The 242,236-nt window shown below is 41.5% G+C and overlaps 9 protein-coding genes, 3 non-coding genes and 2 pseudogenes across 12 annotated transcripts; 10 read left to right on the top strand and 4 right to left on the bottom strand.

The window, feature by feature from the left end:
- The first annotated feature begins 27,557 nt into the window (after window positions 1–27,557).
- On the top strand, window positions 27,558–34,314 carry LOC147336724 (focadhesin-like). Its single transcript, XM_086285617.1, has 4 exons — window positions 27,558–27,600; window positions 33,212–33,313; window positions 33,410–33,537; window positions 34,248–34,314. Exons 2-4 carry the CDS (start codon window positions 33,245–33,247, stop codon window positions 34,312–34,314), a joined length of 264 nt encoding a protein of 87 aa, XP_086141743.1. The 5' UTR covers window positions 27,558–27,600; window positions 33,212–33,244.
- Window positions 34,315–35,542: 1,228 nt separating this feature from the next.
- On the top strand, window positions 35,543–237,748 carry LOC147336711 (NACHT, LRR and PYD domains-containing protein 12-like). The gene is made up of 10 exons (XM_086285557.1): window positions 35,543–35,550; window positions 35,665–35,799; window positions 222,588–222,664; window positions 222,781–224,584; window positions 226,095–226,271; window positions 228,001–228,177; window positions 230,330–230,506; window positions 233,023–233,199; window positions 234,643–234,816; window positions 235,492–237,748. Exons 4-10 carry the CDS (start codon window positions 222,981–222,983, stop codon window positions 235,499–235,501), a joined length of 2,496 nt encoding a protein of 831 aa, XP_086141683.1. The 5' UTR covers window positions 35,543–35,550; window positions 35,665–35,799; window positions 222,588–222,664; window positions 222,781–222,980; the 3' UTR covers window positions 235,502–237,748.
- Window positions 42,460–44,664, top strand: LOC147336723 (protein AF-9-like). Its single transcript, XM_086285622.1, has 5 exons — window positions 42,460–42,582; window positions 43,373–43,469; window positions 43,574–43,636; window positions 43,779–43,850; window positions 44,219–44,664. Exons 1-5 carry the CDS (start codon window positions 42,479–42,481, stop codon window positions 44,339–44,341), a joined length of 459 nt encoding a protein of 152 aa, XP_086141748.1. The 5' UTR covers window positions 42,460–42,478; the 3' UTR covers window positions 44,342–44,664.
- On the bottom strand, window positions 72,738–72,811 carry trnai-aau (transfer RNA isoleucine (anticodon AAU)). The gene has a single exon. It is a non-coding gene; the product is annotated as a tRNA-Ile (tRNA).
- Window positions 73,306–73,379, bottom strand: trnai-aau (transfer RNA isoleucine (anticodon AAU)). Its single transcript has one exon. It is a non-coding gene; the product is annotated as a tRNA-Ile (tRNA).
- trnar-ucg (transfer RNA arginine (anticodon UCG)) lies at window positions 73,847–73,919 on the bottom strand. The gene has a single exon. It is a non-coding gene; the product is annotated as a tRNA-Arg (tRNA).
- On the top strand, window positions 85,790–89,335 carry LOC147336719 (uncharacterized). The gene is made up of 6 exons (XM_086285588.1): window positions 85,790–86,334; window positions 87,217–87,350; window positions 87,640–87,787; window positions 87,903–88,151; window positions 88,251–88,521; window positions 88,873–89,335. The coding sequence occupies exons 1-6, from the start codon at window positions 85,940–85,942 to the stop codon at window positions 89,071–89,073; spliced, it is 1,398 nt and encodes a 465-aa protein (XP_086141714.1). The 5' UTR covers window positions 85,790–85,939; the 3' UTR covers window positions 89,074–89,335.
- Window positions 88,927–95,464, bottom strand: LOC147336718 (uncharacterized). The gene is made up of 12 exons (XM_086285574.1): window positions 95,332–95,464; window positions 94,790–94,996; window positions 94,298–94,536; window positions 94,109–94,209; window positions 93,832–94,016; window positions 93,148–93,342; window positions 92,566–92,652; window positions 91,635–91,888; window positions 91,431–91,556; window positions 90,390–90,530; window positions 89,825–89,936; window positions 88,927–89,649 (listed from the first exon to the last, which is right to left on the bottom strand). The coding sequence occupies exons 1-12, from the start codon at window positions 95,462–95,464 to the stop codon at window positions 89,432–89,434; spliced, it is 1,998 nt and encodes a 665-aa protein (XP_086141700.1). The 3' UTR covers window positions 88,927–89,431.
- LOC147336717 (uncharacterized) lies at window positions 120,171–121,344 on the top strand (annotated as a pseudogene).
- Window positions 122,572–124,404, top strand: LOC147336716 (uncharacterized; annotated as a pseudogene).
- LOC147336715 (protein NLRC3-like) lies at window positions 126,012–128,172 on the top strand. Its single transcript, XM_086285563.1, has 2 exons — window positions 126,012–126,235; window positions 126,377–128,172. The coding sequence occupies exons 1-2, from the start codon at window positions 126,028–126,030 to the stop codon at window positions 128,170–128,172; spliced, it is 2,004 nt and encodes a 667-aa protein (XP_086141689.1). The 5' UTR covers window positions 126,012–126,027.
- Window positions 130,931–138,296, top strand: LOC147336714 (NACHT, LRR and PYD domains-containing protein 1b allele 2-like). Its single transcript, XM_086285591.1, has 10 exons — window positions 130,931–131,167; window positions 131,358–131,398; window positions 131,577–131,645; window positions 131,750–131,829; window positions 132,575–132,630; window positions 132,763–132,977; window positions 136,327–136,580; window positions 137,018–137,137; window positions 137,235–137,376; window positions 137,520–138,296. Coding segments are annotated over exons 2-10 (1,257 nt in total). The 5' UTR covers window positions 130,931–131,167; window positions 131,358–131,397; the 3' UTR covers window positions 137,840–138,296.
- Window positions 162,286–172,080, top strand: LOC147336713 (focadhesin-like). Its single transcript, XM_086285620.1, has 4 exons — window positions 162,286–162,328; window positions 170,217–170,318; window positions 170,415–170,542; window positions 171,650–172,080. Exons 2-4 carry the CDS (start codon window positions 170,250–170,252, stop codon window positions 171,690–171,692), a joined length of 240 nt encoding a protein of 79 aa, XP_086141746.1. The 5' UTR covers window positions 162,286–162,328; window positions 170,217–170,249; the 3' UTR covers window positions 171,693–172,080.
- On the top strand, window positions 174,253–196,462 carry LOC147336712 (protein NLRC3-like). The gene is made up of 9 exons (XM_086285624.1): window positions 174,253–174,696; window positions 174,809–174,958; window positions 175,071–175,184; window positions 177,678–177,754; window positions 177,871–179,698; window positions 189,213–189,386; window positions 191,133–191,309; window positions 194,116–194,289; window positions 194,965–196,462. Exons 1-9 carry the CDS (start codon window positions 174,545–174,547, stop codon window positions 194,972–194,974), a joined length of 2,856 nt encoding a protein of 951 aa, XP_086141750.1. The 5' UTR covers window positions 174,253–174,544; the 3' UTR covers window positions 194,975–196,462.
- Window positions 237,749–242,236: the final 4,488 nt, after the last annotated feature.

Genomic DNA, 242,236 nt, shown 5'->3' with positions numbered 1-242,236 from the left:
TCATATGTGCGCATGCGCACACGTGCTTGTTTGTGTAATATTGTTCACACTAAACTTGACCCTAATCAATTTAATATCAGTCAATCAAAGAAAATGTTACTTTTGGAAAATTTTAAAATGACATAACTGACAGTTAAAACATTTTTTGTTCATGTATTTGTATTTGTATTGTCTTCGGGGGGTTTTTGCATACCATGTCAAGCTTTTCTGTATATAGTCATGTCGTAGATTTCGGAGCAAACAAGAAATTGAATTGGATTTTAATATTGCAGTGCTTGGATTTCGGATTTGGTGCTTAAAACTTCTTGAAACTGTAACCGTATTTCATTCACCACAAATAACTATCTGATTGAATAGTTTTCTTATCAGATAGAGAAATAAAACGAGTCGCAAAGTCTAAAAGCAACATTTCTCTGCCTGGGCTGTACCTCTGCACGTTAGTCTGTTTCAATGTGTGACCCCCCACCCCCTCCCTGATCAGTCGGGGGTGAGTGCGCTAATGTGCCTGGAGGCCGTTTTAATGAGTGTTTGCTGGAAAACGAAAAATACAAGAAGGATTTGTACGTTTTCACAACGGGGGAGTTTGCGTAAGTACTAGTAAATAATTTTCTCGAGTGTGTACGTTACACATGTTATTTGTTTAAAATTGGTATTATTATTTTGCTAGCTAGCAAACTCGCGGGATAAAGGATTGAAGTGCACTCAGTGCGATACAATACGGTGGCGCTATTCTAACAGTTAGTTATTGCAGTGTAACTTGTAGAATATGCTGTGAATTGAACCAAGATTACACAGCAGTAGCAGTAATACGAGTTACTTCCCTCAAGTGAAGAGAAGGGTCTGGCTGCAGCCACTGTGGAGCTCCACAGTGGCTGCAGCCAGGTGCTCTTGCAAGTGAAAGCGTTAAACGTTAGCCCGATGCTTAACTAGCCAACGTCAGGCTTTCTGATTGAAGGCTAAAAGCGACGTTGTCACCAAGTAAACAGAATATTGATGATATTTTTGTGTATCGCTGCAGCCTTTTCAAGTATTAACCTGGTGTCTTTGGGAACAGCTTAGGGGGAAATGACGGTAATATGACTGAACCATATGGGAACAAAGAATAGGCACTTTTTTGTGCTACCGAAGTTTCCTCGCTTTCATTCAAAATCTGTTTCTCATTAAACAATTGAAACATAATGGCTTCAAGCTGACATTGAGGCCTGTGGGGCACTATCAGCCACTGAGACAGTAGACAAGTGACTATTTCACACTTTAAGGCTGCCTGTTTATTTAAGGGAGATGAACAGTACATTATAACTGTACATAATAATATCAATGATGATAGATTAAATAAATGGGTTTTTGAAAGACGCTTGTGCATTTTTAAAGTCTAAAGTGTTGAATTGATCTGAGTATGTCATCTGTTCAAAGCCTCTCCCAGTCAGTGCTGTTCTCTATGCCTGTCTTACTCTACATGATGTTATTAGCACAAACACTTTAAAGGTGATAATTAGGTCTACAACAATAACACAGACTGCAATGTAGTTAAGCGTCTTACAGTTAGTTTTGAATGAATGAACTTAAAAAACAACACAAGCAAAGATCTGTCTCCTCCTGTTTTTTGTGTCACATAAGAAAGAAGCATCAATATCTGATGAGAAGACTTATTAATTTGGCCTTTCACGTGGTCTTACTCAGGTGATGCGAAGTGAAATATGCATCCTTTTTATGGTAATATGCTGGAAAATGTTGAAAATGGACATTAAACGTGCTCACAAAGTGCTTGAATTTGACCCTGAAAGGTGTATGAACCCAGAAAAAGTCACACTTGGAGTAAAAACCTCTCATAGCAAGTTAATCATATTCAATTGATTTGATGCTTTCAGCACAAAATTTAGCCACACAGTCAGGACAGCGTCTGATTTACCTTCATCGGTAAACGTGTTTATGCAGTACATAGTAACAGTGTGGCTGAGTCCTCTGGTTCAAATCAGTTCCAGTACATTTGGAGATGTAAGTCTTAACCTTTCACATGCATCGGGAAGGAAAAAACATTTAATCTGCACAGTACTGCCGAAGTGCAGCGATACATTGTGAAGTGCACATTTCCATTTCTCATACAGTACCGAGCAAAAGTCTTGAACCACCCCCTTATTTTTTCGTGTTTTGCCAGGTCAGTCTGTGTTAACGGTGTTATTAACTGCATTCTTCAACTAAAGAAGTGAGAACAAATGATGTGGGCTTTTGTTTTTTTGCAATAGGCTGCAAGTAAATGTGTACAGATACAATTTAAAATTGGTTCTTTGTTAAGTTTTCTGGTCCTTTCCGTGACTTAGGTGTCTGTTTATGTTTGAATGTTTCAGAGATTAGTGTGAAGGGTCTTAACAGACAAAAGGTGGTCAAATACAAGCCCTGGATTAAAAATCAGAAACACTTTAAAAAGCCTGGAGAGCTATTCCTTAATACCACTTTAAAGATTACAGGGAAGTCCGGATCCCTGGAAGCAAATGAGGGATGGCTCAAGACTTTTGCACAGTGCTGTACATGTCATGTTCCCTGTTTTATAGCTCAGCTCAAACTGACACGTTCTCACTAACTGCTTCTCATTTTCTCCACAGTAAACTTTGACCACTTCCAGATACTGCGGGCCATCGGGAAAGGAAGCTTTGGAAAGGTAATGCAGCCTCCATTTTTCACGCCACTTGTATATCGTTTGCCCTTAATTACCCACCACGGTCGTCATCTCTAAAGAATCAGTGCAAGCGAAGCGAAATGTGCTGGGATTACACTTTAGTTCTCGTGTGCTGCTGTTATTTAATAACAGTTATAAATGCAGCTTATGTAATTATTTCTATAAAGTCAGTTAGAGGAGAGCCGATTTCTATTTCATCTCACTCAATCTAGGTGGGAATTTTGACCCCACGTCTCAATTTAATTACAGAGCACATTGAACGTCTGGATGAGACTTCAGTAATGAATTCAGGACTGTGTGTGTGTGTGTGAGATACACAATTGGGGCTGCAGAGACTGGAATAGTTTACCTTCATTTTAAATATCACTGCCCTGTGCACATTGTCGGCTTTAAAATTCAAACTTAAAGAGTTTGTAAGTAAACTGGCTGAGATGAGACAGACGATGCACCGGGTCCTCGTCTGAGTGCTGGCTTTCAGTTGTGCTGTCTCTCTTGCCCAGCCATGCACACACAGACACTGTGCTACACTTACACAGTGAGACAGATGCTCACAGAGACGTCCAGATACATTTTGTCCTCGCTGGAGGTCATCTTGTGTTTTTTGGCCCACTGTGGCCTCACACCGAGCTCCTGCTGTTTTTTGAACACTTTAACAGCACCAGTCTTTAGCTTCCTGTTGAACACACTTAAGTGGTCACTCACTTCCTGAGCCCTGGGCAATAAGAGACGTTTTGTGTTTTATAATTTATTGATATGTTTGATCCTTTCTGACCTGCGTTAATGAAGCAGTCATTAGAGCACCATGTCCGCTAGAATAGTTCTGTAGTTTGATGCTTGAGTCGTTGCAGACTTGTTGAAACTCCCTCACCCGTCAAAGCAGCGTCTTTGTTATTCGCGTCCAGCAGATGGCAGTGTTTCACTGTCTGACGGCTGTCTGAAGCTTCAGCTGGATTATCCGTTTAAATGAGATCGTTTTATAAAACTTACAACAACAGGCCTGAACCTGCTCAGCTCCAAAGAGCTGGCTAAACGATGGGGCATGTTCAGAATCTTCCTGAAGTTTAACAATTTCCCAAAAAGCTCCACAAAGTGAATTTTCATATAAGACAAGAAGGAAAGAACAGGGTGTGACGTGGAAGGGGCACTCTGGCAAACAAATTACTGCTTTTATTAAGTTACAAAACTCGCAGTCCTGTTCACGAGTGATCAGAGAAGGGAACAGGAGATGGACAGATGGATCGGTGCTGCGGCTGCAGACTCTTCACCAGTCCCTCTTTACCAGTCGATTTACGTCCTTACCCTCTGTCACAACGGGACTGAACGGACTCACGCGTAGGCTCTGATTAGGGAACAATAAAGGTTTTTTATTTACAGAAGCACCAGGTGATCTATTTACACAGTGGGGAAAAGACGGGTTCCGGGAATCCACACACGAACAGGAGGGGGGAAAGACACTTGCAGTCCACACACGCTCCAAAGTCCTCACTCCATCCACGCTCCACGCTCCTCTTCACACTCCACAAGAAACACAAAAGCTCGCTCCAATCCTCACACACTTGATCGCTCAGGTAACACAGGGGCAGGTCCAGGCAAATCTATTCACAGAGATGCAAAAGGTTACTGTAAGAAGATCGCTAGGGAAACACGAGAATGAACTGAGCTGGGGTTAACACTGACGAGAGTCGGCAACGGTCCAGCGACGAGAAATACAGGGCTGCCATCTTATAAGGGGACTGGAACACTGTTGGGTGATGAGCCACAGGTGTCACCAGGTGCGTGGGCCAAGGGCAGGAGCCCACAGATGAGCTCCGCCCAGGCAGTGAGAGAAGGAGGGAGGGAGAGAGCGGGGACAAAATCAAAACAAAAAAACACATGTAGCCACACTGAGGCGAGCGGGTAGACACAGGGACCCTGACACCCTCGCCTTTTTCACAAATGTCATGTATGAAAATCTATAATAACTCCAGTTATACGGATATCAATATCCTCATAAGTGAGGATATTGATAAAACTGATTTGAACTTTTACTGATTTCTGTTTAGATATAAATTGATTCAAAGTGGTCAGATATGCAGATCCTGACCTTTCCTCTGGCAAATATATAAACTCACTGAAAACAGTTTGACTTTTCAGAGAGTTTCCTATCTATCTGTATTTTTACTTTAATAGTTAAGCACGATTAACATTTAGGAAAATGGAAAAATAAACAAGTTAATAAATGAAATGAAATAATACTGATTTATATATTCACTCTGTTTACTTTTTCGATATAGAAATACAATGAAGACTTCCATTTTCCTGCTGGTGGCGCTCTCTGGCACTGTGCTCTGCATGACTAACGGACGTGTTCAGAAATTCGAAAACCAGCATATCATCAACATGATCCCACAAGGGGGATGTGATGATCTGATAGCAAACAGAGATAATAATGGTAACTGTAAGTGCAAGAATACCTTTATCATTGGTGACTTTAATCAAGTTAGAACAATTTGTGATCCAAGCAATTGTATCAATGCAAATAGAAATCTTTATAAAAGCCCCACAGACATGCACATTCTGTATTGTAAACTGCTGGGACAAACAACGATACCCATTGTACATCCAGATACAGATGAAAAGGCGTATTGTAATTGCATGTGATAAAATCAATACTTTCCTTCAGCCTGTGCACTTTGAATGTTGCTCTTGAGTTGAGAGATGCTGTGAGCTTGCTGCCATCTTTAAACATCACTTCATGATGCTGGTTTAGATGCTTTATAAGACTTTGTTACGTTTCTTAAACAGTGATGAAAATAATAAAGAGGAAATATGAGAGAAGTGATTTTCAGTGAATGTTGAAAAAAATCCCACAACAACAAAAACGATGGCAACATTGCTACACTTTGCTTTCTTAGCTTGCATATTGTACATTTTCACAGTTGTTTCTGATTGGCTCCATCTTCTCTCGTTGTCACAGCTGTTGCTCAACTTTCAGCACTCATTCAATTAAAAAAACAACAAACAAAAGAACCAAGCTGCTGCTGGTAAGGTTGGCATTCTTGCAAGACTCAGTAACACAAAACAAATAAAAAAATGCACATCCCATGTTTATCCCATGTTATTCCAGGCTGTGTTTATGCATTTATGCTTATTTGTTTATAAAATATTATAAGCTGGTCTGAGGTCATTTGTTACTAAAGAAAAACAAACAAACACTGTGTCATTATTTAATCCACTAAAACTAAGACACAATGCAGAAGCAGTGTGTGAAAACTAAGTGCACCTTCACTGGTGTAGCATCTGCCTTAGAAACAATGAAGTCAAATGAAACTGTTGAATCATCTCTATGTGCTAAAGGCTCATTTTAATGCAGCATTAATCACGTTGCTTTAACAGTGCTGCATTTTAATAATGTTTATCACGTTCTTTGTAGATTTTAATTATCACCATCGTCGCTGTGATAACATGTCTGGTTGGAGCAGGCGGCACTCAGGGATCATGTTGTGTGGAAGAAGAGTCATGTGATATTTTTTTTAAAGATTTTTTCTATGAGTGCACAGAGTGTGAAACAGAAAGATAGGATCGACAGAGAAAGCTGATCATGTCTGTTGTGACACCTGCAATCTCTGACTAGAGTTTTAGGTTCTGTCAGGCAGCTAACACAAAGAAAGCCTGGCTTCATTGTACAAATACAACTTACATATACAACACATGACATATTACACAGAGTCATTATTTATTCAACAAAAACTAAGCCAGATGTAGTTTTTGGATTTTATTTCAAAATGTTCTTATTCTGATTGTTTACTTAATATATTTAGACACATTTGGTTTATTTCTATAAAAATGATATTTTACACAAAACTTCAAACAGCTGCCTGCAAACATGGCTCTTTATTGTAAAGCCAGGTATGAACAACAACCTGCAGCTGCATGCTGTTGTGCTCATTGGTGTCACATTAGGTTCTGAACCACAAACAGAGAAGTTTCTTAGAACTGCTGGGCTAGTGATGTAGGTGTTGATGCAAATGATGGCTTAGGGTGGTGCTACGACAGTGTATAAAAACTGAAGCTCCCAGAGCCAAGTGTTATTTGTTCTTCCGTAACTGAGGTGAACTATAACCTGCTCAGGTAGAATTTAATAACAGCGTGTCTGAACTGCTCGTCTCCAGGCTTCACGTCTCATTCTGTAAGAACTTGTTGTTTGTTTATTAACTTTTTATAAACAACAGACTTTTGTATACTTCCAGGAAAGAGGGAGAACTTACTCTTCTGCCACACTCACGTTCATCTTTATCTGTCATCAGTTCAGATAAAAGCATCACTGATTATTCTGAACACTGTTTTAAAGCTTCTGCGTCACTCTGATTTCTTCTTAAAGTTGGCAGACAGGATTGTGAAGAAGGACATAGTGGATCCCCCCTTTTAATGAGCATATTATCTGTGAACGCTGAATACAAACAACCTAAATGCTCATTAAAGAAGCAGGTTGGCTCATAAAGTGCTCTGTACTTATTTTATGCAAGTGCTGTTTCTGGAAACAACCACCATCTGTAATCAACACAGGACTTATTGAACTGTCAGCTGTGCAGACAACATGGCACATTTTGGGAACACCTATAGTTGATGTCTTAATTATGAAAATAGCTACTATGTAGTTGATGCTTCCTGTTCTGCCAGAGCAGGTGCAGCCTTTGTGGAAGTGGGTTCCACTGGACCAGCGTCTGTGAACGATCCATTGTGGGTGATTTTTTTTTTGACCTTACATCTGTGTGTAAGGACCAACCACAACCATCTAAAATCTTTGCATGTTATTTTATCTTCTGTGTAAGAAGTACACAGCATACCCTGATGATCAGCTTCAAGGGTTCTCAGTGTAGGATGCATACAGTATGTCATGCTGAAATATAGAGCACTTACAATAGAACCCACTAGAAACCAATTATTTTAGCCTGGTTCCTTAAATCTATGGCATTTTTCCCATGCTGACTGACATGCTGCTCAGTGTCTTTTGCTGTCTGTCATGATCCTGGGCCATGTTGGCCCAGCATTCTTAGTTTTCGTATGTTTTGTGTGTTGTTCTTTATTTATGCCATGGTTTCTGTTAAGATGTTCCTTATTTGATTACCTCCTGTGTGCCCCTCTGTTTATCTGTGAGCCCTCGTTTCCCCTCTTTGTGTTTTATTCCATGTTTTCCCAGCCCGTTATGTCCATGCTCTCCCCGTGCTGTCTCTCCTCCTCTCTGAACCTCCGTGTACTTCCTGTTTTACTTTGACAGTCTCCCGTCAGTGTTGCGTTCACTCCTGCCGTGTCTTGTTATGATTATCAGTGTCACCTGTGTTCCCCGTGTGCTCCCACTTCCCTCGTTAACCCTCTGTGTATTTATGTCTGCGTCTCCCTCAGTTCTGTGTCGCGTTCTCCCTCATTCATGGCCGTGTGTTTCTCTGTGTATTACGTTATAGTTTCCTCGTTTAGGTTGTATGGTTTCTCTCTCCAGCAATAAAGCTGTGTTTTGAGTTCATTCCTGCCTCCGTGAGCTTGCGTTTGGGTCCTCATCCTGCCTGCACACAGCCGCAACCATGACAGTCTGCTTTTAAATCAGATGTCACTCTGAACATAAACACAAGCCACAGCAGCCCAGCTGTCTTAGCTGAGTACAAGGATACATTTACTCTCTTTGTGTAAAATATTGTGATGATTTTACATTATATTAGGCAGGCAGCTGCCCAAATTAAACCGTGACTATCAGCAGTTTGGTTATTTTGAACGCCTCGGCTGGAAAAAATCCAAAATGGTTTGTAAGGTTGGCCACAGCTTTGTATGTAAAGGGGAGTTAGAAGATTGCTTCATATTTTAAGATTGATTAAGATTAATTAATATTTTTAATTGTTTTATTTTACATCTCACCTTTTACACTGCATTGAGTTGCTGCCATGTGATTGGCTGAGTGTACATCGTTCTTTGTTTCAAAATGGACTTAATGCTTGGTTGAACAGTTGTGATGTTTATCTCCTTTAGATTTATTTTTTATTTTCATGATGAAAAATGGTTTGTTGGTTCATACCTATGAAGTTAGTGTTTCTGAAAAGCCTAAAAAGATGAATTGTTACCATAGTAAACTTCAAAGCAGACTTTATTATATGATATAGTTATAAAATTGGATAAAAACTGACTTCAGCATAATATAAAATAATGTGTTGTCACTATGTATGCATTGGTCAACTTTCAGATCTATAAAGTTCAGCTCCCCCAGCTGTGTCTCCCTTCTGTGGCCCATTCCCTCATTGCTACCCTGTGTATTTAAGCCCTGTGTTTTCCCATGCTTGGTGTCGCGTCGTACCCTCAGACCCTGCCTGTGTGTTCCTGCTTGGTTTCATGGTTTGGTTTCTGTTTTTGTTTCATGCCAGCAATAAAAGCTGTGGTTTTAGTTACATTTCGTCTCAGAGTCCTGCATTTGGATCCACATTTCCACCTGCCCGCACTCAGAGCCCTGACATCAGCATAATATAAAATAATGTGTTTTCCCGATACCTGAGTTTTAGCACTATGTATGCATTGGTCAACTTTCAGATCTATGAAGTTCAGCTCAGTTATCTATGTTTTCATTTTTATTTTCCATTTGCATTTAGATGCACGGCCGATTCTCTGATGTGTGATCTGTTTCTACCTGTGCTGATGCTAGCAGGACTAAAGCTGATCAAGCAGCAGTAAATATGTGAAGCAAGGCTGAAGGATACACTCATAAAATGAACAGAATCATAAGAATATAACAGCACGAGCACTGCAAATGCAACTAAAACATGTTGACATCAAATGGTATGTTATTTGAAATCTATATGAAATAATGACACATCTATGTTTTCCTTTTTTTTTTTTTTTGTATTTATTTAGTTTTTCCACAGTTGTGTAAATCAGTCTGTCTGTGGACTGGTACAGCCGAAAAGCCGACGCAGCCAGTTCCTCTTCTTCTTGGGTTTTTTGTCTGCCACAGTCTTAGCTTCAGTTTCGAGTTCAGCTGGATTGGTAGTTATCGTTTTCTCTCTGTCTTCTGTTTGTTGTAGAGAGTCATGCAGAGACATCTCAGTTGATGTCAGGGAGTCTTCTTCTTCTTCCTTGTCCTGTTCTTTGGTGTCTTTTTCCACCAGAAGCTCAGATTTTCCATTTGCTGTGTTGGAATTTTGTTCATTTTGCTCCTGTGTGATTTTAATGTAGGACGCTTTGACTTCTTTCAACTCTTGATAAAGAGTCTCTACTTTCATGTCATGAAGCTCCTTGTTGGAGCAGAGCTGGGATTTAAGCTCACTGATTTCCATGTTCAGTGTCTCCTGGTCCTGCCTATGTTTGTCTTCCTGTTCCTTGAGTTGGTGTTGAGCTTCTAGGAGCTGTTGTTGGAGTGTTCCTATTTGCTCTTGTTGAGTCTTGTATTGGAATTCAAATTGAGCCTCCTTCAGACCTACACAGTCCGTGTGCGAAGCCTCTGTGGACACGACTTAAATACACAGAGAAACACAGGGGAATTACACACAGGTGGTGGACACAGCTGGGAATAATCACCAAGACGAGACAGAGGTAAAACTGAACACACTCACATGAGACGCAGACCTTCACAATAAAACAGGAACAAGAAACCATCACACTAAGACGCAGACTCGACATAGAGAGAGAGACAGAAAATGACACATGGAACTAAACTAAACCTGCAAAAACATGACAACTCAAAATACTGGGTCAAACTGACCCAGAACCGTGACAGACTTTCTATAATGTTTTGCTTGAGCATGTCCTGCTTTTCTGTAATGTTATTTCTACAGTTTTAGCAGTTCTTCTCGAGGGAAAGAGAAAGATGTAAAAATCTTATACGTTATATATGTTAAATAACATGTGTAGTGCTCACATGTAATGCAGATGTTAGCTTTGATCTAACCAATGAATCCTGATTGGATGTTGTTAGCGTTAGCACTTGTGTTTGCTTCCCTGCTGTACAACAGCATTACCAAAATACAACTGAAGAAACAAACTCAGTTATGAAAAGTTTGTGTTCAGTTTGCAGTCGCTGAAAATAATTACACCTTTGGGAATGACATGGAAATGCTCCCACACTAAAGATTGGGTTTTGTTTTGGGGATTTTCCATCTTAATTTATCTGTCTTATTTGGCTACATCTACGACACTGCTATGCTCTCTCTTGCCTATGTTTTCGTGGCTGCTGCTATCTGTATTTTAATATATATATATATATATGCAATGAAAATTCCCGTCTCGCCCCTCCCGGCAGTCTGTATACTTTAAGCTCGGGTAGTTTTTACACAGGATATGGGAGGATTACTGAGAAGAACCTAAGCAAACACGTGACAAGTTTTCAACAGGAATGAATGACAGTAAAAATGTTACCTCACAGATCGTTTTCATGCCATCAGTAATGAGCTGGTTTCAGCTGGACTGGACACACTCAAATGGCAAAGAAGGTTGTGTAGCCTTTGCAGAGAAGATGAAATGCATTCATGTAAATCAAAATGCATCTTTTAATTGAGGTAGAGGTTTGTCAGAGATATTATTCTCATAATGTACCTTTGTCCCAGCTGATTACCTTCATTAAACAGCAGGTTGCAAAAACCTCTTGTGTACCTCTTTTCAACCACTGGGAGGCGCTACAGCTTCATTCCTGTCACACTAAGGCAGCGGTAGGGAACTCCAGGCCTCGAGGGCCGGTGTCCCTGCAGGTTTTAGACGTTCCCTACCCCTGCACTAAGGCCTTTGAAATCTTCATTAACACTGAGTTTGAAATTTCTATCAGTCGAATGCAAAGGAGTCCTGTGGTTGTAGGACAGAGGTAGGGAACGTTAATCTGCCATCATTTAGATTATATGACAACAACCTTCAAATCTGAAGTCTCAGAAATCTGCTTCATGTACAAGTTCCTCCAATAATCAGGGCTAATATCACCAAATTGTACATAAACAGACTTTTACATGTTAAATATTTCTCAAATATGGGGAAAAAAACAATATAAAATACTATATTATTAACAAAATATCTTAAGATACAGCTACAAATTGCTTGAAAGATTTGCAATGAAATATATAAAACAGCTTTATTGTCAGTGAGGACAAAGTTATAGTGATGCTGTGCTGGAGTGTTCAAAAGAAGACAGAGACATGAAGTATAAATATTGTATAATATTAAATATAAGAAAGAACAAAGTTATAAAAACATTAATAATTGAAATCTGCAACAATATTCACATAAAGTGTAAAATACAGAGTTAACTGTTTAATAGGTAAAGTTTAGGTCTTGCAGTCGAACAATGATCCCAAACACAGCAGCAAATCTACAGCAGAATAGCTGAAAAGCAAAGTCCAGACCTCAACCTGGGACATTCAGAGAGCTGTGCTTAAATAAATGCCCACAAACCTCAAAGAACTGAAGCAACGTTGTAATGAAGAGTGGGCCAACATTCCTCCACAACAATATGAGAGACTGATAAAGTCAAGCAGAAAACAATTACCTCACATTTGTGCTGCTAGAAGTGTTTCTAGTTATTCACAGGACTGTAGTTTGAATTTAAAGAAATGTGAAAGTGCACTGAAATTAACATAAAGTTATTGCAATTTTTAAAAAAATCAAGAAATCTAAGAGGAAGAAACAATGTAAACCACACAATTTTTTTCCTTATATTCTCCACACGGCAATGCACATAACAGACATAAAATATTTGCATTTATCAATAGAAAATATACAATTTTTCCATAGTCATAGCCAGGCCCGATTACTGCCAAACCTGTGCTGAATCAATCACTTAAACAGGACCTGTCTGACAAAGTAGAGTAGACCAAAAGATCCTCAAAAACTACACATCATGGCGCAATCCAAGGAAATTCAGAAGCAAATAAGAAACAAAGTAATTGAGATCTCTCAGTCTGGAGATGCAACGTCAAGATGAACAGAATCCAGTTTCTGGGATCCTGAAGGAGAATGTCTGGCCATCTGTTCACGACCACAAGCTGAAGTGCACTTGATCCAAAGCACACCAACAAGTCCACCTATTGATCAAAGAGAAAATGCATACTACCACAATGCATTGTTATTGCATCTCAGTTTCTCACCATCACTGATAATCTGACGTCTGCTGGACCTCAGGAATCGTCTCCATCACCTCTCTGTGAGGAGCAGAGAGCACTCGTGCTGCACATCCCACCTGTGTGCTGTGTTTACGTGAACCTGAGAGCACAGCTGTAGTGGTGACAGTGACTGTAGCGTTGGTGTTGGACACATTGACAGTGTTGTACTGTGAGACACTGAGTGTTACAGTGGGAGCAGGTCGACCAGTGGCTGAACAGGAAACAACCCACTCTTCAGCAGAGTTTGACTCTCTGACATCAACAACAGGTTCATGCAGCTCTGTGAAGGATCAGGAGATATAAAATAAGGAGTATATTGTTAAAGATACATTGACTTCTAACACATGTAACGCATTAAGGTAAAATTTCTTACCATAAGGATGTGTTACACGATTTATAAACTCCAGTTTGTTAATTATTTGTTCATTATTCATAACTATATACTTAATTTTTTAAAAATTAAGTGCTTTTGGTCAAATGGAATTTCTTTTTGGGTAATTTTAGCCCCTTTTAGCCCTCTGCCAAAATGTTTTAACCTTTCTGTCTCTAACAGTAAAACATCGTTCCTTTATCTTCTGTGTCTGGTGTGTTGGTCAGGATTAGCTAGCTTGGCAAAAAGTTCACATTAAACAGTTAAAGTGTGTTACTGTGAGGTGTGTGTTCGTACTATGAGTCACAGCTGGAGTTTTCTTGCGGGTGAAGGTTTTTCACCTCGCTGTCATTCTTGCATAAAAGTGTTTGACCCCTTCAGAAAAAAAAAACGAAATTTGGGATTATTTTTTGTTTTGTTCATTGTGTGTATTTGTTTCTACTTTTTACTTTTTCTTTTACTGTGTACAGCACTTTGGTCAACCTGTGTTGTTTTTAGACATGGTTATTGATTAATTGATTGATATGTCTTTGATTAAAATACAGCCTACTCCACATCCTCCAAGTTACAGAGAAGAGGAACCATCTGGGGTGAACTTGTGCACTTGGTATTGGCTGTCATGGTCCCTGTGCCTCTCCGGCTCGCTCATGTTGGCCACAGGTTTGTTTTGTTTTCTCTCCTGCTTCCCTGGGTGGAGCTCATTGTGGGCTCTCACCCTTGGCCCACGTATCTGCGGTGATTTCTACACCTGTTGCTGATCAGGCGGCGTCCCCCTTGCCTATTTAACGCTGCGGCACGGAGTATTCGGCACTGGAATGTTGAACCTCCCATGTTCGTGCTCTCAGCTCTCCTAAGACAAACTCTCTCAGTGTTGTGTGGCGTATTGATCTAATTGGACTCTTTGTGTTTAGATCTCCCCGGAACTGGTGGCGGACCCTGACCTGTGATCCCTGTGTGTGTCAACATAAGTGGAAATTGGAGCGAGAGTGGCTGTGGAGAAGCGAGTGTGCGTAAGAAGAGGAGTGGCGGAGTTTGGGCCGAGTGGAGAGCGAGTGTGGATTCCTTCCCCTGGAGCCCTGAAGCCCTGCCCCATGCACTGTATATACACATCACTGTGGTTTCCCTTCTGTGTTAATAAATTGTCAACCCTTTGCTTGCCAGAACGCTGCCTGCGTCTGAATCCATCTGTTAGCCCTGACATTGGATACCTGGAAATCAGTGAAGGGACCATTAATGCTTCAACTTGTACACAGGTTTGAGAGCAACCACCCAAAAGCTTCTGCTAATAAACACTAGTCTGTGTTTGTGATGCAAATGTTTCTGGCTGTGTTCACAAACATTTAGTAAGGTGAGTGAGGAATATTAATACTTATTATTAGATCATTAGCAGACTGTAGAACTTGACTGCACGCCAAGGTGGCAGTTCAGCCATTTGATTCATGTTGCAGCAGCTCATGAGTGAATGAACATCGTGCAATAAAAGTACTTCTAGAAGTACATTTTTGCAAAAACGGACATTGTGGAGGAATGTAGGGAAGACACGAGGGAGCCCAATATTTTACTCAAACGTTAATCGCTGCATCACACAACTGAACATTCAAAGCGCCAAAACCTAACCCTCTCACTTCCCGTTACACTGGGTACGAGTGGAGCTACCTGGTGGTATGTACTTACATTTATTTAAATTTACTTGAGTAGGGTAGAGTCATGCTAATGACCTAATAATTTTATTCAGGTGTGTTGCAGCAGAGATACATTTAAAAGCTTCAGGACGCTGGCTCTCAAGGCCTGGAGTTTGACACCCCTGCTTTACACAAAGATGGGTTAAATCACAGTGCAAAGAATGAATGAATAAATGAAATATAAAAAATAAATAATTATTAAATAGTCTTACACATCAATGTCATTGGTTGACTTTTGAAGTATTTGAATCCTTATTGGGTTCCCTGAGTGACAGAAGGATTAAAACACTTTAAAATCAGTACTGAAAATATGTGCAGACATTACTAGATAGATTTAGGGTTAGAATCAATAAATCACTATCATGTTAAACACTCTTAGAGTTCAAACCTTCGTAGAAACATAAGTCCAGTATCATGGAATGAAACCTAAAGGTGCATTTGAGGGTGCAAAACGTTTCGTCGGCATTGTTGTGTTTGTTTGGGAGAAAACTTACAAACATACAGTGCAGCACTTCAGAGTTACACTGCTAGCGATTGAAGATTTATGTAAATTCGACAAGCTAAACGCATTCTGTACTGTACAGCAGGAGTCCCCAACCTTTTTGCGCCACAGACCACTTTAATGTCAGACAATATTTTCAGGGAACGACCTTTAAGGTGTCGCGGATAAATACAACAAAAGAATAAAAAAAGAAACTGTGGTATTTTGTAAATATAATAATAAACGTGACTTGAGCTGTGCGCCAACAACAATGACAGTGACATCCTCCTCTCTGCTTTTTAATGCTCTCTGGTCGCTATGGTAACGCGTAAATAGTTCTTTCAAAATAAGACACACAACTACAACCATACATTTCACACCGGAGGATCAACTCTCGCAGAACGGTACCAAAAGACTCACGGACCGGTCCCGGTCCGTGGGCCTATTAGGGACCGCTCCTGTACAGGAGACACTGGATTAGATTGATTGACAATGGTCTACACTCAGAACGCACAACACGATGTACTGTAAAAAAAATAAAAAAATCAGCGAAACAGCAAGTGTCACTTTTGGCCACGAACAATTTAGGGCATGGTGAATTTTTTTGAACAAACCCAGAGTGTTAAAAAAAAATTAAAACCATTTTTATTTATCAGCAGCATCAATAGTAACAAAAACGCAATTTAGTTTTCGCTGTCAGAGTTGATTTAACTGAAGTTACGTGTTTCCGGTTACTGTGGAGCTCCACAGCAGCTGCAGCCAGAAGCTGTTTCTACAGGATCCTGATGGACACTCAAAGCTTTTATAAAATGTTCTCATTAGTTGTTTGCAGCAGAATATCAACCAATGTGAACCAAAACAAAAAAAGTGCTCTGCACATGTGTGTGAGACTACAGATTCTAGAATCAGAACTGCTGATTTCATTACTCTGAACTTTTAAAGGCGGGTTTGTATCTGAGAGCAGGGACACTTGCTGTGTTCAGTGTGACTTGTCTCTGCAGAAGGTCAGGGCTCTGATAGTTGCAGTTAGCGGGTGACTTACTGGGCAGGTGGATCCTGAGTGTCTGTGGGAGTCAGGGTTCATTATGGTCCTGGTTGCTACTGGAAATAAAGAAACAAAAGGAGGGTGTGTTGTTCAGGAAGTACAGACTGTAGCTCAGCAGGTAGAATTACTAACTGGAAGGTTGGAGGTTTGATCCCTGGCTGCTCCAGTCTGCACGCCACGGTATCCTTGGGCAAGATGTGGAACCCCGACTTCCTCTCCGATGCATCCATCATAGTGTCATTGTTAGAAAAAGAAGTGCTTGTGTGAATGAAGCACGCTGTATAAAATGCTTTGACTGCTCATACAGAAAAGCAGCTCATAAGAACCCAGAGGGGAATGGAGACTTGCAAGAGTTGTAGAGACTGTCAGTGGAAAAGATGGACTTGTGCGAAGGGTAAAGATCTCACTTGGAGAAAAGAGACTCAATAATAAAGGTCAACGCTCTACTAAACTATCAGTTGTTGAGCGTCCAGTACAAAAACTTGTATTGTTGTTAGAAAGTTCCTAAGGTAACTCCTACATGGGTTATTTTGTTTTCGGAAAATTATTCATTTTGGTTCTTATGTAAACCAATTATTCGTAATTTTGGTGGGAGTGTAAATAACCCTGAATGCCTTTCCTTGCACCTTATTTTGGCACTCATTCCTGTTTTCTACTACCAACTTCCTGTTCGTGTGTAGAAGCTTTTATTTTGATGGGACGATTTCCTGTAAAAACTGTTTTTGGCGTAGTTTTCAGCAGCAGTCCCGGGAGTTTTGAAATGTGATGGCTTAACGGAGCCTATGGAGATTTCTTTTGTCATTAGCAGCCCCCTTGATAGAGGCACAAGGTATGGTTATGATATAAATGAGGACACGTTTAGATGTTTCTGTGACAGTTGCTACATTTGTTAAATGTTACGTTGATACGAACTTCATGTTATAAGGTTTACGATTGTAAGAGTGTGGATTATTTTTGCTTACACGCTGTTTCTATGTATACATCCCCAGCTCTTACGGTGAGATTGATGGTTTACTGCCATTAAACCTTCAAAACGTCATCAGTAAAGTGTCATCCTTCATTCGGGGGGGTTCACTACAAATTGTATAACCATCCATCCATCCATCCATCTTCATCCGCTTTATCCGAGGCCGGGTCGTGGGGGCAGCAGCCTAAGCAAAGAGGCCCAGACCTCCCTCTCCCCAGCCACCTCCTCCAGCTTATCCGGGGAATGCCAAGGCGTTCCCAGGCCAGCCGAGAGATATAATCTCTCCAGCGTGTCCTGAGTCTGCCCCGGGGTCTCCTCCCGGTGGGACATGCCTGGAACACCTCACCCAGGAGGCGCCCAGGGGGCATCCTTGTCAGATGCCCGAACCACCTCAGCTGGCTCCTTTCGATGTGGAGCAGCAGCGGCTCTACTCTGAGCCCCTCCCGGATGGCCGAACTTCTCACCCTTCTCACCCTAAGGGAGAGGCCAGCCACCCTTCGGAGTGTTGTATTGCTTATAATGTTTGCACTCCGTGCTTACTGTCCCTTGTGGTCCACCGTAGTGGCAAGGGGGAGTGTTTGTTGTCACGAAAGTGGGTGTGTTTTATGTTGAACTGGACGAGCGGCAATAAAGATAATGGTGGCTCACGAAGCAGATTATGAACACGTTATTCATAAGTTTGAGACAGAACATTACACGGAGGAAGCTCATTTCTGCCGCTTGTATCCGCGATCTCGTTCTTTTGGTCACTACCCACAGCTCGTGGCCATAGGTGAGGGTAGGGACGTAGATCGACCGGTAAATTGAGAGCTTCGCTTTTACACTCAGCTCCCTCTTCACCACGACGGACCGGTGCAGCGTCCGCATTACTGCAGCTGCAGCCCCAATCCGTCTGTCGGATAACTATAACTATAGATTCCTTTTTGTGTCTCCTGAAGCTGCCCTTGCATTTGACAAGTCTTGCTTGTACTGAAGCTCTAGTTTAGTTGAATTGCATGTTTTCACTGTGCAGTATTAGTAAGGAATGTAGGAGTGCCTTCACTGGAGTCTCTGTTCTCTTACTGCGTGTCTGTGGTTCCCAGCACTGATACTGGATTGAGATTTACAGTCTATAAAGTCTTTAAAGGACTTCAGCGGCAAAGAGAATATTTTCACACACTTACTGGATGTTAAGTCTGTTTGCCATGACTTTAAACCAATTTGTTAAGAAAGTAAAATATCGTCTAGCTATTGTGATATTAATCAGAATCAGAATACTTTATTGATCCCGAGGGGAAATCATTTAATATTAATAATTAATCATTATATTAATACTCAATATTAATAGTAATTATTAATTAATAATATTTAATATTAATTATCACTACAGTGTCATTATTTATCTTTAAATTCATTTTAATGACTGCTAACTACGGTGCACTTTATCCAAAAATTATCCAGTATTTTATTTTGAGCATGAAATGCGGTCATTTCCGTTACGGTCTTTGTTACGTTCAACAAACCGGATCGCTTTAAGAGGCACAGCGCACGCGCGGCTTGGTTCACCCGCTTGAGGCCTCAGAAAGAGCACGAGATGCAAAGAACCAATAAGAGAACAACAGATCCACAGATCTCCAATCAACTATCGGCAACCTCCCGTAAGAACGCTACGTTCAGGTCCCAAAGGAAACCTGATGTTTCTGCCTTAAAACAATTAAATGTAACGTTCAAAGTCGCTCGAACTGGAGTTTACGTTTAAAATGATAATCTGATTGTTCCAGGCTAACGAAAAGAAGTAATTCAGTGAAAGTCCAGTTTCCCCTTTTCTGTGCATATATGTTACTAAAAAGGTTTTTTACTATACTGCATAATAACTCCCAAATTTGGACAAAATAATAAGAAAGTCTATGAAAAATCCTCTTATACAAACTAGCCTTCAGTGTACTCCAGAGAATTAGCTTAAAGTGTCATATAATAACAACAATAAATAGCCATCATTATTGTATAGCACTATTTAAAACAAACCTCTAAAACTCTTAACACATCACAGAGAGGTCTACATATCGCATCACACAGTATAGAAATATGTATATTCAACCATAAACTGTTACAGATCCTTCTTGCAAACATATTAACATTAAAGCAGTGGTGTGAATCATAGTCAATAGGAAATGGATAAATGGATGGAGATAGAAGGAAATGAAATTACATCTAATTATTACTGGTACATGGTACAGTATAGGACTGCTGCATATTCTTCCCACTGAATGTGTCCAGTTACCCTTAATTAACATACAATGAAAGCTGAGTTAGTCTGAGGATTGACCCTTGTGGGATCCCATAGGAGTGGAGTAAGCTGTTAAGTCTAATTGTTGAATGTTGCCATTGTGTTTCTTAAATTTGTACAGTCTTAGTTTAAGCAGTAGGATCAAAGCCATCCCTTTGATCCTGACCACCTCTCCAGCCACTCTGTGCTGGGGGAGGTTTTATTGTAGATACATCCTATCTGAAAGATCTGTTTCTTTTGATGTAAACTTCCTGGGTTTACGACCCTTTGGTCAGCAGGAGGTCTGACACACACACACACACACACACACACACACACACACACACTCTTACAGAAGTTCACACATATACATTTACATACAGTGGCTTGTCTTTGTAACCAAAGGGGGTTGCAAGGGGAGGTGTTTTGTAAACTATTGTTTGAAGTTTGTCAATAAAAGGCAGCGAGAGGAGGCCATCATTGGGGTTCTTTGTCGTGCTGGACACAGACGAGGCCTCCCTTGTGCAAGTAATGGATCGATCGACTGTCTTGTTTTCTTCATGATGAATAAGTCTCTAGAATTAGCGGGGTTTGTGGAAACACAGACCCAACATAAGCCCTGTAGTTATTTATATGAATTTTGAAGTGTTTGTGAGATAAGAATGATGAAAACTATGTGAGAGCATCGCTATAACTATAATCTCAGTTCACTATTCTGTTTGAATGGCATTAATCACCTTACCATTACTCAAGAATATTATTTTGGAGTTTCAGTAGGCACAGTGATTTACACACTGGTGCCTTCCTGCAAAAACCTGTTCCTGGTATTAACGCCTGTCAGCGGGGGGGGGGCTGTATTCCTGTTTTCTCCTACAATCCAAGGGCCCTAAATTTAATTGACCATAGTGTGAATATGAGTGTGTGGTTCTGTCTCTCAGTGATGGACTAGTGGCAGGTCAAGAGGTACCCATGACAGGTGGGATGGGTTCGTGACACCACAGGTTCCTAAGTTGGAGGAGAGGTTAAGAGGATGGATGGATGGATGGTGTTTTAGTGCTGTGACTCTGAGAGAAACTAGATTAGAACTGATGCAAGGTGCAGGGTTCCTTAACCAGTTGAAGAAGCAGGTTTTTGGAAAACTTCAGTAACGACTTGTATTTTAGAAATGTGGCTGTAATTATATAACAGTGGAAGACACAGGCTGCCTTCAAGTGTTCAGGTATCCAAAGCAAAAGCTGATAACATGAAGGAAAGGGGAGATGACCAGAAAGGTATCTTTGAGAGATTTACCAGGAATAATATCAGCAGAAGGCTATGCATATGAAAATTGGTATTCACGAAATCGAAACTGTACATTCAGGCAACAGTTATTAATTTAAATTAATGTTCAAAAATATTTAAAATGAAAGATTTTACTACTTTGTGAAAAGTATTAGTTGATCTTGAATTTAAGGGCATCGACTCATCTTTATAAAGGTGGGACGGGGACCAGAAAAACCCAGAGAAGTAAGTGTTGGAGGGACAGGAATATTTTGCAACTAATTCGCTTATCTGGCCATAGGGAAGTCATTTAATTGGGTATAAAAGGAGCATACTGGAAGAACAGGGCTCTCATTGGTTTACCCATCTACAAACTGTGGCACAATATCAGAATAATGTTCTGCAGTGTAAAATCTTTACTGGGTAAATCTAGTAAAGATCTGAAAACCAACATGATCTTCTGTTACTCAGGTGGCGCGCTGTCATGGAAATCATTGCATGGGTTTAGGAACACCTGCACGTTCTGCCTGTGAACATTGACATATCCAAATGGTCTGAGCTGAAGTTTGTTATCAGTGTTTAAAAAGGCTGCATCTCTGATGGTTGGCATTAGATCAGTGCCTATGGAATTGGCACCTTGCACATTTGGAAAGGAACCAAGACTGAATTATATACACAGGTTTTAGAGCAACATGCTCCCATGGAGATGATGTCTTTTACATGTTTATGGAGGATGTTGCTAAGCTGCACACTACAGCAGGGCTTTGTAGTGGAAGACCGCAAGTTCTGCACCAGATATTTGATGATATTTGTGACATCACGAGAGGAAAAGCCGCAGGACTGTTGAGCAGCTCTGTCCCTTATATCAGACAGAAATGGGACAACGATGCTCTCCGAAAAGTCCAGCACCTGGTCTCCTCAGTTCCCAGGTGTTTATGGATGGTTGTTGAAAGTAGAGGTGATGTTGGAAACATGGCCATGCTGCAAGCTTTTTGGGATGTTGCTGCCACCAAATTCACAATGAGCTCATTTGTTTTCTATGTTGCGTTATGAGTAAAGTATGGGTTCATGAGATTTGGAGGAGGTAAAGTTTTTTGAACAGCATGTATAACTTTAACTGAGCTTCCTTAGTCTTTCTTAGCCTGCTGCAGTTACAGTTACAGCCGCGTATCTGTTACAGTGAACCTGCCGTCAGCTGTATAACGTTAGCATTAGCTTGTGTTGATGCTAAGCTGCTATTAGCAGGTCCTGTTCAGCGCTAAGTTGTGTCCGGACGACTTTACAGTTTAGTTTTCTCCGATCACCAGATAACTGTGGATGGCCTCGTGTGTACGGAAGCTTCGTGGTGAAGCGCTTTGGCCTGTGGGAAATGTAGGAAACACCAGGACGAGCTGCGCACCGCAGTAAACAAACATGCTGCTCTGTCTTGGGTGGTTGGCTTTGCCATTTCCAGATTGAGCGTTGTTATATATCTGGGGGATTACTCCTGATTAATTATTTGAGCTGTCACGTACTATGTGGCTGTATCAGTGTGAGTGCAGCTCATCATGGTGTGTCGCACTAATTTAATAACAGTAGATGTTAGCCTGATGTCCTCTTAGAGACCAACAGAGCAACGCTGCTGATTTTATTTTTGTATTTTATAGTTTGAAAGTGACACTTGGGACACAATGAGTGTGCGTCCCAATGTATTGTGCTCCTTCAGACACAGATCCACACAGCATGTGTATATAAACCATGGAAGAAGCAGAGCTTTCATAGTGACACACTGCTCAGCTTCACAGTGTGTGTGACACAGGTGGGTCACTTGGATGGGCAGAGGTGAGGCCTGGTAAAAAGCTACAGCTGTAAACTGTGACAGTGCTCATATAGGGGGCTGTTGGGGTTGTCTCACTTTTGGATGCAGGCTCCAGGGGCCGTTAGGGGAATTGCAGTTTTTGGCACTTCTGCACAGGTTTCAGTTTTCAGCCCTGGAGGTGCCGCCTGATATGAGGTGACACTTTTGTCTTTGTCCTCTCACCGTCTGTGAGAGGTGGGTATCCACCATGTGAGTCCCTCCCTCTCCACCAGTCGGTCAGACGTCTGCCCGTCCTCCAGTCTGTTTCGGCTAAAAGGGAGATTTTCCTTCCTGCTGTGGCCGAGGGCTTGCTCATTGGGGTAGAGCGGTTAGTGGGATTTTCTCTGTACTTCGTGGTCTGTGCCTTCACGTGACTGTTGTTGTGATTTGTTGATCACAGAGACCTAAAAGACCTGGTGACCTCTAATTTCCTGCTTCTAAATCCAGACAGAGGCTGTTGTGCTCGGCCCTAAAACTCTTAGAAACAGCATCATCGTGGCCTCCAGTGAAGCTGTGAGGAGCCATCTTTGAGCAGAATATATCATTCAGTGTGCACAAACAACCACGTAGGTCTGTGAACTAAGCTGAGAGTGATTCTAGCTGCACGATTGTGAGTCAGTGTTATCAGACAGGTGCCATGAAAAGCCTCAAAGCCTCCAGTTAACCTGAAACGCTGCAGCACGAGTACCAACAGGAAGTAGAAAGAGAGCATATCTGTCACATATTAGCTCCTCTTCACTGACTCCCTGTTAAATCCAAGATTTAAAGTCCTCCTTCTGACAGACGAGGCCTCGAATAATCAGCCTCTGTCGTCTCTTAAAAAGCTTGTAGTACAAAGTTATACTGATAGAGCACTCCCTCCTCAGACTGCAGCCTTATTTGTTGTTGCTAGGTAGAATAGGAGGCAGTGCCTTCAGCTGTCTCTCAGTGGCCCATCTCCTGTGGACCAGCTCCCAGCTTGGATTCACGAGACTCCCCATTTAGTTTTCGTGTTTTTTCTCTAAAGCTTATTGTTAGAACTGGATCAGGTGTCTCTGAGCCGTATCCCAGTAACACTGCAGTAGGAGGGCTGCTGGGAGACTTCATCATCTATCACCATGAGTTCTCTTTGAAAGCTACATATTTCTTATATAAGATAACGTAATCAGGCACTGTTAGCATCTCTGTTTGAACACTTATTAATAGATATACACGACAACACACTGCCACAGTACTAAAATAGTTTAGCAAAGTGCATTTGGAAACAACAATGTACACGTCATGTAAGTTCATATAAAGTTTCATCCAGACTGATCACATGTCTCTGAGGTGAGGAGGAGCAACATCACCTCATTACATCATTTTATTCCCTGTTCACAACCACAGTTTAAATCATGATTCAAGTACAGATTTGAAGCTTTAACAAAAGTATTGCTTTCATTTCTCATAAATATTTTAATGCTCTCACCACATTTATTGGACACATTCATTTTAAATATAAAGATTGTTTTTAATACCTTGATGAAAATCCTTTGCAGATGATGCCTCAGGTCTAAAACTGTATTCCCAGTATTCCCAGTGTGCCTCCTTAGTGTCATGGTAACACGTTGGCTCAGGAAGTGACAAAGCCACTTTTTAAAGGCAAATAAGAAGCTTTAAAAATAAAAGCTGCCATATGAAACAAATGGAGCTTCCTGCTGTGGTGACCCCAGAGTGACTAAAGCATTTCTATAAACTAACACAAGAATAAACGAGAACATATCAAAATGAAAAGTAACTGCCATAAATCTCATGTACTTACACAGAAAAGTCAAAGCTCTGCCCATCAAAGCCCCGACTGTGATGACCTCAGGGCTCCACCACAGCAATCACAGGCTGCCACTGTGCCGCTGAGTGCTCTCCCAAAAAGCCGCGGCCCGTCGGGCTCGTGCAGTCTGAGTGTTGCACAGCAAAGCCTCCGTGGTGTCATTTCTAAAGCATCGTGCTCATGCATTGTTCTGGCTTGTATTGCTAGTGCAGACCTAGCATTACAGCACAGCCTGTATTGTTTGCTGTATAGGCAACATCCTGTAGAAACCGCTGGCACTGTTTGGTTTCAGACTTTCAAACCATTCACAGCCATGAAACAGGACTGAGCTTATTTTCAGCATCACCTCAAATATAATGAAGGCTTTCTTTATGCTGTTGGAACGTCTTCTTTATGTTGGTGACACGTTTGAAAGTGTTCAGATTTAAAGTGCAGTGATGTGTGTGTGTGTGTGTGTGTGTGTGTGTGTGTGTGTGTGTGTGTGTGGTGTGTGTGTGTGTGGTGTGTGTGTGTGTGTGCACTGTCACGCTGCTCTGACTGGTCAGTGACTCTGTTCTACATATTGTAGTAAATAAGCTGTTGATAAGATGAACAGGTGCTGACTTACCTGTTCCTGTTTTTGGGAGCCAGTAAACAGGCTGCTGGTAGCAGGTGGACAGTACAGCCTGGCTTATCGTTATGGTAACAGCAGGTGGGTGGGACTGGGTGTGTTTGGGGAGGGGCTTGGGTTACTGTGTTAGTATATTAATAGTATTCAAAAACAATATGTGTTTACTGATGCTGCTCATCCCCTCATTGTTTAGTATATGTAATAAATAATTGTTATTATTATCAATATTATTATCAGGTTAAGTGAAATTCATTCAGTCCAACTCAAAGAGAATTTCTATTTGTGCAAAATATTCCGTTTGCATAACATCAAGAAGCATAAATTCTTATTAAAATATATAAGAAAACCAAAGTGTTGTTTAGTTCGTGGGTGGATGGCTGAAGGGTAATCTTGGTTTCCTTTGTTTGGGACAAACATTTGGGAATATTTGTTTGAGAGGAAGAACTTTACATTATATATATTATATATTATATATATTATAACACACGATAACTTTAAATGAATGTCGTGTTTTTAATTCCGCTCCGGACTCGTGAATCTCAACCCAGCAGCAGCGGTAACGTTTGCACGTCCTCTCCCGTTAATGCGGCAGGTAAATAATCAACTAACAGTGCACATTATGTTAGCGCGATCTGCCTTATTACAAACCTGCCATCACTGTGCATTTAGTGACCATGATGAGACAGACAGAGTCTGGCTCAGATGCTGGCAGTTCTCGCTGCAGTCTGCCGGTAGCGTCTCCTTTCAGGCCAGGATAGACGAACGTCACCGAGCAGTGACTCAGTTTGTGGTCAAAGGTTTGCACCGATTTTCGGTAAGTGAATGTGTTTAATTGTAGGGACATTACTGGATATTCTTGTGTAATTGCTACAGAATAATTTATGTTACACTTTGTTATTGCTACAGGAGAATATTTATTTTATTATTTTACATTTACATATTTCTTTCCTGGGGACCCTGTGACACCCATTGAAGAGCCGTAGGCTGGATCTCTTAAGATCTCACTGTTGGGTTTGTAAGGCCATGTTACTCCTAAATTTCTACCTTGTTCAAAGAGAAGATATAAAACAAAGTTCTGAGCTAATCGACCTTAGTGTTCTCCTTTTTTAAACAGAATCGATAAAGAATCGAAAATGGAACCGGAATCGTGAAAATCTTATCAATACCCATCCCTATTTGTCGGTACTGCGCAAAGTGGCCAACAATCCAGCAGCAGCGACCGATTGGCTGTTGGCGGTCAGCTCCGCCCTGTCGTCCAGCCAGCGCCTGTCCTCCTCTCTTGTCCTGATTGTGACTTATCTCATCATCATGGGTCAGGAAAACATCTGCCAGCTGGCTTTGAAAGCAAGCCAGGCTGTCGCTGCTGCCGACCCCTGCCAGGTAGATAACCCACACAACTGTTCTCTTAAATCTGTGGACTGAATATAAAGTAATGCATGTTGTTCCCTCTGACATGCAGATATGTTGTATGTAAGGGAGCTAGCTTGTGTTTGTCTTTTTAAGAGCAGGAAACACATGTTGATAACCTGGTGTTTTGGCACCAACACATGACTTTGAAATGGTTCAGATCAGCAGGAAGATAAAAGCTGTCACTGCTGTGTGATTGCTGCTGATCTGCTGCCGTATAAAGGGAGAGGTTAGGGAGTGCTCTAAGGGGACAGACCTCCCTCTGGACTTGTGTTGGAGTCACTAGCTGCAGATGAAGTGTGAAGTTTACCCCTCATTACTCAAGCGTGCACCGGGCCCCAGAGGATTCACCTTCTGCTCTAATTGCTCCCAGAGTGCTGCACACACTGGTGTTTGGATGCACTGGTTGAAGGTTGTTGGCATATTTGAGTCCTCTGGAGATCTCTGCTCGCTCGTACTTGTCATGTTAAACGTGCAGCAGCAGGTCTTTGTTACAGGAAAAGCCAGAAGCTAACCACTATGAAACCTAAATGATGATTTACTGCAGTGATTTTGATTCAAAGTGATGTTTTTGGCTCGACAGCATTAAACGTGTCATCGCTCAGCTTTATTTTCTTTGCCCCTCCCTCTCGCTCTCGGGCCGTGCAGGTGAAGCGGTCGCTCTGCAACAGTTAAGGCTCGGAGTGCCATTAGGTGTGTGGTGGTAATTAAGCTGTGACACTGCACAGCAGCGTGGTGTGTCTAAGGACCGTGATGCTGTCTCACTGTTTCCTTATTTGTAACCTGTCTCATACTAAAGTGTCAGGACTTCATGTGTGATCTTTGAAGCTTTAACTGACTGCAGAGTACAAGATGGGCACCACACATTTAGTATCACAAGGGCAGACTCAATCCTGCTCTATCTGTTTATGCTGAACATCCTGTGAAGCTGTCAGTTTGTGTGCACGTACAGGTCAGTGATGCAGCCTCTGTACGGTCTGACAAAGTGCATTTAATGTTTGGTTGGTGTGTTTGCTGATGTGAGTGTTTCCCTCTGCAGGTCCCGCCCCTCGTGCTGCTTCTTTTGTTCAAACTGACCAAAGAAAAGAATCCTGGCTCACGCTGTTCTCACAAGCCTGCCAAACCTCGGCACTCATAAGGTATGACTAAGAAGAACCTGTACTGACTGTGAGCGTCTGGAGACGGGGCTGGAACATCAGCAGCACCTTTCTACTTCATCTGAGCGCTCACAGTGTGTTTTAGTCCATCATACACACATGTGAGCTTTTATCTGTGGGGTCATCCAGGTCATGTAGTCTGAGGAGCTTTTCTTCATCCAGGAGGATGTCTGTACTTTTGCACAAGGTGAAGTGTTTGCTATGTGCCAGGGAGCTGGGATATAACAACAACACCTCATCCATGCTTAGGCACTACAGAGCTTTGCATGAGAATAAGGGGAACACCGATTGTGGAGCAAGACCAGGTGAGCCATCAAATGTCATGATAATATAGCATGCAGTAATGTTACTAAATGATATAACAATATTATACAGCTGTAATAAGTTACGTGTGTGATATTTATATTTGTGCTTTGTCTTTATTGTCTTTCCTCAGGAGAACAATCTCAAATAGATGAAGACCAGGGGCCCGTTCTTCGTACCTCGCTAAGTAAGTTAGCTGGATTTGATTGTTGACGATTTCGCGTGATCTTGGATCGTTCGGTTCCCCGAAGCTCATCCGGGACTTGCTGTCATAGCAACAGAGCCGTAAGCGTAAACCTGCTCGGGAGCAGGTTTACTTTATGTAAACAGGATTAGATCGCGGCCACGCAGGTATGTCCGCTTCATTTATACGAAAGCAACAGCGATATTCCACCACTGTTTCACCATAAATAAATAACATCAATGTAACTAAAGATAATGCAGCACTTGATCCTTTTATTGATCTCACACAGATACATACAGGTCATTTCCTAAAAAAAGGGAAATGTACTATTAACATTCTATTACATGTATGTGATTATTACAGATGTAATTCATATTTCAGAGTAGTAATTGTAAATTACTTCGTGTAATCAAGATGAGAGACCACGGCTATAAAAGCGAAGGTGGATTTGGGAAGTCTGTCGCAGCCATGTCCTGTCCGTTTACGCGAGCCACCCATTGTGGAAGGTGCAAGATTGATAAGGAGAGTCCTCAGAATCCAGCGCATATTGCGGGACAGACAGGATCCTTTAGCTCAGCGCGACAGTGTGCTCATTGAGAGATATCGATATTCCCGTGAGGGTATTATTCACTTAACCAACTTGTTGACGAGGGGGTGCAGGACCACCACCTGTCTTTTTTGTGCTCTGCCCTTTTCTTGGTTGCTGTTATGAACAAACAAACAGATTATTTCAGGGTCTCTTTTCAAGAGACTAAAAGCAATATAAGTGATAAATATTACCATTCTGTAGAATATTCTTATATTTCACTTTTACTTGTGCCCATGTTCTAGTGGGTCCTGTTGTGGCTCTAATGTGAAAGGGGATATAATGTAACATAATATAATATAATGCCATATAATATTGGATAATATAGTGTAATATAATACATCTACCCTACTGCCTACTGGTGTTGGCCAGAGGGGCCGATGGCGCGATATGGCAGCCTGGCTTCTGTAAGTCTGCCCCAGGGCAGCTGTGGCTACAACTGTAGCTCGCCTCCACCAGTGTGTGAATGTGAGAGTGAATGAATAGTGGCATTGTAAAGCGCTTTGGGTGCCTTGAAAAGCGCTATATCAATCCACTCCATTATTATTGTTATTATTAAATTACTTACGAGTTTAATTTGTCAGCAACTTTCTGCCAGCCCTCTCTCCTTGCTTTTGCAGCCTTTGCAGTGTTCCCTTGCGTTCTGATTAAACTCTGAAACTCCTGAAATCCCTCACTCAAGAGTTCTTGCTCTGCTGCCAAAAAATACCGAGCGCGCTCCTTCGACATTTTCGCCGACCAATCAGAGGGTTGCCGATCAATGTTTCTACTATCGATGCGTAGCCCCTTTTACGACACCCAGTGATCTCACATTACTTCATCCAGCTGTACTAATCGTCAACAGCAGGTGTGTTCGGAGAACCGGATTAGCGAGCTCACGGTTAGCGCGATGATTTGGTCTTAGATATGTCATTTGATCTTGGATGTAGTAAGCGACGTACGAAGAACGGGCCCCTGGTTAGCATGGTGATTGAGGACTCCCAGCCATTTAGCATTGTGGAGGACAAAGGATTCAAAAGATTTGTTAAATCATTAAATCCTAGCTATGTTCTCCCCACTAAAAAGGCCATAAAAGCAGTGAAAATTTAGTTTTTACAGAATAAAATGTGGGCAGGACTGACGCCTCAGTGTGTAGCTGTCCATACCTCAACGTTACAAAAGCACAACTACTGTCCACACCCCAACCACACCTCACCTCACAGTAAATGATCATTTCCATTTTAAACATTTCCAAATTATCATTTTCCATACTGCCAGTATAAATATACAAAGTATACTGCCATCACTACAATATAGATGTTTTACACACTCCTTTTGTTGTTGACATTTACAGGCTGTGTGCAAAAGGCCACACTCTTCAAATTCATGCCAACTAATATTTTTACGTCCAGTAGATGTCCTACTAGAGCAAATGAAGCTTTAAGAAGCTTTGCGCTGGGATGAACCAATTGGATGAAAAGCTTCAGTGCTTCATGAAGCTTCATCTGCCCATCACTAGGTTTTATTGACCCAAAAATTGTCAATATTACAGTTCTGATCATTTAACAGTATATATCCATAATTTCGTATCTATTAAAAGAAAGCTGACACATGTGAGACTTAATTAGAGATGTAAACAGAGAGTTATGAAACCTGCAGCTGCAGAAGCCAGCGAAAAAAAAAGAGGCAAACACAGCGCGGACCCGACGACACACCAAAATCTGATTCTGACGCGTCGGGTCCGCGCTCTGCGTTTACGTTTGTATGCAGAATCCGTAAACCTGCTCCCAGTTACTGTTTTAGCTGTTTGGTGTTTGACGACATGTTGTGAGGTTTAACCTGAGATGCTGGCGTTTCAGGCATAATAACGTTAATTTACAAATCGACACGGGATTTTAATGAATCAATATCACTTTATTCAATTTAGTATGGATTGTAATCAGAAAAGCGATAATCAAAACCCACCCCTAATCAAGAACTTGCAAAGTAAAAACATGATCAATGTAAGGTAGCCCTTTTGTTATTTACATTTAAAAAGAGGATTAGTGTTACTGTGTGCTGGCTGAGTCGGTTTCTTTTCTTAGAAATAGTTTCTCCTGCCCTGGAGAAAATCCACTTGCATGGAATAGAAGAGGCTGTGGAGTGCAGGAACCACACTGCAAGCTGGTAGATATGCAGGTATTCCTGGGTCCTGCAGACTATCACCCAAAAACAATAAACAAAATTATTTTCTAAACTGTAGCAATGTAATGTACGTATAGTGTCAAATACATTTTTGTAGTCTTCATTAGCTTTAATTCACATGGAAGTGTTCCTAAAGTCATATGCTGTAATGATATTTACATTATGAAAACATGATTTTGGACATTTCAGGTTTTTCACTTCGGCAGATAAAATGAATTGAGCAAAATCAACTCAAAATATTCCCACACGCCATAACGTCCTCTCTTCCTCGCTGGCTCCATATCTGTCAGTGGAATGATCACCTCTTCGCTATCTGTCACCATCAACACACTCCACGAATCCAGTGGATGATTCACTTCCTTATATCCGTTTGAATCAGGTACCGAAGCAGTTACGTGCGTAATGAAGCTTCGGACGTCACTGGTCACGTGACTTTTGCCAAACGAAGCAAGCCTCGACACAGTGCTTCTGAACCAGTGTGTTGTTTTTTTCAACACACGCTCCGGAGCGTCAGCTTCAAGCGGGCCATCACTAGTGCACGCCATATAAACATTGGAAGGTGTGATGGAAAAATAAATACATTTAATAAAGAAACAATATTGAACAATAAGTAGAATATTTTAAAGTAGTGACTGTAAATTAAACTAAAGTGAATCAACGGGTGGTGAGGTGTGGAGCTTACCATGTGTGGCATGCCATCACAACTGCACAAAGTTGGCCTTTATGGAAGAGTGGCAAGAAGAAAGCCATTGTTAACAGAAAACCATAAGAAGTCCCGTTTGCAGTTTGCCACAAGCCATGTGGGGGACACAGCAAACATGTGGAAGAAGGTGCTCTGGTCAGATGAGACCAAAATGCAAAATGCTCTGTGTGGAAAACTAACACTGCACATGACTCTGAACACACCATCCCCACTGTCAGATATGGTGGTGGCAGCATCATGCTCTGGGGGTGCTTCTCTTCAGCAGGGACAGGGAAGCTGGTCAGAGTTGATGGGAAGATGGATGGAGCCAAATACAGGGCAATCTTGGAAGAAAACCTCTTGGAGTCTGCAAAAGACTTGAGACTGGGGCGGAGGTTCACCTTCCAGCATGACAACAACCCTGAACATAAAGCCAGGGCAACAATGGAGTGGTTTAAAACAAAACATATCCATGTGTTAGAATGGCCCAGTCAAAGTCCAGATCTAAATCCAATCGAGAATCTGTGGCAAGATCTGAAAACTGCTGTTCACAAATGCTGTCCATCTAATCTGACTGAGCTGCAGCTGTTTCAAAGAAGAATGGGCAAAGATTTCAGTCTGTAGATGTGCAAAGCTGGTAGAGACAGACCCTAAAAGACTGGCAGCTGGAACTGCAGCAAAAGGTGGTTCTACAAAGTATTGACTCAGGGGGGTGAATAATTACGCACACCCCACTTTGCAGTTATTGATTTGCAAAAAATGTTTGGAATCATGTATGATTTTCGTTCCACTTCTCACGTGTGCACCACTTTGTGTTGGTCTTTCACCTGGAATTCCAATGAAACTGATTCATGTTTGTGGCTGTAATGTGACAAAATGTGGGAAAGTTCAAGGGGGCCGAATACTTTTGCAACCCACTGTATTTTACCTACACATACATTCTTGTATTTAGACAACACCTGAGGGATAAAACAAACTGTAAATGTCTCCAGCTGGTGTTAACAGCACCACTAACACATCTGTGCTGATGGGGTGTGTGTATCTGTGATCTACAGCTCATGTCTGTCACATCAAATGCAGCTGAGTTTATGTAGATCCATAAAGCACAGCTGATCGTCCTGCGCTGTCTGTGGTCCTGAAATGAACCTAATAAACAAAGATGTGTTTTTGAGGTTTATCAGTGTAAAAGCAGAGATCAGACTGATGTCCATCAAATCTCTGTGATGCCATCTCTGTGCACAAATGAATGGCACAATATCAAGAGCAACAAATCAAACACTGCATTAAACAAACTGTGCTAAATATTAGCACCATTAGCAGGGCACTGTGTGTGGCAAATGTTGGTAAATCAGTTTGTGCACATAACTGAAATGTTCCCCTCTCGATGTTTAGCACTTTGACAAAGGAACAAAGAGAAATTCCCACGTCTTCCACACAGTTTTCTCTGTGTGAACACAGACAGTGTTTCTTGTACCCAGTTTGTAGGAGCTGGGATTGGACTCCACCACAGCAGCCTCTGTGTGGGATAGATGCAGTGCTCTGTAGTATAAAGCACTCTGTCAGTGAGCTGGACTCTCCAAACCAGCAGTCATCGTCTAACATCTGCCTTCTTCAGCTGTAACCGTGTGTTTCTCTTGTAAACTTGGCTCTGATCGTATGTGCTGTAATATTCCAGCTTTGCTTCCCGATCGTGCTGCACAGTCTGCACATGCTGGCCGGCTCCCCCAAGCTGAGAGCAGTGGGACTGCGCCTCATGACCGCTCTGTGGAAAAAACAGGTTTGCAATAATAACGCATTACTATAAATGTCATATTCATGTGTTCAAAGCTTCTGTTTGTCTTTGATTGTGTGCTGCTTTGGTCATGTCTGTAAGGACCGGGTCTACCCAGAGCTGCAGCGTCTAATGAGCCACCAGGACAGCAGGGTGGTGCTGGGGAGGGACGCCCAGTGGGAGCAGATCCTGGCCAGGGCCGCCTGTGTCAGGGACATCTGCAGAGAGAGGTGGGTCCTCCCATACTTACAGAAACAGTGGGCACTTCCTACATTCACTGGTTCATTCATTCAGTGGACTTTGCATGCACAGTGCAGACAGTGTGAGCTTCCAACACCAGGATTCTTCATCTTCCCTTCTAATGAGTAATAATCACTGACTGGACTCTTCATAGATGTTTCTGCTCAGCAAGCTGATGAAAGTTCAGAAACATAGAAATATTTGTTTTTTCAGTCACATCACATCAACTTTGCTTGTTAAGATAAATGAATGCACTTTGTAGCTTTGCAGTGAATGAAGCCTCAGCTCAACGCTCCACTGAGTCCCTGTTTCTCCAAAAATCAGCAGGAGTCCAGTTTTAAATATTTCCGTACAAATGTCCAGAGCAGCTACACGTGCCTGAATCCAGAAGGATCAAAGTCTTACAAAGTTCAGTTCAAACAGAGAGACTGAGAGGCAGCTAACTTCCTGTCTCTGCCAGACTATCAAAATAAAAGCATACATTTGAAGCAAAAGAAATCCAACTATGTCAGTCTGTAAGCACTGCTTCCCATATAATACAACTCTAAGCAAGTGAGCCATAACTTTATAGTTTTAACTTTAATCCAAACTATATTCATCATATAAACTCCACAAACTGCATCCAGGCCTTTATGGCCTTTATGTGTGTTGATGAAATAAAACGATGATTTTATTTGATTATTTCCTTTGTTCTAACCAGCTGGTGCACACTGTTCATCCTCCCGGGGCCTGTTACGCCTGCTAACATGTACATGCAGCTTTTTTAGCAGCATTAGTGAAAACCTGGGAAACCCTCTGGATATATGCTACAGTACAAATTTAGCAAATCATTGAGCTGTTTCGTTGTTTTCACAAATGCTTACGTTTTTCTTCCCCTGCCAGTGGCGGACTCCCTCAGGTATCGGTGCGTTGGTGGTTCTTTGTGTCTGGGGGTGGGCGTCCAGGTACACACTGGCTCACTCCTTGGCGGCCGCTTATCGGGGCCTGGAACCTGGGGCTCGCTCGGGCCACTTCGGAGGTGGGGTGCCCCCGGCCTCTCGGCCTGGGGCTCGGTCACTCAGGCACAGCTGGCTGCCGGCGGAGCTCACGGGCGCGTCACTGCAACTCCCCCTGGCTTCTGTGGCGCGGCTGCCCCTCTGTTGGTCTTCCATGGTCTCTTGTGTTCTGGGGGCCTCTGGATGTCTGGAGTTTTGATCTCCTCCATACCTGCTTCATACCCTGGAGGACGGGGCTGTGGCCCCCCCACACTCCCTAGCAGATCGTTACATGGAGAAACCTTTGGAATACAAGCACGCTGATCCACACAGGTATGCACACAGGTGTTCACTGCTCGTGGACTTAAATTACACCTTTCTTGGCTGCTACTTCGAAGCACATCTGTCCTGCGTGCTGCACAACAACATTGAATATTTAGTATTTACTGCTGTTTACACTAAGCTAGATTAATGCGATGGTGTTGTGTTTAGTATGTTGCTTTGTTTTTTTTGTTTTTTTTTGCTTGTTTTCTATTCTTCTCTCAACAGGTGATCCAGGAGATTTTTATTTTTTTTGTTTTGTATTGTTTAACATTGTAACATGTAACATTGTTTTTCCTTTCCTTCCTCTTTCTTTCTCCCTTTCCTATCCCTCACTCATGTCTGTCAAAAAAAAAAAAAAAACAACAACAAAAACAACAACAACAACAAATGCTTACGTTTGCTTTTATTGTAAAACATTTGCAGCCATAAGAGTTTGCAATGATAAGAAGCTGTGTTTGGCATTTACTTACTTACACGTGTCCTGGCACTTTTAATGCTTTTTTCTTAAATAAAAATTGTAACAAAATTAGAAGAAACACATTTCCCACTTTGTTCACGCTGATGTGTGTGTTAACCAGGCCTTACCAGCATGCAGGGGACATGGTGGCTGCCATTTCACTCACTTTAAAACAGTGCAACAGACCAGACCTGGCAACCCCGGCTGCTCTCGTCCTGCAGGGACTACAGGAGCTGTGTCGAGCAGAGGTACCTCGCCTGTCTCCATTTGTCTCTTTAAATTCAGGAATCATCATTTTTCTGGATCATAACTTTTGAATCTTTTCCAAAGTTCTGGTCTTAAAACAAATCTTTCTTTCTCAGGTGGTGGATATTATCTCAGCATGGAGAACTGTTTGGCCTGAGCTCAGCTGTCACTCACAGCCAGAGGTGGTTCAAGCCATCGCTGAGCTTTTGGCTCTGGTGCCTCAGCTCACAGTTAAATCAGAGCAGTACGAGGTGCGTCGTAACGTTCATGTTGCTCTGTGTTGAGGAGCTAACAGAGCGACACAGGAACTCCACCAGGTTATGTTTTTCTCTGTGGTTCTGTCTGTAAACAGGACTCTCACCAGCTGTTTGTATATTCTAACCTCACTGTAGAGTCACATCTCTACATCACTGTGTTTGGTAGCTAAAGTTAGCACATCAATGTAAAGCTGGGTAGAAGCACAAAGTACAGACGTGTGAGGGTCCAGTCCTCAGAGTCCTGCTCTGGTCGGACTTCACAGTAACTAATAAATGGATCAGCGAGTGTGAGCATCTTTTTAAAAACAGAAGTTTTGCTAATTTGTTGCTCTGGAGGATTCAACACAGTGCAGCAGTGGCCGTCCCAGCAGATGAATCCTAGACCATGCAGTGCTGCTTGTTGGAAAGCTCTCCTCCTCTCTAACAATGATATGGCAGTACAGCTTAGGTTTGCAAAGTTGCATCTAAACAAACACAAGACCAAAGGCCAAAACCAAACATGGCGTATTAGCACAGGACATCTGATAGACTCCCCCCCATCATCCTGACTGACACCCCCATCACCTCTGTGGACTCATTCCGATTCCTGGGTACCACCATCACCCAGGACCTGAAGTGGGAGCCCACCATCACCTCCGTCATTATGAAAGCCCAGCAGAGGATGTACTTCCTGAGGCAGCTGAAGAAATTCAACCTGCCAACACGGACGATGATGCAGTTCTACACTGCAATCATCGAGTCCATCCTCACCTCCTCCATCACCGTGTGGTACGCTGGAGCCACTATCAGGGACAAACAGAGACTGCAGCGTGTTGTGCGCTCTGCTGAGAAGGTGATTGGCTGCAGACTCCCATCTCTGCAGGACCTGTACACCTCCAGGACACTGGGGCGTGCAGCTCGGATCTCAGCTGACCCTTCTCACCCTGGACACAGTCTGTTTGACCTGCTCCCCTCAGGCAGGAGGCTCCGGTCCATTCGCACCAGAACCTCTCGCCATAAGAACAGTTTCTTCCCCTCTGCTGTCGGACACATGAACAATAACCGTATGACTGTTCCCACCACTAACACATGACCCTACGCTGTGTCACTGCATCATTCCATGTTTGCACTGATCACCACCTGCACTCATGTATATATCATGTATATATCTATCTACTTAGCACTTTTAATTCTTATTCTTATTTTTATTTTTATATCTATTTAAGCATTTATGACAGTATGATTGCACTAAGCACCGCAGCAATTTCCTAATGTTGTAAACCTGCTCAACATTTGGCAATAAAACCCTTTCTGATTCTGATTCTGATAGGGATGCTTTTGGGTTGCAGCCACAGGACCTGCGCAGCACCTTGCAGTCACTGAGTCAGACACAAATTTCTCTGCTGTGTGAACTTAAGCTTAGAGAAAATCGGTGAATGTGAAATAAAACCAACGGCTAAACCTCCTTAGGAAACTCAACTCCTTTGGAGTCAGCACACCCATCATGATGACTTTTTACTACGCCTTCCTGGAAAGCATCATGACCTTCTCCATCAGCTGCTGGTCCCACTCCCTCAGCCTTCATACAGGAACAGACTGCAGCATCAGTGTGCTCTAAAATCATTGGCCTGCCTGTCAGAACTCTGGCAGGTTTTCATCAACAGGCCCTTAGACACGCTGCCAAAATCATCAACGACCCCTCTCACATTCTTCACCCTGCATTTCAATGGCTCCCCTCTGGGCGACGCCTCCGCTGCATTTCCTGCAGGACTGAGAGGAGGAGGAGTGCCACCTTTGTCCCCAAAGCAGCTCTGCTTTTTAACTCCAGCTGATAAGAACATTTCCCACACCAGAAACATAAACTACACTCTTATACTACCAACACTTTACTCACTTTTAGTCACTTACAGTTATTTATTCACCTTCAGTCACTTTAATTTTAAAACTGTGTAATTTTAAAACTGTATATTCTGTGTATTTATTATCTCACTTTTATTGTGCTTATCTTCAACGTCATGCTGCTCTGTTGTATGTTAATTGGCCCTTGGGGATAAATAAAGTCTCTCTGATTCTGGTCTTGTTTTTTTATATACTGGTAGTTTGATAGGTTTCGTATTTGTTTTCTTTTACATCATATTAAAATGTATAAATATATAGATTTAAATATATTTGTGTATTCATGTCTGGATTGTGTTTGGTTTTCTTTTATTTATTTCTGCTGTGGTTGTTGTGTATTACTATTTAAATTGTCTTTTTTCCATTATTGTAATTGTGTCTAAAGTTTGATTTGAATGAAAGTTACACTCAAATGCTTTCAGTGTTGCTGTGTTGAGTGTTTGCATGTTTAATGTTTGTATGGAAGACACAGAAAGACATTCGGCTAAAGAAATCTGTGCTAGAGGGACTTTAAAAAAATAAATAAACAGAATGTAAATAATGATGTTTAGTGTTTGAGATGGAAGCTGTTTCTACAGGATCCTGATGGACACTCAAAGGTTTATAAAATGTTCTCATTATTTGTTTGCAGCAGAATATCAACCGATGTGAACCAAAACAACAAAAGTGTACAAGTGTGTGAGACTACAAATTCTAGAATCAGAACTGCTGATTTCATTACTCTGAACTTTTAAAGGCAGGTTTTGTATCTGAGAGCAGGGACACTTGCTGTGTTCAGTGTGACTCGTCTCTGCAGAAGGTCAGGGCTCTGATAGTTGCAGTTAGCGGGTGACTTACTGGGCAGGTGGATCCTGAGTGTCTGTGGGAGTCAGGGTTCATTATGGTCCTGGTTGATTTAAACTGTACAGGCACATGTGTTCAGTGCCATTCAGCAAACCAGCAAACAGCCGCCTCGCACACATGCGTGTGCTCAGCAGCACCGTAGAAGAATTTAATTCACTTGTTAATGACTTTTCTTTTCAACAAATCAACAACAGCACAGGACAAAGGGGGGTGGGTGGTGGGGTGTTGAGATGTAATCAGATAAATCTGGAATATTAACTGTGATAACAACAATTATCCTAATAGATCTTCAGCTGCTTGTTGGGAGAATCTGGGAGAGGAAAACTAACGTGAGCACAAAGTGTCTGAATGTTTTCCCATCGTCACTTTCCACGATGCACAGAGGACAGGGCTGGGGTGATGTCAGGATGTGACGAGACTATAGTGAGTCCAACTGTTGTGTTACACAGGTGGAAGTATTCAGTCTGGCAGTGTGAAGCTTAAACAGTGTTTTTAACATCACTTTAGGTCCAGCTGACATAAACTTATCACACTCACTGGTAGAAATCAAAGAAAGCAAAATGATGCGTCCAACAGTCTGTTGTCATGCAAGCGTAACACCAAGTACACAGTGGTAGCCTAACACTTATTGTGTGCCCTGTAGAGACTGTGGTATGGTTGTCATAAGGTTGCTACACTGTTTGGATTAAACGCTCCTTAGCAGCAGGATCGATATTGAACAGTGTTGTTTCACCGCCTCCAGCTGACACGCAGCACCCCTGCACACAGGCAGACACACAACCTCTTTCCTCACTACGACACATGTAGCTGACATTCACAACAATGCACAGCACTCAGCAAAACTCCAATGTAAAGAAAACTGAAGTGTTACACAGTTACCATAATCGTTAACCTGCTTGGTGGGAATTTAACATGCTCACGATTTGAGATAATTAGCTGTTATCATTAAAGTGGACATGAAACGCTACATGTATGAAGGCTAATTTACACCACTGAGCCCTGCTCTCAAAGGTAACGCTGTCTGTGCAGCTCGATTTAAGAAGTAAGTGCTTAAAGTTTAAGTTTATATAACACGTTTACCGACATCAGCATGTGATGTCACTGGGTTGGTTAGTTTATGTTAGCTTACTAGTAACAGTAACACTTTAAAATAGTCGGTGCTAGTGCCTATGGCTGATTACAAAACAGTAACAATACTGTGGCTCTATGTTAATTACACATGGAGGCGTTTGCCTGAAAAATGTTATGCTCATGTTAACCTCCTAGGACCGGGCGTCCACATATGTGGACATCACATTTTGGGTTATTTAGACCAAAATACTAAATTTTGCTCTACAAGGGCCTGATATCCACTTACGAGGACATTATACTGCTGCTGTTCTATAAAATTTTATCAGATGTGGCTGATATTTTTCTTAAAAACAAAAATAAGGTAAAAAACCAAATCTGGTAATTCTTTGTTTTTACATTCATCGGGCCCCAATGTGACCAAATATCAAAGAGAAAGTCTGGAACTGAAGTTAAGAAGTACCCACTGAAGGAAGGATGAATGGCTGGATCATGAAAACCTGACATATCTCTGCATGTTGTGTTTTTCCTCTCGGCTGTAAAAAGGCTGATTGTCATCACCCCGCTGGTCGGATGGTTGGGGTGGAGAGCCAGGTTTGTGCATGCAGTACCTCAAGAACGAGGCTACGTAGGATTTAAGCTAACGACGTCGACGAGTTTGAATCTCGGTGACCTCGACCTCGAGGTCTCTGGCAGTGGACCCGGTCATGTGAGAAATGTTGTGCCTGGCTCTTCCACTTTAGGGATTACAGCTCCTAACGCGTTCATTCCCACTGGGACCACTTCGTTCTTGACCTTCTACGTTGGCTCCAGTTTTCCTCCAGTTTTTCTCATGCTCCCCTTCCTGACATGCTCTCTGCTGGGACTGCCACATCTATCACAACTGCAGCCTTCTGCTCCTTGTCCAGCACCACTGTGTGTGGTTGATTAGCCAGCAGCTGCTGCCAGGTGTTCTTGGAGGGCTGTTTGCCTCTTTAGCCAGTAGGTGTCCAGTACTATCCAGCTCTTCATTGTGGAGTCATTGTTGGATGTCTGTGTTTGTTATGTTGGCTTTTTCTGGGAGGTTCTTTGGTCTGCTGTTGGGTCCTCCAGCCACCTGATGTTGGTGTTGTGTGATGCTACTTTCTCACAGTACTGCTCAGTCTCAGGACCTGGTCATGGCGCCATCTCTGTCTTCCCTGGCTAACAGTAGTCTTGCATTCTTCCAGCCTGTGCGCCATCGCCCCACATAACCTGCACTGTGGCTCCTCCGTCATTGACTTGTAGACTAAGCGGAGCAATATTAAGATGTGGAAAGGCTCCAAAGTTAAAGCCAATTAATCGTCTGCTTTGACAGGTCCCACTATGTCCAGATTCCTTGTAAACCCAGTTCCGTGCTTTCCTCCTCTAGCTGCCGGACCTCGGCTCGGACCATGCCTCTCCTCAGCCAGGGCTCAGCTATTGCCCATTGTTGGAAGTGGGTGGACCCGAGTCCCTAACGCCCCATGCAGGACTTGCCAATGAGTCTTGGTACTATACCATGCTGGTATAGCCAGACCTTGAATTCGCCTGTTATGCCTGAACCTGCATCTTATGTAGCCACTCTACATCGTGCTCCTGCAGTGGACGAACTCTCATTTCCAGCCCGCTGGCACAGACTTTCCCGGGAAGGCTGAGGAGAGTGATCCCTCCTACATATTCTAATATGAACCATAAGCTTTATTATTGTAAAGTGGAAGCATTAACTAGCTGTGTATATCATATTGTCTGCAATCATACACAAATTCTTACGTGATACAAAACTGTCGTACTGAGATATCATTGCTATAGCAACACCAGGTGGTTATGATCCCTAGTGCATACAATTAAGAGACAAGCCTGGGCATGTCTGGGAGTGAGAGCCACATGTGTCAGTCTGCAGTGGAGCAACTTCAGGAACCTCCAACAATCACAGTGCTCTGCAACATATGCAAGAACCTGTTTCAGCCCTTCAGGTGAAAAAACTGTGCGCTACAGTCAGGCTGTGTGTGGGGAGATATTAGCTGCTGGTGTCATGTGACCCAAATGTAAACAAATGACTCCACCAAGTGTGGCTGAAGGACGTCATGTGACAGGAAGAGCAAACAGTGGATGAAAGTTACTGATACAGTACATGGTGCAAGACCAAAGCAGCAGGTTAAAAAGCTCAACTCATGACCCAACATCCCAGGTAGAAGAGAGTCTTCAGTTTTATTGTGAAAATATTGTGCAGGTTCCTAAAAAGTCACAAGGTTAAGTTACTTTAGTTACTGTTTAACAAAAGTTTCCAGGCCAAACTACGACTAACACCAACCCTGTTTCTGTACTACATTTGACTTATTCTGTGTTGCAGTGCCGTGCCACTTTCACGCTGCTGCAAACGGCGCTGTGTCATCAGTGACAGTAGCTCATTGGAAGCAATCATGGGATGCCCTTCATTTAATCAAACTTAGAAATGCTGCAGAAAATATCTTTTTGTGTAAATGATCAGAAACATTATTACCACAAATCTTCTTAAAGTATCACTTTGAGCCTGTAAACAAACGGGCACAGCCCTGGTTTATAAACTTTTACTTTGAGTCGGTTCAGAAAGTTGAAGACGTCGTAAGAGAGGCTGCTAAATCATTTTGAGATTGAAGAACATGAAAGAATCGTGTTGTTTTCCTGAGCAATGAGAACAATTGAAAACCAGAGCTGTAAGTCAGCTATGTAGAGTTCGAGATGTGTGCATGTTCCCTTTGAAAGTCAGATCACCAGTCCACATTTGCTGAGCTTTACAGTACCAACGTCACAATCTGCAGCTTTCTGCTTGTATTCCTGAGGTTTAAACTGCAATGACTGAGGCTTTATTGAACTGTTCCACTCAGTGCTTGGCCCGCTGCAGTCAGTGATGCAGGATCTGCACTCGGACGACGACGACGATTCAGAGGACGACAACGACGACGTGGATTCAGACAGGGATCGAGCAGCACACCTCACACACCACCAGCACAGGTTAGTAACCCGAGGGCAGCTTTTCGAATGGCTGAACCGCACACTAGTTTAGTTTCATAGAGCTGTGTGCAGACATTGGTAATGAATTCCTTCTAACCAGGATATTGCTATTATGAGGGCTACTTTGTATCTCACATGTTTGTGCAGTAGAGCCAGCCTTTAACAACAAACCTGTAAAATGATGAAGAGCCGCTATTTAAATCTTGGTTAAAATTGCTTGTGACAGTTTCTAAAGGTTCTTTCAACGTGCCTTTTACTAACTTTTCAAGTATTTCATGTAAGCTCTTTCCAACTCTCTCCACCATCCTGTTGGTGGAGGCGTGCCGTCAACTTTGGCCAAAAAGCATAACTTAACCAGATCGTCTCCAACAGTTGACCAGTTTTCTATCATCTATGCCAGGGGTGGGCAATTCCAGGCCTCGATGGCCGGTGTCCTGCAGGTTTTAGATGTGTCCTTGATCCAACACAGCTGATTCAAATGGATAAATGACCTCCTCATGATGTCCTGAAGTTCTCCAGAGGCTGGTAATGAACTAATCATGTGATTCAGGTGTGTTGACCCAGGGTGAGATCTAAAACCTGCAGGACACCGGCCCTCGAGGCCTGGAGTTGGACACCCCTGATCTAGCAGGCCCCTCCCTGACACTGATTCTGCGAGAGTCATCTTCATGTTAAAGACCGTCCTTCGTCCCCACTCTCTCAGATGGGGGATTTTTCATTGTTAGCGGTTTTTAGCTAACAGCTGAGACAACAGTTTTAATGTCATTATTCTTTGTGACTTCACACTTAGGATTAGTTTAAGTGATGGCAGCAGAAGTGACAGCTCCTCCCATTCCCCGCTGTCGTGCAGTGAGGCCCCGCCCTTATTAAAGTCTACTAATAACCAGGTAATCATATCAGTGATATACTGGCTTAGATCAGCATGATTGAAAGCCACAGTATCCAGGTGTGTGCGTGACCCTGGGTGACTCTTTGCTCTTCTGTCTGTCAGATAGTGGAAGTAAAAAGTCCCACCAAGCAGAGCAAGCAAGACAAAAGCATGGAGTGTGATAAGGTGAGAACGAGTGTCTTTGGTTTTTAGATGTGGAGTAGACTAGTAAATATTCTGAAATATGGAAAGTGTTTTTATGTCTTGGGGTTTGTTACCATCAGCCACTGCTACATCATGACAGCCGTGTTTGCTGTGTGCTTTTCAGGTTTACCTGGATGAGCTGGTGGAGCTGCATAAAAGACTAATGACACTAAGAGAAGGTCACATACTGCAACAGGTGAGCTGATGTCAGCAGTGTCCGATACGTCCATCAGACGCAAACCCACTTCTACAAAGTTTGGGATCCGTGTCAGATGTAAAAACTGAATTCAGTGATTTTCAGATCTCAGATTTTATTCACACGATTTAAATCGACCAGTTGAGGAAACACGTTAGCGCAGGTCGAAGCTCTCTTCTGATTGGCCAGCTGAGAGCGTGCTGTGCCTGCAGCAGATGACTGCATAAAGAAATCTGCTTGTTTAAAATAAATATTAGACCTTAGACGAAATAATAATGATGAAGTAGTAATGTAGAACTGTTAGTTAATAGTCTCAGACTTTACTTTGACCCAGCCTGTGCCCACCACTCTCACTTTCTGTCTTGCAGATTGTAAACCTGATTGAAGAGACCGGACACTTCCACATTACAAACACTACGTTTGACTTTGACCTTTGCTCTTTGGACAGAAGTACAGTAAGGAAGCTGCAGAGCTATCTCGGGACGTCCTGAGGCACACAGCAGTTGGGTGCTGGATCCGAGCCTCTGACTCGTCCTGTATCAGTTCCAGCTGTAGTTGGCGTGTCTAAACCTCACAGTGGGTCCAGCCTGCTGCTTCGACCCCCCCGAACAAAGAGTTCACCCTGCTGCAGAAATCGGGGGTAGATGTACGAGATCAGGATGTCAGCAGGCAACAATCTGAAAGCTTGATATGAAGGGTTGGTGGGTGGGAGTGATTCTGCTGCCATGTATGTTGTTGTTTATCGTGACAAGTGCATGATCAACTTTGCCTTACAACATTGTACGTCTTATTTATTAAATTTAATTTGCAGGTGTGTGTGCGTGTGTGTTGGGTGGAAAAAAGTGAAACAGGACTTTGAAGAGCTCTATAAGGCACAAGTCTGACCAGTAACACTACTCTGCTTCGGTCTCCGATCAGATATCCGAGTCATTCATTTCCCTGGGATCAAACAGCGTCCGCACAGATGCATCTCTGTTGTTCTGTTTTGTTGTGTGCGACCTCACAGTTTGCAAAGACGTGTGAAATATGAAGAAGAATCCAGCAGGAGGTCTGGATACAAAGTGACACATCGTGGCGAGCGTGCTGAGTTGAGAGCGCCGTCGTCTGAAAACTAAAAGTTGAGAAGTTTCTCCAGTTTGTTCTGGAGTTAAAGCTTTAAAAAAACTTTATTTGTAAGTGTGTCTTTATTAAAGCCACCTTTATGCAAACTCTGAACTTTGAATCCACTGGAGCTTTACAAAAATCTTTGGCCTTGTCTCCTGCTGAAAGTGTCCTTCCTACATAGGAGTGTAGGGAGCACATTAACATAAAGGTCCTTCTGAGAATAAAGTGGAAATGTGCAGATTAGTTATTGCAACTAAACCTGATCCTGAAGCATTTCACCAGCTCACAGTGCAGCTGTGGCACTTAAAACGACTGTAATCGTCACATTTCAGTGTTTTTCTCTAAATAGATTTTTGACTTTATTCTCAAAATGATCGACATTGTTTTTTAATCTTACTGTGGTCCTGTTACTCGGCTCTACAAAGTGAACTCATTTTACCAGCTTTAAATACCAGATGAACTCATGTCGGCTGCTTTAAAAACCTGTTTAATGTTGTTTAAATAGCAGGGCATGAATGGCTGCTCGCCTGTGCTGAGCACTCATCTTTGGTACAGGAGAGCTGCCTCTCAGGAGGTCCTGCCCACTAAGCTTTTGCTTCTGATCGCCTGCCTAAGCACAGATCATGGGTTCAGTTGGTTCAGGATGTTTGTAGACAAAGATCCACTAACACGTGGAGTCATACAACCGACCCAAAACCTGCAGGAGGAACCGTTAACAGGTACTCTGAGGTGTGGATGTGTTTCACCTGTTAAATCAAAGCTCAGCGTGAGACGAGGCCTTTCTTGGAGTCGCCACAGGGACACGTGACAGTCTGATGAGGATGATTTCGTATTTTGAGGATTGAATGAACTATAAATGTTCTGTATGATGTGCAGATCGCACACATGTGGATGAGCTGGTTTTTGTATGTGCGTCTGAAGTAGCTGTGTACACTGTGCACAAATTGTGGTGTCAGGCCCAAAATGTTTGCTGTGTGCATCTTACAGCAGCCTCTGATCATTAGTTCAAAATATCAGCTTTTAGCTCCACCTAGTGGTAGCATGTTAAAACTGCTGCACAGCTCCCTGAAGTGGGAAATCCACAGTTAAATGATTCATCTCATCTTTATTCACTGCTTATATTAAGTTAATGTGAATGATGCATACAAAGCCCTGCCTTTGGTTCAAGCAGACTTACTCCACGATTCTGTGACCATCGTTACCCCCAAAGTCGATGTCTTTGCCTAAAAATATGTAAAATGTTGTTTCCTGGTTAAAGCAGTCACAGGACAGCCCTCCGTACAGGAAGCTAAAATAGACTGATTGCCCCCTATTGGCTGTTAGTACAGGCCGACAGCTTCACCCTTCTGTACTACACCTTAAAATAATATAAACTCATTAATAGCACTAATAAAAATGTGATTATCTGACCGGTTTTTGATGTGATGCTTTAAAAGCAGTGCGTTTCGTTATGGCTGACAGCTGCAGAGGCCCCTGTTTAGATTACAGTAGCTGTTCTGCATCCTTAAAACTAACCTGCCTGTTCCAACAACAAACTTAAGTAGTGCAGCTGCTAAACTGTAGTGATGTACTCAGAGCCTGGAGACCCAGGCTGGTAAAATCAGTTCCCTCGTTTCCTACAAGCTAAACAAGCAAAAGTAGTTTTGGGTTTTTTGGACTGCCTTCATGTTCCTGCAGCTGGAGGATTGGTACCTTCTGTATTTACTTCCATAACTGAATCTGAGGCCATGGTCCTCAGCAGGAAAAGGGTGGAGTGCCCACCCACAGTGGGCTGATCTCTTAGATGGACATTAACACCCCCCACCCCTCGTCAGGTTTTCCAACTGCTTTGTGGATAAGACGTCTTGGACGATCATCTTGGGTGTTGCAGGAAACAGCGGGATGTTTCATCCCGGGGATGGAGGTGCCATGTTTCTGCTGATGTTCTAAATGAGCTCATCTGCACAGCATAGTGGAAGCATGTGCTAGGATCATTGTAGTCTCCCCTTCATGCTACCATTGCTACTGCTATTGTAATCATTTATTTAAACAGCATTATCTCTGGTGGACACGATAAAGGCTTCATTACGAGCCACGAGGGTTTTGTGTTGCTTTTTTAAACTAAAAGGGAAAGTCCCCACTGAGACTCCTTTAAGCCATTCTCGCTTGAGAAAATGTAGCTGAGGGAGAGGAGCTGGGTACAAAGGAAGAATGGAACCGAGGGGTGGGAGAACGCTTCAGCGGTCCGGCAAACACTTCCTCCAATAAAACTGGGAGACCTTCAAAATAACCTCCCGCAGAAGAGACACAGAGACATCGACTGTCACACTGGCATAAGGCCAAGGAAGTGAAAAGCTGCCCACCCACCAAACCCCACCCTCACCTCCACACAAACCTCTGCACATGATGACACATCTGCCCTTCCTCACTCGTATCACTGCCTGCAGCTGTGAAGGCAGGCTTCTTGGGGAAAACACACTTCCTTCACTTCTACACATAAGCAAGTGCAACTGACTGATTTCATCGTAAATTGTAAACAAAATAAATATTAATTCATTTAAAAAAGTGTTCTTTGAGTTTCCTTGGCATATTGTTTACAAACAAGCATGTTAGCACAGCGGATTTATCACTGAACACAGTAGCAGCTCGATCTGCATGTTTACAAACCCTTTGTAAGTAACCAAGTTCAAGCAGCCACATACAGACTCATCAGACTTTGGCTCAGTGACGTGAATCCGTTGAGATGAAGCCTTGCAGATAAAGAAGATATCCGACATCAATAACACAGTTCCTTGAGGACTGCAGTGCTAATAGGACCGATGCAATGAATGCTACTATCATCAATTTGGTTAAATGGTTAATTACTCTAAGCTGGATAACTAAGCTAATAAAATATTAACCGATGCATCTCAAAGTTGGGACAGGGCCATCTCTACTGCTGACCATGAAACAGAGCTTTTGACCCACTGTTAGTTTAGTTTTCAAATCAAATCAAATCACTTTTATTGTCACATCACATGTGCAGGCACACTGGTACAGCACATGCGAGTGAAATTCTTGTGTGCGAGCCCCACAAGCAACAGAGATGTGCAAAACACAACAACACAAACGAGCAAAATACAAGAATGGCTAACCTGAAACTAATAAATATATGTACAATATATAATAGTGTATGCATTTCTGGATGTGTATACTAAATGTTTTTCTACGTGTGTGTGTGTGTGTGTGTGTGTGTGTGTGTGTGTGTGTGTATACACATTTTTACAAATTAAATAGTAAAAAAAATAATAAAATAAAATATATAAAAATATACAGAGTTGAATATGTGCAAAACAGTGGCATTACTGTACAGTGTGTAGTGCATAATGTTGAAGTTCCAGTAGTGAAGCTGAGGTGTCTATGAAGTGTTCAGCAGTCTGATGGCCTGGTGGAAGAAGCTGTCTCTCAGTCTGCTGGTACGGGACCAGATGCTGCAGAACCTCCTTCCTGATGGAAGCAGTCTGAACAGTTTATGGCTGGGGTGACTGGAGTCCTTGATGATCCTCCCCGCTTTCCTCAGGCAGCGCTTCCTGTAGATGTCTTGGAGGGAGGGAAGCTCACCTCCAATTATCCGTTCAGAGCACCGCACTACTCGCTGGAGAGCTTTGCAGTTGTAGGCGGTGCTGTTGCCATACCAGGTGGTGATGCATCCAGTGAGGATGCTCTCAATGGCACAGTGATAGAAGGTCCTGAGGATGCGGGGGCTCATGCCGAATCTTTTCAGTCTCCTGAGAAAGAAGAGGCGCTGCTGCGCCTTCTTCACTGTTTTGTTTGTGTGTACTGACCACGTAAGATCCTCAGCCAGATGTACACCAAGGAACCGGAAGCTGCTCACTCTCTCCACAGCAGCGCCGTTGATGGTGATGGGGGTGTGTACTTCTCTGCACCTCCGGAAGTCCACTATCAACTCCTTTGTCTTTGCGACGTTGAGGGTGAGATGGTTGTCTTGACACCAGTGGGTCAGGGCGCTGACCTCCTCCCTGTAAGCCGTCTCATCACCGTTGGTGATAAGACCCACCACTGTAGTGTCGTCCGCAAACTTCACAATGATGTTGGAGCTGTTAGTGGCTGTGCAGTCGTAGGTGTAGAGTGAGTACAGGAGAGGGCTCAGTACACACCCCTGTGGAGCACCAGTGTTCAGTGTGATGGGGGATGAGGTGATGCTGCCCAGTCTGACCACCTGGCGTCTGTCAGACAGGAAGCTAAGGATCCAGCTGCAGAGGGAGCTGCTCAGTCCTAGATCCTGCAGTTTCCTGTCCAGCTTCAAGGGAACGATGGTATTGAATGCTGAGCTGTAATCTACAAACAGCATTCTCACATACGTGTCTCTCTTCTCCAGATGACATGAAGACCACGTTTTGGTCATCATGTGACCTGCAGTCAGCTGAGGCTGAAGCAGTGATGTGGTCACTCAGTGAAAATGCAACATCCAGATGAACAGAATACACATGCAGGGATCTCAGCTGAAACGTTTGTTCTACTGTCCATAAAATATGGAAATATGAAGTTTTACATTTTAGAGCGTTCCAGCTTTTCTTGGAATTGAGATCGTGTCACGTTATGGCATTTATTCACCTCAAACATACAATATGCACATTGACCCACACAGAAATAACTGCAAAGTGAAGATAATCAAAATTAATGAAATCACAAAAAAAAATCAGGTTCCAGCTCACGAATAGTTTTTCCTCCTCAACTCATTCCCGTTTCTCCCAGCGGGGAAGCTGACAACAAAGTGAAGACCACCAGAGTGTACGTGGCCTCTGTTTGCAGAGGGATCCTCGACCTCCCAGCCATTGTCATCAAATTTGCAAAGAGCTGCCATAATTCAAACACGTGCATGGATGCTATGCTTTTGGCTCGCTCGTGTCCGTCATTTCCCCTGTGGCCAATCATGTTGGCCATCCTGTTGCTTTGGAATTCTGGGTGGGGGGCATTTCTGTCTTCCTCCCTCCCCCACCCTTTTGCTCACAAAATCCATAAGAATTAGCTGTTCAAAAAATTCAATCAAGTTATGTAAAGGACAAAAGCAAGCAGACTTCAAAGGGGCGGGATGAGGAGACATGCTGCATACAAAGGCTCCAGACACTTCTTTCAGCACTCAGACCCCCTGCACCAGCAAAACGGACCCAGCCTCTTGGAACAAAGCCCAGTCCTGAACCTGGTCTTTGATTTCAGCGGTCTTGGCACTGCTCCTTCTTTGCTTTGTTCGTCTTGATGGAGCTACGCTGTGTAGCAAACCGTGACCCCTGCAGCCCACCCTGTTTGCATGAGGCAGCACACACAGTCATACATGCAGACAAAGCCAAACTGCCATAAAACAGGAAATAAGAAGAAAGCTGATAAGGGAAAAAAACCAGTGTGCTGACAATACAGTCTCATCTCTCACAGATTACAGGCACCGTGAGTGTTGCTGCTGCCTGTTCTGATAAATTAGTCATGTGTGATGGTGCGTCTGAACAAGGAAGCGGGAAGGGAAAGAAAAACCAAACTTAGAGTCCCCGCTCTCCTGGAAACCGCCTCATTGTCTGTGTTGTCCAACGCCGCATTTGTTTTTTAGCGTGCCAGTTTCTACTCCATTCTCAAGCTTTTATAAAAATCTAACATCGGATATGTTTATTTAATTTACTGGGGTTGTATTTGAAGAATTACTTGCAGTAAGTAACTGTGCACTTCTGGAAACGAGAGGCAAAAGACACAAGCAGTCAGCTGATCCAAAAACAGCTACAGTAAGTACAGCAGGTCAAAGGTAACGCAGGCTCTGCTTTGTTTTAGCTACTTTTACAGTTCAGCAAACTCAGACTAAACCAGGTAAATCTCAAACTGACTGTTTTATTAAGGTAGAAGTCCACAAGATGTGAAAAACAGCACAGTTTTTACAACACAGCTACCACCATGCTAATGTCTGCAGCCTGTTAGCAGCCCAAATGAAGCAGCAGCATTACTTAACAATACTGTGGTAATGAGCATCGACTATAAAGTTTGGGCTGACCTGACTGCGTTTGTGTGTTTGTAGGGACAGAGATGAACAGGGAGACAGAATCAGATGAATTTTTCTGAGTGCATCCTCCACAGAGCATACACAAGATGAAAACCATAATCATTTGTCCTCACTGTAAACAGAAGCTAAACTAAAACCACTGCAAAAGAAAACATCACAGTGAAACAGTCCAAGGACTGCCCACGGGGGATCTTATCACAGCCACAGAACACAGCTTTAAATTGTGTAATTTAAGTGATCTCGATAGCTCTGTTTTGGAAGTTCAGTTAACGCTAGAAATGTGTTTTGGACTTTGTACATGCTCTTTGGAGTTTGTACGTAACCACTTTTTTTACATTAGAAATTCCTTTTGTGCATGATTTTAATAATAAATTAATTAAAGCAACAAAACAACCTGAAGAGCCAGTTGGGAGCCGAAAGAGCCGGCTCTTTTTAGTGAGCCGAGCAGAAAGAGCCGGTTCTCTAAAGAAGAGGAGAGTCCTGGCCCCTAGCCCTGCCAGTGTTGCAGAAATGATGAGGATGATGATGCAGCAGCAGGTGTTCTTCTCTGCATGAGTAGCTTAATGTTGTTCGTGTGTAATGTACGTTGAGTAGGCTAACCACGTTATTACATTAATGCACATAAGGTGAACTAGCAAACACCATTGTACCATGCGGCTGTCTTCTTGTTTGATGGCAGATACTCCCTTCACCCTGGCCAAAAAGGCTAAAATGACCAAAGAAAAAGTGGAAAACAGCTAAACATGAGAGGTTTTTGGACCAATTTTGTGTTCTCCATTCTTTAAGCACCAGTTTGAGCACCGTTTAAGCACCGGCACCGTTTCAAAAGTACTGGTTTGGTACTGGTATTGGATAAAACCTAAACGATACCCATCCCTACATGCTACCAATCCCAAAGTGGCAAAAAGAAAGGGAGAAAACAGGAGCTTTCTGAACAGGTGGGAGAATATGATGAAAAAAATTAATTTAATTAAATTTAAAATTTAATTCAGAATGCTGCAAATGCAATTTTTATTTAAGAAATGACTTCAACTGATCTGTTATTTAATTGGAAATTTGATTTTGCATGTGTGCAATATTAAGTTTATATTAGTTTTATATATTGTTTAGTATTAAGCTTTGCTTGTTCCATATTTCGTTTTTCAGCAAAACTTGTTTGAGTCCATAAGAAAAGATTCCTTGTTATATTTGGAGGAAGATTTTTTTTCAATGATTATTTGATCCAGTTATGAACTGGTGCAGAACTGAAGAAGCTTCTCGGATGAGAGGTGAAACGTCTTCAAGTAACTTAAAGAAGTCCAGACGCTTTTCTTTGCAAGCTCCTTTGATCCAGTTATGAACTTTGGCCCACTGTGTATTTGAGTTTGACACCCCTGCTTTAACGCGTAAAATGAAGTGGCAAACCGTCCTGGCTTTATAATTATGATCTGTCTTTCAACAAATATTTAATTTATTACTTAGTCTCGCTGATACTCGTGTAATTTTAGGAGGCGATTTTAATTGTGTACTTGATAAACTCTTGGTTAGATCCACTCAAACCTCCCAGTTGTTTAACGCTTCGACTGTTCTGAATAATAATATGTTGAGTTACTAACCTGTTGATGTTTGGAGACTGTGTAACCCCACTGGTAGAGATTACTCTTGTTTTTCACAAGTGCACAAATCGTACTCCAGAATAGATTATTTTTTTGCTTGATTCTAAATTGATGTCTAAAGTTGTATGCTCAACTTATAATATCTTGATCTTGGATCTTTAGTCCTGGACTTCTGTGGTACGAAACAACTGGCGTTTTCACCCGTCACTCCTGTCTGAGACATCCTTTTGCCGATTTATGACAACTAAAATATCAGAATTCTTGGAAACTAATGATAAACAAGACGTTTCTGATTCGATTCTATGCGAAACATGCGAGGAGAAATTATTTCTTTTGAATCCTCGTTAAAAAAAGGACGCCAGAAACGCCTGTTCGAAATAGAAGCTGAATTAACACAGAACAGGACCACAAGGCCTCCTCTTGTCCCTCTTTGTTTCAAGACATCATTAAAAGGAAGTTTGAGTAAACCACAATTTTATCTTGTCAAGTAACAGATCAGCTATTTAGGATCAGACAGAAGCATTTTGTGTTTGGAGATAAGCCCCATAAGCTTCTTTCTCGGCAGCTGAGAGGCCTACAGGCTAGTAGGGCTATACACAAAATAAAATCAAGATCAGGCGAAATTTTAATTAGCCCTAAAGCTATTAATGAGCGATTTAGAGAATATTATGAAGAGCTCTATATGTCGAAATCTTGGGGCAATATTTCTCATTGGTTTGGGAAGCAGGATCTCCCGACAATGAATGACGCTGCAGGAGAGGCTTTAAACTCAGATATTACTGTTGAAGAAGTTTCGAAAGCTATTAAGTCATTCCCCAGTGGAAAGTCCCCAGGCCCAGATGGGTTTGGCATTGAATTGTATAAAAAATACTCTGAAAAGGTGGCCCTGCTTTTATTGAGAATGTTTAAGCATTCTTTCCATACTCAAGCATTCCGCCGTGCGCAAATATTTCTTTGTTATTGAAAGAAGGAAAGGATGAAACAGAATGTTCCTCTTATCGACATATTGCTTTGTTGAATTTGGATATGAAAATTTCCACTAAAATTTTGGCAAACAGATTAAATAGACATGTTGGATCAATTATCCATCCGGATCAAACTGGGTTTGTCCCCCAGAGGTTTTCCTTCTTTAATGTTTGAAGATTGATGAATGTTATGTACAGTGTTGGGTAAGTTACTTTAAATTAGTAACTTAGTTACATTACTAGTTACTTATATCAAAAGTAACTCAGTTACTTCAAGTTACTCATTACTTTCAGAGTAACTAGTTACTAGGGAAAGTAACTTTGGTTTTACTCAGACTTCTCTTGTTAATGTGTTGCTTCTGTAACTGGATACCCAGCATTGCCAGTCTTCTAGCTTGCTTACTTGCCACACGTGCACTGTGCCAACTACCAATAGAAAGGAAAAGATAATGTGCACATTTCCAGGAGAGAAATCCCACGCTTGGACCGTTGTTGGCTGCTGCATGATTCATGATTCTCACTCGCTTTTGCAACTTTGTACTTTTGTGTTACTCGCAGCAACAACTCCACCTCATTGTTAGTCCATTTAAAAAAACTCTGCGCTTTTCAATGAGACGTTTCTAAGAGCCGGGAAGTAAATAAGCGGCAGACAGAAATGAGGCAGGTCGAATCGTCTTGCGTTTCACGCATGCGCAGTACTGGGACGTAAGAGTTTCAACCCTTTCAATGTGGATGCACAACTCTGTGAAAACAGCTGAAAACACTAGTGTGGACGCGGAGTGTTTTCAGACAAAGACGCCGTTTTCAAATCTATCCGGGCTGGTGTGGACGTGGCCTCAGTCTGGAAAAGACGTGTTTCTCAATCCCACAAGCACCACTGTGAGCCTGTCTGCTGCCAGCTGCCGACTGGGGGACTTGTGTCTGTCAGACGCGACACAAAGTGTGATTTTAGCAAAGATTATTTAGTTTTGCAACATAAGAGAAAGAGGAATTTGGTGACCTTGGTCCATGAGAAGTCCATAACAAATAAGTTGGATATGGATGACTCTGTAAGAGTGTTTTTGGAAAGGTAAACAGGAGACTGTTGTTGTAGAGTGGACCGAGGAGAAAGGAGAGTGGAGCTGTTTAGTTGCAAACAGACTTCAGTCCCTTGCGAAACAAATAAGTTTAAAGCATGACAAAATCTGTTTTGTTCAAGAGCTGGTGATTTTTTTTTTCATTACTATGCCAACCCGTTTTAGTTTTGTAAATATTGGCTATATTGAGAAGTCTTATTTTAATCTTACTTTATTTTACAAATTTATTTGAGAATTAGGCCATTCAATAAAGATGGATTTGATGTTGTTGGTTGTAAAGATCTGGATGGATAGTTTAATTTATTCTTTATTTTCTTTTTTAATTCTATTTTTGAGTTTTATTTTTTAAGACTTGGTGAACTGTATTTTTTAAATAACATCGCCTACCCTTTTTAGTTTTGTTAATATTAGCAATAGTAAGATGTATTATTGCTGGGCTTGGATATATTTAATATAAGGCATCTAATTAGTGCTTTTAGTTGTTAGTTGTTGTTTAGTTGTTGTTAGAATCTGATGATGTCATGGTCCTGGGTCGGTGACCCAGCGCTTTAAGTTTATTATTATCATTTTCCAGTTTATTATCATGATGATTATTGTTGTTTGAGTTCTACGTGTTATATTCGGTCTGCATCTGTATCTCTGTCTGTCTATGGTGTCACCCCGTCTGTGTGTGAATCTGTCTGTTTAGTTCAACGTCTTGTCTCCCTGTGTCTGAGTTTCCTGTTTTATTGTGAAGGTCTGTGTCATATGTCAAAGTGTTCAGTTTTACCTTTCTCCTGTCTCGTTAGCCTAGTTCCTCCCAGCTGTGTTCCCCACCTGTGTGTAATCTCCCTGTGTTCTCTGAGTGTATTTAAGTTGTGTCTTCTGTCATGGTAGTTGCTGGTTCGTCTGCGTCATTTCCCTTACGCCATTCTGTGTTTATGCCTCCGGCTTCCTGGTCATTCTCCCTGCAAGGTACCCTCGCTCGTGTTCTGGTTTTGTGTTTAGTTTTCCCAGTTTAGAGTTTTTACCGTTCTGGGGCCCGTTCTTCGTACCTCGCTAAGTAAGTTAGCTGGATTAGATTGTTGACGATTTCGCGTGATCTTGGATCGTTCGGTTCCCCGAAGCTCATCCGGGACTTGCTGCCATAGCAACAGAGCCGTAAGCGTAAACCTGCTCGGGAGCAGGTTTACTTTATGTAAACAGGATTAGATCGCGGCCACGCAGGTATGTCCGCTTCATTTATACGAAAGCAACAGCGATATTCCACCACTGTTTCACCATAAATAAATATTATCAATGTAACTAAAGATAATGCAGCACTTGATCCTTTTATTGATTTCACACAGATACATACAGGTCATTTCCTAAAAAAGGGAAATGTACTATTAACATTCTATTACATGTATGTGATTATTACAGATGTAATTCATATTTCACAGTAGTAATTGCAAATTACTTTGTGTAATCAAGATGAGAGACCACGGCTATAAAAGTGAAGGTGGATTTGGGAAGCCTGTCGCAGCCATGTCCTGTCCGTATACGCGAGCAGCCCATTGCGGAAGGTGCAAGATTGATAAGGAGAGTTTTCAGAATTCAGCGTATATTGCGGGATAGACAGGATCCTTTAGCTCAGTGCGGCAGTGTGCTCATTGAGAGATATCGATATTCCCGTGAGGGTATTATTTACTTAACTAACTTGTTGACGAGGGGGTGCAGGACCACCACCTGTCTTTTTTTTGCTCGGCCCTTTTCTTGGTTGCTGTTATGAACAAACAAACAGATTATTTCAGGGTCTCTTTCCTAGAGACGAAAAGCAATATAAGTGATAAATATTACCATTCTGTAGAATATTCTTATATTTCACTTTTACTTGTTCCCATGTTCTAGTGGGTCCTGTTGTGGCTCTAATGTGTAAGGGGATATAATATAACATAATATAATATAATATTGGATAATATAGTGTAATACAATAAATTTACCCTACCGCCTACTGGTGTTGGCCAGAGGGGCCGATGGCGCGATATGGCAGCCTGGCTTCTGTCAGTCTGCCCCAGGGCAGCTGTGGCTACAACTGTAGCTGCCTCCACCAGTGTGTGAATGTGAGAGTGATTGAATAGTGGCATTGTAAAGCGCTTTGGGTGCCTTGAAAAGCGCTGTATAAATCCACTCCATTATTATTGTTATTATTAAATTACTTACGAGTTTAATTTGTCAGCAACTTTCTGCCAGCCCTCTCTCCTTGCTTTTGCAGCCTTTGCAGTGTTCCCTTGCGTTCTGATTAAACTCTGAAACTCCTGAAATCCCTCAATCAAGAGTTCTTGCTCTGCTGCCGAAAAATACCGAGCGCGCTCCTTCGACATTTTCGCCGACCAATCAGAGGGTTGCCGATCAATGTTTCTACTATCGATGCGTAGCCCCTTTTACGACACCCAGTGATCTCACATTACTTCATCCAGCTGTACTAATCGTCAACAGCAGGTGTGTTCGGAGAACCGGATTAGCGAGCTCACGGTTAGCGCGATGATTTGGTCTTGGATGTGTCATTTGATCTTGGATGTAGTAAGCGAGGTACGAAGAACGGGCCCCTGTTTCTCGCCACCCCTTTTTGTTGTACTTCTCCGGTTGTAAATAAAGCTCACCCTCCACTTAAGCAGTCTGCATCTTGGGTCCGTTATTTATCCACACGGCCTGCCCCGGCAAACCGTGACAGATGAGGAATATTTTGGTTGTTTTGTTTTTCTGTTTTCCCCCTGACGGATTACCACCTTAATGTGGTCAGGGGGTTTGCGTGCCTCGGTGACCCTAAGAGTAAGACCAGCCTTCAGGTGGGACACCCAAGTTGGTCTAGTCTTAGGGTAGAGGCCTGACAAAGTGCAATTCAGTTACATGACAAAAACAGTTATTAAGAACACCCCACCCAACCCCACCCCTTTCCTGCCTCCACTGCCACCATTTGCCCCCTTTCGGTCTGCCCCCTTATATATGCTTGTCTAGAACCGGCCCAGGTCGACTATGACAAGTTGCTCCGTTTGGTTTCACTTTTTTCATAACTCCTCCTATGAGGTGTTCAAGCGCCCCCAAATTTAATCAGAGCACCTCTAAAAATACTACTACTACTATATTAATACTAGTAATAATACCACATGTTAGTATTATTTTCTGGAATTATCATTAAACATTATATTTTCTTAACTTGCCTAATGACGACATACAGGACAGATGAGAACAAGTTTCATATGCAGTGTTTATGATGTCATGATGTTACAGTGCGCTCACACAGAGGCTGGTTTGTCATTAATCGCCTAATTAAGACTTTCTTTGCTGTGGCAGAAAGACGATGAAGAGATCATGTCATGGCACAAATCAGTGATGCAGATTTAAAACACACTTTAACTGAAATACAGCAAAAGTTCAAACTGTCCTGATAATACGGGGACGTTGCTGTGACAAAAAGTTTTTATCTGTTCTCTAAATAGCATCAAAAACATTAGAGATTATTAGCTAACTCTAACCTTCTGATCCACTAGTCTGCTTGTATTCAGGGGCTGAGAAGCTGATGAAATTTATTATTTTAGTTCGTTAAAGATTTCTGTTCCTGCTCTGATGGAATTGGGCTTCAGTGTTTGTTTACAGTGCAGCTCCACATCCAGGCAACAGCAGGTGAAAATGATGTTACCTGTCAGTGTCCAGCTGCAGCCTGTGTTCAATATTGTTATAAACTGATGTGGATCAGTTCGTGTCTTTTTTTGTTTTTGTCTTTGTAAATTCTGTTTCACTGCAACATTGAACAAAGCCTGAGAGAGCAGGATGAAGACAGCCTTCAAGCATCAAACTTTAAGCGTGAGGACATTTCAAATGCAACGTTTCTATCAGCTCAACAAACATCAACAAACACACAAACTCTTCATGTGCAGTTTGTGTCACAGTGAGTTGTAGCTAAAGGTCCAGCTGCTGTATTTCACAGGGAGGGGGTAAAGCTCACATGTAACATTTAAAGCTCAGTTTTTAAATCAAATATTGGGTCTGTACATGTGACATTATGTTTTTTCATATTCTGAAACGTGCTGCTAAACAAACTGATGAAGACTAACTGTGTTATTTAAAGGTTGCATGCTACTGCAGGATAAACAGGTTAGTTTGCTGCACTGTGATGGATTTAAAGTACAGAACAGTGTGTGACTGTGGCGCTTAGATTCACTGAATTCCACCTTCAGAGCAGCTGAATAGTGTCTAATCTAAAGACAGCATAAACAATTTACTGTCAGTGTAGAGAATGGAAATCAGCCTGTTCAACTCATAAAATCATCAGCTGACATCTGGTTGAATTCACTTGTGTAAATCCACAAAGAGCAGCAGGTCAGCTGATCACAGCCTGTACATTCAGAAAATCCACTGGAGCTCTGAATAGAAATGATTGTGATTTGTGATCTTTTCCAGGCACTGAGCCATTACAGCTGATTTTAGGGTTCCTCCACCTGCTGAATCCACTTTAACTCCTGACTCCTCATTTTCCTGTTTAGGGACAAAGTCGCCCTCTACAACGTAGGCAACAGAAAATAGAGCCATGTTTTATTTTCCTTCTTTTTCTCTGCTCACGAGGCAGAACTCAGCTACTTTTTACTGTCTTACACTGAGTACATTTCAGAGCCTGTACTTTTTCACTTTTACTTAAGTAAATACATTGAATCAGTTTTACTGGAGCATTTTTAACACAGGTTTCTGTACTTCTACTTAAGTACAACGTGTGTGTACTTTTGCCACATTAAAGTCTCCCTCTTCTGTGGTGCCGCCTTAAGTCTTCTTTATCATGATCTTTTTCACCTCTGAGGGGAAATTTTGATGCTCGTCCTCTTTGTCAGAAAGATGCAGTCCTCAGCTGACTGAATAAGCTCACTAGAGCTTTCAGCAGCTAGCAGTGGAGCTAAAGCCTGAACAGGTAATAGAGCTAGAAACTGACCTATGGTATGGGTAGGTGCAAGGTGCAGAGCGGAGCTCAGTAACAGTCACTGGGTAAACTAGGTTAATGGTGCCAAACACAGTTTCAGGAGACAGACGTATGGCAGGCTGGTTTTAGCAACTCTGCTGTTCTTAAGCTGTCCATGTTCGAAATAGCGAATCTTTGAAACAGTCTTTGTATACACAGATTCAGGCTTAGCAAACTCAGTAACTCTCAGCTCAGAAGGAGGTTACAGAAGCAGGTGTATTTTCACAGGCCATCACAGAATAAACTGCACAGTCCAAGGGTGTAACAATACCACAACAGTGTTAACAGTGACTGACACAAAAGCATGGTGAGCTGGTTTACATATAAATGGCTGTGAAACACAAAATCCAACCTAATTCATTATTTCTGAGGCACTAATTCCAGCATTTCAGCCAGTTTAACTATGGCAGGTGGCACTCTGCTACCATTTACGTTTACCAGCTGAGGCGCAGAAAAGATCACAAACTGGGAAACTGGCGGATCAACAGCAGGATTACTGATGTCCAGGCTCCTCAGCACGCACTCTTTTATTCACAACTGTTGATGGTGTGGCTGGGCTCAGGCTGGGAAACCTCAGAATCAGCAGGCTGAGGAGGAAAACAGTCCAGTGGGGATACAATGCCAGTGATAGTGTGGAGGTGAGTCTGGGGTGGAGTAACAGTCCTTTGTTCAGCAAACTCAACAGCTGGAAAATCCATATTGGCTAACTCAGAGAAAACACTGCGAGCATTAGCAGAGTCTGACGGCTCAGGAACACAAAGATCACGAGCGAGGACAACCGGTGAATAACGTGACACCGAGGAGTCCCTCTGAACAATGTCTGTAGAGTTCAAACACACAGTCATCTGATGTAGCAGATACAGAGTCCACGGAAGACGAAGCAGTGTTACTCACAGTGGCAGATCTGTCATGAAGTCCAGGATCAGAATGCTGAGCGTGCGAAACACAGTCACTCTCTCCCACGGCTGCAGTCTGCTCAGCTGTACTGGAGCGACGGCGGTGTGAACGCCAATCTGACAGCGGCGTGACGTTTTGACAAACATCGGTTCAGGAAGCGCTCCTCTCCTGTTCAGGTGGAGTCATTTAGCGGGTTTGTAGAAACTGCAGTTTGCGGTTCTTTGAATTGAAGTTGGTGTTCTGCTAAATGCAGTTTGTCACTCTGAAGATATTGTAGCTGCTGTTTTGTTCTCAGTTTGCTTTCCTGTTTGTGCTGCTCGTTTGTTCTCGGTTGTGTTGCTGTAGTTCTTTTTGCTGCTGTGTGCATTGACTTGGATCATCCATCAGTAAAAATCGAACTCAAATGCAATACAACAAATTCATCATTCATATAAAAAAATCCACATGGACACAGACTTTCTAATCGGACATCACAAAGTTATTCTGAAGCTGTAAATCTGTAAAATTAAAAACTCCCCAAAACTACTATGAGAAAACCCTGAAAAGGTTCAATGATAGAAGAAAAATGCTTTACATATAAAAACCAACAGAGGTTCCTAATAAATAGACTAATAAACAGAGAATAGCTGAACAGTTTCTGTGACACAGACCTAAAAATGCATAAATGCTCCATGATTTTCGTTTCTATCCATCATCTTGAACACTGGCTATAAATGTGTTCACGTCATTATTGTGTGATTTGGTTTCTTCACGTGTCTCCTTCAGTGCAAATAAAGGATTGTTAGAGTGTGTGCTGTGTGTTTTTCTGAAGCATGACAATCCTTTCCAACAAGTATTTCCAGCTGTTTGTCTCCCCTCTGCACTTTAATCTTTCTTCTTGTCATGTCTGTGTTTGTCCACCAGATGTCTCCCTCAGCTCATTTACTCCAAATCAGAAGCATCAGCTTTGTGGAGCGTGGAGATGCTCTGCCTGCCAGACACAGCTTAGGGCAAAGAAACATGTCTCTCCTCCACATCTGTCATCTGAAAAATGACATTAAATGTCATCACTCTAGATACAATAAGAACAATTAAAAAAAACTCAAAGATTCAATCTTTTGTTACATTTTAAAAGTTCAAACCTTTAAAGACATTAAGTTTAAGATCATATATGATCAAGAAAATCATGCTTTTGTTCATTCCGAGTATGTATTCTGTTGTGATTTTGCCATTTGTTAGGTTTCTGTTCTTTGCCTGCCTGCTCCCACTTCTCTGTGTTCCCTCTGTCTGTCCATGGTGTTATTGTGTCTGCTCATGAGTCTGCCTGTCAAGTTCAGTGTCCTGTCTGGTTCTCTGTGTCTGTTAGTTTCCTGTTTAATTCTGAAAGTTCATGTCTCATGTCAGTGTGTTCAGTTTTACCTCTCCCCTGTCTCGTTAGCCTAATTGTGAGTGTCTGGTTTAAGTTTTGTTCTTTAGTTTTCCATGTTTAGGTTGTTTACTCCCCGCTCTGCTCTTCCTGTTTTTGTCACCTTATCACCGCTGTAAATAAACACTCACTCGCACCCCAGCCAGTGCCTGCATTTTGGATCCTTTTCTCAATACACCACACGACTGCCCCCAGCCGTGACAAATCTTCACATTTCAGAAACTGGAACCAGCTTTAAATGTGATTAAAATAATGACAAAACAATCAATTCTCTGGTCATTGACTAACTGATGAATAACTGCATTTGACAACCCGCTACAGCAACAACCAGGGGCGGAGCGTGGGGGTGGCTTACTGGGCTTAAGCCCGGGTTGTTTTGTCAGAAGCCCGGGGTCTTTTGGAGTGTAATTTTTTTCATAGTTAGATGCCTGGCTGACAACTGTATAAAACAAAAAGTACACACAATATTCGAAGCACATAGTGCACACCGTGGGAATTTACGACTGTGCATGAATCCCCCCTCATATTGGTATGATCCGAGCTCAGGCACTAAGCGACTGAGCGAGGGGGCTGCTGCTGCCTGTGTGCACTGTTGGAGAAACGGAGCCAGCCATACTAAGGAGAGCTTAAGTTTGACCAGGTACCAAAGAAAATCATTCGTACTGTACAAATAATGTAAATATGACGATGCATCACGAAAGATTGATATCAAACTGATCACTTGACCAATATTACGTTACTTGCTCTTCGGGTGAATCAACAAATGGCGAAATGAAAAGCCGAACAAATGCTATTTTTTTAGAGAGTCTTAGCTTACGTGTGTTTATTTCATATTTTCAGTTCTTACCCTCCCCGACTAAATCGGTTTCAGTTATGCACTGAAATATAAGAATGGACATTAGAGGCTTCTTTCAAAGAAAAAACTCAGGTAAATGTTATTTTATATATTATGCTTTGTATGTTGTTCAGTATATTTCTATGCAAAACAAGAGGGATTTCAGTACACAGCAGGATATTCACATTTGTAACCAGATATTTACATACACTTTAGGGAGAAAACATAAAACATTTTTACTGTACAACATCAATTTAGAGTAAACTTTTCTTTTAGATAAATATTGAAATATCTTTTGAATTAGTTAAATGTCAGAATAAAGAGAGACAGAGCTGTATTTTTTTATCACTTTCATCAAATTTAGGAGTACATGTACACTAAGTTTATTGTTAACTAATAAGAAACTCCAGACGATTCCATTCTGAGCTGAAGAAGCTTCTGATAGGTTAGTAGAGTCCATGTGAGTAAATTTTCTGTGACATGGGAAAATCAAAAGATGTCAACCAAAACACCAGGAAAAGAACTGTGGAGCTCCATAAGTGTGGCTCAGTTTGAATACAATTTGGTGCCATTTGCAATTAAGAAATACAGATAGTTTCTCTCTTTACTCTTAAAGTTAACAAATATGTTTTTTAGATTTATCAGTCTAAAAAATAAACATTTAGTCTGATTTGATGTTACAATTAAAAAAGTGTTTGTGTTTTGATCTGAAGAGTACATAAATATGTGGTTTCAACTGTATATTTGATGATTGTCAGCACAAAGAGAGAGAGAGGAACAGAGAGGGAGAGAGAGGAGAATGAGGACAGAACAGAGGTGGAACAAGAGCAGGTGAGACACACATGTTAGTCAAATGGTTGTTTACCAAAAGTATCACCGTCCTCATGTATCTCGTACCTAGTGTTTCTTTTTAGGTTTGTTATTTTTCAAATTCTATATTTATTAAGTTCTGCAGGCTTGTTTGCACAACAAGGCTAAATAATTATATAAACTTTTCTCAATCTAAATATTGTACTTTGGTAGAATTAAACAATAAATGTATTGCAGGTCTATGATGATTTTTAGTGCTACTATCATCTAGTTCTGATTCTGGTTCTGTCTTGGTTAAGTCCTCAGTAGTCCTGATTTTGAACTGTTGTAGTCCTGTTTTAATTCCGGATCAGTTCTGGGTCTGGTTGAATTGGGGTTTAGTCCTCATGTCTTGATACAGCCCCGACTTTGTTCTGCCTTGCTGCCTAATTAAAAAACTAGTTTAAGGTGTCCTGCACATGTGATATATATTTTTCCCTATATGAAGTCATTCTTTTTTGAACAAAACTCAAAACAGAGCCAATTAATCTTTCAGTAATTTCTACCCCCCCCCCCCCCCCCAAAAAAAAAAAAAAATAAAATCCCACATGCATACTACCCTTTTGGGCTAAGCCCCGGGTGTTTCAAATGTCTGGCTCCGCCTCTGGCAACAACAGAATAAAAGCACTAACCAGACCGATGAAAGGTTTCAAACATACTGAATATGAGGAGTAGTATAATTTAAACTCAAGTGACTCAAGCAGCTTCAAGCCTCAAGGTGCTTCAAGCAGCTTTAAACCTCCGGCAGATCTCACCCTGCAGCAGTTCTCAGCTGCTAGCAGCACTCTGCTTCAAACAGTCACCTGCAACTTCCAGTAGCCGTCAAATAACAGCAGGTCTCAGCTTCAAGCCTCCAGCAAACATCCAGCAGCACTTAGCAACGCATGCCTGCTCCTCAAGAACTCACAACCAACCACGAGGGGACTCGAATCTGCAATGTTCTGATCCGAAGTCAGACGCCTTGTTCGTTAGGCCACGTGGTCTGGCAGAAGCTCCTACTTTTCACGAACGTTCGTTGGAGTCTGCTTGAGCCAACTGCTGGTGTTGGGTTGGTCACGTGGCTGGTGGATATTGCTTGATTGTTGCTTGAAATAATTGATTGTTGCTTGAAATAAGTGCATGCCACAGCATTTCTCCCATGTATCACGCTCTTAAAAACGTAGTCCTACCTGCCACATGCACAGTGGATCCACCCACTAAGCCAGAGTATCAACTGCCAATGGACGTCATGAAGCTTACGTGGCCCGATCTGTCACCTGGAAGTTGGCAGAAGTTTTTTTCTTGGATCCCACCAAACAAAACCACAGTCTACCATGAGACAGCACCTTCCATACTGGAATGGCCAGTACGGGGATTGAACCCATGACTTTGGCGTTATTAGCACCACGCTCTGACCAGCTGAGCTAACCGGCCCACAACTTGTGCCTAAACCGACCCCTTTTTTTGTCTAATATACCAAAAAAGAGGGTGGAAGAACTGTTAAGAACACAAGAGAAATGTGTGTTTACAAGAAATTACTTCAACATAGTGGGAAAAAAAACTCTTCTGTTGACTTACAAAAAATGCTTTAAGAAGAAATTTGCCACAAAACAATACATGGTGTGCGTCTTCTACTGTTAGGGTCGATAGGTGATGTTATGGTTCAAAAATATTGGGGATGGAGACAAGAGAAAAACCACAATAACAACACTGGTCCGGTCGGGTTGAGTCAAACGATGATTTTAATGATCACACACGTGGGAGATGGAAACTGCAGACAGCATCAGATCTCAAAATGGTGGAGCATTGCTCAAACTTTTATAGCCTCTGGTGTCTCCACCTTATCATAAAAGCCTAAACATTCACATCCTTTCTCTCACACGGCGCCTAAGCTACGACCTTGGCTCCCTGTTTATCTGCTCCTGCTGAGATAGGGCAGAAAACTCCAGTATGTTCTGTTCTCTTCTAATCAGACAAATAAGGCAATGACTTTCTGCAAACAGTATTTCTTATAACTCAGCAGTATAATGCATCATAAAACAATATCATTCATTCACAATAAATCAGCAGTCTACTTTAATGCAAATCAGTTTAACTAATGCAATAGTTGTCGGCTTCTTCTAATTCAGGAGAATAATGCAAAGTAAAACTACATAATAATTCACAATCTTTAATTAGGGGTCTAACATGGCATAAAATAATATTATAATCTAACAATTCCCCCTGATGAGGTCATTATTCTAATGACCTCACCAACACCCTTCAATTCAGTGTGGCCGGGTTCATCTCTTCTCACTCCTGAGGTTCTTTGTCCCCCTGATGGGCGAACCATATGTGGGATGACCTCTATGTTTGCGCAGTTCAGATGCAAGAAAAACTATTATTCCAACAATAGCGGGTACAGATGACACTCCCCAGGTCTCCCACAGCTTTTAGCCTTTATTTTATTGCTGCAGCTACCAGTGTCGTCCAGTTGGGTGATCCTCTGCTCTTCATTCTTCAACCTTAGGGGTTAGACAACCCTTCAGTCGTGGCACAGATCAGGGGATTATTCTGCCCCGATTTCAAACAACGATCTGTGTATCCTCCAGAAAAAAGAACAGGAAGGTGTCCCCTTTTTTTTTTTTTCACTGACAAAAACATGTTGGATTGACTTGATTCAATAGTGGACACTGGTTACACACAAATGTTTTGCTTTGGCAGAAACTTAAACAACTGAGTCAAATCAACACAACCTTTTCATATTCTCTCCGAACTAAAACTCACACCATTCACTCATCATTTTCACTCTGTACCACTGCTCCTTATCAGGCTGTGTGAAGCACAGTACACAATTCAGTGGAGGCCTTAAGCCATAAACAGACATCACGCACAGACATTGTTTTCACACCAAACTACTTTAAACCTTGTCCCCTAAATCTACACAGATGCCCTCTGTGTGGCATGAAATGCATTTAACCAATAAACAATCAATGAGTTCTTATTGTTGTAACCGACTCCATATTTGGATGTTTGTGTGCAGCATTTGTTAGTAAAGCATTCTTCATTGCATCAGCGTGTGTGTGTATCACTCTTTATTGCACAAGCTTGTAAATGTGTGTGTGTGGATCACTTCTCAGTGAATTGAATCAGCATTTCGATTTTTTTTTTTTGCACGTGTGTGTGTCATTTCTCACTCAATCAACGAGTGCATATGTTCATATGTGTGTTTCTCTTCATTCTGAGTCAGTGCATGTAGATGTGTGTGTTTGTGTGGGTGTTTGTGTTCATCACTTTCCTGTTCTGGTGTTCTGGGTAAACCAAGGCCTGAAGCATGCCCTGGGGTCCTGCCCTCCTCCTTAACTTGACCCTTTTGCTTCTGTAGCTCCTTCAGGGTTTTGATACACAGCTCAATCGTCTGGATGTCAGTGTCAAGCTCCAGTCTACGCTGCTGCTCCAGCTCTTCCTCTGTTTCTCCCAGCCAAGTCAAGATTTTGTTCAGGTCAAAGTTCAGCTGCTGTCACTGCTGCTCGTTCTGCTTTATTCTCATCTCCTTGCTGAGGTCCTGAGCCTGATTTCAAGTCGTGTGTCTGGGACTCCAAGTCTGATGGGTTCGATAATCAGCCAGCTCCTCCTGAGCCATGGTCAGTTTCTGCTCTGATGCCTTGAGCTCTTACTGAGGGGCAGAAACCTCACAATCTTTTCCGTCCACTTCAGATTGAAGTCCATCGATGTTTTCCTTGCTTTGCTCCACGGCCTTTTGCGGCTCTGCTGTTCGGCTCTTCTCAGAGGTCAGCTCCTGGCCGAGCCCCGACACCTGTGCCTTCAGCTTATTTTCTCCTGGTGTTTTGTCCATTCTGAGGTGCCTCCTGACCTCAGTTACTCCTCCTGTCTCTGGCACGCCCTTTTTGCTGCCCGATGATCATTGTTGGTCCGTCACTGTCCTGCACAGTTTTAATGCAGAGTGGTTAAGGTCAGCATTGTTTTGCTCGGCCTCACTTTTCATCTGGGCTTAATGGACGTCTCGTCACAGCTCTGTCAGCTGAAGCTGTCTTTTTCCATATGGCAAGAGTGTGAAGAGTGTGTGAGAGGGGTGTGTCCGATCAGGCACAATGCTGGTGGCTTTGCGAGTGCCTCGTTTTCCAAATCCAGATGTTTATTTGTCACGTACACAGCAACAGAGAGAACAGTCTGTTGCTGGGATGGCTGAGGTCCTTCACGATCTTCCTGGCCTTGGTCCAGCACCGCCTGCTGTAGATTGAGTGCAGGTCAGGGTGCTCGGAGCGGATGGTGCGCTCAGCTGATTGCACAACCCTCTGTAGAGCTTGTCTGTCCGGCATGGTGCTGTTCCCGAACCAGACAGTGATATAGCTGCTCAGGATGCTCTCAATAATTCCTTTATATAAGGTGGTCAGAATCGGTGGTGGGAGCCGGGCCTTTCTCAGTCTTCTCAGAAAGAAGAGACGCTGACGGAAATCTCCCCGTGTAGTGAAACGGGCCTTGGATTTAACTCTCTCCGTCTCTGCTGCATGAGATCGTTTTCTTGCAGCCCTGTTGACATTTTCAGGTTGTTGTTGTGGGTCCAGCTGCTGTAGCATTTGGTCAGGGTCACATCAAAGATGGTAAAGGAGAGAGCAACGATGGTAGAGGGGAGAGCAGGAGTCCAGGGTCAGCCTCGGCTTTTCTGGGTGACAAAGCAGCCTGTAATCAAGCATAAAGAGAAAAAACAAAACAAAAACAAAACAAAAACAGATGAACAGGAAAATGATGTTATTTTGGCTGCGTTATTCAGAGAGGGGAGAAACAACGGGACCAGGCCCTGTGTCAGCCTTCTCTCCCCCTTTTTTTGTTTTTTCTCTCCATCTAATCCACTCATGACCTGCCAAGCTGACAGGACAACACAGGTACATGTTAAAATTCTTAAGATCATGTTTAAAAGCACAAAAATTGGAATTTTCTTTCATTTAGTAATCACTTGTATTAATCAATCAGCAGAAAACATGTCACAATTTGACTTTTATTAACCAGTAAATTTGTCGTGTCTTTTTTTTCTTTTTTGAAGTTAAGTTGTTGTCCTGCAACCCAGAGAGTTTATTTGTTAGTAGTGGATAAACTTTATTATTTAACGGCGGGTATATGTTAAGTTTCACTGCTTTAAACTTGCTGGAAAATCTTCACGTGTTCATGGGTGTAAGCTGTTTCTTCATTGCGTGTATGTGCGTTTGTAGATGGGCTAATTTAACGTTTTTTCTTAAACGAGGCATTTCTCTGCTTGTGTGTGTTTTTGTTTCACCTTTTGTTGTGATGCTCCGGACGCCTTCCCAACCTCCACAAGTCTGTTGGCCCCAATTTTATGTGTTAAAACTTCTCTTAATTTCTCCTTTAAAGCTTCTCATAATTTGTCCTTTAACTCTCTGCTAGCTGCTGTCTTTTCCACAGCTGCTGATTCTTGCTGAGTTTGGTTTCCATTACTATAATTTTGCTTTGGCCGCTGTGCTTGTGGGGGCAGTTGGTCCAGGCCCGTAGCCACCTGTATCAACACACTGAGAGATTTATTTAATATCATTTTCATCACTGTTAAATAGATCAGCAGGCAAGACGCCCACCTTTGCACTGCAGACTACATGCCAGTCTCCCAACACACTCCTCTCTGAGTTTCAGTTTTAAAACCCAACATCATTCACACCCTAGTCATTCAAAACCTTATTTGTAATATTATAATCAGCAAAATCAGAGTTTTAATTACAGGCATGTATCATTGTTTGCAACTCATAATTATAAAGCTCAAAAACACGCTAAACAGCAACAAAAGTCCTCTGTGCGCGTCACAGCTCATTTGCATGTTCACACACAATCTAAAAATAGCTCGCAGCGCTGCAGCTGCGCCTCACCCACAGTCTCACACAAAGCTCAGACAAAACTCTTTTATTTTATATTACAAAGACGTCTTATATTTACAATCACTGCAAGGCCAGACAGATTCAGCACCTAACAAATTTCGACAAATTTAACCATAACGGGTCCAACCGAAGAAAGGTAACTTTTTTGTAATCAATCAAACAGTATCTGTTACTTCTGGAACAGTTTCTGACCTAATTTCTAAAGAGCACCTAACTCAATTTAACTTTGTCCAAAAAAACACATAACACCGTTTCTGACGGTGAAGTGGTGAAACCACTTAGTTGTTCTGGAGTGCCCCAGGCTCCACAGTGACCAACTGACTATCCCTCAAAGAGGACGGGCATTGAGCGTCCCCAACCCCGGCAAGCGTTACCTCTGAGCAATGCGCTTCTTAGCGGTCCAACCGCCGTTCTATAATAATTTATAACAATTTGAAACAACAGCCAACGCCCTAAAACAAGAGTCTGACTAAGGCAAGTGCAACCTAGAGGTCAATGGAGCCTACCCTCACTTATAATCACACAGGTCCACACTTATAACCAATTTGGACTTTAACCAACAAAATGACCAATTCCCTACCAAACTACTTGAGCCTTTATCTCAATGCCTTGGGACTCTAACCCAGCATTTCTTTCATTTCCTTGGGACTCTAACCCAACATTTCATACTTTTTCAACTTCATTAAAGACTCTTAGCCGACTTTAACTGCATAACACACGCGGATCCTCATCACAATCAAAACAGACCCTCTACCATAGCTGGACTGGCCATCGGGCATACCGGCATTTGCCCGGTGGGCCGCTGGCGATTTTTTGTTTTTATGGGCTGACGGGTTTTTTTTAATTTTTTTTTAGGAAGGGTATATATAATGAAAGGTGTTGGATTGGCCAATTGGTCATGATCGACTCTGGGCTGGACCAATTACAGCCGAGGAGGCCGGATGCACCCTCCCCCTTGTTTAGCAATCACGTGATTTTCGCGCATTGCATGCCGGGAACTCGTGGCAAAACAATCCAAGTACCGCATCAAATGCAAGCATTTGCAGGACCGCAAAACGTTCATTCTCCGGTTCCAATACTTTCTTGCTTTTTCTTTGCTGCACAAAAAAGGAATGTACAAAACAAAAGGAGAACAATGCCGGTCCGTACAAAGACAGACTCGACGAAAAGACAAAGAAAAGATACGAGGAAAAAATCAAAGGAGTGAAAGGGTCAGACCCTTACGAGCACACAGAGTGGAAAAAAGACGTTAGCATGCTGCCCAACTTTCACCGCGCTCAGATTTATAATTATACGGTTCTTGGAGTGAGTGCATACACTCATGAAGTTTAGTAACTTCAGGTCACTGCAACAAGCCCAGGAACAGTTTACCGACGGATGGGTGCAGGACCTTGAAATGCACCGTGTAGAACGAAAGACCATCGTACGAACAAAGGTAAGTTTACCAGTCTCACAAATCGTCGTCATAAATACACACTTGTTAACCGTTTATTAATATAACCGTTTATTAATATAACCTTTGAGCTCAACGGTAATTAATTAGTAGTGGAAATAATTTCTGGTAGCATTACAGAAATGTAGCAGTGACAATAATATTGTATGCTGTAATCGCACTGGACAATTAGTGATACAAAACAACTGTTTTACCCTGTGAATAAAAGTATGTGTTTTTGTCAATGTACCATGGTAGTAACAGAAGCGAAACGCAATATTGTGTCAGGACAATTCACTATTTATGCACAATAAACAAAGGAGCATAGCGCGACAATTTCTGTTCACCGCCAGACTTGCTTGTAACCTATATCACTAATTATGTTAAGAAAAATGACGCATTAACTACTACAAAACTCTGACCTTTGCGGGAATGCTTGGAGCAGACTAACATGTGAGCTGGAGTGTTCTGAGACGTTATATTTGGTATATCCAGACCATCCATCGGCTCTTACTTCGGAAACATGGCTTAAAAGTTTCTCTTCGACGTAATCCGATAAAAAAAAAAAACGATCTCTTTACCCTTCGGCTGTCATGCGACCGGCTATTGCAGTTAATAATACAACAGCTTCTTGCCATTTTTTGGGTTTCTTTTTATCGCTGTGTAACTGAGTTCAATTGAAAGCCTGCGTGCGCTAGTACCTCTTGCCACAAGTTCCCAGAATCCTTTGCGGTTTTACCCCTGAATGACGTCACATTTTCAATCTTTATCCTGGTGGGCCGGTCTCTAGTCAAAATGCCCGGGCCGATTTTTTGTCCCAGTCCAGCCTTGCCCTCTACCAGTAATTTCAGTGAGTAGACTTTAATTTAGTCATATCCAATTTGGCACACTTTGGAAATAATTCAACAGGTAGTGCCTTACCTTTAGATAAGCCGGCTTATGCCCACTCACGTCAGACCACTGGCTCGTGCCTGTCCGTTCAACAACCTCAGACCATCCAAACCTTTAAATTCCACCCCAATACCACAGGACGAGCCCCCAAAATGTTATGGTTCAAAAATATTGGGGATGGAGACAAGAGAAAAACCACAATAACAACACTGGTTCGGTCGGGTTGAGTCAAACGATGATTTTAATGATCACACACGTGGGAGATGGAAACTGTATGCAGACAGCATCAGATCTCAAAATGGTGGAGCATTGCTCAAACTTTTATAGCCTCTGGTGTCTCCACCTTATCATAAAAGCCTAAACATTCACATGCTTTCTCTCACACAGTGCCTAAGCTACGACCTTGGCTCCCTGTTTATCTACTCCTGCTGAGATGGGGCAGAAAACTCCAGTATGTTCTGTTCTCTTCTAATCAGACAAATAAGGCAATGACTTTCTGCAAACAGTATTTCTTATAACTCAGCAGTATAATGCATCATAAAACAATATCATTCATTCACAATAAATCAGCAGTCTACTTAAATGCAAATCAGTTTAACTAATGCAATAGTTGTCGGCTTCTTCTAATTCAGGAGAATAATGCAAAGTAAAACTACATAATAATTCACAATCTTTAATTAGGGGTCTAACATGGCATAAAATAATATTATAATCTAACAGTGAGGATATAAAGCAGCAGTTTTTGATGCAGTATGCTGTGTCAGACTTTGGAAATGAGTGATTTATCCAGAAAGTAGCTGGAAAAGTGATTTGGAGATTGTAGCTAAGCATGTAATGTATTCATTAGCGTGTCATGTGTCAGTGAATTTTGTGGTTTGCTGTCATTTGTAGTTGCGTACATCACTCACCTGGAAGTTGGCAGAGGTTTTTTCTTGGATCCCACCAAATAAAATCCACAATCTATCACCAGACAGCACCTTAGATGGCTGCTGGAATGGCCAGTATGGGGATTGAACCCATGACCTTGGCGTTATTAGCACCACGCTCTGACCAGCTGAGCTAACCGGCCCACAACTTGTGCCTAAACCGACCCCTTTTTTTTTGTCTAATATACCAAAAAAGAGGGTGGAAGAACTGTTAAGAACACAAGAGAAATGTGTGTTTACAAGAAATTACTTCAACATAGTGGGAAAAAAACCTCTTCTGTTGACTTACAAAAAATGCTTTAAGAAGAAATTTGCCACAAAACAATACATGGTGTGCGTCTTCTACTGTTAGGGTCGATAGGTGAGGATATAAAGCAGCAGTTTTTGATGCAGTATGCTGTGTCAGACTTTGGAAATGAGTGATTTATCCAGAAAGTAGCTGGAAAAGTGATTTGGAGATTGTAGCTAAGCATGTAATGTATTCATTAGCGTGTCATGTGTCAGTGAATTTTGTGGTTTGCTGTCATTTGTAGTTGCGTACATCACTCACCTGGAAGTTGGCAGAGGTTTTTTCTTGGATCCCACCAAATAAAATCCACAATCTATCACCAGACAGCACCTTAGATGGCTGCTGGAATGGCCAGTATGGGGATTGAACCCATGACCTTGGCGTTATTAGCACCACGCTCTGACCAGCTGAGCTAACCGGCCTACAACTTGTGTGCAAACTGATCCTTTTGTTGACTAATATACCAAAAAAGACGGTGGAAGAACTGTTAAGAACACAAGAGAAATGTGTGTTTACAAGAAATTACTTCAAGCTGTACCAATGAAAGCCAACTCTTGGAAGCTCCTACTGATCAGAAGCCACCTATGCAGGTGGAGTTCCACCAACAGCCTGCTTCCAAGTCGTGATTTTTTCACCCGTGTCGCTTGAGGTCATGGCATGTTATTGACTTTCTATGGTTGCTTCTAAGCCAAGACTACTGGAGCCTGGCACTGATAAGGCCAAGTTCATGGCTTCAGTCCCCAACCTGGCCATTCGAGCCTCGTTTGAGAACTCGTAGAGTCTCTGTTGAAGGACATGAAGTTGACAACAGCATAGCAATTTTGGATGACATAAAGGAGCTGAGGTTGGCATGCTGCGAACGCATGCCTGCTCCTCAAGGACTCACAACCAACCACGAAGGGACTCGAACCCTCAATCTTCTGATCCGAAGTCAGACGCCTTGTCCGTTAGGCCACGTGGTCTGGCAGAAGATCCCACTTTTCACGAACGTTCGTTGGAGTCTGCTTGAGCCAACTGCTGGTGTTGGCTTGGTCACGTGGCTGGTGGATATTGCTTGATTGTTGCTTGAAATAATTGATTGTTGCTTGAAATAAGTGCATGCCACAGAATTTCTCCCATGTATCACGCTCTTAAAAACGTAGTCCTACCTGCCACATGCACAGTGGATCCACCCACTAAGCCAGAGTATCAACTGCCAATGGACGTCATAAAGCTTACGTGGCCCGATCTGTCACCTGGAAGTTGGCAGAAGTTTTTTTCTTGGATCCCACCAAACAAAACCACAGTCTACCATGAGACAGCACCTTCCATACTGGAACGGCCAGTATGGGGATTGAACCCATGACTTTGGCGTTATTAGCACCACGCTCTGACCAGCTGAGCTAACCGACACCTTTTTTTTGTCTAATATACCAAAAAAGAGGGTGGAAGAACTGTTAAGAACACAAGAGAAATGTGTGTTTACAAGAAATTACTTCAACATAGTGGGAAAAAAACCTCTTCTGTTGACTTACAAAAAATGCTTTAAGAAGAAATTTGCCACAAAATAGGTGTTCCTGTGTTCCAAGTGCTTCAGTAATGTGTGCAGCACTGTGGCGATCGCATCCTCGGTTGACCGGTTCTCCCTGTATGCAAACTGGTGCGATTCCAGGGATGGTGGAAAAGCAGCTCTGAAGTGTTTAATGACCAGTCTCTCCAGGCATTTGGCGGGAATGGGGGTGAGTGCCACAGGTCTGAAATCGTTCAGACATGTGACATTTGACTGTTTTGGGATGGGAACGATGGTTGCTGCTTTGAAACAGGATGGTACCAGTGAACAGGACAACGAGGTGTTATATATAGAGGTGAAGACGTCCGCCAGGTCCGCAGCACAGTCTTTTAGCACCCGGCCCAGCACTCCATCCGGCCCGGCCGCCTTCCTGGTGTTAATGCTCCGGAACACACGCCTCAGCTCATGAGTGCTCAGGACCGGAGCAGGGTCGGTTGAGGGGAGAGGGGACAGGACAGGGTCGGGAGGGAGATAGAATGGACGGCACTTTAACACCAACAGTTCTCCCTGTCAAAACGGGCATAAAAGAGATTTAGATCCTCAGCCAGAGTAGAACTGTCGGCTGAGGGTGATGGTGTTCTTCTTTTGTAGTCCGTGATAGCCCTGATGCCCTCCCAGACCTGCCTTGGGTTTGTGTTGTTCTCAAACCTGGCCTCGATACGCCTCCTGTGCTGCTGCTTGGCAGTCTTGATGCCTCTTCTCAGGTTGGCCCTGGCAGCACTATATGCCTCCTGGTCCCCGGATTTGAAAGCGTTGTTCCTTGTTCGAATAAGTTGTTGAACTCCGTGTGTCATCCAGGGTGGATTATTAGGGAACACACGGAATCGTTTCCAAGTTGTTACATTGTCCACACAGAAACAGATGTAGTCCAAGACAGTGGAGGTGTAACTGTCCAATGCAACACGATTGTCAGTGTCCTGCACCTTGAATACATCCCAGTCTGTGCAGTGGAAACAGTCCTGAAGCATCGGAATAGCGTCCTGCGGCCATGTTCTCACGGTTTTGGTTGTAATCCCAGTGCTCTTGATCTTTTGTGTGTATATTGGGTGTAGCAGAAGGGAGAGATGGTCTGACAGACCCAGGTGGGGATAAGCCTGGGCTCTGTACGCATTCGCCATGTTGGTGTACACCTGGTCCAACGTTCTATCTCCTCTGGTAGCACACTTCACATTACGGTGGAAATTGTGAAGTACAGATTTCAGGTCCGCGTGGTTAAAATCCCCAGCCGCAATAAAGACACTGTCCGGGTGTGCTACCAGGCTGTTATTGATGCTGCTGCTCAATTGTGCTAACGCTAGCTTAGCATTAGCATCTGGTGGAATGTAAACAGCGCAGATGTAAACGGCAGAAAATTCCCGAGGGAGATAGAATGGACGGCACTTTAACACCAACAGTTCTACCTCTGTACTGCACAGTTTTTCCGTTACCGTGACGTTCGTGCACCAAAGGTTGTTAATATAGATGCACAGCCCCCCGCCAGTCTTCTTACCCGAGTCCGCAGACCTGTCGGCTCGATAGGCGGTGCGGCCTGCTAGATCGATAGCCGCATCGGGAATGGCGCTGTCCAGCCAGGTTTCAGTGAAAATCATGCACGAACAGTTATTAAAAGTCAGTCGAGTGGCGATCTGCAGTCGTATTTCATCCAGTTTGTAACGGATTGAACAGGCGTTGGAGAGGAATATGATCGGGAGTGGTGGTTTAAACGGACTAGTCTTTAGCCGTGCCCACAGGCCTCCCCGCTTGCCTCTCTTCTGCCTCCGCTCGCAACGTCTCCTCCTGCGGCTTGCTGTTGCGGGTAGCCCCGGGGGTTGCTTAACGATCTCCGGGGGGATGAGATACTCGGATGTTAGTTGAAGAGCTCCACGGCTTAGTTGTAGTAGATCATCTCTGTTGTATTGAAGTAACCCCAGACTGTGTGAAATAATACACAGTACCACCAAAAGTGCAAAAGTGTAGGAGCTCCGGGCCGCTGCGTCTGTGCGCGCCGCCATCTTGGTTAACTTCAAAGCTAGTGGGAGGAATATTTACTTATATTCTCAAAAGTTAAGCATGACAGGCTTCTGTTTAAGAAAGAGACCTGTTTTACTGTGTTAATGGTGTCATTTTGAGCTAAAAATAAATGGCTAAATGATCATTTGTTTCCCATATGGTCATATCACACACACAAAAAAGAGCTACCACACTGGGAAGGGTGAAGACAACTGGGTTGCCCGGCCCTGGCCACGAGGTGTCCCTTATTTATTTCTCAGGGAGTTGGCAACCCTATGTCTTCATGATCGAAATAACAAACAAACAAAGAGGAAGACCGAACCGGAAGGAAAAAACTACAAGTCCCAGCATCCGCTGTGTTTAGGGAGGAGTAGTGAAAGTGAAAGTATTGAGCCTCCGTTGAGGAGGAAGGTGGAGCTGAGGCAGGTGAGCAAAGGCGTAGATTTTGCATGGACGGGAGGGACGTGTCCCCACCAATAATTTGATCTCTTCGAGAAAAGAAAAACAAACCCAATAGAAAGAAAGAAAAAAAACAATCTGTCAACGTCTCATTCACCCAGCGGTGCAGAAAGAGTTAAATTACGTTCTCTACTGGAGTTCTACGTCATGTGACAAATATGGCCAATGTGATTGGCTGTGCCTTTCAGGGAGCTCTGTTTAGTAGTGATGTGCGATACCACTGATTTCCTTTCCGATCCGATACCAAGTAATCTCGAGTAATCGGTGATACTGATCCAATACGGATACTCTGTACAAAAACGTAATGTTTCATTGCATTACATAATACAATATATAATTGTATTGTGTAATTGTAATAATAACATAACCATATTGCTTCATAATGATTAGAGGACATCAGACAACTTGTTTTTATTGCTTAATAATGCAGAATAATCATATAGAAATAAAAAAAAACTGACGTTGTGCTATTTGAGCATGTTGCCTGCCTGCAGCACTAAAGGACTCTGCGAGAGACGTCTGTCTCGCTCTAGCAGCACCTGTCCCTGTCCTCCTCTTCAGTTCACCTCAACATAAGCTCATCATATTCTGTGATGTGATTTACTCCGAGGTGTTTGACGACGTCAGTGCTGTTGCCACAACACCTCACTGTTTTGCCACATATATCACAAACCGCGCCTGGGCTGTTTGTGGAGGTAAAACGCGTCCACACAGGACTCTGTTTGCGCTCAGCCATTGTTGTGAGTGTGCACGCCATGGGCTGCGACACATTTATACAGCCGTATTTCGCATATGACTATGAAAGGCGTAAGAGGAAGTAGTTCCTTCCAAATTAGACGATCCGAATGATATAGTTTCTTTCCACTGCGTTCATTTTAATGGAAAAACTACAAATTTACCCCAGAGTACTAAAATATCGATATTATAATATGAGAATCGATTCTAGAACATAAATTGCTGGTATCGGAAGAATCGATATTTCAGTATCGATCCGCACACCACTACTGTTTAGTTTTAGCAGCGACAAGCCTGCGCTGCTAGGGCCTGCAAGGAGCAGAGGTGGGTGGCAGCAAAAAGGAAGAACCTGGATATAAGAAAGTGTTTTTCAAAGAAACCTGTAAGTTACTTAAAGTCAAGCTCACTCATAAAATGTGTCCGTCACAATAACATTACAGGCTAGGCTTTGGCCCACATCAGTCTAAAATTGTATGTAACCATGAATAACGTGTTTTGGAAACTAACTGCACAACAGGCAGCACTATTAGTTCTCTCAGTCTCTGAGCAGCATTTCTAATTTTGATTGAAACTGTCAGAGAAAACGGCAGCGTCGAGCAAGCCAGGATATTAGTTTACAGAGGCTGTTAAAATTATATGTCTAATGTTAAAATGTTGGTGACACAATAATTTCATCCTAATGGCACTGACATATTCATAGGGTTCATTTTTGAGACAAAATATAACGAGGTAGTCATGATTTTGCAAATAAATAAAAATAAAACCTTGTAGTGCAGTTTGCACAAATTGTTTTAAAAATGCACTCAGCCTACAAACATTACTGACGAGTCAAGATCTGCACAAAGTGACAGAAACACCGAAGCAGCTCCACATTTTATTCTTATTGTCACGTATGTTCTATTTGTCAGGTGACAGAAGAACCAACACAAAGCTCAGAGAGTAATGGTGACACAAGATCACAGGTGAAAATAAAAAACTTAAAATAACCCGGTTGCACAAATATGCACACCCTTAAACTAATACTTTGTTGCAGCACCTTTGCCTTTTATCACTCTAATCAGTCTTTTTGGGTAGGAACCTATTAGCATGGCACATCTTGATGTGGAAATATTTGCTCACTCTTTTTTGCAAAATTCACATATAAAACTATGAATTGTAATTTTAAATGGTTTAAAAGCAGGTAGAATAGCATATGTACACAGCAAATCCAGCATGTCCAAATTAACACTGTCGGATTTGATTTCAACACTATTAAAGTGTCTATATGGATCCACACCAGAGAGTGTTAATTTAACTCTTTTTGGAGAGTTGGTACGTTAACTCTGATTTAGTGTTAAACACCAAATCTGTCTGGAGTTGATAATTTAACACTTGGTGTTAAGAGTTTATATATTAACTCTCAAAGAGTATTTTAGTTTAACTACGTAAGAGTTATCTTCTACAAGTCATGCATCAACAAGAAAATAAGCTACTTGACTATGAAGGAAGATCCCGACGAAAAAATTTAAGGATCTATAATGTCCCGGAAGGAGCCGAGGGCTCGTCTATGGTGGACTTTGTGGAAAAACTACTGCGGGACACTCTGAAGATAAACCCTAACGAGGAGTTTGGCATCGAGAGAGCACATCGGGCGCTGGCATTAAGACCCGCCGGAGACAGGCAAGATAAAACGCGATCAATAATAGTCAAATTTCTCCGCTATAGGGTTAAAGAAGAGATCCTACGTAGAGCTTGGGAAAAGAAGAAAGTTTTTCTGAATGGGAAATTAATATTCTTTGACCATGATTACCCTCCAGTAGTACTGCAGAAGAGAAAGGAGTACGTAGAGGCGAAGCGGGTGTTAAAGCAGAAAAATATCCGCTTCCATACTCCGTTCCCGGCAAAACTACGAGTGTTTTATGAGGATGGAATAGTTCTGTATCAGACGGCGGAGGAGGCGACTACAGACATGAAGGACAGAGGACTTAATGTGACTACATCGAAGGAGAGTCTGGTCGAGCAGCTGTCCCGTACCGCCTGGGAAACCACGAGAGGATCAACTCAGCGAGGGACAGACGACGAACGAGAGAAAGATATCAGGGCGAGACTGCGAACCTTCAGAAGACAGATCATGCCCTTGTCAGAGGAGCTATAAGTACTGTTGGACGTTAAAATGAGGTAAAAATACGCGGTGTTAAATATATTTCAAGATGCTTGTGTGTATATCTTTACCCCAATTGGATGAGATTATACAGATATAAGCGAGAGACGCATAAGGACACACTTTTTGTGTAATGAACAACGACTTTGTTTTCTTCCGCCTCAAGTGCCATGATGGGGGCCCTCAGCCCATATATGGGAGAGGCTTTCCCTCACAGCTAGACGTTTTCTCTAGCTCAGGGTCATTTATCAGAGACCCCAGCCTTGGAATCACAGTTTTTTGTTTGTTTTTTTCTCTGTATTGGATGTTTATGTTTGATATTTTTGTTTGTTTAGGGAGTAGATCTGATAAGTTTAATTTTACTTGTTTTATGGACATACGCTGATTACATATGACTAGTGATAAAGTAAAATTTCTATCTTTCAATGTTAATGGGCTGTTAAATCCAATTAAACGTACTAAAATCCTAACTAAAGTGAAAGCAGAACAAGCCCATATAGTCTACTTACAGGAGACCCAATGACAGATAAGGAGCACGTAAAATTAAAGAGAATGGGTTTTACTAATCTGTTTTTTTCTTCATACAAATCAGGACATAGGAGAGGAGTTGCAATCCTTATTTCAAGCAAATTAAACTTTGAAAAAGTATCTGAAATGGGTGATAAAGAGGGCAGATTTATTCTAGTAAAAGGAAAAATAGATGGGAATTTGATCACCCTCTTAAATGTTTATGCCCCGCCAGAGAGTGATATTAGCTTCTTCCAAAGGAGGATCTGTGGAGGGGATTTAAATATACACCTGCAGCCAAAATTAGACTCGTCTAGCAAGAAAACATACGATATGAAATCCCCATATATCAAAGTGAATGCACTTTTTGAGGAGGTAGGATTAATTGACATATGGCGAGACCTTTTTCCTAATAGAAGGGACTATACTTACTACTCTGCCCCACACTGTCTTTATACAAGGCTAGATTATTTTATAACATTTGGTAAAGATAAGGATAAAATATATACTTGTGGAATTGGAACGATAGATATAAGTGACCATGCACCAATATATTTATCCATTGATTTTAACTGACGGTTAAAAAATAATACATGGAAATTGAACTCAAGTCTATTGAATGATTCACCTTTCAAGGCACAAATTAAATCAGAAATTAGTCTCTTTTTAGAGTTCAATGATACCGGAGAAGTACCACCTCCCATACTATGGGATACTCTGAAGGCGGTACTAAGAGGGAAAATTATAGCAATAGCTTCATTTAGGAAAAAAGATAAGAATAGAAAATTAGAAGAGTTGAGTAAGAAACTAAAGGAATTAGAAAGAAGACATAAAAGGGACTCAACACAGGATATATTAAGGGATATCAAAAACATTAGGAACGAAATTAACAATCTAGCCACACAAGAAATCAAGAAAGATTTAATGTTCTTGAAACAGAGACAATATGAAAGTGGCATTAAATCTACCAAAATATTGGCGTGGAAATTGAAAAAAAAGATAGCGGAAAATACAATTTATAAAATTAGGGACCCAAGTACAAAAGTGATAAAAAATAAATTAAATGAAATACAGGAAGCCTTTGAAAGATTTTATAAAACCCTATACTCTGAAGCCCCGGGCGGGACTGAAGCTCAGATGGATAGCTTTCTGAACTCTCTAGACCAGGGGTGGGCAATCTCAGTCCACGAGGGCCGGTGTCCCTGCAGGTTTTAGATCTCACCTTGGGTCAACACACCTGAATCACATGATTAGTTCGTTACCAGGCCTCTGGAGAACTTCAGGACATGTTGAGGAACTAATTTAGCCATTTAAATCAGCTGTGTTGGTTCGAGGAGACATCTAAAACCTGCAGGGACACCGGCCCTTGTGGACTGAGATTGCCCACCCCTGCTCTAGACTTACCCACTCTAGATGAAGAACAAAATCAAGCAATGACAATGAATATAACTGAAGAAGAATTAAAAGCTGCAATTAATAGGCTTAAATTAAGTAAATCACCAGGACCAGATGGTTACACGGCAGAGTGGTATAAAGAATTTAAAAAGGAACTGATACCTGTTTTACTGCCTACATTGAATTGGGTTTTGAAAAAGGCACAAATGCCCCCCAGTTGGAAGGAGGCAATTATTTCAGTTATACCAAAAGAAGGCAAAGATAAAATGGAATGTGGATCTTTCAGGCCAATCTCTGTCCTTAACGTGGACTATAAACTTTTCACATCTATCATGGCCAAACGGCTAGAAGAGTTCCTACCAATACTGATATGTAACAATCAAACAGGTTTCATACATCAACGCCAAACACAGGACAATATACGAAATACACTACACATTATGGACCATATACAAAAACACAAAATCAAAGCAATTGTGATGAGTGTAGACGCTGAAAAAGCCTTTGACTCTGTCAACTGGAAGTTCCTTTATAGGGTATTATATAAATTTGGCTTTCATGATATGATTATTAAAACTATACAAGCACTATATGATAATCCTACAGCCAGCATCAAAATTAATGGATGCCTATCCAACAGTTTTACCCTAAAAAGGGGCACTAGACAGGGCTGTGCATGGTCACCTTTACTTTTTGCACTATACTTGGAACCACTAGCTCAATCCATCAGGCAAAACAAGGACATTAAGGGAATTTTTATCAAAGGGACACAATATAAACTGGCTTGCTACGCGGATGACATTTTGATCTACCTTGGACACCCAACATATTCTTTACCCAAGCTGATGCAGTCATTTGAACAATACGGCCAATTATCAGGCTATAAAATTAATATAGGTAAAACCCAGCTACTCTCATATAACTACAGCCCACCAGAAGAAATAAAATGTAGTTACCCTCTGGTATGGCAAACGGAGTTTTTTAAATATTTAGGCATAAATTTACCGAAAGATCTTACAAAACTATTTGAACAGAATTACCTACCCTTATACAAAAAAATAAAGGAAGATATAGTAAGATGGAATTTAATTCCTTTCTTTAGCTTTAGTTCAAGAATTGATTATATTAAAATGAATATATTGCCAAGATTTTTGTATCTATTTCAAACCCTACCAATAGAGATTAACCAAAGTCAATTTAATGAGTGGGATAAAATGTTATCTAGATATATGGCAAGGTAAAAGACCAAGGGTTCGCCTTAAAACACTACAGCTGGCTAAGCAAAAGGGAGGATGGGGCCTCCCTGACCTCAGATATTATTACTTTGCAGCGCAGATGAGAGCAATAATATGCTATCTTGAGGGATTATTGGAGAGAAATACATAATGCCTTACAGGATATCTTTAAACGCGAAATACCCCTCGAGAGTAAGACTATGTTCTTTGGATATATACCTCAGGAATGGCCTAAATATGATAAACATTTAATAAATATTTTACTGGTGGCCTGTAAAAAGAATATCACCAGAAAATGGTTATCCCCAGAGAGCCCAAACATAAGTACATGGATGGAAATCACAATGGAAATTTATAACATGGAAAAGATAACATCTTCTGTTAACCACAAGCTGGAGAAATTTACATCATACTGGGAAAACTGGGTCAAATATATCACGCCTCATAAGTCAGATTTTATTATTACAAACCAATAATTATGATGTATGTATATATATTTATAGGATCACCCCCTACCAACACATCCGTGTTTTTGTTTTTTTTGTTTTGTTTTTTTTAGGTTTGTTAGTTTTGTTTTTTGTTTTTTTTGATTTTCGGATTATGTGATGGTTTCAATTACTTCTATAGCTGTAAGTATTCTTCCCTTATGACTTGGATGTAAATTAAAATACTATTTCAGTATCTAAGGCAGATAACCTAAGTATGAAGAATGCTTACATGATGTACATATTGTGAATGCCTGCTTCTGAAACCTTAATAAAAATATGAATTAAAAAAAAGAGTTATCTTCTAATTAATTATAAAAAGTGGGAATTTTACTGTTCTGAACTTTTAGAAATTTCTTTTGGAAATAAACATTTACTAAAAAGACGCAACGGTTTTTGAAAAACATTTGTTCTGAACTGTGCACCACAATTTCAAAACATTTTCTGAAAGATGAAACAGTGTACATGTTCTAACTTTCATTAGAATTGTGTTTATCAAAAGGTCTGACATAGGTGAGCTGGTAAATGCAAATAACAGCATTCTCATCACTTATTTCTTCAATACAATATGCATGTCCTTCATTCATCCCTTTGTGGAACTTCAACGCACTTCTGCTCTCTCCCATATTCCATCTTCACAAGCATATCCTGTGCGGAGATTGAATAAAAATTAGTTGACACTAATTAATGGCACAAATAATCCAGTAAACAACTGCAGCACAGTAAAAAAAAAAAAGGAATCCTCTTTGAGCCACTATTTGTGTAAAGTATTTTCCCAAAAGACAAGGACGCAGGAAACAGGTAATACTGAACTAAATGTAAAACCTCAACCTTTTTAATTTTTACCTAAACCGTGTGCACAAAACTCTGGAGGGATCTATGCTAACGTAGAATCCAGTCAGGACGCCTGCTACTGCTGTTTGCTCATTTTTTTTATTTTATGGGCGATCGTTTTCAGGCTTCAAGCAGCACCATTATACCAACATTTCACATTCTAGACATTGTTTTAGGTGTATTTGACCAAAAGTTTGACTGAAAATTCACATGCAAGCTTTTTTCAAGGCTGTGGTATTTGCCCGCAAACAATACCTTTCAGCTAGCTAAAACAGAATATTATGCTATCAGCGAGCAACATGGCTAATGCCTTTCACACAGCTTTGTCTCAACTCCAAAGAGCCACAGAAGTAAAAGCTAATAGAAATAATTGAAACAATCTTTGAAAAAATGACTTACCAAGCATGGCAAACAACTCAAATATGTAGAGCAAAGTGTTCTGAAACGGCTTCACTTCAGCTTCGATTGGAGCCTATGGTGCTGGGGATGGAGTCTGTGAATTTACTCTGTTGGTGTCATAGCCCCTCTAGGAGTTCAGAGTTAAGAGGTCAAGAGTTAATGTTTCCATTGTAACACCTCCAGATTTGAAATAGAAACACTCTTTTTTAACACTCGATTTTAACTACTATCATTTTACACCTCAGAGTTACATTAAAAGAATGTGACTCTGCTTAGAGTAAAATTAACTCTACTTTTGCAAGAGGACTATTAACACCAAAACATTTAACACTTTTGAATTTGCTGTGTAGGCAAGTATACTTCTCCTTTTTTATCAAGAAGCAAAGACAAAAAGGGGAACAAAAGAAACAGGGCAGGGTTCGGTGGTTGAATCATCCGTCCCCACCAATGCCAAAACCAAATCTACGCCTTTGCAGGTGAGTGTTAACATGAATATGTTTCTTCTTATGACATAAAATAATTCCACACTGTTCGTGTCTGTGGGTGAAATGTGAGGCCGGTCGGCTCCTCTGAGCGCTGGTTTCCTGTAAGTAGAGAGGAAGTGAGTTTAGCTGAGCCTCCGTTTAGTGTGAGAGAGCAGGAGGAGAGTGAGAGCTGTGCTGAGGCAGGGTGAGTGTTAACACCGCTCTGACATTACTGTGTCTCTGTGGCGGGAACAACAGGCTCCGTCAGTGGAGGCAAAAATAATCAGACTTTGGTTTTTCAAAGGAAACAACTTTATGTCGGAAGTATGGAACGCCAGGACTGCCATAATGAATTAATTAAATACACCATTAAATAATTAATTAAATGTGTCAATAATTAATTAAAATTGGAATTAATTAATTAAATAAATAGTTATGACACATGTAATTAATTAATTATTGACACATTTAATTAATTATTTATGTATTTCACATTTTAATTAATTATTGACACATTTAATTAATTAATTATTGACACATTTAATTAATTATTTATGTTTTTCACATTTTAATTAATTATTGACACATTTAATTAATTATTGACACATTTAATTAATTATTGACACATTTAATTAATTATTTAATGATATATTTATTTATTTCATTTTGGCAGTCTTGGCGCCTGGCTCTCATCATGAAATAATTTTATCTGTCAGCCTCACCCATCAAACTCAGGGGGCGGGGTTAACGCTGATCGAGTCAAAACCATTGCTTTGGTCTGGAGTGGCTCCATGCAAAACATCGCTACCGTCATGGGGGATTTTCGTGAAATCGCTCTCGAGTTGGTAAGAGATATTTTAGACCTAGCAGATAATGTTGAAGCAGGAATTGCTCAGCCGGAGCATGTGACAAATAAAACTGAGGAATTTATTGAAATTCTTGGACTTATTTCCGCACTCTCCAACCAAGACATTGATGGTAGAGTGACTGCAAACTTACATGAAGTACTCCAGCAAAGCATCGTGGAACAGCGGCAAACTCACGGAACGGGACGCCCCGCTTTTGATATACCGATTGACGTTTTCGAGCATCATGTTCTCTGTGGATTGACAGCGAGTGAAATTGCGACGAGGTTCGGAGTGTCTGAAAGGACAATCAGGAGGCGTATGGAACAAAACGGCTTAAGGTATTTACTCACTGAGAATTGAAAAACTGTCTAAATTCTGTAATAAAATTATCAGCGTTGCTCCTTTACCAGGTGCAACAATTAAGTTTAACATCCAGGCATCCATGAAAACAGAATTTATGCAATTTAACGAAGTTAGAAGTTAGCAGGAAGTTAGCTAGCTAGTTTCCATCTAAGTATAATATTGCATGTTCACACCAAGAGATTTTCTAAATCAAATTAAGATGTACAGCTCTGCTATCACTTCACATAAATGAAGACAGGAAAATAAACGTTTTGTGGGGTTAATGAAGTTGGGCTAGTTGGTATATAATGATGTGCTATGTGATCGCTAGCTACACAGCATAGACACAGTGACCTGTATCAAATAATTAGGTCATTACCAGGCCTCTGAAGAACTTCAAGACATGTTGAGGAGGTAATTTAGCCATTTAAATCAGCTGTGTTTTGGTCAAGGACACATTTAAACCTGCACGACATCGGCCCTCAAGGCCCGGACTTCGAGACCCCTGCTGTAAATGGACAAAACTTCAGTCAGGAGAACAATCGAGATAATCCACCCAGTCATTAATATACTGCTGCATGGGCTGGGCTGCAGTTACACCCAGGTTTTAAAAACTGGTTTTTAAAATCAACAGTGGTAATGAAACCCTAGAGAGGCCGACAGTGATCACTAACTGTTTTTAGGGGCTTGTTGAGATTAGATAGACCAAGATGCAAAGCATTAAAACGTGTTAAAAGCACAACAGCCTTAAAAAACACAGAGCAGTTTGAGCGTGGAAGCAGGATTCATCAGGTCATCACTTATAGACCTGATTGTCGACCAGTCTAAGATAATATTTCGTAAACTCCAACATTACTCAGTGTTTTTCATCTGTGTAGAAAGACAGACCTCTATTCATCTGTTACTGATGAGGAGTTGGATCGTATTGTAAATGAAGTCCACAGAAGCCATCCAAACACCGGCTACAAGCTAATGCATGGATTTCTGAATGCAAGAGGTGTGCGTGTCCCTGGTGAGTATAATAAGCCTGTTATTGAAATTTATGAATAAGTGATCTGTTAGTGAGCCAAGCTAAAGTTAAGCTCATGATTGTGTATGTATCCTTTCCTAAGCACCATGATTTGTTATGCAGTTTATTATACTGACACTCTTTCCTCAAAAGTGACCATGACAGTATCACTAACTGATGAATATTTGAAATTCTACTGGTAGATATTTTTACAATATTGGTCAGGTGGTTAATATAGGTATTTCTAATGAAGTGGCCAGTTAGTTTGTGGTTATTTTTGCCCACCTCTCAGTCTCAAGACTGCGGGAGTCTTTACGCAGAGTCGATGCAGAAGGAGTGAACATCAGACGTCTACGGCTGCATGTATTAAGACGACGGCAGTATTCTGTTCCAGGTCCAAACTCCTTATGGCACATTGACGGCAACCATAAGCTAATAAGGTATCAGTGGTATTGACATAGGAATCATTAACCATATTATAGATATTTTAAATAATTGTTCTACAAAAAGGTTGTTGTTTTTTTTTGTGTGTGTGTTTTACATATTGTCTCACAGATGGAGATTTGTTGTCCATGGTGGCACGGATGGATTCAGTCGACTAATTGTCTACTTGACAGTGGCTGGCAACAACAGAGCTAGAACAGTCTTGGAGAGCTTTATTGCTGCTGTTGAGCAGTACGGACTGCCATCAAGGGTTCGGTCTGATAAAGGTGGGGAGAATGCCGATGTAGCTGAATTCATGATCAGGAGCAGAGGCACCAACAGGAACTCTCACATCACAGGCCGAAGTGTCCACAATCAGCGGTAAATAACATGTTTTGTTGCTGTGTTATAGACTCTACCAGTGTAATGCTTTATGAAAATTACATCACATAAAAATTTTCAATTTTATTTTAATCACAGAATAGAGAGGATGTGGAGAGATGTCTACGAGCATGCCCTAGACCTTTTCTATCAGCTGTTCACTTCACTGGAACATCAGGGAACACTTAATCCAGACAGTGAAATCCATCTGTACGCCTTGCACCGAGTTTTCCGTCCACACATACAGAGCAACCTAGACTCTTTCCAAGATGCATGGAACAGTCATGGTCTTAGAACTGAACGGAATCAGTCACCACAGCAACTCTGGATAAGATACAGAGACCAAGGCCCCGTGGAGGATCCTTCAGAGGTTAGAGAACAACCGCCTTTTAACAAAGTTAAAAAAAAACAAAACAAAAAAAAAAAACCCTGCTACATACTGTTTAGTTTTTGACTAGGGGAGAAAACCCATGTGCTAAAAGGTGATAGTCAGCGATTCAAACCTAAGCTCTCCAACGTTTTGAGCTAAGATTTCTTTGTCGCATGTACATTTTTCTAGCCTATGCACAATTGTACTGTTTTATAGTATTTGATTGTTAACATATTATTTAAATACTCACCAACATGCGGACCAAAAAAAAGTCCCAAATAGGTTGTGCAATGACCTAAAGCATTATTAAAGTAGTTGTAACTACAACACTAAAGATTATTCCACGTTCAGGTTTCTGAAGACTACGGGATTGACTGGAACGGGCCTCACACTAACCATGGAGGCGCTACATCAGTACCTGACATTCAGCTGGGCCGTGAGCTATCAGATGAAGAGCTTGCTACTTTGCCAGTTCCAGGAGTTTCATTGACAGATGCAATCGGATCTTACTTGGAGACCGTCCAAATTCTGTCAAGAACCATAGGAGACTGATATACAATCCAAGCTTTTTATTTAGCATGCTAAAACAAACAGACATGCAATGTAAAACAATTTGCTTCCCTCACATAATCTTACAAGTTCCTTTCTTTCTTTCAAGTTTTTCCCCCATCATGACATTTGTCACATAATTTTTTGGTTAACAAAATTATAATTTGTTTTATTGTAATTGTGGGGAAAAAAAAAAAAAAAAAAAAGACATGACAGCTTGGGATGCAGAACTGCTGTCTCTCCCATTTTATATCAAAATGTAAAATTGCTTTTTAGAAAAATGTGAACCATTAAACATGTGTTTCATTCGCCTTTGGTTGCTTTCTGTTTGAACTATGGCGAAATTTCAGCCTGAAAAATCTTAAACCAGTCCAAAACCTGTGTGTGCACTATTTATTGCAGAAATAAGTGCTTCCTCGAAGTCTTGGTATGTCTGGAAATGAGCTGGCAGCTTTAGCGTTTCAAAACAAGTAGACGCTGTCGGAAAGGTGCCACCAGAGATCTCCACATTGAGTTCAGGAGGAAGCATCTCCCAGCCAACCCAGAATTTCATCAGTTGGGCCAGTCTACTTGATGAAGCTAGAAAGTCAGAAATGGAGTTAAGAAAACATTTAGTTAATTGTTCATCATGCTGCAGAGAATATACAGTGAAATTATGAATTTCATACATTATAACTTTAAATGCTTATTATCAAGCATTTGCAATATGAGCAATAGCTTTATTTAAAAAAAGGAAAAAAAAAGGTGCCTATACCAGTTTCAATGAAGATCCGTAGAAATCCAGTGATGCGGCACATGGACTCAACATCAAATTCCTCATCTTCATCACTATCCTGAGCTGGCCATGTGATTTTGTCTATTACCATCTGATAGAACATGGAAGAGGACAACTTAGTCTAAAGTACTGGTGAAAAGAATATATTTTACCATTTTTATTAATAGGAAACACCAACTTCAGTATATTATATCATGGAAAGTTCATCAAATACATTTATAAATAAGGTCTCATAAATCACTGGTCCCCAACCCCTGGGCCACGGAACGGTCGGTGAGTCATGAGGTACAGGGCTGTGAGAGTTGATGCTCAGGTGTGAAATTTATGGTTTTCAGGGTTTTTATCGTTAACTCGGTATCCTTGGTTCTTTACCCGTGTGCTATGAATACATCTTTTTTTGTTAGCGGTACTGGTTTTATTTTCTTGTATTAATCCACTACAGATTTAAGGCTGGTCTCTAAAAATACTGTCGGACATAAACCATTCCATGGTGCAAAAAAGGTTGGGGACCGCTCTTATCAGTGATGAGAAAGAACTGGTTTACCTGTGGTGTGAACTGCATTTCTGCCATTCGTGGGAAAAGAAGCGGGACAACATCTGGCCTACTCGTTAGCAGGGGCCATACCATGACATCCTTGATTCCCTTTCTCAGCTGTTTGAGTTGGCGCATGGTTCTCCCAATAACCTTCCAGGCAGAGAGACACAAGCCATAGTATAAGAACAAATATCCTCCTGAATTCTACACAAGTTGGCACGGTAGAGGAAATTTACATGAAGACACACTGACGTGCTTTGCCATATCTATTTACACTGTAGTAGACTGTATACACCAAAGACAAATATAATAAATTTGCACAGTTTACAGTAATATACTCTTCAATTCACACACACATATTTTATGGGGGCTTTGTTATTTTCCCAACATCAAACCACATTCTGCATTAAAAAAATAAATAAATAAAAAAAATTGCTAAGGTAACTTTTTTCATTAACTACAATGTGTCTTTAATGCCTATTTAAGTGCAAAACGTGGTAATGCAGACTTGAGATAACGGTTCTGCTGAAGGCACAACTGATGGGTGAGTGGGCAGATTCCCTTTCTAAATCAAGTAGTGATTTGGAATGTGTTTATTTTAAGAAGGGAATTTTAAAAACACAAACATACATTAAATTTTTTACCTGCTGTCAGTATACTACAGCCTGAAGATATTTTGTAAAGGGATTTCTGTATTTGAAGTTTCATCTTGTGTGCGCGCATTTGTGGAATTAGGGTGTGAGTGCCAACACTTCCAGGTATGAAGGACAAGGTCAGCTTTTGGTTATGAAAAAAATATGTGCATGATTTAAGAAAAAAAAAAAAATAAAGAAGAAGAATTTCAACTTGACTGGGAGAATGGTAAATTTTAGTGCTTAAAAACCCAATATTTACAAAACTAATTTCGGCACTAATAAAAAGGGGGGAAAAAAAGGAAACATGACCATTGCCTGCCAGTGTAGAATAAAAAGCTACTCTATACAAATCCGTCTGCTTATTAATTTCAACAACTACAACAATGTCTTTGATACTTAACCAGCAAGAACCTACCGCATGCACTAGAAGTTTGTTATGCAGCCATCTCCTATTTGTTTTATTTACTGCTGGGAGATCCCAAGACAGGGAAAGATCAGAGACTGTGTCTTGCTGTTCCTGAGTAAGTTCTTCGAGTTCAAGCTAAAATTAAGATTAAACAAGTTATTGTGGTAGTCCACACACTGATTGTAATTCAATAATTTTTTTAATTTTACATACCATTTGTATGATACTCCTGATGTGCAGATCAGGACAGTCTTCTATAACAATTGTTGCCAATTCCGGGTCACCATTGAACAGCACGTGAATTATTGCAGGACTTAATCCTGTGACACGGGGACCATCATGCAAAAAGGTGTGGGCCAACATCCTTCCTGCAACCCGGAAGAGGCTGCTCTCGATAAGTACCTCTGATGTTGCTGGGACCAGATGGTCCGGTTCACCCTCAAATAGCAGTGTTCGACCCATTCCTCCTAGAAGTACCAAGAAAGCAGAGTTTTCTTTATTTTACTTTTTTAAATTTGCCAGTGCTTTATGTAAAACTGGATTTTCAAAATTATCACAAGCTTTAAAGCAAGGAGAGTGAGGTAATTATGATAATATATACCAATATTATCCTTTAGTTAATTTCTAAAAAAAAAAAAAAAAAATCCAGACACAAACACCACATAAGAGTAAAATACATTTAAAAGTGGTGAAATACCGTGTATATAGAATTTATTTTACTTATGTATTAATCACATTATTTTATCGTATAATGCCTTGGTGCCACTGGATTTTAACAAGTCTCACACTCATACAGCAAGACAAATGATGGGGTTCTAGTAAGGAAGTTAGGGAAGCAGACAACTCCACAGGAAGAGTCTTGTCTCTTCGAGGACTCTGGGAGGTAGCAAGGGAGTGTGAACCTTAAGGTGTGAAACAGCTGTGTACTGCTTTTTGTTCCTGAAAAAGGTATTTAACTGAGAGCCATGCTGGGCTCAGAGAGACTCTGCTGACCGTCTGTCCCGCGGACATGCAGGCTCCACCAAGCTTGGTTGTCTGTTCTTTGTGTGTTTGGATTAAAGAATGTTAGCTACCGCTCGTCTGCAGGCTTTCTTTAATGGAAAAATTCCACAACAAAAGCATATGAAAATAGTGGTACACTTACCAAGATCTACTCTGAATCCAAACTGGAGTTTGGATATTATTGTTGTCACAAAGTACCGCATCACCCCTTGTCCAACAGCAGCATCACCTGAAATAAAATACAGATGATTACACTGTACAAAAAAAAAATAAAAAAAAATAGCTGAGTATTATTGCCAAACCTATTTAATTAAAAACATTGTTTTGTTTTTTTTTAAAGAGAAAGCAATATTATTTTGGTTGGAATCCTAGAATCCTGACCCTGCCAGAAAACAAAAAAAGAGGAGTATTGTACAATACACATTTATATTAATAGTGGTAAGGTATATTATTTAGGACCACTGGGCCCATTCACAACCAACTTATTAACCTGTAACAAATTAAATGTTTTTAATATTCAATTCAGTTTTTCACAGTAACAGGGCTAATTCTGTGTGATAGAGTAAAAACACTATAACTGTCATTGTAGTTAGCATGATTGGCCAACGGAGCTCATCGTATGATGCATTTCAGCCACATGAAATCAGTAAGCCACTAAGACAACTCCATTGAAAGACATTTAACTAATTTAATTTATTTAACACAATAGATTTCTATTACTAACCATCAAGGGTACAATGAAGTGGACATGCCCATTCTTGTTGCCGTTTATAGAATGAGAGAAGTGCCCGGTCTCTGTCCTCCTCAGAGTCCCTCACATCCATCCTCAGCTGAAGTGGTGTCCCAGATGCATGTTCCCGAAGTAGATTTTCTCTGAAAACTTTGGCAGCATGAGCTGGATCTTTAATCACCACCCAATCTAGACCGCAAAAATAAATGAAAAAATTACACATAGAAAAAACCTTCTTAACATGTTACATGCAGATATGCATTCCTTTACAGTCAAAGATGAAGAACACCTGAAAAATGTCATTCAGTGCAGCACCAAAAGGCAAATGGCCTAGTACCTATATAGTGTTTTACCACAAACACTAAAAGGCCTTTATGCTACAGTCGCATTCACCCAATCAATCTTCTAATACATATTACCAGAAATATTCTAAATATTCCATTTCTGCACAGAATGAGGTTTGATTCCTGGTTTCAGTTACCCTAGCATCACTTTCAGGGTTTCCAAACAACATTAAGAACCCAAGAAAGTATTTTAACATTAATAGTCATGAATTACATTGTTGATTACATGCAGTACTACTTATTTTAAAGTAATTTTATTAAAGGTAATATTTTTTTTACTGAATGAATGTAAGTTGTTTGCAAACTTATAGCACCTCTATGTGTTTACACAGACCATTGTCAGGTTCTTTGTGAACAAACTCCTCAGTACCAGTTACTACTGGTACTACTGCACTTTGAGCTGAGGTTTCTGATGTTTCAGGCCTAACTGGCACACTTTCACTGACTGTGGCTGGCTCTCTATCATTTTCTTCAACATGGCCTCCCTCTCGTTCTCTATGTGATTCCTGCGTGGATGTCCTTGAAGTTAACAAAATTGACATAGTCATACTCTCTCATTTTCCTAATGTAAAATGAATATGTAGTACACATATGTCTTTGTTAGTACATACCCAGCACAGCTGTCTCTGTGCATTTTTATTTCAGAAAAGGAAAATTCCTTCTGACAAGTAATACAGGAGATGAGTGGACCAGAGGCATGACCTGAGCTCTCCTAAAAGATAAAAAAACATCCATTTATAAATTTAAATTCCACAATGCTATTTATTTGATGACAATGATGACAATATAGATTTATGTACACAATCAAAGTGCAAGTCCTGTTGAAGTGGACGGATGTAGATTGTAGCCTGCCCAATCATTGCAGATGGGTCTTTCAGATACCCAATGGTATATCCAGTGCTGGGACATTGAAGCAATGCAAGATTTCGACTACGAGTAGATCCTGTAATTTTTAGAAACTCAAATCCTCCCCCTTCTTGGAGCTTTGGAAACACTTCCATCAGTTTAGTTCTTACAGTCTCGGGATCATTGTCATTCCCTGTATTTAAAAGAATAAACAGATAATATCCGTTCAATCAAACACCCACATATTTGAAAACAAGCCAGTACTATCTAATAGCCACAAAATAACAATCACACAGTTGAAATTTAAGTCCAATTTAAATTAAAATGACAATATATTTATCACATTCACGCTAAAAATTATAAAAACAAAAAACAAACAAACAAAAAAACCTACAGTGAACCACAATCAAAACTGGGCTCTGGTAAATTTCTACTATCAGACTTACCTGAAAATGTCACTTTTTGCTCTCCAAGTCCTGCAGCATGGAGGTCTGCTTTAAGCTGAATGCTTGGAACTTTGTTAGCCTTGTGATCAGCCAAGCAACAGAACGTATGTGTGTAGCTTCTTCTAGGTACTAGGCTCTGTGCTGACCGTCTTATCATATTTCTTCTACTCCCACCATTATACGGAGCAAAGAGCCTTGCTAGCTCGGCTGCAACACAAAGAAAATATCCCAGCGGAACAGACCACCAGTCAGCTACAACAGTCTGAACTTTCAGCTTAGCATCATTTTAAACGTCACTAACGCTACACATCAGCACCAGGCATGGTGCTGCAAAATAAGGGCGTTTTACTGACTATCTAGTTTCATGCCCCATCCACACACAACGAAAGTGAGTCACACACAAAGCATAATTAGCTAACTACCACACATAAACCTAGGTGCACAACCCCCGCCCACTGAAATTTAGATGCTCATATTGATTGCTAAGATTTAACTGTGTGCTAAGTCATCAATTAGTATAACACGTGGCTGACGTTACTTACTTTGGACAGGTGTATGTAATGGTGCCGCAGGTATCTGCTGTGTCTGAGCTGACGGAGTTGGGGAATTTGTCCTCAGAGCTTCTTCAATTAAATTCGCTGCTTCTCTCAGCAGCTCCGGACAGCTTTTTGACATTTCTCGTACACGTCGTGCAATGTATCAATTGAGGTACACAAGTATTGTCAAGTGTCTTGATTTTTATGGCGGCAACTTCTTGCTTCCAACTGCATAGCGCATCCAAGCAAAGTTAAAAATGAATATCACCACCTAAAGGATCGGAGTGAGATTTACTGGGAGTACGTCAATCTATTATCAGGGATCGATCTGTCTGGACTTGCTTTACAGTTTAACCAATCAGATGTCAGACAAGCCACAGGGAGAGCGTTAACCCCGCCCCCTGAGTTTGATGAGTGAGGCTGACAGATAAAATTATTTCATGATGACAGCCAGGCGCCAGAACTGCCAAAATGAAATAAATAAATATATCATTAAATAATTAATTAAATGTGTCAATAATTAATTAAATGTGTCAATAATTAATTAAATGTGTCAATAATTGTTTAAAATGTGAAAAACATAAATAATTAATTAAATGTGTCAATAATTAATTAATTAAATGTGTCAATAATTAATTAAAATGTGAAATACATAAATAATTAATTAAATGTGTCAATAATTAATTAATTACATGTGTCATAACTATTTATTTAATTAATTAATTCCAATTTTAATTAATTATTGACACATTTAATTAATTATTTAATGGTGTATTTAATTAATTCGTTATGGCAGTCCTGGCGTTCCATACGGAAGTTCCCGCACGCTCATTGGATAACGATGTGTCAATCTCGAGCTATTAGCCAATGAGCGTGCGGATTCACAGAAAGACCCGCCTTTATCACGGGACTTTAAAAACTACAATGGCGACAGAAACTCAGTGAGTGGAGTTCAGGGTGACGTTATGAAACTGTGACGTTTGAGCCACTTCCTGTTGTCAGTCCCAGCGTCCTGATCACCGAGGTTTCTGTTGCTCTGATATCTGATATTGATTATATTGGTAAACAGGCTGTAGCATAAACATCAAACACAGTGTGGAGCAGGGAAATTATTTTACTGCTATTGTTAAAGAATAATCATCATCACCATTGCATTAATAATATAATCTGTAGTTTATATTGCATTCAGAGGTTGAACAGTGTGTCTTTCAGAAAAGGCTAAAAGTCACAGGCTGACAGGAAACAGGCTTGCAGAGAGTTTGCAGAAGTGAAACCAGTCTTAGGTTATTTTGAGCAGCAGGCCAGACGAGGCCATTTGAATTACTAGGTTATTCAAATTGATCATTGCTTTAACAATGTAACAGATAGCTTTAAGATGGCCTTAAGATGTTTATGCATTCAAGTTATTATATTAATTTTGTATTTCAGATGCAGTTATAACTATTTTATACATAATGCATATCTGTGCTTATTTGAGTTGATGTTCAGGTTCATTAATGGTCTAAAGCTTCACTAGTGAGAGTGTCTAGATGATCCATGCTGAGGGAAAACTAGAACATAGAAGGAATTGCAATACATGCTTACAAAACACTTATATCAGTTTATTTTAATATCTTTTATATGTTCATATTCTTGTATTAAGCTTTTAGTAGGGGTTCTTGATTAAAACATTTATTTAGTAGATGACATATCCATAGTTTTAGTTCAGTTATTACATATCTGAGAGTGGCTTCTGTCTCTCTGTCTAGAGGTCAGGAGCTAGTCGCGAGGTGAAATAGGGTGCAATTGTGGTTAGCACACAGACACACACACACTCAGTTAGAGAGAATCATTTATAGGTAAAAGTTTAATCATGTTTTGCTTGGGGTTGCAAAAAGAGCAGTTTGTCGCAGAACTGCTGCTGAGGTGCCAAGATGACAAGCGAGCATCCGGCAGTGACAGGAAGCACCTGTTATGAAGATAGAAGACAATTGTTCTTTTAAATTGTGTCAAAAGTCGTTGTGGTTTTGATATTGACGTATGTGTATATATCCTGTCTGTGACGCATGAAGGGGCGTCAGTAAATCAAGTCCTGACGGTATAAAATCTGTGTATGCTTTGAGGAAGTCGAAGATCAATTGCTGTCTGTAGCGATCTTCCCACACGTGTGTATTCATTAAAAATCATTGTTTGACCAAGAGCTTCTGGACCAAGGGTGGTTTGTACTCTCCTTCCTCAATTTTGAACCTTAACATTTGGGGGCTTCGTCCGGTGGTTGAGGAGGGAGGATTGGAGGTGTAGATGGTGAAATTTGGTGGTCCGTTGTGGTCAGACAGGCAGGCGTGACCCGGCAACCAAACTGAGGGGACAGGCGCCTTTAAAAAGAGGTAGGCACAGGCCTGTTGATTTTATCCGAAGTGTGCTGAATTGGATGATAAAATTAAATGTCTATTCAGTAAAAGTTGCCGGTAAATGTCTGTTTTGATTTTGATGAAAAATCTCATGAGTTGAAGCAGTTAGAGTTCTGCTAAGAAGAAATGAAAGCAGTTAGAGTCTGCTAAAGCAGTTTGAGTCTGCTAGGAAAAGTTTAAATACTGGGTTGAAGTCCAAAAGAAATTGAGTTAGAGTCTCAAGTAGTTTGGTAGGGAATTTGGTCATTTTGTGGGTTTAAGTCCCGGTTGGTCATTAGGTCAGACCTTTGTTGGTCATTTTGTGGGTTAGAGTCCCCATTGTCCATCAGGGTCGATCTGCCTCAGTCATACACTTGTTTTGGGTGTTGATTGTTGTTTCAAAGTATTATAAATTATTTTAGGACGGCAGTTAGAGTCTGCTAGGAAGCGCAGTGCTCAGAGGTAACGCTTGCCAATGCCAAGGACGCTTAGGCATTGTCCTCGAAGAGGGATAGTCAGTTGGTCACTGTGGAGTTTGGGGCACTCCAGAATCACTAGGAGTTAGAGTCTCCTTACCGTTTGGAACGGTAGTCTGCGCTTTTTTGGTCAGGAGAAGTTGGACTTCGGGCGTGTAACTTTAACTTAAAACTTCGGGGTAAGCCTTGGCTGGGAAACGCCAAAAAATAGAGCTTCAGGCAAAGTTTGGGTTGGTTGACGCTTTTAAATTGAGTTGTTAGGGACTTTAGAGATGAGGCCAGAAACTGTTGGACAGATACTGGTTAATTGATTACAAAAAAGTTGGACTTTTTCGGTGGGACCGTTAACTTAAATTTGTCGAAATTGTGTAGGCGCTAAAGCTGACAGATCTGGCAGTAGTTGTAAATATAAGACGTCTTTGTAATATAAAGTGAGAGGAGGCTGTGTGTCGAGTCAGTAATGCACTGACTGTCTGCTGCTATTTTTAGACGGTGTGTGTGAGTGTGAAAATGCAAATGAGTAAGTAGTGAACTGTTTAAACCACAGTTGGTTTTACAAATACTGCTGCAAACATTGTTGAGTGTGTGTTTAAGATGCCATTTATGTTTATTAGAGGACTATAAATAAAGTTTTGAGTTGCCGTAGTGGATGTATAGTAATTGACTGAGTTTGGATGTAGATATATAAATATATTGAGTGCACTGTATATACTTAAGACTAACACATTACTTTCAGTAGTAACTTTTCTCCAGCATTAGTTGCTGGTGTGTTTTATTTTTTCAATTTTTTGTGTGTGCGGTGAGAATTAATGGAGGTTTCAATTTTTCGTTTGTTTGTTTTTGACTTGCTCTTTCTGATTATGATAAGCATGTCTAAAGTACTCTTAGGAAAGTGTGTTTTGAGTTATATTCCTCAACTCTGGTCACAGTTTAAGTGTGAATGCGGTGACTAGAAGGTTTTGAATGAGGAATAAAGGTGTGAGAGGTATTTCTTTGGTGATGTCAAGTAGGATGTTTTAAAGTTTGAAAGTGTTTTTAATTTGAGAGAGGCATGAGTGATGTTATAAGAGTTTGAGTTTCTTTTTCTTTCAGTTCAAGAACGCATAAGTACATACACTTGGTACACCCGTTTACTCTTTGACTTTATTAAAACAGACGGTGTATTTGAGTCTGAATTTCAGTAATTGTATGTTGATATGGTAATTTAGTTTATGTTAGGTGAAGGAGATGTCCATCTCTGCGTCTTGCAGGATTGAAAGTGAGCACGTTGAAGGTTGTGATGTGAATGCTGTGAGTACTCGATTTGAATGATTCTGTGTGATTTGAACAAAATAATAAATAACTAATAATAATAACTCATAGGCGAGTGTGTGAACAGAGGAAGTCTGCAGAGTGTGTGTGCGTAAAAAGAGGGTGTATTGTTTTTACATCAAGGTTTAGTAGAACTAAAGTAGAACGTTACAAACAGATAAAAAAAAAGTAAAATGAAGAGAGAAAATAACTGACAATCACATTAATGAATAGAAAACATACATACACAAAGTGCCATATGTGAAATTATTCGAGGAAAGAATCAGAAGCGAGATAGTTTAATATAAGATGCAATGAAGGAAGCAGCTTACACTCCTTTAATTTCCAGAGCCAGTGTGTTCCCTATGCTCATAGCACCCCTGCCCACTTGGCCCCCGTATCAGGCGAGTATGGAAGGCTGGATAGCCCATGACGGGTAAGATCCCACCTCGAAACCCTGGGACAACCTAAGGCAGGCACAGTCACGATTACTCGGCCTCCTGTGACCTCAGACTCACTGGTGAGATGAAGTGAAGAAGACGGGACCTCACGGGTAAAGCCGCTGGGCTGAGGCAGAGGGGGAGAGTGGCAAGTGGAGCCCTGACTTCTGGCTGAGGAGCAGGAATGCTGTTAATAAGGTGGGAACTTAAAATTTGGGTTAGCAAATTTGGGAAAGAGAACTGACGGCTTAAGTGGAGAATTGTGCAGGAGTCGGACACACTGCAAAAGCAACATATGCAAATTCACATACACAAACAGAAAATGCATTAACCTTAAAAAGACAAGACAAGCTCATGGAGATTAATGCATAGACACTGATTAAACCTGGCTTAGAACACAAGATATGCAATGAACATCAGCTTGCTACTTATATGAGTGGTAGAATGGTGTGACTGGTTAATAGAATACATTTGAGTTTGTAGTTGAGGAATAACTCAAAGAAGCTATATGACAAAGGGAGTTATGAAAATAAAAGTGATTAAAGTAGTTTTAAAAAGAGTGACTTAGGAGTGCTCTCTCGTACTGAGTGATCAAAACCAGTGATCACTGTAGAAAGAAATAAAGTGATTTAATAAGGTGGTAATGTTTAAACATATGTTTCTGTTGTTACAGCAACTCATTGAGAGATGACTCAGTATGCAAATTAGCTGGAGTGAGTGGTGACGGAGGAACTTCCTGTGTGTGTGTGTGTGTGTGACTGAGGAAGTGACTTTCAGAAGAGGAAGCATAGCAGAGAAGAGAAGTGCAGATTTGGGTAGGAAATTTATAGTTTAGTGATATGTTGTTGTAAGGGGGGTTATGTTTTATGCTGAATTGAAGTATGTTAAAGTGCATAAAGGGGGTGATTTTTGTGGGCAAATTGTGTGGTTTTAATGAGACTTTCGGTGTATTGAGGAGGTGAAATTATGTGGTGGCAAAACTTGTGTGTTTAAGGTTGTTGAGGTTGTTGGGGTGATGGGTTGATTCTGTCAGTTAGGTTAGGGTTGTTGTTGTTTTTGTTTTTAATAGAGGGAGTTTTAGGAAACATGGACATGTCTAAGAATTGGCCCATTATTTTTAACAGTGCACTTAAAGAAAACCTGCCAGGTGATTTTGTTTTGTGTTTTGTGAGCTAATGATCAGCTCTATTTTTTCTCATTTCTGTTCTAAGCAGGCCTGCAACAGCGCTGACAAATTCTCGGGGAGAGCAAATGTAAGGGGGGCTTTCCAGATTACAACTGGCTAAGGAGAAAGCTACCTGTGATCAGGTCTAAGTCCCTGTAAAAAGGATTGTGGCGATTCAATCCAGTCCAAAAGCATAAAGAAATATTTTCCTATGGAAAATAAAAAATGAGCTCATTTTGCCGAGGGTGGAGAATCTGATCTGAAGCTCCACTATTAGCAAATATATGGTGTGACTGAATGTGAATGTGTGTGACTGGATGAAGGTGGGGGAATGAATAAATGTGGACAAACAATTGGCTTCTACCAGAGAAAATTTCTGTTTTGTTGACTGGGGTTAGATTATGGGATTATAGTATATTGTTGGGAGAATGCCAAATGTTAAAGGGGAAACATTTTCGGTTATGACTCAGTTACCATTAATTGGAGGAACACATGACTGATAATTGTTCTGTTTTAAGTTTATTTTTATGACATAGATTGGAACATGAGTGGGGAAAACTGAGCATTTTAAGTTTTGTATAGTATTGTGGATGTATAGTATTTTTGACACATGAAATGTGTCAAAAATAAAAGGGGGAATTTAGGGTTTAATAATTTAGGATTATTTCAGGACTTTTTGGGGTTTTTTGGTCATTTGGGTATGGTAAAACTGAAACTGTTATTTTTATGTTAAGGTTAAAGGATTAAAGAACTGAATCCTGTTTAGAAGATACAATGCCAGTGTTTCAAAGCTGTGAATAAATTTTAGGGGGAAAATTAGTGAGGGTTGAAGGAGGAGAACAGGTTTGATTTCTTTTGATTTCTAGAAGAAGTGGTTATAATGTAGGCTTACACATACAGATATTACATAGATTTATTTTTAGGATAAATGGGAGAGCTTATAAATAGAAATAATTACACGCTTACAGACACAGAGTCCAGAAACACACATGACAGTATTGATTCCAGGCAAAAGGCCTCAAATTCATTTAGCTTTTAACTGAACTTAAAGAAGGACCAAAGAGGAAGGAAAGCATATATTTTGGTTAAGTCTGATAAACTAAAATTAGAAGGTATTGTTACATTAAAAGGAGCAAAATGAAACAAAAAGGCTATACCAAAAACAGGTTATAACATAGGAAATGTGAGGTTAAAATGAAGTTAGTGTTAACACACAGGAGTTGTTTCTAGGCAGCATTTAACTATGATGAAATGTATACAGGAGTAATTGCTTATATGCTTAAACTTAATTGATTAAAGTGGTTGTTTTCTTTTGGAGCTTTTAGTAGAATAGGCGCTTATAATGATTTTCTTGTTAAAAAGGTGACTTAAGATTAGAGTGGGGGCACTTGCAGCAGCGACAGTTTGTGTGTACAGGATGTTGATGATCAGATAAGGGAAAATAGAGCAAGCAACCGGACGTGAAAGCAGTGCTTAAAGAGTTTCAAAGTGATGAGTAACGTTGAAGAATATATATAAATACAAGTCAATAAGTTAAGAACATAATTAGGATCAGGCTTTTGATTACAGATAGGATAAGTTAGGGAGGTGCAGGAAAAGGTGTTTTGTTTCCTTTGCAGAAGATCTCGACGACCACAGGGAGGTCCGAGACCACAAGAGAGGGACCGAGAAAACCAAAGCTTACACATGGAGTGTTCTCGAAGGGGAGCTGGTGTTTATTACTGGACCAATTAGATGACATGAGGTTGTCTGATTTGCTGAGCAAGGACACAATGTATTGCGACCTCTGGTGTTCCAGAGGTCGAGAGAGGGAGTGTGGAGCAGGGAAATTATTTTACTGCTATTGTTAAAGAATAATCATCATCACCATTGCATTAATAATATAATCTGTAGTTTATATTGCATTCAGAGGTTGAACAGTGTGTCTTTCAGAAAAGGCTAAAAGTCACAGGCTGACAGGAAACAGGCTTGCAGAGAGTTTGCAGAAGTGAAACCAGTCTTAGGTTATTTTGAGCAGCAGGCCAGACGAGGCCATTTGAATTACTAGGTTATTCAAATTGATCATTGCTTTAACAATGTAACAGATAGCTTTAAGATGGCCTTAAGATGTTTATGCATTCAAGTTATTATATTAATTTTGTATTTCAGATGCAGTTATAACTATTTTATACATAATGCATATCTGTGCTTATTTGAGTTGATGTTCAGGTTCATTAATGGTCTAAAGCTTCACTAGTGAGAGTGTCTAGATGATCCATGCTGAGGGAAAACTAGAACATAGAAGGAATTGCAATACATGCTTACAAAACACTTATATCAGTTTATTTTAATATCTTTTATATGTTCATATTCTTGTATTAAGCTTTTAGTAGGGGTTCTTGATTAAAACATTTATTTAGTAGATGACATATCCATAGTTTTAGTTCAGTTATTACATATCTGAGAGTGGCTTCTGTCTCTCTGTCTAGAGGTCAGGAGCTAGTCGCGAGGTGAAATAGGGTGCAATTGTGGTTAGCACACAGACACACACACACTCAGTTAGAGAGAATCATTTATAGGTAAAAGTTTAATCATGTTTCGCTTGGGGTTGCAAAAAGAGCAGTTTGTCGCAGAACTGCTGCTGAGGTGCCAAGATGACAAGCGAGCATCCGGCAGTGACAGGAAGCACCTGTTATGAAGATAGAAGACAATTGTTCTTTTAAATTGTGTCAAAAGTCGTTGTGGTTTTGATATTGACGTATGTGTATATATCCTGTCTGTGACGCATGAAGGGGCGTCAGTAAATCAAGCCCTGACGGTATAAAATCTGTGTATGCTTTGAGGAAGTCGAAGATCAATTGCTGTCTGTAGCGATCTTCCCACACGTGTGTATTCATTAAAAATCATTGTTTGACCAAGAGCTTCTGGACCAAGGGTGGTTTGTACTCTCCTTCCTCAATTTTGAACCTTAACAACAGCTGAAGCAGTTTTTGGATGGTTGGCTTCAAATGATCCGTCGGTTTGAAAAGTAAAAACAATTTAAAATAGGTGAAGCTGATGCAGGGTGAGTGTTAACACCAGGACTTTAGAGGGAAGAAGAGTCACAGCATGTTGTTGACGCGTTGTTGTTCAATCGGGGGAGGCTCTCCATTGAGGAGAAAAGCTTGAATTTGTTTGTATACGGATTATCCATTGTTTATTATTGCTCACCACAAACAACTATCTGATTGAATAGTTTTCTTATCAGATAGAGAAATAAAATGCGTCGCAAAATGTAAAAGCAAAATTTCCCCACCTGGGCTGCCTTGCGCCTGATTGTTCTGTAAATAGTTTGAAATGGTTACATAAAAAGCGTCTGAGCCTTGGCTGCAATTTTAGGTAAATATAACTTTGTTGTCTGCAAAACGTTTGTGTATTTTAAAAAATGTACAATTTCTGTTTGCATTTCAAGTTATGAAAATGATTTGTTAAACATGCTTGTGGTTTTTACAGTCAAAAATATCACTTTCTACTCGTATTTTACATTTTGTCTGAATTTAGATAAATTGTGCTGATACAGTTTGTCAAAATGAGAAAATAACAGATTAGCAAGATAAACAGTTTTTAAATGTGAAATACAGAGGCCACATCAAAAGTAGTCAAAAACGGCCAATTACACCCTGGACATCAGCTTTCTGGAGTATTTGAAATAACGGTAATATGAGTGATCCATATGGTCACAAAGAATAGCCACTTGTTTCTGTGCTACCAAAGTTCCCCGGCTTTCATTCAAAATGTGTTTATGGTCAGCACCTGCACATTAAACTACTTAAACATTATAAATGTCTTCAAGCTCACACTGAGGCCTGTGGGGCACAATCAGCCACTGAGACAGTTCACACATTTATATGTGTTTGTATATGAATATTTCATACTTTAAGGCTGCCTGTTTATTTAAGGGAGATGAACAAAATACATTGGAATTGTACAAAATAATATCACAGATGACAAATTCAATAGATTTTAAGTAGATGCTTGTGCATTCTTAAAGTCTTATATGTTGAATTGAACTATTTGATCTGTTCAAAGCCTCCCAGTCAGTGCTGTTCTCCATGCCTGTCTCACTGTACATGTTATTAGCACAAACACTTTAAAGGTGATCCTTTAGGACTTCAGCAATAATCCAGACAGCAATGTAGTTAGCAATAAAACAGTTTTACTGGGAATTACAGTGGGGCAAAAAAGTATTTAGTCAGCCACCGATTGTGCAAGTTCCCCCGCTTAAAATGATGACAGAGGTCAGTAATTTGCACCAGAGGTACACTTCAACTGTGAGAGACAGAATGTGAAAAAAAAATCCATGAATCCACATGGTAGGATTTGTAAAGAATTTATTCGTAAATCAGGGTGGAAAATAAGTATTTGGTCACCTCAAACAAGGAAAATCTCTGGCTCTCACAGACCTGTAACGTCTTCTGTAAGACGCTTTTCTGTCCCCCACTCGTTACCTGTATGAATGGCACCTGTTTGAACTCATCATCTGTATAAAAGACACCTGTCCACAGCCTCAAACAGTCAGACTCCAAACTCCGCCATGGGCAAGACCAAAGAGCTTTCGAAGGACAACAGGAAAAGTATTGTAGACCTGCACCAGACTGGGAAGAGTGAATCTACAATAGGCAAGCAGCTTGGTGTGAAAAAATCAACTGTGGGAGCAATCATCAGAAAATGGAAGACATACAAGACCACTGATGATCTCCCACGATCTGGGGCTCCACGCAAGATCTCATCCCGTGGGGTCAAAATGATCATGAGAACGGTGAGCAAAGATCCCAGAACCACACGGGGGGACCTGGTGAATGACCTGCAGAGAGCTGGGACCAAAGTAACAAAGGTCACCATCAGTAACACACTACAACGGCAGGGAATCAAATCCCGCAGTGCCAGACGTGTTCCGCTGCTGAAGCCAGTGCATGTCCAGGCCCGTCTGAAGTTTGCCAGAGAGCACATGGATGATACAGCAGAGGATTGGGAGAATGTCATGTGGTCAGATGAAACCAAAGTAGAACTTTTTGGTATAAACTCAACTCATCGTGTTTGGAGGACGAAGAATACTGAGTTGCATCCCAAGAACACCATACCTACTGTGAAGCATGGGGGTGGAAACATCATGCTATGGGGCTGTTTTTCTGCCAAGGGGACAGGACGACTGATCCGTGTTAAGGACAGAATGAATGGGGCCATGTATCGTGAGATTTTGAGCCAAAACCTCCTTCCATCAGTGAGAACTTTGAAGATGAAACGAGGCTGGGTCTTCCAACATGACAATGATCCAAAACACACCGCCCGGGCAACAAAGGAGTGGCTCCGTAAGAAGCATTTGAAAGTCCTGGAGTGGCCTAGCCAGTCTCCAAACCTCAACCCCATAGAAAATCTGTGGCGGGAGTTGAAAGTCCGTGTTGCTCGGCGACAGCCCCAAAACGTCACTGCTCTCGAGAAGATCTGCATGGAGGAATGGGCCAAAATACCAGCTACTGTGTGTGCAAACCTGGTAAAGACCTATAGTAAACGTTTGACCTCTGTTATTGCCAACAAAGGTTATGTTACAAAGTATTGAGTTGTATTTTTGTTATTGACCAAATACTTATTTTCCACCCTGATTTACCAATAAATTCTTTACAAATCCTACCATGTGGATTCATGGATTTTTTTTTCACATTCTGTCTCTCACAGTTGAAGTGTACCTCTGGTGCAAATTACTGACCTCTGTCATCATTTTAGGTGGGGGAACTTGCACAATCGGTCGAGAAGGGAAATTATTTTACTGCTATAGTTAAATAATTGTCATCATTACCATTGCATTAATAATAAAATCTGGAGTTTATATTGCATTCAGGGGTTAAACAGTGTCTCTTTCAGAAAGACTGAGTTGCAGGCTGACAGGAAGTTGTATGCAGAAGTGAAAGCAGATAGTTATTTTGAGCCGCAGGCTAAGACGAGGCTTTAACAATGTAACAGATAGCTTTAAGAAGGCCTTAAGCAGTTATGACTATTTTATACACAATGCATATCTGTGCTTATTAAAGAGTTGGAGCTCGGTCAATTAATTGGGGGTCGGAAGCTTTGTTCGGCGCGATGTTCGGACAATCTATTGTGCAAGTGACTTGGAGCCATAGAAGGAATTGCAATACATGCTTACAAAACACTTATATATCAGATCATTTTATATTAAGGTTTTAGTAGAGGTTCTTGGTTAAAACATTTATTTAGTAGAAGACATACACATAGTCTCAGTGAGCCTCTGGTCTGGTAAAAGGTCAGAAGTGCGAGAGGTGACATCGAGGCTGGGTGAGGTCGTGACACACACACACTTTAAATTAGATTTATTTAGAGGAACCGTCCTTGTTGTCTCGGCAAGAAAGAGGAACAATTCATTTTAAGATAAGAACGGAAAGTACCAAGCCATGAAAATAGAAGATGATTTTCTGGGTGAAAAGTCATGATGATGTTGATCTGATCTATGTATAAAATGTACCGGTGACGCATGAAGGGGCGTCAGTAAACAAACCCTGATGCTATAAAATATCTGTTCATGCTTTGATTAAGTCGAAGACTACTTCCTGTCTGCGTACAGAGTTGTCTTCCCACACGTGTGTTCATTAAAATCATCGTTTGACTTCACCCGGCCGGATCGGTGTGGTTATTCTTCGATCACCTCTTGTACCCTTCCTCAATATTGAATCTTAACATTTGGGGGCTTCGTCCGGTTATTGAGGAGGGAGAGTTGGAGGTTTAGACGGAGAAATCCGGGGTCTTAGGTGGTCTGACGGGCAGACATGAATTCCAGTGGTCTAAGTGAGTGGGCATAAGCCGGCTTATCCAAAAGGTAAGGCACTACCTGTTGAATTATTTCCAAAGTGTGCCAAATTGGATATGATAAAATTTAAGTCTACTCACTGAAGTTACTGGTGGATGTCTGTTTTGATTTTGATGAGAATGTCATGACAGTACTGAGGATTTAAAGCAGTTGGACTGCTGGAAAGGATTTAATGCGGTTGGACCGCGGGAAGCAGTTGGACTGCTGGAAATGATTTTAGTATGTTAGGGAATTTGGTTATTTTTTGGTTATAAGGTTGGACCTGCTTCAGTTATACACTTGTTTTGGGTGTTGATTGTTGTTTCAAAGTATTATAAATTATTTTAGAACGGAACCGAGGGGGTTCTAGGAAGCGCAGAGCCCGGAGGTTACGCTCCCTCCTTGTCGTGGACGCGCGACATTGACCTCTCGGCGAAGAGGGATAGTTCAGTGTGGTTTAACTGTGGGGTACAGGGCAGCCTGGAATTAAACTAGGAGTTAGAGTCTCCTTACCGTTTGGAACGGTACCTGCGCTTTTTTGGACAGGAGAAGTTGGTCTTCGGGCGTGTAACTTTAACTTAACACTTCGAGGTAAGCCTTGGCTGTGAAATGCCAAAAATAGAGCTTCAGGCAAAGTTTGGGTTGGTTGACGCTTTTAAATTGAGTTAGGGATTTTAGAAATGAGGCCAGAAACAGTTAAAGTCTTGATACTGGTTAATTGGTGGGCGGTTATTTTAAATTTGTCTAAATTGGTTAGGCGCTAAAGCTGACAGATCTGACAGTAGTTGTAAATATAAGACGTCTTTGTAATATAAAAAGATCTGTGTGAAAGGAGTCTGAGGCAATGCTGCTGCTATTTTTAGACGGTGTGTGTGTGAGTGAAAATGCAAATGAGTAAGCAGTGAACTGTTTAAGCCACAGTTGGTTTTACAAATACTGCTGCAAACAGTGTTGAGTGTGTGTTTCAAATGCCATTTATGTTTATTAGAGGACTATAAATAAAGTTTTGAGTTGCCGTAGTGGATGTATAGTAATTGACTGAGTTTGGATGTAGATAGATAAATATATTGAGTGCACTGTATATACTTAAGATTAACATATTACTTTCAGTAGTAACTTCTCTCCAGCAATAGTTGCTGGTGTGTTTTATTTTTTCAATTTCTTGTGTGAATGCGGTGACTAGAAGGTTTTGAATGATGAATAAAGGTGTGAGAGGTATTTCTTTGGTGATGTAAAGTAGGATGTTTTAAAGTTTGAAAGTGTTTTTAATTTAAGAGATGCATGAGTGATGTTATAAGAGTTTAGTTTATTTAAAAGGTGTGTGTGAGAGGATTATGAAATCATTGTGTGAATGATGCTACATTTTAGGTCAAAAGTTAGTAGAATTACAGAGGGTTTGTAGATTGTAAATACAAAATAAGTTTGATTAGCCTGGAGAAACAGCAAAGCAGCTTGAGCTGCTCTGAGCAGCTGCGTGCTGTGTGTGTGTAACAGGAAATGGTGTGGGTGACAGGAAGTTTGCATGCCCATATAAGGTGACGAGTGAGCACCCAGAGAGAGAAACAGATGAGTTAAACTCTAGGCAGATAAAGCGAATGGAGGTTTTGAGAAAAGAAATGAAAAGGATATTAATTGTATGTTTTAGTGTGTCAACACAGATTACAGATAAATGAAGGTGGACTTCTCTCAACCTGGAATTTTGAGTACGGCGCCAAAACCACTAGAGTAGCATAATTGGGGGAAAACAGGCCAGATTTTGGCTTAAAATTTTACAGCTTGACCTCGCACTTGTCCCCATCCTGAGAAGAAGCTCAAAGGACAGTTAATCTCCTGATGAAGACCGACAGAACATCGTGGACTTGAGAAGAATTACTAGCAGGCAAAAGACAGTGCAACGGAAACCACACTGACGACACCAGCAGCAGCATGAAAGGAACCACGAGGTGGAAACATGTACTGTAAATTACAGGCTGGGCAGTTGAACAGTGGGATAATGAACGGTGGTAAAGCACTGGACACTGATTGTCAGATTTGTCTTGCTTGGAGTAATCTTGAAAGGGACGAGTGAAAGGATCAACAGACAAGAAGAAACCACGTGATGAACCATGCACGGTGGACAGCAGGCTGGTAAGAACAGTGTGACATGACTGTTTAAAGGCACTGAATGTGGTATTTTGCCAGGCTGGGACTTGATCCAAAAGGAAAATACTGAAGAGAAACAGAGAAGAAACAGACTGTGTTTGCTGGAATTCAAGACAACAAAAGGACACTGAGAGAAGAGGACAGTGACCAGTGAGAGGTGAAGCTGGACGACTTCGACTGTGAGAATACAGGGTGTAATTGGACTGAAAGTGAAGCTTGAACTCATGATGGTTTAGAGATGTCCACCGTCACAAACAAAGAGGTAAACAAGAATAGAAAACATACATAGACAAAGTGTTACATGTGAAATTATTTCTGGAAAGAATCAGAAGTGAGATAGTTTTGAATTAAGAAATCAGAGAAAAGATGCATGAATTAAACCTGACTATAACATATAGAGGCAATGAAGAAAGCAGCTTACACTCACTGAACATTAACAAAATACATAGGAAAAGCAATGAAGACCTGCTTACACGTATATACATAACATAAGTTGGGATTTCTGACCAGACAAAGGGAAACGGGTAGTTTAAGTATATATGAAAATAATGAAAATGTCTCAGTTGTGTTTCTATAGGGGCGAAACAGATCTGGATCAATTTTCCACGTGCAGCGGTCGGAAGAGACCTGTAGGTTAACTTGACTGGACATGCCAAGGCAAGTTTCTGGTTGAATTGTTTACAGCGCCATGTCTCCATAAACCTGACAAGTGGGCCCTAGCTTCTGGCTGAGGAGCATGAAAGCTGTTAATAAGGTGGGAACTTAAAATTTGGGTTAGCAAATTTGGGAAAGAAACTGACGGCTTAAGTGGAGAATTGTGCAGGAGTCTGACACACTGCAAAAGCAACATATGCAAATTCACATACACAAGCAGAAAATGCATTAACCTTATGAAGACAAGACAAGCTCATCGAGATTAATGCATAGATACAGATTAAACTTGGCTAAGAACACAAACATATGCAATGAAGAACAGCTTGCTATTTTGTATGAATGATACAATGGTGTGAATGTTTAATAAAATACATTTGTGTTTGTAATTGAGGAATAGAAGAAGCCATATGACAAAGGGGGTTATGTTTTATGCTGAATTGAAGTATGTTACAGAGCATAAGGGGGTGATTGTTGTGTGCAAATTGTGTGGTTTTAATGAGACTTTTGGTGTATTGAGGAGGTGAAATTATGTGGTGGCAAGACTTGTGTGTTTAAGGTTGTTGAGGTTGTTGTGGTGAGGGGTTGATTCTGTCAGTTAGGTTGTTGTTGTTATTTTTGTTTTTAATAGAGGGAGTTTTAGGAAACATGGACATGTCTGGGAGGGGCCCATTATTTTGTAACAGTGCACTTAAAGAAAACCTGTCAGGTGATTTTGTTTTGTTTTTATGAGCTAACAATCAGCTCTATTTTTCATTTCTGTTTTAAGCAGGCCTGCAACAGTGAATAACGGCGCTGAAAATTCTCGGGAAGAGCAAATATAAGGCGGCTTTCCAGATTACAATTGGCTGAGGAGAGCTACCTGTGGGGACTATTCAGGTCGTAAGTCCCTGTAAAAAGGATTTTATGCGAGTCAATCCAGTCCAAAAGCATAAAGAAATATTTTCCTATGGAAAATAAAAAATGACGGAGCTCATTTTGCTGAGGGTGGAGTATCTGATTGTGCGGGAAGCTCCACTATCAGCAAATACATGGTGTGACTGCATGTGAGTGAATGTGTGACTGAATGTGAGTGAGGATGAATTAATGTGGACAAACAATTTGTTTTTACCAGAGAAAATTTCTGTTTTGTTTTGTTGACTGGGGTTAGATTATGGGATTATAGTATATTGTTGGGAGAATGCCAAATGCTAAAGGGGAAATATTTTTGATGAAACTCAGTTATCATTAATTGAAGTAACACATGACTGATAACTGTTCTGTTTTAAGTTTATTTTTATGACATAGATTGGATCATGAGTGGGGAAACTGAGCATTTTTAAGTTTTGTATAGTATCTTGATACATGAAATGTATCAAGATAAAGGGGGGTTTAGGGTTTATTAATTTAATTGTTTAATAATTTAGGATCATTTTAGGACCTTTTGGGTTTTTGATCATTTGGATATGGTAAAACTGAAACTGTTATTTTTAAGTTAAGGTTAAAGGATTAAAGGTGAACTTGTCACGGTTTGCGAGGCAAGCCGTGTGGAGTTGTAGAAAAGGACCCAAAAGGCGGCAGCTCTGGTGCAGGTGAATATTTATTTACAACGGTGGGCACAAAACAGCACTGGTGGAAAAACAAGAAACCGGAAACCTAAACTGGGTAAGCTAATAACACAAACCAGAAACGAGACGCAGGGAGACCGAGGGGAAACAACACAGACGAACCAGCAACTACCATAACAGAAGACACAACTTAAATACACCCAGAGAAAGTACGGGGAGAACATAGACATAACAGGCTGGGGGAAACATGGAATAAATACAAAGAGAGACGAGAGCTCATAAATACACAGAGGGGCACAAGGGGGTAAGAGTCACAAAGGGAAAAACACTTAGGGAACACCACAATAGGACACCTGAGAAAACCTGGCCTAAATAAGGAGCGAAAATACAAGGAACCAAGAATACTGGGCCAACATGGCCCAGGACCATGACAGAACTGAATCCTGTTTAGAAGATACAATGCTGGTTTTTCAAAGCTGTGAATAAATCTTAGAGGGAAAATTAGTGAGGGTTGAAGGAGTAGAACAGGTTTGATTTTTTGATCTTTAGAAGAAGTGGTTATAATGTAGGCTTACACATACAGATATTACATGGAAGGTATTTTTAGGATAAAGGGGGAGCTTCTACGTAGAAATGATTTTTATACATATTGCATTTTGTGCTTTTAAAGGAGTTGTGGCTCAAATTTGTCTCTGGAGGGTCACGAGCCTTTGGCTAGCGCTATGATTAGCCAATCTACTGTGAGGATAATATGAGTTCATGAAGGATTGCACACGCTTACAGACACAGAGTTAAGAAACACACATGACAGTATTGATTCCAGGCAAAAGGCCTTAAATTCATTTAGCTTTTAACTGAACTTAAAAAAGGACCAAAGAGGAAGGAAAGCATATATTTTGGTTAAGTCTGATACATTAGAATTAGAAGGTGTTGTTACATTAAAGGGAGCAAATGAAATAAAAAGGCTATACCAAAATGGGTTATAACATAGGAAATGTGAGGTTAAAATGAAGTTAACACATAGGAGTTGTTTCAAGGCAGCATTTAGCTATGATGAAATGTATACAGGAGTAATTGCTTATATGCTTAAACTTAATTGATTAAAGTGGTTGTTTTCTTTTAGAGTAGAGGAACTTGTAGCAGCGACAATTTGTGCACAGGATGTTGATGATCAGATAAGGGAAAGTAGAGCGAGCAACTGGACGTGAAACCAGCGCTTAAAGAATTTTAAAGTGATGAGTAACGTTGAAGAATATACATAAATACAAGTCAATAAGTTAAGAGCATAATTAGGATCATGCTTTTGATTAAAGAGTCCCAAAAAGGATAAGTTAGGGAGATGCAAGAAAAGGTGTTTTGTTTCCTTTGCAGAAGATCTCGGCGACCACAGGAGGGGCGAGGATCCTGGAGATCTCGAGGCCTGGTGAACCATAATGTATTGTGACCTCTGGTGTTCCAGAGGTCATGAGAGGGAGTGTCGAGAAGGGAAATTATTTTACTGCTATAGTTAAATAATTGTCATCATTACCATTGCATTAATAATAAAATCTGGAGTTTATATTGCATTCAGGGGTTAAACAGTGTCTCTTTCAGAAAGACTGAGTTGCAGGCTGACAGGAAGTTGTATGCAGAAGTGAAAGCAGATAGTTATTTTGAGCCGCAGGCTAAGACAAGGCTTTAACAATGTAACAGATAGCTTTAAGAAGGCCTTAAGCAGTTATGACTATTTTATACACAATGCATATCTGTGCTTATTAAAGAGTTGGAGCTCGGTCAATTAATTGGGGGTCGGAAGCTTTGTTCGGCGCGATGTTCGGACAATCTATTGTGCAAGTGACTTGGAGCCATAGAAGGAATTGCAATACATGCTTACAAAACACTTATATATCAGATCATTTTATATTAAGGTTTTAGTAGAGGTTCTTGGTTAAAACATTTATTTAGTAGAAGACATACACATAGTCTCAGTGAGCCTCTGGTCTGGTAAAAGGTCAGAAGTGCGAGAGGTGACATCGAGGCTGGGTGAGGTCGTGACACACACACACTTTAAATTAGATTTATTTAGAGGAACCGTCCTTGTTGTCTCGGCAAGAAAGAGGAACAATTCATTTTAAGATAAGAACGGAAAGTACCAAGCCATGAAAATAGAAGATGATTTTCTGGGTGAAAAGTCATGATGATGTTGATCTGATCTATGTATAAAATGTACCGGTGACGCATGAAGGGGCGTCAGTAAACAAACCCTGATGCTATAAAATATCTGTTCATGCTTTGATTAAGTCGAAGACTACTTCCTGTCTGCGTACAGAGTTGTCTTCCCACACGTGTGTTCATTAAAATCATCGTTTGACTTCACCCGGCCGGATCGGTGTGGTTATTCTTCGATCACCTCTTGTACCCTTCCTCAATATTGAATCTTAACACTGACTAAATACTTTTTTGCCCCACTGTAACTTAAAAAACAAACAAATATCTGTCTCCTAATTCTTGTCACACAGGAAAGAAGCATCAATATCTGATGAGCAGACTTATTTCTTTCTTTTTTTGTTTTTTTGTTCACATTTTCACATCTTAATTTTTAAGTGAAATGGGCATTTAGAGTTTATACACTATGTATATAAGGTAGTACAGTACAGTGGAACCCCGACTTACAAAATGAATTCATTCCCGAGGGTCTTTCGTAATTGAGTTGCGTGTTTTAAGTGAGGCGATGCTGAACGATAGGCTATAGGCTAATTGCTATCTAGAACAACAATTCGTCGTTCAAGTGGAACGGCGAAGCGCAAGTGTGGAAACCAAGGGGTTGTCACATGATTCGGAAGGCATTGTGGGCGTTGTAGGCTCAGCCAATCGGAGCCAGCGGATTTTGTTACTCGGGCATTTTGCCATAACACGGGCAGAAATATTATTCGTAATATAATATTCGTAAAATATTCGTAAGTCGGGGTTCCACTGTATTTTTGTGTGGTGCGTTTTTCTATTTCTTAGCAAAAGTTGAACAAAGGTATTTAAGTTCACGTAGGATGATTTGTTTTCATTTTCACATGGTCTTACTGAGGTAATGCGAATTGAAACATGCATTCTTTTTTTTTTTGGCAGGGGGGCTGATGTGCTGGAAAAGCTTGAAAAGGGACCTTGAAAGTGCTTAAAAAGTGCTTGAATTTGACCCTGAAAAAGGCGTAGGAACCCTGCTCACGGCAAAGCGTGGGACAGACCCGCTCGCCTCGCAAGCAATCGAGCTGTTATTACCACCGACAAAGCGCATGTCCCGGTACACAGCTGCCATAACCCCCGCTGTACACTGACTTCATTTACTGAGGTTTTATTTCCTGACGTTCGTATGTGTCATACGTGTTCCAGTCGCCAATTCTGAATTATAACTAACATTAAAAACATGTTTAAGGAGGAGAGAAAGCAAAAAAATTCGATTAACAGCTGATGTTTGGGTTTTTGTTCAATAATCAGCGTGACCTGATAAACGCATAAAAGAAATAACGTTGGTGTTTCCGTCATGTAGTAACTGTTAGGTTTAACTGTACAAAGGTGGTTCGACACTATGAAACACACACAGACTTCATGATGTTCGCCTCATTTTTTTATTGTGAATATTAATCATGAGGGTAAACGGCCCTGTACACCACGGAGCGAGGTCAGCATGTCCACGATATCTTCAGCTCTCTGAGTTAACCCATCAAACTAATCTAACGCTCATCTACGAATAACTCACGGCTCATATCAATATGATTTTACAGAAAATCATCCTTATTGCTGCCAACTATTCCAGAGACATGAAAATCTACAGCATAAAGAACACAAAAATATATAGCAGTCTAACGCAACACTTTAACAGAGATGAATGCATCAGTCTGTCACAGATCAAAGTGGAATGAATGTGATTGGTTGAACTGGTGTTCGTGATCTGTGTTTTCTGCATTTTCATCAGCGTAAGAGACTCAGCAGCAGATTATGACAGTTATACATTTGATGAATCACCAAATTAATAAACGCAAGAAACGATCAAACCTGTTCCGACAGTTTGAGTTTGTGTTCCCTCAGCTGCAGACTCGCTGCTTTTTAAATGTTTGAGAGTGAAGATGAGATAGTGACTAAGCAGCAAAGAGAACAGAGAAAATCCAAATCAGAGTTTTTCTCTGAATTAAAAGCAAGGAAACAACAATATATTCTACATGGTGAAACTGATGGTTTCTGGTGTTTGGGTCTATTTTTCTGTATTCATGCAGATAAAGTGCAAACTCAGATGAATTATACCATCAAATGTTAAAGGAAAATATCAGGATGAGTGTCTGTGAGCTGAGAAGGACGTGAAGCGAGCAGTTTATCCCAGAGCTGAAGCTGCTCTGTGTGCAGAGATGAGCTCAGATTCCTGCTGTGATTGATCAACAGTCACAGAAATGTAGACTTGTAGTTATTACTGCAGTATGGTCACAGCAGATACTGATAAACATGTATTATGAGGATGGATGATCAAGTTTCTCACTCTCTCCTTTAAATCTCAGTTTTTTCTTCTTCACAGTTTATCTGTTAATTTATTAATGAATAACACTGAAAGAGTTTCTGTTATATTTCCCCTTGAACATCAGCTTATTAGGGCGGCATCAGGAAATAGCCCCCCTCCAAAGAATGAATAAATGAATGATGATAATAATAAAATGATTCAAAAGCAGAGCTCAGAGTGGTAGAATGGTCAAACATGGATCCACGGGTGGTTCAACTGCATTTGGTGACGTGACTAAAGCAAATCTTTCAAATAATCCCACCATCAACGGGATGTTGTCTCCTTTACTACGGTTACTTTACTTGGTCACCGTGTGAATTTCTTTGAAATGAACCAAATTCTTTTATTTGTTGGTTGTTGCATCTACAGACTGTGAGCTCCGTCTTCTTTGTCTTTGGAGCCGAACTCTGACAAAGTTAGGAACAAAACTTTCTCCAGCGTGTGAACTTTCCTCCTAGACTCAGTCTGAGCAGTCAGACCACATATTTCTAAAGCAGCACATGAAGGTGTGGCTCACACACACACAGGTGAAGGAAACAGCTGCAGTATTAAAAACTGCTTCACTGTCTACAAATAAATGAACTGAATGTTTCTTTCAGGCTGTAAAAACCTTATTTATCCTCCATTACAGTCCTGCATTCAGAGCATTACTTTTGTTATATTAGTACATGTATTTTATTCTGATGAACACATGAAACTCTGAGCTGGATTGAATCCATTGAATCAGAGTCCAGGACTCAGACTAAACACACTGAAGGTGTCCTGAGCTCGGCCCCTGTTCCACAGTAACTGCTGTCAGAGTCACTGTTACTGAGTTAGCTTAGCTAGCAGAGCAGCTAGCAGTTAGAGTATGAACTCTGTAAGCAGTCAGCTCGGTCCTGGACGTTGTTACTGACATAAAGCTGCTCTCTGCAGCCATGTTTGACCTGCTGCTTTGTAAGACTACAGTAATGGAGGATTTGGAGGCTGAACTGGGCTCTGTGACACTTTTTGTAGTGAACTGATGAAAGCTGCGTCTCAGATGGATGTTAGTCCAACACATCAGACACGACCTCTGCAGCTCTCAGTTGATGTGCACATGAATGATTTGTGTTTCCTCTGCAGGTGAAGGTAGAAAGTGTGTGTGAGCTGATGTGGATTGAGCAGCATGGATCAGTGTGAGGACAGAGAGGAGGGAGTCCCTCCCTCTAAAAGCACTCTGTGTGGGGAACATGAGAGCCAGACCACAGCTCAGAGGTGAGATGACCATCTCTAACTGTCCATGACTCTTCTCCATGTCACAGCTCAGCACTCACATCACTGCTCCATCATTATTCACAGGAACCAGCCTGGACCTCCACCCAGCTCTGTGTCGTCTAAGAGCAAACGGGTGAAGCATTTCTTTCGTAATTTAGGGCAAAAGAAGTCATCTGACGAAAAGTAAGTTCATGTCAGTATTAAAATGTTTGAAATTTTAATCAGCTTTTTACTATTTAACGATTTAAATAATAAACTATTTACATAGTTTATTTATAGTTTTTATCTAATGTATTGGACACATTGGATGTGACACATGTTTCATGTTCACTTATTTTTAGCGTCAATCAGAAACCATCCAGCTCTGTGTCCTTAAAGAGTGACCGGTCCAATCCTCGAGGCATTAATTTTAAATCCCAGCCAGTGTCTGCTGCAGAGAGGTGAGCTGTTAGTAACAAGAACTCTCTGATTTAAATGATTTTGATGTTTCCTGGTTTCTAAAATGCATCTCTGTAGCAGAGCAGTGTCTCCAAGGACACACAGGCTCAGCTGTAACTGTCAGTTTATCTGGTTTAAGACACATTTGGACTCAATTGGCTGTTTTTAACTATGTATTTTAATCAGAGGTGTAAATTTAGACCTCACACATCTGGATCCTAAACTATGATAGAAACAGCTGCTAGCAGTGGGTAGTTTGACTTTGATACGCTGCTCTAGAAAGCAAACAAAGGTTTGTGCAGCTCCTCTTCAGAAAAGTGTTCAGAGAGCAGCTGCTGTATTAGACAAAGGCTCGTCGTGTGAGCCCAGATGTGTGTAACAGCTGGATGAAGGAGAACCATCACAGTCACGTCTCCATCCCGCCTTTATTAATGAACTTCCTGTTGCTTGCAGATGACAGGAACACAAAGTGTTTGTGCCACGTGATGCTGCAGGATTTGTTAACGTGTCCATGATGGTAACATCTCCTCGTCTAACTGCAAACACATGAGCGCTCCTAACGGCAGCTATCACAGCCACACAGGCAGACTGTGTCTCACTGTTGCATTCAGGGACATTTGTTTTCCTGTAAAAAGCTGAACTGAGTTTGTAAGATCATCACACTGCCCCTCTGACTGTCTCCCCAACTACTCTTTCAAGGATTGTCAGGTTGGAGATCGGCCTATAATTAGCTAAGACAGCTGGGTCTAGGGATGCTTTTTAAGTAAAGGTTTAACTACAGCCAGCTAGGGATGGGTACCGTTTAGATTTGAAAACCTGCTAAATCAGAATCAGTTGCTGATGATGGCTTGTTTCTTTGACATTAATCATGTATAATCTTAACTCAAAGTGAACATAGACTTGATTGAAGTAACTCAGACCAGCCAATTCAAAATGCTAATTCAATCAACTCTGAGTTCATGGCTAGACTCAGTTTGTTGGCCCTGCACCTTAAAACTATTCCCTGTTTGCCCCTCATGTTTTTTGGATATTGTTTTCACATCTTATGTCACGGCTAGCGGGGCGAGCCATGTTGAATTTAATAAAGGACCCAAGATGCCGACACTGCTGTGAAGTGAGTGAGCTTTATTGAAACGGTGAAGTGCAGTGAAGATGGCCTGTGCAGAAGCTAAGATAACCTCTACTGAAAAAACCAAAAAACGAACCTGAAACCTTAAACGGAGACACGGGGAGATAACACAGACGAACCAGCAACAAGCAGGAGAAAACAAAGGGCTCATATACACAAAAGAGCCATCAGGGAATGAGAAAAGGGAGACACAGCAGGATTCATTGGACATAACCAGACAAGGGGAAGCAAAAGTAGACACACTAACATAGGACATGGCACTGTCAAAATAAAACAGGAAGTGAACACAGAGACACAATACTAACACAGTACAGAGGGAACACAGAAACCAAAACTTCAGAACTAGAAAATCTTAATCAGAATGAAATTGTAACAAAAGTCAATAACAATCAAAACAAAACTACTGAGTCCACAGACTCGGGACATACATCGGCTCAAACTGTGGTCATAAATATTTTGTACTTGTAAACAGTACAATCGTACTGTTTACTGTAATCGGATTACTTTTTTCAAGTAACGAGTAATGTAAGGGATTACTATTGCAAAAACGGTAATTAGATTACCGTTACTTTCCCGTAGGAACACTGCGTTACGGCGTTATTAAAACCGTGAAATTTTTGCGAGAATGTCTCATGACAATGACGCAAGCGAGTGCGACGGCTGTGGTAGCTCGTGTGTCAATAATAGAAAACATGGAGCGAGGGATAGAGTACGATCGTGCAGTATTTAATACTTAGAAATACCGACATTACTTTGAATTTGACTCTTTAAAAAGCGACAAAAACATAAGCGTACGTTGTACACTCTGCATCGGAAGAAAACTTCTTTCTACGTCGAAAAATTCCACTTCCAACCTGAGCAAGCACCTAGCACGCTGCCACAAGAATGTTAAATTGACAGAAAACCCCCAGGATCCCCTCACTGACGTGACCGCTGTGGCTACCACATCTACTTCCACCGGGCAAACCTCAGATGGACCCACTCCTGCTAAACAGGTTAAACTAGACGTAAGAGCAACAGGACTTAGTGCCACTGAACTGAAGAAGCTTGTCGTTGCCTATATCGTCGAGGACATGTTGCCGATTTCCACTGTAGACTCTGAATCATTCCGACGCATCGTAGAAAAAATACCAACTAACAGTGGTGTCAAGCTGCCCCAGAGAAAGTCATTTGTAGGATACCTTGAGAGAGAATATGACAAAATGAACTCTAACTTGAAGGCTACACTCGAAGAGGCAGAGTTTGTTTCCACCACTGCTGACATCTAGACGGTAAATAATAAAAGTTTATGGGTGTAACAGTTCACTGGATTAATTCCACATTACAACACAACAAGGCCGCTCTAGCATGCAAGAGAATTAGAGGCAGCCATACCTATGATGTAATTGGAGCAGAGATTGAAGAAATCCATATGGACTACAAGGCAAAGTTATTGCCACTGTAATGGATAATGCATCCAATTTTGCCAAAGCATTCAGAGTATGTCAGCCCTGTCATTTGGAGTCTGAATCTGAAAATGAAGAAGGTGATGACGAGGAACCGACCTTTACTGAGGTCATAGAAGCTCTTTCAGCTGCATCTGGTGATGCACAGTTTAGCTTCCCTCCACACTACAGATGTGCATCGCACACAATTAACTTGATTTCAACAAGCGATGTTGACAAACATCTAAATTCCTGTGCAGACACCAAGGCTGTATATAGGAGTAGCATTGCAAAATGTTCTGCTCTTTGGACTAAAGCAAATTATCTGAACTTTTATTCTAATAAATTTAATCAGCTTGAACATTTTGTAGCACAAAAGTAGAAAATAGCTCCGTTTGCTGTTGCCTGCATTGTAGATGGGCGGCTTTGCCTCAACACCTAAACAGGAAAATGAGTTTAGTCAAGTATTAAAGTGGGATTGAAGAGGTCTGGAAAATAGAGATCAGGTGTTGTGGTGCAGCATGGTCACAAGAATCATTTAGAAATGGGTCAAAATATTTTCTCGTCTAGATTTTTTGCACAGTCTGATGTGCTGCTGCTCTGAGGTTTACTGCTCTCTGTGTGCTTAGAAAACTGTGAGGTACAAGTAGATTTGACACAAGTTATAATGGCTGATTTCCATATAACGGTGGAATACAGGGACTTAATCGTTAAGTAAGAAGGAAAGTTTGAAGCCTAATCTTAAAAGTAGAGACAGTGTCTGTCTCCAGAATCCAAACTGGAAGCTGGTTCCACAGAAGAGGGGCCTGAAAACTGAAGGCTCTCCCTCCCATTCTACTTTTAAATACTCTAGGAACAAGAAGTAGGCCTGCAGTGTGAGAGCAAAGTGCTCTAATAGGGTGATATGATACTACAAGGTCATTAAGATAAGATGGGGCCTGATTATTTAATACCTTGTATGTGAGGAGCAGGATTTTGAATTCTGGACTTAACAGGAAGCCAAAACAGGAGAAATATGCTCTCTCTTTCTAGTCCCTGTCAGGACTCTTGCTGCAGCATTTTGGATCAGCTGAAGGCTTTTCAGCGAGTTTTTAGAACTTCCCGATAATAATGAATTACAGTCGTCCAGCCTGGAAGTAATAAATGCATGAACTAGTTTTTCAGCGTCACTCTGAGACAGGATATTTCTAACTTTAGAGATGTTGCACAAATGGAAGAACACAGTCTTACATATTTGTTTAATATGTGCATTGAAGGACATGTCCTGGTCAAAAATGACTCCAAAGTTCCTCACAGTGTTACTGGAGGCCAAGGTAATGCCATCCAGAGTAAGAATCTGCTTAGATACCATATTTCTAAGGTTTTCAGGGCCGAGTACTTGGAAATACCGACATTACTTTGAATTTGACTCTTTAAAAAGCGACAAAAACACAAGCGTACGTTGTACACTCTGCATCGGAAGAAAACTTCTTTCTACGTCGAAAAATTCCACTTCCAACCTGAGCAAGCACCTAGCACGCTGCCACAAGAATGTTAAATTGACAGAAAACCCCCAGGATCCCCTCACTGACGTGGCCGCTGTGGTCGATCAACATTAGCCTCTGAACAGGTGGAGGAAGTCAGTCGGAGGAAACTAATGGTACCGACATCCACAAGGTGGAATTCCCTGTATGAGGCCATTTCTAGAATCATCACAATTCCCTTGAATGAACTTAATCCCCTGTGTGTAAAACTGGGAATCAAGTGCCTTAATGAAAGGGAGTACCAGTTCTTGAAAGAGTACTGTACTGTGATGAAGCCCCTGACAGTGGCTCTGGACATCTTACAAGGGGATGAGTGCACCTACGGGGCTTTACTGCCAACACTCACAAGCCTGATGTCAAAGACCCTTTCCCTGAAAGATGACCTCTCTAGAATGACAGCCAGCCTTCCAGATGTCATTGTAAAGGTAAGATTATTATTAATTGCTTTGGGTGGATTTGTTAAATTTATTATACCATTCACAGTGGGTGGATGTTATACTTTGTTTTAAGCAGTGGGTACAATTAGTAAAATGATAGAATAAAAGACCAAGTATTCACCCCTTGTTAAATATCAGGGACATTGATCATCATTAATCATGAATATTAATCATTGTTACGCCCCTAGTCTAGGCGGGTAGGGACGCACATAAGGTTGGAGGAGAGAGAGACAAATCCCCGCCCTGGTTCCCAAGCCAAACATCCAAACCAGTTGTGAGTAAAAAAAGTGATTTTATTTAAGGACAAGAAGCATAGCTCCAGGGTGAGCCCAGGCCAAAATAATAAACAAAACCAACTAAGTCCCACCAGAAAAGACTAACTAAACCCTAAGAAAGAAAAAAGAACAAACAAATGACAGAGCTATCCCTCGCTCCCTGACCAAGAAAACAGGAGAAAACGATTCCAAAAGAAAAGGCAGCTCACCCCTTCCGCTTCAGCCCACGAGTGCCTAAGCTCTCAGCTAATGCACTAGGAGCGGCTTTTACAATTCACACTCCCACAAATACACAAGATAAACACAGGCTGGGAAAACCAGGGTCAGGACTGCGACGGCTGTCAGGCTACTCGCTCGTTCCACACTCTCTCTCTCTCTCTCCCTGGAGCTGTCAGAGCGGCTTTTTGAATGTGGTCACCTGTTCCATGGTCCAATCAGCTGCTCACTACTCTTCATTAGGGGAGGGACCTGTAAAGAGTCTTAAACACAGTAAAGAGACACAGAACAAACAGCCCACACAGTGTTCTTATGGCCACAGCCGTAACAATCATAATATCAACAAAAGCCTCAGCCAAAATTAAATCTCATACAGTACATACATACAATACATACATGATAATAGAAAATATAGATGGTTTAGAGCTGTAAAGCCCACAAAATATTGACAATAGGTAATTATACAGTAAAATAATTTTATTCTTAGTTGCATCATATTGTATGTTACAGGCCCTCAAGACTCGTTTTGATGCTGTTCTGGACAGCCAAGAAGGACTTCTCGCAGCGGCCACTTGTCCCAAGTTTAAACTTCATTGGCTGAGAGATGAGCGTAGGAGAGAGTATGTGAAGGAGCTCCTGCAACTGAGAACACTAATGTGTCCCAAATCCCAGCCAGCCCAGCCAAAATGGACTTTTTTGAATTTCAGAATCAGCCCACAGAAAGCTTCTCAGCAGAAAAAGAAGTGCGGTAACTGACTTTTTAAAGTCAGGCTATGAGCTTGAGATTCTGAATCAGTTTCCAAATCTCAAAAAGATGTACATGAAATACAACAGTCCAACTCCATCCAGTGCACCAGTGGAACGGCTGTTCAATTTAGGTGGATTGGTGCTTTCCCCAAAAAGGAACAGAATGTCTGATAGAAGGTTTGAGAAACTTCTGCTGATGCGATATAACCACTGTTTCAGTCCAAAAGAAAACAATAAAACATAGGTCTTTTTCAGGGTTGCCACAAACTGAGACTGGATTAACAGCCTGAATGTAGCATGCAATAGCATTTTCTGTTTTTGTAATCTCAACATTATGCCTCTCTGCACTTTACCAACTGTTAAAAGATGTTTTTGTTAATTTTATTTATTTTATTTATTTATTTTTTGCTTTATTTATATGAAAAGATGTGTGTATACACAAAAATAATTTATGTTATATGCTGGAGTATGCAGAAATACAGTTTAAGCCTTTATTTTCTTAAAATATGGTGTAATGTGCAGAAATATGTTCAAATGTTAAACAAATTTATTAAAGTCAAAGACTGTTGAATTTAATTTAACTTTTTGTTTGATGAACTGTTTATAAAGTTAAGATTAAAAGTAATAAACACATAACACTTAAAAAGACACTTTTCCATTTGATTCACTTTTATATGGTGGATTATGCAGAAAAAATAGAATTGGCCCAAAAGGTCTATTGATTTATCACGCATTCAGGTAGTGAACATGTTTTTTAAAAGTAACTAAATAACTAAGTAATTAATTGCTTTTGAAAATAAGTAATCAGTAAAGTAACGGGATTACTTTTTTGAGAAGTAATCAGTAATCAGTAACTAATTACTTTTTTCAAGTAACTTGACCAACACTGCTTGTAAATCAGACTGTGTAGTTGTGAACTGAGTTTTGTAACATTGTAAAACAAAATATCTGAAAAGTTTATGTTTTTGCGTTCATTGGTTTGTGTGTAAAAATGTAAAAAATATAATAAATGTAAGAAACATTAGAACTACTTTTGCTGACACAAAGTTTGGCGAGCACTGCAAGTTGGCACTTTAAACCAGTCACTGATATAAAGAGAGCACCTTGTTCCAGGGCATCTGAGCATGGAGGGAAAGCTTTATGCAGGAGATGGTAAGAGCTGTTGGGACTAAAGAAACTGAGCAGAAAACTACAGACATCTGGAACTGAGTTGTTAATTCTCAGTGGGATCAGCAGGACTAGCAAAGCTTCACCATGACAGTCATCTGATTGACTGAACCCATCCAAACATCACTTCATGGACCTTTAGCTTGTGTCTGTGTGTGGACAGACATAACATGAGCTAATTATACATTACTCCTCCACAGAGTGGACCAGGAGAGAGCAGAGGTTTCCACTGGTCAGTCTGCACAGCAGCATCAAACACACCTGGACTCTGTGGTTATGGTTTGTAGTACTACGTTTACATTTGTTCTTTTCAGTCACCTCTATGCTGCACTTTGTGGACCAGAGGATTGTCAGTGTGTCCAACATAAATCAGAGTTTGGGCTCCATGATTTCAGTCAGATTGGGGTGACTGTAGCTCAGGAGGGGAGCAGGTCAGCTACTAGTCAGAAGGTTTGTGAATCAAACCCTGGCTGGCAAATGTACTGAGTAACGTACTAAACCCAAGCTGCCCTCTGATGCATCCATCAGAGTGTGAAAGAAAGTATTTAAGCATAGAACAATGTGCTTGGTTGAATGAGGCATGTTGTATAAACTGATTTGTGTGCACACAGTATCAAAGAGAGCTATATAAGAACCAGTCCATTTACCAATGGGTAATTCATATAGTCTTCTTTTCTAGCGGCTGGAGGACAACATCACCATGTTTGTGAAGAACGAGCTGAAGAAGATCCAGAAGCTTCTGAGTCCAGATCACCCAGAAACTTTAAAGAGCCAGATGGAGGATGAGGAGATGTTTGAAGGTGAGGATGAAGATGAAAGAAAGAGCTGCAGAGAAGCATTTCTGAAGATCACACTCCACTTCTTGAGGAGACTTAAGCAGCATGAGATGGCTGACCATCTGCAGAGCAGTAAGAGAATTTCTCTAAAGACTGAATATTGATCTTTCCTAATAGCTCAAGAAATGGACCAATAGACATTCATCCTTTCAGGGTACTGAAAGGCTATGATATTTATTATATAATATTTGTTTCTGAATTTCTTACCTTCAGAAATATTTGCTCCACTCTGTAAACGTGAACTTAAAGCCCAACTGAAGAAGAAGTTCCAGTGTGTGTTTGAGGGCATCGCTAAAGCAGGAAGCCCAACCCTCCTGAATCAGATCTACACAGAGCTCTACATCACAGAGGGAGGGACTGCAGAGGTCAATGAGGAACATGAGGTCAGACAGATTGAAACAGCATCCAGGAAACCAGACAGACCAGAAACAACAATCAGACAAGAAGACATCTTTAAAGCCTCACCAGGAAGAGACGAACCAATCAGAACAGTGCTGACAAAGGGAGTGGCTGGCATTGGGAAAACAGTCTTAACACAGAAATACAGCCTGGACTGGGCTGAAGACAAAGCCAACCAGGACATCCAGTTCATATTTCCATTCACTTTCAGAGAGCTGAATGTGCTGAAAGAGGAAAAGTTCAGCTTGGTGGAACTTGTTCATCACTTCTTTAATCAAACTAACGAATCAGGAATCTGCAGGCTTGAAGACTTCCAGGTTGTGTTCATACTTGATGGTCTGGATGAGTGTCGACTTCCTCTGGACTTCCACAAAACTACAATCTTAACTGACCCTAGAAAGTCCACCTCAGTGGATGAGCTGCTGACAAACCTCATCAGGGGGAAACTGCTTCCCTCTGCTCGCCTTTGGATAACAACACGACCTGCAGCAGCCAATCAGATCCCTCCTCAGTGTGTCGACATGGTGACAGTGGTCAGAGGGTTCACTGACCCACAGAAGGAGGAGTACTTCAGGAAGAGATTCAGAGATGAGGAGCAGGCCAGCAGGATCATCTCCCACATCAAGAAAGCTCGAAGCCTCCACATCATGTGTCACATCCCAGTCTTCTGCTGGATCACTGCTACAGTTCTGGAGGATGTGCTGGAAACCAGAGAGGGAAGAGAGCTGCCCAACACCCTGACTGAGATGTACATCCACTTCCTGGTGGTTCAGGCCAAAGTCAAGAGGATCAAATATGATGGAGGAGCTGAGACAGATCCACACTGGAGTCCAGAGAGCAGGAAGATGATGGAGTCTCTGGGAAAACTGGCTTTTGATCAGCTGCAGAAAGGAAACCTGATCTTCTATGAACCAGACCTGACAGAGTGTGGCATCGATATCAGAGCAGCCTCAGTGTACTCAGGAGTGTTCACACAGATCTTTAAAGAGGAGAAACAACTGTACCAGAACAAGGTGTTCTGCTTTGTTCATCTCAGTGTTCAGGAGTTTCTGGCTGCTCTTCATGTCCACCTGACCTTCATCAACTCTGGACTCAATCTGCTGGAAGAACAAAAAACAACTTGGAAGGTGTTTCAAACAAGAAAATCTTCAGAGAAATACTTCTACCAGTGTGCTGTGGACAAGGCCTTACAGAGCCCCAATGGACACCTGGACTTGTTCCTTCGTTTTCTCTTGGGTCTGAAGACTAATCAAAGTCGTTTGCAAGGCCTGATGACACAAACAGGAAGTAGCTCACAGACCAATCAAGAAGCAGTTCAGTACATCAAGAAGAAGCTCAGTGAGAATCTGTCTGCAGAGAAAAGCATCAATCTGTTTCACTGTCTGAATGAACTGAATGATCGTTCTCTGCTGGAGGAGATCCAACAGTCCCTGAGTTCAGGACGTCTCTCCACAGATAAACTGTCTCCTGCTCAGTGGTCAGCTCTGGTCTTCATCTTACTGTCATCAGAAAAAGATCTGGATGTGTTTGACCTGAAGAAATACTTTGCTTCAGAGGAGGCTCTTCTGAGGCTGCTGCCAGTGGTCAAAGCCTCTAAAAAAGTTCTGTAAGTTATAAAGTTTTTATTTAATATTTATATATTTATATAATTTTATATATTTATATATAATATTTATTTAATATTGATGTCTTAAATTTATTTTTGATTAAACTAGCAATAATTTTATGGTAGTATTAAATAAATACATCATTAATGAATTATTTATTTTAGTAATTAATTAAAAAAATATATTGATAATTAATTATCAGTTAATTTCATTTAAAATAATTCATTATTTATTTATGTACAATTCAAATTAGTTAATTACATATTTAATCAATTATTGGTTTGTTTTCTATTTTAATTGTTTTACTGACACATTTAATGAATTATTTAATGATGTATTTATTTAATTCACGTTGCTACTCCTGGCCCTGCATCGCTGTTCATAAATACATTTTATTTGTCAGCTTCACCCATCAAAGTCAGGGGGCGGGGTTAATGCTGATCAAGTCAAAACCATTGCTTTGGTCTGGTGGGCGTTCTTTTAGTGGGCTTTTCTCAATACTAAGTAGGCCTACACACCAGGGTTTGGACATGTGTGGACCCAAACTATACTTAAACTTTACCCTTTTTTGTGTGTCACCAAATACACTTTTAATATTTTCTAGACAAGAATGTAGTGGCGTAATCTTTAACCTCTTTTGGCTCCAAACAGAAGTGACAGACTTGAGCAGGGTTCATTTAAAGGCTGACAGAAGTGGAGTGGTGACGGGGAGATGTTTGACAGGACAGTGTTTCAGCCTCCACAGGTTCATGTTGTGCTCCATCAGTCAGTGAAGATGAAGTCAGTGCTGATGAGGCTGTAGAGTGTGTAAGGGATGTGAATGAGGATGATGAAGATCTGATGATAGCAGATAAAAACAGGCTGCAGAGACTTTGAGCCATACAGGGCACACAGTGTGTGTACAGAACAGCTGAAATCATTATGGAGGCCTCACTGGGATATGGAAGCATCACAGTACAGCTTCAGTGAAGCTTTAAAGTCTCTGATATGAGATGAGAAATGAAGCAGCCAGAGCTTTTTCATGAGTGGAAATCCACTGTGACTGTGAGCTGCTGCTACAGCCTCCAGATTAGCCAGCAGCTCATCCTGCTCAACATTTTCTCACCAACTTTAATGGAAGTGTGATGTTTTCAGCTGGAGTGATGGTCAGGGTGGCCTCCCTCTCCTCTTCTTCTCCTCTTCCTCTTTCATTTGTAAAGCCACTTCTGCTGCTTTCATTCATTTGGAAGTCCTGTAGCTGAGTTTGGGAGAGACTAACAGCCTCGGCAGCAGAGGGGAGTGTTAGATTTGTATTGTTGATTGTCATTTATGCTTAGAAATATTTACTTATATATGCTTAGAGTTTTGTAATTAGTTGTAGATTGGTAGAGGTTTTGATCCTTGATAGTCTGCAAACTTTGTGTGTATTGGACAGCACTTTGGGAGCATGAGAGGTCATACCGTGTCTTATTGTTTTATGGTAGGATTAACGTAGTTGCGTCTGTTCTAGTCTGAGTGCTTTTCTGTTTAGATGACCTGCTGGACTTCCTTACCGGGGGGGTCTAGTCTACCCTCTTCCTGACCAAGGATGTTTGACCCTTTGATCAGCAGTCCACACACACACACACACACACACACACACACACACACACACACACACACACACAGGCAAGGTACTCTTTGTGTGTATGTAGACGTCATATGTTAATGAACTTATGCATATTCATGTAACCTCAATAAAAGAACAGTGGTACGGGAGAACGGACGAGACCAACTGGAGTCAAGCGGTTGTCCGGTTCTCTCCCGTGCACGAGAAACATGAAGTAGCTTGCCTACTTGTGTCTTGCTTTGCAGTGTAATTATATTGTCTTCAACGTTCCAGCGGATGGGTTCAAGCTACAAACCTATCAGGGAGAAAGGCTGTAACACCACCACTTTACTCTGTTCTACCTGTCACATCATTTTATCAGGAAACAAATATGCTCATGTTTTTACTATGTTTGTCTTGAAGATGTAAGAAGATCACATGGTGCTTTTTATTATTGTGTTGGTTTGTTTCCTGTCTCTTGGATGGAGCCAGCTGTGCGTGGCCCCTGGGCCTGTGGTTAGAGTGTGTGCTGGATAATCCGGCCCAGGATGAGGCCAAACTGACATGGGATGAAATGACTGTCACATAATTGAGCTTAGTGTAGTTTCATTTCTGCACAATTTAAAAACAACCAAAACTTTGTTGTGTCTTTTCTATGTTATACTGTAGACTTTCTTTGATACTGTGTCCAAAAGGAGCAGCTTTTACTTTGAAGGGGAGGCGTCTCTGTTTCCTCTTCAGGTTGGATGATGGAAGCAAATGAGTGTGTGATGTTCTTTCAGTGTTGCACTTTGTAGACGGTCCCTGAGCACTGGTCTCACAGCCAGCTGCACATAGAGACCAGTGTTGTTAGTCCAGGTCAGAAGATGACTTGTTGGAATGAAAATGAGCTTGTAGTTTGTCTGCTTTAATAATGTGACTGGAAAAAGGTGTTGGACTTCAAATATGTCCATTTCTTTCACACTTCACCTTTAAAAGTGAAGCCTTGTGGTTCCTGGAAGGAAAAACACGACTTTTTCAAGTCTTTGTCCTGTTTTTATGAGAAATGTACGACTTTAATGTGAAACATTCAGAGTTTTATATCTTGTTGTGTTTGTTTGAAGCTGCTTCCTGTTGGCTTCAGCTGTTTGGAGTTTCCATTTTCTAAACTTCTACATTCTGAACCTTCTTCAGCTCTGAACAGATGATGAAACACTGAATGATTTCAAGCTCACACTTTGTCTAATAAACTTACATCTTTCATTCTTTATACAGATTGGAGAGCTGTGGTTTGTCAGAGATCAGCTGTGATTATCTGGCAGCAGCACTGAAGTCCAACCCCTCCCATCTGAGAGAGCTGGACCTGAGCTCCAACAACAAGCTGCAGGATTCAGGAGTGAAGCATCTGTGTGGTTTCCTGGAGAGTCCAGGATGTGGACTTGAAACTCTGAGGTCAGTCAGCATGTTTTAGTTGTGCTGAGATGAATATGATGTGAAAGTTGTGCTGACACTAAACTGCAGACATCAGGCTGATATTATACTGATCCACACTGAGGATCTTCATGGTAAAGTCTGTTTTCTTCTTCTCTGGCTAGGCTTAGTACACCATTAATCAGTTGTGTTTTACCATTGCTCTCTGCAGGGTTGATGTCAAGACTTTTAAATCTTCCATAGACAAAACCAGTGAGTACTGAGACTCTGTGTCACATTCATCACTATTTCATCAACAGCATATCACATGAAAGCTCGTTTGTGCTTATTTAATTCTGCAAAAATCTATAAATTATGGGGGTTTTTAAGGATGTGTTTTTAGGTACTGGTTTTGGTCAAAATATTTTAATACTTTTTAAAATCTTTTTAGTGAGTGAGAAGGCTGCAGCTGAAGAAGATGGTGGGTCCTTAAGGAAGAAAGAGAAATCCCTCACAAACAGTTTGTATTTGATCAGAAAACCACTAAAAAACTAATATGATTGTAAACAGCACCAGTTAGAGTTCCAGGAAATCCTTAATTATTCGATGTTTGTCTCTCATCAGGTTACTCTGAGGTCAGACTGAATCCAGACTCATTAGACACAGAGCTATATTTGTCTAAAGATGACATAAAGCACATTAAGGTGAGAGAAAAGCATGTGGATCTGATTGTCTTGTGATACAAAAAAGAGGCCTTCAGCACAGAAATTTGTCAGGCGTGTTAAAGCACAGGGCAGACAACCAGTCAGGTTTAAGATTCTGTGTCATTGTCAGTATGTTACTCGCAGTTTTGAAAGTGTGTACAGATAACACCTGATGTGTACTCTGTGTGCCTAGGGGCACACGCCACTAGCTGTGTGGTCCATCTATGTTTCTACCCTCACATATGGCCACGAGCTGTGGGTAATGACTGAAAGAACGAGGTTGCGAATACAAGCGGCAGAAATGAGCTTCCTCCGAAGGGTGGCTGGCCTCTCCCTTAGAGATAGGAGGGGCTCAGAGTAGAGCCGCTGCTCCTCCACATCGAAAGGAGCCAGCTGAGGTGGTTTGGGCATCTGACAAGGATGCCCCCTGGGCGCATCATGGGTGAGGTGTTTGGGCATGTCCCACCGGGAGGAGGCCCCGGGGCAGACCCAGGACACGCTAGAGAGATTATATCTCTTGGCTGGCCTGGGAACGCCTTGGTGTTCCCCCGGATAAGCTGGAGGAGGTGGCTGGGGAGAGGGAGGTCTGGGCCTCTTTGCTTAGGCTGCTGCCCCTGCGGCCCCGGATAAAGCGGAAGAAAATGGATGGATGATGGATGGATGGGTGTACTCTGTATAGTTTGTTCTCCGTTTACTTGTTTATTGCGGCTTTAAACAGCTGATGTATTTCCTCTCTGAATTCCAGGCTCCATCAAGCTTCACCCCTCAAGTACAAACTGAATCCACACACATCTCCTACAGGTGCTTCTAAATTCACATTAGGTTGATAACATGTATTTAATGATGTGACAAGATGCGTGATACAGCTGGAGGTGATCAGACCTCAGCTCATACAGGCTAGTTGGAGTGCTTCAGCCCTTCTGTGTCCTACAGGTTCAGGTGTGCTGGTCCAGGTGTGTTCCAGTGTACTCTGACCAGACTAGTGTTTGTTATGGCTCAGGAGGCAGAGCTGTTGTACAGGACTGTCCAATGGGATGAGAGCCTCCTTCAATCAGCTGGAAAAACAGCTGCAGGGCCGCTGTTTAACATCACATGCTCTGTGGATGCAGTCTGGGAGCTCCACCTGCCACACTGTGAAACAAAGGAGGGTGAGCACTGTGCTGTGAAACATCTGTGTTACTGTGTGGTGCTCAGCTAATATGAACTGTTCTTTATCATACAAATAACCACAATGCAGTTTATTTATAATTCAATTCAATTCAATTTTATTTATATAGCGCCAAATCACAACATAAGTCGCCTCAAGGCGCTTCATAGATACAGAGAAAAACCCAACAATCATATGACCCCCTATGAGCAAGCACTTTGGCGACAGTGGGAAGGAAAAACTCCCTTTTAACAGGAAGAAACCTCCGGCAGAACCAGGCTCAGGGAGGGGCGGGGCCATCTGCTGCGACCGGTTGGGGTGAGAGAAGGAAGACAGGATAAAGACATGCTTTGGAAGAGAGACAGAGATTAATAACAGATATGATTCAATGCAGAGAGGTCTATTAATACATAGTGAGTGAGAAAGGTGACTGGAAAGGAAAAACTCAATGCATCATGGGAATCCCCCGGCAGCCTACATCTATTGCAGCATAACTAAGGGAGGATTCAGGGTCACCTGGTCCAGCCCTAACTATATGCTTTAGCAAAAAGGAAAGTTTTAAGCCTAATCTTAAAAGTAGAGATAGTGTCTGTCTCCCGAATCCAAACTGGAAGCTGGTTCCACAGAAGAGGGGCCTGAAAACTGAAGGCTCTCCCTCCCATTCTACTTTTAAATACTCTAGGAACAACAAGTAGGCCAGCAGAGCGAGAGCGAAGTGCTCTAATAGGGTGATATGATACTACAAGGTCATTAAGATAAGATGGGGCCTGATTATTTAAGACCTTGTACGTGAGGAGCAGGATTTTGAATTCAATTCTGGATTTAACAGGAAGCCAATGAAGGGAAGCCAAAACAGGGGAAATATGCTCTCTCTTTCTAGTCCCTGTCAGGACTCTTGCTGCAGCATTTTGGATTAGTTGAAGGCTTTTCTGCGAGTTTTTTGGACATCCTGATAATAATGAATTACAGTAGTCCAGCCTGGAAGTAATAAATGAATGAACTAGTTTTTCAGCGTCACTCTGAGATAGGATATTTCTAATTTTAGAGATGTTGCGCAAATGGAAGAACGCAGTCTTACATATTTGTTTAATATGTGCATTGAAGGACATGTCCTGGTCAAAAATGACTCCAAGGTTCCTCACAGCGTTACTGGAGGCCAAGGTAATGCCATCCAGAGTAAGAATCTGGTTAGATACCATATTTCTAGGCTTTTCAGGGCCGAGTACAATAACCTCAGTTTTATCTGAATTAAGAAGCAGAAAGTTAGCGGCCATCCAGGTCTTTATGTCTTTAAGACATTCCTGCAGTTTAACTAATTGGTGTGTGTTATCTGGCTTCATGGACAGATAGAGCTGGGTGTCATCAGCATAGCAGTGAAAATGTATGCTATGTCTTCTAATGATGCTGCCTAAGGGAAGCATGTATAATGTAAACAGAATTGGTCCTAGCACTGAACCCTGTGGAACTCCATAATTAACCTCAGTGTGTGAAGAGGACTCTCCATTTACATGCAAAAACTGGAGTCTATTAGATAGATATGATACAAACCACTGCAGCGCAGTACCTGTAATACCTACAGCATGTTCTAATCGCTCTAATAGGATATTATGGTCAACAGTATCGAACGCTGCACTGAGGTCTAGCAGGACAAGCACAGAGATGAGTCCACTGTCAGAGGCCATAAGAAGATCATTTGTAACCTTCACTAAAGCTGTTTCTGTGCTGTGATGAGCTCTGAAACCTGACTGAAACTCTTCAAATAAACCATTCCTCTGCAGATGATCTGTTAGCTGTTTGACAACTACTCTTAAAAATTATTTTTGATATGAAAGGAAGGTTGGAGATTGGCCTATAATTAGCTAAGACTGCTGGGTCTAGAGATGGCTTTTTGAGTAAAGGTTTAACTACAGCCAGCTTGAAGGCCTGTGGTACATAGCCGATCATTAGAGATAGGTTGATCATATTTAAGATCGAAGAATTAATTAATGGCAGGACTTCTTTGAGCAGTTTTGTAGGAATGGGGTCTAAAAGACACGTTGATGGTTTGGAGGAAGTAATTATTGAAGTTAACTCAGAAAGATCAATTGGAGAAAAAGAATCTAACTTAACATCAATGGTACTAAGAGTAGCTGTAGATAATATTACATCTGTGGGATGATTATTGGTAATTTTTTCTCTAATGATAAAAATTTTATTTGTGAAGAAGTTCATGAAGTCATTATTAGTTAACGTTAAAGGGATGGTTGGCTCAAAAGAGCTCTGACTTCTTGTCAGCCTGGCTACAGTGCTGAAGAGAAACCTGGGGTTGTTCTTATTTTCTTCAATCAGTGATGAATAGTAAGATGTTCTGGCTTTGCGGAGGGCTTTCTTATAAAGCAGCAAACTATTTCTCCAGGCTAAATGATGATCCTCTAAATTTGTGACACGCCATTTCCTCCCCAGATTACGAGTCATCTGCTTTAGGCTACGTGTTTGAGAATTATACCACGGAGTCAGGTACTTCTGATTAGAGACCTTCGTTTTCACAGGAGCTACAGTATCCAGAGTCGTACATAGTGAGGAGGTGAAATTATTAACAAGATAATCGACCTCTGTTGGGGTAGCGTTCAGATAGCTGCTCTGCTCTGTGTTGGTACAGGGCATTGGAGATGATAACAGTGGGTGGATTATATTCTTAAACTTAGTTACAGCACTTTCAGAAAGACATCTACTTTGATAAAGTCTACTCTCCACCGCTGTGTAATCAATTATTGTAAATGTTATCAGGAAATGATCAGACAGGAGAGGGTTTTCAGGAAACACTGTTAAATGTTCAGTTTCTATGCATATGTTAAAACAAGATCTAGAGTGTGATTAAAGTGGTGGGTGGGTTCTTTAACATTTTGAGAGAAACCAATTGAGTCTAATAACAGATTAAATGCCATGTTGAGGCTGTCATTTTTAGCATCTATATGGATGTTAAAATCACCCACAATAATTATTTTATCTGAGCTCAGAACTAAATTAGATATAAAGTCTGAGAAATCAGACAGAAACTCTGTGTAAGGCCCAGGTGGACGATAGATGATAACAAGTAAGACTGGTTTCTGAGTTTCACAGCTGGGGTGGACAATGTTAAGCATCAGGCTTTCAAATGAATTACAAACCAAGAACATATATAACTGCACAAACGTGTAACATAACTGATGCCTAGTTCTGAGCTTTATGTAATGAATAATGCAAAAGTTTTGGGCTGTTCACATTTATAACAAAAAAGGATGGAGGGGAACTTGTTTGCAGGAGATGTAATCCTCAGATAAGGTGAGAAGTAAATCTGAACTCTCAGAATGAAAAGCTCTTTCCTTTCACAGCGCTGTGTGTTGATGGCCTGCTGTCTGTTGCCCACATCTCTGATGATGGGATGAGCATCTTGGAGCCGCTGGAGATCACTGCCACCCATGTGGTTGTGAAGGTTCCTCACCTCTCTGGGTGGGGCGTCATCTGGGATGATTTTAAGCGGCTCCTGAACATAACAGTAAATGGCCAAGTTCTGCTGTTCTTCCGACCTTCAGAGCCTGCAAGAATCAATGTGTTTCTACTCCAGGAAAATATCCCATTGTCAGAGGTAAATAGTTTCATCATCTTCACTCTGTGGTCCTCTCAGAATCCAAATGATTCTCAGCAGCTTTCTGATAATAAACTAAAGTTATGTACAGGTTTACTGGTCACTCCACTCTGATTACCTGAGACAAAGAGTCAGGCTCCATTTAACTTTTCTTACCCACATTGTTGACCAATCACTGCTCTTCTTTATTCACTCCCAGTAATGACCCTAAGCTGTGAACATTTGATGTTTGTGACCCATAATGTCAGATCTGACACTTCACTGATAAAAATAAAATCATGGAGCTTTTTTTCTCTGCAAAGCTATTCTATCTCAAGAATGATTGTTTTTGATTCATACTGACACATGATATTCTACACCTGATATGTTTAAATGATCTCTACAGGTGAATAGACTTATTAACGTTACCAGCATAATAAACTGTCCTGTCACTGCAGGTGTCTGCCCAACAACACGATGATGCTGAATACCTCCAGACCCCTGCTGACTGTCTTTTCAGCTTCGGTCAAAGGTACAGTGTCCACTGTGAGCCTGAGAGCAGGATAATACAGCCGAAGGTGAGTCAGCAGTTAGAAACTATATGCTGCTGAAATGAAATGAAAGTCCTGGATAACCCACTCGTCATGAAAATGGCACCTTTCTGTTGTTGTTTAGCAAACACAGTTTCGCTCAAAGTCTGGCCCAAATTATCATCCAACATTTCAAGTTTTCCTGAATACAAATTCAGGGTTTGTGAGTCTGATAGTCAAAGACCAAGAGGGGAATGAAATCTGGAAATCATCTGTTTGCCTGCCAGGTAAGATTCCTGCCAAATACCAGCAGAAATTACCCTACAAACTTTTTATTTTATATTTTATAAAACTTCAACTGAAATCATACTTCTCTTTTCATCCTCAGTTCAGAGTGCTGTTAAATGTCTATCTTTCTTTGTTCCTTCAGCACCAAGAACAGAAACCTTAATGAGAAATGTCCCAGATGAGTCCGGAGTCCCAGCAGACGAGAGGCTGCTCACAGTTCGCTCACAGTTTATTGACAGAGTGTCTGAACCTGTTTTAAACAAACTTCTGGATAAACTCCTGGAGCAGCATATTATCAATGAGCAGGAGATGGAATCAGTCAGATCACAGCAGAGCAAAGCAGATAAAGCACGAGACGTTATTGACACAGTGCGACGAAAAGGAAGTATAGCCACCTCACTTCTGATCGCTGCTCTCCGTGAGGAGGATCCATGCCTTTTCATAGAGCTGAACTTAAGATAAGACAGATTTCTAATAAATCTCAAAGACCACTGACAGTGTCATTATTGTGATCTTCATGTGTGTGTTGGAAACTGGACTTTAGTTCTTATTAAAACCTGGACTCTGACTAGAAGCTGAGCAGGACATTGGATGGACTGAAGCAGAGTCTGGGACCTCGGTAAGTCTCTGGGCTGCTCATTATTAGTGCACAAACCAGGAAATATGTGAAGCTCCAACCTGTAGATGCTGAACCACATCTACAGGTTGAAGAGCAACACCTCAAGTTATCTGTGACCGGCGTCTGTTTCCAACAATATAACTGAAGCTGTTTTTACCTTTAATGCTGGAATAACATGTTGAATCACATGATCAGTGTTTACAATCTGATTACTGAGGTTCTCGTCTGTGCTAGCTTCTGCTCTGAGCAGCATTTTGTGTTTCTGCCTGTATAAATAAAGTTTTGCTGTTTGCTTTCTTATGCTGGAGCTTGAATTCGTGTTTTTAAACAGTTTGAGCTTCCTGTTCATGTAACCCGTTCATGTGTTACACCCGTCATTGCGTTGTGTTCTGGCGTGAAAGTAAGAGGCAGGAGACAGCACTTGGGTCTTTGGCTCTTTACTGCACATCTGCAACACAGAAATAAGTGTCTGATCTGTGTGTGTCACGCGACTGCCAGTACACCTCTCCTCCGGCCATGCTGAAAGGAGCTGTGCCTGCAGCTTCATTAACACCACAATAATATAATAAATCTAATACAACAAATTGTTTTAAAACATTAACTTAAGCTCTCAAAAACAAAAAGCATAAAATAAATAACATGTCACTGAAAAATCATTAAAAACAACTTATAAGAACAATAAACAAAATAATTCAAAAACAAATAAACAGTCAGATAAATACAATTCAATAACCAGGACCCAATATTCTGGTGCTTATAGTTCAAACATTATACTTCAGTACAATTATATTAATAACCGCCATCCAACAGGCAGTACAACACTGTACTTATAAAAACAATAAATGAAAGAGTGCATCTCCAAAACATAAGAACATCTCCATACCTGCAACACAGAAATAAGTGTCTGTTCTGTGTGTGTCACGCGCCTGCCAGTACACCTCTCCTGATGAAGGAAAAAAGAGTGCACGCTGTTAAAAAAACTGCAGTGAATACGCTCACAAGCCTCTAGCGTTCAGGCTAACTTAGCATGCTAGCATTTCAGCTGCGTTCTCAGTTAAAACTCATTAAAAACGTATATTAGCAAACTCTGTCCTCCACAAAACTTATCCCGAACGAGTCTCTTAACGACAAACAAAAATGCGGCGGTTCGGCTGTATTCACATTGCAGCTTGGGGTCTGAACAAACTGAGCAATGTGGCAGTGACTTACCTCCAGCCATGCTGAAAGGAGCTGTGACCGGGGCACACATGCACGCGCCTACGTCACCACGCAGCGCGCACACACACGAACGCACACAGACTCAGATCACACAGGTAGGAGAGTGAGATGCAAAATGACATATTTAATTTAAAAAAAGGGTGTTTTGGGTGAAATTCAAAAGTATTTAACATAAATGTTACATTCGTCTGATTGACTTGATTTGCGTCTTATATAGGGATGGGTATTGATAAGATTTTAACGATTCCGATTCCATTTTCGATTCTGTTTAACGATTCGATTCTTTATCGATTCTCTTATCGATTCTCTTATCGATTCTTTTTTTTTTTTTTTTTTTAAAAAGGAGAACACTAAGGTTGATTAGCTTAGAACTTTGTTTTATATCTTCTCTTTGAACAAGGTAGAAATTTAGGAGTAACATGGCCTTACAAACCCAACAGTGAGATCTTAAGAGATCCAGCCTACGGCTCTTCAATGGGGTGTCACAGGGTCCCCAGGAAAAAAAATTGTAAATGTAAAATAATAAAATAAATATTCTTCTGTAGCAATAACAAAGTATAACATAAATTGTTCTGTAGCAATTACACAAGAATATCCAGTAATGTCCCTGCCTACAATTAAACACATTCACTTACCAAAAATCGGGGGCATCTGCTGTGGCAAATGGGTGCAAGCCTTTGACCACAAACTTAGACACTGCTCAGTGACATTCGTCTATCCTGGCCTGAAAGGAGACGCTACCAGTAGACTGCAGCGAGAACTGCCAGCGAGCGCCAGCCAGTCTGTCTCTCTCATCATGGTCACCTACATGTACAGTAATGGCAGGTCTTGTAATAAGGCAGATTGCGGTAACATAATATGCACTGTTGGTTGATTATTTACCTGGCGCATTAATGGGAGAGGACGTGCAAACGTTAGCGCTGCTGCTGGGTTGAGAGTCACGAGTCCGGAGCGGAATTAAAAACACGTGTCATCGCGTGTTTTGTGAGCAAATGCTTTTGCATATTCGTAGTGTTTCCTCCCTTAAATGAAATATCTACTTTGCAAGTTCCCCTGTTGTCATCGGTTCTCATAAAGTATAATCAAACTTTTGAGCGTTTGAGCCGCTTAGGCGCCGTGTTTCCTGCCAGGTAAATGACGCTCCGCAATGTGGTGACGTCATTCGGGGCGACTGGAATCGATAAGGGAATCGTTTGCAAAAATGGCAAACGATTCCAAGGAATTGAAACAGTGGGAACCGGTTCTCAACAAGAACCGGTTTTAGATACCCATCCCTAGTCTTATATCTGAATCATGTCGTCATGAGACTGTCAATGTATCTTAAACATACTGCTTCACAAACACTGTGTGACAGTGATGTACACTGTCTCGTTTGTATATATGTATGATTTCTATACAGTTTACACCAGATGACCACTTAAGGACATCTCCTGGTTTCATCTTCATGTTTCCCTCTCACCACATATCCAACCCGATATCATGACCAGCAGCTTTTACAGCTGTGGCTCCAACAAACATCAGCTGATACTAGAAATTAATATTAAATAAATTCTAACAACAGCTGATCAAGCTTAAACGCTGCTGTTGTTCATCGTGACATCTGCTTGTTTTCTCTTTTTGGCTCAAAGTGGGTGATAAACAAACAAGACCGACAGGACTTGCGAAAGAAAAGCCGATCAGCTGATCATTGATCAGTTTCATGATTGAAGTGGCAACAGGAGAGGAAGGGGGAGAGGAGGAGAGAAGAGGCAGCTGTGCAGCAAAGACAGAATGACTCCAGCTTTGTGTCAAATGCCCAGTATGTCTGATGGCCAGTCCAGCTGTGAGGTCAGCTGGTGGGTAACAGGCATCTTTGAAAATGTTAGAGCACTTTTGCAAATATGTGATGTCCTAACAGCAACAATCTATCCTGAAAATATCTTTTTTTTTTGTGACCCAGAAAGAAATATGTATATTTCAAACTCTGCGTTCCTCCACCACTGCCTCAATTTGAGTTGTGGATGAAATGCATTCTGGGATATTTGCCTGGGCTTAGCTACAGTAGCTAGCAAGCTGATTGGAGACCAAAACAGCCAATCAGAATTTTTGCATCCAAGTCTGTGATTGGTTGGTTTTGTGGCACGCTTATAACGGTGTACAGAAGCTGTCTCCGTTATCATGGCTACTCGGCAACGGAACTCAAAAGTCTGGGAGCATTTTGACAAAACAAAAGAAAAGAAGGTCCAATGAAAAATCTGCAAAATGGAACGTGCCTTCCATGACAGTATGACGGCGATGCATGAGCATCTGAAAAGGAAGCACGTCGTGTAGAACAAGCACTTTGCAATAATCTAGAGATCTCAGTCCTACCATTTATCAGCTCAAACATCCAACGACATGAATGCTTTAAAAGCATCGACATCAGCTCTTCTCTGACAGCATGGTGGGAGTTTCTAAAATTGACGGCGTCTTCATTAATCCCATGCAAACGTACACCTATCTGGAACAACCCTGACATATTACAAAACAATAATATGATAAACTTTTCAGATTGGAGTGGTAAAGGAATCAAATATTTAGAACATATACTAGAAGGAACAGAATTTATTTCATTTGACGGACTAGTTACACAATATGGGATCAACAAGAAAAGATTTTTAGAATATCAACAAATTAAATCCATAGTAAAAAAGAAATTTAAACCGGGTCAAGTTGAACTACAAACACCACCAAGTGTGGTTCAATTTCTTACTCTTAAAACCCCCAAATTACTATCCAAAATATACAGAATGCTTTCTAAAACAGATGAATCAACATCACTTCCTATTGCAAAATGGGAAGCGGATTTATCAGTTAACTTAGACCAAAACTTCTGGTCTCAGACTTGCTTAAAAACCTTTCATCTAATCAGAAATCCCAGTCTTCAAATAATTCAATACAAAATATTACATAGAGTGCACTATACAGGTCATCGGATGTTCAAGATGGGCTTTACGTCTACCAACAACTGCTCACACTGCCAAACCAATTCACCGGACAATTATATCCACGCTCTTTGGTTCTGTCCACCAGTTCAGAAGTTTTGGCGCGAGATATGTGAAGACTTATCAAAGTGTCTGAAATGTAACATTCCAACCTCCCCCTTAGTGTTTTTGTTGGGCAGCTTAGATAAAGTCACTTCAGATAAAAATATCGCCCATATGGTTCTCCCTGCCCTATGCATAGCCAAGAAAACTGTCCTCATGAACTGGAAAAATAAAAAATAATCTTAATTCTAACCAATATAGAAATTATCTATTAGATTACATTAGTCTTGATACAGCCTCTGCCACCACACCAGATCAATTGCTCTGGGCTCCTTTGATCAGCTCCATCACCTAGTGGGGGTGGGGGGTCATAGTTTGGTCCCGCCTTCACTGTGATTGGTGTGGGGGTAGGGACAGGGATAGGGCGTCGGGGGGTTCACCAGGGGCATCTTCCTTGGGGGGCTCAATCTGGGGTAGCAGTCATGTCCGGTTAGGGGCTCTGTTGGCTCTCGGGTGACTGTTTCCTCGTGGCTGCGTGCAGCGGGGCTAGGGGAGGGTCTGTGCTGACGGACGTGGGTTACTGACCTGGTAGCCTGGCTGCCCCTGGGTGGGTCCGGGATGGGCGTGAGGTTCTGGGGTTGCTCCGTCTCTGGGCTGGGGCCCTGGCCGGGCCTCGGGAGCTTGGGTCCTGGTTGGTGTGTTGCCGGGGTTGTGGGTGGGTGGGTGCATGGGGGCCCAGCCCTGGCGCAGGGTGCCGCCGGTGCGTCGAGCCACCTGGGGGGCTCTTCAACTGGTGGGGGAGATTGTCACATCTCACAGGAGCTTTCCGCTCTTCAGGAACTCTCTCTGCAGGAGGGGGAGATACAGGAGAGGTGGAGGAAGATCTCAGCCTGGGCGTCTATTGTCTTATGTAGTCTGGAAGATGAGTGGATGGTGGGGTGGGTGCAGTTTTCTCTGTGGTGGGGTTGGGTGGACTGTCCTGGGCTCTGTGGGGCGCTGCTGCACTGGGACCCGGTCTGGATAGGCCTGGTCCCCCTTTCCCTGGCGGGTCGCGGAGTATGGGGGTGCCTACTGGGGTCAGTGGGGGAGCTGGCCCCAGGGAGGGGTCACTTGCCCCTCCCTTCCTTCCCTCCCCATCTCCAGCTGCCTCCCTCTTCCCGCTCCACCACAACCACCCACACATGCAGGGCCTTGGAGTGGGGGTATGTCACCAGGGTGCAGAGGAGGCTACCCCCCCCCCCCCCCCTGTCCCCTTCTGGCTGCCTCTGCCTCAATTTTATCCCACAACTTAGACATTCACATTACTCACACTCTCATTACACATACATATAGGATCTTGGGGGTGGGCACGACACACGGAATCCAAATTACCATCAGGGTGTACACCTCACCCCTGGCGTCGTTGCCCACCTCTCAATTTTAAATCAGAATCAGAATACTTTATTGATCCCTGGGGGAAATTATTTTTACATACATACATAAGTCACTCATAAATAAATAGTTGGAAAAGAAACATGTGTAGCTGTAGCAGCAAACGGTGTGTTAAGTGGATGTGTTGTACAGGGAGATGGCCACAGGCAGGAATGATTTCCTGTGTCGTTCAGTGGTGCTTTTCGGTAATCTCAGTCTCTCACTGAACGTGCTCCTGTGACTGACCAGCATGTCATGGAGTGGGTGGGAGTAGACATGGAGGGCTAGCAGGAGGGACTATGCGCTTACCTGCTGCTCTCTGGCAGGTAGCTCCATGCCCTCCTGGGTTTTAAATGCACCTTAGAACACACATGCATCAACACTACAATGAGCGGGTGGAGGGAGGTTTGGAGTCTTCTCTCACCCCCGTTCTCTGCGGCCCGCTGGAGCAAGGGGGGGCTAGGAGGAGGAATTGGCCGTCCAACTGCGGTCTGGGGTGTGGGGCCTCCCTGCTGCTGCGGAGTCGGGGTCGTTTGCCTCTCCCCACCGCAGGGAAAAGGGTACCTAGACCCGGTTCGTAGAGTACGCTTGGGGAGTGTGATCGTGTGTACAGCATCTCTTTATGTCTGTCTCCATGTTGGTTGAGTGTGGAGCAAGTGCATATGAGAGCATAAGGGTGGGAATGGATGTTTGTATCTGTGTGTGCCTGTATGTCTGTGTCTATATGTCAGGTTGGGTATCTCTGGGGACATCTCTGGGGCTCGCTCGGGCCACTTCGGAGGTGGGGTGCCCCCGGCCTCTCGGCCTGGGGCTCGGTCACTCAGGCACAGCTGGCTGCTGGCGGAGCTCACGGGCGCGTCACTGCAACTCCCCCTCGCTTCTGCTCCGCGGCTGCTGAGTGAGCCCTCATCTGGGACTCTCCTCAGCTCTTTCTGGGACAGTGGCGCGGCTGCCCCTCTGTTGGTCTTCCTTGGTCTCTTGTGTTCTGGGGGCCTCTGGATGTCTGGAGTTTTGATCTCCTCCATACCTGCTTCATGCCCTGGGGGATGGGACTGTGGCCCCCCCACACCCTGTAGCAGATCATTATATGAAGGAACCTTTTAAAAAAACAAGCGCGTCCATGCTCACAGGTGTACACACTACTTATTATTACTTATATTGATAGCTGTAAACGTTACGTTACAGGACTGCTAAAAAAATATGTTCGTCTTTAATGGACAAGTTTGTCACCAAGCCAACAACATGTAAACCTCGGCAAGCAGATGTCCTGACTGAATCAATCTTGAACATGTTGGTGACGGACATGAGACTCCTGTCTATGGTTGATGATCAAGGTTTCAAAGAGATGATCAAGCAGTTCAACCCAGATTACCATGGTAACTACCTACCAGGCCGATCCCACTTCACCAAATTGATGGAAAAGAAATATGATGCTACCTTTAAGAAGGTTGGTCTCTCTTTCTCTCCACTCTCTCACACCACAAACACAAAATAGCCATTTGTATTAGAATTTAATACATTTCATGATGAAATAATATTAAGAGCTGGCTGACTGAGCAACCAATAAATTCATCTTGGTTAAAGGCAAGGCATGGCAAGGCAAGTTTATTTGTATAGCACAATTCAACAACAAGGTGATTCAAAGTGCTTTACAGAGACATTAGAAACAAAAACAAATAAAAAGCATGATTTAAAATATATTAAAACAAGCAAATAAACTAACTAACTAATTAACAAACAAACAAACAAACAAAACAGTATATAAAATCAAAACAGATAAAATCAGAACAGTAGATAAAATCAGTAGTTAAATGTAAGTTTTGAAATTTAAGCTTAAAAGTGTGGATTTGGTGCTTTATTCAAATGCAGCTGAGAACAGGTGAGTCTTCAACCTGGATTTAAATAAACTGAGTGTTTCAGCTGATCTGAGGCTTTCTGGGAGTTTGTTCCAGATATAAGGAGCATAAAAGCTGAATGCAGCTTCTCCGTGTCTGGTTCTGACTCTGGGAACTGATAAAAGACCGGATCCAGGTGACCTGAGGGATCTGGAAGGTTCATACTGGGTCAGGAGGTCATTGATGTATTTTGGTCCTAAACCATTCAGAGCTTTATAGACCAGCATCAGAACTTTAAAGTCTATCCTCTGACGGACAGGCAGCCAGTGTAAAGACCTCAGAGCTGGACTGATGTGGTCCACTTTTTTGGTCTTAGTGAGGACTCGAGCAGCAGAGTTCTGAATGAGCTGTAGTTGTCTGACTGATTTTTTCGGTAGACCTGTAAAGATGCTGTTACAGTAATCAAGCCTACTAAAGATGAATGCATGGACTAGTTTTTCCAGGTCCTGTTGAGACATCAGATCTTTTATCCTTGAAAGCATGTACAGTACAGGAAAGTTGTTGTTGTTGTTGTTTTTTTTTAATGATATGTTGAATGTTTATTGTTTAACATGCGTAACTGTATTTGATGTAACTGAATTATTCAATTGGTAAATTTAAATCTTGATGCATAAACTGACAAGCATTATTAATAATGAAAAAATATACTGTAATATATTTCCCTAATGCTTACTATTGTTCCAAATCATCTCATATCTTTAGGTAAAGCAGACCCTTGGTGGTGTCAAAGGTTTTTTCACCCTGACTGCTGATATCTGGACCAGCCATGCAGAGGCCTACCTTGGTGTGTCTTGCCATTTCCTGAGTGAAGATTGGAAGATGAAGAGCTTCATCCTTTACACCATGCCTCTTGAGGAGAGGCATACTGGTGCCAATATAGTGACATGGATGGAAGAGGTGCTAACAAAGTTTGACATCTTGCCTGCCAAAATAAAAGCAGTAGTACATGACAGTGGTTCCAATATGGTGGCAGCAATGCGACTGCTTGAAGAAAAACATGGATGGGCCTCTATCCGCTGTGCTGGACACACACTCCAGCTCATAGTCAATACTGCTCTCAAAGAAACCACCATCAGAGCACTAGGTGCAGCTAGTGGAGCACTTTAAGGGAAGCGAGCTGGCTAGTACAAGGCTAAAAATGAAACAGGAGCAAATGAATATGAAGAAAAATACACTGATCCAAGATGTCAGTTAGGGCTGCCGAAAACGATTATTTTGATAGTTGACTAGTCATCGATTATTTTTTTGATTAGTCGACTAATCAGATCATCATCCATTGGACGTAAAACGTACAGCTTATTGCACCAGCAGCATCTGCTCTTATATAACCATCATTAGTTTACAGCTTTAAATGTTTAAGGTGTGCGCTAGGTAAAAATAAAGACAGTTTAATAAACTCAGCCGTCTGCTCCTTGCTATCTAAAATACATCGGAGTATATTCTCGAGCATCTCACACTTCTGATAATCAGTTGTCTGCTTGACGTTTATTCTGCTGTGTAAAAACTTTAATCTCAGCCAAACAGATTTACTCAGGAACAAATAAAATACTAAAAAAAAGCCAAACAAAATAATTTTTAAGTTATCTAAGTGACTTATATATCATGTTTAACCTGAGTAGCGAAAGACGGCGGTGGGTTTGAAAACAATTTGCCGGAGTCCGGTGTTCTCAACGGCGCTAGTGTGCCTTGAACGACGGCAGCTATTGAGCTGGTGGGTAACAGACGTCTCCGAAAACATTGGAGCGCTTTTGAAAATATGTGATGTCTTAACCCTTTAAGACCTACCATAGAATCAAGTCCGCCAGAGCTTATATTATATTTTTACATGCTGTGGTGCCATTTTTGGGAGCATTTCAACTTGATATACATCAATACAACCATTATACCCAAAATTTTAATAATATGTATGCATTAAGTGCATAGTAATTAAGTAAATCAAAGGACATTCAGAGTGTTTTGCACTTCTCCTTACTTTAATTTAAATTGAATTAATATTTCACATCCAGTTTTTCTGTAAAAACTGCACAGCCTTAAGATGAAATGTCTGTAAATTTGAAGTATCTATCTGGATTATGTTTCTTGTTGCTACTCACAAATATTTCTTCTTACAAATATTTCTTGTACCTGAGTGATAAGCCTTAACATCGGTGTTTTTTATGGCAGTAATTGAATCATTTACTCTAACTTGTTATCTTTATGTTTGTCACAGCAGATTCACCGATGGAGAGTTTGTGGACGATGAGAACCAGCAGCAAATGCTGACACTGGCAAAGGTAAGTCCCTTTAACTAGGCAGGAGCTGGACCCAAAATGCAGGCACTCAGACTCGTGGGATGAACTCAAAATCACAGCTTTATTGGCTGGCAGGGGAAAACAAGCATACATAGCAAACTAAAACATTTAGATTAATATAGTCTTTGTTTTGGAATTCATAAGGTTGTTGAAATCTCCCAATTCTTTGAATCTTTGGGCTGAAGGAAGGACAATACTCGGTGTATAAATGCTCAATCAACAATCATTTATTTCCATACAATTCAATACTTATGAGCATTAGAACCATCATGATGGGAGAGATGCCTGCAGAGGGTCAGCAGCATGTCTCAAAGTGGTAGCAACTTTCACAGACTTTTATAGCTAGTAACAGCCCCCCTCCTTGTCGTAAAAGCCCAAACATTCACATTCTTTCACTCACGGCGCCTAAAATATGACCTCGGCTCCCTGTCTTTCTGTGTGAAGTAGGAAGGGGGGTAAGGAATGCGGTTTTATCTCCTCTCCCCAGACACCAAGTCTTCTGCTTACAACCTTCTTCATATGATTCAGCAGTAAAACATGTCAAGAAACAATGTAATACATTCAACAGTGTTGAGCAATACAGGTCAAACAAATAGATCGAATGATTTTCACACTCTTTTAAGTCAGAAGTATAATGCAAACTAAAACTACATACTGATCACACACTCTATATTAAAGGGTATAATATGATCTACAGCAGTTAACATAATTCAACTATTTTGATTACATATATAAGGTAACATATAATAACAGAATAATCTCACAAGGTTTAACTGATTTCAATCAGATTTAATGATTTAATACAAGCAGTTCTTATGTCCCAGTCATCATCTAAATGTAATTATGTCTCTCTCACCACTTATTTAAGTCAAAGCTGTGAAATAACTGCCTGAACTTGTTCCAAAATGGCTGCTGAGCTCACAGAGATTACGTCTACATATGCTGACATCCGTATTTGAGGCTTTGTGACATGCTCTGTTTTCTTTGACTTTACATTTCTGGCTTTTGTTTGCAGTCCAACCATTACTTTTGTTATGCTATAACCTGCTGACACTAGAAGAACACATGCTAGTGTACTCATGTGTGATAGAGAGTAATAGACTTGAATAAAATTTGCCAAGGAGGAAAACATTAGAGTTAAAGCCGAAAACATTTTCTTTATCAGCCGTTACTCTAGAATTCATACACTAATTATGTCTACCAAAGCATTCCCCAATTTAGGGTTTTGCTAGTTTATCTCAATCTCCCTTTGCCCTTTGTTTTGTAGTGTTTTGTGCAGCCCAAAATAAAAGTTTGATTTTATTTTATCTTCTCACTCCATCTCTGTTTCCTGCATTTGTGTCCACACTTTCTCATCTCCACACCGTCTGCCTCAGCAGACGTGACAATGTTTTAGATTGTTGTCACTTGTCAGGCGTTGTGTGGAGGCGAGGAAGAAGGAACCCAAACGCAGGACTCGCAGGTAGGTGAAGACTGGTGAGGGTTTATTATAAGGAGTGGATGAACAGAGGGTGAACGGACACTGACTGGCTGGACAACTGAATGGCTGACTAAACTGAGGGAACACACGGGCAGGACAACATCACATCAACATCAATGACACGACAGTGAACGAGTAGAAACAGAGGGCTTAAATACACAGACTGATGAGAATGATTATGAGAGACCGGTGAGTACACAGCTGAACATAATCTGGCTAATGACACGAGACGAGCTGACACAGGAAAAGCAGGAAGTGAGAACATTGAAGTGGCAAAATAAACTGAACATGAACAAAACTGAAAACACTGGGTCACCGACCCAGGAACCCTGACATCTCTTTCTTCTTTCTCTTTAAAACCAGAACAACCCAGACAGACTTCATGAGGAGGTTGGGGTAGATTTTTATGAAGAACAGCTTGATCTTCCCAGCCAACATGGAGGCAAAGTCTGCCTCTTTGACCAGTGTGGGAAAAGATTCAGGAGTTTATCACATTTGAAGCGTCACCAGCGTATCCACACTACGGAAAAACCCTACTCCTGCAATGAGTGTGACAAGCGCTTCAGTCAATCATCAGACCTGAAAATTCATCAGCGTATCCACACTGGGGAACAGCCCTATGCCTGCAATGAGTGTGGAAAAAGCTTCAGTCAGTCATCAAGTCTGACGGTCCATCAGCGTATCCACACGGTAGAAAAGCCCTATGCCTGCAATGAATGTGGAAAGAGCTTCAGTCATCTATATAGTCTGAAGGTACATCAGCATAACCACACTGAAGACAAGCCCCACTCCTGTGATCAGTGTGGGAAGGGTTTCAGTGTGTCATCACATCTGAAGAGGCATAAGCGTATCCACACAGGAGAGAAGCCGTACTATTGTGATGAGTGCAACAAGGGATTCAGTCAGTCATCACATCTGAAGCGTCTTCAGCGAATCCACACTTGAGAGAAACCGTACATCTGTCAAAAGTGTAGGAGGCGTTTCAGGCACTCATCCACTTTCAAACGTCACAAGAATACATGTAGACGCATCCCCCGAACCCAAATGAGCATTTCCACAAATGTTTGTTAAAATATTTCACAAAACTATTAAAGTCTTATCCAAGCATATTAAAATGTTCTAATTCTAATTTCATTTTCAAATAAAAGCCATTGACAGAAATGTTTCAGCGCTTAGAGAGGGTGTATTTAACCAAATCTGGTTTGTTCAAAGAATTTAAACCAGTTGCTCGAACAGAATACAAAAGCTAGATTTCCAAACTATTAACATCAAACTTCAGTGACCTCAAATAATGGGTAAAATCAACAAAAAAAGAAATAATTACAGCATTGCAATGTGTTTTGCTCTCTCATAACTCTTTCCAGATGCTGCAGACGTGATTAATCTTAGCAGAATCTTAGAGTGGACACCCTAGTCGACTTTCTCTGAAACGTGGTTCTGTACTGTTCCCTGGTAAAAAAAAAAAAAAGGTCCTTTTAGGGCGTGGAATGATGTCAGAGTGTTGAAGAACTTTATTTACAACGAGCCCACATCAAACTCACACTCTCGCTGGAGAGTAAGGATGTGGTTCTAAAATGAATACAAATAAGAAATAACATAAACATCTCTTTCACTGGTTCAACATCTCTCACATTCAGTATAGGGCTTTGGAGTTGACGTCACGCCGCAATGCATTGTGGGAGCGCAGCGCCATTTTCGGGGTCTACGAATCAAAACAAACACACTGTGTTGGAACGACGACTACAAGAAAGATGCTTAAGAGCCTCTCAAAAGAGAATGAACTGTATAGAGACCGATTGCGTCCAGAGGCGAAGCAGCGGTACTTGCAGAAAATAGCGTGCATTGGAAATGTGGACCTGTATGACATACTGCCGTGGAGTAGAAACCCCGAACACCTAGCGCTATTGACGTAGCCTGATATATTTTCGTACCTTGTCTGTGGAGTCAGTGTGTACAAGTCGTCATTCAATCAAAGGTATGTCAGCTCGAGTACTGCGTGTGAAATGCGTTTGATTTCCCTGCAAACATTCACATTAGTGCAGCATAAATTCATTCATGAGGGGAAATTACAGTGAGAACATGTGGAGGCTGTTAGAGGGATAACATAGTGAGTTCAGTGCATTGATGTGACATTGTCCTGCAGGATTTAGTTATTCTTTATGGATAAAGAAATTGCACTAATTAATTCACATTTATTATAAATAATCCTAATTACACATCTTGCTTCCATGTTTGTATCTTGTCACTAAAAATACATTTTATTTTAGTTTTATACATTGATTAATGACCTACAGAATCTCCTTATCATATTAAGTGATTCATAATTGTCACTTTATGCTTTCTCCATCTTGACAGTGATGACATCCTTGCATTACATACTTTAGGTTCATTTTCTGCAGGCAGGTTTCTGACAGAACAGGCAGATTTACACTATAACATGCAGCGTTCTATAGATGGACACATAAAGAAATGAAAAATGACATGTATGTGCTAACTTTCTAGACACTTTGTTACATTTATGATAAAGTAGATTAAACACATTTGTGTCGGCCTTGGCTCATAGTTCTTGTCTTTAAATTAACTTTGTCTGTGTGTGTTTCAGGTCCTGCACTCTAAGACTGAATGAACCAGCATTGCAGCCATGGGTCACTGTGAGCATCACAGGGAAGGTTGAAGCCGCCCACTGCACCTGTAAGGCCGGAGTCGCAGAGACCTGCAGCCATGTCACTGCTCTTCTGTTTAATGTAGAAGCAACAGTGTTGATCTGTGGCACAAGGACTGTTACAGATGAACCTGCATACTGGGTTTTGCTGGGTAATGTGACCAAGATACAGCCAGAGGTTGGCCATAAGATGGACTTCTCCTCTTCAGCTGCCCAAAATAAGGCTCTTGATCAAAACATAAACAGACCATCTGTAGTGACAGGTAAAAGGAGCCGTCCTCAAAAAAGAAAAATCCCACCTGCTACTGTGGAGGAGTTGTCACTGCTATTGGATACTTTGCTGGAACACAGTAAAGCTGTGGGTTGTGGGAATGACCCATAATGTTTTATCTAGGGGTCTAGATTTATGCCTGTAGTGCACTGCCGTGTAAATAATTTGCATTTACTGAATATCTACTGACTGAGTCCCACTGTTCAAAAGTTGAATAAAGAAACAAACTAATTTTTGCCTCTTTTTTTATTTTATTAAAACCACTTTATAGAACATCACATCAGTAACAGTGTAAAATCCATGTCATTTATAGTTTACAAATGACAAAATGTTTACACCAAATCATGAGTATTTACATGATATCACCCACTACTAACATTACTTTATTTACTGTATCTTTTGAAAAAATAACAGCACAAGACTTCTAATAGGCTATAAAGAGAGATATGAACATATTTACAACTTACCGGAATGAAATTGTCTGGAGAACCAACAGATATCTGGAGATGGAAGAGAACTGCACGTCAGCTCGTCTCACAGCTGCTATCCAGGCTGGACGCCTTCGTTTGGTAACATCGATACACGAGCTGCCTCATGTTGCTTCCAGGTTGGGAAAGAATGAAAAGATAAACCATTTTCAAGCTTATTTTCTTGCTGGTCGTGTGATCGAACATTGCAGCTGACCACACAGGAAATACCAACCGTGGCTGTTGTGTGTGCTCCCTCTTCACTTGCGCTAGACCCCCAAAATGGCGGATTGGGCCAAAATCCTTTCCACGCCCACCCCTGTGACATCACGCTCCAAAGCCCTATTACAGAGAACCCCATACCAGATTGAGCATGGACAGAACCAGATACCAGAAAAAGATTATCATAATGACATGACAGGACATGACAGGCATAAACACAGAATCATAGTTAATTTAGGCTAATTCCCTCATTTGTGAGTCAACACCACCCTCTAGCATATTAATAATTAATATTAATTATCACTACAGTGTCATTATTTATCTTTAAATTTATTTTAATGACTGCTAACTACGGTGCACTTTATCCAAAAATTATCCAGTATTTTATTTTGAGCATGAAATGCGGTCATTTCCGTTACGGTCTTTGTTACGGATCGCTTTAAGAGGCACAGCGCACATGCGGCTTGGCGTACCTGTGATGGGATTTCCAGCTCTTTTTAGAGAGCCGGCTCTTCAGGTTGTTTTGTTGTTTAATTAATTTATTATTAACAATAATATAAAATTCTGCACAAAAGGAATTACTAATGTAAAAAAAAAAGTGTTTTATTTATATATGTTTATATATAAATATATGCGGTGGCCCCTAGAGACAAAACACGTACAAACTCCAAAACACATTTCTAGCATGAACTGCACTTCCAAAACAGAGCTACCTAGATCACTTAAATCACACAATTAAAAGCATGAAAGCATATGTGTATTGTTTGTCTATTTATACACAAGCATTCATATATAGTCAAATAATTTAAAAAAAAAAGTTTATTTACCTGTTACTACCACACACCAAATCCGGTCGTTGGTACTTGCTGGCTTCTGTAGCCACTAGGTAACACAATCTCAACACTGTCCCTAGCATCCTGGAGCACTTCTGTTGTCTTTTGTACGTGTTTTGAGTTAGTATGTGCTTCTGAGTTTATACGTGTTTTGGAGTTTTTACGTGTTTTGGAGTTTGTACGTGCTTCAGGGTTCGTATGTGATTTGAAGTTTGTATGTTGTTGTTTATATGTTTGTCTGTAGGGGCCACCATAAATATACTTTTATTTATTCACTCCACATAAAATGTAATAAATAAATCACATAATACAAAAATCAACTATTCACAGTTCAACATTTAACTATTTAAATTTTCAGCTTTTTCCTTTTACAAATTTAAAGTGAAAACAACACAAAACACTGCAAACCACAACACAATTAAATATTAATTATAATATGAAAATAAAAAGAACACATATTTTCTGTCATATGGGCCTGCATGAATAAACTTTCTGAATCCTTTATCATCTGCAACTGAAAATAGTTGATGTAGATGATTATACCTTTCTAATGTGACGTTGTTGTCCCTGGCTCTTTCTCTGTCTCTCCCTCCTGCTCTGTTCCTGTGCTACTGAGTGTAATTACCGCCCCTCCGCCCTCTTCCCAGCGTAAAGCACAAGGCTCGCATGCTGAGTGAAGCGGGAAAAAGTGCGAGAGAGAGGGTGAGAGAAAGAAAAAAACAAACAAAAACAAAACCACAGCTCAGCTAATGACCCGGCTCTAAGAGCCATTTCGTTCGCGACCGACCCATCACTATGGCTTACCCACTTGAGGCCTCAGAAAGAGCACGAGATGCAAAGAACCAATAAGAGAACAACAGATCCACAACTATCGGCAACCTCCTCCCGTAAGAACGCTACGTTCAGGTCCCAAAGGAAACCTGATGTTTCTGACTTAAAACAATTAAATGTAACGTTCAAAGTCGCTCGAACTGGAGTTTAAAATGATAATCTGATTGTTCCAGGCTAACGAAAAGAAGTAATTCAGTGAAAGTCCAGTTTCCCCTTTTCTGTGCACATATGTTACTAAAAAGGTTTTTTACTATACTGCATAATAACTCCCAAATTTGGACAAAATAATAAGAAAGTCTATGAAAAATCCTCTTATACAAACTAGCCTTCAGTGTACTCCAGAGAATTAGCTTAAAGTGTCATATAATAACAACAATAAATAGCCATCATTATTGTATAGCACTATTTAAAACAAACCTCTAAAACTCTTAACACATCACAGAGAGGTCTACATATCGCATCACACAGTATAGAAATATGTATATTCAACCATAAACTGTTACAGATCCTTCTTGCAAACATATTAACATTAAAGCAGTGGTGTGAATCATAGTCAATAGGAAATGGATAAATGGATGGAGATAGAAGGAAATGAAATTACATCTAATTATTACTGGTACATGGTACAGTATAGGACTGCTGCATATTCTTCCCACTGAATGTGTCCAGTTACCCTTAATTAACATACAATGAAAGCTGAGTTAGTCTGAGGATTGACCCTTGTGGGATCCCATAGGAGTGGAGTAAGCTGTTAAGTCTAATTGTTGAATGTTGCCATTGTGTTTCTTAAATTTGTACAGTCTTAGTTTAAGCAGTAGGATCAAAGCCATCCCTTTGATCCTGACCACCTCTCCAGCCACTCTGTGCTGGGGGAGGTTTTATTGTAGATACATCCTATCTGAAAGATCTGTTTCTTTTGATGTAAACTTCCTGGGTTTACGACCCTTTGGTCAGCAGGAGGTCTGACACACACACACACACACACACACACACAAACACACACACACACACACTCTTACAGAAGTTCACACATATACATTTACATAAAGTGCCTTGTCTTTGTAACCAAAGGGGGTTGCAAGGGGAGGTGTTTTGTAAACTATTGTTTGAAGTTTGTCAAAGGCAGCGAGAGGAGGCCATCATTGGGGTTCTTTGTCGTGCTGGACACAGACGAGGCCCTTGTGCAAGTAATGGATCGATCGACTGTCTTGTTTTCTTCATGATGAATAAGTCTCTAGAATTAGCGGGGTTTGTGGAAACACAGACCCAACATAAGCCCTGTAGTTATTTATATGAATTTTGAAGTGTTTGTGAGATAAGAATGATGAAAACTATGTGAGAGCATCGCTATAACTATAATCTCAGTTCACTATTCTGTTTGAATGGCATTAATCACCTTACCATTACTCAAGAATATTATTTTGGAGTTTCAGCAGGCACAGTGATTTACACACTGGTGCCTTCCTGCAAAAACCTGTTCCTGGTATTAACGCCTGTCAGCGGGGGGGGGGGGGGGGGGGGGGGGGGGGCTGTATTCCTGTTTTCTCCTACAATCCAAGGGCCCTAAATTTAATTGACCATAGTGTGAATATGAGTGTGTGGTTCTGTCTCTCAGTGATGGACTAGTGGCAGGTCAAGAGGTACCCATGACAGGTGGGATGGGTTCGTGACACCACAGGTTCCTAAGTTGGAGGAGAGGTTAAGAGGATGGATGGATGGATGGTGTTTTAGTGCTGTGACTCTGAGAGAAACTAGATTAGAACTGATGCAAGGTGCAGGGTTCCTTAACCAGTTGAAGAAGCAGGCTTTTGGAAAACTTCAGTAACGACTTGTATTTTAGAAATGTGGCTGTAATTAAATAACAGTGGAAGACACAGGCTGCCTTCAAGTGTTCAGGTATCCAAAGCAAAAGCTGATAACATGAAGGAAAGGGGAGATGACCAGAAAGGTATCTTTGAGAGATTTACCAGGAATAATATCAGCAGAAGGCTATGCATATGAAACATGGTATTCACAAAATGGAAACTGTACATTCAGGCAACAGTTATTAATTAAATTAATGTTCAAAAATATTTAAAATGAAAGATTTTACTACTTTGTGAAAAGTATTAGTTGATCTTGAATTTAAGGGCATCGACTCATCTTTATAAAGGTGGGACGGGGACCAGAAAAACCCAGAGAAGTAAGTGTTGGAGGGACAGGAATATTTTGCAACTAATTCGCTTATCTGGCCATAGGGAAGTCATTTAATTGGGTATAAAAGGAGCATACTGGAAGAACAGGGCTCTCATTGGTTTACCCATCTACAAACTGTGGCACAATATCAGAATAATGTTCTGCAGTGTAAAATCTTTACTGGGTAAATCTAGTAAAGAACTGAAAACCAACATGATCTTCTGTTACTCAGGTGGCACGCTGTCATGGAAATCACTGCATGGGTTTAGGAACACCTGCACGTTCTGCCTGTGAACACTGACATATCCAAATGGTCTGAGCTGAAGTTTGTTATCAGTGTTTAAAAAGGCTGCATCTCTGATGGTTGGCATTAGATCAGTGCCTATGGAATTGGCACCTTGCACATTTGGAAAGGAACCAAGACTGAATTATATACACAGGTTTTGGAGCAACATGCTCCCATGGAGATGATGTCTTTTACATGTTTATGGAGGATGTTGCTAAGCTGCACACTACAGCAGGGCTTTGTAGTGGAAGACCGCAAGTTCTGCACCAGATATTTGATGATATTTGTGACATCACGAGAGGAAAAGCCGCAGGACTGTTGAGCAGCTCTGTCCCTTATATCAGACAGAAATGGGACAACGATGCTCTCCGAAAAGTCCAGCACCTGGTCTCCTCAGTTCCCAGGTGTTTATGGATGGTTGTTGAAAGTAGAGGTGATGTTGGAAACATGGCCATGCTGCAAGCTTTTTGGGATGTTGCTGCCACCAAATTCACAATGAGCTCATTTGTTTTCTATGTTGCGTTATGAGTAAAGTATGGGTTCATGAGATTTGGAGGAGGTAAAGTTTTTTGAACAGCATGTATAACTTTAACTGAGCTTCCTTAGTCTTTCTTAGCCTGCTGCAGTTACAGTTACAGCCGCGTATCTGTTACAGTGAACCTGCCGTCAGCTGTATAACGTTAGCATTAGCTTGTGTTGATGCTAAGCTGCTATTAGCAGGTCCTGTTCAGCGCTAAGTTGTGTCCGGACGACTTTACAGTTTAGTTTTCTCCGATCACTCCGAGACCTAAAAGACCTGGTGACCTCTAATTTCCTGCTTCTAAATCCAGACAGAGGCTGTTGTGCTCGGCCCTAAAACTCTTAGAAACAGCATCATCGTGGCCTCCAGTGAAGCTGTGAGGAGCCATCTTTGAGCAGAATATATCATTCAGTGTGCACAAACAACCACGTAGGTCTGTGAACTAAGCTGAGAGTGATTCTAGCTGCACGATTGTGAGTCAGTGTTATCAGACAGGTGCCATGAAAAGCCTCAAAGCCTCCAGTTAACCTGAAACGCTGCAGCACGAGTACCAACAGGAAGTAGAAAGAGAGCATATCTGTCACATATTAGCTCCTCTTCACTGACTCCCTGTTAAATCCAAGATTTAAAGTCCTCCTTCTGACAGACGAGGCCTCGAATAATCAGCCTCTGTCGTCTCTTAAAAAGCTTGTAGTACAAAGTTATACTGATAGAGCACTCCCTCCTCAGACTGCAGCCTTATTTGTTGTTGCTAGGTAGAATAGGAGGCAGTGCCTTCAGCTGTCTCTCAGTGGCCCATCTCCTGTGGACCAGCTCCCAGCTTGGATTCACGAGACTCCCCATTTAGTTTTCGTGTTTTTTCTCTAAAGCTTATTGTTAGAACTGGATCAGGTGTCTCTGAGCCGTATCCCAGTAACACTGCAGTAGGAGGGCTGCTGGGAGACTTCATCATCTATCACCATGTTCTCTTTGAAAGCTACATATTTCTTATATAAGATAACGTAATCAGGCACTGTTAGCATCTCTGTTTGAACACTTATTAATAGATATACACAACAACACACTGCCACAGTACTAAAATAGTTTAGCAAAATGCATTTGGAAACAACAATGTACACGTCATGTAAGTTTCATCCAGACTGATCACATGTCTCTGAGGTGAGGAGGAGCAACATCACCTCATTACATCATTTTATTCCCTGTTCACAACCACAGTTTAAATCATGATTCAAGTACAGATTTGAAGCTTTAACAAAAGTATTGCTTTCATTTCTCAGAAATATTTTAATGCTCTCACCACATTTATTGGACACATTCATTTTAAATATAAAGATTGTTTTTAATACCTTGATGTAAATCCTTTGCAGATGATGCCTCAGGTCTAAAACTGTATTCCCAGTATTCCCAGTGTGCCTCCTTAGTGTCATGGTAACACGTTGGCTCAGGAAGTGACTTTGTCACTTCCTGAGCCAAAGTCACTTTTTAAAGGCAAATAAGAAGCTTTAAAAAATAAAAGCTGCCATATGAAACAAATGGAGCTTCCTGCTGTGGTGACCCCAGAGTGACTAAAGCATTTCTATAAACTAACACAAGAATAAACGAGAACATATCAAAATGAAAAGTAACTGCCATAAATCTCATGTACTTACACAGAAAAGTCAAAGCTCTGCCCATCAAAGCCCCGACTGTGATGACCTCAGGGCTCCACCACAGCAATCACAGGCTGCCACTGTGCCGCTGAGTGCTCTCCCAAAAAGCCGCGGCCCGTCAGGCCCGTCGGGCTCGTGCAGTCTGAGTGTTGCACAGCAAAGCCTCATTGGTGTCATTTCTAAAGCATCGTGCTCATGCATTGTTCTGGCTTGTATTGCTAGTGCAGACCTAGCATTACAGCACAGCCTGTATTGTTTGCTGTATAGGCAACATCCTGTAGAAACCGCTGGCACTGTTTGGTTTCAGACTTTCAAACCATTCACAGCCATGAAACAGGACTGAGCTTATTTTCAGCATCACCTAAAATATAATGAAGGCTTTCTTTATGTTGTTGGAACGTCTTCTTTATGTTGGTGACACGTTTGAAAGTGTTCAGATTTAAAGTGCAGTGGTGTGTGTGTGTGTGTGTGTGTGTGTGTGTGCACTGTCGCGCTGCTCTGACTGGTCAGTGACTCTGTTCTACATATTGTAGTAAATAAGCTGTTGATAAGATGAACAGGTGCTGACTTACCTGTTCCTGTTTTTGGGAGCCAGTAAACAGGCTGCTGGTAGCAGGTGGACAGTACAACCTGGCTTATCGTTATGGTAACAGCAGGTGGGTGGGACTGGGTGTGTTTGGGGAGGGGCTTGGGTTACTGTGTTAGTATATTAATAGTATTCAAAAACAATATGTGTTTACTGATGCTGCTCATCCCCTCATTGTTTAGTATATGTAATAAATAATTGTTATTATTATCAATATTATTATCAGGTTAAGTGAAATTCATTCAGTCCAACTCAAAGAGAATTTCTATTTGTGCAAAATATTCCGTTTGCATAACATCAAGAAGCATAAATTCTTATTAAAATATATAAGAAAACCAAAGTGTTGTTTAGTTCGTGGGTGGATGGCTGAAGGGTAATCTTGGTTTCCTTTGTTTGGGACAAACATTTGGGAATATTTGTTTGAGAGGAAGAACTTTACATTATATATATTATATATATTATAACACACGATAACTTTAAATGAATGTCGTGTTTTTAATTCCGCTCCGGACTCGTGAATCTCAACCCAGCAGCAGCGGTAACGTTTGCACGTCCTCTCCCGTTAATGCGGCAGGTAAATAATCAACTAACAGTGCATATTATGTTAGCGCGATCTGCCTTATTACAAACCTGCCATCACTGTGCATTTAGTGACCATGATGAGACAGACAGAGTCTGGCTCAGATGCTGGCAGTTCTCGCTGCAGTCTGCCGGTAGCGTCTCCTTTCAGGCCAGGATAGACGAACGTCACCGAGCAGTGACTCAGTTTGTGGTCAAAGGCTTGCACCGATTTTCGGTAAGTGAATGTGTTTAATTGTAGGCAAGGACATTACTGGATATTCTTGTGTAATTGCTACATAATAATTTATGTTACACTTTGTTATTGCTACAGAAGAATATTTATTTTATTATTTTACATTTACATATTTCTTTCCTGGGGACCCTGTGACACCCATTGAAGAGCCGTAGGCTGGATCTCTTAAGATCTCACTGTTGGGTTTGTAAGGCCATGTTACTCCTAAATTTCTACCTTGTTCAAAGAGAAGATATAAAACAAAGTTCTGAGCTAATCGACCTTAGTGTTCTCCTTTTTTAAACAGAATCGATAAAGAATCGAAAATGGAACCGGAATCGTGAAAATCGTATCAATACCCATCCCTATTTGTCGGTACTGCGCAAAGTGGCCAACAATCCAGCAGCAGCGACCGATTGGCTGTTGGCGGTCAGCTCCGCCCTGTCGTCCAGCCAGCGCCTGTCCTCCTCTCTTGTCCTGATTGTGACTTATCTCATCATCATGGGTCAGGAAAACATCTGCCAGCTGGCTTTGAAAGCAAGCCAGGCTGTCGCTGCTGCCGACCCCTGCCAGGTAGATAACCCACACAACTGTTCTCTTAAATCTGTGGACTGAATATAAAGTAATGCATGTTGTTCCCTCTGACATGTAGATATGTTGTATGTAAGGGAGCTAGCTTGTGTTTGTCTTTTTAAGAGCAGGAAACACATGTTGATAACCTGGTGTTTTGGCACCAACACATGACTTTGAAATGGTTCAGATCAGCAGGAAGATAAAAGCTGTCACTGCTGTGTGATTGCTGCTGATCTGCTGCCGTATAAAGGGAGAGGTTAGGGAGTGCTCTAAGGGGACAGACCTCCCTCTGGACTTGTGTTGGAGTCACTAGCTGCAGATGAAGTGTGAGTTTACCCCTCATTACTCAAGCGTGCACCGGGCCCCAGAGGATTCACCTTCTGCTCTAATTGCTCCCAGAGTGCTGCACACACTGGTGTTTGGATGCACTGGTTGAAGGTTGTTGGCATATTTGAGTCCTCTGGAGATCTCTGCTCGCTCGTACTTGTCATGTTAAACGTGCAGCAGCAGGTCTTTGTTACAGGAAAAGCCAGAAGGTAACCACTATGAAACCTAAATGATGATTTACTGCAGTGATTTTGATTCAAAGTGATGTTTTTGGCTCGACAGCATTAAACGTGTCATCGCTCAGCTTTATTTTCTTTGCCCCTCCCTCTCGCTCTCGGGCCGTGCAGGTGAAGCGGTCGCTCTGCAACAGTTAAGGCTTGGAGTGCCATTAGGTGTGTGGTGGTAATTAAGCTGTGACACTGCACAGCAGCGTGGTGTGTCTAAGGACCGTGATGCTGTCTCACTGTTTCCTTATTTGTAACCTGTCTCATACTAAAGTGTCAGGACTTCATGTGTGATCTTTGAAGCTTTAACTGACTGCAGAGTACAAGATGGGCACCACACATTTAGTATCACAAGGGCAGACTCAACCCTGCTCTATCTGTTTATGCTGAACATCCTGTGAAGCTGTCGGTTTGTGTGCACGTACAGGTCAGTGATGCAGCCTCTGTACGGTCTGACAAAGTGCATTTAATGTTTGGGTGGTGTGTTTGCTGATGTGGGTGTTTCCCTCTGCAGGTCCCGCCCCTCGTGCTGCTTCTTTTGTTCAAACTGACCAAAGAAAAGAATCCTGGCTCACGCTGTTCTCACAAGCCTGCCAAACCTCGGCACTCATAAGGTACGACTAAGAAGAACCTGTACTGACTGTGAGCGTCTGGAGACGGGGCTGGAACATCAGCAGCACCTTTCTACTTCATCTGAGCGCTCACAGTGTGTTTTAGTCCATCATACACACATGTGAGCTTTTATCTGTGGGGTCATCCAGGTCATGTAGTCTGAGGAGCTTTTCTTCATCCAGGAGGATGTCTGTACTTTTGCACAAGGTGAAGTGTTTGCTATGTGCCAGGGAGCTGGGATATAACAACAACACCTCATCCATACTTAGGCACTACAGAGCTTTGCATGAGAATAAGGGGAACACCGATTGTGGAGCAAGACCAGGTGAGCCATGAAATGTCATGATAATATAGCATGCAGTAATGTTACTAAATGATATAACAATATTATACAGCTGTAATAAGTTACGTGTGTGATATTTATATTTGTGCTTTGTCTTTATTGTCTTTCCTCAGGAGAACAATCTCAAATAGATGAAGACCAGGGGCCCGTTCTTCGTACCTCGCTAAGTAAGTTAGCTGGATTTGATTGTTGATGATTTCGCGTGATCTTGGATCGTTCGGTTCCCCGAAGCTCATCCGGGACTTGCTGTCATAGCAACAGAGCCGTAAGCGTAAACCTGCTCGGGAGCAGGTTTACTTTATGTAAACAGGATTAGATCGCGGCCACGCAGGTATGTCCGCTTCATTTATACGAAAGCAACAGCGATATTCCACCACTGTTTCACCATAAATAAATAACATCAATGTAACTAAAGATAATGCAGCACTTGATCCTTTTATTGATGTCACACAGATACATACAGGTCATTTCCTAAAAAAAGGGAAATGTACTATTAACATTCTATTACATGTATGTGATTATTACAGCTGTAATTCATATTTCAGAGTAGTAATTGTAAATTACTTCGTGTAATCAAGATGAGAGACCACGGCTATAAAAGCGAAGGTGGATTTGGGAAGTCTGTCGCAGCCATGTCCTGTCCGTTTACGCGAGCCACCCATTGCGGAAGGTGCAAGATTGATAAGGAGAGTCCTCAGAATCCAGCGTATATTGCGGGACAGACAGGATCCTTTAGCTCAGCGCGACAGTGTGCTCATTGAGAGATATCGATATTCCCGTGAGGGTATTATTTACTTAACCAACTTGTTGACGAGGGGGTGCAGGACCACCACCTGTCTTTTTGTTCCTCTGCCCTTTTCTTGGTTGCTGTTATGAACAAACAAACAGAGTATTTCAGGGTCTCTTTCCAAGAGACGACAAGCAATATAAGTGATAAATATTACCATTCTGTAGAATATTCTTATATTTCACTTTTACTTGTGCCCATGTTCTAGTGGGTCCTGTTGTGGCTCTAATGTGAAAGGGAATATAATGTAACATAATATAATATAATGCCATATAATATTGGATAATATAGTGTAATATAATACATCTACCCTACTGCCTACTGGTGTTGGCCAGAGGGGCCGATGGCGCGATATGGCAGCCTGGCTTCTGTAAGTCTGCCCCAGGGCAGCTGTGGCTACAACTGTAGCTCGCCTCCACAAGTGTGTGAATGTGAGAGTGAATGAATAGTGGCATTGTAAAGCGCTTTGGGTGCCTTGAAAAGCGCTATATCAATCCACTCCATTATTATTGTTATTATTAAATTACTTACGAGTTTAATTTGTCAGCAACTTTCTGCCAGCCCTCTCTCCTTGCTTTTGCAGCCTTTGCAGTGTTCCCTTGCGTTCTGATTAAACTCTGAAACTCCTGAAATCCCTCACTCAAGAGTTCTTGCTCTGCTGCCAAAAAATACCGAGCGCGCTCCTTCGACATTTTCGCCGACCAATCAGAGGGTTGCCGATCAATGTTTCTACTATCGATGCGTAGCCCCTTTTACGACACCCAGTGATCTCACATTACTTCATCCAGCTGTACTAATCGTCAACAGCAGGTGTGTTCGGAGAACCGGATTAGCGAGCTCACGGTTAGCGCGATGATTTGATCTTGGATGTAGTAAGCGACGTACGAAGAACGGGCCCCTGGTTAGCATGGTGATTGAGGACTCCCAGCCATTTAGCATTGTGGAGGACAAAGGATTCAAAAGATTTGTTAAATCATTAAATCCTAGCTATGTTCTCCCCACTAAAAAGGCCATAAAAGCAGTGAAAATTTAGTTTTTACAGAATAAAATGTGGGCAGGACTGACGCCTCAGTGTGTAGCTGTCCATACCTCAACGTTACAAAAGCACAACTACTGTCCACACCCCAACCACACCTCACCTCACAGTAAATGATCATTTCCATTTTAAACATTTCCAAATTATCATTTTCCATACTGCCAGTATAAATATACAAAGTATACTGCCATCACTACAATATAGATGTTTTACACACTCCTTTTGTTGTTGACATTTACAGGCTGTGTGCAAAAGGCCACACTCTTCAAATTCATGCCAACTAATATTTTTACGTCCAGTAGATGTCCTACTAGAGCAAATGAAGCTTTAAGAAGCTTTGCGCTGGGATGAACCAATTGGATGAAAAGCTTCAGTGCTTCATGAAGCTTCATCTGCCCATCACTAGGTTTTATTGACCCAAAAATATGAAAATATATTTAACAAAGCCAAAACTTAAACAGGCAGACTAATAAAAGAGGTCAACTCAATAAACTAAACTCAAGATAATAATTAACAAAACCTCAAACAACCATATGACAAACTGAACTGATGAAATTACACACAGGGGAACTTAAATACCGGTTTAGCTAAACCAAATGACACACACGGGGGAAAACAAGATGGCTGCCATATAACCAACTAATACAAAACAATTAAACACACATGAAACACCCCCCAGGCAATGAAGCATGTGGTGCAATCCAATTAGGCTGTCAGTGGTACTTCAGGTCTCCCAGCCCTTTGCCGCACCTTTTGCCAGACAGGAGGAGAAGCCAACCCCCAGGTAACTCAAACAAAGAAAAGATGTATTAATATAACATAAAACGGAACTTTGACCTTGCAAGGTTAATATGTGTGCACGCTAGTGATGGCCAAATGAAGCTTTCCGAAGCACTGAAGCTTGTATTGAAAAACGGTTCATTACTCGAAGCTTTTCAACACAGTCCTCTCTGGTGACATCTGGTGGCCAAAAATATGAAGAGCAGCTTGAATCCACAAAATAAAACCAACCGCTTCATTATGATTGCCCACTCTACATAGTGGAATCCTGTCTGATATTGGGCCTCCGTTGTGTTGCTTTGAACGTGTATTTTTTGGTGGTTAAGAAAATGTGTTTTATTTGTTTAATACATAGTTTTAACCAGTAAACTCTCCTTGTTTAAACATGCACCATGGTGTGGTCTTTCTTTGCTTGTGACTTCTTGATGTTGGTAAATACAATAATTGAAAAATACCACTTTACATATATATACATATAATAATGTAAAACACATTATGGAGTATGCTTCTGCTGTGAGGTCCTGCCTCCATGCACTTATGCAATTAATCGCTAGACAGGTGTATTTATAAATAATATTATATTAAGGAAATTTTCCCAGACATATTTTTGACCTGGGGGTAGAATTGATTGTGAAATGGAAAAGGAAAATGCTTATGAACTTGCAAATTAAAAACATGATGCATGAACATGAACACACTGAGATAAGACAGGGACCTTCAAAGTAAAACAGGAAACACATAACACAGACTGAACAAAGACACAGACTCACATGCAGGCACTACAAAGGGAACAGAGACGTGGGACCAGGGCAGACACAGACACTGACTGGACGTGGAAATACAGCAGACAAGGAAGACAGCAACTACGGAACACAGACAGAAAACCAAAACACTAAAACTCTAACCAAACCCCACCCAGAAGACCTTAACTAAGAAAAACCCGTAAAGCAAAGCTAGAATATAATGAAATGACAAAATCAAATAACCAAAAACACAAAACACAGGAACCCTAACAGTATCTGTCACCATCAAAACACTCCACAAATCCCGCGAATGATTCGCTTCCTTATAAACCATCAAATCAGATACTGAAGCAGTTAGGTTCTAAATGAAGCTTCGGACGTCACTGATCACGTGACTCTGGCCAAACGAATCAAGCTTCGACACAGTGCTTCAGAAGCAGTGTGTTGATTTTTTTGACACACGCACCGGAGCTTCAGCTTCAAGCGGACCATCACTAGTGCACGCTAGTGATGGCCAAATGAAGCTTTCCGAAGCACTGAAGCTTGTATTGAAAAACGGTTCATTACTCGAAGCTTTTCAACACAGTCCTCTCCGGTGACATCTGGTGGTGAAAATTTTGAAGAGCAGCTTGAATCTGCAAAATAAAACGGACTGCTCAATCATCACTGCTCACTCAAGAGTGGAGTTCTCTCTGATATTGGGCCACCGTTCCATTGCTTTGAACATGTAATTGATTTTGTTTTCTCGATTGGGGGGCTGAAAAAAATGTAATGCGTATTTGCGTAATACATTTTGATCAATAAACTTTCCCTATTTAAACATGCACTATGGTGTGGCCTTTCTTTGCTCATAACTCCTTGATGTTGGTAAATACAATAAGTGAGCAATATATATGATAACGCACAGCACATTATGCAGTATGCCCCTGCTGTGGAGTCCTGCCTCCATCTACTTGTCATTTAATCACTGGACAGCTGGACAGGTTCATACAAAATATTAGATGAGGCCAATTGTCCTATACATATTTTTGACCTAGGGGTGGGATTGATTGTGAACTGGAAAGGGAAAATGCTTAGGAAGCTGAGTACGGCTGCATCGTTACCGATTTGTAGAATCATTTTGATTCGATACAGGATCCGATTCAATTTGATTGGAATCTGGAAAGTTTTGCCTCAGTCAGAAATATTACAGTTCTGATCATTTAACAGTATATATCCATAATTTCGTATCTATTAAAAGAAAGCTGACACATGTGAGACTTAATTAGAGATGTAAACAGAGAGTTATGAAACCTGCAGCTGCAGAAGCCAGTGAAAAAAAAAGAGGCAAACACAGCGCGGACCCGACGACACACCAAAATCTGAGCGGACCCGACGCGTCAGAATCAGATTTTGGTGTGTCGTCGGGTCCGCGCTCTGCGTTTACGTTTGTATGCAGAATCCGTAAACCTGCTCCCAGTTACTGTTTTAGCTGTTTGGTGTTTGACGACATGTTGTGAGGTTTAACCTGAGATGCTGGCGTTTCAGGCATAATAACGTTAATTTACAAATCGACACGGGATTTTAATGAATCAATATCACTTTATTCAATTTAGTATGGATTGTAATCAGAAAAGCGATAATCAAAACCCACCCCTAATCAAGAACTTGCAAAGTAAAAACATGATCTATGTCAGGTAGCCCTTTTGTTATTTACATTTAAAAGGAGGATTAGTGTTACTGTGTGCTGGCTGAGTCGGTTTCTTTTCTTAGAAATAGTTTCTCCTGCCCTGGAGAAAATCCACTTGCATGGAATAGAAGAGGCTGTGGAGTGCAGGAACCACACTGCAAGCTGGTAGATATGCAGGTATTCCTGGGTCCTGCAGACTATCACCCAAAAACAATAAACAAAATGATTTTCTAAACTGTAGCAATGTAATGTACGTATAGTGTCAAATACATTTTTGTATTCTTCATCAGCTTTAATTCACATGGAAGTGTTCCTAAAGTCATATGCTGTAATGATATTTACATTATGAAAACATGATTTTGGACATTTCAGGTTTTTCACTTCGGCAGATAAAATGAATTGAGCAAAATCAACTCAAAATATTCCCACACGCCATAACGTCCTCTCTTCCTCGCTGGCTCCATATCTGTCAGTGGAATGATCACCTCTTCGCTATCTGTCACCATCAACACACTCCACGAATCCAGTGGATGATTCACTTCCTTATATCCGTTTGAATCAGGTACCGAAGCAGTTACGTGCGTAATGAAGCTTCGGACGTCACTGGTCACGTGACTTTTGCCAAACGAAGCAAGCCTCGACACAGTGCTTCTGAACCAGTGTGTTGTTTTTTTCAACACACGCTCCGGAGCGTCAGCTTCAAGCGGGCCATCACTAGTGCACGCCATATAAACATTGGAAGGTGTGATGGAAAAATAAATACATTTAATAAAGAAACAATATTGAACAATAAGTAGAATATTTTAAAGTAGTGACTGTAAATTAAACTAAAGTGAATCAACGGGTGGTGAGGTGTGGAGCTTACCATGTGTGGCATGCCATCACAACTGCACAAAGTTGGCCTTTATGGAAGAGTGGCAAGAAGAAAGCCATTGTTAACAGAAAACCATAAGAAGTCCCGTTTGCAGTTTGCCACAAGCCATGTGGGGGACACAGCAAACATGTGGAAGAAGGTGCTCTGGTCAGATGAGACCAAAATGCAAAATGCTCTGTGTGGAAAACTAACACTGCACATCACTCTGAACACACCCCACTGTCAGATATGGTGGTGGCAGCATCATGCTCTGAGGGTGCTTCTCTTCAGCAGGGACAGGGAAGCTGGTCAGAGTTGATGGGAAGATGGATGGAGCCAAATACAGGGCAATCTTGGAAGAAAACCTCTTGGAGTCTGCAAAAGATTTGAGACTGGGGCGGAGGTTCACCTTCCAGCATGACAACAACCCTGAACATAAAGCCAGGGCAACAATGGAGTGGTTTAAAACAAAACATATCCATGTGTTAGAATGGCCCAGTCAAAGTCCAGATCTAAATCCAATCGAGAATCTGTGGCAAGATCTGAAAACTGCTGTTCACAAATGCTGTCCATCTAATCTGACTGAGCTGCAGCTGTTTCAAAGAAGAATGGGCAAAGATTTCAGTCTGTAGATGTGCAAAGCTGGTAGAGACAGACCCTAAAAGACTGGCAGCTGGAACTGCAGCAAAAGGTGGTTCTACAAAGTATTGACTCAGGGGGGTGAATAATTACGCACACCCCACTTTGCAGTTATTGATTTGCAAAAAATGTTTGGAATCATGTATGATTTTCGTTCCACTTCTCACGTGTGCACCACTTTGTGTTGGTCTTTCACCTGGAAGTCCAATGAAACTGATTCATGTTTGTGGCTGTAATGTGACAAAATGTGGGAAAGTTCAAGGGGGCCGAATACTTTTGCAACCCACTGTATTTTACCTACACATACATTCTTGTATTTAGACAACACCTGAGGGATAAAACAAACTGTAAATGTCTCCAGCTGGTGTTAACAGCACCACTAACACATCTGTGCTGATGGGGTGTGTGTATCTGTGATCTACAGCTCATGTCTGTCACATCAAATGCAGCTGAGTTTATGTAGATCCATAAAGCACAGCTGATCGTCCTGCGCTGTCTGTGGTCCTGAAATGAACCTAATAAACAAAGATGTGTTTTTGAGGTTTATCAGTGTAAAAGCAGAGATCAGACTGATGTCCATCAAATCTCTGTAATGCCATCTCTGTGCACAAATGAATGGCACAATATCAAGAGCAACAAATCAAACACTGCATTAAACAAACTGTGCTAAATATTAGCACCATTAGCAGGGCACTGTGTGTGGCAAATGTTGGTAAATCAGTTTGTGCACATAACTGAAATGTTCCCCTCTCGATGTTTAGCACTTTGACAAAGGAACAAAGAGAAATTCCCACGTCTTCCACACAGTTTTCTCTGTGTGAACACAGTGTTTCTTGTACCCAGTTTGTAGGAGCTGGGATTGGACTCCACCACAGCAGCCTCTGTGTGGGATAGATGCAGTGCTCTGTAGTATAAAGCACTCTGTCAGTGAGCTGGACTCTCCAAACCAGCAGTCATCGTCTAACATCTGCCTTCTTCAGCTGTAACCGTGTGTTTCTCTTGTAAACTTAGCTCTGATCGTATGTGCTGTAATATTCCAGCTTTGCTTCCCGATCGTGCTGCACAGTCTGCACATGCTGGCCGGCTCCCCCAAGCTGAGAGCAGTGGGACTGCGCCTCATGACCGCTCTGTGGAAAAAACAGGTTTGCAATAATAACGCATTACTATAAATGTCATATTCATGTGTTCAAAGCTTCTGTTTGTCTTTGATTGTGTGCTGCTTTGGTCATGTCTGTAAGGACCGGGTCTACCCAGAGCTGCAGCGTCTAATGAGCCAGCAGGACAGCAGGGTGGTGCTGGGGAGGGACGCCCAGTGGGAGCAGATCCTGGCCAGGGCCGCCTGTGTCAGGGACATCTGCAGAGAGAGGTGGGTCCTCCCATACTTACAGAAACAGTGGGCACTTCCTACATTCACTGGTTCATTCATTCAGTGGACTTTGCATGCACAGTGCAGACAGTGTGAGCTTCCAACACCAGGATTCTTCATCTTCCCTTCTAATGAGTAATAATCACTGACTGGACTCTTCATAGATGTTTCTGCTCAGCAAGCTGATGAAAGTTCAGAAAAATAGAAAGATTTGTTTTTTCAGTCACATCAACTTTGCTTGTTAAGATAAATGAATGCACTTTGTAGCTTTGCAGTGAATGAAGCCTCAGCTCGACGCTCCACTGAGTCCCTGTTTCTCCAAAAATCAGCAGGAGTCCAGTTTTAAATGTTTCCGTACAAATGTCCAGAGCAGCTACACGTGCCTGAATCCAGAAGGATCAAAGTCTTACAAAGTTCAGTTCAAACAGAGAGACTGAGAGGCAGCTAACTTCCTGTCTCTGCCAGACTATCAAAATAAAAGCATACATTTGAAGCAAAAGAAATCCAACTATGTCAGTCTGTAAGCACTGCTTCCCATATAATACAACTCTAAGCAAGTGAGCCATAACTTTATACTTTTAACCTTTAACCCAAAAACTATGTTGATCATATAAACTCCACAAACTGCATCCAGGCTCCTGCACACGTCCTTTACATGTTAGCTGTTAGCTAATGCTTGTCAGTTTTTGTGAACTGGCCTTTATGTGTGTTGATGAAATAAAACGATGATTTTATTTGATTATTTCCTTTGTTCTAACCAGCTGGTGCACACTGTCCATCGTCCCGGGGCCTGTTACGCCTGCTAACATGTACATGCAGCTTTTTTAGCAGCATTAGTGAAAACCTGGGAAACCCTCTGGATGGATGCTACAGTACAAATTTAGCAAATCATTGAGCTGTTTCGTTGTTTTCACAAATGCTTACGTTTGCTTTTATTGTAAAACATTTGCAGCCATAAGAGTTTGCAATGATAAGAAGCTGTGTTTGGCATTTACTTACTTACACGTGTCCTGGCACTTTTAATGCTTTTTTCTTAAATAAAAATGGTAACAAAATTAGAAGAAACACATTTCCCACTTTGTTCACGCTGATGTGTGTGTTAACCAGGCCTTACCAGCATGCAGGGGACATGGTGGCTAAACCTCCTTAGGAAACTCAACTCCTTTGGAGTCAGCACACCCATCATGATGACTTTTTACTACGCCTTCCTGAAAGCATCATGACCTTCTCCATCAGCTGCTGGTCCCACTCCCTCAGCCTTCATACAGGAACAGACTGCAGCATCAGTGTGCTCTAAAATCATTGGCCTGCCTGTCAGAACTCTGGCAGGTTTTCATCAACAGGCCCTTAGACAGGCAGCCAAAATCATCAACGACCCCTCTCACATTCTTCACCCTGCATTTCAATGGCTCCCCTCTGGGCGACGCCTCCGCTGCATTTCCTGCAGGACTGAGAGGAGGAGGAGCGCCACCTTTGTCCCCAAAGCAGCTCTGCTTTTTAACTCCAGCTGATAAGAACATTTCCCACAGAAACATAAACTACACTCTTATACTACCAACACTTTACTCACTTTTAGTCACTTACAGTTATGTATTCACCTTCAGTCACTTTAATTTTAAAACTGTGTAATTTTAAAACTGTATATATGTATTTATTATCTCACTTTTATTGTGCTTATCTTCAACGTCATGCTGCTCTGTTGTATGTTAATTGGCCCTTGGGGATAAATAAAGTCTCTCTGATTCTGATCTTGGTTTTTTTTTTATATTGGTAGTTTGATAGGTTTCGTATTTGTTTTCTTTTACATCATATTAAAATGTATAAATATATAGATTTAAATATATTTGTGTATTCATGCCTGGATTGTGTTTGGTTTTCTTTTATTTATTTCTGCTGTGGTTGTTGTGTATTACTATTTAGATTGTCTTTTTTCCATTATTGTAATTGTGTATAAAGTTTGATTTGAATGAAAGTTACACTCAAATGCTTTCAGTGTTGCTGTGTTGAGTGTTTTCATGTTTAATGTTTGTATGGAAGACACAGAAAGACATTCGGCTAAAGAAATCTGTGCTAGAGTGACTTTAAAAAATAAATAAACAGAATGTAAATAATGATGTTTAGTATTTGAGAAGGAAGCTGTTTCTACAGGATCCTGATGGACACTCAAAGGTTTATAAAATGTTCTCATTAGTTGTTTGCAGCAGAATATCAACTGATGTGAACCAAAACAACAAAAGTGTGTGAGACTACAAATTCTATAATCAGAACTGCTGATTTCATTACTCTGAACTTTTAAAGGCAGGTTTTGTATGTGAGAGCAGGGACACTTGCTGTGTTCAGTGTGACTCGTCTCTGCAGAAGGTCAGGGCTCTGATAGTTGCAGTTAGCGGGTGACTTACTGGGCAGGTGGATCCTGAGTGTCTGTTGGAGTCAGGGTTCATTATGGTCCTGGTTGCTACTGGAAATAAAGAAACAAAAGGAGGGTGTGTTGTTCAGGAAGTACAGACTGTAGCTCAGCAGGTAGAATTACCAACTGGAAGGTTGGAGGTTTGATCCCTGGCTGCTCCAGTCTGCACGCCACGGTATCCTTGGGCAAGATGTGGAACCCCGACTTCCTCTCCGATGCATCCATCATAGTGTCATTGTTAGAAAAAGAAGTGCTTGTGTGAATGAAGCACGCTCTATAAAATGCTTTGACTGCTCATACAGAAAAGCAGCTCATAAGAACTGGTTCATTTTCCAGATAATTCCACTATTAAGACAACAGACATTTGGGAGGATTTCTCTGAGAGTAACACTGAAAGTCTTGCTGCTCCTCCACAAAATGAACTTCAGATTAAAGACACAGCTCAGCTAAACACAACTCAAACTAATCTACACTATTTTTCTTTATTACGCAGCGTTTTTATAACTATTTCCAGATGTTTCTAAAGATGAAAACAGAATTAAACTCCAGCCTGATGCGTTTCTGAGGTTCCTGACTCTGACCGTCCCTCAAACGCCTCTCTGGGCGTTTCCTTCCGTCGCTTTCCTGAATGTTGTGGCGCAGTTGATCGTCTCGAAGTTAAGGTAACGTTAGCAGTCTGTACTGTTTTCCTGGCTGACATCAGCTGTGTGCAGCTTAGTTTCAGCATAAATCTGCTTCGTTTTATGTGAGATCAGAGTCTGGGAACGAGACAGAAACAGTTGATTATCAGCAGCTGAACTCGGTGTTACTGTGGATCCACTGACTGATGTCTGTAGGCAGCTTCTGCTGCCTCCATCAGTCTGTGGCTGTATGGGCTCAAATTGTGGTCATAAATATTTTGTACTTGTAAATCAGGATTTGTAGGTGGAAAAAGACTTTGTGTGTGGACTTAGCCAAGCAATACGTGTGAAACTCTGCACTCAAGTTTCAAGTTACAAGTACGTCCCTATTTTTCTTCCTTTCATCTGATTGGCCAATGTCATGTCAATCACAAATTTAACAATCCAATCAGAGAACAGGTGGGTTTGGCTATTGGAGGGGTGCTTTATGAAGCTTCAGGTCCTTGAAGGGAATAAATGCCCCTTTGCATGCCAGCCCAGCGTTTCCTTCATCACTAGGAAGGAAAACAGTCTGTGGTCTGTGTCACAGGTTTACGTGCTTAATCCAGAGGACACATAGGACACAGTGACCCACTGCACACACACTGCACACACACTGCACACACACTGCACACAATGACAGCTGCAGAGTTTGTGTCTGATGTATTAAGTATGAAACACTGTTGGGCTAAAATCTGGTCAGAATGAATCCAGGTGCAGGTGTGTCAGTTTAGGACCACTGGACTAACATCCAAGTGCTCACAATATAAAGTGTATTCTGTAGTAACATCCTGGTGTTGCAGCAACAGTCCCACATGGAAACGTCAACACTCAAACTCAAAATCTCTTTTTGTCAACAATAAAATGACAGCAGACCAATTTGAACAAAGTTGGTAAAAAGCTTCAGAAATTAGTAAAATATTAAAAAGTGTCTTGATGCTCAATCATCCAGTAAATCCCCAAAGAGTTGATTCTGTTCATCTGGACGTTTTCAGCAGCATGGATCAGTGTGAGGACAGAGAGGAGGGAGTCCCTCCCTCTAAAAGCACTCTGTGTGGGGAACATGAGAGCCAGACCAAAGCTCAGAGGTGAGATGACCATCTCTAACTGTCCATGACTCTTCTCCATGTCACAGCTCAGCACTCACATCACTGCTCCATCATTATTCACACTCATACCTCTGTGTGTGTTGTTTTAAAGCCCAGAGCTGTGGGGCGTACCAGGCTCAGCTGGACATAACCCTGAAACTAATCCAGAGCCTGGACCTGAACCCAGCTGTGTTTCCTTAAAGAGCAACGAGTCGAAGGATATTATTGAAAACTTTAACAAAATACTGTTATGTGACAAAGAGTAAGTACATTATTTTTATGAGATTCAGATTGTTCATCATGTCTTTAATTTAATATTTCCAGTTTTTCCTTCCTGTCTCATGAAGCTGTGACATTTTTTGTTTTTCTTTTAGGATCAATAAGAGGCCAGAATCTCCTGGACCTGAACCCAGCTGTGTTTCCTTAAAGAGCAACGACTCGAAGTATATTGTTGTAAACTTTAAAGGCTGTTCTTCTGCTGCTGAGAGGTAATGTGTGTCTAGATGTTGTTCCTGACTCTGTATTTTTGAATAAATCCTCATGTTTAATATCAGCTCAGCTCTTTTTCACACATTTCTATGTTGGTATGTGAAGCGGTGTGTGTTGGAGTGTTTCCACAAACACAGCAGTCAGAGTGGAAAGAGTGGATGTTTAGGAGGTGTTTGTGTAGTGAAGAGGCTGAGTGTCTGTAGGACTCCAGCTGCTCCAGCAGGTGTCTCCTTTGTGCTTTGCTTCAAACACAGTGTAGGGAGGAGCTTCCACTCAGGTGTTTCAGGTGTTGCTGGATGGAGGAGGACAAATAGTTTTTCCCTTCAGTGACACTTCAGCAGCTCAATGTTCTGGGAGATGTTTGTCTTTATGAAGGTTTATGGATTCTTGTTCTTACTTTGGTTAAACTGAGCAATACATTTTCCATCTAACATTTAAAGTAAATTTCCAGGTGAATAAAAGATCTGCAGCTGCAGCCTCTGTGATGTTTCACAGTCTGAAAGTAACAAATTCAACCAGAGTTCAAACAAAGGCTTAATATACGTGTGTGTTTGATATAATGCCAACAAGTACAAATAGGTGTTCTTACAGGTCTTAATCACAGAGGTCTGATAAGTCTGGTGACTTTCACACTCAGCAATTTTGCTGCCTTTTATTTTATATTGGCCTTTTTAAAGCCCTTCAAAGTCTCCCACATTCATACAGAGCTTTTAACACCAAACTCCTTTACAGTCCTTCTCCTCTCACAAACGATCACACGACTGATTTGTCTGCAGCAGCTGTGTTACTGCTAGTATTTTATTATGTGTGTATCTCCTCATATTGTTCCTGTGGATTAGTTTGACTCAGCTGCTCTGTTGCTGATACACGTCTCCATGAATATGATTGATCAGATGCTGCCAACACCATGTGTTTCATGTGAGCGCTCAGCTGAAACCCTGGGTTGACTTATCAAGTTAATAACAAGCTTCACGTGACTGTGAATGCTAAAGTGAATCCAGATCAAGGAGAGAGACCCTGCTAATGTTGGACTCACTTCTTAGTGTGGATCCCAGGAGGAAGTTCAACATAGCCATTCTTTGTGCTAGCTCGACCAAACCTGAGACCACAGTGCAGGATAATGATTATCATCTGTCTCTGTCAAGGACATTTAAAATCCACAAATAACAAACATAATTATATTTGATCATTAAAAATATGTTTTCACTTAAAAAAGCATGAGCACACTGGTGGATTACAGAAACATGAAAACTCGTTAACAGTAAAGTTAAGTTAGGCTTAAACAAAGTGTCAAACATACTTAAGTAGAAGGACTGATGTTTGTGTTAACCCTCAGCTAACTGCTAATATTTACATGGCTAACATTAACATGTGTGCCAGCCAGGTTCACATTTATGATGAACTATGATTAATTAACTGATGTTGAAACTGGAGCTTTACTGACCTCTGAAATTCCTCCTAAAGTGTTATTCAGTGTTGTGACAGTCAGCTGCTTCAGCTGCTGCTGGGATGGGCTGTGGCAAAGAGAACAGAGAAAATCCAAATCAGAGTTTTTCTCTGAATTAAAAGCAAGGAAACAACAATATATTCTACATGGTGAAACTGATGGTTTCTGGTGTTTGGGTATGTTTTTCTGTATTCATGCAGATAAAGTGTAAACTCAGATGAATTATACCATCAAATGTTAAAGGAAAATATCAGGATGAGTGTCTGTGAGCTGAGAAGGACGTGAAGCGAGCAGTTTATCCCAGAGCTGAAGCTGCTCTGTGTGCAGAGATGAGCTCAGATTCCTGCTGTGATTGATCAACAGTCACAGAAATGTAGACTTGTAGTTATTACTGCAGTATGGTCACAGCAGATACTGATAAACATGTATTATGAGGATGGATGATCAAGTTTCTCACTCTCTCCTTTAAATCTCAGTTTTTTCTTCTTCACATCTGTTAATTTATTAATGAATAACACTGAAAGAGTTTCTGTTATATTTCCCCTTGAACATCAGCTTATTAGGGCGGCATTAGGAAATAGCCCCCCTCCAAAGAATGAATAAATGAATGATGATAATAATGAAATGATTAAAAAGCAGAGCTCAGAGTGGTAGAATGGTCAAACATGGATCCACGGGTGGTTCAACTGCATTTGGTGACGTGACTAAAGCAAATCTTTCAAATAATCCCACCATCAACGGGATGTTGTCTCCTTTACTACGATTACTTTACTTGGTCACCGTGTGAATTTCTTTGAAATGAACCAAATTATTTTATTTGTTGGTTGTTGCATATTTAACCTCTACAGTCAGGAAAGGAGGAGATGAGGCCTCAACAATGTTGGGTTGTAGCTGTGGTTCAGGTTAGAGTGAGTGTCCATGGAATAAATGTAAGTCAGTGAACTGGAAACATGACTGTGTTCAAACTTTGTTGTCCTTTTTATAATGAGTCTAATCAAAGGTGGACAGAAGTATCTCCACTGTGACTTTTCTGTGTCACCATCAGAGCTTCTGCACAGTATGGAGAAAGATCCAGAAGCAGAGCTGGACTGCAGACAGCCAGTCAGAGCAGCTGTGTACAAAGTAAGACTGAACATCTGTCTGCTGATGGACTCATTTCTGAAAACTGGACTTCTTGTGTTGTTCAGACATTGAAGAGTTTTCTTTCTCTTTAGTCTCATTTTTTTTCTTTCTTTCAGCAGATGTTGGTCTGCAGGAGGTTTTAGATGAACATAAGATCAGTCTGAGGAGGAGATGTGAACATGTGACTGAAGGAAGTGATGAAACAGGAAGTAGAACCCTCCTCAACAGGATCTACACTGAGCTCTACATCACAGAGGGACAGAGTGAAGAGGTTCATTCCCAACATGAGGTGAGGCAGCTGGAGACAGGTTCCAAGATGGACGCCCTCCATGACGCTCCAATCAGGTGCCAGGACATCTTTAAAGCCTTACCTGACCAACAGAGACCCATCAGAGTGGTTCTGACCAACGGCGTGGCTGGTGTTGGAAAAACCTTCTCAGTGCAGAAGTTCACTCTGGACTGGGCAGAGGGCTTGGAGAACCAACATGTCAGTGTGGTGGTTCTGCTTTCATTCAGGGAGCTGAACCTGATCAGAGATGAGCAGTACAGTCTTCTGGAGCTGCTCCATGTTTTCCATCCAACATTACAGAAGGTCACATCAGAGAAGCTGGCTGTCTCTCAGCTTTTGTTCATCTTTGACGGCCTGGATGAAAGCAGACTTTCATTGGATTTCACCAACAGGAAGCTGCTGTCTGATGTCACACAGAAGTCATCAGTCAGCCAGCTGCTGACAAACCTCATTCAGGGGAATCTGCTTCCCTCGGCTCTCGTCTGGATAACTTCCCGACCCGCAGCAGCCAATCAGATCCCTCCTACATGTGTTGACAGGCTAACAGAAGTACGAGGCTTCACTGACGCCCAGAAGGAGGAGTACTTCAGGAGGAGATTCAGTGATGAAGAGCTGTCCAGCAGAATCATCTCCCACATGAAGACATCCAGGAGCCTCCACATCATGTGTAGTATCCCAGTCTTCTGCTGGATCACTGCTACAGTTCTGGAGCACATGTTGACTACAGAGCAGAGAGGAGAGCTGCCCAAGACCCTGACTGACATGTACTCACACTTCCTGCTGGTTCAGACAAAGAGGAAGAAGAACAAGTACCATGAGGGACGTGAGACGAGTCCACAGGAGCTGACGGAGGCTGACAGGAATGTTCTTCTGAAGCTGGGGAGGCTGGCGTTTGAACATCTGGAGAAAGGAAACATCATGTTCTACCAAGAAGACCTGGAGCAGTGTGGTCTGGATGTGACAGAGGCCTCGGTGTACTCAGGAGTTTGTACAGAGATCTTCAAAAGAGAGTGTGTGATCTTCCAGAAACCAGTCTACTGCTTTGTTCATCTGAGCATTCAGGAGTTTCTGGCTGCAGTCTACAAGTTCCACTGTCACACCAACAGGAAGACAAAGGTGCTGAAGATGTTTCTAAAATCAGAATCTTTCACCAAGATGATTTTCAGTCTTTTTGATAACAAAGATCTCCAATCACTTGATGTATTTTTGAGGAGAGTCATGGAGAAATCCCTCCAGAGTAAAAATGGCCACCTGGACCTGTTTGTTCGCTTCCTTCATGGCCTCTGTCTGGAGTCCAACCAGAGACTCTTAGTAGGTCTGCTGGGTCAGACAGAGATCAGTCCAGAAACCATCCAGAGAGTCATCAACAACCTGAAGGAGATGAACAGTGATGAAGTCTCTCCTGACAGAAGCATCAACATCTTCCACTGTCTGATGGAGATGAACGACCTCTCAGTACATCAGGAGATCCAAGAGTTCCTGAAGTCAGAGAACAGATCAGAGAAGGAACTCTCTGAGATCCAGTGCTCAGCTCTGGCCTTCATGCTGCAGATGTCAGAGGAGGTTCTGGATGAGTTTGACCTGCAGAAGTACAAAACATCAGAGCGGGGACGACAGAGACTGATTCCAGCTGTGAGGAACTGCAGAAATGCTGGGTGAGTCCAGATGTGATCATTAACATCACTGATCAGTGTAGGTTAGTAGTTTAATGTTGAAAATAAAATCAGATTGTAAGCACAAAGTGTTTGTGTCCGTACGCTGCAACCTTCCACACCATTCCTTTATTGTACGAACTTAGCAGCAGCTCCATGGATCCCAAATCCAAGAGTGGAGAACAGATTTGAAGTGTGTCACATCCATGCAGTCACAGCTGTTTCCACCATGTTTCCACTGATATTAATCCTGTTCAATGACACGTTTCATATCAGTGAATATGTTCTTTAGGACGTCCACTGACATGTTTAAGTGTCCTGCTGGAAATCACTCAAATCATCCATGAAATCCATGAAAAATCCTTTTAGTGTTTCTAACTTCACCCTCTGTCTTCTCTCTCTCTCCATCCTCCTCACTGCTTCTTTCACTGATAATCACACAAACATCGTATTCAGCTACAAAATAACACAATAATATCATCTGATGATCATTATTATAAGAGCAGGATCCATATTTGATATCAGAGTAACACACTGCTTGGTTATGTGCAGTCATCATCAGTGACTGTGGGTCAAACAGAAGCTCTCTGATTGGTTGCTGACCTTGGTCACCTGTCCACTCTCACCTGTTTGTGTTTGCTCTCTCTTTGCTGTCTCCATCCTCTCTCTCCTTTCTCTCCCTCTCTGTCTTTGTACGTCACTCAGGTCCAATGGAAACAGTGACATTTACAAACCAATCAAAGACAAACTGATCCATGTCAGGTTATAACAATATTCAAAGTGAATACAGGCTGCTGCTGGACACAGACAGGTAACATCATTTTGACTTGCTGTCACCTGGATCTGGACTCATAAACACTGAAGCCCTGAACAGGAATACAAATCATTTTCTGCCAACTAGCGACACACCAGCAGATAATGGCTCAGAAAGCTCAAATGAGCCAATCATTTCTGTGTTTAGTTCCCCTGAAATCAGATCTGATATCAGCAGCTCTGAGTTCATTCATCATTATTGTCCAGTGATGAGATTTCTGCTCCGTTTGGTAACAGTCAGCAGGTTTTTCCTGCGTGTGGACGTGAACAGTCGTACCTGACAGCAGGTAGCAAACAGAGATCATCTTTCCAGCTGGAACTCTTCACTGAGCTGAACTCATTCAAAATGTTCTGGAGTCAAAACAGGAAACAGTCCAAATGTGTGTCTTCACTCTGACTCTGGATCAGATCTCAGTGACAGACTGTGGACATTATGGAAGCCTAAATGTGACACCATCTTCCTCCTTCATCTGCAGATTAAAGCCAAACAAAGATTCTCATTAAAAGTCTGAAGGGGCCCGTTCTTCGTACCTCGCTAAGTAGGTTAGCTGGATTTGATTGTTGACGATTTCGCGTGATCTTGGATCGTTCGGTTCCCCGAAGCTCATCCGGGACTTGCTGTCATAGTAACAGAGCCGTAAGCGTAAACCTGCTCGGGAGCAGGTTTACTTTATGTAAACAGGATTAGATCGCGGCCACGCAGGTATGTCCGCTTCATTTATACGAAAGCAACAGCGATATTCCACCACTGTTTCACCATAAATAAATAACATCAATGTAACTAAAGATAATGCAGCACTTGATCCTTTTATTGATGTCACACAGATACATACAGGTCATTTCCTAAAAAAGGGAAATGTACTATTAACATTCTATTACATGTATGTGATTATTACAGATGTAATTCATATTTCAGAGTAGTAATTGTAAATTACTTCGTGTAATCAAGATGAGAGACCACGGCTATAAAAGCGAAGGTGGATTTGGGAAGCCTGTCGCTGCCATGTCCTGTCCGTATACGCGACCAACCCATTGCGGAAGGTGCAAGATTAATAAGGAGAGTTTTCAGAATTCAGCGTATATTGCGGGATAGACAGGATCCTTTAGCTCAGCGCGACAGTGTGCTCATTGAGAGATATCGATATTCCCGTGAGGGTATTATTTACTTAACCAACTTGTTGACGAGGGGGTGCAGGACCACCACCTGTCTTTTGTTGCTCTGCCCTTTTCTTGGTTGCTGTTATGAACAAACTAACAGAGTATTACAGGCCAGTATTACCTTGCCAAGAGACGAAAAGCAATCTAAGAGATAAATATTACCATTCTGTAGAATACTCCTGTATTCCACTTTTACTTGTTCCCATGTTCTTGTGGGTCCTGTTGTGGCTCTAATGTGAAAGGGGATATAATATAACATATTATAATATAATATAATGCCATATGATATTGGACAATATAGTGTCATATGATAGATCTACCCTACCGCCTACTGGTGTTGGCCAGAGGGGCCGATGGCGCGATATGGCAGCCTGGCTACAACCGTAGCTTTTTTTTTTTTTTTTGGCCTGTCCCGTTTGGCTCTTTTGCCATCAGAATTGTTGTCTAAAGGCAAAGAAAGATGCCCAACGGATTTACTTTACCAAACTGACCATCCCAGCCTTGCCGTAATGGTCCATTTGATTCACCTTTTATTGTTTATTTTATTTTCACTTACTGAATACGGGACAGACTTGACTGGGGGAAAGAAGGGGAGAAAGAAAGAGGGAAAGAGAAACAGCTGAGAAGAGGGACGGGGGAGAAGGGCAAAAAACAAAAACCAACAGAACGGGCAGAGAAAAAAAAATGCATATATCAATCACCTGGATCACCTGCTGAGAAAGAAAAAAGCAAGCAAGCAGAAGAGAACAAGAGTAATAGAATAAACAACATCGCAATGATATATGGGAATATGACAGTAAATACTAAATGTTAAACATTATTGTGCAGCACATAAGATCAACAGAACACAGTGTGCTTTGAGGTAGGAGCCAAAAAGGGTGTAGTTTGTGGGTGTGATCACCCGTGTGTACACCTGTAAGCATGGACGCGCTTGTTTTTTGTTTTTTTAAAAGGTTCCTTCATGTAATAATCTGCTAGAGGGTGTGGGGGGGCCACAGCCCCGTCCTCCAGGGCGTGAAGCAGGTGTGGAGGAGATCAAAACTCCAGACATCCAGAGGCTCCCAGAACACAAGAGACCAAGGAAGACCAACAGAGGGGCAGCTGCGCCACTGTCCCGGAAAGAGCTGAGGAGAGTCCCAGATGAGGGCTCACTCAGCAGCCGCGGAGCAGAAGCCAGGGGGAGTTGCAGTGACGCGCCCGTGAGCTCCGCCGGCAGCCAGCTGCGCCTGAGTGACCGAGCCCCAGGCCGAGAGGCCGGGGGCACCCCGCCTCCGAAGTGGCCTGAGCGAGCCCCAGGCTCCAGGCCCCGATAAGCGGCCACCAAGGAGTGAGCCGGTGTGTACCTGGACGCCCATCCCCGGACACAAAGAACCACCAACGCACCGATGTCTGAGGGGGTCCGCCACTGGCAGGGGAAGTGGTGGTAGGGGGAGATAGGCCTCCAAACCTTGGAGGGCCTGAGATGTCCCCAGAGAGGTGGCGCCTGACACCCAACCTGACATATAGACACAGACATACAGGCACACACAGATACAAACATCCATTCCCACCCTCATGCTCTCATATGCACTTACTCCACACTCAACCAACGTGGAGACAGACATAAAGAGACGTTGTACACACGATCACACTCCCCAAGCGTACTCTACAAACCGGGTCTAGGTGCCCCCGCCCCTGGAGGGGGGAACTGCACCCAGACCCAGGTGGTGTTTCCCTTTTCCCTGCGGTGGGGGGAGGCAGACCGCCCCGACTCCGCAGCAGCAGGAAGGCTCCACACTCCAGACCGCAGTCGGACGGCCAACTCCTCCTCCTAGTCCTAGCCCCCCTGCTCCAGCAGGTCGCAGAGAACGGGGGTGAGAGAAGACTCCGAACCTCCCTCCACCCGCTCATTGTAATGTTGATGCAATTGTGTTCTAAGGTGCATTTAAAACCCAGGAGGGCTTGGAGCTACCTGCCAGAGAGCAGCAGGTAAGCGCATGGTCCCTCCTGCTAGCCCTCAATGTCTACATGTATTTAAAATTGAGAGGTGGGCAACGATGCCAGGGGTGGGGTGTACACCCTGATGGTACTTTGGACTCCGTGTATCGTGCCCACCCCCAAGATCCTATATGTATGTGTAATGAGAGTGTGAGTAATGTGAATGTCTAAGTTGTGGGATAAAATTGAGGCAGAGGCAGCCAGAAGGGGACAGAGGGGGGGGTAGCCTCCTCTGCACCCTGGTGACATACCCCTACTCCAAGGCCCTGCATGTGTGGGTGGTTGTGGTGGAGCGGGAAGAGGGAGGCAGCTGGAGATGGGGAGGGAAGGAAGGGAGGGGCAAGTGACCCCTCCCTGGGGCCAGCTCCCCCACTGACCCCAGTAGGCACCCCCATACTCCGCGACCCGCCAGGGAAAGGGGGCCCAGGCCCATCCAGACCGGGCCCAGTGCAGCAGCGCCGCCCGGCCCCACAGAGCCCGGGACAGTCCACCCAACCCCACCACAGAGAAAACTGCACCCACCCCACCATCCACTCATCTTCCAGACTACATAAGACAATAAACACCCAGGCTGAGATCTTCCTCCACCTCTCCTGTATCTCCCCCTCCTGCAGAGGCAGCTCCTGAGGAGAGGAAAGCTCCTGCAAGATGTGACAATCTCCCCCACCAGTTGAAGAGCCCCCCAGGTGGCTCGACGCACCGGCGGCACCCTGCTCCAGGGCTGGGCCCCCATGCACCCACCCGCCCACAACCCCGGCAACACACCAACCAGGACCCAAGCCCCCGAGGCCCGGTCCGGGTCCCAGCCCAGAGACGGAGCGCCCCCAGAACCTCACGCCCATCCCGGACCCACCCAGGGGCAGCCAGGCTACCAGGTCAGTAACCCACGTCCGTCAGCACAGACCCTCCCCTAGCCCCGCTGCACGCAGCCGCGAGGAAACAGTCACCGGAGAGCCAACAGAGCCCCTAACCGGACATGACCGCTACCCCGGGTTGAACCCCCCAAGGAAGATGCCTCCGGGGAACCCCCCGACGCCCTAAGCCTGTCCCTACCCCCACACCAATCACAACAGTGAAGGCGGGACCAAACTATGACCCCCCCACCCCCACTAGGTGATGGAGCTGATCAAAGGAGCCCAGAGCAATTGATCTGATGTGGTGGCAGAGGCTGTATCAAGACTAATGTAATCTAATAGATAATTTCTATATTGGTTAGAATTAAGATTATTTTTATTTTTCCAGTTCATGAGGACTGTTTTCTTGGCTATGCATAGGGCAGTGAAAACCATATGGGCGATATTCTTTTCTGAAGTGACATTATCTAAGCTGCCCAACAAACACACTAAGGGGGAAGTTCGAATGTTACATTTCAGACACTTCGATAAGTCTTCACATATCTCGCGCCAAAACTTCTGAACTGGTGGACAGAACCAAAGAGCGTGGATATAATTGTCCGGTGAATTGGTTTGGCAGTGTGAGCAGTTGTTGGTAGACGTAAAGCCCATCTTGAACATCCGATGACCTGTATAGTGCACTCTATGTAATATTTTGTATTGAATTAATTGAAGACTGGGATTTCTAATTAGATGAAAGGTTTTTAAGCAAATCTGAGACCAGAAGTTTAGGTCTAAGTTAACTGATAAATCCGCTTCCCATTTTGCAATAGGAAGTGATATTGATTCATCTGTTTTAGAAAGCATTCTGTATATTTTGGATAGTAATTTGGGGGGTTTAAGAGTAAGAAATTGAACCACACTTGGTGGTGTTTGTAGTTCAACTTGACCCGGTTTAAATTTCTTTTTTACTATGGATTTAATTTGTTGATATTCTAAAAATCTTTTCTTGTTGATCCCATATTGTGTAACTAGTCCGTCAAATGAAATAAATTCTGTTCCTTCTAGTATATGTTCTAAATATTTGATTCCTTTATCACTCCAATCTGAAAAGTTTATCATATTATTGTTTTGTAATATGTCAGGGTTGTTCCAGATAGGTGTACGTTTGCATGGGATTAATGAAGACGCCGTCAATTTTAGAAACTCCCACCATGCTGTCAGAGAAGAGCTGATGTTGATGCTTTTAAAGCATTCATGTCGTTGGATGTTTGAGCTGATAAATGGTAGGTCTGAGATCTCTAGATTATTGCAGAGTGCTTGTTCTACATCTAGCCAAGGTTCATCTAAGAGGGTGTGTTTTAGCCATCCTGAGATAAACTGAAGCCTGTTGGCTAAGAAGTAGTGCTGAAAGTTAGGCAGTTCTAGTCCTCCTTTATCCTTGGTCTTTTGTAGTGTTTTTAAGCTTATACGTGGGGGTTTATTTTTCCAAAGGAATTTGGACATACATGAATCTAGAGATCTGAACCAATCTTGTGGCGGTTTAGTTGGGATCATTGAGAATAAATAATTTATTTTTGGTAAGACCATCATTTTTATAGCGGCAACCCTTCCCATGAGTGATATGGGTAGACATTTCCATCTAGCCAGATCATCTTCTACCTTCTTTAAAAGTGGGATATGGTTTAATTTAGTTAGATCTGCAAGCTTGGGAGAAACATTAATACCTAAATATTTTATATTTCCTGATTGCAGTGGTGTAGAAGAGGAATTATGGAAGGAGCAATTAATCGGTAGGACTGTAGATTTTGACCAGTTAATTGAGTAATCTGATATTCTTGCAAAAGAGTTTATCAATTCAATCACCCCAGAGATATTGGTTTGTGAATTTTGGAGAAAGAGTAACACATCATCCGCATAAAGGCTGATTTTATGTTCCACGTTCTTGCATTTTATGCCCTTAATTACTGAATTCTGTCTAATTGCTGCTGCTAGTGGTTCAATAAAAATTGCAAATAGTGAAGGGGAGAGTGGGCATCCCTGCCTGGTGCCCCTCAAGAGACAGAAGCTGGAGGATGTCTGGTCATTTGTTCTAACACAAGCTGTTGGGGAATTATATAATATTTTTAACCAGTTTATGAAAGAGGATCCAAAACCAAATTTGTGTAAAGTTGCAAATAGAAATTTCCAGTTAACTCTGTCAAATGCTTTTTCTGCGTCTAAAGAGAATATTGTAGTTTCTAGGTTTTTACTGTATGAGTAGTCTATCAAATTAAGTAATCTACGTGTATTTGTTGATGAGTGCCTACCTTTTATGAAACCAGTTTGGTCAGGATGAATTAAGAGGGGGGTTATTTTCTCCAGTCTCTTTGAGAGAGCTTTGCAGATTATTTTAAGGTCTACATTTATAAGGGATATTGGACGATAGCTTGAGGGATATACAGGGTCTTTGCCTGGTTTTAGCAGGAGATTAATGTTTGCAGAATTCATATTTGATGGAAGTCTGCCCTTTTCTTTAATTTCCAACAACGTTCTGTAGAAAACTGGTGCTAGAATCGACCAGAATTCTTTGTAGAATTCTGCAGGAAAGCCATCTGGACCTGGAGCCTTATTATTGTGCATACTTATCAGGGCTTCCTGGAGTTCACCTGGTGTCAGTGGTGAATCCAGTGCCATTGCTTGAGTGTCCAATAATTTTGGAAGAGTTATGTTGTCCAAAAACTGATCAATTTCTTTTTTAGATGGGTTTATTTGTGGTGAATACAATGTTTTATAGAAATCCCTGAAAATGTTGTTTATTTGTATCGGATCATATATTGTGTTCCCAGATGAATCTTGAACAGCACATATAGTTGTTTTTTCTTTATTTATTTTTAGCTGGTTTGCTAGAAATTGACCGGATTTATTACCATGTTCATAATTTTGTAGGCGTAGTCTTTGTACTAAGAATTTTGTTTTTTTATCAATTATCTCATTTAATTCTAGTTTTGTTTTGCGTATTTTGTTCAATGTTTCCTGATCTTGGTGGGACGCGTAGGCTTCTTCTAGTGATTTGATGTTTTTTTCTAATTCCTGAATATTTTTGTTTTCTTTTTTCTTTTTATGTGATGAGAAAGAAATTATTTTACCTCTCATCACAGCTTTCCCTGCTTCCCATAGAACAGAAGCTGATGTTCTGGGAGTGTCATTATAGTCTAAATATGAAGTCCACTCTTTTTTAAAATATTTAATAAAGTCTTCATCTTTAAGTAGTGATATATTAAATCTCCAGTTTTTTCTTGGCGTAGTATTATTCTTGTGCATTAGTGTTAAAGATACAGGACCATGATCGCTGACAGCTATAGGGTGAATCTCAGTGTCTGAAATGTCGTTCAGCAGTGAGCTGCTGACCAAAAAATAATCCAGACGAGAGTAGGAGTGATGGACATGTGAGAAAAAAGTATATTCCTTACTGGTGGGGTGAATGGAGCGCCATGCATCGCAAAGACCAAAGTCGCTCATATACTGTTTGATTATATTTGTGGACTGCCAATTACGCTGAGTTCCCGCTGTATTGAGCCTATCCATGTCTTCATTTAGTCCAAGGTTGAGGTCACCTCCAAGAACAAGTGTGCCATCTAAGTGTTCAGAGAGTGCACTGAAAAAACCGTGAAAGAATGAGGGATCATCAACATTTGGACCATATACACTTGCAATACATAGCTTTTTATCACGTATAGATAGTTTAATGATTAAGAATCTGCCCTCTGGATCTATAACTGTATCGAGTACTGTGAAATTAATATTTTTATGTATTAAAATTGCTGCTCCCCTTTGTCTAGAATTATAACAAGCTGAGAACACATTAGGAAACTCAGGTGTTTTAAGTTCATTCGAACCTCTAAGAGGTCTGTGGGTCTCTTGTAATAGGACAACATCTGCCTGTAGTTTTTTGAGTTGGTTAAATATTTTTAACCTCTTTTCTCTGGAGCCAGCTCCATTTATATTCCATGTAATGAACCTCAGTGTACCCATAGATGTTTGGCTACAACCGTAGCTGCCTCCACCAGTGTGTGAATGTGGGAGTGAATGAATAGTGGTATCGTAAAGCGCTTTGGGTGCCTTGGAAAGCGCTATATAAACCCAATCCATTATTATTATTATTATTATTAAATTACCTACGAGTTTGATTTGTCAGCAACTTTCTGCCAGCCCTCTCTCCTTGCTTTTGCAGCCTTTGCAGTGTTCTCTTGCGTTTTAATTAAACTCTGAAACTCCTGAAATCCCTCACTCATGAGTTCTTGCTCTGCTGCCGGAAAATACCGAGCACGCCCCTTCGACATTTTCGCCGACCAATCAGCGGGTTGCCGATCAATGTTTCTACTATCGATGCGTAGCCCCTTTTACGACACCCAGTGATGTCACATTACTGCGTCCAGCTGTACTAATCGTCAACAGCAGGTGTGTTCGGGGAACCAGATTAGCGAGCTCACGGTTAGCGCGATGGTTTGGTCTTGGATGTGTCATTTGATCTTGGATGTAGTAAGCGACGTACGAAGAACGGGCCCCAGGTCTGAGAGAGACTCAATCGTTGTGTCATGTCAAACACAGTGAGAGGAGCTGAAGCACAGATGTGAAGAGCAGATTCATCAGATTATGACCTCACTCTGTTTTGTTTTCATATACATTCAGTCTGTGTTTATAACGCAGATTTTCTGCTTTTATAATAACACATTTTATATTTTCTATCATCACAGACTGACTTGGTGTCGACTCTCAGAGTCTCACTGTGAAGTTGTGGCCTCAGCTCTGAAGTCCAACCCCTCCCATCTGACAGAGCTGGACATGAGTTGGAACAACCAGCAGGATTCAGATGTGAAGCTTCTGTGTGCTGGACTGGAGAGTCCAATCTGTCGACTGGAGACTCTGAGGTGAGTTCACTGACTGCAGCTGTTGTTTTTGTTTTCTATATTTCAGGTCTTTGATTGATGTTTGAAACTTTCTTTAGTTCCTACATGTTCAGGATGTTTCTGAAGACAAATGTGAAGAAGTTTGAGTGCTTTCAGAAATGTTGTCTTTCCAAACGACTGAACAACAGTTTTTCCTTTTGGCTCCAAACAGAAGTGACAGATTTGAGCAGGGTTCATTTAAAGGCTGACAGAAGTGGAGTGGTGACGGGGAGATGTTTGACAGGACAGTGTTTCAGCCTCCACAGGTTCATGTTGTGCTCCATCAGTCAGTGAAGATGAAGTCAGTGCTGATGAGGCTGTAGAGTGTGTGAGGGATGTGAATGAGGATGATGAAGATCTGATGATAGCAGATAAAAACAGGCTGCAGAGACTTTGAGCCATACAGGGCACACAGTGTGTGAACAGAACAGCTGAAATCATTATGGAGGCCTCACTGGGATATGGAAGCATCACAGTACAGCTTCAGTGAAGCATTAAAGTCTCTGATATGAGATGAGAAATGAAGCAGCCAGAGCTTTTTCATGAGTGGAAATCCACTGTGACTATGAGCTGCTGCTACAGCTTCCAGATTACCCAGCAGCTCATCCTGCTCAACATTTTCTCACCAACTTTAATGGAAGTGTGATGTTTTCAGCTGGAGTGATGGTCAGGGTGGCCTCCCTCTCCTCTTCTTCTCCTCTTCCTCTTTCATTTGTAAAGCCACTTCTGCTGCTTTCATTCATTTGGAAGTCCTGTAGCTGAGTTTGGGAGAGACTAACAGCCTCGGCAGCAGAGGGGAGAAAGGCTGTAACACCACCACTTTACTCTGTTCTACCTGTCACATCATTTTATCAGGAAACAAATATGCTCATGTTTTTACTATGTTTGTCTTGAAGATGTAAGAAGATCACATGGTGCTTTTTATTATTGTGTTGGTTTGTTTCCTGTCTCTTGGATGGAGCCCAGCTGTGCGTGGCCCCTGGGCCTGTGGTCAGAGTGTGTGCTGGATAATCCGGCCCAGGATGAGGCCAAACTGACATGGGATGAAATGTCTGTCACATAATTGAGCTTAGTGTAGTTTCATTTCTGCACAATTTAAAAACAACCAAAACTTTGTTCTGTCTTTTCTATGTTATACTGTAGACTTTCTTTGATACTGTGTCCAAAAGGAGCAGCTTTTACTTTGAAGAGGAGGCGTCTCTGTTTCCTCTTCAGGTTGGATGATGGAAGCAAATGAGTGTGTGATGTTCTTTCAGTGTTGCACTTTGTAGACGCTCCCTGAGCACTGGTCTCACAGCCAGCTGCACATAGAGACCAGTGTTGTTAGTCCAGGTCAGAAGATGACTTGTTGGAATGAAAATGAGCTTGTAGTTTGTCTGCTTTAATAATGTGACTGGAAAAAGGTCTTGGACTTCAAATATGTCCATTTCTTTCACACTTCACCTTTAAAAGTGAAGCCTTGTGGTTCCTGGAAGGAAAAACACGACTTTTTCAAGTCTTTGTCCTGTTTTTATGAGAAATGTACGACTTTAATGTGAAACATTCAGAGTTTTTTCTCTTGTTGTGTTTGTTTGAAGCTGCTTCCTGTTGGCTTCAGCTGTTTGGAGTTTCCATTTTCTAAACTTCTACATTCTGAACCTTCTTCAGCTCTGAACAGATGATGAAACACTGAATGATTTCAAGCTCACACTTTGTCTAATAAACTTATATCTTTCATTCTTTATACAGATTGAGGGGCTGTGGTTTGTCAGAGATCAGCTGTGATTATCTGGCAGCAGCACTGAAGTCCAACCCCTCCCATCTGAGACAGCTGGAGCTGAGCTACAACAACAAGCTGCAGGATTCAGGAGTGAAGCATCTGTGTGGTTTCCTGGAGAGTCCAGGATGTGGACTTGAAACTATGAGGTCAGTCAGCATGTTTTAGTTGTGCTGAGATGAATATGATGTGAAAGTTGTGCTGACACTAAACTGCAGATATTAGGCTGATATTTTACTGATCCACACTGAGGATCTTCATGGTAAAGTCTGTTTTCTTCTTCTCTGGTTTAGTCCATTGACTGCAGCAGAACAATGTTCACATTTCAAACCTTCAAAGAAGAAGAAAAATCCTCCACTGGATAATTCACTGTGAAACTCTCAAACTCTTCATTTCACTTTAAAGTCTTTCTGACACTGAAATCCAAAGCAAAATGTGCGTTTGCTTTACAGACAGCAGTCCAACACAAACATACACACGTCATCCAAAACACAGTCCAACATACAAATCTCCTCCACTGCCAGCATGAATGATGGGAAAGAGAAGGAGGAACACTCTGACATTCAGGGTTAGAATGAGTTTCATGAAGCAGACTGTGAAGATCAAAGCTGCATTAGAAAGCTTACATGAATGAATGAGTGGACAGAAGTGGACAGAGATCATCTGAAGCACTTCAAAGGCTTTAAATCAGCACATTTCTCTTTATTCTTTATCAACTCTGTTAGTTTCTCTCAGTTTTCTGTGGAATGAAGCTAACAGCAGGCTAATAAGATGCTGACCAATAAGTTTCTATTAAAGGTTGTAATTTGTATATGAAAAACTGAAGACAGAGACAGAGAAGCACTCTCACTGTCACGGCTGGCGGCGTGAGCCATGTGGTGTGGAGGAAAAGGAGGACCCAAAATGCAGGCAGCCGACTGATGATATGAGTGATGTTTATTTACAAAGGTGGCAGTGGCAAAAACAGCCAACGAAGCGTGAGTAATTACAAACGGAAACCTAAACTGGGAGAAACTAAAGAGCAAACCTGAAATCTTAATGAAACGGGGAGCAGAGCAGAGAGACGCAGACTAAGGAACAGGAACACCATAGAACGCAGAGATACACGGATGAATGCACACGAGCCGACAAGGAACACAGACCGACACCCACTAAATATACACACACAAGGTAATCGAGTAATCGCACACAGGAGGGAAGAACAGCTGATCTGAATACACATGATGACTGGAGGACACAAGCTGAATACAATGACAACAGACACAGACCTTCAGAATAGAACAGGAAATCTAGAACACGAGCCTTCCAAGTAAAGCAGGAAACACACAGACTGATTTACAACACAACACGGGGACATGAACAGAGCACCAAGGACAGACACAGGTAGGGCTGAATATACATCAAACTTCAGGTTCAACCCTAAACTAGTAAAAAATCAGAATAAACACAAGGCACAAAAATGAACTTCAAGGAAACACAAAACGCTGGGTCAAAATGACCCAGGACCATGACACTCTCACATCCACCTACAGCCAATTAGAAGCACCAATGAACCTAAGCAGCATTTCATTGGACTGTGGGAGAACATCCAACCTCCACAGAAAGGCCAACAAGCTTCAACCTAAAACCTTCTTGCTTTAAGGCACTAGTGCGAACCACTTTTCCCCATTTCAGCCCAAATCCTGCATCTTCCTGTTTCTGACTCCAGGCCAGCTCCACTAACACTTTCTCATCAGACACTGCCACCTAGTGGAGGAAGTCTTAGTTCCATTTGAAGCTTCAGATTACAGTTAGTTCCTTTACAAAGAGGTGGAGGTGGTGGGGCCACAGCACCATCATCACTGAGTGCCATAGGACACTTAACCTTTGTTTCCATATGCTGGGAACGTCCTGTTGTTCCAAGGAGGACTGGAAAATGTGTGAAAATCTCCCAGTCAGTTCCTCACAGCACATTTCAATCATTTCCCTCCCACAGCATCAGGACCAGGGCTTTTTCTCTCTTTGGTCCCACTAAGAGATTTCCACACAAACACCTCATCAGTGGGACTCTCAGAGCTACCAGCCCTTTGCTACAATCACAAAGCTCTTCATTGAAATCAATGATATCAAAGCTGGAATCAAATGAGTCCAAGTCTTCTGCTGATTCAGCATCACATTCATCTTTGCTCCTTGTTCTGCATCCCCACCATGGACTTCATTCCTTTCCAAGCCAGCCTTGAGTGTCCTTTATTCAGCTCATCCTCTGCTTTACTTTTACACCTGATTTTAGCTGCTTTATCTCTCTTTCAACAAGTTTCTGTGCCTCAATCTTTTTCTTCTCTCCCTCATAACAAGACAGCTTCTTCTGCCTGAGAACATGTTGGAGTGATTTACTAATCCAGGGCTGCTTATTGGGGAAAATACTTCCTGTTTCCAAAGTAATCCCCATTTTTCCCAGAAAGAAATGTAAGTAGAAATCGATGATCTAAGTGAGAACATGAGCCTTTAAAAAGTCCCAGTGGGTGCAGTCAAAGCAGTCCCTCAGTCCCAGTATAGAGTCTTTGGTCCAGACTGGAACAACTGTGTGCCCAGATTGAGCTCTCTTCAGTCCTGTGACCTGACAGACCCAGAGGGGCCATCACATCACATTTAGAAGCTCCCCTAATGGAGCCACAACACATGTCCAATACTTAGTCTGTCTTGTTGGACCAACTGGAAGAAATGATTCAAGGACTTAGTCACAGAACAGAGATTCAGATCTCCAAAATCCAACTAGCTGCATCAGGACATATAGTCTGAAACTCTGCACAGTTTCCTGTTTGAAGCTGCTTCCTGTTGGCTTCAGCTGTTTGGAGTTTCCATTTTCTAAACTTCTACATTCTGAACCTTCTTCAGCTCTGAACAGATGATGAAACACTGAATGATTTCAAGCTCACACTTTGTCTAATAAACTTACATCTTTCATTCTTTATACAGATTGATGGGCTGTGGTTTGTCAAAGATCAGCTGTGATTATCTGGCAGCAGCACTGAAGTCCAACCCCTCCCATCTGAGAGAGCTGGAGCTGTACGGAAACAACCTGAAGGATCCAGATGTGAAGCAGCTGTCTGATCTTCAGCAGAGTCCAGACTACAGACTGGAGACTCTGGAGTAAGTAGAGTGATGGAGTGAGTGGGTGGTGCTGTCAGCAGTATTGTACTAAACACAGTCAGTATGAAACAAAGATCCAGTGTTTTCTGTAAAGCTGCAGCTTCTCAGTGAAGCTGTGAGAGGAGAATGGTGACAGGCTTCAGGATTGGACACAAACACTTCCTGTTTCTGACCTTTATGGTCACCATAGTAACGGCTGACACGCTCTGATCAAACACTGTCAACAGCCAATCAGCTCTCTGAACAAAGCAGCACGCAGACCAATGACTGCATTCATTTCCAAGTTTAAAGCAGTGAAGAACACAGTCTGTAGGTGAGGAAGAATTTAGTGAGAGCAGATGTTTGGATGGAATTCCTCCAGTTAACAGCTGGAACCGTCCATCTGGATTGTTGGGCTTGTTGTTGGGGTTCCTACAGAGCTCAGAGTGGACACACCAAGGTACTTCTAATGAATGAAAGTCCAAACTCAAACTAGGAGGGAAAAACATTTTCATCAACTTCAATAAAAATCCAAAGATTAGAAAAAGTGAAGCAACAATGAGTCCTAGTACAGTCCCAGCACTGAAGTCCCTGCTGCTCTTTATACTGGATGTGCTGCATCACTGACTGACAGCTGATGAAGAGTCTCTGGAAACACTCGTTTATCTCCTCTGCTCTTCCTTCTTCTCTCTGCAGGTGGAGGTGATGATGGTAAACAGGACGGTGTGTGTGCTGAGAGAGGAGGAGCTGTGTCCTGATGATCCAGAGAGGTTGAAGCAGCAGCAGCTTGTGTGTAGAGACGCTCTGACTGGGCCATGTTACTGGGAGGTGGAGAGGAGAGCTTCATCCAGCAGTGACTGACAGAGGAATGAGAAGAAGTGCAGATGACTGTCAGTGCTGCAGAGTGAACTGCTCTGAGAACAGCTCCACTGTCAGACACAATGTAGAGTCCAGCATCATCCCTGTGTGTCCCTCTGGATCTGACAGAGGATCATCAGTGTATCTGGACTGCTCTGCTGCTGCTCTGTCCTTCTACAGTCTCTGCACAGTCTCTGTCTGACTCTGGCTTCAGACCCTCCTGGATCAAACTCACCTGGAAAGACTTTCAAACATCACTCAATAGATTTGAATACAGAATATATTTGATATATACTGTAGATGTACTGTAGAGTTGCAGTTTGTCACTTGTAAATACAGTCTGTGAGCAGCTGTGAGCTGAAAGATCTTTCTAGAAACACGAAATGTTTTCACTCTTCTGTTGCTTTTTCATATATTTCCACAACATTAATATTGATCCCACCTGTCTCACCTGTTTCATGCTTTTATACATAATAACAGGACACGTGTGATCTGAGCGCTGCTGTGGTTGCTGTGCTGCACGTCTTCATTTAGATAACAGAGACATCTAGTGGTTCAGAGGGAGAACTGCAGGAGGTGGAGCTGTGTTTTAGCATGGAAAACTTTTTATCTTTTAGGCGCAGATACAAATATGACAAGTATCAGTGTGAGATACAAAAGGTCACATCAGTCAGCAGAGGGAACAGTGATCACACAGCAATGTAAGAATAGAAACATAACAGTGAATCTGGACATGTATACAGATGGAAGCAAACAAACAGGATGTAACACTACATTAAAGCCTCAAATGGGAAGAAAACAAACCCAAAGGAAAACATATTTGATCTCAGGAATCCAAATCAGATGCTTTAGAGCAGGGGTCGGCAACCCTGGGCACGCATGTCACAGCTGACACGTGAAGGGTTAACTGATGGCACGACCATAGCTGGACTGGCCATCGGGCATACTGATGGTGATTTTTTATTTTCTTGTAACGGTATAAACAGTGAAAAGTGGTGGATTGGCCGGATGCTGGTCGATGTGTAGAAATAAGTCAGTGGTGGTGGCTTCTGATTTTCTAACACTGGAAAATAACTCAAAATGTTAGAAATATTCCAGTGTTAGAAAATCAGCACTGCTCAGTGTTAGCCATTGTTAATCTTCAAAACTGACTAGGTTACTTTTAAACATATAACACTGTCAAAAGTGTTAATTTAACACTCAACAGTGTTGTATTTAACACTCAGAGGTGTGGACCCATATAGACACTCTCTAGTGTTAATTTAACACTGGAGATTTTGCTGTGTAGTTATACAAGTATAACACACAGTGAAATGTAGCCTGACACGCTCCTCAACATGTGCAAAAATGGGGGGGGGGGGGGGGGGGGGTGTAGAGGAAGAACATTATATATATATATATATATATAGTATATACACTGGGTGAATGTGCAGTAGTAGCAGCAAGCAGGTGAATTCTGTACATTAATATGAATAGACCTCTGACTATTTTAGAGGATAGACAATATAAACATATTTAAAATTAAAGGACTTTGGAATGTACATTGTGCCTTCGTTTAGAGTGTCTGGAAGAGAGTCCTGTCTCAGTCAATTATAGATGATGTGAGAGGGCGGGTGTGTGTGTTTAGGGCCCGGATGGCTTGGGGATAGAAGCTCCTCTTGAGTCTCTCTGTCCTTGCCCGGATGATGCGGAACCTTCTACCAGATTGCAGAAGTTGGAACAGTTTGTTGCCAGGATGGGACGGGTCCTTCAGTATCTGCGCTTATTTTGGCCAAAACGCCAGAATCTCAGGTTAAACCTCCCAAAATTTCAACAACCACCAAACAGCTAAAACAGTAAATGAGAGCAGGAACACGGATTCTGCACAAAGACGTAAACACAAAGCGCGGAGCCGCCGACGCATCAGAATCAGTGAGATGTGACTTTCTCCCCTGACTGCACGGACACGAGCTACAAGCCGACAGCTCGCTGATTCTGATGTTTTGGCGGGTCCGCGCTTTGTGTTTACGCCCTTTTTGCGCTGATTCTGAAGCTGCAGGTTTGATCTCTCTCCAAACAATATTGAGTAAACCAGCAGCAAAAGAAGATCCAAACTACGCTTCACATAAACATCGTCATGAATTCCCTCTGATTGTTTTGCTGCCACCAGGATAAAATCACACTTCATGCAAAGCTCTCTCTCTCTCTCTCTCTCTCTCTCTCTGTACTTCAAGAACAGTTTCCTGTTTTCTGCATTATTCGCTTGCTTGTTACGCACAAGTCTACCGTTCTTACAGCCTGTCGGCCGCTATTTTTTTCTTTTACTTACTTCTGAAAACAAAGCCTCGTTTCTGCCGTTCAATACTGAACAAATTTAAACTTTTTAAAATGATGCAAAATTGCAAAACGCTCAGCTGTGTCTGTAATCAAACCTCTGTAACTTTGCTCTGCTTCAAGTCAGCAGCATCAGGTAATGTTCATATGTTCATTAATGGATTTCTTTCGTTTTTGATGTACTGCAGAATATTTGTATAACATCCCATGCCAGGAAAACCTTCATGTTTTTCTGTTTGATCCTCAGCTACTTTGACACAAAGGCATCTGCTGTGACGCTCACACCTTTGATAAAGTCTCACAAGTGTCAGATTTCTTTTTATAGATATAAAAATATAGAAATGTACTGATGCATGACCTGAATTATAATATTTCTGACTGTCTCAGGCAAAATTTCCCGATTCACATTGAATCAAATTGAATCAAATCGATTCTAGACATGAGTGACGATGCCAGCCCTAATATGCATGTTTTAATAAAAGAGATAATGTTGGTGTTTCAGTCATGTAGTAACTGTTAGCTTTAACTGTACAAGGCTTGTTAGACATAATGAAACACATCGTGCAGATTTCTGGATGTTAGACTATAATTGTTATTATGATTATTAATCTTGAGTCTAAAAAGTCAGTCAAGTATATCCAGGATATCTTTCTGTTAACTGGATTCACTGACCCTAACACTGGGACCAGGATAAGCGGTCGCATGGAGCTGGTTACCAGCTGGTTACCAGCTGACAATCTTATTATTTAATTAATTTAATTAAGTTATTTAATTTTTCTAATTTTTCCTCTACATTTCCCCTGAAATGAAGGGATTGTGTTAAACATGCTTTAGTTCCTCACATTTTTCTGCATCTCTTTGTTCAACCTCCTGAATTATAGCTGAAAGTCTGCACTTCAAACACATCTGAGTTGTTGCATTTAAAATTGATTTTAGTGTATGTACAGAACCAAAATCAGTAATGAAGTTCTCTCTGTCCAGATATTTATGGACCTAACTGTATAATCTATACAGCACGTAAAAAATGCTGTAAATAAAGAAGTCTGTGAAAATGTGGCGCTTCCAGGTCAATTTAAACTGAAGTGATATAATCTTCTCCCCACAGTTTGAGTTTGTATTGTCTCAGCTGCAGACAGACTATGATATTAATATTATTAGTTATTAATATTATTAGTTATAAAGGACACCTTCCTGCCTTTAGTCTTATTCATGATGATTATTAGTCGTCTTCTAATGTCCACAAGTCTGTATGATGTGTTTCATAGTTTCTAACAAGCCTTTTAAACTTAAGTTACTGCATTGCTGAAACACCAACATCTGCTTATTGAACAAAACAAAAACAACCAAAAGACCACACATCTGATTTTATTTTTATTTTAATAGACTTCCAAAGATTATACCAGATAACTGGCCTCAGAATATAATTGAATAAACATGTTTAAAAACGATAACCTAATCCTGTCTTGACAGGCTGAGCTCTTCAGTATCCACCAACAGCATCGTCATGCTGAGTCAGACGTTTCTGCTCCTGCTGGAAATACTCTTCCTCTTTCCACATTGTACCAAATGTTTTTAAATGTTAGTTTCAATTTAAAATTAAAGATTAAAAAAGTGTAACACATGATGCAAATGTAAACAAAAGCCCCTCTGCAGTATCAAGTCTGCATGGCACAGTGACACACTTTAGGTGATCTCCATCCTTGGGAAAAGTGCTGTCAGCTATTTCCCAGTCCCCTGGCGTCTGTGCTGTTCACAGAATCACAATTCCATCGCTGAACTTCTGCACCGTCGATTAGAGCTTGGCACGCTCCCTTCATCCTTCTGCTTCTGTTCCAACGCCGCTGAAGAATTAGGGCAGAGCACATCGTACACCCTAGTTGTCTTCCTCAACATCAACGTTGAATCTCTTTCACTCCTTCTGGTTGTTTGCTGTTCAAAGTCTCCTCTCGACGATCTTCTGGAAGCTCAGTAGCACAGCTCACTGTGGGATGTCTGCTGTGCTGAAGGTGATCTCTGCTCCTCTATGATCCTCCTGAAGCCTCTCTCCAGGCCTCAGCTTCCATCTTGTGGATGATCTCCTTCAGTCACTCCTTCTCAGGGCACGTCACAACATCTGCAAGTTAAAATATTGACACTCCTCTTTTGCCACACGGCTCTCGCCATGTGTCAACTCCACACAATGAGACATGCACAAGAATGTTGCACATTGTCTCTGAAAAATTCTCCAGGGTTTCTCTTGGAGCAGCTCCACTCCAAACCTGTAACCCTGTGTCAAAGAAACATTAGTCAGTGGTTAAATGTTAAGATTGTTCAACTCCCAGCTCCACCCGGAGCCTGTATCCTTGCCTGTAGACAAAACCCCGTAAGTTAAAACAAACTTCACATTTGCAAACAACTGTAGCTCATAAGAGTAATAAAGTATTCAGCATCACAGAGACAAGTATCATTGCAGGTTTATTCTAAATCATTAAACTCCTGCTTTTTGCCATAATTTGCTCCAAATCATCGATCATCTCAACTTCATCCCACATTGTAATCAGTGACTTTCCTTAAGTTCGTCACTCACTTGTTTCATCACTATGAGCTCAATAGTGGTCAGATAATGAGCCCATTTTAACTATTCTATAACCCTGCACATCTGCTCAGTTGTCACTTGTCTGTCTGTGCTGAATCCTTTACAAGCACATTAGAGAAACATTAGCAGTAGCATCCTAGGTCAGGCCTGGGTCACCAGACTCCAGAGGTGCTGTAAAAGGTCATAAAGTTAACACTCTGCTGTAAAAGAAGTAACACTGGCTTCAACACAGTATGTCTCTCACACTGTATTCACATCTCCACTGTAATATTCACATTCCTCAACAACACAGTGTAATTTCATCACCAACATACAGCCTGTCAACACAGTTTCCTTCACACAAAAACTCAGTAATCCTGTGGTAGAAAAACATTATTAAGTTGTGTCCTGCTGTAAATCACGTGATCAAATCACATGATTAACCCTCTGCTGTAGAAAAGTAATGTAAATGTTAGCGCTGCGCAGGTGTGTACACACTTTCTCACAGTGACGTCTGCATTGTGAGTAATACAGGATCATGAATAACACACTGCTGTTAAATTCACAGACACACAGAAAAATTACAGCTAAAAGCTTAAATTTGCAGAGTTCACACAGTCATGTGACCCAAAGTTTCCTCCTCTGGTCTCCTGCTGCTCCTGCAACAAAAGACACACACAGATACATCCACCCCTTTGTCACATCTGGGTGGGGGTTAACCTTTGCATAGTGGTGTTAAGTCAGTCAACTCTTGTCAGCTTTCAGCAGTCCAGTCAGTTCCCCATTTTTACTCATTTTTTATTCATTTATTCATTCAGTGCTGATAGTGGAATCTATCGTCGCATTTCGTTTCCACCCTCAGCAATATGACGCCATTTCAAAAAAAGAAAAAGAATTTAGACTGGATCACCGCTGAATCCTTTCAGACAGGGACTCGCTTCCTAATCGTCCCAATAAGTGGCTTTCTCCTGAACCCATTTTAATTTTGGAGAAACTCACTTTGCAACCGTTCCCAACAACATGTTGTGTAGTTCTTCCTGTTCAAATGTTCAGATGTGCTTTAAATGACAGAGATTTAGCAACAAACTTTCAGTGCACTGTGAAAGTAACAGAATAAAAAGGAAAAAAGAAAGAAAGGCCTTGTTAAGTCATGACACGTGTTCTTCATCCCAGGAGGGGAAATCATACCAAACCTAACTGGCAGGTTCAACTTTGCAACAAAAGACAAATCATCAGCCAGATTAATCTCAAACATTCATCCACACACCTCACACCACACAACACAACCCTGTTGTCTCATCACATAACGAGTTTCTTCTCATGTAACCAAATGTGTGCCATGTTAAAACTTCTTCACACATCAGAAATTCAACAATCAGCTCACTCATTCAAGACCCCTCATCAGCGTCCTGTTTTCTCCTCTATGATGCAACCATCTGTCCTCCAAAATAATATTCGTCCACTAGTCTATGTATCACTTTCATCTTACTAGTGACTTGGACAAGATGACAAACAGAATCTCATGCTTCATGAGTCAAATTGTTGTCGTGTTGAACAGATTCATGTACTGATCGTCTCCAGAATGTTAGAAGAGCTTCAATGAATCATTAGAAACAACTTACAGCTGCACAGTTGTGTCAAACCAATCTTTGTGTCATTGTGGGATTGTTGTGTTTCTACATGTGACACACGTCTAAAACATGCACACAATTTGAACACAAAACAGGGACATTTGTTACCACAGCCAGATGCTGAGAGCCATTTACTTGTAGTCCTGTGTCTATATATATGTACCATTAGATGTTATTGGAATGAAATGATTGTCAGCTTTGATAGTTTCATGTATGTATGACGGTGAAAAAGCCGTCGGCCTCTGGAAGGAAACAGAAGACATTTCAGAGGCTGCAGCAGGTTTCTTTGATTTGGGGCCTTTTTCAGCTTTATTGGACAGAGCAGTGAAGATAAGTGACAGCAAAGCAGAGGGAGAGAGAAAGGGGGCGTGGCCCGGCTCAGAATCAAACCAGGCCAGCTGCTCTCCACCTCGTGGCACATGGTCACCTGCTCATCCTAGTGAGCTCCACCAGCAGCCCTTTCACACACTTTACACTGTCAAACACTGTGTGTGGACCTCAGCTAACAACAGGCTACATTTAAGTCTGGACTACATGCTTTTATATTGAGGAGATTTTTCACTGTTTTTATTCCATCAGCAGCTCAACATCATGAGCAGCTTTGACATAAAGACATCAAACTCAAGCTGACTTTAAACTACTTTTAATACAGGGGCTCAAAAACAACAACATCTTTATTATATATCAGGACAGAAAGTCATTTCATCTCAAATGGAAAACAGCTTTATTTGGAATAATCAGCACTATCAACTGGTTTGGGATCTCCACCAGTTTCATGTCTTTGCAGCTTCTCCAACAAAGTTCCTGTAAAATCAGCATGTTTGTCTTTATTGGTTTGATAGTGATTGATTATTCAGTCCCAATCTGCTGTCATCTAAAGAACAAAATGATGTTTCTATGAGTCAAAAAGCTCCAGATGTTGTCGGCTTCACAAAGAAAACAAAGAACTTAAACACAAAGTGTTTGGAGCCAAATTGTTCCCAAGCTGCTCTTTTTGAAATGGCAGAGGTACAGTGGTGTCTAACAGCACACTGTGGAAGGCAAACATGTTATTGTTGGATGAAACTTCATGAATCCTTTGTAGATTTGAGCTGTTGGAGCCTTTCTTTTCTCTTCAGGTGTACAGATGCTGAGGAGGCAGGTGAAGCAGGTGGAGCTGTTGTGATGCTGGCAGAGGGTGTGTCTTAGTAACTCTGTGAGGCACAACTGGATCCAACATTGTGGATGTGTTGATGTTGGAGCCATTAAGAGTCTCTGGCCACACTGTAGGATTTCCCTTTGATCCACTGTGGGGGCATTTTGGAGTCTGTCAGTGAAACTCTTCATGTTTGTGTTTGACTCCAGTTTATAGAAACAGAGAAATGTGTCATGCTTTTGTTCGGCCTCCACAAATACACACATTTGTTCATTGGTTGGACTTTTTGTAAGGAGACACATTGAAAACCATGTTAATAAGATCTTGTTGTTTCCTGTGGATCCGACACAGAGAGTGGACTTCAGACAGAAAGTGTGGAAGAGATTTTAGAGGCCGTGTGTGGCAACAGGAAGTTTCTGTATGTTTGCTGATCTTACATGTGGAAAACAACACGTGATGTTTGTGGAGTTCTACAATGATTGCAGCTGCCGTCATAGGCAACTCTCGCATTTAAGTTCATTTTATTAGATAGTTAAGTTTGAAACAATAAGTAGTTGAAACAGGGGCGATTCTAGGATCAGAGCTTTGGGGGTGCTGAGCACCAGGAGAGCTGCCCAGCCAGGCAAGATAAACTTTACTTGTCACAATGAGACTTCTTCCCCATCTCTGTCAGTCCCTGCATCCCTAAATGCCTCCAGTTGTCCTGAGTTCTCTCTGACTGTCTCCTTGGTGCATTTAAACCCCTGTTCCTCCCTGTCCTCATCGTCTGTTGTCTTCGTCTCCGTTATCAGTCATCATAATTTTACCATCTCTGTGCAAGTCTGCAAATTTCTTTATTAAATCATAAGATTCTTAAATTCATCAAGTCTCTCTGTGCCTGGGTCCTCGTCACAAAACATGACATCACTGTTTTGTACATTTTAACACAATTTAATCCCAACATTTGTGAAAGAAAAGCAAAACACTTTTTTGAAAAGTCTGTAACAAAACCATCAAATCTGATAAAGGTTATTTAAATGCTGCAAAAGAAGAATGGATTAGAATAAAAGAAATACATATCCTAACCTTAATTACTGGGAGAATAATGAATGATGCTCACAGTGAGTAAAAAGTAAACTGAGTGCATTTTTTGGACAAAGATTCACTTTTAATGTGTTTGTATAATATAATACAGATGCATAAAAAACACTCCCGAAACAGAATAAATTATTACAAATAAATTATTACAAAATATTTAAAAAATATATATAAAAATGGAGGCAACTTTGCCTGTGGTAGAATGTATACAATGTATGAAAAAATCTTTACTGCAGATGCTAATTTTACTAATTCAATAATACTAATTTTGTGTTGTAAGATTTATGAGTTTCATGCTTTCGTAGTGGTCCTTAGGAGAGCTTGACATTTTTATCAGGTGGTCCACACTGTAAAAAGTGTGAGAAACACTGATAAGTGTCTGTGTGCTTTTGGAAAACATTTAAAGCTGCAGTACAGAATCTTTGAAACAAGCTTAAAACATTTTTAGAAACAGAGCTTCTGCTTCTCTTTACAGCTCCTCACTCCACCAGGGCTGTTTGGTGCTTTCTGATAGTGTGCAAATGTGGTGCACGTACTGCGGCAGTCATACAGACAACTGGACGGTCCAAAAGTTAGCCGACCTATTACTGGCTGAGGTTTTAGTAGAGTTGTGGCTGAACCACATAAAAATATATAATTAATTTTAATCTCCCCGATCAATGATCATGTTATGTTGGAATGTTGTTAAAGAGGGTCAAAAATGTTTCAGCCCAGTTTGTTTTGCAGATTCTGTACAGCAGCTTTAATATAGGGAGGACACAACTTCCAGATTGTGAGTAAAATCAGGGTTTTTTTCTTTGTCAGTTTAACAGTTTCTGTTGTGCCTGTCACTGCTCCCTGTCTGTTTGCTTACCTGCTTCTTCCTGACCTTGTGCTTCTCCTCACGTTCCTCTCTTTCCTCTCTCCCTCTTTGGACTGACAATCATACACAAATAGATTGTATTCAATTAGATGAAAAATTACATTAATATGAAAAAAATACTATAGGGCTTTGGAGCGTGATGTCACGGGGGTGGGCGTGGAAAGGATTTTGGCCCGATCTGCCATTTTGGGGGTCTAGCGCAAGTGAAAAGGGAGCGAAGGCACACACAACAGCCATGGTTCGTATTTGCTGTGTGGTCGGCTGCAATGTTCGATCACACGACCGGCAAGAGAATAAGCTTGAAAATGGTTTATCTTTTCATTCTTTCCCAACCTGGAAGCAACATGAGGCAGCTCGTGTATCGATGTTACCAAACGAAGGCGTCCAGCCTGGATAGCAGCTGTGAGACGAGCTGACGTGCAGTTCTCTTCCATCTCCAAATATCTGTTGGTGCTCCAGACATTTTCATTCCGGTAAGTTGTAAATATGTTCATATCACTCTTTATAGCCTATTAGTTTTATTTTCTATGCGCTCTGAGCTCATACCAAATTAGAACAAACATCCTACTGAGTGATTTTGCAGAACTACCTTCTATTTATAGAGTTGCTAATTATTTGGCATTATTGCAGCAAACCAGCCGATGAAATGGATGAAACATCGTGACTGAGTTCCAGCGCTACACAAGGGACCTGCTTCAAACATACCACCATGCCAATCAGATTACTTCTTCCATGTGAGGGTGAAGAGGTGACCCTTCTGGATAAGATGGTGAAGGTTTGCTGCGTTTGGTGAACAGTGTGATAATAAAACCAGGGAAAAATGAAACCTGCTCCTGTTAAATATTCTTAAGTCTTGTGCTGTTAAAATTGCTGTATTTTTTCAAAAGATACAGTAAATAAAGTAATGTTAGTAGTGGGTGATATCATGTAAACATATGATTTTGTGTAAACATTTTGTCATTTGTAAACTATCAATGACATGGATTCTACATTGGAACTGATGTGATGTTCTATAAGGTGGTTTTAATAAAAAAAAAAAAGAGGCAAAAATTAGTTTGTTTCTTTATTCAACTTTTGAACAGTGGGACTCAGTCAGTAGATATTCAGTAAATGCAAATTATTTACACGGCAGTGCACTACAGGCATAAATCTAGACCCTTAGATAAAACATTATGGGTCATTCCCACAACCCACAGCTTTACTGTGTTCCAGGAAAGTATCCAATAGCAGTGACAACTCCTCCACAGTAGCAGGTGGGAGTTTTCTGTTTTGAGGACGGCTCCTTTTACCTGTCAATACAGATGGTCTGTTTATGTTTTGATCAAGAACCTTTTTTTTGGGCAGCTGAAGAGGAGAAGTCCATCTTATGGCCAACCTCTGGCTGTATCTTGGTCACATTACCCAGCAAAACCCAGTATGCAGGTTCATCTGTAACAGTCCTTATGCCACAGATCAACACTGTTGCTTCTACATTAAACAGAAGAGCAGCGACATGGCTGCAGGTCTCTGCGACTCCGGCCATACAGGTGCAGCAGGCAGGCACTTACACCTCCGCTCCGCTGCGTCTCAGCCACCATCGCTCTGGCAGAAAGGGCGCTAGAGCCAGGGTAGAGGAGAGGTGAGCTGGAACAAACCATTATGGGAGGGGGGGGGTATCTATACTTTTGTTGTTAAAATGTTACGTCTCAACCAAATACTGTATGCTTTTTATATTGTTAGTAGTGTGTCACACAAACAGCAAATATTGTCAAAAAAGTAAGAAATCTTTGGGGGAGCTGATGCACCCCCAAAATGAATCAAAGCACCCCCAAAAATGGGCTAAAATCGCCCCTGAGTTGAAATATTAAGAAATAAATAGTAATTCATGTATGTTGATTAGATTTATATGTTTAAATGTGTTATTTGTGCTAATTGTGCAATTAGATAGGAACCTTTTCTAAAGTTGTGTTGTGGCTAAGAGGGCATTTTTTGGCTGTCACACTCAGCAAGCTAGTTAAGAGACGAGCCACGAGGTTTGCACGTGTGCAGAAAGATAAATAAAGAGTGCCTTTTTTTGGACCTCCCCACCATGTAAAAATGAAAGTTTATTCCCTTTGAGTGAGGCCAATGAGGTAAATGTTTTATTTATTATCGTTGTATGTAAATACGCGACTGTTGCGCGGTATTCAAGTGCAATAGCCGCAGTGTGAGGTGTAATGTGTACTTTATTGATCATTTTGTTGGAATGTTTCGTTGTATATAATGCTTAAGGACTTTAGTAAGAATATTCATTTAAGTTTGTATTTCCTTTTAGTTCTGACGGCATTGTATCGGCTGTGGTTGGACATCATTACATGTTAAGATGTGGAAGAATCCTCCTGTCCGAAATAAATGTCAGTTTAAACACAAAGAACAAGTTGAGCTTTATTAAGACTCGAGGGGAGTAACAATGATCATTGTTCTGACAGCATTTTGAGTGGGAACAGTTCAAAGTTATTTACTGATTGAAACAAGCTGAATGTTTCTGTGCACGATGAAGAAGATCAGCAGCAGCAGCTCAGCTGATCAATGAATTGACATCTATCAGTCGTTTCATGAGATGAAGTCATCAGCAGACATTTGTTTTAACTGTGTGATGAATGTCAGAACGTCAGGGCTCTGCTTTAGTCACTACTTGATGATCATTGGCTCATTGTTGAATCCAGTGGCCCAGTCTGACCTCTGACCCTTTGCTGCAGGTCTTCTGTGTTATCTCCACTTTCATGTCTGATCTTCTGCTGTATCGTCCAAAATAAACATATGAATCATTTCCAACACTTCAGCAGATCTTTAGTTTGGGCAGTACAGCACAAAATAACACATATTGTACTATACTGCCCACTTCCTGATCTTATTGGATCTGTGTGTGAGGTTGGTGAAGGAAACACATGTTTACTGAGTGAATCGCTGCCATTAGGAACTAGTTTTTCATATCACAGCCTAGAAATCACGCAGGACCATTTCTGCAAGTGAAAATTGGAGGAAAATAATTGTATAGTTTGTGCGTGTGAAGCAGTCAGACTCGAACGTCAAGGAAGGTGGTAGGGAAGCAGACATTTCAGATTTCCAAGGTGAGCAACTTATTTACAGTGAAGTTAATTTAATGTAACTTAACAAAACTTCCTCCCCAAATAAACTCTATTAACAAAACTCAACATAACATGGATCTGGTGACACAGCTCACCTCTCCTCTCTCCTGCATCTGATAGAGACTGGCTTTAAATAGGGCCACCAATTTCCCTCCAATTGCCCAGCCAGTACCGCTCACTCAACTGAGGGATCTAAAACGCTACACAGATTATCCAAAAAACACAAAACCTCTACACACTTCTAACATGCACATTTACACAACTAAATTAACGAAAGGAAAAACATTCAACAAATCCCTTTAAACCTTAACACAAACAAAAGGAAGCATCTCTATGGAAAAAGAAACCCCTCCACTTTGTTTGACCTGCTGATGTCATATGTGACATCATCAGGACTTTAAAATGAGGAAATCCCAGGCGGGCGTTTCCCCACACCTGACCCTTAGGACGACTGAAAAGACAAACAAAGTAAGTATGAACAAATGACTTAATCTGTAACATAATAAAATATAAAGAAACATAACTTAGTATTTGTCTTAATTTGCAGAATGTTTGATTTGCCGGCAACAGAACGCTTACACAAACAAACCCGGGATAGTGAGTGAAGCAATGTTACTTGACAAATAGCAAATCATAGCAAATACATAGAAACAGAATAATGTGTACAATGTGCAAGAAAAGGTAAACACATATGGGACAAATGGAGAGCATTGCAACTGCTCCTCCACTTTGTCACAGTGCGACTGTTGTTTGTAAATGAAAACTTATCCCAACTACATGTGCTGCTGACCTTTGACCTTTTCTTTAGGTGCACAGAGGCCAGAGGAGTCTGTGGAAACATCCAGAACTGAGGCAGTGCTACAGATGTCTTCAGATAAACTGGTGTATTATCCATGGATGCGTTCCATTCCTGTTTAGACCTACTGGCTGTCAATGGGCTTCATTCCATTTCAGACTGCCGGTGGTCGGCTGGAATCTAAACTCAACATGGCTCCTGTGTTAGAAGAGCCTCTGATTTTAAAATATGCACATTGAATAGTTTCTCTCCAGCACTATGGAGCTACCAGCCCAGTATATGTAGCCCACAGTAGATGGAGTTTTCAAGCTGGACTGACAAACATCAGGACTCATGTGATCCCTACATGTGGACCTTTCACAGATGGATCCAAGTGCAGATTCAACTCTGCATTACATTTGACTTCAGCTGTTACACACTTTCATTTTCTAGCTGTGTCACTTCCTGCTTTTTGGATCAGATAGTTTATCCATGTCCACAAATGTTTGGCTGCATATTTTTATCATCTATATTTTCCAGTCTTCATGCAGCCGATATTTCATGTGAACTCCAACCTGCCAGCTGCCATCACGTTTTCAGGGTTAGTTCAGTGTTGGAAATGTAGGACAAACAGCAGCACATGTTCTCTAAATGTTTGCAGTCATTTTTAAATGATGCTGATACTACATGAGACATTTTCCACATTTATTGTCTTTGAACAGAGAATAATAAAGCCATCAAACATATACAGGCTTGTGCAAATACAAACTTCTGTGGTGCATTTGATGACCTGCAGAGGAGAACAAGTCGGGCTTTTCAGCCCTAACACAACCTCTTTGTTCTCAATACTACAAAACCTTAAAAGGCTGATATGCAAGTTTGCATGAATCACCAACACAGTTGTGTTTGTTTCTAGTGTAGTTATAAATAAGGTGATCAAATATCTGCTGACTGATTAGATCCAGTATCTATTACAGATGAACTGGATATCACAGCGCATGTTGTTAATCCGTCATATCAAACTAAACAGTGTTGCTGGTGTAAATATCCTCCAATAAAGTCAGATGGGCTGAGGGCTGCTGTTGCCAGGTAACGATGATGTCACACTGGATCTTCTGATCTTTAGCATCGTAGCGCTCGGAGTCTGATGTTGGCTCATGTGTTGTCATACACCAACATGACGTTCTACTAGTCAAGGCCTCACCTTCACCCACTGATGCTGATCACACAGACCCACTAATAGAACTGTTTTATCAGGTTTATGCAGCGTCAGCATTAATGTCACATTTAATCAGAACACATTTACATTACAAGCCCACTACAACCATTATCAACATGTTAAATTACATTATACATCTGCAGTGCTTTAAAGCACCACTATTTTAACCTGATTCATTTCTTCACCTTAACAGTTCATTCCTCAAATCAAACAAGATATTTGACTCTCAGAAAATGTACCATCAAATATTTTTGCAATAAAATATTTATTTTCCAACTTTTACAAGTGAAATCAAACAAGTGTATTTAACACTGAAACCAGAGTGGAAGCTGCTCATATAGAGTCCAACCCAGGATAAAAGTAAGTTGAGTAGACCAGCATCATCAAAGTGTCAGCTCTCTGAACACGGTGCAAGATCGCCATCTGCAGGACAAAACTAGTTTTTCTCCTCGTCAACGTCAAGATGACGTCATCGTACAGCAAAACGTGCAGATCAGGTGACATGACTGTCTGAGAGGCGGAGTTAAACTGTGGCAGGTAAGCATGTGGAGGAGGAGCAATAACATGACGCTGGAACATCATCATTGCATTATACAGTTTCCTCTCTAACTGGACGCAGCTGTGAACAAGAACAGCTGTGGAACCAGGGTCCTGAGTGGCATCTATGGATGAATGCAGGTCAGTGTGTTGCTGGTGGAGGTGATGAATCACAGGGTCCATCTCACGTTGGAGTCACAGCTTCTCTTCAGCTGCTCTGCTCTTCAAATGTAAGGAATCGACGGCTCTCCTTTTCAGCTCTGTTGGAATATCACCTTCTTCTGTCTGAGAAATGTTAATGAAACAAACCTGACAAAACACAAACAGCAGCAGTAACAGTAAATTGCACTTATACATTCACTGAAAACCCACATTTGAACTCTACCTACTTGTTCATCGAGGCATGAGCCCAAGGGCAAGGAGACTTCACAGACATGTTGAAATTGTGATGTGAAGACGGTGGACTGTGGTGGCCACTGCAGACTGTTGGACTCTGTTACAATCTTCTTCAGTCTCTGTTACAGACGTGGATTTGGTTGGACAGCTTTATAGCGACTCCCTGTCTGTCTCAAACAAAGCATTTACATTCAAAAAGACATTTACAGAAAACACCAACAACACATGATATTATTTATTATATATTAGAATCATTTATTCATATTTATTTTTCAATGAAGATGACAACCAACTGGAGCTTGAATCATTGAATTTACACCAAGCACTTCAGATATATTTGAAGATTTCTACATTTTATAACTAGTGACAAAAATTCTTTGTGTTGTCAATAGAGACACATTAAAGCAAACTTTGCTTGATGACAATAAGCTCAGTTAAATCAGTACAATAAGTGTGGAGCCCTTCCCTGAGAACGTGTCTGCGTAGGTTCTCAGTCATCCAGGTCATGGTAGTCGAAAGAAGCAACCACAACCTCCCTGCAGAACATTTTGCAAAGTGAAATTTGTTTATTGTCCCATCAACAGTTTACCTGCAGAATGGGTACAAATATCTTTTCTGTGAGGAAGTGACGCAGAAAATACAATGTTTCCCTCTGTGACAATGAAAAAGTGCTTGAGATTGAGTAGAGCGATCCTTCTTCCTTGCTTCATTTCTTGCTCGCAGTCTCTCAGCGTTGACTGGAAAATCAAATCAGACTCACACCATCTGCTTGTAATGTGGGCGTGTCTGTCAGTAGTTTGAAGAGCACTCTCTGGCCTAAACACAATAGGAAGATCAACACCGCCCCAAAACAAACATTTCCAGATTAGATGAATAGCACCGTAATTGGAAATGGTAACATTAACACGTTAACTTCCTGTGTTTGGTCTGCAGTGGGTGACTCGTGATTCAGGGATCTACATTTAAAAACGCACATGTAAAACTGACAGCAAGGTTTTCCCATCATATAGTCGACATAACTAAGCACAACTGTTAACCTTTATGTTTGCTAACATTTGAACTCTTACGATTGGAATATCAACAAAACACTAAATATAGTTTAATTCAATCCTACCTGAGCTGGTTGAATTGAACCAGTTTCAAATTCAAGTTCAAATTGTATTTATCACACACACAAAACCATACACAGTATGACATGAGGTGAAATGCTTGTAGCTGTGCAATGCCCGACCAGTTTCATGACATACTTCCTCTTCCATCTGGGAACAGAATCTAAAGACAGGAAGTAGCCACTATCAGCTTCCTGAGTACCCAATAAGAAACAAATTAGGCAAAATCAACAAACCTTTGGGTCTCGTTTTCAAAAGTGCATGTTTGTCAGCTTCTGTCTCTCTTTCCATCCACTGTTGGATGTCTTGTTCTGAAATAGTCACTTGGACAAACATGGAAGAGAAAAGATTCACTTGCGACTACAAGCATACGTTCCATTAAAGTTGGGTTTCTCGGGGACTCTTTCAGGATGGCAGAAATCTCCTCCTCAGCAGACTTGTGACCTTCTCCTCTTTGTCCCATCTCTGAAGGAGCTGCACTTCTATCAGTAGGAACTGTCAGTTCTCTCAGTTTGAATGTAAATGAGTCATTTTAACTACTAATACAGAAACATGTGTACCTAGATCCGATGACTTCCTCCTCCCATAATGCAATAATGCATCAGTCAGAATTTCCAGTCGATCTGATGGAGTCATCTCTTTGTGACTCCTACAGATCTTCTGAGGAAGGAGCAGAACCTCTCCATGCCTTCTCCATCGTTCAGCCCAAACCCAGGAAGCCGTCGTGTGCTCTAAAAGATTTCTGATTAACACATATTTACTGTTTACTGTACAAGAGTTTATCAAAGTATGGACTGAATAGTGTGTGCATGTGCTTAGGATGACATGTGTGCCAGTTTGTGTACATTGACCAATAAATCATAGCTGGCACTGCAGTTTATGTCCATAAACATGGACAGCCAGGGAAATACCTCGAGGTGTTCCTCCTCCATTTGTCTGATAAACACCAAACAGTGTTTTATAAACAGGAAATGTTGTTCTTGTGTCATATAGTAAAAGAAAATACTCACATCTATATGTGAGGACGGCACACACACGGTGTCGTATATGAAATTCAGCTTGATGTTCTTGTCCTGGTATCTTTTCACCAGCTCACTGATGACATACGTTGGATCTGCTCGCCTGTTTAAAAAAAAAGATCATCTCAATGGTTTCGAGTCAATAAGAGAAATAATATTTTTGGGAAACATTTGGTGACATTGTTGACTGTAGGTTAATGACGTAAGCATTGATTAACAACTCAGCGTTCTCCATGAATCATGTTCAAAAACATAAAGGGAATTTCATGACGACAGGAGGCTCCAAATACACCAGTTACACCAGTTACACCAGTTACATCCTATGTTTTTGGCTGGTTTTGTGACTGAAGTAAATTTCCAGCTTTAAAGTTGCTACAATCCTAATTACAAAAGGAAATAGTAGTCCTCAATCAACCATAATAACTTTAACATGACAGAAATTATCTTTAAAATAAAATAAAAAATAGGGGTGTGTGTGTGTGTGGGGGGGGGGGGGGGGGCACTCAACATCTGCACATTCAAAAACATCTGTTTCCATCACAAATACTTCAAATGTTGTCTCTTACATAACCAATCCATTTAAAACTATGACTTATTTAGGAGAACACCTCACTAGTGATGGAGCAGTGACATGAAATTTCCTTCAACATTTCCTCAGCTCAGCTGGTTTGGAGCTATCAGGATGAGACAGCAGATATTCCTCTACATCTTTGTCTCTTACAAACATGATGTTTCCATGAAAGCGGTCAATAATACTTCTTCTTTTTCTTCCAAGGCCAAAGTAGGCATCCATGCTCACAATCATTGTGCCATCAGTCTGAAACCAAACATCAACACTGGTTCATCCATTTCTGTCATTGATGGAACCAAATCTTATGACAGGATTATTAACTTGGTTGGTAGATCATTAGATAGCACCTCACAGACTGATCACCAACCCACTCCAGTGCACATAAGAGTAGAAAATATGATCTAGTGTCAACATTTACGGACTTTTTAGCCTGAAACATTTTTATATAGAGAAATGTGTCAAATGCTGTTAAACTGTATGATCTGCATTGTGTTGCACTGAGGAATGACACTCTAGTGTCCTCAGTTGTTGGTGAAACACTGAGATATGAACCTACTCGTTTGAAGCTTTAGGAGTAAAGAATTATTGTCAATGTATGAAGACAACAATGATTTTTTTGGATTAGCTACAGAAACATGAATTTATATCAATCGATGATACAGCAGCATAAAAGAATGACTCATTTCTGATGTCGTTACGATATCAGGTTGGAAAATGTTGAACCTAAAGTATTAAATGACCTCCAGAAAAGTAAGACAGTGAGTCATCCCACAATTGTTTTTATGAACCTCCTGAGACCCACTGCCCTCATATGGCGACATGGTGATGATGGTAGCTCCACCTTCATCCTCCTCTTGCCAATATATCCACTAACCCTCTGTGCACAATCTGTTTCAGCCTCTCAGACTTTCAAACCTGAGCTGTGCCTGCCATGTACTCATTGCTAAACCTTTTCATTTTGTCCAGTCCAAGCATTTAGAAATAAATAAACACAAAAACACCATTCAAAGATCATTTTTACTTTTTCTACTTATCATGTACGACCAATCTGAAATATATTTTGGAGAAATGAACATTATATCCTAAACTTGACCCCAGGCCCATCAGGTTAATGCAGTCATTACATGGACATGTTTCATTTTAAAATGAGATCAGAATAGTTTGGCATTAAGTCATAAATCTGTAAGAACAAACCTGTGTTCACAAACATGTTTATCTCTCTTGTGTTTACTGCGCGGGTCTGTGATCCTCTGGTAAATGTAGCTGTAAATGTTGTTTTCCTAATGCAGGTGTTCCAATATAGACGAGTACTGCTGCGTTCATACACCGATGTTCTCCATGTTCTTTGCAAATAATGCAAATGCTTGTGGATGGTGCTGAGGATTTATATGACATCTTTCAGTGAACCCCACAGGCTGAGTTCTTCTCTCTTTGCCTAACTGCTTGCTGTCTCTGAACCAAAAGAGCTCCAAGTCACATTATCCATGTTCTCAAGTGCAAGTGCTGATCCATGTTCTCAGCCAGTGGTGTGACTGGTGTGGGGACAGGTGAACCAGTCTGACTGAAGCTGGGAGGTGAGGACTTCATTCATTCAATAACAGCCCCTCTCGCTCAGTTTTTTCATTCGCTCTTGCTCAGATCTCTGTGAACCTGCTCGCAGTGTGTCGCTCAGTGTGGTTTATCATCTTCATCTTAACTTCCTGCTTCTATCATGGTTAAAGCTGATGAATCCTCTGGACATCAAACACTGATGGTGTTATTGGAGCTGAGTGAAGTTTGATGGCTTTATTATCCACGCTGTGACACATGGCAGCTGTCAGAGCAGAACACATGAAGCCAGCAGGTGTGTTTAAATTCAGCCTCTGCTTCCTCTGGAGGTCCATGACATCACAGCGTGGCCACAAAGGGCGTCCAGAATCCTAGCCTCCCACAAACATGTCCACCTTCTCCGTGGATTTGAAGCACAGGTGGGCCCACCCTATCCCAAGATGCATTGCAGCGTGGTGGTGGAACATATATTTTGGGTCCAGAGATAGAGCAGCGCTCTCTCTGTCTTTGAGGATGTTTTCTGTTTGAGTCTGGCTTCAGTCTAATTTAGCAGCTGTGACATCAGAGATTGTAGGGGAGGAACAGCCACACCCACAGGTGAGTTTCCCACCCAGAAACAGAGCGTGAACATCACCTCTGTCTGTGATGTGTTGGTCACAAGTTTTGTTCTGGGCTTTTAAGTGGAGGGTGGAGCTTGTGAGTGATGGAAGCTGAGAGCGGTGTTTGCAGATGCTCAGTGTAACAGGATGTTGGCTGATGTGTTTGCACATGCTCAGTGTGACAGGATGTTGGCTGCTGTGAAAGCTGAATGCTCTCTGGTTAGAAGTGATGTCACACATTAGGATAACTGTGCTAGCTTTCTGTCAGAGTACCAGGGCCTCGCTTTGACCACATGACTCTCAGTACACAGCATGATGTGTGCACTGTAAACAGGAAGCAGAGGAGCAGGACTGAGGTAAACCTCTGAGGGATTAAACTGAGACTGAGCTCCAGATGTTTCCACATGTTTCTGCTCTGCGTGTGTTTGATGATTATTTCAGGTAGAGATGATGGAATATGACCAGTCTGATGTCAGCCTGCTTCTCTGACAGCGCCTCACCTCTCTGTGTTGCTCCCTGCTGGCTCTTATCATTACTGACTGAGTCCTTGCTGCCACTTTATTAGGTACAGCTTGCTAACACAGGCTCAGACCTGCTTTACCTTTACAGATACCTAAAACCTTCATGGCTCAGATTCAGCGAGGTGCTGGAAACATCCCTCAGAGTCATGTGATCAGTGACGCCTGCTTCAGCACTGACAGATAGAAAAGTACATCCACATAAACAGGAAATGTAATAATAATAATCAAATGCTGATTCTCAGCTTTTCAGCCCTTTGTCTGGATGTTAATCCAGCAGATTGTGTTTGTGATGACAGTAAATAAATGTTAGACTTACAGCTCCTGTTTTACTGCATTAAAGTGATCAGATGACTTCAGCGCTTTGACATGGATGGTAGTGAAAGCAGGAAATGACAAATGTAGCACAGCAGCAGCGTTTAACACGTCTGAGCTGGAAACAGAAACTCTGGTATGAACATCATTCATAGAACAGCTTCCAGCTTCTTTTGCTCGGCTACATTTTGGATGGATTTGCATTTAAAGATGAGACTAAAATGGTTAGGGTCAGGAGGTCAAAGGTCAGAGCTTCAGTGGGTCTGAGGGCAGCCTCACGCTGGAGAAGGATGAAGGAGTCTGACCTGAGCCATTGTTTGACATGAACACATCAGCACTGCTGTCAGTGAGCCTAACGACAGCCGTTAGCATCATTTCAGTGTTTCAGTCATAAAAACACTTCCTGTCACTGTGGTGGTTACAGTGACATCATGCAGTTTGTGCTTTGACCTCCAGAGGGTGACAAATCAGCACAGACAGAGAGCTCCATTCAAACTTTGCTGCCATCAGGAATAATTCTTCAAATATAATCATCAGTGTTTGAGCAGTTATGATATCAGGGACAATCTAGACACGTGTGACAATACTGAACATGTCACATGACACACCTTAAACATCATGTGATCCACTCTCAGTCTGCACTTTGATTCATTACTTCAACAGGTTGAAATTAGATTTGAAGAAACCTTCAGTGAAATAAAGCTTTCATCACAGGATTCATGTGAGCAGCAGATGAACTTTGTACCAACAACATCTTCAATAACAGAGTCTGAATGAAGCTCAGGTGTTGATGCTGCTCACTGATTGGACGCTTGGTTTCAGATCTGCTCTCAGTCTTTACTGCACAGGTGAAGGTAGAAAGTGTGACTGGATCTATAGACTGGAAGCAGAGAAACATGCTGAACATTTGAAGCTTTGCAGCAGAAATGTTCATGTTACAAATACAGCAGAGCTGATCTGGGATCAGTGTGTTCACACCTGCAGCTACAACAAGGTTTCATGTCTCCACACGTCAGCATGTGAACTTTACTCTGACTCAGTCTGAGCAGTCAGACGGCATATTTTTAAAGTTAACACATCAGCACACACAGAGCTGAGCCCCTCCCACCTGTGAGCTTCAGGTGGAGTCCCGCCTCCTTCCTGGAAGAAGCTCACCTGTGTGTCCGTGTTTAGTGTCCAGGTGTGGAGCGGAGCTTGTTGGTGTGTGAAGAAACTGTAAGTTTGCTTTGTTTCCTCCTTTAACAATTTGTCTTTGTATTCATGGAAACAGCACAAGCTAAAAAAAGTCACAAGTTAGTCTTTTACCTACATGTAGTTGATAGTTTCTAGATTCTCATGTCTGACTCTGCTTTAAAATACTGCGTCATAAAATGTCCGCTTTGTTCACACCATAAACGGGTTTGACAGGTTTTACATTTCGAAAATAAACTCACTGCATTTTGGTTAATGACAAAAACTATTTAAAGATAAATGCATTTAAACGATCAATTTTTTAAAAATATTTTTTTAATAAAAGTCACAAGTTTCTGGTTAGGCATAGTATTTATACTATTTTCCGACTTTTAAAATAATACAATACTTATTTAAAGTCATTGGTTTTTGCAAAGTGCCGGGTTACAAATGTTATTCAGTCTCTATCTGTGAAATAATCTGTGAATAAAGGAACATGAACATGAACACTTCTGAGAAAATTATTTTTTTGTCCAACTATTTACAGGGGCTTGAGTATAAAAGCTGAGAGTCTTTAAGCTCTTCTTAGCTGAAAAAACTGTAACATAAATATGTTTTTGCTGAGCAGCAAGTAAAACTGCCCTATTGCCTAAAAGTAAATCCCTGATGCCAATTGTAAGGTTAATATTGTTGATTGTCATTTATGCTTAGAAATATTTACTCATATATGCTTAGAGTTTTATAATCGATTGCATGATGATAGAGGTTTGATCCTTAGTAGTCTGTAAAGACTCTGTGTGCCTTCCAGAGTGCTCTGGCATGCACACACAACTTGGGATCATGAGAGAGGTCATACCTTCTTTTATTGTTTTATGCCTTAACCTAGTCTTGTCTCCTCTGAGCTCAGTTTCTGAAGGCATCTCATATTAAAATAAATAAAAAAATATAATGAGAAAATAAGAATTAAGAATATATATTTAAATCCCAACAATAGCTGGACTGCAGGTTTAGGGAAGTTGTTTATGGGGTCACATCTTGACCCCCACACATACAAACACATCTGTGGTTGTATGTGTCCAGTATGAGTTTTGTCCAGTTCTCTCCCTCATGCACAAGAAACTCAAAGAGCTCTGCCTGGTGTTCAAAGCTTTTTGCTGTTGTAGTTGAATTGTCTCTGTTCCAGCGAGGGGTTGTGCGAGGCAGACCCATCACCAATCATCATCTGTATGCTGGCATTATGTCCTGTTTATGCTCTTAGTAAAGTATGTTTGAAAAGAAAAAGAAAGTCAAGTCATGCAGAAGGTTGAAGAGTGGTACACTATTCATGTTGAAAAAATAAATGCACTTTATTGATAATCCACAAGTTGCAGACTTAAAAAAATATCATTCCATTTTTAATAAAAGTTGAAACTGCTCAGTGAAAAAAGGGAGATATAAGATACATTTAACTCTGACAAGACAAATATAAACATCTACAAATTAATTTGAAAATCTCCTCCCACTTCTCACCTGTCCTTCAGTTTTTTTTATATCATAACACAAGCATTAGCAAAAACATGATCCGAGCAAATAATTTCATTTCAAGGGTACAATTAAATTCCTTGCACATAAATGCAATAACTCAGCAGCCGCGCTCACAAAGAAGCCATTCAACCTACAACACAGTCTTGGAGGCGGAGCCCAAAGAGCAGCTAGCAGTTACAGTATGAACTCTCTGTAAGCAGTCAGCTTGGTCCTGGGCACTGTTACTGAAATGAAAGCTGCGTCTCAGATGGATGTTAGTCCAACACATCAGACACGACCTCTGCAGCTCTCAGTTTATGTGCACATGAATGATTTGTGTTTCCTCTGCAGGTGAAGGTAGAAAGTGTGTGTGAGCTGATGTGAATTGAGCAGCATGGATCAGTGTGAGGACAGAGAGGAGGGAGTCCCTCCCTCTAAAAGCACTCTGTGTGGGGAACATGAGAGCCAGACCAAAGCTCAGAGGTGAGATGACCATCTCTAACTGTCCATGACTCTTCTCCATGTCACAGCTCAGCACTCACATCACTGCTCCATCATTATTCACACTCATACCTCTGTGTGTGTTGTTTTAAAGCCCAGAGCTGTGGGGCGTACCAGGCTCAGCTGGACATAACCCTGAAACTAATCCAGAGCCTGGACCTGAACCCAGCTGTGTTTCCTTAAAGAGCAACATGTCGAAGGATTTTGTTTTAAACTTTAAAGGCTGTTCTTCTGCTGCTGAGAGGTAATGTGTGTCTAGATGTTGTTCCTGACTCTGTATTTTTGAATAAATCCTCATGTTTAATATCAGCTCAGCTCTTTTTCACACACATTTCTATGTTGGTATGTGAAGCAGTGTGTGTTGGAGTGTTTCCACAAACACAGCAGTCATAGTGGAAAGAGTGGATGTTGTAGGAGGTGTTTGTGTAGTGAAGAGGCTGAGTGTCTGTAGGACTCCAGCTGCTCCAGCAGGTGTCTCCTTTGTGCTTTGCTTCAAACACAGTGTAGGGAGGAGCTTCCACTCAGGTGTTTCAGGTGTTGCTGGATGGAGGAGGACAAATAGTTTTTCGCTTCAGTGACACTTCAGCAGCTCAATGTTCTGGGAGATGTTTGTCTTTATGAAGGTTTATGGATTCTTGTTCTTACTTTGGTTAAACTGAGCAATACATTTTCCATCTAACATTTAAAGTAAATTTCCAGGTGAATAAAAGATCTGCAGCTGCAGCCTCTGTGATGTTTCACAGTCTGAAAGTAACAAATTCAACCAGAGTTCAAACAAAGGCTTAATATACGTGTGTGTTTGATATAATGCCAACAAGTACAAACAGGTGTTCTTACAGGTCTTAATCACAGAGGTCTGATAAGTCTGGTGACTTTCACACTCAGCAATTTTGCTGCCTTTTATTTTATATTGGCCTTTTTAAAGCCCTTCAAAGTCTCCCACATTCATACAGAGCTTTTAACACCAAACTCCTTTACAGTCCTTCTCCTCTCACACACAATCACACGACTAATTTGTCTGCAGCAGCTGTGTTACTGCTTGTATTTTATTATGTGTGTAATCTCCTCATATTGTTCCTGTGGTTTAGTTTGACTTCCTTCTGCAAACTCAGCTGCTCTGTTGCTGATACACGTCTCCATGAATATGATTGATCAGATGCTGCCAACACCATGTGTTTCAAGTGAGCGCTCAGCTGAAACCCTGGGTTGACTTATCGAGTTAATAACAAGCTTCACGTGACTGTGAATGCTAAAGTGAATCCAGATAAAGGAAAGAGACCCTGCTAATGTTGGACTCACTTCTTAGTGTAGATCCCAGGAGGAAGTTCAACATAGCCATTCTTTGTGCTAGCTCGACCAAACCTGAGACCACAGTGCAGGATAATGATTATCATCTGTCTCTGTCAAGGACATTTAAAATCCACAAATAACAAACATAATTATATTTGATCATTAAAAATATGTTTTCACTTAAAAAAGCATGAGCACACTGGTGGATTACAGAAACATGAAAACTCGTTAACAGTAAAGTTAATTTAGGTGTAAACAAAGTGTCAAACATACTTAAGTAGAAGAACTGATGTTTGTGTTAACCCTCAAATGGGCTGTACAACATTATATAGGGAGACAAAAACAGAGATTATCGTAGCCATTGCTCTCTCGCATGGACGTGGCAGTCTTGCTGTCTGCTGCGAATCCTCCCCGTACCTCCGTGACCTCGTCTGGTATCTGCTCCCTCCTCTGTAAGAGACAGTAAAGGAAAACACGTCTCTGCCTAGTCTTGAAAATCTAATCTTATCATCCATTGTTCTTCTAGGGCCTCTTCTTCTTGTGGCCTCAGCTAACTGCTAATATTTACATGGCTAACATTAACATGTGTGCCAGCCAGGTTCACATTTATGATGAACTATGATTAATTAACTGATGTTGAAACTGGAGCTTTACTGACCTCTGAAATTCCTCCTAAAGTGTTATTCAGTGTTGTGACAGTCAGCTGCTTCAGCTGCTGCTGGGATGGGCCGTGGCAAAGAGAACAGAGAAAATCAAAATCAGAGTTTTTCTCTGAATTAAAAGCAAGGAAACAACAATATATTCTACATGGTGAAACTGATGGTTTATGGTGTTTGGGTCTGTTTTTCTGTATTCGTGCAGATAAAGTGTAAACTCAGATGAATTATACCATCAAATGTTAAAGGAAAATATCAGGATGAGTGTCTGTGAGCTGAGAAGGACATGAAGCGAGCAGTTTATCCCAGAGCTGAAGCTGCTCTGTGTGCAGAGATGAGCTCAGATTCCTGCTGTGATTGATCAACAGTCACAGAAATGTAGACTTGTAGTTATTACTGCAGTATGGTCACAGCAGATACTGATAAACATGTATTATGAGGATGGATGATCAAGTTTCTCACTCTCTCCTTTAAATCTCAGTTTGTTTCTTCTTCACAGTTTATCTGTTAATTTATTAATGAATAACACTGAAAGAGTTTCTGTTATATTTCCCCTTGAACATCAGCTTATTAGGGCGGCATTAGGAAATAGCCCCCCTCCAAAGAATGAATAAATGAATGATGATAATAATAAAATGATTAAAAAGCAGAGCTCAGAGTGGTAGAATGGTCAAACATGGATCCACGGGTGGTTCAACTGCATTTGGTGAGGTGACTAAGGCAAATCTTTCAAATAATCCCACCATCAACGGGATGTTGTCTCCTTTACTACGGTTACTTTACTTGGTCACCGTGTGAATTTCTTTGAAATGAACCAAATTATTTTATTTGTTGGTTGTTGCATATTTAACCTCTACAGTCAGGAAAGGAGGAGATGAGGCCTCAACAATGTTGGGTTGTAGCTGTGGTTCAGGTTAGAGTGAGTGTCCATGGAATAAATGTAAGTCAGTGAACTGGAAACATGACTGTGTTCAAACTTTGTTTTCCTTTTTATAATGAGTCTAATCAAAGGTGGACAGAAGTATCTCCACTTTGACTTTTCTGTGTCACCATCAGAGCTTCTGCACAGTGTGGAGAAAGATCCAGAAGCAGAGCTGGACTGCAGACAGCCAGTCAGAGCAGCTGTGTACAAAGTAAGACTGAACATCTGTCTGCTGATGGACTCATTTCTGAAAACTGGACTTCTTGTGTTGTTCAGACATTGAAGAGTTTTCTTTCTCTTTAGTCTCATTGTTTTTCTTTCTTTCAGCAGATGTTGGTCTGCAGGAGGTTTTAGATGAACATAAGATCAGTCTGAGGAGGAGATGTGAACGTGTGACTGAAGGAAGTGATGAAACAGGAAGTAGAACCCTCCTCAACACTATCTACACTGAGCTCTACATCACAGAGGGACAGAGTGAAGAGGTTCATACCCAACATGAGGTGAGGCAGCTGGAGACAGCTTCCAAGATGGACGCCCTCCATGACGCTCCAATCAGGTGCCAGGACATCTTTAAAGCCTTACCTGACCAACAGAGACCCATCAGAGTGGTTCTGACCAACGGCGTGGCTGGTGTTGGAAAAACCTTCTCAGTGCAGAAGTTCACTCTGGACTGGGCAGAGGGCTTGGAGAACCAACATGTCAGTGTGGTGGTTCTGCTTTCATTCAGGGAGCTGAACCTGATCAGAGATGAGCAGTACAGTCTTCTGGAGCTGCTCCATGTTTTCCATCCAACATTACAGAAGGTCACAGCAGAGAAGCTGGCTGTCTCTCAGCTTTTGTTCATCTTTGACGGCCTGGATGAAAGCAGACTTTCATTGGATTTCACCAACAGAAAGCTGCTGTCTGATGTCACACAGAAGTCATCAGTCAGCCAGCTGCTGACAAACCTCATCCAGGGGAATCTGCTTCCCTCAGCTCTCGTCTGGATAACTTCCCGACCCACAGCAGCCAATCAGATCCCTCCTACATGTGTTGACAGGCTAACAGAAGTACGAGGCTTCACTGACGCCCAGAAGGAGGAGTACTTAAGGAGGAGATTCAGTGATGAAGAGCTGTCCAGCAGAATCATCTCCCACATGAAGACATCCAGGAGCCTCCACATCATGTGTAGTATCCCAGTCTTCTGCTGGATCACTGCTACAGTTCTGGAGCACATGTTGACTACAGAGCAGAGAGGAGAGCTGCCCAAGACCCTGACTGACATGTACTCACACTTCCTGCTGGTTCAGACAAAGAGGAAGAAGAACAAGTACCATGAGGGACGTGAGACGAGTCCACAGGAGCTGACGGAGGCTGACAGGGAAGTTCTTCTGAAGCTGGGGAGGCTGGCGTTTGAACATCTGGAGAAAGGAAACATCATGTTCTACCAAGAAGACCTGGAGCAGTGTGGTCTGGATGTGACAGAGGCCTCGGTGTACTCAGGAGTTTGTACAGAGATCTTCAAAAGAGAGTGTGTGATCTTCCAGAAACCAGTCTACTGCTTTGTTCATCTGAGCATTCAGGAGTTTCTGGCTGCAGTCTACGTGTTCCACTGTCACACCAACAGGAAGACAAAGGTGGTGGAGGATTTGTTGAGGATAGTCTGGAATGATGATGTAGGTAACTCTTTTCTGGATGATTTCCTTGAGAAAGTCATGGAGAAATCCCTCCAGAGTAAAAATGGCCACCTGGACCTGTTTGTTCGCTTCCTTCATGGCCTCTGTCTGGAGTCCAACCAGAGACTCTTGGTAGATCTGCTGGGTCAGACAGAGATCAGTCCAGGAACCATCCAGAGAGTCATCAACAACCTGAAGGAGATGAACAGATATGGAATCTCTCCTGACAGAAGCATCAACATCTTCCACTGTCTGATGGAGATGAACCACCTCTCATTATTTCAGGAGATCCAAGAATTCCTGAAGTCAGAGAACAGATCAGAGAAGGAACTCTCTGAGATCCAGTGCTCAGCTCTGGCCTTCATGCTGCAGATGTCAGAGGAGGTTCTGGATGAGTTGGACCTGCAGAAGTACAACACATCAGTGCGGGGACGACAGAGACTGATTCCAGCTGTGAGGAACTGCAGAAAGGCTGGGTGAGTCCAGATGTGATCATTAACATCATTGATCAGTGTAGGTTAGTAGTTTAATTTTGAAAATAAAATCAGATTGTAACCACAAAGTGTTTGTGTCCGTACGCTGCAACCTTCCACACCATTCCTTTATTGTACAGACTCAGCAGCAGCTCCATGGATCCCAAATCCAAGAGTGGAGAACAGATTTGAAGTGTGTCACATCCATGCAGTCACAGCTGTTTCCACCATGTTTCCACTGATATTAATCCTGTTCAATGACACGTTTCATATCAGTGAATATGTTCTTTAGGACATCCACTGACATGTTTAAGTGTCCTGCTGGAAATCACTCAAATCATCCATGAAATCCATGAAAAATCCTTTTAGTGTTTCTAACTTCACCCTCTGTCCTCTCTCTCTCTCCATCCTCCTCACTGCTTCTTTCACTGATAATCACACAAACATCGTATTCAGCTACAAAATAACACAATAATATCATCTGATGATCATTATTATAAGAGCAGGATCCATATTTGATATCAGAGTAACACACTGCTTGGTTATGTGCAGTCATCATCAGTGACTGTGGGTCAAACAGAAGCTCTCTGATTGGTTGCTGACCTTGGTCACCTGTCCACTCTCACCTGTTTGTGTTTGCTCTCTCTTTGCTGTCTCCATCCTCTCTCTCCTTTCTCTCCCTCTCTGTCTTTGTACGTCACTCAGGTCCAATGGAAACAGTGACATTTACAAACCAATCAAAGACAAACTGATCCATGTCAGGTTATAACAATATTCAAAGTGAATACAGGCTGCTGCTGGACACAGACAGGTAACATCATTTTGACTTGCTGTCACCCGGATCTGGACTCATAAACACTGAAGCCCTGAACAGGAATACAAATCATTTTCTGCCAACTAGCGACACACCAGCAGATAATGGCTCAGAAAGCTCAAATGAGCCAATCATTTCTGTGTTTAGTTCCCCTGAAATCAGATCTGATATCAGCAGCTCTGAGTTCATTCATCATTATTGTCCAGTGATGAGATTTCTGCTCCATTTGGTAACAGTCAGCAGGTTTTTCCTGCGTGTGGACGTGAACAGTCGTACCTGACAGCAGGTAGCAAACAGAGATCATCTTTCCAGCTGGAACTCTTCACTGAGCTGAAGTCATTCAAAATGTTCTGGAGTCAAAACAGGAAACAGTCCAAATGTGTGTCTTCACTCTGACTCTGGATCAGATCTCAGTGACAGGCTGTGGACATTATGGAAGCCTAAATGTGACACCATCTTCCTCCTTCATCTGCAGATTAAAGCCAAACAAAGATTCTCATTAAAAGTCTGCAGGTCTGAGAGAGACTCAATCGTTGTGTCATGTCAAACACAGTAAGAGGAGCTGAAGCACAGATGTGAAGAGCAGATTCATCAGATTATGACCTCACTCTGTTTTGTCTTCATATACATTCAGTCTGTGTTTATAATGCAGATTTTCTGCTTTTATAATAACACATTTTATATTTTCTATCATCACAGACTGACTCAGTGCCGACTCTCAGAGTCTCACTGTGAAGTTGTGGCCTCAGCTCTGAAGTCCAACCCCTCCCATCTGACAGAGCTGGACATGAGTGGAAACTACAAGCTGCAGGATTCAGGTGTGAAGCTTCTGTGTGCTGGACTGGAGAGTCCAAACTGTCGACTGGAGAATCTGAGGTGAGTTCACTGACTGCGGCTGTTGTTGTTTTTCCATATTTCAGGTCTTTGATTGATGTTTGAAGCTTTCTTTAGTTCCTAAATGTTCAGGATGTGTCTGAAGACAAATGTGAAGAAGTTTGAGTGCTTTCAGAAATGTTGTCTTTCCAAACGACTGAACAACAGTTTTTCCTTTTGGCTCCAAACAGAAGTGACAGACTTGAGCAGGGTTCATTTAAAGGCTGACAGAAGTGGAGTGGTGACGGGGAGATGTTTGACAGGACAGTGTTTCAGCCTCCACAGGTTCATGTTGTGCTCCATCAGTCAGTGAAGATGAGGCTGTAGAGTGTGTGAGGGATGTGAATGAGGATGATGAAGATCTGATGATAGCAGATAAAAACAGGCTGCAGAGACTTTGAGCCATACAGGGCGCACAGTGTGTGTACAGAACAGCTGAAATCATTATGGAGGCCTCAATGGGATATGGAAGCATCACAGTACAGCTTCAGTGAAGCTTTAAAGTCTCTGATATGAGATGAGAAATGAAGCAGCCTGAGCTTTTTCATGAGTGGAAATCCACTGTGACTGTGAGCTGCTGCTACACCCTCCAGATTAGCCAGCAGCTCATCCTGCTCAACATTTTCTCACCAACTTTAATGGAAGTGTGATGTTTTCAGCTGGAGTGATGGTCAGGGTGGTCTCCCTCTCCTCTTCTTCTCCTCTTCCTCTTTCATTTGTAAAGCCACTTCTGCTGCTTTCATTCATTTGGAAGTCCTGTAGCTGAGTTTGGGAGAGACTAACAGCCTCGGCAGCAGAGGGGAGAAAGGCTGTAACACCACCACTTTACTCTGTTCTACCTGTCACATCATTTTATCAGGAAACAAATATGCTCATGTTTTTACTATGTTTGTCTTGAAGATGTAAGAAGATCACATGGTGCTTTTTATTATTGTGTTGGTTTGTTTCCTGTCTCTTGGATGGGGCCCAGCTGTGCGTGGCCCCTGGGCCTGTGGTCAGAGTGTGTGCTGGATAATCCGGCCCAGGATGAGGTCAAACTGACATTGGATGAAATGTCTGTCACATAATTGAGCTTAGTGTAGTTTCATTTCTCCACAATTTAAAAACAACCAAAACTTTGTTCTGTCTTTTCTATGTTATACTGTAGACTTTCTCTGATACTGTGTCCAAAAGGAGCAGCTGTTACTTTGAAGGGGAGGCGTCTCTGTTTCCTCTTCAGGTTGGATGATGGAAGCAAATGAGTGTGTGATGTTCTTTCAGTGTTGCACTTTGTAGACGCTTCCTGAGCACTGGTCTCACAGCCAGCTGCACATAGAGACCAGTGTTGTTAGTCCAGGTCAGAAGATGACTTGTTGGAATGAAAATGAGCTTGTAGTTTGTCTGCTTTAATAATGTGACTGGAAAAAGGTCTTGGACTTCAAATATGTCCATTTCTTTCACACTTCACCTTTAAAAGTGAAGCCTTGTGGTTCCTGGAAGGAAAAACATGACTTTTTCAAGTCTTTGTCCTGTTTTTATGAGAAATGTACGACTTTAATGTGAAACATTCAGAGTTTTTTCTGTTGTTGTGTTTGTTTGAAGCTGCTTCCTGTTGGCTTCAGCTGTTTGGAGTTTCCATTTTCTAAACTTCTACATTCTGAAGCTTCTTCAGCTCTGAACAGATGATGAAACACTGAATGATTTCAAGCTCACACTTTGTCTAATAAACTTACATCTTTCATTCTTTATACAGATTGAGGTGCTGTGGTTTGTCAGAGATCAGCTGTGATTATCTGGCAGCAGCACTGAAGTCCAACCCCTCCCATCTGAGAGAGCTGGACCTGAGCTACAACAACAAGCTGCAGGATTCAGGAGTGAAGCATCTGTGTGGTTTCCTGGAGAGTCCAGGATGTGGACTTGAAACTATGAGGTCAGTCAGCATGTTTTAGTTGTGCTGAGATGAATATGATGTGAAAGTTGTGCTGACACTAAACTGCAGACATCAGGCTGATATTATACTGATCCACACTGAGGATCTTCATGGTAAAGTCTGTTTTCTTCTTCTCCGGTTTAGTCCATTGACTGCAGCAGAACAATGTTCACATTTCAAACAGTGAGACTCAACGTATGGCCCGCGGTCCACACGCGGCCTGCCCACCTTTCCTGATTCAGAGAGAGGGGACCCTGATTAACTGTGTAGTGTTCTTCCTCACAGTTCTAAGTATCAGACACAACAATGAATAATCCACAGCTGACTGTCTTTAGCGGGTCAAAGGTCACGGCACACAGCAGACAGTTGGAAATATTATAATTCTGATCATTTATCAGCACATATCCATATGTATAAAAACAAAGCTGACACTGTGAGACTTGATCAGAGGTGTGATCGTCACAGCAGAGGCCTTTGTGTCAAAGTCACTGAGGATCAAACAGAAACACATGAAGCAGATTTTCCTGTTCTGGCTTTTTATAGCAGATAACCTTCAAAATATTCTGCCGTCCATCAAAAACTGAAGCAAACCATGAATCAACATGTGAACATGAGCTGATGCTGCTGAAGGGAAGCAAAGTTACAGAGGTTTGATTACAGACACAGCTGAGAGTTTGTAATCTGTCATCATTTTAAAAGGTTTAAATTTCTTCAGTATTGAACAGCAGAAATGAGGCTTTGTTTTCGGAGGCCGACAGCAGTGAACACAACAGCAGACTGGTGCGTAATAAGCAGTGAATAATGCAGGAAACTGATTTTTGAAGGTAAACTGTTCTTGAAGTACACTGAGAGAGAGAGAGCTGTGCAGGAAGTAAACGTCACAGTCAGAGAGAATTCATGACGATGTTCATCAAACGTAAAGCGTAGTTTGGATCTTCTTCTGCTGGTTCAGTCAGTTTTGGTTGGAGACAGATGAAACCTGAAGCTTCAGGATCTGTGAGCTGTCCACTTTCAGCCCCGACGGCGTGTCCGTGTACGTGCCGTCGAGTGAACGATCCACGCTCTATGTTTCCATCTTTGTGTGTTTAGCTGCTCTCATTTACTGTTTTATCTGTTTGCTTGTTGTTGAAATACTTTTGGGAGCTTTAACCTGAGATTCTGGCAAAATACATTTATATTAAAAATCGATTCAGGATTGAATGAATCAACATCGCTTTATTCAAATTAAAACCATTTAAATAGGAAAATCCATTTTTTACACCCGCCTCTAATGCTGGGTAATGTCAGCTGGTCCATGTGCAGCTGGCTGTGAGGCTCAGGGAGCGTCTACAAAGTGCAACACTGAAAGAACATCATCCATAAATATTGAGTAATAACTGGACTCTCATACAGCGAGACTCAAATGCCTTTAAACATCAGCTTATCCTGCTGATCCAAGTCCAACACTGAGTTTGTAAAAACATGTTTGTCAATCATTTTGTTTGGTTTCTGAGGAAAATGATTCAATAACTTGCTGCTAATACACAACATTTCATCATATTTCCTCATAACCCTCTTTTGTCTGACCATTTGATCCCATTTGAATTTGCAATAAAGGATCCACAGAGTTTGGTGACAATAATGACAGAAGATGTTTGCGTGAAAGTGCTGGAAGCAAATGAGTGTGTGATGTTCTTTCAGTGTTGCACTTTGTAGACGCTCCCTGAGCACTGGTCTCACAGCCAGCTGCACATAGAGACCAGTGTTGTTAGTCCAGGTCAGAAGATGACTTGTTGGAATGAAAATGAGCTTGTAGTTTGTCTGCTTTAATAATGTGACTGGAAAAAGGTCTTGGACTTCAAATATGTCCATTTCTTTCACACTTCACCTTTAAAAGTGAAGCCTTGTGGTTCCTGGAAGGAAAAACACGACTTTTTCAAGTCTTTGTCCTGTTTTTATGAGAAATGTACGACTTTAATATGAAACATTCAGAGTTTTTTCTGTTGTTGTGTTTGTTTGAAGCTGCTTCCTGTTGGCTTCAGCTGTTTGGAGTTTCCATTTTCTAAACTTCTACATTCTGAACCTTCTTCAGCTCTGAACAGATGATGAAACACTGAATGATTTCAAGCTCACACTTTGTCTAATAAACTTACATCTTTCATTCTTTATACAGATTGGAGAGCTGTGGTTTGTCAGAGATCAGCTGTGATTATCTGGCAGCAGCGCTGAAGTCCAACCCTTCCCATCTGAGAGAGCTGGACCTGAGCTACAACAACAAGCTGCAGGATTCAGGAGTGAAGCATCTGTGTGGTTTCCTGGAGAGTCCAGGATGTGGACTTGAAACTATGAGGTCAGTCAGCATGTTTTAGTTGTGCTGAGATGAATATGATGTGAAAGTTGTGCTGACACTAAACTGCAGACATCAGGCTGATATTATACTGATCCACACTGAGGATCTTCATGGTAAAGTCTGTTTTCTTCTTCTCTGGTTTAGTCCATTGACTGCAGAAGAACAATGTTCACATTTCAAACAGTGAGACTCAACGTATGGCCCGCGGCCCACACGCGGCCTGCCCACCTTTCCTGATTCAGAGAGAGGGGACCCTGATTAACTGTGTAGTGTTCTTCCTCACAGTTCTAAGTATCAGACACAACAATGAATAATCCACAGCTGACTGTCTTTAGCAGGTCAAAGGTCACGGCACACAGCAGACAGTGGGAAATATTATAATTCTGATCATTTATCAGCACATATCCATATGTATAAAAACAAAGCTGACACTGTGAGACTTGATCAGAGGTGTGATCATCACAGCAGAGGCCTTTGTGTCAAAGTCACTGAGGATCAAACAGAAACACATGAAGCAGATTTTCCTGTTCTGGCTTTTTATAGCAGATAACCTTCAAAATATTCTGCAGTCCATCAAAAACTGAAGCAAACCATGAATCAACATGTGAACATGAGCTGATGCTGCTGAAGTGAAGCAAAGTTACAGAGGTTTGATTACAGACACAGCTGAGAGTTTGTAATCTGTCATCATTTTAAAAGGTTTACATTTCTTCAGTATTGAACAGCAGAAATGAGGCTTTGTTTTCGGAGGCCGACAGCAGTGAACACAACAGCAGACTGGTGCGTAATAAGCAGTGAATAATGCAGGAAACAGATTTTTGAAGGTAAACTGTTCTTGAAGTACACTGAGAGAGAGAGAGAGCTGTGCAGGAAGTAAACGTCAAAGTCAGAGAGAATTCATGACGATGTTCATCAAACGTAAAGCGTAGTTTGGATCTTCTTCTGCTGCTGGTTCACTCAGTTTTGGTTGGAGACAGATTGTTATGGCCCGTCTAGGCGCGGCCAGACCACAACATAAAGGGTGATCCATCCCCGTCCAACCCCAAGCAGCACGTCACACACTTAATACTTTGTAACAGTGATTTATTTACAATGAGTGCAGTTAAACAAAGGAAGGGAGCATATCATAACTTCAGGGTGAACCCAAGGCAAAAAACAACAGACATAAGGTAGCCTATCTCAGGAATGAATACAACTTACCTACTCAAAAGAACTAACTCAAACGACAATCACTTACCTCCCTGCCGAACAAAAACAGGAGAAAACTGATCAAACAAAAAGGCGGTCCACCCCTACATGCTCTTACATTAACCAACATAGTGACACAGTTAACAGTCTGCCGGTTGGGTTGGGCCAAGGAAGAACGACATGGCAGTCCCTGGCGGTATCTTCTTATCTGCTGCCAGCCATCCACCCTGGATGCACCAATCATAGAGGAGCACCTGCACACTCAAATTTACATATAATTACGACAACAGTCGTAACACTGATGAAACCTGAAGCTTCAGGATCTGTGAGCTGTCCACTTTCAGCCCCGACGGCGTGTCCGTGTACGTGCCGTCGAGTGAACGATCCACGCTCTGTGTTTCCATCTTTGTGTGTTTAGCTGCTCTCATTGACTGTTTTATCCTCTAATGCTGGGTAATGTCAGCTGGTCCATGTGCAGCTGGCTGTGAGGCTCAGGGAGCATCTACAAAGTGCAACACTGAAAGAACATCATCCATAAATATTGAGTAATAACTGGACTCTCATACAGCGACACTCAAATGCCTTTAAACATCAGCTTATCCTGCTGATCCAAGTCCAACACTGAGTTTGTAAAAACATGTTTGTCAATCATTTTGTTTGGTTTCTGAGGAAAATGATTCAATAACTTGCTGCTAATACACAACATTTCATCATATTTCCTCATAACCCTCTTTTGTCTGACCATTTGATCCCATTTGAATTTGCAATAAAGGATCCACAGAGTTTGGTGACAATAATGACAGAAGATGTTTGTGTGAAAGTGCTGGAAGCAAATGAGTGTGTGATGTTCTTTCAGTGTTGCACTTTGTAGACGCTCCCTGAGCACTGGTCTCACAGCCAGCTGCACATAGAGACCAGTGTTGTTAGTCCAGGTCAGAAGATGACTTGTTGGAATGAAAATGAGCTTGTAGTTTGTCTGCTTTAATAATGTGACTGGAAAAAGGTGTTGGACTTCAAATATGTCCATTTCTTTCACACTTCACCTTTAAAAGTGAAGCCTTGTGGTTCCTGGAAGGAAAAACACGACTTTTTCAAGTCTTTGTCCTGTTTTTATGAGAAATGTACGACTTTAATGTGAAACATTCAGAGTTTTTTCTCTTGTTGTGTTTGTTTGAAGCTGCTTCCTGTTGGCTTCAGCTGTTTGGAGTTTCCATTTTCTAAACTTCTACATTCTGAACCTTCTTCAGCTCTGAACAGATGATGAAACACTGAATGATTTCAAGCTCACACTTTGTCTAATAAACTTACATCTTTCATTCTTTATACAGATTGTGGGACTGTGGTTTGTCAGAGATCAGCTGTGATTATCTGGCAGCAGCACTGAAGTCCAACCCCTCCCATCTGAGAGAGCTGGACCTGAGCTGGAACAACAAGCTGCAGGATTCAGGAGTGAAGCATCTGTGTGGTTTCCTGGAGAGTCCAGGATGTGGACTTGAAACTCTGAGGTCAGTCAGCGTGTTTTAGTTGTGCTGAGATGAATATGATGTGAAAGTTGTGCTGACACTAAACTGCAGACATCAGGCTGATATTATACTGATCCACACTGAGGATCTTCATGGTAAAGTCTGTTTTCTTCTTCTCTGGTTTAGTCCATTGACTGCAGCAGAACAATGTTCACATTTCAAACCTTCAAAGAAGAAGAAAAATCCTCCACTGGATAATTCACTGTGAAACTCTCAAACTCTTCATTCCACCTTAAAGTCTGTCTGACACTGAAATCCAAAGAAAAATGTGCGTTTGCTTTACAGACAGCAGTCCAACACAAACATACACACATCATAAAAACATAGTCCAACATCCAAATCTCCTCCACTGCCAGCATGAATGATGGGAAAGAGAAGGAGGAACACTCTGACATTCAGGGTTAGAATGAAGCAGACTGTGAATATCAAATCTGTATTAGGAAGCTTACATCAGGGGTGTCAAACTCAAACACACAGTGGGCCAAAATTCAAAACTGGATCAAAGTCGCGGGCTAACATTAATATTCATTGAAAAAAAATCTTCCTCCAAATATAACAAGGAATCTTTTCTTATGGACTCAAACAAGTTTTGCTGAAAAACTGAATATGGAACAAGCAAAGCTTAATACTAAACAATATATATAACTTAATATTACACACATTAAATAACACATCAGTGGAATTCATTTCTTAAATAAAAAATGTATTTGCAGCCTTCTGAATTAAATTTTATCATTTATCAAATTTTCATCATATTCTCCCACCTGTCCAGAAAGCTCCTGTTTTCTGCATTTCTTTTTTCCCATTTTGGGATCGGTAGCATGGCAGTATTTTCATGGTTGCTATGACTATGGTCAACAGAGGAGAGGGTGCTAATGGGTCCTGTCATGACTGACGCGCCAAAACACCAACAGAGCATTCTGGGAATTGTAGTATTAGCAGTACAGGCACTGTATAATACTGGCAGGTCAGCTCTAATAGTAATTTTTTATGGCTTCGCGGGCCAAATGTGATTAGGCTGCGGGCCAAATTTGTCCTGCTGGCCAGAGTTTGACACCTATGGCTTACACCTGACCCAGAGGGGCCATCACATCACATTTAGGAGCTCCCCTAATGGAGCCACAACACATGTCCAATACTTAGTCTGTCTTGTTGGACCAACTGGAAGAAATGATTCAAGGACTTAGTCACAGAACAGAGATTCAAATCTCCAAAATCCAACTGGCTGCATCAGGACATATAGTCTGAAACTCTGCACAGTTTCCTGTTTGAAGCTGCTTCCTGTTGGCTTCAGCTGTTTGGAGTTTCCATTTTCTAAACTTCTACATTCTGAACCTTCTTCAGCTCTGAACAGATGATGAAACACTGAATGATTTCAAGCTCACACTTTGTCTAATAAACTTACATCTTTCATTCTTTATACAGATTGAGGCTCTGTGGTTTGTCAGAGATCAGCTGTGATTATCTGGCAGTAGCACTTAAGTCCAACCCCTCCCATCTGAGACAGCTGGAGCTGAGAGGAAACAACTTGAAGCATCCAGATGTGAAGCAGCTGTCTGATCTTCAGCAGAGTCCAGACTACAGACTGGAGACTCTGGAGTAAGTAGAGTGATGGAGTGAGTGGGTGGTGCTGTCAGCAGTATTGTACTAAACACAGTCAGTATGAAACAAAGATCCAGTGTTTCCTGTAAAGCTGCAGCTTCTCAGTGAAGCTGTGAGAGGAGAATGGTGACAGGCTTCAGGATTGGACACAAACACTTCCTGTTTCTGACCTTTATGGTCACCATAGTAACAGCTGACACGCTCTGATCAAACACTGTCAACAGCCAATCAGCTCTCTGAACAAAGCAGCACGCAGACCAATGACTGCATTCATTTCCAAGTTTAAAGCAGTGAAGAACACAGTCTGTAGGTGAGGAAGAATTTAGTGAGAGCAGATGTTTGGATGGAATTCCTCCAGTTAACAGCTGGAACCGTCCATCTGGATTGTTGGGCTTGTTGTTGGGGTTCCTACAGAGCTCAGAGTGGACACACCAAGCTTCTTCTAATGAATGAAAGTCCAGACTCAAACTAGGAGGGAAAAACATTTTCATCAACTTCAATAAAAATCCAAAGATTAGAGAAAGTGAAGCAACAATGAGTCCTAGTACAGTCCCAGCACTGAAGTCCCTGCTGCTCTTTATACTGGATGTGCTGCATCACTGACTGACAGCTGATGAAGAGTCTCTGGAAACACTCATTTATCTCCTCTGCTCTTCCTTCTTCTCTCTGTAGGTGGAGCTGATGATGGTAAACAGGACGGTGTGTGTGCTGAGAGAGGAGGAGCTGTGTCCTGATGATCCAGAGAGGTTGAAGCAGCAGCAGCTTGTGTGTAGAGACGCTCTGACTGGGCCATGTTACTGGGAGGTGGAGAGGAGAGCTTCATCCAGCAGTGACTGACAGAGGAATGAGAAGAAGTGCAGATGACTGTCAGTGCTGCAGAGTGAACTGCTCTGAGAACAGCTCCACTGTCAGACACAATGTAGAGTCCAGCATCATCCCTGTGTGTCCCTCTGGATCTGACAGAGGATCATCAGTGTATCTGGACTGCTCTGCTGCTGCTCTGTCCTTCTACAGTCTCTGCACAGTCTCTGTCTGACTCTGGCTTCAGACCCTCCTGGATCAAACTCACCTGGAAAGACTTTCAAACATCACTCAATAGATTTGAATACAGAATATATTTGATATATACTGTAGATGTACTGTAGAGTTGCAGTTTGTCACTTGTAAATACAGTCTGTGAGCAGCTGTGAGCTGAAAGATCTTTCTAGAAACACGAAATGTTTTCACTCTTCTGTTGCTTTTTCATATATTTCCACAACATTAATATTGATCCCACCTGTCTCACCTGTTTCATGCTTTTATACATAATAACAGGACACGTGTGATCTGAGCGCTACTGTGGTTGCTGTGCTGCACGTCTTCATTTAGATAACAGAGACATCTAGTGGTTCAGAGGGAGAACTGCAGGAGGTGGAGCTGTGTTTTAGCATGGAAAACTTTTTATCTTTTAGGCGCAGATACAAATATGACAAGTATCAGTGTAAGATACAAAAGGTCACATCAGTCAGCAGAGGGAACAGTGATCACACAGCAATGTAAGAATAGAAACATAACAGTGAATCTGGACATGTATACAGATGGAAGCAAACAAACAGGATGTAACACTACATTAAAGCCACAAATGGGAAGTGTGGCGTGGGTGTTGTCTTTGGCCAGCTGCAGAGGAGGGGTGACGCGGTGAGCTCCCGGGGCGACGCAGGGGCGGGGTGAACAGGTGTGCTGGGGATCTGTCACTGATTGTCTCTATATGTTGGCAGTGACAGTCGGAGGGGAGAGCGGGAGTGTCTGTGTCCCGATGCAAAACCACAGTATTGAATAAAAGTTCTGCTGTTGCCATATTCGCCCAGCTTATGTTTCTTGGGTCCGGTGTTACAGGAAGAAAACAAAGCCAAAGGAAAATATATTTGATCTCAGGAATCCAAATCAGATGCTTTAGAGAAGGGGTCGGCAACCCTGGGCACGCGTGTCACATCTGGCACGTGAAGGGTTAACTGATGGCACGACCATAGCTGGACTGGCCATCGGGCATACTGATGGTGATTTTTCGTTTTTATGAGCCGATGAGGTTTTTTTTACTTTTGTTTTGTAACGGTATAAACAATGAAAGGTGGTGGATTGGCCGGATGCTGGTCGATGTGTAAAAATAAGTCAGTTGTTTGGTGGTGGCTTTGGCGGAGCTTCCACAGAGGCAGCAGGTGGATGAGGGAAGGTGAGGCAGGAGGAGCAGAGACCTGAGGTGAACTTAACTTCAGGTAAGTTATGACCTGCAGTCTATCTGGGTCAGATAAACCAAGTTTAGGTGGAGTAATAGTACATTTTTCCAAATATACTTCAAGGAAATTTTTTCTCCTGAATTTTTTAAATTAGACTTTGAGAAGGGTCTTATCTGAAAGTGTTTGAAGAGCACTATTTGCACTGTGCTGTTTGAAAAGCACTATTTAAAATGGAAGTACACACTCTAACGTGATAAGGACTTTACTGGACTTACCTCGATTTTCAAGTAGGGCGCAAGCTATCTGCATTCGCTCCAGCACAACTGCCTCTGTAGTGGTTGACACCTCACTGACCTCTCCAAAATCAAGGTAGTGTTCTGCAAACTGTGAGATTGATCATAATTAGAATGTAAAGTCTTAATTAGGTAAAGGATAGGATAATTATAATCCACAAAGCTTCAGCCTATTCCTTTTTCAGTTACTGTTACTGTACTTCTATGTAAAATGATTACTTGTGTTGTTGTTGACCGAAATAAATTTCACCTCACTTAAATTCACTTAAAGTCTTAATTATAGCTAACAAGAAATGGAATCATTTGAATAAAGGTTACCTTTAACATTAAAACTCCACAACTGCTGGAATCCTGTTGCTTGTTGTGTTGCATAGTCTGTAACTGCCACTCCATGGTGTCTTCATGCCCTCTCATCCTCAGAAAATTCCTAGTTGAACAAAAATGTTTGTAATGAAACAAATGTTTTATCTAAGAATAATACCTCAGTATCATGCATACCTCCAGTTGCGCAGAATTTTCCTGTCATAAACACCTTCATTCCCCATGGGGTCTATGAGCAGTATTTTCTGTGCAGAAATGTTGACAATCTGAAGAAGAAGTTGTTACGTCCCTCTGCAGCTTTTAATCGTCTCAGTGTTTTCAGCTGGTGCTAATTGGCCACACCTAGTCAGGTGTGGATAAAAGCATACCTAAGGCAAGCTTTCCGGCAGTGCACTAGTCTTTGCCTTGGTGGCACCAGCCATTTTAGCCAACCTGGTTTTCCATTTTAGGATGAAACCTCTTCTCACCCACACTGTTATTCATCTCCTTTTTTTTTTTTTTAATTTTTTTTTTTTTTTTTTTGACCCCCACTCCCAGGAACAAAGACCCCCGATGAGGGATCCGGGACGAGCCTCCTCCCTTAAAAGGGTTCCTCTAGGACCCTTAAATTTATTAAAAGCCCCTCTGAAGCCTTCAGTTCCTTGACCCACAAACCTGGAATAAAAGTTAAAGCTAACAGAAGCACAGTGTTCACGTTATAGTTGGCATCTCTAAGCATGGATGGGCATGAGGATTTGAAGTTGCCACACTGAACAGACAAAAAGTAACATGTGACCAACACAAAGGAGCACAACAGTCAAACCCAAAATGATTACCTGATCTGCTACAACACAAAACTAAAAGTAGCAACAAATAATCACAACCAAGTGATCTGTTGTCTCCACCACACAAACAGTCACATACAAGTGGCCCTATACCACAACAAGTTACTTTAATCCAAAAAGTTCAGTAAATCAAGCGTACTAGTGACCAACCACAAAATGGAGAGCTATGGCCACACAATGATCACATCAAGGGTGGCTCAGCACCCCACAGTGTTATTGCCATCACCTGGCCAACAACACTCACAAGTGATCCAACAAAATAGCCATATTCCCCACAACACTAAAGGTCACAGCACAAAACACTCACCTCACAAGGATCTCATTAGCATCCATCCACACTGACATATGCACACACAGGGTGTGCACACAATGCCAACTTAAAAACAGCCTACCTGCCTCAGCTACAGACCATAATCATGAATGGTCTCAAACCTCCTACCAAGTTTGGTGCCACTGATTTACTATGTGCAACTCCCAGCCTAAAACACTAAAAACAACAAAACCCTTACTTTTCCTACCCTAGTCTTCAGTGGTGTACCAGGCTCGAGGCAACTTTAAACGCGAACTCGAGAGCAGGCAGCAGACCAGAGATATAGTCTCCTACCAAACTCTGAAGCGTACCCCCACCCAGGATAGCCACCAAACACAATAAACTAAAACAATAAAGCAAAACAACAAACAAGTGCTTCGATGGAAGGGCAGCACAGCCACCCAGCTGAAACACACTAACTAAAGGGAGTTTGCACAATTACAGTGACCACCATCACTCACCCACTTAAAAGCAAAACAAACTGACATTCAGTCTCCACTAAAATGTCCAAAGATCCCGGACGAGCCCCCACTTATGTTACGGCCCGGCTCTGCTAGGCGGCAGCGGACGTAACATAAACGAGCCCAGAGACCAAGGAGTTAGATAGGAAGACAAACATAAGGTTTATTAACACAACTGAAATCCGTTAGTGAAACAACTCACTAGGCAGCAGAGAAACTTTAAGCAAACACCACGATTAATAACACCAGTAGAGCACTGCTCTACTAAACGTCTCGCAGGAGGCAAAAGGGAGGGACTCTCTGTACAGTCTGTTCAAATCAACAAGTCCCTCGACGAATGAAGACTCCTCAGCCTTTTATACTATCCGTTAACTGCAGTCAGCTGTGTCACTTGTCATAACTGCAGACAGCTGTGTCACTTGTCCGTCGTACTCCAGGCTCCTGCGGCAGCCAATGGTGTGCGTAGTCTGACAGGCTCGGATCCGCATGAAGTTGGGGCGGGCATATGTCCGGGCCAGCCAATCCCCCGTGAGTCCTGGAGCACTGTAGCTTCCATGGAGGAAGGCGGGGCCACCTGAGGCCAGCGGCCGTAACAAAGTTAATAAATTAAAAAAATTACAATAGTTTGTGCCACTGAAAACGTATTTAAAAAAACACTTTGTGCAAGAAACTGCTTCACAACAAATTACACAAATTAATAACTATATGAACACATACCACAAGAATCCAGTGCGTACCAAAGTTCACAGGGCACAGCCACATGTCTTCAACTGGGAACTTCATCTGTGGGATTGGAAGTGCAGAGTAATTTGGATTTACTTAGGTACCATGCGTCTTAGGGTGTTTTCAAATATAGTCTTCTTTAAAGGAACCGAACTCTTTCCTCAGCAACAGAAAGGAGTCAACTGTTTGGACCACTTCTGAACTTTCAACATACCTTGTTGAGGCATCTGAACTGTCCAGAAAACAACGAGCTTGCAACTACTGAACAGAGCAGGTGTGCAGCATTCTGCACAAGTATACAAAAATGTTAGAGAGCAGTAAATACGTTTTTTTTTTTATATCAAAATTAGCAGGCAAAGGACATTTCTTACTTTCCTTTCGTCTCTCAATGACACGGTGCAGATATGCATCAATGACCTGTTTTGAAAAATCAGAGTTTATACAACAACAGCAACAATTTTTGAAGTAACTGCTTGAGTGCTGTACACAAAAACATCTAAAGGAATATAATTGCTGACAAAGGTTCTTTCTGCATATACTGAAACTGGATATTATGATGTCACAGATGTCACAACATCTGTGTTGTGGTTGATAAAATTTTTTCCTGTTGAAGTGAATGGGTGAAACCTTAGAGTTTTGCAATATAAACCCCCCGACCTACCCGCACATTTTAAACTATTAATGGTCTCTGCACTGCAAATGCTTCAGAAGGAGCAGAACCTCGAAATCAGAATCAATAATGATAAGTTCTCTTACCTCATCAGAAACCACCGTGACCCCTGCAGTGTTCGAAAAGAGGAATCAAATAACTTTTATGTTCCAACAACTGACTCCAGGCGCCCAGTATCCTTTGCACGCCATAGCCTCTTTACTAAAAGAAAAATATGATAAATTAGCTCAGGCATGCATGAGATTTTTAGTGGATAAGCTGGGTAAAGGCCGACGGGCCACAACAGGAAAAAAGTCAATACAATAGGCATGCATTTACACGCAGAGAAATAGGAAAGGTACAGCGGGTGGGCAAAATAGAAAATTACTGACAGGCAGATCCATTTCTAGACTTCTACAAGCTCAGTGCACTTTGTGTTACATTTCCGGAGCCCTATCCCGAACGATTATCGCCAGAAAACAGGTCAGTAGAAATGTTGAATATCATTTGCGATAAGAAAAGTAGTCTGCTTAAAAAGTCCTGTAGAAAATATATGATAGAATGCCGCGACGTGATACATCGAATGTTACCACTATGGAAAAAGGGACCGGAACCAGGTGTAGATGCTTTAACATCAAATAAAACTAGTGCAGGCTCTAGCATAGAACATAAACCTACCGCAGGAAAAGCTAGTCTTGCATGCTCAGCCGTTCAGCCTACAGCCCCACTCCCTTACGAAGATGAGACCGAATTAATAGTCGCTGTAGCAGCTGCACGCAAACAACGTCAGCATTCTGATCTAACCAGCTTAAAAGAAAGTGACGAAAAACCCGAATCATATGCAACGGATCTTAGCCATCTCTTTGAACAAGATCAGGAAAATCAATATATACGCCGCGAGGAAGAATTAGCAGAACATAGAAAAAGAGAAAAACTTTTGAAAGAAGAATGTGAGGAACTTATGAAAAACAATTTAGACGACTGTGAAGAAAAACTTTTGCATCAGGCAGTGTCCACGATAGACACCCACATGAAACGCCACGATATCGTGGCTAGAGGTTTAGAGGTAGCTAAAGAAATACCTATTACCAGAACTCTAATAAAGACTTATCTAAAAGGAAAAAAGGAAAAACAAAGCCAGAAAAACAAAGGTCCTTACGCCAACACTCGCGGTAGTAAACAAACAGAATCAAAATCTAGTGACGTCAATGACACTTACCCCTTTATGATAACAGGAGATCAGTGTTGTATTCAGCCCCCTAAAATCTCAGAATTAGTGGTAACTATTAAAGAGCTTCCCAATCCTCTTAAAAATCCTACAGCCTTTGTCTTTGCATTACAGAGAAGTACCAGATATCACCATTTGGGTGGTCCGGATTACAGGTACATATTGTGTCAATGCATTCCTGGAGTAACCGAGTCACAACTCATAGGAGAGATAGGTGAATTAGATCCAAAGCATGATAAAGCATCCACAACTGCAGAGTTCTTGTGGGTAAATGATGACAAAATCACCGATTTCTTTAAGAATCTAAAGAAATTCCTGCTAACAATGTCCAGAGACAAAATTGACTTAAATGCAGTAACTATGTGTAAACAGAAGCCTGATGAATCTATCCTAGT

Source organism: Aulonocara sp. 'chitande type north' Nkhata Bay, linkage group LG3, assembly GCF_057382095.1.
Source record: "Aulonocara sp. 'chitande type north' Nkhata Bay isolate Kocher_YH1m ecotype deep benthic linkage group LG3, A_spYH_male_GT1.1, whole genome shotgun sequence".
In the NCBI taxonomy this organism is placed as follows: domain Eukaryota; kingdom Metazoa; phylum Chordata; class Actinopteri; order Cichliformes; family Cichlidae; genus Aulonocara; species Aulonocara sp. 'chitande type north' Nkhata Bay.
The sequence above is the reverse complement of the archived record's forward strand: the minus strand, read 5'-3'. Positions and strand labels throughout refer to the sequence as shown.

Excerpts from the sequence above, each read along its gene's own strand:
- LOC147336714 (XM_086285591.1), top strand. Across the intron at positions 132,631-132,762 it reads TCCACACACATCTCCTACAG|GTTCAGGTGTGCTGGTCCAG; the intron begins GTGCTTCTAAAT and ends TGTGTCCTACAG. Across the intron at positions 137,138-137,234 it reads GCAGGATAATACAGCCGAAG|CAAACACAGTTTCGCTCAAA; the intron begins GTGAGTCAGCAG and ends GTTGTTGTTTAG.
- LOC147336712 (XM_086285624.1), top strand. The coding sequence starts at position 174,545 with ATGCTCAATCATCCAGTAAATCCCCAAAGAGTTGATTCTGTTCATCTG. Across the intron at positions 189,387-191,132 it reads TGTCGACTGGAGACTCTGAG|ATTGAGGGGCTGTGGTTTGT; the intron begins GTGAGTTCACTG and ends TTCTTTATACAG. Across the intron at positions 191,310-194,115 it reads TGTGGACTTGAAACTATGAG|ATTGATGGGCTGTGGTTTGT; the intron begins GTCAGTCAGCAT and ends TTCTTTATACAG.
- LOC147336719 (XM_086285588.1), top strand. The coding sequence starts at position 85,940 with ATGCAAAACATCGCTACCGTCATGGGGGATTTTCGTGAAATCGCTCTC. Across the intron at positions 86,335-87,216 it reads ATGGAACAAAACGGCTTAAG|AAAGACAGACCTCTATTCAT; the intron begins GTATTTACTCAC and ends TCATCTGTGTAG. Across the intron at positions 87,788-87,902 it reads GGCAACCATAAGCTAATAAG|ATGGAGATTTGTTGTCCATG; the intron begins GTATCAGTGGTA and ends ATTGTCTCACAG.
- LOC147336718 (XM_086285574.1), bottom strand. The coding sequence starts at position 95,464 with ATGTCAAAAAGCTGTCCGGAGCTGCTGAGAGAAGCAGCGAATTTAATT. Across the intron at positions 91,889-92,565 it reads TGGATTCAGAGTAGATCTTG|GAGGAATGGGTCGAACACTG; the intron begins GTAAGTGTACCA and ends TGGTACTTCTAG. Across the intron at positions 89,937-90,389 it reads AAATGCAGTTCACACCACAG|ATGGTAATAGACAAAATCAC; the intron begins GTAAACCAGTTC and ends ATGTTCTATCAG.
- LOC147336713 (XM_086285620.1), top strand. The coding sequence starts at position 170,250 with ATGCTGGCCGGCTCCCCCAAGCTGAGAGCAGTGGGACTGCGCCTCATG. Across the intron at positions 170,319-170,414 it reads CCGCTCTGTGGAAAAAACAG|GACCGGGTCTACCCAGAGCT; the intron begins GTTTGCAATAAT and ends CATGTCTGTAAG. Across the intron at positions 170,543-171,649 it reads AGGGACATCTGCAGAGAGAG|GCCTTACCAGCATGCAGGGG; the intron begins GTGGGTCCTCCC and ends TGTGTTAACCAG.
- LOC147336724 (XM_086285617.1), top strand. The coding sequence starts at position 33,245 with ATGCTGGCCGGCTCCCCCAAGCTGAGAGCAGTGGGACTGCGCCTCATG. Across the intron at positions 33,314-33,409 it reads CCGCTCTGTGGAAAAAACAG|GACCGGGTCTACCCAGAGCT; the intron begins GTTTGCAATAAT and ends CATGTCTGTAAG. Across the intron at positions 33,538-34,247 it reads AGGGACATCTGCAGAGAGAG|CTGGTGCACACTGTTCATCC; the intron begins GTGGGTCCTCCC and ends TGTTCTAACCAG.
- LOC147336715 (XM_086285563.1), top strand. The coding sequence starts at position 126,028 with ATGTTTGTGAAGAACGAGCTGAAGAAGATCCAGAAGCTTCTGAGTCCA. Across the intron at positions 126,236-126,376 it reads GGCTGACCATCTGCAGAGCA|AAATATTTGCTCCACTCTGT; the intron begins GTAAGAGAATTT and ends TCTTACCTTCAG.
- LOC147336711 (XM_086285557.1), top strand. The coding sequence starts at position 222,981 with ATGGACGCCCTCCATGACGCTCCAATCAGGTGCCAGGACATCTTTAAA. Across the intron at positions 226,272-228,000 it reads TGTCGACTGGAGAATCTGAG|ATTGAGGTGCTGTGGTTTGT; the intron begins GTGAGTTCACTG and ends TTCTTTATACAG. Across the intron at positions 230,507-233,022 it reads TGTGGACTTGAAACTATGAG|ATTGTGGGACTGTGGTTTGT; the intron begins GTCAGTCAGCAT and ends TTCTTTATACAG.
- LOC147336723 (XM_086285622.1), top strand. The coding sequence starts at position 42,479 with ATGCAGGATCTGCACTCGGACGACGACGACGATTCAGAGGACGACAAC. Across the intron at positions 43,470-43,573 it reads TAAAGTCTACTAATAACCAG|ATAGTGGAAGTAAAAAGTCC; the intron begins GTAATCATATCA and ends TCTGTCTGTCAG. Across the intron at positions 43,851-44,218 it reads AAGGTCACATACTGCAACAG|ATTGTAAACCTGATTGAAGA; the intron begins GTGAGCTGATGT and ends TCTGTCTTGCAG.